At 36.0% G+C, this 254596-nt stretch overlaps 1 protein-coding gene across 4 annotated transcripts; it reads left to right on the top strand.

Annotated features, from left to right (window-relative positions):
- The first annotated feature begins 32063 nt into the window (after positions 1-32063).
- Positions 32064-240069, top strand: Cep97 (centrosomal protein 97kDa). Of its 4 annotated transcripts, none has more exons than XM_090409279.1 (15): positions 32064-32284; positions 59512-59651; positions 67460-67562; positions 84076-84131; positions 96915-97016; positions 97254-97367; positions 109631-109713; positions 115659-115742; positions 140758-140869; positions 149164-149401; positions 165633-166605; positions 184407-184482; positions 195183-196691; positions 226369-226453; positions 237517-240069. In XM_090409279.1, the coding sequence occupies exons 1-15, from the start codon at positions 32248-32250 to the stop codon at positions 237801-237803; spliced, it is 3999 nt and encodes a 1332-aa protein (XP_090265405.1). In that variant the 5' UTR covers positions 32064-32247; the 3' UTR covers positions 237804-240069. The 4 variants fall into 4 exon arrangements, with proteins under 4 accessions (XP_090265405.1, XP_090265406.1, XP_090265408.1 ...); XM_090409280.1 differs by lacking the exon at positions 237517-240069 and adding an exon at positions 226577-226761; XM_090409282.1 differs by lacking the exons at positions 32064-32284; positions 59512-59651; positions 67460-67562; ... (2 more) ...; positions 97254-97367; positions 109631-109713 and adding an exon at positions 119424-119500 and having other exon boundaries at positions 115715-115742.
- Positions 240070-254596: the final 14527 nt, after the last annotated feature.

The raw sequence follows: 254596 nt of genomic DNA, 5'->3' as shown, positions 1-254596 counted from the left end.
GGTATGGAATTAAGCCTTGGTTTTTATTGCATTGTGTTGGAATTCTAAGTATGTTTGCAGCTTCTTTAAATTTCCTTATGTAACAGTTTTTTCTATATAAGACATGTTTATTTTCTGCCAGAGCACATTGTGGCCGGTGGAAGTGGTATGGAAAGCTAGACCTGATTTGTGTTCTCTTCTGTTTTGTACATCCTTTTGATGTTCGTTCATGCGTATTTCCCCAGATCTTCCTGTCTGTCCTACACCAGCCACAATGTAATCTGGCAAAAAACAAACATGTCTTATATAGAGAAAAATGTTATATAAGGAAATTTAAAGAAGCTGCAAACATGCTTAGAATTCCAACACAATGCAATAAACACCAAGTCTTAATTCTACACCAAGTTTGGTCAGATTTGATAAAAAATACACCTTCTCGGACATTATGATCGCGAACAAAGAACAGCATTGTTTAAACTTAGCACTGCTTTGAATCTGCATTCTGATTTTTTTTCATTTTATAAACAGTCAGACGGCTACAACTTTATAGTATGAACTATTAATTTCTCTTTTTTGTTGTTTTAACTTTGAGTTACCTTTTACCCCTGAAGATGTAAGTCAAACGACCTACGAAACTTGTCGGGTTTTATTTCTTTATTGTGCTTTTAGCTTAATAAAAAAAATTAAAAAAAATGAATAAATAAAAAATGTGGTCCAATTATCGGAATATGCCTTATGAACTTCTAAACCACAGAAACCTCCACTTGCAATTAAGATATAAATATTACAGGTTTGCTTTGACATCGCGCTGGTTGTTCAGCAAGTAGCAGTTTTCGATCAGTGTGTCTCGTCAAATTATTTAAAACATAAACACAAGCTATAAAACATTATTCATGTTATGAATATGAACAGTTGAAGAGTAGCAATAAGAAGTTGAAATATCTAAATATAAAAATATAGACAGAAACATAAAAATGTTTCCAAAATTTAAGAGCGAACTTCGTTGTCAACAACGCTATGTGAGAATAGTATATCACCGCGTTTCGTGAGTGAATGTTCCAGAGAGTTGTCAATATCTTTAACGTACATTTTCAACATGGATCTTACATTAGCCCAGGTCGCAAAGAAATGCAAAAATAGCAAAAGATAGCAAAATTGTTACGCTTCATAAAGGAAGTGATAAAATTAAGCCGTGGAACTATATGCCTATCGGCTTGTCTGAAGTTGTGGCCAAGGTGTTGGAGAAGCTAGTGTGAGGAAAAGGATTCAAAACAGGGCGGACAGGAGTAGAATTCTCTTTAAAGAAGAGCGCGGATTTGCTAAAGGAAGACTGTGTTTTAGCAACCAGCTGATTGATTATAACAAGGTGGCGAATGCATTGGACAAGGGCGATGCATGTACAGTAGCACATTTTAATTTGGCCAAGGCTTTCGATAGATTACCACATGACAAACTAGAAGTTAATTTGGAACAGATTGGACTGGATAGTATATCACTGCATAGGATTGAACATTGGCTGTCTGAAAGGTATCAACAGAATGTATATGGAAGGTGGAACGGATATCCCCAAAGAGGAAAGTCACTAGCAAAGTGCCTTAGGGAGCTCATTTGGGAACATTTTTGTTTAATTTGTAAGAAAATGAGATTGCAAGGGGCTTACATGGTGATATACAGTTATTTGCAGGTGATGCAAACCTGGAGAGGATTATGAGAAGTGTAGAGGATTTTCCAGCTTTGTTAGAGGACCAAAATGTCAGCAAAGGTCTCGATTGGCATATCTTTGCTATTAATGGCTCAGCAAAAAGTTAAGCAGGTTTGAGCGTGGTTAGTAGTTGAAAGAGATTCAATCATCGGATGCTGTTGGCACACTCTTCCTCGATGAGTCCTTGGATTCCCTGAAGGTGTCACATAATAATGATAATAATATCGTGATTTGGAAAAACAAAATTTCATTTTAAGTTAGACGTACTATGTCCTGTGAAAGATAACATTCCATCGCGCTATATCTTTATTAATGCCCATTTCGCTCTTCGATATTTTCAAAGCCGCACGTTCGAAATTAATAACATCATATTCCATCATACCATCAGTACTGTCCACTCTACTAGCATTTGCTGGGTTCTCGTCAACTAACAGGCAATGCGTGGTCTTTGCCGTCACGTATTGGCGCCATGCCGTATCGTGAGATCGTATTAAAAAAAAAAAACTACAATAAGTTAACATAATATTATCAACTAAAATACTCAAAAGTTACTTACTCTTCAGCAGCGATAAATCCACTCAACAAACAATCCACCACCCAACGGCCATTAAAAATAATAAAATATAGAAACACTCAATGAACAATGAAATCTCATGCAGAAAAAATTTAAATTTCTCTCCAAAAATATACATTAATTAAATGCACCACCACTTGCATACAGCAAATCTGTTCCTATTTTAAAGAAAAAAAAAAGAAGTCAAAACAAGATATCATTCAAAAAACAATTTGACTAGTGATAGAGAACAAGTCAGATTTAACCCAAGAATCTAAGAATACGAGGTTCATACTTCTGTCATAAGCATCCGTGTGAAATTTCAAGTCATTCTATCACGTAGTTTGTTTTATACAGCTGTCTGAAGCAGGAGTGTTGTCTGTATCCCTTGAAATAGATAAAATTGAGTATCGGGCGGTTATAAAATTCTTTGTAAAAGAAAGTTTAACGCCAAAACAAATTCATTCGAAGTTCATAAAAGTTTATGGGAACTCTTCTCTTACGTTTTCGACAATTAAGAAATGGCTGCCAAGTTTAAATGTGGCCGTATAAGCGTTGAAGATGATTCATGTGTAGGACATTTAAAAAAGTGTAAGAATCATCCAGGAATCATTCATCAAGTGCACGATATGGTATTGGATGAAAGGCGAGTCAAAGTGCGTGAAATTACTGAGACTATAGGCATTTCAAAAGAACATGTAGGATATATTTTGCATGAAGAATTGCAAATGAAAAAGCTTTGCGCAAGATGAGTGCCGCGCTTGCTCACAGCAAATCAAAAACGCACTCGCATGAAAATTTCTGAACAGTGCTTGGAGCATTTTAACAAGAATGAAACTGATTTTGTGCGTCGATGTTTTTACTAGAGATGAGACTTCGATCCACCATTACACACCAGAATCCAAACATCAGTCAAAACATTGGACAGAAGCCGGTTGTTCAGTGCCCAAGAAGACAAAGTCGGTTCCATCAGCAGAAAAGGTCAAGGCATCGGTGTTATGGGATGCTAAAGACATTTTGTTTATTTATTATGTTGGAAAGGGTAAAACAATAACCAGGGAATATTAATCCGATCTTTTAACCAGACTGGACGAAAAAATTCTTGAGAAACACCCAGTTTGCAGAATTAAAAAATCATCTTTCATCAGGACAATGCACCTGCCCAAAAAGGTACGTTGGCAGTGACAAAATTAAGGGATCTGTAATATGAATTGTTGGAACATCCACCCTACTCCCCAGATTTGGCTCCCTCTGACTTCTATCTCTTCCCAAAACTAAAACCCCTCCTCGCTGGTCAACGTTTTTCTTCGAATCAAGAGGTGAGCTATAGAGATCCATTAATCTTGCAGCTGTAGAGATACATTTTACAAATCTTACTGAGAACCACTACAGGACGGAATAATGGCGCTGGAGCATAGCTGGCTTAAATGTGTCAGCCTTTAAGGAGAATATGTTGAAAAACAAAAACTTTTCAAATTATAAATGCGTTTTCATTGTTAGGCCGAGAACATTTCAGACCACCCTCGTAGTTTGTAGGGTAGCTTCGTAGTTCCAAGTAGAACCGTTTTTCTGCATCTGGTGTGTTCGCTTCGTTGATGTTAATTTCTTGTAAATAGTTGGATAGGCTTTTTTTTTAAAATTGCACCAAGTGCACTATTGGGATCACTTTGGTGTGTTTAAACCACAGCCGGCTAACTTCGATTGCCAGATCTCGATATTTAGTAATTTTTTCCAGTTCTTTGTTGTTAATGTTGTTATCACTGGGTACTGGGATATAAATAATCCAAACATATTGATGTTCGCTAACTGAAACGCAGTTATAATTGACTAAAACGCAGAGAATTTCTGCGTTTCAGAGAATTATAAAACTGAAAAATTATAAAACTGAAAATCGAAACAGGGAATGTTTCGTTTTTCAGTACTGTATCTATTTTTACTACCACCAGTTATCAAAATAAAAAAAAAAGACATGATTTTTGCATACGTGCTAATGAATTATTTTGGCCACTTGATTATGGCGGTATTAAGCTATCTTGCTGCAGGCACTGATTAGATGCTCTACAGTTCTCATTTTTCTGATTGTATAATCTGCATTTGCTGTTATTATTGATGTTCCAAAATTTGCTCTGATTGCATTAGTTTGTAACGCCTGTTTTCTTGAGCAGCTAGAATAAATCCTTGTTTATTTTTTAATATATCAATTGTGTAGCCACCATTACTACGTCTTGGTGACACCAATTTTTTCCTCAGTATCGCTAAGAAATTGGCCACACAAAGTTTTATTTTACCAGCGCACAAATAGGTTATTTTGCTGTTCCTTTTTGTGATCGAATTTGTTTTCTATTGCTTTTAGAAAGCCTTTGTGAAATGGCTTGAAGTATTTGTTCAGATCTTGAGCTATTGTCGATGTCATTTTTAAAATTAATTTCTTCTTCTTCCACAGTCTGTCTCACTGGCAGCACACCCCGTCCACATATTCACCTTGGTAGGTACAACCGGTCAGCATCACTTTGTTAGTGTAATGCGTGTTGCATAGTCATTAATTTTTCTAGTTTAGCGGTCCAATTTGTCCAATTCATTATGTCATCTGTGTATTGGATCACTGATATAGCTCAAGAATTCATTGCTCTAATTGTGTTTAATCCATTTAGTTTTTGTTTTCAGAATATTTCTAACTGTTGGAGTATTCTGCAGTTGCCTGCTGTTTAACTTTCGAGTGGAGATATCCCTGGCTTCCAATATTCCTAGGTATTTACAGTGTTCGTTACATTACATTGGTTTTATGTATTCTCTTGCAATTTATTAATTCCATCTTGATGTCGTAACTGAAAATGCGAACTGCATTCAGTAAACTGTATATTTTTCAGCCGATTTTCGGTAGATATTTAGGAATTGTTATCCAAAATTTGTTTTCGTAGGCCTATGTAGCTCGCTGGAAGTGACCTTTCCATCTTCTGCGGTAGGCCGCTGGAAGACAAACTTATAGTTCAAGTCTAGTCTCCGACTGGAGGAACTTCATCTAAATTTTTTTTTTCTTTCAGTAACTCAAGAAAATTGACCGTAGAACCAACATTATTTTAGGCAGTAACATATCTTGTTAGGATTAGGTACCAAGAGATGGCAATACTTGTTTGACCGTCTGTTTATTAGTGGCCGATTATAATTAGGGATAGTCATTGGCCAGTTATCTCTGATTGGCTACCGGTGAGGATTGAACTGTCCACTCAGTCTCGCTTTGTTTTCTTCAAAATCATAGACAACGATATCAAAGAAGTGTTGAAGAGGTGACAAGGAATCACCTTTGAAAATTCCGCGTTTAATGCTAATATCTCCGAACCGTTTATTATTGATTATTAAAGTTGTTTTTCATGATTTCATAGCAGCAGCCAAAAACCGTATGTTTTTGCTAAATCCAAATATGTTTAGTGATTTTAGGATTCAGGAATGTGGGAGGGAATCGAATGTTTTCTTACAGTCAATCCATGCCATGTTTAAGTTAGTTTTAATTCTTTTTGAATTATTGAGGATCATTTTATTAATAAGTCTTTTGTTCCTCTAGATTTTTTACCTTTTTGTTCAATGGGTTAAATTTAATTACCTGATAAATTGTGGTATTTGGTATTTACTATAATTGCAGAGAACAGATTAAGCATAGTTGGTAGGCATGTTACTGGAAGAACGTTACTTTGGTATACACCCTTATCCTATCATCCAGTCCTCCACTGAGCCTGATTGCAACAAATAATTAAATTGTTCTGCCACTCGATCATGTAGACTGGTTAGGTGCTTTAACCAAAATCAATTTAGTTAGTCTTGGTTAAAATGCTGGAACGTACTTGGCTAAGTGCGTTCCAGCATTTTAATTTTCTGTCCAATTCTTTAGTGATAATGACATTTTCCATTTGCTTGTGTTTCAGTTCTGATTCCATTTCCTTAATCCTTTCTTACCACCTTTATTATCTTCAATAGGATTATCCCAGAGTGACTCCCAAAAAATTCAGTGTTTCTTTTTTTTTCTGGTGAATGATTGTTCGCATTCGTATTTCTCTGGAGAGATTGAAAGAAGTGTCATTCGTTCAGTCGAAATTGCACATTTTGTACATATTGGTTTATTCTTACATCATATCTTTTAATTTTCTAGGCAGTAGGTATAATTCTTTGCTTTAGCTCTTCGCAATCTTCAGCATTTGTTTTGTTGGCCGAATTATAAGGATTTATGAGTTTGTCATTGATGCTGTTATTATTCACTGTTCTTCTTTGAGACTCTTTAAGTCTTTAAGACTCATTTTGTTGAAAAAAATCAACAAAACTAATTTGGCATTCATTTTACATTGTACTCCTGTCAAAAAAAATTCTGAGGTATATCGTCAGCGTGATGCTCACTGAGTTGAATTCCAAAGTTAGATATTGCTACCACCTGATTGATTATTAGTTGTTACTGGAGTTATTGTCTTACCACGTAACTCGTGCAGCCCAAGTTCAGTAAATATTTTGTTTCATTTGAAACAAAATATTTACTGAACGTATGTATGAACGTATGTATATCAAAGCGTATGTATTTAATTTATTTCTAAATTAAATACATACGCTTTCTAAAACCCTATTTTTCTGGTGTTGATCTGTAAAACATTTTATATCTTTTTTGTTTTATTCTAGACTGCATTTTTGCGTTTGATTTCTTGAATTTGGAAAATTACCAAATTCAGTCGTATCTCTTGTTTTTTCAATTCCAGTCATACAAAATTATATAACTTTTTTCTGTTGAACCCAATCAAAGTCTTTCAAATCAAGAAAAGTCATAAAATTGGTTTTTTGTTTTCTTTTTTATGCAAATCAAGAAATGCCATAAATGAGCTTTTTGAAATTCTCAGTACCTATTATTTCCTTTCACCAAACATGAAATCAATGATTGATTGCCCTTCTTGAAAACCAGACTGACCTTTGTGGTCAGTCTGGTTTTATTGGAGACGGGAAATGACATAATAATGTTTATATTGGGATAATAATCTCCTAGATTGTATAAACAGGTAACAGTGCTTTTCTCCAGAATATTCGAAAGTTTTCAAACAACCCAATTCAGTCTTGAATGACAAATATGCTAATTAATTCTTATCTATTCCAGCCGTTTTTCTAATTATCATCTTTCTTATACCTCTTCTTCCACATCTATTTCCTATCTTCTTTGTCTGATTACTATATTCAGTCTACTACGGCTGTTATCCTTTTCGACAGATCTATTAAAGAATGTTTCACATCATTGTAATCTCTCTTCCAGCTGTCACAATGTTTATATCCCCGTTGATTAAAAAAACCTTGTTCTTGTTGCTTCTTCTTCTCTTCTTCATTAATCTATATAGCATATCGTTCCCATTAATGTTTTATTCCAACTGATATGTTAATTTAATCCAGCATTTTGTATTTAACTGTAATTTTTTTCAGTGCTCTTTCTATGATAGTAGAGAATTTTATCCTTATTACCGCTTTTCTCTTCCCTGCTCATCACGTATGGAAAAATTATTTTTGTCAATATTATTGATTCCAATTAGTAGCTTATGTTTCTATCATGTGCCCTCACGTGACAGTCTCTCTTCTATAGTCAACAACTCGCACACCTTCAACCTATTTTCGTAAGGATCATTCCATGTACCTGTCACAAGCTCTGCATTTCTCTATGAATTCTCTTCACCACTTCCTATTGTCCTAGAAATCCATGAGACCAAATCTAGTCTCATGGGTTTCTTCAAGCACAATATTCAAGATGTGACCAATAATAGCTTTATAAAGAGGAATAATCCCTTTCTGTATTTATCAGTGTAGCTTTTAAAATCCAGGTAATCGTTTCAGCCATTTTGCCAAATTTTGCAACATGTCCTCAGCAGTTCAAATCCCTATCCACTATCACCCCCCGAGATTCTTTGCCTCGTCAATTGCCTGTAATCCAGCACCTTCAATATGATATAAAGTAGGAATTCTCTTCATTCCGAAGTGTATCACCTTACATTTTCTAACACTAAATTGATAACTGTTGCATTTTATTCATAACAACCATTAAGCTACTCAGTTTTGTATCATCGGCAATCAACTGAAACTCTACATTAATGTTCTATTATATCATTAATATAAAATTAAAGAGCGATGTCCTGGTGTAGAGCCCTGTGTTACTCCACTAGTCACCCTTTTCTCCCTTGAGTCCATTCCACAAAACCCTTTAATGTTATTAGCCATTCTCTTATCTAGACAACCAGCCTCATATCCATTCATATTTGCTCCAACTTATTACATAGATTCCATTGCATAGTTCAGCAGTATCATAATGTAACCATTTATTTTACCAATTCCATTGTCACCTTATTATAAAATGTGTATAAATTACTAAGGTAGAGCTGATGGCCTGAGATAGCATTAGAAACCAGTGTCTTTTTTAAAGTTACTTGATCTTTTTGATTATTCACATCGCATGCTATTGTGCGTCTCTTTTGTATTACTTTTAGTGGTTTGGATCGTGATTCAACATTTTGTCTATTTTTCAACTTTGGGTATAGGTAAATATCTGGAATGTATATTGTGTTTTTCCTACTTGTCTTTTTTTCCTTCCTTTTTCTCTTTCCTGATTAACTTTAATCATTCTTGACAAAACTTGAATGAATGATAGATATCAACTGGGATCTACCGGACTCATAACAGGTACTCAATAATCGTGAGCAGATTTAGATGGTCCTGAAGAAGAAATAGCCGCACGGTATCCAAAATGACTCACCCAGTCCTTTTTGCCAATACACCTGAAATAAGGCAAGACCACAGAAGAGATATATATCAGACCTAGACACTTTCAAAAAAAAAAAAAGAGCAAGGAAACAACTAACGAAAACATAGAACCGTCTATGCACGACGCAGAGACCAACAAAAGGAAAAGTATACTGCCGGTCATAATGTAAGACAAAGTACAGTGGTCCGCATTAGCCTCAGCTCTAAAAATCCGTAAAACGGAGTTAAACAGAGCTAAAAACATCAACGAAGGAGTCCGCATTTAACCACAGGGTAAAAAACTAAACCAGGGTAAAAATCTGAAGATTGTGCTGCGATCACTGAATTAGTGACAGCCAAAGAAGTGGCAGTCGATCTCCAAAATAGCGGACTACAGCGCATCAAATTAAACCATGCGCTTGTGCTGGTGAAAATCAGGAAAGAGCTTGATGAAATCTTTGATCTCATGACTGTATTAATTTTGAGATTTTGCCAGAATCTCTACGCTGAAGGGAATCCAATGGTGGATGCTAAAAATTTGGCCATTCAGAGCACTGCTAAGGCAGAGTTTACTTGTGTCAGGGAAAAATTCAGCAAAGACTGCATGCAAAAAACCAGCGTAGAACCAAAAATGTGCCAACTGCAGTGGACCTCTCTCTGTTAAATACAAAGTGTGTAGATTATACACAGTCTCCAAAAAATTGGCAAATCCAACCTAGGTTGGGCCTGGGTTGGGTTTGACGAAAAGACGGAGAAGAAACCTATCGCATTCAGTCCCTAAAGATGCACCAAGACTTGCACAGGAATATGCGTCAATTTAAGAAATGGTGGCATCTAAAAAACGACCAAGCCAAAACCTGAGCAACCCAAGGGGGTCTGATAAAACTGCCAAGGTTGCATTCATTCTGAAAGCGATGTATATTGGACATTACAAATCCAACCCAAATCATGAAGCCATATACTTTTTTGTAAGACAAATGCAAGCAAATAAATGATGTTTAATTAACACATAAGGTCTGATTACATTCATATCATTGATCGTTTTCTGGAAAGCCAACAGCCTAGGAAATAAAATTCATAAGCTTCAAGAATTCACGACGTCATAACGCCGACTTATTTCTGGTAAACGATACGCATCTCTGTCTAGAATATAATCCAAGTATCAGAACCTATGTTTCATATCAGGACAACCAGCCCAACTCCAGGGAAGGCGGAAAGGATATCTTTATGACACGCAACATTGAACACAGTGAAATCGGAAAACGCTGAACAGTAAACGATAAAATCTTCAAAAATTTCGCTGCCACAAGGAATATCGCGGTTGTGGAAACTTGAGATCCCACACAGTATCCCACGAAAGGACGTCCCGCCGTTTTAGCCATCGCCATATTTCGAAATGTCGCTCAGAATACATGCTGAATGCGGTGGCCGAACTCAGTTCTGATCACAATCCAGTACCACTTCACTTGGCTTAGAACAGGAAAACACATCACACCATATATGAGTAATTATATGGGAAAATGCTACCTCGAGTTCATGAGACCAGTCCAAGCTATTAAACGTCAATAATAATAATAAAAATCTTGAAAAACCGATAACAGCAGCACTCCAAACTGTTACCAAGAAATGGTAACAGCTTGGAGCTCAAACACGATCCGATCGTTTCCAAGAAGAAATCAAGAATTTCATCCGCGGGAAGAGTAGATCCAGGCGCCGATATTGCAGGCTGCTTGTCCGTGAAGACTGATAATCCGTCAAAGAGCCATCTATTAGGTTTAACAAACAAAACTGAGGGATTATCTGAACCAACAATGGGAAATGAAGCTGCTCTCCCTAAACACAGTATTATTCACTATGGAATATTTCAAAGGCTCTCAGATCAGACCGCAAATCCCCTCCAATCAACCCAGTGTGAAACCTGTTTAGTCTATGATGACACCGAAAAGCAGCAGGTTTTGCTGACAACGAAGAAAAACAATGAAGCCTAAACGAGATGCATGTAGGCCTAGATTCTATCAGGAAAGTAAATGACAGGGTACACTGTACGCTGCAATGTACCAATATCACAAATGACGCCCAGCCAATGTTATCCACGGAAATACGAGAAATATTCAAGAAACCAGAGAACACAAAAGCAACAAAATCACACGGGATTTCCAACAAGGTCTTCAGACAACTGTCAGATAAATCCATTATGCATTCTGCAGCTATCTTCAATGCAATGCTAAGATTTCAGCACTTTCCACTACGCTGGAAAGAAACTGACATTACAATAATCCCAAAACCGGGGGAAATAAGCAGTTCCTTCGGAACTACCAGCCAACTAATCCCCTCTTCTGCCTAGGAAAACCGAAGGTGACACCCGATGAGCAATTTAACTTTCGTGAGAATCATTCCAATGTAGAACAAATCGTGGGAATCTTCGTACACATCAGTTTGGGATACCATTGGATACAACATTCCGGTGCCATCTTTCTTCAGGTTGCAAAGCATTCCACAAGGTCTACCAGAGAGGCTACTCTATAAACCAATCAACATTAAAATCCCATTAGCTTTGTCCAGCCTAATGGTTCGTATCTTGAGGATCGGAAACTTCGTGAGAAACTACAGAAAATCAGTTAATATAAACGCCGGATTACACGAGGAGTTTACTTTCACCTTTACTCTTCGCCATCTCTATACGGCTGATTCCCCCTCCCCCCGCACGGTCATTACCACACCGCACTAATGGTCCGAGATTGGTTACCGAAAATTTGCAGACACTATCTTAGAATATGAGCAGCAGTTCAGGAGATGGCACATCGACGTGAACGCAGAGAAGTGTATCGTTCCTTTTTCACAAGAAAACGGGAGTACCACGAAGGCAACGTAAACATGTTTGACACACTAGTCCCCGTTAGCCAGTCGCTATTAGGGATATAGCGAGGCATAGGATTCCGCTTTGGGTCCTATGTAGATTACGCCTGTGTAAATGTAAAAAAAGCGAAGGACATCTTTATCCGTTATTCAACTCAAGTAGTTAACTACGCCCGGCAATCTAGCTGCTCCTATACAAAACGATGATCGCCCCTATACTCGGATCGCCAACATGGGAACATGGTTGACTCTAACGTTCAAAAATTACAAAGGATACAAAATAAGTGAATGCGCATGGCGTTCAACCCTCCATGGTATGTGGAATGTACCACTCCCAAAAAGTTAATAACCCATATATCTCAACCTTCCTATGCGAAACGGCTGCAACTTATTTCGCCAATGCACCATCTACTCTATCCCATGAATTCTAACCAGTTAACAACGATGAATACTTCTTCACGACACAAACTCTCCAAAACGCGCTGTTCGGGTAAATGTTAATTATATGCTATTTACTTCATAACGGGTGAGCCAAATCCTCACGAAGGAAATATAATATAATTTGCATTTTTATTTCTTTCAAAAAAAATAAAGGGATAAACAACCATAGGTCGAGTAATCTAGCCAGAAGCGTTAACCGTTCACGTTCCAGTAATGCCTTAGTGGGTAATACTTCGTTATTTCATCCTATCGTGATGATTATTTAATTTTATATTTTTACTTTTTTTTCTTCGCATTTTTACTTCTCTAAGCGATACTTTGGTTGGTGTATTTGAATCATTATTCGTCATCATTATGCTATCAAGGATTTAGGCCTAGCATGGCCTATTCTGCATTTTGAATCGTTTAAGAGGACGCTCTGGTTTTCTTTTTCCTAATGGCTTCTACTTTAAGGCTTGTTTTGGTAATCTTTCTGATTTCATTCTTTGAACGTGTTCCATTCATTTATGTTTATATTTTTTAATTTTTTCTATTACTGGTTCTTGGTATAATTCTTTCATAATCTCTTCGTTTCTTTTGAGATCAGGTAGAGTATATTTTGCAGTTTTTTTCATAAACTTCATTTCTGCTATTATTAATCTTTGTTTGTCTTTTTGTTTTATTGTCCAGATTTCACTTCCATACATTAAGACTGGTAGGGCTAATGTATTGTATACTTTTAGTCTTGTTTGTTTTTGAACTAGATTTGGTTTAAATATAGAGTTAATTACACCTGTTATTTTTAAATATTTTGCAATTTTTAGGTTTATATCTTTTTCATTTTCATATGTGATCATACATCCTAGGTAGTTAAATGAATTCACCTGTTCTAAGATCTTGTTATCTATTAGTATTTTAGTTTTTGCTGGATCTTGTCCTTTAAAGGCCATAGTTTTTGATTTTTTTTGTTGATATTATCATACCATAATCTTTGGATATCTCATTTAGATTTAAAATAGCTTTCTGTAAGTTATCTTCAGAATTTGTAATTATTATTTGTTCGTCGGCAAAGAGGAGAGTGTTTAAGTTCACTGTAGGAGAAAGTTTAATTTCTTGATGTAAATTTTTATTCCATTTTATTATTATTTCATTTAAGTAGATAATAAAAAGAGTTGCTGAGAGGGGACATCCCTGTCGGACCACTTGGTTTATCTCTCTCTCGTATATGATAGCTCATGATTTAATCTTATTTGTATTTGATTATTTTCATATATACTTGAGATAGCTTTTAGGATATAATTTGGTATTTGTTTTCTTTTAATATGTTAAATAATATGTTTCTTTTAACTTTGTCAAATGCTTTTTCAAAGTCAATAAATGCAATATGTGTTTCTAAATTGTATTCTCTTCTTTTCCCTATTATTTATTTTAGGCAAAAGGCCGGGTCTATACATGATCGTCCATTTTTAAATCCATTCTGTACTTCTAAAATAAAGTTTTCGGAATATTTCATTAGTTTGCTATTTAAGATTCTGCTATATATTTTGTAACAGGAATTTAGTATACTGATACCTCTATAGTTTTTAGGGTTATCTCTATTACCTTTTTTAAAGATAGGAATCACAATTGCATTTTTCCATTCTATTGGGGGGATACCAGTTGAATAAATTTTATTTAAAAATAATAGGAGTCTTTCTTTGAATCTTGTTCCGGCGTATTTATATAGTTCTGAACCTAGCTTATCTTCTCCAGGTGATTTTTCCGTTTCTTGTTTCTTTCAGGCTGATTTATAATTCTTCTTTATTTATTTACTTTTCATTTTCTTAAATTGTTTGCCAGTTGTCTTTTTTAAAATATTTGTTGTCCACATTTCTGTGTAGTAATTTAGAAATTCTTCTAATTTCAATTCAGTGTTTAATTTTATGTTTTCTTTGGTATCTGCATTTAAGTGTTTCAAAATCTTATATACATTGGGTCTTATTTTATATAAATCATGTTCTAAATTAGAAACAAATTTGTTCCATGATTCTCTATGTCTTTTTCTGACTTCTCTTTTAGCTATGGCTTTCTAATCTTTTACTGCTTAACCATTTGTGATAGGCTTCTTTTTTTCTTTTTGATTAATTCTTTGATTGTATCATCCCAGATCTTCAGTTTTTTCCTTTTATTGAATTTTTTGGTCTTTCCTAAGCTTCCATTTGCTGCTGCATTTAGTATCGTTTTTATATTAAGCCATTCTATTTCTATTTCTTCATTTCGCTTTATTTTATCTAGATATTGGTTAATTCTTTGTTCATATAGCCATTGTACATTTGTATTATTCAATAATCTAGTTTTATAAACAAATGTTTCAATTTTTCTTTCTGTTCTTGTTACTTGTAACCATTTAGGTGGTAATCTTACTTTTATTTTAACAAGGAAGTGGTCACTGCTTATTTCATATCCTCTGTGAACTCTAACATCTAGTGAAATTTTTGATGTCTTTTCATTTAATATGAAGTAATCTAATATTGATTTCCATCCTCTTGATGCCCAAGTATATGTATGCATGTCTTTATGTTTATATAAAGAATTCATTATTTTTAGGTTATTATAAACTACAAAGTGAATCAATTTTTTACCATTCCTGTTTAGAGTATGTTCTCCATGTATTCCTATATTATTATTAATTTCGTGTTTTCAATTCTTGCATTTAAGTCGCCTGCTAAAATTAATAATCATTTTTATTTATTTTATTATATATGTTTTGTAACTGATTATAAAAATCAATATTATCCTGTTCTCTTCGTTCTTCTGTAGCATATAAACCAATTATTGTTAAATAGCCTCTATCTATTTTTATTCTAGCTTCTATTATTCCTTCATTCCATAATTTATAATGTTTTAACTGTTTTGAAAGGGATCCAAATCATTTATGAATCCAAATCATGACTCCTGCTTGTGCTCTTTGGTCTCTGTCGACTCCACTGTATATTATTATTATTAATATTTTAACGGTGTCTCCATGGAGTCAAAAGACTCATCGCGGGAGACCCGACAATGACACACTAACCATTATTTACACAATACCTGTCATACCTCTCCTTAAATTCATTCACAGTTGAAGCATTCACAACCACCTCTGGCAAAGCATTCTACCAATTCACAACCCTCCAAGTAAAAAATCTAGTCCTAATACTCTTGTTAACCACACTCTTACACAATCTCCAGGGATGGCCCGTCGTTCTCTCACATCCTGCACTGGTCTTAAGAATATCATCAGTATAAATCCTGTAAAATCCCTTTAACAATTTAAATACCTCTATCATATCTCCTCTCCTACGTCTATCAGCTAGTTTTTGGAGCCCACAGATCATCAATCTATCCTCATAGGGAACATCCCACAGACCTGCAACAATCTTTGTAACCAGCCTCTGAAGAATCCTCTCCACCACTTCCGCATCACCAAGAAATCCTGGCGACCAGATCTGTGCACAATAGTCCAAATGCGGCCTTATTAATGCCTTATAGAGTGGAACAGTAACTTCCCTATCCCTACTTGTTAGTGTGTTCCTCAACAACCATGTAATTTGATGTAATGTTTTGGCAATCTTTGCAATATGCCTTTTAAACTTAAGTTCTCTGTCCACAATAGCTCCCAAGTCTATTGTCTCATCAACTTCCTGCAGTTCAGTTCCGTTAATATAGTAAACAGCATGCGATGTCATCCTCCCGAAGTGCATCACCTTACACTTAGCCACGTTGAACTGACAGCCATTTACCTCAGTCCATAGCGTCAGCCTATTTAAGTCATCCTGTAAAATATCCACATCATTTGAATTGATTATCACTCTTCTCAATTTTGCATCATCAGCAAACAAGTGGATATTTCCATTCAAAGTATTTCCAATATCATTGATGTACAAATGAAACAATACAGGAACAAGAACTGAGCCCTGAGGTACACCACTAGTCACTTGCCTTTTCCTGGACTCAGTACCTCCGTAAACAACTCTTTGATATCTGTCCACCAGCCATCCTTTAATCCAAATCACCATCTTGGGATCCATACCCATTTGCTCTAATTTATGTAACAGAGTTCTATGTGGAATCCTGTCAAAAGCCTTTGCAAAGTCAAGCAGTATCACTGAGTAAGGATTTCCTTTATCCAACTCCACTGTTACTTTATTATAGAAAGAAAGCAAATTACTTAGCAAGAACTACCCTTCACAAAACCATGTTGCCCCTTATAAAGTATCATATTGCTGTCCACCCAGTCCTGAATTCTAATTTTAACCAATTTCTCCAATATCTTAACCACCACTCCAGATATATTGATTGGTCTATAATTTGCAACCTCAGTCTTAGAGCCTCCCTTGTGCAATGGAACTATTTTCCCCTCTTTCCACTCTATTGGCATTTTACCAGAACTGAGGCTTAAATTAAACATTCTGGTTAGAGGAGTTGCTAATTCTCTTGCAAATTCTCGTAACACATGGGCCGATATGCCATCTAACCCAATGGCAGTGTTAGCATTAAGGTTCTTTAATATATTAAGCACCTCAATTTCATTTATTTCTATACTGTCATCAGTCAATGGCACATCTGACACCGCACTATCACTACGAAGATGGTACACTTTTGCGAAATGATCACTAAGCAACTCAGCTATTTGATTAGCTTCAGTAATTTCCCTACCATCAACACTTTTTAAAGTAATCTTTCCATGGATATTCTTCCTTTTACTAGCTAAATTTTATATCACATTAAAATTTTCGGTTCTCACTGTTCCTTTTAATTTCTTTTTTGTTTCGGTGATTACTGCTATTTTAAAATTTCTTTCATTTAATAGTTGGTCTAATTCTATTTCTTTATATGCTATTCCTCTTACATTTCAGTTTGCTATGTGTATTATATTTTTTACTTTCTATTTTTGTTTTAACTTTTCCATTCCAGGGTCATTTTCCATAGATTCAATCCGATTAAATTTTTCTATCAGCTTACAAATAGAATTATGTTCTCCATGTCAGGGGACTAGCCTGACGACGGAATAGTTCAGTGGTAGGGCTATTACCTTAAGGCTTCTGAACTAGCCTTCTTCCAAATTTAAACCCATAGGAGGAATGGGTTATATTGAAGGGGGAAAGAGTAGATTATAGAAGAATTATAGTAAGGTTTATATAGAGGGCATAGTTGTAAGGCCAGAAATGAAAAGACCCCATGGACCTCGAGTACTCTAATAGAATAAGGGTCATAAAATAAGAAGAGTTGGCTGATAAGGCCTTACAGGAAAGATTAAAGTAAGTGGATCTTCCTCAAAGTAGAAGAAAAAGAGGATAGATCCAACTAGGGGTCCATGGGAGTGCCACTTCCCTTGCAATCAAGATGATTGCCCCCTTATGGCCCTGTTGGTCCACGAGTCCTTATTCAGTATATTCGGACCACTCCACCATACACACATATACACGCACGAAAACACACACACACACACACACATGGTGGGCTCCCCTATCCGCCACCTAGGGGACGCGGTCTCTAGGAGTTATGGTCCCCCCCGAGAGTAAATTATTATTATTATTATTATTATTATGTATATTATTTCTGGGAAAACTCCCATGTTACTCCTCTTAATAAACTATTATAATTACGGCTATTTTGCCTGCTTCAGTTTAGGAGTGCCCCTGCTTACAGGGGCACTCCTAAACTGAAGCAGGCAAAATAGCCGTAATTATAATTATAATAATAATAATAATTATTATTATTATTATTATTCCACTTGAACTACAATCAAAACAGACATTATGGATCCCAACCATAAAAGAAGAAGAGCTCTCTGTAATGCATCAAGTCAAACCAAACAAAGACCCAGGAATTGATGGTATAAGACCTAAGGATATCAAGCAACATGCAAGTAGCTTAGGCCCTATTCTACTAAAATTATTAAATAAAATATTTAAAACAGGACAGGTACCAAGTATGCTGAAGACTGCCATAATCACATCACACCCATATATAAACATGGAAAAAGAAATTTAATCAGCAATTACAGACCCATAGCAACACTACCAATTATCAATCAAATTATGGAGCGGATCGTATTAAAGAAACTCACAGCATGTACAGAGAACTTTCATATTATCCCCAAAACACAATACGGTTTTCAGAAAATAAGGGAACAACATCTCTCTTGTAAGTCTTTACAGACATAAATAATACCGCCTTAGACAAAAACAAAATTGCCATGGTAGTTTTTATTGATATAACGAAGGCATTTGATACACTCACACATTAAAACTTTATTAGAAAAGCTGAGGCATATTGGAATAGATGGGCCTCTGCATCGGTGGTTTGCAAACTACCTTCAAAATAGAAAGTATATCACACATATCGGGTCAAACCGAAGTAGAGTGCTACCAGAAACCTGTGGAGTGCCAAATGAAGCTGTACTCTCCCCAACGTTATTCAACATTTATACACACGATATTAATCAGCTACCTCTCAAAGGTAAGATCTTCCAATATGCAGACAATACAGCTATAATATCCATCTATAATAACGCAAAATCATAGTCCAAACAAACATACAACATGACATAAATCTGCTCATAGACTGCCTCACCAAAAAATCCTAAACTGAGATAAGAAAATATTAATGATATTCAGAAATCCACTGACTTGACCCCTTGATAACAAATATATAACCATCCAACATCCACTCGCCGACAAAAAAAACAAAAAAAAACAGAACAATACCACTACAATCACTCAGGTTTAAACAATGCGATACCTTGGACTTTACTTCGATGCAAATATGAACTGGAATAGCCATATAAACCATCTTCACAACAAACTCCGAACAATAACTAACAAACTCTACAGGTTAAAAGACATAGCTCCCACACTCCTAAGAAAAAATATACAAAGCACTATGCCAAAATATACTAAGATACGCTATAACAACGTATGCTTTCTGTGCACCCTACAAACTAAATAGATTAATGTCGTTACAGTACAAAATGATAAAACTGTTCTTTTGGGAACAAAGAGACAATATCGAATTTATATACACTGCAATGTCAGATCACAAAATACTGGTAACAAAACACTTATATCACTATGCAGCTTTGCTAAAACATTATTTCGATGTCAATTACAGGACAGTTAGAAATACATACCATATAGCAAGACCTCAGACAACTAATTATATCACATATAAATACAATAATCACTACGGAAAGATCACATGAAACTTCTGTTTCCCCAGACATGATAAACAAATTACCTTTTGAATACAGAAACCTTACAAACTACAAAACTACAATAGCCTGAAAAGAGCTCTAAGGACATACTATGAACAAGAAACACGCACCATAAATACCATACAAACTTAATGAAACAGAATATATTCGTTCAGGCTTCCAGTTCAACAATGCATCAAGACATTCCAAGTAATCGCGCACGCGCGCGCGCGCGTGTGTGTGTGTGTGTGTGTGTGTGTGTGTGTGTGTGCAGAATGAAAAACCTGAGTTTTCCAGAAAAAAATCCTCCTACCTCTATAAGAGATCGCCAAAATCCCCTTTAATTGAAAAAACCTATAGAATGATTTCTCACCTCACGACAAGAATCGAACTTATTTCTTTTCCAATCGAAGGGCGCAACGCATCGTCGTTGTTGCAATTGTTCTACAGAAGCGCTTAATCCTAATCACTTCTTGCATCACAATAAGGTGTCATATTTATACATAGAATGAGTAATAGGCTTGTTTTGTTTCGAGAGATAAAATATTGCTACTTTGGTGAAAATTAGTTCCTCAGCTCCGGATGAAAATCCCTTATACGTGCTCCTCATTCCACACACTCTTTTATGGATATGTGAAATGAGGATTGGTTATTACGTCATGCAATCTTCATATGTTCACTGGACATCCTTATGGTCACTCCGATGCTCGGTGATGTGCCACACCATATATATATATATTTCTTATAGGGCTGACTTTTGTGAGTACGGGCTTGGCAAACCCGAGGTACCTGATGCTCGACCATGCCTTACTTCATGTAATATACATCTGTTATATTATCAATAGACTGGTCCCTCTCCGTTTTTCTTTCCTTCTTTCTTCTCTTATTGCCCCTCTCCCCCCACCATGCTATTAGTGTATTCCAGGGCCAGAGGTGAATCTTTCCTATTTTGCTATTTAATTTCATCTTATTATTATTAGTCGTAGTAGTAGTTCGGGCAACTCCAAGGAGTCCTTAGACTCATCGAGGGAGGGCCTAACATAATGTCAAGAACAACTATTCAACTTTCACCCAGTATCTATCATACTTCGCCTTGAACTCATTTACAACCATGCCACCCACAACAGACTCTGGCAGCTTATTCTACTCATCCACCACTCTCCAAGTAAAAAACCTAGATCTAACACCCCTGCTAACCACATTCTTGCCCAGTTTCCATGGATGGCCTCTAGTTCTCCCACCACCAGTCCTATTGTCAAAAATATCTTCTGGATTAATCTTATAGAAACCCTTCAGTAATTAGAATGTCTCAATCATATCACCCCTTTTCCATCTATCAACCAAATTCTGCAACCCACAAATCTTCAACCTGTTCTCATAAGGTTCATTCCATAAACCTGCTATCATCTTGGTCACTTGTCACTGGATCCTCTCCACCTCCTCCCCATCAAGAAGAAATCCTGGCGCCCATATCTGGGCACAGTAGTCTAGATGGGGTCTTATCAAGGCTCAATACAGAGGAAAATAACTTATTTGTCTCAGCTTGTTAAAGTATTTTTCAGAAGCCAAGTGATTTGATGAGCTGATTTTGGCCACTTTTGCGATGTTCTCCCTAACTTCAACTCCCTATCCACTAATACTCCCAAATCTCTGGAGCTGTACTCCAATCTCCTAGAGCTGTACTCCAATCTCCTAGAGCTGTACTCCAATCTCCAATCTCCTGGTGGAACTGTACTTCAATCTCCTGGAGTACAGTTCCACCACTATGATATACTACTGCTAATCTTTTCACCCCAAATTGCATAACCTTACATTTTGCCACATTAAATTGACATAAATTCTCCTTAGCTCAGCCCTACAAACTATCCAAATCATCCTGCCAAATTTCAACATCCTGTGCACTCACAATTGCTCTACCCAACTTTGCATCATCATCAAACAAGTGAACACTTCCCCTCAGATCCTATCCTATATCGTTAATGAACAAATTAAACAGTAGTAGTCCAAGAACCACTCTCTGATATCTCTCCATTAACCACCCTCCTATCCATCTCACCAACCCTATATCCATCCCCATATAATGCAGTTTACTGATTAGAATTCCATGTGGTATCCTGTCAAAGGCCTTAGTAAGGTTCAGCAGTATCACTGTAAACCCATTACCCTTATTCAATTCAACCTTCACTGTTATAAAACGTGAGCAAGTTACTGAGGCACCATCTACCCTTCACAAAACCATGCTGTACCCCTACAGTATCCCATTTTCATCTATCCATTCCTGTATTCTCCTCTCAATTATTCTCTCCCAGACCTTGACAACGATTCCTGATATGCTGATCGGGCAGTAATTTACAACAGCAGTCTTGGAACCTCCTTTATGCAGTGGAACTATTTTCCCCTCTTTCCACCCCCCTCAGGGCTAACCCAGACCCGAGACTCAAATTAAACAAAATAGTCAAGGGCACTGAGAATTCTTTAGCCACTTCACGTACGACACGAGCTGGTATACCATTCAATCCAACAGATGTATTGGCATTGAGGTTTTGCAATAGACCATTACCGTATATGTTCTTGGTTCCTTCATTCCTGTCACCACCTGGATGATATACTCTTGCAAAGTGCTCGCCCGGTAATTGCACTATATCAACTGATTCGGTTACCTCCCTACCATTGGCATTCTTTAAAATCATTCTGCCGTATACATTTTCTCTTTTACTTGCAACATATGGAAAAAACTGTTTGGGATTCTCTTTAGCCTGCATGGCTAATTTTCTTTCATAATCCGCTTTTGCTCTTCTAACCACACTCGTTACCTATCTGTCCTGCGCTTTATACCGTTCATGTGCCTGCAAGCCACCTTTCTCCTTAAATTCCCTCCACAGTTGTTTCTTTTTTTTTTGCAGCTGATGCTTAATGGTGTTATTCATCCATCTAACCCCTACTTGATTTACTATTCTGACTTTAGGTATACATTCAGCCATTGTCTCCTGCAAACACTCCTTAACCGCCTCCTATGCACTATCAACATCCAGCCCTTGCAGTGTTACATGCCATGGCACTGAACCCAGCAAATTCCTAAGTTGTCATACTTACCAGCCTGATAATTCCACATGTACCCTGTCTTAATTAAAAATTCAACACATTTAGCCACCTCCCAAGTCAAGACCCTATGATCACTCACACCAATTGGTGGCAATATGTTCATATTCGTAACAGCAAATTCTCAGATGCATTTACTAGGTCAAGCACTCTCTGACCCCTAGTATTTTCCATTACATGCTGTCGCAGATAGTTATCTCTTAATAACTGCATAAAAACTAATTCCTTTCTCACATGTGCCTCTCCTCCTTCCAATCAATTACCTTAGTTGCAATCCCCCATAATTACCCTCTTTCTACTTTTTGCTTTTATTTGCTTATGCATAGTATCTCCACCATCTATTCCATCACTTGGTCTATAGGAGCACCCAATTGTATATTTTGTTCTGCTAGCCTCAATCTAATACCAAATAGCCTCATATGTGCCCCTTTTTTATCTCCAGCAGTTCCACTTCTATTCTCCTTGGCTGCAGATCATCAGATATGATGAATAACACTTCTTCCCCATTTTATTCTCCCTGTCCCTACTGAACACGCAAACCCTCATTCAATACCACTAGTTATCATCTTCTGTCAGCCATGTTTCACTAATGCCAAAAACATGTGGCCTGAAAGAGCCAACAGAGGTCAAAAATTCTTCCTTCTTGTTCCTAATAATCCTGACATTAGTATCCCTCTTTCGCATTGACAGTTTGGAGTATCAGACCAGTTCCATTCATGCAAGAGATGCTTACATCTCCCATGTCCTGTTCTGATCCGATTTAAAGTGATCCATACTTGTCTGGGAAGATTGAAGCCTCCAGACGAGAAGTCGGATATGAAATGAATGGATATATGAAGGTTGGGGATACGTGTGGAAAGGGCCTCTCTCTCTCTCTCTCTCTCTCTCTCTCTCTCTCTCTCTCTCTCTCTCTATATATATATATATATATATATATATATATATATATATATATATATATATATATATATATATAATCTTCAATAAATTCAAATCTTCAATAAATTCAAAAAAGTCAATAAATCTTCATACATACATACATATATATATATATATATATATATATGTATGTATGTATGAAGATTTATTGACTCGGTTGAAATACATTGGAATATCAATCTTGGTATTCCTAAGCCTGGCTCCCACTGATGAGACCTCAATAAAGGTCGAAACCGGTCTAGGTAGTGGCCCCTTGCCTTTAATACATAGCATCATAAATCTCCTCCAGGAGATGTGCTTTGCATTAGGGTAAATATTAAGAATAGTGATCAGAGCTTATACTACTTTTACCATGAGTTGCCTTGATTTGCACTACGTGCAGGGTCAGCTAGACTTGCAACACTTGCCGGCGCAAACTTGACTGACTTGTCTGTTTGCTTACTTGGGAAATGGAGTAAAAAAACCAGGTTTATATTTAAAATAGCTTGATGTCGTTGACATATATATATATATATATATATATATATATATATATATATATAGGCTCCATATTTCCTTGAGACAAAAACGGGATGTTGTCCAGTTAAGTGCTCTGTCATCCATGTCCTGTTTTCAACAATAAATACAAATAATGATGGCAGCCAACATGAGATATACTGGACAACAACTTCAAACCTTCATATATGCCACAACGAGGTAGAATACTGCATAGTCGAGTTTAAGGAAATTGTTATGGACCCTCATCATATAAACAGTAACCTTAGTTAAATTTACCGGACTCATTCAGCTTTGCTATCAGATACTGTCGCACTCGTGAAGTCAGACGCGCACAGATGCCGAACAATAGAACTTAAACACGGACTGTTGCTCCAGTTCAAAGGTAACTGAAGTTTATAATAGTCGGCTTTCAATGACACAATATATAGTGCTTTTTATTTACTTTCCGTGTGTCTTAACGCCTGAAGAAATCGGCCTTCCGAAGAAACATGAAACATGTTGCGTTGTGAATAGATTCAATTGTTTGTTTTCTAACTCTCGGATCTAAGTCAGTGTATATATATATATATATATATATATATATATATATATATATATATATATATATATATATATATATATATATATATATATATATATATATTTTATATATATATTTATATAAGTTTTTTACCTTGGGTATATATTATGTTAAAGATACCAAGCAATTTTATAAGCTAGGTTTTTTAATCCTTTTTCCCGAAGTAAGCAAACAGGATTAAAACACCCAGCTTATAAAATTGCTTGGATATATACCCAAGGTAAAATACTTTCTACATTAATATCTCCTTCAGAGATTTTTATTTAATAAGGTTAAAACACCTTATGGTAACTTGTTGTGGTAAAATACTTATAAGCTCTGTATTACTAAAACTTGATATTTCTAGCCTGGCTCCCACTGATGAGACCTCGATAGGGGTCGGAACTAGTGGGTGATTGGCTTTGAGAGGCTCTGCTTGGGGATATGTTTTTGCCTGTCTCTGAGTAGGGCCACCGCTGAGATTATGGCTCTGGCTGGTGGTGGGGTGAGCCTGCCACTGGGTAGAGCCAACGCTGAGAAGTTTTTGTCAGTGACTGGGTGAGCCTGTCACTGAGTGGAACAACGCTGAGTTGGACGGTCTTTCGGCCACTATGGAGTGGTCTAGGGATCGTCCTAATTTTTAGAGAGGTCTTTACTTAAATACAGCTCAATAAAGGTCGAAACTGGTCTGGGTAGTGGCCCCTTGCCTTTAATACAAAACATCATACATCTCCTCTAGGAGATGTGCTTTGCATTAAGGGTAAATATTAAGATTAGTGATGAGAGCTTATTCTACTTTTACCATGAGTTGCCTTGGTCTTGCACTACGTGCAGGGGCAGTTAGAATTGCAGGTGCAAACTTGACTTGTTTGTCTGTTTGCTTACTTGGGAAATGGAGTAAAACCAGGTTTAAAATAGCTTGATATCTTTAGGAAATTTTTCTAAGCCTTTTTTCGACCGGTTCCCGAGTTAGTCGATCTCCGGCACGGGCAGGCGGGTTTTTTCTCCCGGAAACTCGGGATTTTCGTCCCGTAAACTCAAGAAAATCGACCGTAGAACCCACTTTATATCAGACATTAAAATACGAGGGTTAGGGTTAGAGACTACGAGTTGGCGGCAGTTGTTGAGCCGTCACTCTTCACTGCGTGGCGCTTAATTAGTGATAGCCTTGGGTCAGTTATCTCTGATTGGGTACCAGTGGAGATTGAACTGGCCACTCAGTCTCCAAAATTTAGGTAGGGGTTTAAACGGCCTCGCCTACTCCCTATATATACGGGAATATAAAGGCGTTAGCTTATTTTTTTTTTTTGGTATCTTTAACATATATATATATATATATATATATATATATAGGCTGACCATATTTCCTTGAGACAAAAGCAGGACATTGGGATGGCAAAAACCGGACCGGGGTTATGTAATATTCTGAATTCATGAAAAAGTAAGACGATTAATAAATGATTTACTTTGCCCAATATGTATGGTGATAAAACGTCGAAAATTATTGCTTCTGATTTGGTACGTGCTGAAGAAAATTTTGGTTCATAACTTTTATTGATCAATGTCGACAAACAGTTATTTGGGCGAAAACGTTGGCCGTAACCCATAGTATTTTTTTATTTAGCGATTATGTTAGGATTTTATATACAAATTACATAAAACAGCATAAAATCAATTGCGAAAATCATATTAAAAGGGGTACACTAGGCTGAAATGATTAAACATCAAAATTAAGAATCAGGATTCAGAGCTTAATCTTTAAATCCCGGATCCACTCCAGGGATTCTGGGGTCAGTTTAAAAAAGTCCTCTTTAGAACACGAAAATGAGTAGATATGGCACTCAAGCACAACGTGATTGATAGTCTGGATCCCTCTTTCGTATTCACAGTTTGGATTATCGGACCAGTTCCATTTATGGAAGAAATGCTTACATCTCCCATATCCTGTTCTGATCCGAATTAAAGTGGTCCATACATGTCTAGGGAGATTGAAGCCCTCCAGACGAGATGTCAGATTTGAAATGGGTATTTGAAGGTTGGAGATACGTTGAAACCAATACTCTTCCAATGACTCGCATAGGTCGGAATTCTGGTCGTTTAATTGTATTGCACTCCTCCAGGCAGGGTTCCGGGATTTCATTCTTTGTGAAGTATGGAAGGATATTTCTTGGTGGATAGGCAAGGAACTGTTTCCGATAATTTTTGTCCATAGTTTGCATAAGGCTTGAGTCCTGCGGAGCGAGGGAGGAGTCAGTAGCCAGGAGTAGATCTTAAAGCTCCCCCATAGTATGATAAGCAACAAGAGCTTATCTTGCTGCAACTTTATCACTTTTACTATCACTATCACGTCTCACCATAAACGAGCTAACGTTTTAACTGAAGCCAGAGTAATTTCAGCATCCTTATGTTTCTGGCTATGTAGATGTCACTACTACCGTCATGAGCAACGGAAAAATGGATATTACAGTGTCCATTTTTGTTCCATCACTACACAGCTTGTCCAGTTTAATAAATTCTAATTCTTTCTGGAGATCGTCATTAAAACTGCAGTTTCGCCTCTTTGAAATTGCGAGGATAGTCTTAAAGCTTCAAAAATAAAATTTAAAACTTTAAAATTATGAAATTTAAACCACCTGCATTGAATAACAAAGCCACCGGTTAACATTCAGACAAACCAAAAAGTAACGCTACAGCAGAACATATGCCGCGTCTGGGACGAAAATGCTGCCAAAAGGTATTTATTATTTCTCTGAATAAATCACTGCAGATATTGATATTTAGTATCTAACAATGCGACTCCATGGTTATACAAATTACTGGTATCCCTGATATTGATATACGATTATAGGTTATGAATAAGTTTTAAAAGAGGTAAACCGTGAGTAGACATATCGATACAAAATGAATAACGGAAAAAACTCACGTAGAAAGATTATTTAATAGTATAATTTTCGCCTGTGTGTCACAGGCATCTTCCGTACATTAAGCTCAAAATTAAACACTAACTGACAATTCCAAAAAGCGCCACCTAAGTAGCTGGTGTAAGATAACTAAAAAGGTCAATAACTTTCCTAAAAAAATAAATAAATAAATAAAATAAAAATTAATACAATAAAAAGTTAGGAAAGATTAGCTGATTTGTAAAGTACTATCTCCCATAAAGGGGATAGACGTAAGCCGTCGGATCTGTTTAAGTTAGGAGAATGAAGTAGAGTTTCACATGTTTCTTTATAAAGGCGTTCCACGAGAAACTGACTTTTGTGAAGAACTCTTGTCTTTCTCCAATGAACTCTATGTCTAGTGAAGATGGCATGTTCAGAAAGTCCAGACTTTTCAGGTTTAAAGTATTCAATATAAGATTGGTGTTCTTCTAGCCGAATAGAGGCAGATCTTCCCGTTTGTCCGAAATAAGATAATCCACAAGAGTAGGGAATCTGGTAGACCCCTGGATGATTAAGATGTGGAAGCTTGTCCTTAGGAGAAGTGAGAAAGGTGGAGATTTTTCTAAACGGTCGAAAAGCAACAAAAATATTCAGTGGTTTTAAAACTTTTGCTATACGTTCACTGATGCCTTGTACATAAGGGATAGTAATGCGCGTTATTTCCTCTGTGTTTGAAGAGGAAGACATATTAAAACTACTCAAAGTTCTTTTAATGATACAATTCTTATAACCATTAGATAGAAAGGAAGAAGTTATATATTATAGTTCTTTCTGTAAAAGCTCGTCTGTAGAACAAAAGGAGTGGGCCCGATGAACCAGTGTTTTAATAGTTCCTGCCTTTTGACTGGGATGGCCTGTATGAGTCTTCTTTCTATAAACTGAGAAATGTAGGTTACTATCTGGTTGGCGAAGAATTAGAATATCTAAAAAGGCCAACTGCATATTTGATTCTACTTCTAGGGTAAACTTGATCCTAGGATGAAATGCGTTTAACTTAGTGAGAAATTGTTGAAGTTCATTAGAGGAGCCATTCCATACAGCAAAAATGTCATCGACATATCTGAACCAATGCGTAGGTCTGGGAGAAATATTGTCAAAGATACGTTGTTCAAAATGTTCCATAAAGAAATTGGAGATAGCAGGAGAAAGAGGATTGCCCATTGCTGTTCCTTCAATTTGTTGATACAACTTATTTTTAAAGGAAAAATAACCAGAATTTATTACAAAATCAAATACGTTTACAATGTCTGAAGGAAATTCCTGTTGTAGTAATTCAATACTTTCCGAAAGAGGCACATTTGTAAATAACGAAACAACATCTAAACTGATCATGATATCAGAAACGTCCAAATGAAGATCTGAAATTTTAGTTTTGAAATCCAAAGTATTTTTTATATAAGTATCAGTTCTTCTAGTTGAAGAGGAGAGTAAATTTGATAAAAATTTTGAGATTTTGTAAGTGGGGCAACCTATACAATCTACGACTGGTCTTAACGGAATGCCTGGTTTATGAACTTTTGGAAGACCATACAATCTAGGTGGATGGACGACCGAAGAAGGTTTTAAGTTTTTTCTTTTGATCTTCATTCCATGTAGATACATTATCTATAAGAGAATTAAGTCTCTTCAATTGACTCCGGGTAGGATCCGATGTAAGAGGCCTATAAGTTGAATAGTCGCGAAGTAAAAGAGACATTTTTCTCTCATATTCCTTCCTATCTTGAATCACTACAGCCTTCCCCTTATCAGCTTTCGCAATTATTAAATTATTGTTATTCTTCAGTGATTTCAATGCTTTAAACTCAGAGTAAGAAAGATTAGGACGAGGAGGCTTGGCATGAAAAAGAATTTACTCTGAGTTTAAAGCATTGAAATCACTGAAGAATAACAATAATTTAATAATTACGAAAGCTGACAAAATTGTTATTTTTATTAAAACGAAGGGACGGCATTGCCAAGAGGTATTTTTATTTCTCTGAATAAATCACTGCCGATATCGATATTAATCTAACAATGCGACTCCATGGTTATACAAATTACTGGTATCCGCGATATTGATATACAATTATAGGTTATGAATAATAATTTATGATCGACCAATATTAAATTATATTTATAGATTTTATAGCATATATTCCAACCACAAATTCTCCATCTAATTAATTCAGCAGTCTCTCATGTGGTATTCTATCAAATGCCTTAGCAAAGTCCAAGTATCATTGCATATCCATTCCCTTTATCCAACTCATCCTGAGATTTTTATTTAATAAGGTCAAGGCACCTTATGGTAACTTGTTTTGGAAAATACTTACAAGCTCTGTATTACTTAAATCTTGGTATTCCTAAGCCTGGCTCCAACTGATGAGACCTCAATAAAGGTCGAAACCGGTCAGGGTTGTGGCCCCCTTGCCTTTAATACATAGCATCATACAACTCCTCAAGGAAATGGGCTTTGCATTAAGGGTAAATATTAAGAATAGTGATCAGAGCTTATCCTACCTTTACCACTAGTTGCCTTGACTTGCACTACTTTGCGGGTTAGCTAGACTTGCAATACGTGCAGGCGCAAACTTGACTTATTTGTCTGTTGGCTTACTTGGGAAATGGAGTAAAACCAGGTTTAAAGTAGCTTGGTATCTTTAACATATATACAATTATATATATATATGTGTGTGTGTGAAAAGTTTTTTACCTTGGGGATAATATATATTAAGGATACCAAGTAATTTTATAAACTTGGTTTTTTTACTGCTTCTCCCAAGTAATCAAAACAGTTAATTTTGCGCCTGAACGTAGTTCAAGTCTAAAGGTAGTGCACCACCAGGACAACTCGTTGTAAAGGTGGGTAAAGCTCTGATCACTATTCTTAGTATTTCCCATAATGTAAAACACATCTCACTAAGAGATGTATACTGTTATACATTATGGGTGGGGGGGATCACTACCCAGACCGGTTTCAACCCTTTTTTCAACCATTAGCTACTCACTGAGGAGACCTAAAAAAGGTTGAAACCGGTCTGGGTATGTATATATATACACATATATATATATACATACATACACACATATGATTGCTTACTTGGGAAAAAGGATTAAAAACCTAGCTTATAAAATTGCTTCGTATCTTTAACATATTATACACCCAAGGTAAACAACTTTCTATATATATATATAGACATAATATATGATACAAAACGATTGGATTATATTGTCAGAGCAAACAACTTCAGGAAGAGGTATTTATTATTAGTATTATTCTGCATAGTTCAGCCGAATAGTGGAACTTTTTGTAAGCTTTTTTTTTTTGGACTGGTTCCCGAGTTAGTCGATCTCTTGGCATGGGTAGGCTGTTTTTTTTTGTTCCTAAAACTCGAAGATTAAGGACCACGAGATGGCGGTACTTGTCAGCCACCTCTTTTTACCAGATGCCATGTATGATTACTAAGAGTCTTGGGCTGTCACTGGCTATCGGTGGCGATTTAACTTGCGCTCGTTCTCCAAACGTTAGATGCTGCTAAAGGTCCTCGTCTACCCCCTGCAGTCAAGCTCCGTTTTAGCACCATCTAACTTTCGGTGTCTGGAGGGCAGTTCCGTCTCCACTGGTATTCAATCAGAGATAGCTGTGCCATGGCTATCACTAATTAAGCAGCACGCAGCGAAGAGACGGCTCAACAAGTACCGCCATCTCGTGAGCCCTGACCTTAACACAATATATTTTAATATCTGAAATAGTGTGGGTTCTACGGTCGATTTTCTTGAGTTTGCAGGACGAAAAACCAGAGTTTCTGGGAGAAAAACCCGCTCTCCCGTGCCAGAAATCGACTAAGTTGAGAACTGGTAGAAAAAAGGCTTTAGAAAAATTTCCCCTATTCGCCGAGTAGATTTGGAACAAAGTCTTCCTTCATGCGGTCGAGCTCCGTGGTGTGAAACGTCACATTCACTGAGCTACACAGGCTCTGAATAAAATGCATTAGCGAATTTATGGTTGTTTGTTTATTATTATTATAGAGGCATTTCCATGGAGTCAGATGACTCGTCGCCGGAGATCCGTCATTTTCACGCTGGCCATTGTTCACACAATACCTATCTTTAAACATAGTCACTGATGAATGAGAAGGTATAATAGTCTGTGTCAATAATGGTTATTGGGCCTCCGGCCATGCGTCTTTGTTGTATTTTGAGATCTCCTCAAAATATAAATAAATAATTCCGTAGCTGACGGATGATGTTTTATAGTCCTATTATTTTTACCTGATTTAGTAGTTGAGCTAGCTGTTTTTAGCCTGAGTTGTAGAATTTGTAGTTATCTGCAAGTAGTGCTTTTCTCTCTTTCTCTTAATTGAACTTCAAATTCGTCACACGAAATGCTATGTTACGTCTTTGCCTTAACTACCTGGTGATTAATCCAGAGCAACGTAATTCAACTTCGTATCCGCGTATTGACCACGATCTGAATCACTCTTGACTGTGTGCCTAGTTAATATCGTTCACTTGCATAAGTAGGTTAAGTTTTTTTTTTTTTTTTTCACTTCCAGGATACACGTAAAGAAAATGTGCTTTCGCACGTTGTTAGCGATGTCTTTCAACTTTCTTTCCGTCTCTCTATTTATATTTATGCTTTAACTTGTTGAACTTGTTATCTTATTGTATTTTCTCGAACTCTTATTTACTTTCAGATTTCGATTGCTTTTACGAAATTTTTTGTGATATTCAAATAAAACAAGGGATATTACTTTTACGATGAAACCTGGCGGAACTTTTAAAATGGCGGCTGAAGGTATGTTTGTGAATTTTAGCCGTGTTAATTTATATGTATATTTCTTTCTACAATAGAATAAGACATTAAATACCGCAATTTCTTAAGGCATTTAATGAGGCCGACGTTGCAGTTTTCAGTTGTTTTTGTTAGCATGCTTAGTATGATGAAAGAATCGCAGAATCAGGCTCAAACTTACCATGAAATTAGTATTATTATGTTTATATAGCTAATTATAATATATTAACTTAGCTGGTTATGATGAAATAACCGATTTAAGTATTGAACATCATACTTATCCTGCCAAGTATCATTGGGATGTTTGCTGAATTATGTAAAAAAAATGGTCACGAACTTTTATCTCTTTCACTTTGACTTTTTTGCTTAGCCCATATCTGACAGTTGCATTTATTCACGAGCAATTTTACGAACTGTTCACATTGCAAGTTTTTGGATTTGCGTTTTCTACATATCTCTAAGCTAAAGATAGTAGAAACTCGACTTATCATTGAAGTCATTGAAAAGGTTCTGACAGTTATTCATTTATGTATGCGAATAAATAAAGGGTTAAGTTACTTCGTAAACAGTTCTGTACTCCTTACGGGATCCTTCCACCTTATACTTTTTAATTATTAAAATTATGGTAACAATTATTTCAATTGTAATTATTCCTATGTCTGCATGCTTCAGTGTGAAACTGGGTAGATTGCTGTAGAGAGAAGCTCGCTCTGTTTGGGACGTGAAAGGGCTGTTTAATCTATTTAAATCGTAGGATTAACCATGCTTTCATTTATAGATTGTTCCTTATAACTGTATTGCAGTTAAGGTATTTTAGATTGGATAGGAATAAAATACAGGATTGGGCTGATTGAAAGGATTCTCTGCTAAAACTGTAATTTATTAGAAAAGCTAAGGTTATTAAAATGTTTTTGCTTTTACTTAGCACTATTAATACAAATTATAAAAAAAATATTAATTATACTATTATTTAAATTAAGGGGATATTAAATCCCACATTGTTTTAAAACCGAATAAGAAACTCAAAGATTGGAATCAGAGAGTTTCATGCCGAATATAGTAAACTATAAAGTATCGGCGATCACTAGCGTGAGCTAATGCAAGTGACCCTAGTACGTAGTACAATACCGGACAACTCGTAGCAAAGGTGGTAAAGTTTTGATCGCTATTCTTAGGTATTTTCCATAATGTAAAAACACATTTCCTAGGAAATGTATGTTAATTATACTAATGTAATTAATTATACTAATAGCAGGATCTTTTTTCTACTTCAAAGCAGTATGTTAGAATACAAGACTTTGAAAATTATTATTATTCCTGATTCCTCCAAGGAGTCCGAAGACTCATCGCGGGAGGACACTTACAACTGTCTCAACCACTATACCAAACCTCTCTACTGCCCACCTCTACCACCACAACTGGTATTTTTTGTCTGTAAATTGTGTGTGTTCTGAAGGGCTGATTTGTCTGTATGCGGGATGAAAAACCCGAGTTTCTGGGAGAAAAAACCCTGCTACCTCCGTGTGAGATCGGCTAACTCACCTTCGATTGGAATCGTCTAGATAAAGATTCCTCCCGTTGCGACGAGAATCGAACTTAGACCTATTCCAATCGAAGGGCGCAATGTACCGTCATTCTTCCAATTGCGCTGTGGAGGCATGAAATTACATGAATAAAAGGGTAATTCACTTGCTGCTTGGCTGTAGAGAGAGAGAGAGAGAGGCTTTCCCTGTCTGGGACGTGAAAGGGCTGTTTAATCTATTTAAATCGTAGGATTAATCATGCTTTCAGTTATAGATTGTTCCTTATAACTGCATTGTAGTTAAGCTATTTTAGATTTGATAGGTAGGGCCACCCCGTGCAGTAGCATATTTTGCCGCCCCATGCAAATGCATATCTTGCACCGTCGGTAGAGCTGGCCCTGTGGATAGGAATAAAATACAGGATTGGGTTGATTGATAGGATTCTCTGCTAAAACTGTAATTTATTAGAAAAGGTAGGGTGATGAAAATGTTTTTGCTTTTACTTAGCACTATTAAAACACATTATTAATTATACTAGTAGCAGGATCTTTTTTTTCTACTTCAAAGTAGTATGTTAGAATACGAGACTGTTTAAAAATTACATGAATAAAAGGGTAATTCACTTTGCTGTTTGGCTTTCATGATGTATGAAAGACCATTTTTGTTGGATATTAATATATGATCGGCGTGATGGGTTGAGAATGAGGACTATGATAAGCGGACAAATACTAAGGCTATATTATACTTGACAAGAAATTATATTGTTTTCTTTACCCAAGTATAATCGTGACTCTATTGATGTCATGTCATGACTTAGTATCCCATAATACAAGGTCTCATCTGTGGGAACTAGAGCCAGGAAGTAAATTGAAATTCAATGCAAAAGTCGTATATTTTCTATATAGTAGTGAAACTTTCTATAGCCATCTTGGATCTCAAGTATTTTGTAATATGGTGATTCACCATTTTACTATTTGTATATAGAAAATATGACTTGTCCATTGATTTCACCTTACTATTTTCCTGAGTGTTGCTTCTTCTGATGAGACCTTAATAAGGTTGAAACCAGTCTGGGTAGTTACCCGTCTCATAATGGTTTTTCATTATGGAATATTGATGCAGTGGATGTGAAGTCATTAGCCTTTTTATGCAAGTAGAATGGTAATGAAGATACTTAACATGCAAACTTTGTTTGCTTTGCTTGGGTGAAGGATTAAAACGAACATAATTTCTTGTCAAAAATGAAAAAAAATTATAATGCTGCACCAGTTTCATTCTTTTGCTTGTAAGATAACACAGGAAATAGTGATGGTAGCAGACTTACCATTGCATGTAGTGGAATTATTTAATGGTATATCACACTGTGAATGAGCAACTGTTCCACATCCTGAAGGGATGCAGATGTTATAGAAATTAGAAGTGAAAAATCAGAGGAGGTGGTGGTGTTGATAAGGCTATGGAAATGGGATTACAGATCCGTCCAACCATCGAATTCTGCTCCCACATATGGGGTGAGGCCCCCAAAAGCTCTCTCAAATTGCTCGACTCCATGCAGAGGATAGCAATCAGGCTTATTAATGACCAATCTCTTACCAACTCACTCCCCCCCGACTTTCACACAGACGATTGGTCTCTGTACTATGTGTCTTCTACAAATATTTCCATGGAAAATGTTCATCTGAAATAGCATCAATAATTCTCCCACTTAGTGCCAAGCTCATTGGAACACATGCAGCTGCTGCTGCTGCTCAACATCCCTACACAGTATGCCTTGAAACCCACAGAACAAGTTTCTTCTCCTCCATCCCTGCAACTGCTATACTATGGAACAGTCTTCCCCTTGATGTGTTCCGTAGGGAATACAATCTACAGTCATTCAAATCTATTGTGAACAAGTACCTTCTTTCCCAACCAACCCATACATGGTACTAATGCACTATAGGTTGATCTACCAACCTCTTGTGTATGGGCTCAACATTAAAAAAAAATCACTATGTATTTTTATGACATGTGCAAAAGAGTTGACTATGCTATTGACCTAGTTGTCTGAGAGATTTGCAATAAGGATGGTGAAAGAAATATAAAATAGTGCTGCATAAAGGTGGTGGTAAGGCAGATGCTTCCAATTATAGCTAAATAAACTCATAAAATATAAGGAAATTGTTGATTTAGCAATTTCTGTATATTTTATGATAGTTTAATGTGTTGGATAAGTGGACTTGTGTACAGTATAGACCTCCTAAAGGTTTGACAGATTATGTGTGGTAAATTGATGCACATTTCTTATCTGACAAATCTGTACCCCTCCACAGGATGTGGAGAGATAGAGCTTGGTTGGATGGATAGGAAGTTGTCTACATAATACAAGCGAGCAAGTTACGTATTGGGGACCAACAAATGAAGTAACCAGTGGCATGCTACAGGATAATTCTATTCTTCAATCCCTATTGTTTAACTTGGAAGTTTCACATAGATTAATAAAATATTTTCTTGTTTGCTGATGATCCAAAGTTGGCCAGAGTTATAAGGATTGATGCTGATGTCCTGTCATTCAGGAAGCTTTAAATAGATATTTAGTGGACAAATGAGCAGGGTTTGTTTTAATGTTAAGGGTAAAGTGCTGTATTTTTGGAGTGCATAGACATAGGGTTATGTATTGCATTGGTAGAACAGATAGAAGCAATTCGGAATCATTGGAGGAATTGCCAACAAAAGCCAAATGTTCAGCGGACATTTTTGAATTGTTGTAAAAACTACACAACACATTTCTGCTATGATAACAAAATACAGTGATAGAGATAAATAGCTGGTTGTACCACTTGATAAAATATTTTTCAGATTTCACATGCAGATTTGGTTACCTGATTTACTTTGTCATGTGGAAACTCCAGAGTCTGTCTAAAAATGAGTGCATGTTTGGTGGATAGATGGAGAAGAAATCTTATGGAAAACATTTAAATGTCAAAGCAGTCTTACAGGATTAATATTATTATAATATGGATGTCTATATGGAATCAAAAAGCTCATGGCGGGAGGTCCACACAATATCTATCATAAAATAGATATATGATAGGTATTGTTTTAATGGATAGAGTGAGTCTTTTGACACCATGGAGCGTCCATATAAATATTAATACCTCTACTTAAACTCATTCACTATTGGGACTCTCAACTACCTCTAGCAATCCATTCCACTCATTCACCACTCCAAGCAAAGAATCCCATCTGTACACCTTTACTAACTACACTCTTACACAACTTCTGGCGGTGACCCCTTGTTCTCTCCCTACTTGTCATGTATTGAAAAATTTATTGTATCAGTCTTATAGTAACTTACAAGATTCTATCATGTTCTCTCTTCTGCCTGCAAATTGAACTCTGCAACCCACATATCTCCAAGCTATTTTCATAGGGAGCATTCCACAGATCTGTCACCAGCTTGGTCATTTGTCCCTAAATCTTCTGATCTCCAAGAGACCCAGCTTGACTAATGAAGAGAAATAACCTTTATCTCAGCATATTCTTCAACACCCAAGTAATCCTCTGATCTATTTAAACAACTTTTGCAATACGTCCTCTGAACTTTGACTCTGTCCACCATCACTTTCAAATCTCTAGCCTCATCAGTTTCCTGTGATCCAGTACTATCAATGTGGAGGAGATTATACATAGATTGGAGAGAATAGAAGGTCATCTTCTTCAAAGTTTTCTCTTGTAAGAAGGGAGTGAAGAGTAGATATTTTACATGGAGAGTGGTGGGAAATGGAATGTAGTTTCAGTAAGTTCAATATGGTAGTCATGTGCTGGTTGAATGAGACTGCCCATAATGTTATGACATGTAAGATAACATCTTAAAATTTTTTTCTCCATTTCATGGGAGAAAAATTGTTCTGATTTTTTTTTGATCTGAGCTGCTATTTTTCATTCATCCAAAGGTAGTCATAATTTCATTATTATTAACATCAGACCTACATTGAGTCTGAAGACTCATAGTGGGAGACAAACACTGTCACACACAAAACTGTGCTTTGAACTCATTCAATATATCTGCCTTTACCATAATTTCAGGCAAATCATTTCACTGACCAGCCACTCTCTCCATGCAAAGAACCTACCCCTTATGCCCTTGCTCACAGCCTCCTTACACAACTTCCAGGTATGTCCCCTTGCCCTATCCCCCCCCTCCATTTTACAAACATTTTTTTCCATATTAACCTGGTAACAACCCTTTACCAACTTAAATGTCTCAATCACATCCTCTCTCTTCTTTCTATTCACAATGCTTTGCAAACTGAGTTCCTTTAATCTATCATAATATCCCTTCTCTGTATACCATTTCCAACATATCCTCAATGCCATGAAAAACCAGTGTCCAAATCTGTGTATGATAATCAATAAGAGGCCTGATCAAGGACTTATACGATAGAACCAGATTTCTACAAGTTAGGGTTCTTTGCAATCTGATGTGATGTCTTCACAACTTGTGCAATGTGACCTCTGAACTTCAGATCCTTGTCCACCACCACTCCAAGGTCTCTTAATTTCCTCAGCTTCCAAAATTTCCTTGCCAAGTGTGTACTTCACTTCCTGTTGTTGCCTACCAAATTTCAGAGCTGTACACTTGGGAACATTGAATTGACAGTTCCATACTTTTGTCCACTCATGCAATCTATTGAAGTCTTCCTGTAAGACCATAACGTTGCTTAATTCCTCATCACTCTCCCCAGTTTTGTATGATGCAAAACAGTTGTATATCACCAGTTCAACCTATCCCAATATCATTAATATACAAATTAAATAACAATAGTCCCAAAACTGACCCCTATAGCACATCACTAGTGACTTTCCTCTTTCAAGTTAGTGCTCCTACATACACAACTTGCTGATAGCTATTTGATAGCCAAAAAATCTATCAAAAGCCGTTGTAAAATCTAAGTATACTACTATAAATTAAAGATACCAAGAAATTATATACTTGGTTTAATCCTTTATTCAAGTGTAAGCAAACAAGTTTGCACCTGAATTATTTTCAGGACTGGGCAACTCGTATAAACAAGCTAGACTTCACTTCACTTGCCTTATTCTTGTTGATAAGCTTATACGTTGGTAACACGACTATTAAATTATTTCAGGAAATTACAACGTATACTAAATATTAATTAAAATAAAAATTTAATCAATACTTCCTGTATTTCTACAATGTTACATTGCCATCTTCATGGGAACATAAAACTATGATAAGTGCACGCAGGCACTAACAATGAGCAAATGAGGCAGAAGATGGTTCCCATGAAGATGGCAATGTAACATTGCCAAAGTATAGGAAGTATTGATTAAAGTTTTCTTTTAATTAATATTTAGTATACGTTGTAATTTCCTGAAATAATTTAATAATCACTTGCCTTAGTATTCCCTAATGCAAAGCACATCTCCTTGCAGACATGTATAATGCTATTCATTATGGGAAGGGTCACTGCCCAGACCAGTTTCGACCTTTATTGAGGTCTTATCAGTGGGAGCCAGACCAAGAGGTGATACTGAGGTTGAAGTAATGTAGAAGTCATATTTTCATGTACGAGTAGCTAAAAGCTGTCACATCTTATTATTAAAATACTCTGGATTAGAGAAAGTTGTTGGAAGTTTTTTCACTTGGTTATACTATCAGTCTGGGTAATGACCCTTCCATAATACATAGCATTATACATGTCTTCAAGGAGATGTGCTTTGCATTACGAGATACTAAGGCAAGTGATGTGATGTCATTTGCATGTTTATACAAGTTGCCCCAGTCCTGAAAATAGTTCAGGTGCAAACTTCTTTGTTTACACTTGGATAAAGGATTAAACCAAGTATATAATTTCTTGGTATCTTTAATTTATAGTATATAACTAAGTGGAAAAACTTTCAATAAGTATACTGCTGTATATGCATCTCTCTTGTCCATTACATTCATCACCTTGTTATAATATATAAGCAACTTTGCAAAACACAACCTACCTTTAACAAACCCATGCTTACAAGCACAAAGGATATCACTTATCAACCCATTTTTGTGTCCTATCTTTCACAACCTCTCCAATACCTTAACTACAACTCCAGATATACAGATCAGCCTATAATTTGTTGCCTTATCCTTATCACCACCTTTGTCAAGTGGAACAAGGTTGCCTTTCTCTCACTCCTTTGGGACTTGCTAAACAGATAGGCTAAGCTTAATGCTAATCCTTGTAACATTCCCTAAAGACACATAGTGATATGTCATTAAGTCCTGTTGCCTTATTGACATCTAGCTTATTTAACTCCTCATATAATACTTGTTCACTCACCATTAAGCCCTCTCTTTCTCTCTCAGCATTTGAGCTTCTGATTTTGCACTGAGGATGCAATACCCTGATGAATGCTTGCTTGAACACCTTGACCTTTGTCCTCTGCAGCATATAGACCACATTGCTTGATATAGTGTATTGTATACACCATATAATTATACAGTTTTTGAACAGCTTCTTCTCTTCATGCCTTGTCATATGCTTTTCAAGATTTACTCAATTTAAATATAGATCCTTGTTATATTCTCATGATTTCACAACCATTTATTGTAAAGTGAATATCTGATCATAACTCTTATCTCTTATCTGTTCTAAATGCAGCTTCTTTTTTCTAACTTTCTCTTCCATAATTTTTCTTAGCTCTTTTCAAAGATGTTTACATAAATCTTACCTGCAACGCTTAGTGGACCTGGAATTTTTACACAGTGAAAATTCCTCTGTAATTCTCACTCTGTTTTATTTATTTATTTTTTTATTATAGAACTATGAGACTGCAGTCATTTGGAATCACAACCACATTTTTATACTACCTCCACATTTGAGTTTTTCTGCACAAATATTCTCCAGCCTTGCAACATTTCAGGCTTTTGCAGCATTTTTGTCTCGCTTGTTATGTACTCCCAATTGCATTCCTCTTGAATATTTTCTACTACTGTTCCATTTTCATTCAGTATGTTTTAAAAGTAAGTACTCATGTTAGAAGCTTAATGGAGTAATACGATACTGAAAAAGGATTAACAGTAATATTTAATTCTTCCAATATTTCATCTCAGTCACTGAGACATCACCAGGGAGTATAATGAGACCTGTAATGCACGCAAAGGCAATACAAAACTATGTGGATAAAAGACTAGAATCATAACTAGATCATGACTATTGTCATGATCTAGTTAGGATTCTAGTCTATTGTCAGTTGGATCTTACAGAGCATGCTTTGAATACAGCTCATAGAATCAGTTGGAAACAAACTATCATGCTTCATTGCAGTAAATTTAGAAGAGAAAAAAACTGTTTTTATGATCTGCAGCTGCTCTCAAAAATCAGCTTTAAAAAAAAAAAAATTACATTTGATGTCTGTAGATGCCATATGGTCACTCCCATACCTCACCAGGTTTTGGGAGTGAAGTCTTCTGCTAGAATAAGTAGTAGGGTTGCAGATTCCTTTTCCATGCAGAGTTTGTAGGACAATCACAAACATCCATGCCCATAGCAGGATTCGGACATGCTAACCACTCAGCCAACCAGGCTGGCGAAATCAGCTTAATATGAATAAATATGGTTACATTAAACTTCTCAAAATATGAGAAACACATACTTCGAGATCCCAATTTATGTTCTAGGCCACCAACAGGTGCTCACAGAGGGTGCCTCACCCAGATAGGACTCTAGTCTTTCATCCATGTTTCATTAGTTTTGTGTTGCCTTTGCGTATGCCTTACAAGTCTCATATTGTACTCCCTGACGATGTCTCAGTGACCGAGATGAAATATTGGAAGAATTGAATATTATTTTAAATCTTTTCTCAGTGCTGTTTTATTATTTATTTATGCCTCTAATATGAGTGCCTTTATATATATTTCAAAGTAAGTACTCTAGAAATCTAAAATATCTTTATCCTCAGTTTTCCAAAGCTTTTTTTCATCCTGCAGAACATCAAAATGTCCTCCTATGAATTTTGTTTAGCTATTTTTTACACACTGCTTTGCTTTCTTAAATTTTACTGTGTATTCGCTTAGAATACATGCTGATCGTTTTTACAAGGAAGTTTCTATATGCTTTATTTTTTTCCATGACTCCTCTTTAGCTTCTTAAGTATGACATGAGAGTCTGATTTTTATATCCCTACAGACAACTTTACATCAGGTTTCTCTGGCTAAATCTGTTTTTTTTTTTTTTTTTTTTTTTTTTTTTTTTTTTTTTTTTTTTTCCAGTCTACTGCTGAGATTCCATGGTTTGATTGTTTTCATATTCATTTTTTCTTGAATAATATTTATTCAAATCTACAGTTCCCCTCTGAAATATGCTTGACTTTAATTCTTTTTTAAAACTATTTTTTCCATATGATATTCATTTTTATCCTGGAGAAAACTGAATGGTGATCGCTTTCTATTTGAATCGAGGGAGACCAACATCACTCACACTGCCTGTCATACTTTCTTTTGAATTTATTCATGCTATTTGCACTTGCCACTACCAAAGTCAGGCTATTCCAATCACACACCACTCCATGAGATAAAAATGCAGGTCTCATTCCTTTCTTGACTGCATTCATTCTCGCCTTCCATTGTTATTCTCTCATCCTCTCTCCACACTCCATAAAATGAAAATCTTCATCTACTGATATCCTGTATGACCTTTTTCAGAAGTTTATAGGTCTCAATCATGTCACGCCTCTTTATTTTGTTTGCTAGCATCTGCAGATTACAAATTCTCAATCTCATGTCCTGACATCATCTTTAACACTCCACTGTATCCTTGGAAATCAGGCAACCAGATCTGTGCACAGTCGTTCAGATGAGGTTATATCAAAACCATACAGAGGCAAAATTACTTCCTTATCCCTACATGTCATGTTCCTATATGTTCATTTTGGCATTGCAATTATTATCCTTTGAGTTGTATTTGCAAGCTTTGCCACATTGCCCCTGAATTTCAACTTCTTATGTATTTCAACTCCAACATCCCCAGCCCAATCAGTTTCTTCTAGTATAATAGCTGTATTCCCTTTATGAAATCTTTCCCAATGTCATTAATGCAAAGATTGAATAACAGTGGACCAGGATTTTTCCTTGGAGTACACCACTGGTCAGCTTAAATCTTGCAGACACACATCCCCATACACCCTTTTTTGATATGTCATTCATCTCACCATATCCTCCAACTTATGTAAGCTTCTATTCTGTATTCTTGTCAAAAGCTCTAGCAAAGTCCAAAAGTATCATGTATCCATTTCCCTTGCGTAACTCAGTTGTAACATTATTATAAAATGTGATCAAGTTGCTCAAACATGACTCCTGTAATAACCCCATACTGTTCATTACAGAGAGTATAGCTTCTCTGTCATCCGATTTCTGTATGCAATCTCTTGCCATCTTTTTTAAAATATTTACCACCACTCCAGAAGTGCTGATTGATAGCTTAATAGTTAAAATAGCAGGCTTTGCACCACCCTTGTGCAATGGGATTATCATACATTGTTTCATGGAATGTTTCGCAGTGCTAAAATTCAAGTTATACAGCCAGATCAAAGGCCCAGTTCAGCACACAGGCACACTTTCCTGTATCTCTCCTGTTCCATCTTTGTTACTGAAGTGTGCCTGCATGCATTTGTTTAACACCAGTGTATTAATCCCTGAAGATGCCGATTTAACTTCGGTGAAATATAGGAAGTAATAATTAAATATTTTTAGTTATTATGAAGTCTATGTTGTTAATTTCCTTAAACAATATATGATGCATGATATTCTTATTCAGTTTATGAAGCAGTTCTAGTACCTCCTCCTCATACACCCGAGTTTCTTTATCCAGTGTAGAGGTAGCATTGAGCACTAAGTTGCATACACCAGGTTGATAGCGTTTAGTAAAATGGGCACTGATTAGTCAAAGTCTCTTCTGTATGCTACCCACATACCATCTGCATTCAATAGAATTAGTCTTTGATATTCATTTTCATTTACTTGCAATATAACAGAAGAATTCTTTTGAGGTTTGTTTACATTGCAGATCAAGTTTCTTTTTATACTCACATTTAGCTTTCTGCAATAGTTATAACTCTTCTGGCCTGCACCTTATAATTTTTATAACTGATATCACCCTTATGCACATGGTATTCATTCCACATATTTTTCTTAAGAATCTCTTAAGATTGCACATCCATGTTACTCCCACCCTATTAATTCTTTGACCTCTAGAGACATGTTCTGATATTGCATCACTGATGCATTTTTTTTTTACTACTTCCCATATATTGCAGATATCTTTCCCATCTAAAACATACTGTGGAATTGATCAGTTGGTCATAATTTCCTGCTGTGTAGTTCAGCATAGAACTTTTTCTGAATGGAAAATGGAACAGCCATACACTTAGCTTCCCAGGACAGTATAGCATGATCACTGTCGCTAAGTCAGAACAGTCACATCTGTATCTGTAACAAATCCCCCCCCCTCTCCCCACAGACACTGTAATCAGGTCTAGTATTCTTTTATCTTGAGTTCCTTCTGTCACATGCTGCTTATCTTGTTTAGTATAATCATTTAGTATCCATTAGGTTTATCTGATAATGCATTTCATTGCTACCAGCAACAACTGACCCACTAGGTTTAACAATGCCATATATTCGATCTTGTCAGCTTCAGCTTCATACCACATAGCTTCAGACTTGCTGTTATATGGAAAACTGTTACTAATATTGTAGTCATAGCTTTTTACCCTAACTGGACTTAAATATCCTGTCATTAGCAGCATTACACATCCTCCTCTTCTGTCTATCCTTCCTCAATAGTTGCGCTCTTTATACTTGATACCAGTTAATGTATTTGCCTCTCAGAGCAAAGTCTCTCTAATGCCAATAATTTGAGGCCCAACATATTCACCAAGGCAATAAATTTAACTGCTTTTGTTTCTGATACTTCTGGCATATTTATACAGACATAAGTTGCCTCCCTGCTTTTTTTGTATACTCACCTCCGTAATTTACGTGAACCAAAGATTCATGTTCACATTTAATAATTCACTTATACAGACATCCTTACCTTTTGTTTCTCTGGTGTTTTTTTTTGCTATTAAGCACTGTTAGGAACTTGTCTCAGTTCTGGCTCTGTTTCTTGGGAGTGTAAAAATGATAAAATAGTTCCATTGTGTAATAGAGCTCTATGGTAGAAGCAGTAAATTATAGCTAAGTATCATAAGAGTGGCATTAAGAATATTGAAAAAATTGGTTAAGGATGGAATTCAGGAATGAGTGAATGGAAATATGATACTTTATGGGTGGAGAGAGAGAGAGAACAGTTTTTTTTTTGAAGAGTCAGTGAATTACCTTAACAATTACTCACTTTTTTGCAACAAGTGACTCGATAATTTGTTGAAAAGCTCCTCACTCATATTTGTTAAAAAGCTTCTCAAAATATTTGAATGAGAATGGCCTGGCTACTTAAACTTATATTCTTCACTTGAGGTTGATGATGAGGAAAATGAAGACTCTCCTCAAATGGAGAAAAAACTTAATCTAGTTGTCTCTGCCTCTAATCCTTCTGATCAAGGAGAGATCCATGCTCATAAGAAGCGAAAAACTCTCGCTGCTGAGCCAACAAATGATGTTGGTATGGACGAAGACTCTCCCATTTCAGACTCCTTTGTCTCCCCCAATGAAAAGGTGCCACCGATTATCCTAAGGGAAAAGCAGAGATGGACAACACTAAGAACCATCATGGCTAACTTACAAATAAGTTATAGATCGGCTAAAAATGTAGATGAGGGCATAAAAATTCAGCCCACCACGGTGGCTGATTATAGAAATCTTACAAAGGAGCTGGACGCAAGAGGAACACAATATCACACATTTTCACTTGCCCCTGAAAAAAATCTGAAAGTGGTTCTACGAGGAGTCTCCGAGGATATTGACACAGATGAAAGAGTCACTGACCTCAACTTACAGGATTTCCCTCCCATAAAGGTCAGTAGAATGTTCAGATCAAATAAGACACCTATGCCTCTAGTCGTGGTATAGATTCATAATATTTACAAAGACATATACAATCTAAAATCAATTTGTGGACTTAAAATCACCCCAGAACCATTGAGGACGAGAGCATCTTCTGGGCAGTGCCACAGATGCTAAAAATTCGGCCATGCCCAGAAGCTATGCAAAGCCCAGTACAGATGCTTAAAATGTGGTGAGAATCACCCCACAAACACCTGCAGCAAGCCAAAATCCACCCCAGCTAAGTGCGCTAATTGTGGTAGTCCTCACCCCGCTAATTATAGAGGGTGTATACATCACCCCAAAAACAGATGGAACAATCCAAATAATCAACCTATCTCGTCATCTAGCGCAAGAGTTCCTGAAATTCAAGCTCCTCAGTCCTCCAAGAGTGAGACCATGACAACAGGTGCTCGCCTACCATTAACTGAGCCCCTTAAGAAAATGAATCTTCAACATCAAGCGAGAACTTATGCTGATGTGGCCTGCTCCAAACAGATAGTACGAACCCAGAACCTGGCTAATCCACATTCAAATCTATCAGCTATTACCACCTCTTCTTTTGCAAATATGGTGCAGGATTTCAGCAACTCAAATCCATACTAGGTGTTACAAAAAGATTCTTACAGCAAACCCAGTCCATATTATCTGCACTCTCTGATGCATAGGAAAAAAAATCACCCCAGATTCGCTTAGGATTATCACTTGGAACACCAATGATATCAAAAACAAAGTGTTGGAAATCCTGGAATTCAATAATAGATATAACCCAGATATATTTCTAATCAATGAAACTCACCTGAGGCCTGCTGACAACCTAAAATTCAGAGGATATCAGATTTACAGAAATGACAGACTTGGGTATAGAGGTGGAGGTACAGCCACCTTTATCAAAAACTATATCAACCATCATTCAGTCATCACCACCTTTATCAAAAACTATATCAACCATCATTCAATCACTACAACCACCAACCTCGAAATCACAGGCATTAATGTCCTCACAAATTCAATTGGAAACCAAAAAATTTTTGCTGCTTACAACCCTCCATCAAAAACATTGTTGACCTCAGATCTGGATGCCATCCTTGGAGTAAAAGGACCAGTCATCATTACTGGAGACTTCAGTGCAAAAACATCCTGCCTGGAACAGTAAATCTACCAACAAAAATGGCTGCATACTGTTTAACTACTCAAGTTCCAATTGCATAGCTGTGGCTGGTCCTTCAATACCAACTCATCTCATTCCATTTGGCTCCTCCGACGTCCTAGATATAGTTGTCCTCCAAAATGTCAAATTGCAGTATAACTTGGATTCACTTGACGAATTAACCTCTGACCACAATCCTATTCTGCTCCAATTAGGCAATCAGAAGGGACTGTTCCCCCCGCCTCACACCTTCATACCTTGGGAAAAATTATCCAATGTGCTCCCAAACTACTTTGGTCCTGTTCCTCATATTAACTCTAAAGAAGAAATTGATTCTGCAATCAATAAATTTACTCAACAAATCAATGCAGGCTTATCATCTATCACCTCAAATACGCCTAATTCTAATCCAAAAAGACTTCCAGAAGATATTATGAACTTAATCAGGGAAAAAAATAAGGCAAGAAAAAGATACTTTAATACCAGGGCTCCCCAGGACAAAAAGTTACTCAACCAGTTGAATAGTGCAGTGAGAGATACACTGAAGGCCCATAGAAACAAACTATGGGAAGATAAATTAGCTTCCATTTCACCTGGTGATGATCAAACCGTTTGGAAACTGTTAAGAAATATTAAAAATAACTCTTCCTCCTCTCAAATCGGATTTAGGCATAGTTCACTCAGATGCTGAAAAAGCCAAAACTATAGTCAAAAACTTAGAAAAGCAGTACAGACCATCTTATGATAACCTGAACTTCAATCATATTTATAAAATCCACCGCCACATCAGATACGTACTAAAACAGCGTGATACTTGTACCAGCCAACTCATACCTACTTCTCCAGCCGAAATCTACGAAATCTTAAAAAATTTTAAAAATAAAAAAGCTCCTGGACCTGACGGCATCCCTAATAAAGTTATTAAACTGCTACCCCAAAAGGCCATTGTACATCTTACAACAATAATAAATGCCATGCTTAGATTAAAATACTTTCCCTATGCTTGGAAGTTGGCAGATGTGGTCCCTATTTATAAGCCTAGTAAGGACCCACATCTGCCACAAAGTTATCGCCCCATCAGTCTGATTTCCAATTTGGGCAAAATCGCTGAAAAAGTCATCCTCTCCAAAATCCTACCTATAGAGCAGTTTGGTTTTTGCAAACTCCACAGCACTACTTAACAGATCCATAGACTAGTTGAATACATTACCACCAGCTTCAACTGGCATCAATACATCAGAGCAGTCTTTCTTGACTTAGAAAAAGCCTTCGACAAATTATGGTACTTTGGATTCCTATACAAGCTGATTTTAGCCAGCATTCCACTGGATCTGATCCACCTCATTAAGTCCTTTCTTTCTGGAAGACGCATGCAAATTAAACTAAATGGGGCAGTATCTACCCAGCGACGGATCTTGGCTGGAGTGCCTCAAGGAGCCCTCCTGGGGCTGATACTTTTCTCGATTTACATTGCGGACATCTCGCATAACCCGATGGCATCTATCATTGCTCTTTATGCTGACGATACAGCAATACTGGCCAGATCTCTTAAACTGCATCTTGTTACAAAGAAACTACAAGATAACCTGCTGAAACTGGAACACTGGTTCTCCATTTGGAGACTGCAAGTAAACCCTCAAAAAAGCAGTGCTCTTCTGTTCACAAAAAATTCAACATCTCCCAAAGAAGATATCTTTCTATTTAACACCAGGATTCCCTGGAAAACAGAAGCCAAATATCTAGGCGTACTGCTAGATAGAAAACTAACCTTCAGCCCGCATACAAAATCCTCATGTGCAAAGGCATCAAAAGTTATCACTCAGCTCTATCCTCTTATCAATAGGAACAGCAAACTAGATATTAAAATCAAATTGCTCTTCTACCAGTTGATGATTCGTCCCATTATCACTTATGCGTCCCCTGCCTGGAGCCATACTTCAAGCTCAAATATCCTTAAACTGCAAAGGCTGCAAAACAAATGCTTACGCATGATCTTAAATGCACCATGATACATTAGAAATGTTCAACTTCATCGAGACACAAATATCCCTTATATTTACTCTTTCCTGCAATCTCTCGCAGTAAAGTACTTCTCAAAATTGTCCTCACATCCAAATGAATTAGTCCAACAAGCAGCAAATTATGATGAATCGGAATTATACAAATATAGATGACCTGAGGCCATCCTAGTTCCCTTTCAAGATCTATAACTTGCCCAACTCGGGCTGAGCACGTAGCCCATAAATTTTTCCCTACATAGTAACCTATCAGATAGCAGGGATTAAAAGCATTATGCTTCACCCTTATAGACAGTAACATTCTGCATTGGTATCACTTCTGAGTCTGGTTCCCACTGATGAGACCTCAATAAAGGTCGAAACCGGTTTTGTCCTTCCATAATGCATAGCATTATACATGTCCATAAGTATATGTGCATTGCATTATGGAATACTAAGGCAATTGATGTGAAGTCATTAGCATCTATATACAAGTAGCTGAGTTGTGAAGTGACTTCACATGCAGACTTTGTTTGCTTATACTTGAATAAAGGATGAAACTAAGACTGAATTTGAGCCTAGGGTGGGCTAAAGCTGTTTCTTTTTTTTTTATTAATTTTATATATATTTTTTATAGTCCAGAAACCCTGCCCTAGAGACCAAACATGACACTTTTCCAAGTCACTTCAGGCCTCCAATAAGTGGCCTTACACTAGGCAGTGAAATTCATTCCCCACCTGATGATGGTCGCAAATTCCAAGCCCATGGCAGAATGAACCCACAGCCTTTTGGTTGGAGAACAAATATGCTAATTATTTAGCCAACTAGGCTTACAGTTTAATTAATATATTATAATACAGGGAATGATTTGAGAGGAATATCCTTTATTTTCAGGAAAAGTTGGTCCTTGTTGGGGATCTAAATAGCAGAGTAGGAAATGATTGTGAGACATACAAAAATATTTTGGGAAAATTTGGAGAAAAGAGCAAAGCTAATAATAATGGCAAATATCTGTTGGATTTCTGCTCAGGACATGGACTGGTTATTACTAACACCATGTTCCAACATAAAAATGTGCACAAATTCACATGGAGAGAAGAGGCTAGGAATAAGAAAAGTCTCATTGACTATGTTATTGTTGATAGTGATGTTTTCTCCCTGGTGCAGGACACCAGAGTGTACAGATGATTTGAAATTGGAAGTGATCACTATTTAGTCTTGAGCAGGATAAAATTGAATTTCATATTGAAAAGAAGAACACGTAAGAAAGTTTTAAAGCGAATAAAAGTTGAGCAGCTCTCAGATGTGAACTGTAGACTAAAATACAGAATTATTATTGAAAAGAAAATGAAAGAGTTTGAGAACAGGAATCAAACCCTGGAGATTCAGTGGCAAACTCTGAAGGAAACATTGATTGATTCTGCCAGAGAGGCATGTGGTGAGGTTGTGTGCAAGGATAAAAAAAATCAGAACTCCCTGGTGGACACAGGAAGTTAAAGAGGCAGTGAAGGAAAAGAAGAAAGCATATCAAAAGTTCCTGGCAAATAAGTCAGCTTTTACTCTTACAGAATACAGAGACAAATGTAAGAAAGCTAAACAATGTGTAAAACTAGCTAAACAAAAGTCATGGGAGGACTTTGGCAAGAATATAGAAAATAAATATCAAGAAGGTGGCAAAATATTCTGGAGGTTGTTGAAGAAGCTTAGGAATGGAGGAAAGAGTGCTGTAAAAGGAATTAGAGATGATAAAGGTGAAATGAAAACAGGAGAAAAAGATATCCTTGAAGTATGGAGTAATTACTTTGAAAAACTGCTAAATGAAACAAGCAGTGATGACAGCACAGTGATAAAAAACACTGACCAGGCATGCAGTCAGGAATACATATCCATACTTGAAGTAGAAAAAGCCATCAAAGGCTTGAAATGTGGAAAGGCAGCAGGAGTAGATGATATTTGACCAGAAATGCTGAAGTATGGTGGTATAAGAGTCTTACAGTGGCTGCACTGCATAGTTCAGAAAGCGTGGACAGAGGGACGAATTCCCGATGATTGGAGTAGAGCTCTCATAGTACCCATATATAAAAAGGGAAATAAAACTGAATGTGAGAATTACAGAGGTATTTCCCTACTGAGTGTTCCTGGCAAGATCTATGCAAGTATACTTGAGAAACGGTTGAGAAGAATTGTGGAAGAAAAGCTTGGTGAAGAACAAGCTGGATTCAGGCCAAATAGAGGGACACCATATATAAAAAGGGAAATAAAACTGAATGTGAAAATTACAGAGGTATTTCCCTACTGAGTGTTCCTGGCAAGATCTATGCAAGTATACTTGAGAAACGGTTGAGAAGAATTGTTGAAGAAAAGCTTGGTGAAGAACAAGCTCAATTCAGGCCAAATAGAGGCTGTCAGGATCAGATCTTCACTTTACGACAAATAGTCGAGAAAGCATGGGAATATAACAAAGATCTGTATTTAAGTTTTGTCGATTTGGAAAAGGCATATGACAAGGTGCCAAGAGAGAAGCTATTCAATACACTGCAGTTATATGGTGTCAATGGGGCATTATATTAAGCAATACTTAGTCTTTATTTGAGTAGTGAGTCAGCAGTTAGAATTGAAGGAAGTACAGGAAGATGGTTTAATGTTAAATCTGGTGTGAGACAAGGATGTACATTATCCCCTCTGTTATTCATTATCTATATGGATCACATTATGAAGGAAAGTGGTATTAAACATGATATCAAAATTGGAGATGTTAATGTCAGCTCTTTGCTTTATGCGGATGATGTTATACTTCTAAATAAATCCGCTACAAGTCTGCAAGATTCTCTGACTAAATTGAATAGCTGTTGTAATAGATAATGTATGAAGGTCAGCAATAAAAAGACAAAGACAATGAAAATAGGCAGAATCATTGAAAATGTCAACTGTGTTGTGAATGGAGAACCTGTGGAACAAGTAAAACATTTCAGCTACTTAGGCACAATTTTTACTGAAGATGGTAAACTAAATATAGAAATAGACAACAGAATCAGCAAAGCTGGTATCGTGGGAAGTCAATTGAATAAATTCATATGGAATAAGAAAGAAATTAGTCGGAACACTAAATTAGCTGTATACAAGACTGTGTTCAAATCAGTTTTAACTTATGGATCTGAGAGCTGGGTCAGAAGTAAAACACTTGACCAAAGACTAGAGACCGCAGATATGAGAGTCCTGAGAAAGATTAGAGGCGTGAACAGATGGCATCAATGGCAATATCATATTAAAAATGATGATATTAGGAAAGAACTTGACATTGTCAGCATCCAGGAATGCGTTAGCAGAGCTAATCTCAGATGGTATGGTCACTTAAATAGAATGGGAGAGGAAAGATTAGCAAAACAAGTGTTCTCTGCCAGGTTGGCAGGAAAACGACCCAGAGGAAGACCAAGATATAGGTGGATTGATACGGTACAAAGTGCCTTAGACGATAGAAATATAAGACCTGATAATGTTGGAGTCTTGACAAGTAACAGATTGATTTGGAGGAAAATTGTAGATAGGAAGTTAGTAATGATGTAATTTTTTCATGTAGTACTGTCATATCCTGTACACCCCTTGAGGGTACATGGCAGGAATTTGATGATGATGATGATCCTTTATTTTCTGGTTATGCAAAACTGGGGAATGGGGTAATAGTTAATAAGTCATCTAGAGATCCTGCAAGGTGATATAAATATGGCATTGTGAACAAAGAATAATGTTTGTCAGTTTAAGGTGCTTGGCCAAGTGTAAAATTATGCAATTGAGGTTGAAAAGATTGCAATCTGGATATGTATTACATTGATGGCACTGGGTTGTGGGATTAAGGGATTTGAAGTTCAGAAGTTATATTGCAAAGTTTGCAAAATAATTTAAAGGATTACTTGGATGTGGGATTTACAAGTAGAGATGAAGTTATTATTCCTATCTCTATGGCTTTATTATGGCCATGTCAAACTAGAGTACACAGATTTGGTCATCTGGGTTTCTTGAGGATGTGTGAAGTGTTGGGCAGGATTGAAAAGTGTGACAAAATGACACTTGTCTTGACTGCTTCCTGCATGCTGAAGGTTTGTGTTACAAAGTTTATAGGTTTCTTGTTTGTCTCTGTTATAGCTGTATCTGGAGTAAGATGTTCATTCTTCTTGGGTCTTTCATTATCCATCCTGCATGGGAATCCTCCTACAGATATTTTCTAGTCCAGTTTTATTTGTAATCAGTTGTTTATTCAGGTAGTCATTTTCCCTCCAAACATCACCAAGCCACTCATTTCTCTGGTTTTGTAGTTTCTCATTGTCTTCGTGCATACAGTCTGGTATTAGACTGTAAGATGTTCAAAAAGTATTGCACAGTATTTCAAATGTAATGCTTTCTATTATTTCCCTTTGTTGCTGATCATGTGTCCAACAACCATATGTTAATACTGGGCAGAGATAAATAGTTTTTATTTGAATTTTCTTGATAGTATTCTGGATTTTTATAGAGTAGATGTGAAAGAAAATTTTGGATACTACATGACAGGACGGTAGAGAACTAGGGATCATTTCCTAGACTTTGAGTGCTGTTAACAGAGTTGAGGACTATATTTTTTGTTTAGGCATGTGTGGAATGAGTTACCTGAGGACTATATTTTTTAGTACCTGAGGCAATCATGATTACTTTCTCAGTTGATGATCTTAAAGAGAGAGAGATATTATTATTATTATTATTCAGGCCTCCATGGAGTCAAAAGACTCATTGTGGGAGGTCCTGCCTAGGAAACACAAAGTCTATCATACCACTTCTTGAACTCATTAACTGTTCTTGCTCTTACCAATCTATCAGGCAATGCATTCCACCATTCAGCCACCCTCCATGCAAAGAAACTACTCCTCACCCTCTTGTTCACAGCTTTCTTTTGCAACCTCCAGGGATGGCTCCTTGTCATCGCTTCTTCCCACTGTTCCACCAAGCAAAAGAACTCCCCAGTGTCAATCTTGTAGCTACCTCTCAACAGTTTAAAAGTCTTAATCATATCATCTCGCCTTCTTCTATCTACCAAAACTCTGCAGTCCACATTCCCTCATAACTAACATTGTACAGTCCAGAAACCATCTTTGTTATCTGCCTCTGTATCCTTTCTGCAGTTAATTTATCCCCTTCAAATCCTGGGGACCAAATTTGAGAACAGTAGTCTAAGTGTGGACTATCAGGATATTAATGGAACGATAACTCTTTTATCTCTGCAGGTCCGCGTCCTTCTTATTATTGCAGCAATCCTCTGGGTTACCTTCACCATCTTTGCAGTATGTCACCTGAATTTCAGTTTTTTATCGATCATTCCCCCCCCCCCAGATCTCTTGTCTTCCCTACTTCCTCCAGTACAGCTCCTCCAATTGAGTATGCAGCCTCCCATCGATGTATTCCAAACTTCAAGACTTTACATTTTGCTGCATTAAACCGACACCCCCATTAATTTGTCCATCTGTCTAGTTTATTCAAATCCTCTTGCAGGGCTGCTGCATCTTCACTATTAATAATAACCCTTCCCAGCTTCACATAATCTGCAAACAACTGAATATCCCCCTGCAATCCACTGACAATGTCATTGATATAAAGGTTAAACAATACAGGTCCCAGTACTGAGCCCTGTGGGACCCTACTTGTAACCTTCTGCCTTCTTGATACTGCCCCACCATACACAACTCTCTGATACCTATCAGACAGCCAATCCTAAATTCAGTTGACTAACTTGACATCTAAACCCATGTGCTGCAACTTAAATATCGGCTTATCATGTGGCACCCTGTCGAATGCCTTTGCAAAATCAAAAAAAAATGGCAGTATATGCCTTTCCCTCATCACCTTCTCTTGTCACTTTATTATAAAAGGCAGTCATATTACTAAAGCAAGAGCACCCCTTAACAAATCCATGTCGACTCTCACAGATAACATTACCCTCATCTACCCAACGCTGTATGTGATCCCTTACTAATTTCTCGAAGATCTTTACAACTATTGATGAAACATAAGCCGGCCTATAGTTAGACACATCTAGTCTTCTACTGCCCTTATGCAATGGCACTATCTTACCTTCCTTCCATTCCTTGGGTACCTTTCCCATACCCAGGACTAATTTCAATGAAAGTTTGGCTACGGGAAATTAGTTCGAGAGAGTTTCATTGAAATTCTCTCAAAATCCGTGGTGAAATCTTATCCAATCCTACAGCTTTATTGACATCCAGAATACTCAGTATTTGGAACACTCTCTCCTCTTGCACCTCTAAACCTTGAACCTGCCCTATCCCTCTAGTATTAAAACTTACTTCTCCAGGATGAAATATCCAATAAAGTGTTTATTGAACAACTCCACCTTTGCATCACTGATGCATGTCCTTTGCATCAGTCACTCTGTTCCCATTTTTATCCCACAATGTCATTCTTCCACAATCATTTCTCCTCCTACTGGCCATATAGCTAAAAAATTCCCTACGATTATCTTTGGATCTTAGTGCCAGTCTCTTCTCATATTCCAGTTTCGCCTTCCTTACCATATTAGTCACTCTCCTGGCCTGAGTCTTATATTCTTCATGCATCTGCTCCTCACCCCTCTCCTTACAACCTCTTTTTCACCAGCAGTTTCTGTTTGATATTGTTTGTCATCAAATCTTCTTCACTCATGGAATACAGCTTACTATTGCTGCCAACAAATATTCCTTCACAGTTTCCCATGCACTAATGATATCCTGGCCTTCCAATTCTGCCCTCCACAGAACTGCTCCAAGTTGATATCTAAGACTATTATAATCACCTGCCTTATAATTCCACATTACGTTCCCTTTTCTTTGATACTCCTGCATGTCTATTCATCTTCCAAGTCAAAACCACATGGTCACTCTCTCCAACGGGGGAGGGCGAGAGATGTCATCTCCGTTATTATCAGCTCTTCTGATGCTATGACCAAATCCAGAACTCTTGAACCTCTTGTTCCCTCTATTACATGTTGCCTAAGACATCTGTCCCTCAAGAATTCCAGAAATTCCATTCCCTTATTACTACTATATGCATTTTCCTCTTTCCAACTTATACTGCTGTAGTTAAAATCTCCCATAACAATCATTCTTCTTGCACTTGCCAAACTCAACTGCCTAACATCTGCTCTCCACCCTCTGGGGAGCAGGAGATGTTAGATTTTCCCCAAACATTTCTTTATCATTTGCTTTGCATCCATTCTTTCCAGTCTCCTTCCAATCTCTTTTATACTTCTTAACCCATTCCTCATACATTCCACTTCTTCAGTGCATCTATCTATCTCTGTCTCTCTCTCTCTCCAAACAACCCACTCTTGCTCGACATTCATCCTGCCCATCAAACACTATCTTCCAAACCTACTGCACTCCCTAATTTTATATTCTTATCCACTTGCTGCTCTTCTTCCTCGCACTTAATCATGCTACTCATGTCTCTTGGTCTGCATTCATTTGTTTCTGACATAATGAAGTTTATGAAGTCTGTTATGCTTATTTCGATATTGCCAACCTTTTCCCATTTTCTACATTTTAATCAGACATGCACTCACTGATCTTTCACTTGCTACATTTCTAATTGCTGAGAGGTGAACATGTTGCAAGCAGCATATATGACAAATCTGATAGTATGCTGTGTAAAATGTAGTATTTTATTGATCTGGTAGGAAATAGTAATGTTAGGAAACAGCAGCACCACCAACAGAGGTGTCAATTCTTGAAACATCAGTATAGATGGGTAAGAAATCAGAGTGAACTGCTGTGTGGCCATTGAACAATTATTATTATTAACAACTAACTCCCACGATGGAGTGAGAGACTCATCGTGGGAGGTACACACTATTGCGCTTAGTGCTCATCCAACCATGCTTTAAGTGCTCGCCAACCACTCTCCATGCAAAGAACCTGCTTCTCATTCCTCTGTTCATACCCTCCTTATACATTTTCCAGCAATGGTCTCTTGTTCTACTCCTCCTCTCCCATTCTATGATAAATCTCTTCCATGTTAACTTGATACAACCCTGACTAGATTATGTCTCAATCATATCTCCCCTCTTCCTCCTATTCATGAGGCTTTGTAACTTACATTCTCTCAATCTGTCCTCATACTCCACATTCCACATTCCTTTGTGAATCTTCTCTGTACCTTTTCCAACATATCCTTGTCACCATGAAAACCTGGCGATGAAATCTGTGCACAATAATCCATATGAGGCCTGATCAAGGCCTTATACAGTGGCATCATAACCTCTCTTTCTGTATGTCAGGGTCCCCCGCATCAATTATCTTTATCCAATGTGATGTCTTCACAACTTGTGCAATGTGGCCCCTGAATTTCAGGCCCTTGTCTACCATCACTCTTAGATCTCTCATCTCCTCTACTTTAAAGTTTCCCCACCAAGTGTATACTTCACATCCCATTGTTGCTTAGCAAATCTCAAAACCTTACACTTTGCAACATTGAACTGGTAGTTTCACTTAACTGCCTGTTCATGCTACCCATTCAGATCCTCTTGTAAGGCCATAATATCTGCTTGACTCTGCATTGCTCTTCCCAGTTTTGCATCATTTACAAAGAGCTGCATATCACTAGTTTAAATCCATCTCAATATCATTAACATACAAATTGAACAACAATGGTCCCAAAACTGATCCCCTGCAGTACACCACTAGTGACCTTCCTCTTTCTGGATATTGCATCTCCACACACAACTCACTGATATCTATCCAACAGCCAGTCACTGATCCAACTCAGAAGTCAGTTATCCAATCCCATATGTTTCAATTTATTTACCAGCTTGTCGTGTGGCAGTCTATCAAAAGCTTTTGCAAAATCCAAGTACACCACTGTATATGCATCTCCCCTGTCCAAGGTATTTGTCACCTTGTTATGGTACATAAGATATACAGATATACAATTGCAGGTAGATAGATGATGGAGCATGTGGCTTCTTTAGTTGACAAAGATGGAATGCAAACCTGCTATGGAGAGATGCTGTTATGTTTGGTGCAAGTAATATTCATGCCAACAGCTTGCATAGTCAGTTTAACATGCAAGCCAAAAGGATGTATGTATGGCAGTCTGATGCTTGTAATATTGAGCTTCCCACATAGAGAAAAGGGACTAGTTCATGTAGGATGTTCTGAAAGAGACTTTATTTTTAGGAGATAATTAAAATTCATTTACTTCATTCTCTCAATAAAGAAAGTAGTAGTGGTATTACATTGCATTTTGAAATTTCATCATTTCACCAGCTTTTCAGTGGCACACAGCAGAGACTACCTACTCCTTCACTTACTTAAGCTTGTTGTCACCGTCTTAATAATTTTGCATTACTTCTGTTGATGTAATTCTTTGAAAAGGGTCTTATTTGTTTCAGCACATCATCATCTCAACATCTGTTTTTTTCAACTGTTTAGTTCAAAGTAGAATTGTTTAGGGTTAATAATCAGAATCCCTTCTTGGCTTGACTCATGTTCCCAATATTAAGGCTGGACTGAGTTTACCACGTTCTCTGAGTGAATAAGCTACTGCTCAAAGGAGGAATAGCACATGGTTTCATGGAGAGTACCTGTCAGAATTGCTATAATCATTAACACTGCGGAGATTGCGGTCAAAAAAATTGCAGCTTAGGTCGTGTGTATCCGAGAGATACATTCGTTACTAGTATGTGCTGAAATGCTATAAAACTTAAAAAAACACTGCAAATATAATACATGATGGTTCATTTATTTTCAGTTGCAATCTAGAAATTATTGAACAAAGAAACAAAGAAAAAAAAAACTAAACCAATACTATACTGACATCGGAGTTCAGAGTATCTCTCAGATACAATTTATTATCAAATATCACTTTCACTTTTGCATTCGACTCTGTCATTCTCATTATCGGCCTCAAGTAACATTTGCTGAATCTCTTCAACATCTGATGAATTATCCAATTGATATATTTCCCCCACCATTTTCAATGGGTTAATTAAAAAAAAACAAAAAACTAAACCAATACTATACTGACATCGGAGTTCGCGGTATCTCTCAGATACAGTTTGCTATCAAATATCACAAACCTTTACATAACACGTGTTAAAGTAAACTGATGGCATAAACAGTGCGGAATATCACTCGTAATATATGTATGCACAGCTAGTCATGACCTCCAAGCTATAACTGGATATGTGTAAGAATATTTATATTAAAACAGTTTGTACCTGTTAGATCAGCTGTGACTTCCGCAGGGTTAAGATCCTTTATCCAGACGAAGTATGGGTCTGGACACAGTGCAGCATGGTGTCCATATACGTACATATTTGCATGTATGCACATACAGTGTATGCCATTATATTTAGCAAGTGAAATATGTTTGTTCTTTATGGTTACTGTATGATTTATAAAGTTCTAGGAGTAACTGGAAATTACACTTCTTTTATGTATGTGAAAAGTCATGAAATTAACTTAGTTTTTATATAACATTTTAATAATATGCATTGTTTTTATTTATTATTTTAGAAAGGCATGTTTTGGATTTGTCAGGAAAAAGTCTTAAGAAAGTTGAAAAACGAGATGGCATTGGAATAAAAAAGCTAATATTAGATAACAATGAACTTTCCAAATTGGAAAATCTTGATTATTTTCAAGATGTTGAAAAGGTAAGTTATCTTTATTCAGTTAGAAGTTATATTACACCCTCCATGACTCCACGGAGGATGTAATAATAATAATATTAAGACATAGTAATTTGTGTATTGTTATCATTTAATCATTTAATAGTTAGAGCCGTATCAGATACTGCCTTCTTATCCTAAGTTGACAGTTGTAGCTAAATATTCGGTTTTAATTAAAACTTTTCTTATATTGATCAGAAGTTTATACTTGCTTTTTTTTTTTTTCATTCTCATCGAGATGCTCTGTTGGATTTTATCTTTATGTGTGGAGTTGATCTCATTTCGTATTCCTTTTCATGATGAGCTCAATGGCCTATCACTGCCAAGTAACTTAGCTTTTTCGAAACCTTATACTGCTTATTAGGGCAGTTAATCATGTCTGCCTTCAGTATGTTATAAATTATGTGTTCTTCTGGCTGGTTTGTCTGTTTGGTGGGATGGAAAACCCAATTTTCTGGGAGGAAAAACACTGCTACCTCCATCTGAGAACAGTCATTTAGAGATGGCAGGGTTTTCCCTCCTGGAAACTCGAGGTTTCTATCCTGCAAACCAGCCAGAAGGACACACTCAACTTCAAGACATAATGCACTGGCCACATAGTGTCAGTTAGTTCAGTTGTAAAAAAAAAAAAAAAAAAAAAAAGAGAGAGAGAGAGACTGGATAACTTACTTTCAATTGTGAAAAGTCCTGATAAAGGTTCTTTGCATCCTAGATGGGATTTGAACCAAGGTCTCTGACCAAAGGGCTTCACCTCTCTTGACTGAACTACAGCGGCTTTACAGCTAATAACAACTGTAAGAAAATCATAAATAAATCCAAAATTTATTTCTTCAGTCTCTTTCCATCCACATCTGGTTATATACCCTCCGCATAAATTTCCAGTTGTTTCTGTCTTTAGCCAATGTTCACCATCTCATGTCAAACCTTTGTAGATTATCCTTCCATCTTGTTTTTTGCTGATCCTTCTCTTGGCATTCACTCGCTGCTTAATTTTGTCCTTCTTTCATTCTATTAATCTGCCAATATAGCCAGCCCATCCCTATTTACATGCTTTACAGTGTCCTCTGTAAAGCATGTAAATAGGGATGGATTTCCAGCCATATTTTTAATTCTTTTATTTCTAATTCTATCTCTTTTTTTGTTACATTCTTCTTCTTTAAGGCTCTTTGGGCTATTACACACAACTGTCTTTCTGTAATTTTTTAGTCATTGTCCATGTCTCACTTCCGTAGGTAAACACTGGAATAAGGCACATATTAAATAGCTTTATTTTTAAACAACCAAAAAATGCAGACAGAATGGCTTAATGTGATTCTTCTATTTATTTCTTTATTTTGTTTTTCTTTAAAGCTAACTAATCGTCCAAGTTAAGTACAGTCATCCACAATTTCAATAAAATTATTTGATATGGATGTCATAAATTTTGTTTTCGTTATGTAATTTTACCCATTTGTTCCTGCTTTCTCTGACAAGCAAGGTCATTTAAAATTTTCTGAACTTTTTTTTTATGTGGGATATACAGTATATAAGTTGGTCACCTGGTTTTGAAATTAAAATAAAAAACAGATTGAAACACAAACTTAATATATAAAAAAAAAAAAAAAGCTGGATAACTTTTTCATTCTGCATCCATGAGAAGTCAGTGTTGCTGAATGTTGATTTAGGAAAATTTTGTTGCTGTGAAGTGGATATATTTAACTTGTAGCAGCATATAGTAATGCTTATTCACATTGGAGTACATTGCTAGCTATATATTTTTGGAATTCTTTATAAAAGGACCTTATTTGCATCATTAGCAATGCAATTTAGGATATTTAGTAATGCAAAATACCATTTTGAGGATAATGTGGAAATCAAAAACATCTTGAATGTTTTTGAATGATACATGTAACAAACAAAAAATACTGAAATGACCGTGTTCTGTGAATTGAACTTAAGGAAATTAAGGAAGAGTAAAAACTTTCAGGCTTGTATAGAAGCCTAACTGTTTTTTTTCTGATGTTCCATTACATAAGGAATGGAAACTCCAAAATGTCCTGAGTAGAGCCCATAATTTTTACAATATCACGTTTCTCTTATCTTAGATATGAGATTAGTTACTAAAGTCGTATTCCTCTCAGATAGTAATATGCAACATTTCTTGTTGAGATGTATCAAAACTTGTGTACAGTGAAAAGTTTTGATAGTGCCAAACTTTTGATAGAAATGATAATAATGGAAAGCATCATCATTGTAATTGCCTGTATTAGTTTTTTTTTCTAAAAACTTCATGCCATCATCTGGCAGATTTAAGAAATCTGAATCTACTGATTTCAGTCTAGATTTATTCTCTGATGGACTGGGTTAATTTTTTGGAGGTAAGAAGAGAAATCTCACAAAGAATTACAAACTGCAAAAATGTCATCCACATAGAACCATGGACAGATGGGGGAGTGAAGATATTCACAATGCATTGCTAAAACTGCTCCATGTAATATATTTGCCATTCAATTTGTTTTTTTTTTCCCCTGACAAAAAAGTAACTAGTATTAATAGCAAAATCAGATATTTCATTAAAAAAAAAAAAAAAAGGTAAGCTGTATCCAAGTTGTTTAAAAAGTCAGTGATTAATAAAAAGTATCAGATCTTGATTTAAACATATTTTTAGAATATGTTTATGTAAGAGGAAGAAGAATTACTCTTAAGGCAGATAGTACTATAGACAGATGTTTTGGCTAGTTTGTAGCACTCTATAGAATATCTCCTGATCTAATTGGCATAATGAATTATTACAGTCAAGTCCCCTACTGATCAACATTTTAATGGGTGAAATAATAACACAATTAAAAGATAAGTTAAATAGAATAAAAATTGGTAATAATATAGTAAATCTAATCTGCTATGTAATGGTAGTAGACACAGAAAATAATTTACAGAGGAGTATATCATTTCCAACAGATTTGCCAAATATATAATATGGAAATATCAATGGAAAAAATCAAAACACTTCTGATCAGTAGGCAACCAATCAGGTATAAGCTAGAAATAAACAGAAAATAATAATTGAATAAGTGATAAATTTTAAATACTTATTAATTCATATTAACTCAAAAGGCAGCAATACTCGCCTGGCCAGAGCCCAGTTTGTGGAAACAGGCCATTACCACAGGAAGGTGGGGGGGGATGGCGACTAGGAGAGGCTTCTTTCACATTTCTTCCCCAGAGTAGATCCTCCGATTTCTGTCTCTCTCTCTTTTTCTCTTCTCCCCTCCCTTTCTTTTCACATGCAGTTTGGGTGATCGAACAGAAATTGGCTCCCTCTTTGCACTATTATCATTTTTAATTAAGGAACCAGTTTCTGCTCCATTTGAGGATGCAGCAGTAAAACTGTTTTCTGCAGGCTGGCCACCAGATATGTCTGGGACTGAATCTGATGATAATGCATTTGTTGGAAGCTTCCGGATCAGCTGGCGAATAATCCTGTGCTCCTTGCCAGTTCGTGCCTAGAGGGACACTGTCAGAGGCCACACTTGAACTAGAGTCTCGGCACTCCCTGTGTGTGTGTGTGTGTGTGAGGTATATATACACATCTCTCTCTCACCCTGCATGCTCCTTCTCTTTGATTTCTGAATCATCGTTGAAGTACAAGGAGAAAAAAAAATGACTGTAGTTTTGAATCAGTATAGTGTGAAGTGGAGGTTGAGGTATTTGGTGGAGCGTTGTTGCAGGCCAGGGAATGTGGAAATCTGGAGACTTTAGGCAACTTGGCTTAGTGAACAAGCAAAAGGTGAGCATTATGAGGGATTTCAACTATAGCAATATTGATTGGAATGATCAGATAGCATTAGGAAATAAGGAGAATGAATTTCTTGAGTTCTTAAGGGACAACAGCCTTAGGCAGCATGTAACAGATGGCATGTGAGGGTTAAGTCTTAGATCTAGTTCTATTATCAGAAGATGACTGTGAATGGAGTGGCTAATCTTTCTCCAGTTGGAGAGAGTGATCATGAAGTGATCACATGGGTGGCAGCCAGTCACATGAGAACCAGGATGATGCTAGTTGATGACACTGGCAGATTGGTAACCATTGTGGAGTATATAGTTGAATTATGCAATGATCAGTTTATGAGTGTATTTCATCCTTGTGAAGGCGACATTAGGAGAAGCTGGAGTGTAGAGGGTAGGATAGAGGAGAGACTGGTGGTGAATGAGCAGGAAGTATATGAGGAATTAAGTAAACTTCATGTTAATAAGGCAATAGGATTTGACAGTATATCACCACATGTCTTGAGAGAATGCTAAAGGGACGTCATGTTTTAGTAATCTGCTTACTTATTACATAAGGTGATTGCATCATTGGACATGGGAAATGGATACATGGTAGTATACTTAGACTTTGCAAAGGCTTTTGATAGATTACTGCATGATAAGTTTATAGTCAAACTAGAGCAGATGGGGTTGGATATTAGACTAGTGCATTGGATTTGAGATTGACTGTCTGATAGGTATCAATAAGTTGAGTATGAGGGAGCAATATCCCAGAAGAGGAAAGTCACTAGTGGTGTAACCCAGGGTCCTGTTTTAGGGCCATTGCTGTTTAACTTGTAGGTTAATGATATTGGAGATTTCAGTGGGGATATACAGCTGTTTGCAGATGGTGAAAGTTGGGATGAACTATGAAGAGTAGAGCAGATGTGGCCTTACAAGAAGACTTGAATAGACTGATTTTGAACAGATACAGGAGTGGGGATGCTAGTTCAATGTTTCTAAATGCAAGGTCTTAAAATTTGGAAAACAAAGATTGGACTTAGAATTTACTCTTGGTGGTGATATATTGTTGGAGGTGGAGGAAGTAAGAGATCTTGGGATGATGATGGATAAGGATCTGAAATTTAGAGGACATATTGCCGAAATTGTGAGGACAATACAACAAATTCTGGGAATGACGTGGAGGACACTAACTTGTAGAAGTAAGGAGGTTCTGGTTTATAAGGTTCTGATTAAGCTACACATGAACTGCTGTGCACAGATTTGAAGGATGAAGAGATGTTGGAGAGGCCCCAGCTGCAATTAACCAAAATAGTTTCTGATCTCTGGAATGTTGAATATAAAGAAAGGTTGAGACGATGCACTTTGCAGAGTCTAGTAGAGGAGGAAGAGAGGTAATACGATAGAGATGTACAAGTTAGTAAGGGGTTGTTATAGTATTAAGATTAAAGAGGTTTTTCATAAAATAGTGGAAAATTGGAGGAGAACAAGAAGCCATCTGTGGAAGCTCTTTAAGGAGGGTGTGAGCAAGGGATTGAGAAGATTTTTTTTGCATGGAGAGTTATGAATAATTAGAATGCATTGCCTGAGAGAATGGTGTCTGCAGAGAATTTGAATGTGTTTAAGGCATGGTATGATGAGCTGTGTGTATGACAAAAGAGACCTAGATGAGTTTGTGACTCCATGGGTCTTAGAATAATAATAATAATAATAATAATGCCTTGTGGAATTAATGGCACCTCTGGCACAACTATTTAACATGAGTCTTGCAACAGGGCTAGTCCCATAGGAATGGAAGGTTGAGAAAATTCTTCCACTTCACAAAGGGTGTGGAGAGATGAGGCTATAAATTGCAATATAATCTGTGTGTGGCTAGGATTGTTGTTAAGGTATTAGAAAAGTCGGTGAGGACTAGGATTCAGAGGTGGGTTGATAATAGCAGTATTCTTTATGATGATCAGCATGGGTTTGTTAGGAGGAGGTCATGTTTCAGCAATCTGCTTGCTTATTACACAAGGTGGCAAATTCACTCGATAAAGGAGATGCCTGTACAATTTTATACTTGGATTTTTCAAAGGCCTTTAAACTGTCACATGACAAGCTAGTAGCTAAACTGTGAAAGAGATGGGATAGATAATAAACTAGTAAGTTGGATACCTGATTGACTGTCAAACAGGTATCAGGACACAGAGATCTGTTTTTGGGATCATTATTGTTTAATTTGCATGTTAATGACATTGGCACTGGCTTAACTGGAGATGTGCAGCTGTTTTCCAATAATGCAAAGTTGGGAAGGGTTATAAGAAGTAGAGCAAATGTTGTGTCCTTGCAGGAGGATGTGAGTGGGCAAATGATTGGAGCTATCAGTTTAATGTTACAAAGTGTAAGGTTTTGAAATTTGGTAGATAAGGTTGGAATTCAGAGTATACAATTAATGGAGAAATTTTGAAGTTGGGGGAAGAGATGAGAGATCTAGGAGTGATGGTGGACAGAGTTGAAGTTTAGGGGTCACGTTGCTAAAATTTTAAGAATATCCCAACTGATTATGGCAATAATGAGAACATCGACATGCAGCAGCATAGAGGTTATGGTTCCTCTGTATAAGGCTTTGATCAGGCTACATATGGACTGCTGTGTACAGATTTGGTCCTGGTTTTCAGGGTGATGATGATGTATTGGAGAAGGTCCACAAAAGGTTTACTAAGTTAGTGTCAGGTTTCTAGAATGTCAGATATGAGAAGAGATTGAGGATATGCAACTTACAGAGTCTTGTGAATAGAAGAAGAAGAGGGAATATGATTGAGACATATAAGTTAGAGTTGTTACCAGATAAATGTTGAGAATATATTTCTCAACATTAGAACTAGAGGCCATCCATGGAAGCTGTATAAGGAAGGTGTGAGCAGGGGAGTGAAAAGTAGGTTCTTTGCATGGAGAGTAATTGGTGAGTGGAATGCGTCCTGAAAGTGTGGTGAGTACAGAAACTGAGAATAGGTTCAAGGTACTGTCCGATGATCTTTTGGTACGAGAGAGAGTATAGACCTCCCATGCTGAGCCCTTTGGCTCCATGGAGGTCAGATATTAATAATAATAACTCTCAAATGTACCAAATTGGTCTCTGTTATTCTTCCACTCTCCTCCAAAATCATTAAAACAAGAGCCACTGCTAACCAACATCCTTTTTCAAGTCCATCTTAAAACTCACTGAACCAACTTCACTGCCTCCTCTTTTATTCCATCTAATTCTTTCCTTTGGAACAGTCTCCCCCACTCTGCTTTCCCCAAAGCTTATAACCCTCAGCTGTTCAAGCAGAATGTGAATAGACTCCTTTCTTCTATTTCTGTTTGTCCACATACGGCACTAGTGTGCTATAGGTCTTGTGGCCTTTTGTGTGTGGACCTGATATTTAAAAAAAAGAAAAATGCTCTGACACTCAAGCCAATTAAACTCCTCAATACTCTTGACCCAAACCTAACTGTTCTTAATACATTGTTTCATTAAAATCATATGCCATACTCAGTCGGTTATCTCTGTTTCATATCTGGTGATATTTTAAAATGAAATGGCCAGCACTTGTCATGTTGCTGGCTTGCTGTGTACAAGCCAGCAACATGACAAGTTTTGTGTTCTTTTTATTTTCCAACTCTTTAAAATTCTTAGCTCATTAGTTTGTTTAGTTCATTTCTTTGTTATTGGTTTATTCATGTTTTGGCTATCTGATAAGTATATCTATGCTCAGACTATCGGCTCTTCATCTTCAGCACCTCCTAATTACATACCCACTCAGTCTAATCAAGCCCTGGTCCATAGTACTGTATGATTTTACCTTCAAAAATTGCACACAGGTATGTCAAAATTAATAATCCTTATTTAATTTAATCTCATTTATTTAACATTTCTATAATCTAATTCTTTAAAAAAAAAAGAAGGGGGGGGTTTGCCATCACCATAAATAGCTTTGCTTTCTTTGTATAATTCAAATGTTTGGAGCAACATGATTCAGAATTTGAAAGCATTAAAATTTAATTTCTTTTCTTTTTTCTAGCTTTCTGCATGTGAAAATCACCTAGTAAGAATGTTTGGTGTCAGTAAACTTCCACATTTGGTTTCAATTAATCTTGCCAACAACAATATAGTATGTATAGAAGGTTGGTTGTTTTTAGTAATATTTTATTTCTTTATTATTATTATTTAAAAAAAAAATTTTTTTTTTGCTTGTAATCCCTTTCTGGACTAGTTTTTACAAAACCTCTTCAGCAGATATTATTTTTGTCTGAATATACAGGTATTTGTCAAAAATTTCACAAACTAATTTTTTCATGTTTTGTAGTCAGCTGATATTAGTGGAAAACTATAAAGTTGTATTGATAGTTTTTTCATTTGGTTAGACCAGCACTTCCCAAACTGTGGACTGCAGCCCCCTTGGGGGCTGTTAGTTTTGTTGAGGGGGCCGTGAAATAATGAAAACAAATTAAAATGTTTTAAGGCTAAATGTGCCATGTCAAATGTGTATGTAAGATGCTAAAAATGTAATATTTGCATTTGATTTTGGCAATATTAGGCGTGTATGTTTTGTATTGAATATAAATACAATAAATATTATAATAAGATATGTTTGTATTACGATTTTTTTTTTTTTTTTTTTTTTGAAGGGGCCGTGAATTAATTCAGTCTAACCCAGTGCTTCTGAAACTTATGGATGTAAAATCAAGAATATAACTTCTTGGCATCTTTAATTCATATAAAGTTGTGGTAATGATTTTGAGTTAACTTAATTAGCTTTTGAGCAGTCTTTCCTAATTGTAATGTTTTTTGAAGCAGATTATGGAATGCAATCTGTGTATGGAAGTCTGTTTAAGTATAGCATCTGTTTGTATTATGTGAAATGAGTTGGATTTTGATAAGAGAGGTGATTTTGAACACATGTAAAAATGATTTTGAGAGGAAAATTTTTTTTTTTTATAGAACAGTTAAAAAAATGCCTATTATTGATAGCCTGTTGAATAGTAGAGCGAATTGAAAATGTTCTAAAGATGTGCATACAAACAATAAGCACATCAAATGTAGAGTGTATTTGACTGAAACTGAAAAATATTCTTTTAGAGTGTTTTTTTTTTTCATGTTGATCATGTGCCACAAATGTAACATTTGTGGCACATGATCAACATTCAGCTCACAGTAATGATCGTTCTTTCTGTCTTGGTTACAGTGATAAGAAATCATGTGGAGTTGTGGAGATACTTGCTTTAATTAGAATAAAATAATATTTAACGCTTTGACCTTTAAATCACAGCATAATTGCCTTGATCAACAGTTGACCAAGTTCTGCACAATAAAGATCATAGTTGTTAAGCAAATAAAAGTTTTTTTTTTTAAATCAATTTTTGCTGTATTGTAATACATTGTGAGAAATGCTGAGCAGGGAAGGTGGCGGGGTTGTTCCTGTGTATGCCAGAATTGTTCCAATATAAGGAAAAATAAATTCCTCAGAACATATAGGACTGGAACCAACAACTAATTCTGTTACTCTTTAGTATAGCTAGAAAGGATTAAGTGAATTGAATAATTTGAATAACTGAACAATTTTTCAGCAGTTCTTTTTGTTTTTCATGCTAAATGACTATTTTTTTTCAGTTCTTTCATATGTCTACTGTGTTTTCTTATTATGACAGTAAAAAAATATTAATGTTGGTTTTGCTAATAACTTAGTAAAATATAGTTATATTTTTCTAATTAACATTATCAAAGTTAACCATTATTTGGCTTGGTTGCCAGTCTTTTTAGAAACTGTTGTACAGTTTCTAATTTCCTATGGAATTATTTGTTCCCTGGGAAGAAAAATTAAGATTACTGCACAAAAAATCGATGCCATTGTCTTATGAGATAAGCTAACCTACTTTTTGTCAAAAAATGCATAGGGAGAAAGAAAAAAGTTTTTTCCTTTGAGAAAGGCATGTATGCATCTTGATTATTCATTTTAATGAGAATAAAAATGATTCAGAGAAACACAAAAGGGCATTATGTATCTAATTTTTTTTGTTTAAATTGCCTAATTTAAAAATAAAATGCGAAATGTTTGATCATTTTTAGTTAAATCCATATAATCAAAATTCATTTATGTAGACGTTTTTTTAAAAATATAAATAGCAGCTCTGGTATATATACTTTTTTTGAGATTCTTATGATCTTGTATGAAATATCCTGCTTTTACATTAAATGCAAAAAGCATAAATCAAAATTATAATATTAGCTCTGCAGTCTTGATGTAAAAGAAATTTATGACTGTCAAATGCAAAATCATAACACGAAGCAGAAGACCCATCACCTAAGCGCCTATAATATTTCATTAGTCAGTTTTTTTACTTATGTAAGCAACCTCTTGAAGTTACGATATACACAGCGAAATATGTCATGAAAATACATTTAGTAGAAATTTAAAAAAAATGCCTACAAGTTAAAATCTGGTTATTTATTATTCCTTCAAATCATTGATTTTGATTCATATAATCAAAATCTTTTTTGTGATACTGCTACATGTGTTGTAGCTTGCTGCTGAAAATTTTTTATTTAGCCTTGTATGAGTTTTTTTTTAAAAAATTAATAATTAGCATGAGTGTGCTTTTAAATAATTACCGTATTTGCCGGCGTATAAGATGCACTTTTTTCTTTGAAAATATGTCTGAAAAACAGGGTGCATCGTATTCTCTGATACTCAGTTTTTTATTATGGTATTTTCATTTCTGGAAAAGCATTCCAGTTACGTAGAGTTCAGTGGATGCACATGCACTGTCATCGACGATCACAGCTGTGTTCCTGTTTGTTTAAACTTTCCAATTGTTGTGGTTATTTTGAACAGGCCACCACTATTGATAAATTTCTGCAGTTAAATTTTCTCTAAATTTCTTGGCAAATTATGACTGAAAAACGTCGGCATTGCTACATTATTGCATACTATAGTTGGGCACCCCCAACTTAGAAAATGATTAGAACTTGGCAGAATCAGGAAGAGGATCTAAAAAAAAGCAACTCACAGTAAACAGCCTACGAAGTGGAACTGCAAAATGGCCAGAACTTGAGGCAGAACTGAATATTTGGATTTTCGACCACAGAAAAGCGGGACTTTCAGTGTCTACAAAAACGATTATTCATATTATTCATCAAGCGAAAGCGATAGCCACTAACAGACGAATTGCCAACTTTACTGGATCAACATCATGGTGTTCAAGATTCATGAAGAGAAACCAGCTATGTATGTGGACTAAAACAAAAATATCACAAAAGATGCCAGCTGAATATGAAGAAAAAATTATTGAATTTCATCAATTTGTCATTAACGCAAGGAAACGAGAAAATTTTCAACTTGTGTAAATAGGAAACATGGACAAGGTTCCACTGACTTTTAATGTGCCCTCAAACAAAACTGTAGATTCTAAGAGCACAAAAAGTGTTACTGTTAAAACTTTGAGGCACGAAAAACCTCACTACATGGTTGTTTTATCCTGCTGTGCTGATGGGACAAAATTACTGCCACTATTGATTTTTAAAAGGAAGATGCTACCCAAAGAAAAACTGCTTAAAGGAGTGTTTGTACATGTTTACGCAAAAGGCTGTATGGATGGAGGAGGAATGAAGTTATGGATAAATAAAATTTGGTCTAGGTGCCCTGGCAGACTGTTGAAGAAGCATGCCCTGCTAGTATGGGATCAGTTTCATTCTCACAGAACAGAAGATGTTAAACATAAACTCAAGGAATTGAAAACTCAGTCAGCTGTAATTCCAGGAGGTCTAACTAGTGTCAGTTTCAACCTTTAGATGTCTGTATTAATAAACCATTTAAGGGATTTATGAAGGAGAAGTAGAACAGCTGGTTACGCCATCAGGAAGAAGGAAGAGGCCTAGCATTTCACAAGTTTGTGAGTGGGTCAAAGCTTCATGATGGCGTAACCAGCTGTTCTACTTCTCCTTCATAAATCCCTTAAATGGTTTATTAATACAGACATCTAAAGGTTGAAACTGACACTAGTTAGACCTCCTGGAATTACAGCTGACTGAGTTTTCAATTCCTTGAGTTTATGTTTAACATCTTCTGTTCTGTGAGAATGAAACTGATCCCATACTAAGAGACATTTGAAACCTTTTATAAATCGAAAACTGAGACAGTGATTAAATCATTTAAGAAGTGTGGCATTAGTAATGCACTGGATGGTACAGAGGACAATTTGTTGTATGAGGACCCAGAATTCCGATTTATAAAAGGTTTCAAATGTCTCTTCATTTAGCTCTGGAGATGAATTTATGGGTTTTGAGGAAGAAGATTAAAAGGTGGGTACTCTTTCCTAGTTAGATTAGGTATTTGTTGAAAGTAGACCTACTTATTACTTTATATTTGAAATACTGTAAATTCATTATAATATTCAGTGATAAAGTTTTTTTTCCCTAAAAAATGTGTACAAAAAAGGGTGTGCATCTTATATGCCGGCAAATACGGTATGTGCATAGTTAAGTGCTTATAGATGATAGACACAGTGTGTGGTATAACATTGGAAGCCATTAATTTGATATAAAAAAACCTTTGATGCATGTGTGGAATGTATACCTTGCTGAATATGAATGTTCTTGGGGGGGGGGAGGGGAAGGAGATGTGTTACTAGAATGTCAGAAATGTGATCATGCAGACTGAGGATCTGAGTTGTTGAATGCAAGTAGAATTTCAAATGAGAAAGCAAATGAAATGGCTTGGTAGGTAGTGATGTGTGCTAGGCAGAATGCAAATATGAATGGAATTGTTTGTATGCAAGATAATGGTGTGAAAGGTGATATGAAAGTAGTAGAAAAAGAAGAATTTGGTATGATGTCAGAAATTAAGTCTTTGACAAGTGCTTCACAGCACCACAAAGGAGTTAATAAGACTAGAAAAGCATTCAGCAAGAAATGAAACAACAAAGAAATAATGGAAGACACAAGAAAGATGGACCATAAAGGATATGGTGATTTATTTTGATTTCATGTTTAGGGGCATCCTGGACAAAGAAGCAGTGAGAGTGTTTTCTGGGAGTGAGCATTTGTGTGTGATTGAGGCAGTATATGAGGGGTGTTCAAAAAAAAAACCAAACTTTTTAAATAGTGTGCCAACTGGCACAGAGAGTGTGCTGCGGCTACTGAGCACACCTAGCGGCAGGTTTTGACATCGAACTGCCATTTGGTCCGTTCTGCTATGAGCATTAGTCGTTGAGTTACATCTGCTGAAGTGAGCACATGCACAGGCTGTTCATTTGATTAGTGACACAGTGACAGTGAAAGAGCTTGAAGAACCACGTGTGTGTGTGTGTGTATGTGTGAAATTTTGCTGCAAACTTGATAAAAATTTTACAGAGACATTTCAGTTGCTTAACCAAGCATATGGAAGAACTGTATGAGCTGAAAGCAGTGCTATGAGTGGTTTAAGTGCTTTGAGAAGAGCAGAATGTCGATAGATAAAGATTCCAGGCCTGGACGACTTTCCACATCAACAGATGACGACCATGTTGAGAGAGTTCGTGCTGTGATTTGTGGAAATTGTTGTTTAACTCTCTGAAAAGTCAAAGTTCTGACGAAGTTGGCATCAGCATAGGATTTTGCCATCAAATTTTGACTGAAAAACTTCAGATGCATTGCGTCAGTCCAAAATTCGTGCTGCGTTTGACTGACGATCAGAAAGAGAACCGTGTTGAAATCAGTCAGGAACTGCTTGCCAATGCAAATTGTAATGAAAACTTTGTTAAGAATATCAGCAGACTTTTTCCCTGTTTCCCAAACTTAAAACTACTTTGAAAGGACATCATTTCCAAACCATAGAGGAGATTCAGGAAAATGGAATAAGAGAACTGTGTACCATCACAGAAAGTGCATTCCAGGAAGCATTCTAGCAATAGAAGAAACATTGGAACAGTGATCGCCAGTAGAGGGAGGGGGACTACTTTAAAGGGAACGGTGCTTAAAATGTTGTGAAATGAGCAATTAAGTCTTTATAGCAAAAGTTCAGTATTTTTTTTTGAACACGCTTTGTATAAGCAAGTGGATGTTATTTGTCATAGTTGGAATAAATTATTTGAAAGGAGATAAGTGGGTATACAAGAAGATGTGAAAGAATTGTTGAAAGAGTTGTGAAAAGAGTTGCAAAAAAGCAGAGCACAGTGTCAAAATTGTAAGTTTGATACCATGATATGATATGATAAAAGTGAGCCAAGGTAGAACTGTGAATGCAAATGATTCAGCGAGCAGATGTAGAAGAAATGGTATGTAATGTGTTGATATATGGAGTGGTTTTGATGGTTGAAAGGATTTGTACTTGTAGAATGGGTTACATTTAAATGAGTTTTGTGTTAGGTGCATGAAGAAGTTGCTCTTTGGTGAAAGAGTGAATGTAAATAGCCACAGAAAAAAGACATGCTTGGAGGTGCACAAAAGCATGTTCACATGCATTAAATTATAATTCCTAATTATGAGCATAATTGAGAGAGAGAGAAAATGATAATAAGGTAGAGATGACCCTTGAAATGTTTGCTAGGAGTAGCAGGAATTTGATGGCGGAATCAACTCTAGCTTCCTATTTAACTGGTTGTATTTTAAGAGTTACTGGAATGCTTGACTGCTGTTAGTTGCTCTCATGCATACACACCTAATGCTAGAAGCAACAGGAATAAAGATTAAGATGTTGAAAGTTTTTTTCACTTTGTTATACTATAAATAAAAGATGCCAAGAAATTATATTCTTGGTTTAATCCTTTATCCAAGTGTAAGCAAACAGAGTTTGCACATGAAGTATCTTCACAACTGGGCTACTTGTAAGAGGTTAATGACTTCACATCAATTGCCTTAATATCCCATAATGCAAAGCACACATCCTTTCAGGTGTGTATAATGCTATTCATTATGGGAAGGGCTACTACCCAGACTGGTTTTGACCATTATTGAGATCTTATTGGTGGGAGCCAGACCCAGACTTCTACATTACTTTAACCTTGGTATCCCTCCTGGATCTGGCTCTTACTGATGAGACTTAAATAAAGGTTCAAACTGGTCTGGGTAGGTCCTTTCCATAATGCCATAGCATTATACACCTGAAAGGATGTGTGCTCTGCATTATGGGCTACTAAGCCAGTTGATGCGAAGTCATTAGCTTCTGTATACATGTAGGCAAAGACTATAAACAAAGTTTGCTTACACTTGGATAGCGGATTAACGAAGAATATAATTTCTTGGCATCTTTAATTTAAAGATTAAGAGTTCTTAGCATTGGTAGATTGTAGTAGTGACCAGAAATTATTGGCAGTTAGTGAGACTTGGTTGACAAAAGAGAATATCATTTTAGGAACAGAATATGATATGTTCAGTATATTTAGGGAAGACAGACAAGATAGGATAGTATTGCTAATGTTTGCAGAGCACATAAATCCAACCAAAGTATAAATCTTCAATAATGGAAATAGTATGAACAGTACAAACAATAAGTTCAAAGTCAGTTGGTGTAAGATTGAGATTGTCAAGACAAAATACATAATTGGATTCTGCTGCTATAGACAAGGATCATTTGAAGAGGAACTGCATAAGCAGACAAATCTTATTAATACAAGGAGGGTTGTCATTATGGATGATTTCAGCTATGTGGATATAGACCAAGGGGAGGACCAAATGCATGCAGAATTATAAAAGATAAATAACTACCTTAAGAAGCACATTATGGAAGCAACTCATTGCACAAGAACTTAGGATGTCTGAAAATTCATTTATAAATGGGATGACTACCCAGGTTTCCACCACTCTCACATAAATATCTCCGTTATTGAAGATTTATAATATTGTAGTTACCTTACCTAAAGACAAAGCTGACTTACTGGCATAACTCTTCTCTTCCAATTCCTGCATTGATGACCTTGGCAAAGTCTCCTCCACTTCACCAAGAACTGCTCTCTCCATGTCACCTATAGTCTTCCATCAAAAAAAAAATCCAAAGAATCCTTAATAACATGAACACAAACAAGGCATCTTGTTCTGATAGTATTTCACTTATTGTGTTAAAAACTTGTGCCCCAGAATTAACACCTTCCTGTATTGCCTTTTAAGCTATGCTGTTCAACTGGCATCTACTCTACAGCATGGAAACAGGCCTGCAAAGACAAGTGATAAAAATCAATCGATGAACTACCTTCTAATTGCTCTCATTTTTTTTTTCTCTCTAAATTATAGAGAAGGTTCAACAACCAACTCCTGAACCACCTAGAGGCCTACCAACTAATCAGTGACCAGCAAGACAGATTCCACCATTTGAAATCTACAGCTGATCTTTTAGCTTTCACCACCTCTCGACTTTAACTCCACCAATAATGGCTCTCTCCATGTCACCCATAGCCTTATGCCAGAAAAATCCAAAGAATCCTTAATAACCTGAACATAAACAGGCATCTGATCGTGAAGTTATTTCACCTATTGTGTTAAAAAAAAAAACTGTGTCCCAGAACTAACACCTGTCATCCTATATTACCTCTTCAATCTGCCCTACAACATGGAAACAGGCCCACATCCAGCCTATTCCAAAGTAAGGTGATGAAAGTTAACCAACAAACTACCATCCAATTGCTCTCACTTCTGTTCTCTCTAAAATTATCTAGGTCATCAACAGCCACAATCTAGAGACATATGAACTAATCAGTGACCAGCAGTTTAGATTCCACCATGCTTGATCTATAGCTAATCTTTTTGCTTTCACCATCCTCCTATGGACTCAAGCCATGGAAAAATTTGGAGAAATCGCATAGCAGCTCTTGCCATTTCAAAAGCATTTGATTGTGTTTTGCACAGGGACCTACTAACAAACTGCCATCCTATAGTCTTCCTTCTACACTCTGCAGATGGATCACCAACTTTCTCACTGGTTGCTCACTATGTGTCATGGTGGATACTTTCCTCTCTTCAGATTTCCTCACCAATGCAGAAGTACTCCACTTTCACCCACTCTCTTCCTCTTGTATATAAACGACATGCTCTTACAGACTTCCAGTCCTATCTATAGCTTTGCAATATACTCCACTCCTCTTTTTCATTGACAAACCATGTAGTGCCCAACTGTTAGAATCCTCAAGATCCACTACAACCAATGTCTTGAACTCTGATCTCCTAGCTATATCTTAGTGGGGCAAAGACTACCTTGTAGATTTCAATTCCAGCAAAAACTTAGTCCTGTCTGATCTCTTGCAAGGAAGAGCTTGTATCCCTCTCTTAATTTCAGTAATATCCAGATATCAAAACATGATCAGATTTTCCTTCTTGGACTGACCTATATCTCTAACCTTTCTTGGCACACAAATTTCAAATTTCAACCATAGTTTCTGCAGCTATCAAAAAACTTGTTGCATTTTTTTTTTTTTTGCAAGAGACACTATTCACAGCTGTTAACTCTATACAAATCCACTCAACATGGAATATTGTTCCCATATTTGGAATGATGCACCAAAATTCTCTCTAAGATTGCATGATTTTATCTAGAAGAGGATAATCCAGTTAATTAACGATACCTCTCTTCCATATCCACTTGAATTCCTTCTTAAAGATGTTCAGTTTCTGCCTTGTGCCTCTTCTGCAGATGCTTGCTTTCATGGGCAGTGTTCTGCTGAATTGGCTGCTAGAAGGATTCATGGTCTGTAGTGTTTGTTGAGAGCTCCTGATAAGATAAGTGTTATTTTAAGTTATCATTGACAATTTTGCTTGAATAGTACGTAGTTTTATTTGCTTTGCGTATCTTAGTGTGTCTGTTTGTGTGTTTTTGGTGTTTCAATTATTAATTTGATAAAATACGATAGAAGCAAGCACATGGCTCCCGTGAGAAGGAAAATGGCGGCTAGTAATAATGGTTCACCATCTTTGTTCAATAACTATAACATAAAGGAGCTTATCCAGTGTACTATCTGCAAAATGTACGCTTTGCGGAGAGCAATTGGAGTATGGTTAGATGATGATAATGGTGTGTGTGTGTGTGTGGAAAATGAGGAATTAAAGTGTATTTCAGGTCGTGAGTGTGATATTTTTGTCAAATATCAGAATGAAGAAAATAGCGATATGATAAGAAATTATGAGGTTGTATCAGAGAACTGTGAGGGCGTGAATGTAGAAAGTGTGAATGATGGTATTAATACAGATCAAATTAATGGATTAATAGATAATAAAAAGATGAGCTGGATGCAATGAGTGAGATCGCGTTGTTGAGCGGAGCGATACATAGAGCAAAGCGGCAGCTAGAGCATATGCACAAATGTCTACAGAGTGTACCAGCCAATAATAAAAAGTATGATAGGAAAAATAAGAGTATGATTGTGAACATAAACAAAATGAGGGAGCGAGTGTTGTATGGAGATTCATTAGTACGAGGTGTGTTAGTAGAGGATTTGACAAAATCGTACCAACCTGGTGCAACCATCAAGGACGTAAGTGAGTTTATTAGAGAGCAAAAGGAAAGGGTGAAAGAAATGATAGTTGTGGCAGGTACGAATGATTTGAAGGGAGATAAAATGGAAATGATAGAGGACCTGAATGAATTGCTTGAGGTAGCAAAAGAAAAGAGTGAGAGAGTTAGGATGATTAGTCTTTTGCTGCGGTATGACAGTGAAGTGTTTAGAAGGAGGGCCATAATTGCAAAGGACTTTATGCATGGGTTATGCATGACGAGTGGTGTTGAATTTGTGGACGTGTGGAGTGAGTTCGATGGGCGAAAGGATCTATATAAGATGGATGGTTTGCATTTGAATGGATTCGGTATAAGAAGACTTGAAAGAGTGTTGTTGAATGAAGTGGATGTGCAGAATCAGGGAAACTAGATTTATTAAGGGGGGTGGGAGTAGATATGCAGACCTTAGAGAGGCAGTTGAGTGTATGAATGAGTAATATGCCCGAGCGAATAAGGACAACAAATCAGAATGGGATAGTTAGTATAAGGCATCAAGGTAGGGATGGGGATAATGGGGGATCTGCAATTCATCTACACTAATGCTAGGAGTATTAGGAACAAGAAGGAAGAATTTTTGGCCTTGGTTGGCACTTCCAGACCACAGGTTATTGGCATTAGTGAAATATGGCTGACTGTAGATGATATAGCTAGTGGGATTGAATGTGATGGGTATAGTGTGTTCAGGAATGACAGGGAGAATAAAATGGAGGAGGAGTATTGTTGATGATAACTGATGAGCTGCAGCCAAGGAGAATAGAAGTTGAATTGCAGGATAGAGAAAAGAGCACATTTGAGGCCATTTGATGTGAGATTGTGGCTAGCGAACAAAATATACAATTGGGTGCTGCTATAGACTAGGTGATGGAAAAGATGGTGGAGATAGTATGCACAAGCAAATAGAAGAAATGAGTGGAAGGAGGGTAATTATTATGGGAGATTTCAACTATGGTAGTATTGATTGGAGTGAGGAGAGGACACACGGGAGGAAGGAATTGGATTTTATGTGGTTATTAAGGGATAACTATCTGCGACAGCATGTAATGGATAATACTAGGGGTCAGAGAGTGCTTGACCTAATAATTGCATCTGAGGATTTGGTTGTAACTAATATGACCACATTGCCACCAATTGGTGAGAGTGATCATAGGGTCTTGACTTGGGAGGTGGCTAAAGGGGTGGAATTTGCAATTAAGACGGTACATGTGGAATTATCGGGCTGGTAAGTATGACAAGCTTAGGAGTTTGATTGGTTCAGTGCCATGGCATGTACAACTGCAAGGGCTAGAAGTTGATAGTGCATGGGAGGCGATTAAGAAGTGTTTACATGAAGCAATGGCTGACTATACCTAGAGTCCGAATAATAAATCAAGTAGAGGGTTAAATGGATGAATAACACCATTAAGCTTGAGCTGCAAAAAAAAGAAACAACTATGGAGGGAATTTAAGGAGAAAGGTGACCAGCAGGCACATGAATGGTATAAAGCGCAGGCCAGAAAGAGTAACGAGTGTGGTAAGAAAAGCAAAAAAGGATTACGAAAGAACATTGGCCATGCAGGCTAAAGAGAATCCTAAACAGTTTTTTAGATATGTTGCAAGTTAAAGAAAAAATGTATACGGCAGAATAATTTTAAAGAATGCCGATGGAAGGGAGGTAACCAAATCAGTTGATATAGTTGAGTTACTGGTCGAGCACTTTGCAAGAATATATCATCCAGGTGGTGACATTGCAGAAATGAATGAACCAATTGATTATACGGGAATTGTGGTGAATGAAGTGGAGGTGAGTAGTCTATTGCAAAACCTCAATGTCAATACATCTGTGGGATTGGATGGTATACCAGCTCGTGTCGTACATGAAGCGGCTAAAGAATTGTCAGTACCCTTGACCATTTTGTTTAATTTGAGTCTTGGGTCTGGGTTAGTCCTGAGGGGGTGGAAAGAGGGGAAAATAGTTCCACTGCATAAAGGAGGTTCCAAGACTGCAGTTGTAAATTACCGACCGATTAGCATATCAGGAATCGTTGTCAAGGTCTTGGAGAAATTAGTCAAGAAAATAATACAGGATTGGATAGATGAAAATGGGATATTGTGTGGGGGACAACATGGTTTTGTGAAGGGTAGATCATGCCTCAGTAACTTGCTCACGTTTTATAACACACTGATGGCTGAACTGGATAAGGGTAATGGGTTTACAGTGATTCTACTGGACCTTGCCAAGGCCTTTGGCAGGATACCACATGGAACTCTAATCAGTAAACTGGAGCAGATGGGGGATGGATATAGGGTTGGTGAGATGGATAGGATGGTGGTTGATGGAGAGATACCAGAGAGTGGTTTATTCAGGAGTTAAGTCCAAAAGACGGCTTGTGACTAGTGGTGTGCCATAGGGTTCTGTTCTTGGACTACTACTTTTCAATTTGTTTATCAGTGATATAGGAAAGGATCTGAGAGGAAGTGTTCACTTGTTTGCTGATGATGCAAAGTTGGGTAGAGCAATTGTGAGTGCACAAGATGTCAAAATTTTGCAGGATGATTTGGATAGTTTGGAGGACTGGGCTAGGGAAAATGGATGTCATTTTAATGTGGCAAAGTGTAAGGTTATGCATTTTGGAGTGAAAAGATTAGCAGCAGTATATCACATTGGTGGAACCGTACTTTAGGAGATTGATGAGGCCAGGGATTTGGGAGTGTTGGTGGATAGGGAATTGAAGTTTAGGGGGCACATTGCAAAAGTGGCTAAATCAGCTCATCAAATCACTTGGCTTCTGAAAAATACTTTAACAAGCTGAGACCAGCAAGTTATTGTTCCTCTGTATTGAGCCTTGATAAGACCCCATCTAGACTACTGTGCCCAGATATGGGCACCAGGGTTTCTTCTTGATGGGGAGGAGGTGGAGAGGATCCAGAGACGAGTGACCAAGATGATAGTAGGTCTGTGGAATGAACCTTATGAGAATAGGTTGAAGATTTGTGGATTGCAAAAATTGGTCGATAGGTGGAAAAGGGGTGGTATGATTGAGACATTCAAATTACTGAAGGGTTTCTATAAGATTAATCCAGAAGATATTTTTGACAATAGGACTGGTGGTGGGAGGACTAGGGTCCATACATGGAAGCTGGGCAAGAATGTGGTTAGCAGGGGTGTTAGAGCTAGGTTTTTTACTTGGAGAGTGGTGAATGAGTGGAATAAGCTGCCAGAGTCTGTTGTGGGTGCTATGACCGTGAATGAGTTCAAGGCAAGATATGATAGATACTGTGTGAATATCGAATAGTTGTTCTTGACATGATGTTAGGGCCTTCCTCGATGAGTCTGTCGACTCCTTGGAGTTGCCTGGAATAATAATAATTATTATTATTATTCCTCCATGTTCTTCCAAAATCATTACAACAAGAGCTGCTGTCAACCAGCAACCTTCTGCAGTTCATCCTGAAACTCACCGAACCAAATTTGTCTCCTGTTTCATTCCATGTACTTCTGTTCTTTGGAAACTCTTTCCCTACTTTGTCTTCCCCAAAGAATACAACCTTCAGTTGTTCAAAAAATGTGAACATATTCCTCCCTTCTTATTCTCTTTCCCACACGTCACTTATCTACTATAGATCTTGTGATGTTCTGTGTGTGTGGATCAGATATATATAAAAGAGAGAGAGAGCTGGTTCGTGAAGAATCCATGCTATTTGTTCAGATTTAAGATAATTAAAAATGGTGTGATATAAAATAAATTTCCTTTTTGCAGATTCTTTTTATATCAGAATGTAGGCTAGCTGATTGATAACTGTTGATAATTTTCTGGACAGTAGTTTCATTATGATTATTAGTTGTCAAAGTGATTTTTATTTTTTATTTAATTCTCCCAAAAGGGAATGAGAACAGCAGATTGCATAGGTTCTGTGTAGACTTTTGATAATACCTATCTTTTGTGATAAATAAATGATGTGAAGACTGATGAATATATCTGCCATTGAAGGAAGATTTCTTATAAATGGAAGAATCAGTACTACCTCACATTCATTAGTTAATTTTAATTGTTAATAAGATCAATGGATTATTAAAGTATTCATATTCAGTGGTGAATTTGATGATGGAGTACAAATCGATGGATACCTGGTTTTTGTGATGATTATGGTATGAAAATATGAAAACCAGTGAATTATTAAAGTACCCAGGAGGAGAAAACTGTTGCTGGATTTGTGTTTAATGGTGAATTTGATTTGAGAGTACAAATTGATTTTTATTTTTAACATTACTATAAATACTTCTTTTAGTATGATTATCTTATTATCATATTCCCTTTCCCATATTCTTTGGTGGACCTTTCAAGTGTTTTAATAAATACTGTAGATTTGCCCATTCTTCTAAATTTGCTAAATCAGTGATTCAACAGGGTATAAAATATAGCAATTTGTGTTTGAATTTCTTTAGAAATCTGCTCTGCTTTTAAATTCATTAAAATTATTATTAGTAAGTAATGATCTGTTCTTCTTTACGGCTGTGAAATACTTTACCATATAAAAGCAATATGGTATTCTTTCATTAGAGATCATTGGCAAGCTGAGGATTTGATAATCTTGTCCCCTAGAGACATCTTCAAACCACTTCATTAAGGTGGTGGTCTCATGCTATGTGATAAATTGTTTTTTTTTTTTTGCCCTAAAGACTTTCACAGACATCCATCCCATAATGAGATTTGAGTTTAGCATGTTGGTTGGAGAGTGGAGATACTGTCCACATGGCCAACCAGGCTGCTGGCATTTAATTAATCAATAGATTTCTGGTCTCAAAATATCCAAATGTCGTCCAGCTGTCTTTATTAAAACATAATTCATAATTTTTTATTTGTTGTAAAGATAAGATATGTTACTTCATTCTATTTGTTTATCTTTTGAGACTGGAAAGCATAAAATTAGACCTCCCAGTTGGTTTCTGATCAAAGGAAACATTTCCATTGAGGGGTTTCTCAGGTTTGGAGCAGAACTTCTATATTTGTTTAGGCGTAGGAGTTGCTATACTTGAAGATAGCACTGCAAACTCTAAATAATACCTCAGTCACTCAGTACAGGATGGAATAATGGTGAAGGTAACTGTTTACTGTCTTGTATCTTTCCTTCTTTTTCAACAGAGCTTGGAACTTAAGGCAGAGGCATTCATAATGTAGAAAATATCATATTCAGTTTGCTCATAAATTTTTTTTTTCCTCTATACTTCTGATATATTGCAACCTGAGTCATTTCTGAGAGCAGTCTGAACTAAAAATTGACTACATCCATGGGCAAACCCTAAATTTCAGGGAGCTGAACATTGAATGATGAAACCTGAATGAATATCAGATTTTTATTGAAAAAAATGAATATAAATAATCTGGTTTAGGGATTCTGATTTGCCGATTGGTTTGATTATTCTTGCCGATGACAATATCAAAAAATCTCGAGTTTGAATACTAAGTCATGACGAACCTGTAAAGGCTTTTCAACTAAAGATGAGTTAGCCAGTCTGATATGGGGGGTAGGGGATTGTCAAGGTTTTTCCTCATGGAAATGTATGCTTTTTCATCTTACAAAGCAGAGAAACCAGTCAGAAGAATTTGTTTAATCAACACAGTACACTTCATAGTCTTAATTACTTTGGCTGTATTTCAAAATAACTTGTAATGTGAAATACAACCGCAATATCGCAGTTGTGAGGTTGTTGCAATGTCTGTGCTTTAGTCAGAAAGACTTGTGCTTGAATCTAGTCCAGGATATGAAGAACCTTTATAAGTGCTTTTCAACTGAATGGGAGTTAACCAGTCTCATAATGAGGTGGAAAGGTTTTTCTTTCTGTAAACTCAGGTTTGTCTGCCACATGCATGCAATTACAGCAACAATGACCTCGTAGCCTTCGTTGCTTAGAATGCAATGCTAACCACTCCAGTCTGAGCCAAATCTTAAATTTATATAATTTTCTTTGCCAGATTTAGATTTCTGTTAGATTTAGATCACATTATTTTGTTTCAAGTGTACATCATTCCTATTTAAGTTTTTCCACGATTTAAGTGTAGAAAACTTATTCCTAAGATGAGCGTTGATTGGAATCTCACTGTATATTGACTTTATGACTGTTTAGCATAGATGTGAGTATTAAATTATTGTGAATGATTACTTGAATATGTATATTATACAAAGATCAGTGTAATTGTTTGCAATAGGTTTAAAGGAACTTTCTCATCTGACTTGGCTGAATTTATCAGGAAATAATATTAAGGTAAGTCAGTACAATTTTTATTTTTAATTTGCCAAGCTATATATATATATATATATATTGAATGCGAATTAAAATATTTTAAGGGAAAAGTTAGTCTCAAATTTCAATTTGATTTTTTTTTTCTAATTTTTATATTTCAAAAATTAAAAGTGTATATTAATAAAAGAATTTGTTTTCAACTGTCAATTAGAGCTTGATAGACATGTACAATTTCTTTATATATATATATATATATATTCATTCATTCCCCCCCTCTGGTAGATAGGCTTATACAATGGTTACTCATAACTGTTATTTTTCAGGAAATAACAATGTATACTAAAATATTAATTATAAAAACTTGAATACTTTCCTTTTTGGGCAATCTTACATTGCCATCATCAGGGATCACAAAAAAAAATATGTGCATGCAGCACTAACATTGTGCAAATCAGGCTAAAGAAAGGACTCTTTCTTTAGCCTGATTTGTCACTCATCAGGACAAATTTGTCCAAAATTTGTCCTGATGAGTCCAAAATGGTGGGCTAAATTGAGTAGTCTTGACTATTGTGCTAAAGATCTTAGGATGAATGCTTCCCAAATTTGGGGCAGTTTCATGCACCCAAATTCTGTTGAGGTTTGGAAAATTTTTCAGGGATGAGGCAGATTCAGCTGAGGAATAGCTTTCATATTTTTATTTCAACTTATGCAGTTAACAGACATAAATATACATAAATAAATATAAAAGTTTATTTTTCACTTGGTTAGACTATAATAAATTTAGTTTAATCCTTTATCTACAGCGCTCTTCTATTTAAGCACTCTACAGCGCTTGACCGCACAAAGAAAGGGTCTGGTGGTTCAAATCTAGTCGCCGACTAGAGGAAATTTTTCTAAGCCTTTTTTCGACCGGTTCCCGAGTTAGTCGATCTCTGGCACGGGCAAGCGGGTTTTTCCTCCCGGAAACTCGGGTTTTTCGTCCCGTAAACTCGGGTTTTTCGTCCCGTAAATTCAAGAAAATCGACCGTAGAACCCACATTATTTTCAGACATTAAATATATTGTGTTAAGGTTAGGGACCACGAGATGGCGGCACATTTGAGCTGTCTCTCTTCACTGTGTACCGCTTAATTAGTGATAGCCTTGGGCCATCTATCTCCGATTGGTACCAGTGGAGATTGAACTGCCCACTCAGTCTCCAAAAGGTAGATAGGGCTAAATGGCCTCGCCTACTCCCGTATACGGGAATAAAAAGGCGTTAGCTGATTTTTTTTTTTTTTTTTTTTTAATCCTTTATCTAAGTGTGAGCAAAGAAAGTTTATGCCTGAAAATATCTTCAGGACTAGGGTAAGGTAGTACAACACCAGGCAACTCGTAGCAAAGGTGGAGCAAGCTACCATCACTCCTATCCCAGTATCTCCCATAATGAAAAACACATCTCCTTGCGGATATGTATAATGTTATGCATTAAGGGAAGGGCCACTATCTAGACTAGTTTAGACCTTTATTGAGGTCTCTTCAGTGGGAGCCAGGCCCAGAGGTGGAGATACCAGGCATAAGCAATAGTGAGGTCATCTTTACCTATAGGAGTTGCCAAATGGTGTGTGACCTTTTTATTAAATTACTCTGGATTTAGAGAAAGATGTTGAAAGTTTATTTTTCACTTGGTTAGACTATAATAAATTTAGTTTAATCCTTTATCCAAGTGTGAGCAAACAAAGTTTGTGCCTGAAAATATCTTCGGGACTGGGGTAAGGTAGTACAACACCGGGAAACTCGTAGCAAAGGTGGGGCCAGCTACCATCACTCCTATCCCAATAGCCTCCAAAATATTCTGGAGGCTATTGAAAAGCTTAGAAATGGAGGAAAGAGTACTGTAAAAGGAATCAAAGATGATAATGGTGACATGAAAATTGAAGATAAAGATATTCTAGACGTCTGGAGTAATTACTTTGAAAGACTGCAAAGTGAAACAAACAGTGACGACATGATGGTGGGAAAAAACTCCCAACAGGAATGCAATTAGGAATGCTTAAAGTAAAAACAGTCATCAATAACCTGAAATGTTGAAAAGGCATCTGGAGTAGATGAAATTCAGCCAGAAATGCTCAAATATGGAGGTATAAAAGTTTTCCAGTGGCTACACTGCATAATTCAGAAGGATTGGTCAGAAGGTCGAATTCAAGATGATTGGAGCGGAGCTCTCATAGTACCCATCTATACAAAGGGAAATAAAACTGAAGGTGAGAATTATAGAGGTATTTTCCTATTGAGTGTTCCTGGTAAGATTTATGCAAGTATACTTGAGAAACGGCTAAAAACAATTGTGGAATAGAAGCCTGGTGAAAAAGAAGCTGGATATACAAGATGCTGTTCAAACCAATTTTAACTTATGGATCTGACAGCTTGGTTTGAAATAAAACACTTATCAAAGACTAGAGATCTCTGATATGAAAGTTCTGAGAAAGATTAGTGGAATGAACAGACGGCAGTATCACATTAAAAATGAAGATATTAGGAAAAGTACTTGCCATTGTTATCATTCAGGAGTGTGTTAGAAGAATTAATCACAGGTGGTATGATCACTTAAACATAATGGGAGAAGAAAGATTAGCAATTGCCAGGTTGGCAGGGAAAAGACCCAGAGGAAGACCAGGATATAGATGGATTTATGTAGTAAAAAGTGCCTTAAAAGTCGGAAACATAAGATCTGATAATATTGGAATCTTGAGAGATAATAGATTAATTTGGAGGAAGAGTGCTGATTGGAAGTTAGTAATGGATAATGTAGTAATCAGGTCAAAAAAGAGTTGATTCTAGATTTGGCATTCTCTGGCATGATTGTGCAATTAGTGCCATCCTTGTGGCAAAAAATAATCATGAAAGTGTAATTTGAAACATTTAAAATCCTATTTATAGCTGCTGGTTGAGGTTTGGATAAAAGTAGGTCATGTCTGGGATGTCTGTAAATAGTGATTTACATGATTTTTGGTGAAGTTGATTTTGGAAATAATTTTTTGGATTTATCAGTTATGGATGCTGTGGATCATTCTTTGGGCACTATGCCAAGAATTATATGGAGAAAAACTTGAATTCCTTTGAAGGAAGTAGATAGTATTTGGAAGACTGTTGATTTTTTTCTTTTTCAGTTCTACAACATTTCTGTAATTTCAAGGAAATATTGCTTAATCAAGTTGCATTAAGTCAAGTTTTCTAAAATTTTGGAAGCATTAATTTTAAGACCTCCAGTAGCCTGAATTTTCTGCATTCAAGCTTTCCAAGGATATTTACTAGGATTCATATGTAACATCTTTTTCATTCCCAATTTTGAATATCTACTTGTATACTTTATTATAGTTGTCTGTCTGTATATGTATATTGTTTGATGCTTTGAAAATGCTGGTTTAAAAACCAGTAAGTCTTAAAATTCATGTTTACCCTCAATATGGCATACATTATCATTCAACTAAAAACCTCTTATTTCATCCTTATTTTACCAGAATTCTCAGATGCCTACAGTTTTTATTGGTTTGATTAACTTGGATGATTGGTAAAAGTTGTAACATTCTCCGATTTAAATTTAGAGACTCTAATGTCAATTGAAATGGATAAGCCAATTTTCCTCCAGTCTGATAATTGGCTTATCCGTTTCAATTGACATTCGAGTCTCTAAATTTAAATCGGAGAATGTTACAACTTTTACCTTTTGGTTCAGATGACCTTGGTTCATTTTATAATGTAATGCACGAACATTTATAAGGACCCTTTCTTTAAGGTTACACGGTGATCAGCATTCATATTTATGAATTTAGGGACACAAAACACACATGTTGAAATGATTATTTTACTAATTATTAATAAAATAACACTTGATGTTTCGACCCCTGTGTTGAAGTCATCATCAGAAGGATACATGTGTATAGGGAACCAAGCTGCATGCTCTTGCACTCTATACCGGTAAATTAAATCTACGCTGTTAATTAATCTTTTTCTTAGCTTGACCTCTAGCAAAAATAAAATAAAATAAAAATTGAAAAAATAAATTTAAAAAAAATTAAATAAATCAATAAATAAAATAAATATACAACTACAATAAACTATGCTAAAGTCCTCATGTACTAAGATTCTTCTGGATTTATACAGTTCAGATTGTTATACTATGATTTTCTTCAGGACTTGTACAGGGACTTGGTATGTTTGGAGTGTGTGGTCAGAAAGGCCGGTTTTTCCAAAATGGAGGTATTTAATGTGTCGTTTGTGTTCATCCTTCCTAATTGGGATGTTTCGCCCTGTTTCCCCTATGTATGGTAGGTTACATGTGCATTATATTTTGTATACCCCTGGGTGGGCTAGGTGTGGAAGAGGATCTTTGGAAGAACTGAGTAGGTGTCTTAATTTTGTCAAGGGTTTAAAGGTGGTTTTGAGGTTGTATTTGTGTAGTGTTCTGTCTATTTTTTCAGAAATGCCTCTAACATAAGGTATGGCAATAGTATTCTTGAAATCTTTTTTGTTTTTACTAGTATCTCTGGAGGATCTTGTGAATATTTTTTTACTATATCCATTTTTTATAAATGTATTTTTGATTATCTTGTATTCCTGGTTTAGAGCTTGTTCATTTGAACAAATAGTTTGAGCTCTGTGTTTAAGGGTGCTTATGACACCTAGTTTTTGTGTTTGGTGGTGATAAGAATTTTTGTGTATGTACTGGCCTGTGTGTGTGTAGGTTTGTGGTAGACTGAGAAGGAGAGACAGCCTGAGGGAAGACGTGTAACGTGTCTAAGAATGGAAGAGAGTTGTTTTTTTCTATTTCAATGGTGAATTGGATATGTATATGTTTTTTGTTCAGGTGACTAAGGAATGTATTTAGTGATATTGATGTGCCACAGCTTCTTCTCTCCAGAAACTTGATTTTTGCATTCTGCAAGGAAAGTAAACTGGTCTATGAACACACAGCTACAGTCATTATATGCAGTTCCTGTGACTCTCAGCTAGACTAGTGAGTGGGTAATGGGTGCTGAAGCTTTATCACTGTGTGATCCCATCAGGGGTTGGGAATAACTTGAGGGAAAAGAAGAATGCAGCTGCCATTAGTCATGGAAGTTTGTGGAATCAGATTAACATTCTTTATAGAATCTATTTGAGATATGAAATCTGTTAAAAGAGAGAGTTGAGGACATAATCATCCCAACTCTATTACTAATTCCATGTCCATTTCTCAGATGTGGAAAGTAGTCATAATGAATCATTGTTTAAAATCATGAAATTATAATCTTGCAGAAGCGTAATCAATTTCCTGTAGACAATATTCCTTTCAACATTTGCTAAGTTCCTCTATAACATTAGGATGATGTTGTAACATTATACCATTCATTTAGAAAGACCTGGTTTCATTTCCATCTAGTATATGAGGAACCTTTATAAGGACTATTCAAGTAAATCTTTTTTTTTTTTTCACGAGTTAGATAGTTTTCATCTGTGTTTTACCCTAGTGTAAGCAAACAAATATATATTGGTAAAATAAAGTCGAGTGTGATATACTTGCCAACCCAGCAAAAAAACTTTTGGGCTATACTGTATTCAGAATAATACAGTATCACACAGTAATAAAGCTTTTAGACTATATTGTATTAAATCATAACTGCTTATGATATGGGGTTTTATATATAATCAATATAGTAGTAATACCGGTGATTTTGTTGTTTTACTACTTGTAAGAAATACTATTATTATTATTACAGTTGACCCTCAAACAACAACTGGTTTGAACTGTGCAGGCCCACTTATACAGGATTTTTTTCAATAAATATATTTTGGAAAATTTTTGGAGATTTGAAAAATAACTCAGACGAACTGCATAGCCTAGAAATATTGAAAAAGTTAGTTTATTTTTCACTTGGTTAGAGTATAGTAAATTTAGTTTAATCATTTATCCAAGTGTGAGCAAACAAAGTTTGCTCCTGAAAGTATCTTCAGGACTGGGGTAAGGTGGTACAACACCAGGACATTCCTTGCAAAGGTAGAGCAAGCTACCAACACTCCTATCTCAGTATCTCCCATAATGCAAAACATATCTCCTTGCAGATATGTCTAATGTTATGCATTAAGGGAAGGGCCACAACCCAGACTAGTTTCAACCTTTATTGAGGTCTCTTCAGTGGGAGCCAGGTCCAAGTGGAGATACCAGGCAGAAGCATTAGCAGGTCATCTCTACCTATAGGAGTTGCCAAATGGTGTGCCACCCTTTTTTTAATAAATTATTCTGGATTTAGAGAAAGATGTTGAAAGTTTATTTTTCACTTGGTTAGAGTATAGTAAATTTAGTTTAATCCTTTATCCAAGTGTGAGCAAACAAAGTTTGTGCCTGAAAGTATCTTCAGGACTGGGGTAAGGTGGTACAACACCAGGGCACTCCTTGCAAAGGTGGAGCAAGCTACCAACACTCCTATCTCAGTATCTCCCATAATGCAAAACATATCTCCTTGCAGATATGTCTAATGTTATGCATTAAGAGAAGGGCCACAACCCAGACTAGTTTCGACCTTTATTGAGGTCTCTTCAGTGGGAGCCATGCCCAAGTGGAGATACCAGGCAGAAGCATTAGCAGGTCATCTCTACCTATAGGAGTTGCCAAAAGGATTAAACTAAATTTACTATACTCTAACCAAGTGAAAAATAAACTTTCAACATCTTTCTCTAAATCCAGAGTAATTTATTAAAAAAAGGGTGGCACACCATTTGGCAACTCCTATAGGTAGAGATGACCTGCTAATGCTTCTGCCTGGTATCTCCACTTGGGCCTGGCTCCCACTGAAGAGACCTCAATAAAGGTCGAAACTAGTCTGGGTTGTGGCCCTTCCCTTAATGCATAACATTAGACATATCCGCAAGGAGATATGTTTTGCATTATGGAGATACTGAGATAGGAGTGTTGGTATCTTGCTCCACCTTTGCAAGGAGTGCTCTGGTGTTGTACCACCTTACCCCAGTCCTGAAAATACTTTCAGGCGCAAACTTTGTTTGCTCACACTTGGATAAAGGATTAAACTAAATTTACTATGAAAAAGTTAGATATGTCATAAATGCATAAAATATATGTAGATATTAGTCTATTTTATCATTTACTACTATAAAATATACACAAATCTATTATAAAATTAAAATTTATCAAAACTTGCACACACAAACATTAACAGACAGTACTTGCTGCCATCTGCAGTCTAGAGAAATGTAAACAAATGTAAAGATGCAGTATTAAATCATAACTGCCTAAAATTATCTATTATTAATTAGTTTAATTAATTGGCATAAAATAAAAATTTTATAACAATTCATTCATTAATGTATAGGCTAGGCTACTATAAAGCAATCATATTGCTGCTGCTTCATTATCAATGCATGAATCATTATACCTGTAAATAAATATGAATTTCTTTTTCACATTATCTTTTCATTTTTGATGACTAGTGTTAGTAATATGTATAACATCTACAGTGTTTTGTATCATATTAAGACAATATTGATGTAGTACTAACAGACATACGATTCATCTTGTAAACAGACAAAATAAACTCACAGTATTGATAAGTACAGTACTGTAAATGTATTTTCACTTCCTTATGATTTTCTTTAATAACATTTTCTTTTCTTTAGCTTACTTTATTGTAAGAATACAGTATATAATACATATAACATACAAAATACGTGTTAATCGATTGTTTATATTATCAGTAAGGCTTCCAGTCAACAGTAAGTTATTAGTAGTTAAATGTTTTTGGAGTCGAAAGTTATATGTGGATTTTCGATTGCATGGGGGTTGGCATCCCTAACCAACCACTGTGTTCAAGGGTCAACTGTATTATTCTAAGATCCCATAGAATTAAAAGAGGCTCTTTGTCGTACACAAAGCTCATCATACCATACCTTTAACATATCCAAACTCTCTATAGACACTATGCCCTCAGGCAATGCATTCCAGTCATTCCCAACTCTGTGCAAAAAACTTTCTTCTCACGTCCTTCTTATACCCTCCTTATACAGCTTCCAGGGATGCCCTCTTGTTCTCTCCCATCTCCCACCATTTTACAAAAAATCTCTTTAATGTTAATTAACTTGTACCCTTACTAACTTGTACGTATTACCTCTCTTTCTCCTGTCCACTAGACTCTGCAAAGTTCATCGTCTGAACATTCCAGAGATCAGAAACTATTTTGATTAATTGCCTCTGGATCCTCTCCAACATATCTTCATCCTTTTGAAAACCAGGTGACCAAATCTGTGCACAGTATAAGTCTGTGCGCAATTGTGCACTGTACAAGTCAGTATTCTCTGCATCATTCCCAGAATTCATTGTGTTGCCCTCACAATTTTGGCAATGTGTCCTGTAAATTTCGGATCCTTATCCACCCTCAGATCTCTTATTTCCTCCACCTCCAACAATTTATTCCCACCAAGAGTAAATTCTACATCCCATCTTCATTTTCTAAATTTTAAAACCTTACATTTTGCACAACATTGAACACCTGCAAACAAGTGAATATCCCCCATTCAAGTCTGCTCCAATTTCATTATGAGGGTTGTTTGAAAATTTTGGTAAATTTCCAATAGACGGCGACACAACTCGTTCATTCATACCAGTGTTGGAATGTATCATCTTTTTCATGACCCTTGGCAAAATTTTAGCCACGTGCGATGCATAGTTCTTGTTTGGCAAACATTTAAAATAACCCTGTTCGCATTTTTCATAAAAATGGAGAAAAACGAGTTTCGTGCAGTGATAAAACACTTTTATTTGAAGAAGTGGACGGCCACGCAGATCAAAGCCAAGTTAGATGCAGTTCATGGAGACTCTGCACCAGCATTAAAGACTATATATTTTTGAATAAATGAGTTTAAATGGTTGTAAGTCCATCGAAGATGAAGCATGCTCTGGATGCCTGACTGAGGTCACTACGAAGGAAATGATTGACATAATCCATGGTATTGTTATGGAAGACTGCTGAGTGAAAGTGCATGAGATTGTAGGCATCTCAACTGAACAGATGTATAATATCCTGCATGAAAATTTGCACATATAAAAGCTGTGTGCATGATGGGTCTGTGATTGTTGACTGTCGATGAAAACGCACTTCAACGCAGTGTTTGGCGATGTTTAATTGCAATTTGCAGGATTTTTTTGTGTCAATTCGTGACTGTAGACAGAACTTGGGTCCACCATTATGCACCCAAGTCCAAGCAGCAGTCAAAACAGTAGACAGTGCTCGGTGAAAGAGCACTGAAAAAAAGTGAAGACCATTTTGTCAGCTGGTAAGGTGATGGCCACTGTTTTTTGGGATTCCCAAGGAATTATCATGATAGACTATTTGGAAAAGGATAAGACAATAACAGGAGTCTATTATGCATCATTGTTGGACCATTTAAAAGAAGAACCGAAGAAAAAAATGGCCAAGATTGGCTCACAAAAAAGTGCTCTTTCATCAAGACAATGCACCGTCCCACACATCAGCCATCACAATGGCAAAATTGCACGAATTGAGGTTCGAATTGGTTCCACATACACACCATATTCTCTGGACTTGGCCAATTTTTAACTTTGGGAACTTTAAGAAGTTCCCAAAGTTAAAAATTTGGCTCGGTGGGAAAAAATTTTCCTCAAACGAGGATGTCATCAAGGCTGTCAATGACTATTTTGCACAATTTGACAAATCCTACTTTTTAGATGGGATGAAAAAATTGGAAACTCGCTGCACCAAATGTAGACTTTGATGGAGACAATGTTGAGAAATAAAGATGATTTTTTCCACAAAAATGTGTTTAACTAATTTTTTTTACCAAACTTTTCAAACAACCCTCGTAACATACAGGTTAAACAGCAATGGCCCTAAAACAGATCCCGAGACACATCACTAATGACTTTCCTCTTCTTCAGGATATTACTTTCTCCATGCATGGCTTGCTATCTATCAGATTACCACTCTCTGATCCAGTGTGCTAGTCTTATATCCAGTCCTATCCACTCTAGTTTGATTATCAACTTATGTGCTAATCTGTTGAAAGCCTTTGAAAAATCTAAGTGTGCTACTGTGTATCCATCTCCCCTCGTTGAATGCAGCTGTCATCTTAATGTAATAAGTAGATTACTAAAACATGACCTCCCTTTAGCAAATCCATGCTATCCATCAAAGATAACGCCACTGTTGTAAACCCATTTCTGGATCCTGGTTCTCGTCAGCCTTTCCAACACTTTAACCACTACACCTGACACACAGATTGGCCTATAATTTGATGCTTGAGTTCTGTCAAATCCCTTATGAAGCAGTACAATCTTGCTTTCCTTCCACTCATTTGGAATTTGACCAAATGTAACTCATATTAAACAAATATGTTGGGGCATATGTCAACTTGCTAGCACATTCCTTCAAAATATGTGGTGATATATCAAGTCCCACAGCCTTATTAACATCAAGTTTGCTCATTTCCTAATATACTGCTTGCTCACTCAGTCTCTCCTCCACCTCATCCACTGCTCTCAAATTCTTCATGATGTCACATTCACAAGGAGGAAAGACCTTTATGAATTGATCATTAAATATCTCAACTATATCCTTCGCAGCAGTTGTCCTTATACCATTTTCTCCAATCAATATCATCCTACCATACTTTTTTTGCTGTCTACATATATTGAAAGAACTTCCTAGGATGTTTTTGGCTTCATTAGCTAACTGCTTGCTCATAATGCACTTTTGCTACCCTTACCGAGTCATCCTCCTTGCCTATTCTTTGTACTCTTCACAGAATTGATTATTACCACTCATCTTATATTTCCTCCATAATGCCCTCTTTCTCTGTATTGCATGCTTAATCTCTTAATTCATTTCACACTTGCTTTATTTAACCTTCTGATCCTTAGAATACAACCTTAGACTTTGCTTCTACCAGATAGTGTTTGAATATCACCAAAGCAGCATTGATTTCCTTTCCACCCAGCTCCTCATTCCATGCTGCAGCTGTCTCCTGAGCTTCTAATAATCACCAGCTTTGTAGTTCTACATATACACTTTCCTCACAGAGGTCCTTACATGGCTGGCAACCACCAAGGTAATCACTTTAGTTGAGATATTTAATGATCAATTCATAAAGGTCTTTCATCCTTGTGAATGTGACATCATGAAGAATTTGAGAGCAGTGGAGGAGAGACTGAGTGAGCAAGCAGTCACTCTCGCTAACTGAAGGGAGATTTATTATTATTATTACGTGACACTTCCAGGGAGTCCAAAGACTCATCGAGGGAGGGCACCTACTCTACAACTTTGTCTCCACCACTCACAATCCACCAACTACAACTAACCACAACTACACCAATGGCATCTACTGCTCATCGCCACTACCACTAGTATTTTCACAGACAATCACAAACATCCATGCCCACAGTGGAATTTGAATCCGCAGCCTTTGGCTGGAGACCGGATACGCTAACCATTCAGCCCACCAGGCCGGCTGCTATTTGACAACCTCATTTATAATGACATCCTCTGACGAGATGATCAAATTAAAGACCCTCAATCCTTATGTGCCCTCAGTTGCCATCTCATCATCGCATCCATATTGCCATAATTAAAATCACTCATAATGATCCCTTTTCCTATTTGCTTATACGTTTCATTGTTGGAGGCATTATGGGATACAAAATTGCAACTTGAAATTGTCATCTGCTCCCTGTATACATGCAACTTGGTCACAAAGATGCTTCCTGTACAAATTTTTGTGTACTTATTGGGTACTCTAGGGTAAAATGTGGATTAAAACAGAAGTATAGTTTTTTGCCAATTTTGTGGTATATTGGTCATCATCATCTTCCTTATACCCTCTTTTACCTTGCGGTGTCGAGGGTCCATTGATCATCGGACCTCACTCCGTTTACAGGATAAGGTGGTCAGCCTTATGCCCCGGTGTATCCTATGGCCTGTAGTGTTGAGTTCTCAAGGCCAGTTTGCCTGCTTTGCGGGATGAAAAACCCCAGAATAAACTGGGGAAAAAACCCTGCTGTCCACGCCCAAGACTGGCTAACTTGGCTATGGCTGAGGAAGATCCTTCAGCTCCTCATGTCACCGACGGGAATCGAACCTAGGACACTCCTTCCCCAGGCATATGGTTGCGAAGCGCATAACCACTAGGCTAACCGCGCGGACTGGTATATTGGTATGAACTTAAATAGTTTCTCACTCACTTAAGCAAGAGTGGGTAGATTGATCTGTGGGCTCTTTAAGTTTACATTGCTTTGTTTTTATACTGAAAATACCTTATTCTGTTTGTCTGTTTAGACAAAATGTTAGTCAATCTGGTTGGTAAACTTGATTCTAAATGATTCATTACATGTAATTAATTCTGATTTAAAGTTGATTAAGACCTGAAAATTCAGATTCTGAATTGTTTTTCATTTTGATGTCATTGAGATTCAAAAATATGTATTTATTATTTAAGACTTAACAAAAATTTATACCTGATGTGATTTTTCTTTTTCTTATGTGCACAATGATCCTTAAGTCAGTTTGGTATTGGTGCTGTGGTGGAAGTAATTCATGTTAATCGCATATGAAAATCTATACTTGTAAAAATATTATATATCATATATATTTCTCCCACATAAATTGACAATATTTGCTTTGTTTTATCATAAATCAATTTTTCCCTTCTAATTATTAAAAAAAAAAAAAAACTATCCTATTTTGTATCCTATTAAGTAAAACAGTTAATTCTTTAAAAAATTCAGTCATTAATTTGTAATTTTTCCCTCCCCTTCTGCATCCAGAGTATTCAGAATTTACAGCATTGCTCCAATCTCACTTACTTGAATTTGTCAGTCAACAGTATTTCATCTCTTACGGATATTTCCTATCTTACCAAATTACAGGTATGGTTATTAATGCTTCCTTATAATTGATTTATTTGAAAATACGATTAAATCTTAGTAAATATACCGAGTGAATTAGCTAACTTTTTTTTGCAAGCAATTTATTACTAGAAAGTGAGTTTTATTTTAGGATGTTATCCAATCAAACAAGTTGGATAATTTTAATGTAATAATAGAATGAAATTGTGTTCTTTATGTAACTTTAAAAATTTTAACTATTCTTATTTATATTTTCAGACACTGTACCTTAATAGGAACCTCATTTCTACCTTGCGGCATGCTTCTACTTACCTGCCATCTTCTTTATGTGTGCTGTCTCTTTCAGATAATTCTATCACAGATCTGAATGAGGTAATTAAAAACTTTGTTTTAAGAATTATTGCCAAGGAATTTCAGTTAGAAAAATTAATTTTTTTTCTCAAATTGTACACTTCTACTTTCGTTAATTTCTTGACCTATTCAAATCATATTTCAAGAACAAAATTGAGAGATAAGACAGCGCGGACCTGCTTGATCCAAAACTTAAATGAGCAATCCTCTTTATACAAAACGTTCATTGTATCTTTCTCTCATGATTATATAGTGGTCAGCATTCATTGAGTAGAAATTATGGAAACAAACACGTGTTAGACAAACAAGTTACTTTCCTTAAAACTAAAATAAAACAATCCTCAACATTATGACATTTACATCAAGTCACCTTCAGGAGTGCAATAATTGGTGTGTGCCAATAAATATCATCAAATTCCTGCCATGTACCTTCAAGGGGGTGTACAGGATATGATAATATTACATGAAAAATTTACATCATTACCAACTTCCTGTCTAGAATTTTCTTCCAAATCAGTCTGTTACCTGCCAAGACTCCAATATTATCAGATCTTATATTTCTATCTTCTAAGGCACTTTTTATTGTATCAATCCACCTATCATACACTAAAATAAAGTTACATCACAATACACTTTAGTAAGCTACAGCATAACTCTTCTGTTAGCCTTTATCAAAGCCTGGCATTTGGTGAGGGAAATATTAAAAAAAAATATATTAGTAATCAAGTAAATAATTAAAGTGACTTTAGAAATTAATTAAATTCTCAACAGTCCTGTTATTTTCAGGTTCTGTTTAATTCATCATTCTTTTTGAGATTGGGTTGACGAATCAGCATTTCACAAGCTCCTTTGAATTTTCTTTCATACCAAGTTTTGATGCAATCTTAACATTAGTTGCAGAGTTTTTTTCCAGAACCAGATTAAAGTTCTTCCTAGATGCTGCCTGCATAAGAGAATATCTTTAAGAGAGTTTTGAAGTTACTTGTTTTTGTCCCACTGAATCCAGTTGCAACAAAAGCATTTATTTGCATGTCCCCTTTCAAAGATATGGGATATATTTAGGAAAAACTAATGCAAAAGATGTATGAAATTTCTTAGGAATCTTGATATGCTATATTTTGGTTAACATCTTTTGGACTAATTAAGGCTTAATTTAATATTCTGCTTGTTTCAGTGTCAATATTTTTTTATACCTTTATTAGTTTACACTGCATGAACTCTAGTAATGGCCTCTTGATTATTGTCAGCACTATAGATAAAATATTAGTCAATTGAGTTAATAAAACTTGATTCTAAACATTTGTGTATTTATTTCCATCTTAAAGTTTAGGTCTAAAAATTATTTTTTTTTTGTAATACAGTTGACTAATTCATATCTGAAACTGTACAGACAGGTGTGTGACAAGAGTGCACATTATTTATAGTACTCATAAAGGAAAATAAAACTGAAAATGAGAATCACAGAAATATTTTCGTATTAAGTGTTCCTGGTAAGATTTATGCAAGTATACTTGAGGAAGTCTAAGAAAAATTATGGAAGGGAAGCTTGGTGAAGAATAAGCTGTATTCAGGCCAAATACAGGTTGTCAGAATCAGATTTTCACTTTAAGACAAATAGTTGCTTAAGGGTCAAAGCTGTATAACTGAGAGGAGACCTCCACATAGCCTTTAAAGGAATGCAGAGAACCGACCAGGGCTTCTGACCTAATGTCCAATCCTCGCCTTCTCGTGGTGCACCCTGTTGGGTATCTACTTGGATACTGAACGAAAGAGGATGGGCTGACAATTTGGGATTTAGCCAACCAAATTGTATTCTAATTGGTTAAACCAAAATAAAAAATGATGGTACAACATGACAAAATTTCATGCCAGCTGGGGCGTCGCCCAGTTAAACAAGGCCCCCATTGTTTTCGCCAGGGAACCATGGCGAACAGCGAAAAGTCAGCTACTGGAACAAATCTGAAAACAAACCCAACTCAACATCACCAGAGTTAAAGATCGGTACTATCAACATAAGAAGCCTGAATGGCAAAGAAATGGAGCTAGCTGAGGAATTAGATAAATACTAGATCAACATAATAGGGGTGACTGAAACAAAAATGACCAAATCCGGTGAGATCTTTCTGAGCAATAAATACAAAATGTTATATTCAGGCAATGACAATGAAGGAAAAGAAGGAGTAGCCATAGTATTCAACACAAAATACGAGGCTAATCTTCTTGAATGGCAGTTAGTCTCAAGTAGAGTAATGTGGTCAAATATGAGAATGGGGAACTGGACAATGAGACTTATTTGTGCCTACTGTCCCACAGAAGGTTCTACTAAGGTAGAAGTGGAGGAATTTTTTGATACTTTAGAAAAAGCAACTGACACAATGAAAAAGGAAAAGTTGGTCCTTGTTGGGGGATCTAAATAGCAGAGTAGGAAATGATTGTGAGACATACAAAAATATTTTGGGAAAATTTGGAGAAAAGAGCAAAGCTAATAATAATGGCAAATATCTGTTGGATTTTTGCTCAGGACATGGACTGGTTATTACTAACACCATGTTCCAACCTAAAAATGTCCACAAATTCACATGGAGAGAAGAGGCAAGGAATAAGAAAAGTCTCACTGACTATGTTATTGTTGATAGTGATGTTTTCTCCCTGGAGCAGGACACCAGAGGGTACAGAGGATTTGAAATTGGAAGCGATCACTATTTAGTTTTCAGCAGGATAAAATTGAATTTCATATTGAAAAGAATAACATGTAAGAAAGTTTTAAAGCGAATAATAGTTGAGTAGCTCTCAGATGTGAACTGTAGACTAAAATACACAAAGATTATTGAAGAAAAAATGAAAGAGTTTGAGAACAGGAATCAAACCTTGGAGATTCAGTGGCAAACTCTGAAGAAAACATTGATTGATTCTGCCAAGAGAGGCATGTGGTGAGGTTGTCTGCAAGGATAGAAAAATCAGAACTCCCTGGTGGACACAGGAGGTTAAAGAGGCAGTGAAGGAAAAGAAGAAAGCATACCAAAAGTTCTTGTCAAATAAGTCAGCTAGTGCTCTTAGAGAATACAGAGACAAATGCAAGAATGCTAAACACTGTGTAAAACTAGCTAAACAAAAGTCATGGGAGGACTTTGGCAAGAATATAGAAAATAAATATCAAGAAGGTGGCAAAATATTCTGGAAGTTGTTAAAGAAGCTTAGGAATGGAGGAAAGAGTGCTGTAAAAGGAATTAGAGATGATAAAGGTGACATGAAAATGGGAGAAAAAAAAGATATCCTTGAAGTATGGAGTAATTACTTTGAAAAACTGCTAAATGAAACAAGCAGTGATGATAGCACAGTGGTAAAAAAACACTGACCAGGCATGCAGTCAGGAATACATATCCATACTTGAAGTAGAAAAAGCCATCAAAGGCTTGAAATGTGGAAAGGCAGCAGGAGTAGATGATATTCGACCAGAAATGCTGAGGTATGGTGGTATAAGAGTCTTACAGTGGTTGCACTGCATAGTTCAGAAAGCCTGTACACAGGGACGAATTCCCGATGATTGGAGTAGAGCTTTCATAGTACCCATATATAAAAAGGGAAATAAAACTGAATGTGAGAATTACAGAGGTATTTCCGTACTGTGTGTTCCTGGCAAGATCTATTCAAGTATACTTGAGAAACAGTTGAGAAGAATTGTGGAAGAAAAGCTTGGTGAAGAACAAGCTGGATTCAGGCCAAATAGAGGCTGTCAGGATCAGATCTTCACTTTATGACAAATAGTCGAGAAAACATAGGAATATAACAAAGATCTGTATTTAAGTTTTGTTGATTTGGAAAAGGCATATGACAAGGTACCAAGAGAGAAGCTATTCAATATGCTACAGTTATATGGTGTCAATGGGGCATTATATCAAGCAATACTTAGTCTTTATTTGAGTTGTAAGTCAGCAGTTAGAATTGAAGGAAGTACAGGAATATGGTTTAATGTTAAATCTGGTGTGAGACAAGGATGTACATTATCCCCTCTGTTATTCATTGTTTATATGGATCACATTATGAAGGAAAATGGTATTAAACATGATATCAAAATTGGAGATGTTAATGTCTGCTCTTTACTTTATGCAGATGACGTTATACTTCTAACTAAATCCACTACAAGTGTGCAAGATTCTCTGACTAAATTGAATAACTGTTGTAATAGATATGGTATGAAGGTCAGCAATAAAAAGACCAAGACAATGAAAATAGGCAGAATCATTGAAAATGTCAACTGTGTTTAATGGAGAACCTGTGGAACAAGTGAAACATTTCAGCAACTTAGGCACGATTTTTACTGAAGATGGTAAATTAAATATAGAAATAGACAACAGAATCAGCAAAGCTGGCATGGTAGGAAGTCAATTGAATAAATTCATATGGAATAAGAAAGAAATTAGTCGGAACACTAAATTAGCTGTATACAAGACTTTGTTCAAACCAGTTTTAACTTATGGATCTGAGAGCTGGGTCAGAAGTAAAACACTTGACCAAAGACTAGAGATTGCAGATATGAGAGTCCTGAGAAAGATTAGAGGCGTGAACAGATGGCATCAATGGCAATATCATATTAAAAATGAGGATATTAGGAAAGAACTTGACATTGTCAACATCCAGGAATGCGTTAGCAGAGCTAATCTCAGATGATATGGTCACTTAAACAGAATGGGCGAAGAAAGATTAGAAAACAAGTGTTCTCTGCCAGATTGGCAGCAAAACGACCCAGAGGAAGATCAAGATATAGGTGTATTGATACAGTACAAAGTGCCTTAGAAGATAGAAATATAAAATCTAATAATGTTTGAGTCTTGACAAGTAACAGACTGATTTAGAGGAAAATTGTAGATAGGAAGTTAGTAATGATGTAATTTTTTTCATGTAGTACTATCATATCCTGTACACCCCTTGAGGGTACATGGCAGGAATTTGATGATGATAAGAAACTCGAAGATCGAAATCTAAGAGTTTCATGCCGAAGAATGTTCGGAGAGTCCATGCGTAAGTCAAGACCTGGTAGTACAACACTAGGGCAACTCGGAGCAAAGGTGGAGCAAGTTTCGATCATGTCCTTAATATTTTCTCATAATGTAAAACGCAGCTCCTAGGAGATGTATTACTGTTTTACATTATGAGGGAAGGTCACTACTCAGACCGGTTTCAACCTTTATTGAGGTCTCATCAGTGAGTAGGTAGACCTGGATAATACCAAGGTTTAAGTGAACAGAACTTGCATACTTTATTATTTGGTATCATCCAGGTCTACCTACTCGCTGATGAGACCTCATTAAAAGTTGAAACCGGTCTGGGTGATGACCTTCCCTCATAATGTAAAACAGTAATGCATCTCCTAGGAGCTGCATTTTACATTATGAGAAAATATTCAGGACAGTGATCGAAACTTACTCAGAGTTGCCCTAGAGTTGTACTACCAGGTGTTGACTTATGCTTGGACTCGCCGAACGTTCTTCGGCATGAAACTCTTAGATTTCGATCTTAGAGTTTCTTATTTGGCTTTGAAATAATGAAGGATTTATTATCCCCTTAACTTAATTTACGTCGCCAAAAAAATAGCCTCTTGGCTCTTTATTTTAGTAATAATAATATATGGGTACACCTTTCTGGCAATTCGTATAGTAAAGTGCGTAAGTTCTGTTCACTTAAACCTTGGTATTATCCTCTCTTTTAGTGTTACACGGTGATCAGCATTCGTTTTTGAAATTATGGATTCTACAACCGTGTTAAAATAACTCTTTTTATTATCCTGACGTTTCGATCTTGGTATTATCCAGGTCTACCTACTCACTGATGAGACCTCAATAAAGATTGACACCGGTTCTGGGTAGTGACCTTCCCTCATAATGTAAAACAGTAATACATCTCCTAGGAGCTGCATTTTACATTATGAGAAAATGTTAAGGACAGTGATTGAAACTTGCTCCACCTTTTCTCCGAGTTGCCCTAGTGTTGTACTACCAGGTGTTGACTTATGCTTGGACTCTCCGAACGTTCTTCAGCATGAAACCTTAGATTTCGATCTTCGAGTTTCTTATTTTACTTTGAAATAATGAGGGATTTATTATCCCCTTAACTTAATTTATGTAGCCAAAAAATAGCCTCTTGGCTCTTTATTGAAAAAAGATGTATATCAAATCCATTATCCCTCAAAATGCCTACTACATCGTCAGCATGTGCTAATACTTTATATTTCCTTTGTAGTTAAAGGAACTATTCCTCACACAGCATGTGTATTGTTGGCTTCCTGCAAGAAAGGTCCAAGAGCCAATGCAAAGAGTAATGGACTAATAGGGCAGTCTTGCTTGACTCCTTTTTTGAATTTTGACCAGGTCTGGTAGGCACCCATTAACTAGGAGGCAGGTAGTTGAATTGGCATGGCTCCTTTAAGTAATGGATAGCAGCTTTTTTGGACCACACTTCTGTGTCTGGATCCCACATCTGTGGGATCCAGATTCAGAAGGAATACCAAAGTAATGCAGAAGTCATATATTTCCCGTATACATGTAGTGAAAAGGTATATCGTCTTATTATTAAATTACTAATAATAATACTAAAATAAGAATAATAATACTAAGGCAGTTAATGTGAAGTCATTAGCCTCTATATACAAGTAGCTCTGTCGTGAAAATACTTCATGCACAAACTTTGTTTATTTACACTTGGACAAAGGATTAAACTGAGAATATAATTTCTTGCCATCTTTAATTTGTAGTATAACCAGCTGAAAATACTTTCACCATCTATCTCTGATCCAGAGTAATTTAATGATAAGGTGATATACCCTGTTCACTACTTGTATATGGGAAATATATGATTTCTGCATTACTTCAACCTTGGTATCCCTTCTGGGTCTGGCTCTCACTCATGAGACCCCCATTACAGGTTGAAACTGGTCTGGGCAGTGGTCCTTCCCATAATGCATAGTATTATACACACCCAAAAGGATGTGTGTGCTTTGCATTATGTATGTGCATAATGATGTGAAGTTATTAACCTCTATATACAAGTAGTCCCATCCTTAAGATAATTTATATTACACTTGGATAAAGGATTAAACCAAGAATATAATGTCTTGACATCTTTAACTTATAATGCCTGCCATGTATAGGATAGGGATTTTTCTGTATGGGTTCAGGGTTCTTGCCAGTGGGCCTGTAAGAAATGGATGAGCCAAACCTAAGAATACATACAGTTAACCCTACACATAGGACTAACTGCTAGATATCAAGATCAGAGCATTAATTATAATGGTGTACATGAACTTGAATTATATAAAGATTAATAGCTTATCGCTTTTACATTGAGCTGAATGTATGAGGAGCAACATGGCTTTGCAAAGATCATGCCTTAGTAATTTACTATCGTATATTTTTATAATAGAGAGTTGGATAAAGGAAATGGCTTCACGATGATTCTGCAGGATTTTGCAAAGGCATTTGACAGAATACCACGTGGAACTCTGATGGGGATAGATATGATACTGGTTAAGTGGATAAGTGGGTGGCTGCTGGACAGATATCAAAAAGTGATATATATATATATGGAGGGACAGAATCAAGATGAAAACAGGTGACTAGTGGTGTGCTGCAAGGTTCAGTGCTAGGATCGTTGCTGTTTAATTTGCACATGAATGATATAGGAAATAATCTGAAAGGAAATATTCAGTTTTTTGCTGATGATGCAAAATTAGGTAGAGTAATCCTTTCTTTCATAAACATCATCCAAGACATTACAATAGAAAAAGATGATTTATTAGTCAGTTTTGATGTCTCTGACAAAAATTTGTTTTGTAAAAAAAGGATTGTGTCCTCTGACACAATCCTTTTTTTTACAAAACAAATTCCCTCCACATATCACGGCACTCTTTGCACATGTATTTTGTATGGGCTATTTTGTATATTTTACCTACAAAAAGAAGGCACAGCCATGGGCTCGCCATTATCCTCCCCATTGCTAACTTTTATATGGAACATTTTGAGCAACTTGCTTTAGGTTCCTCTCCTTTAAAACTCAAAGTCTGGCTTAGATACGTTGACGATGTTTTCGCGATCTAATCCCATGGCCGCCAGACACTAGACACATTCCTTAGCTACCTACACAAACAGATACAGTTCACAATTGAGATTGAAAGACAGAACACACTTTCATTTCTAGATACACTTGTCACATGTCTTCCTTCTGGCAATCTTTTCTTCAGTGTTTACGGAAACTGACACATACTGGCCAATATATACACACAAACTCCTACTGCCACCCAACACGAAAACTAGGTGTCATTAATACTCTAAAAAAACAGGGCTCTGAAGATCTGCTCCAGTGAACAGGCACAGAAGACGAATTTCAAAGTTATCAGCAATACTCTTCAAAAAAATGGGTACAGCCAAAACACTATTAACAAAATTCTCTACAAGACCTCAATAAAAAACAAAGACAAACCAGACTACAATAAAACTATAACCATTCCTTACATTAAAGGAACATCAGATAAAATAAACAGAATACTACAAAAATACAACTTCAAAGCCACCTTTAAATCTCCTGCAAAATTAAAAAGCTTACTCAACTGATCCAAAGATCCACTCCCTCTGCTGGCCCACCCTGGAGTATACCGTATTTATTGCACTTGTAACATACCATATATAGGCGAAACAGGATGCACAATTCCTATCAGACAAAAAGAAAGTAAACGACACATCAAATATAATAATTATGGTGAAGCTGGCCTTTTGGATCATGTCCTTGAACACCTTACGTTGAATTGACTGGAAAAACACTAGTTCTACATCACACTAGTGTACATCACACCAAAATGTGGTATGAATGCAAATTCAAGGAAGCCTGTGAGATTATTACCAACCACCCCAATCTGAACAGTAATGATGGTCTAAAAATCCAAAACATATCTAAGGCATATATTCGACCCACGGAACCTTCTTCTCTAAGAGCAACTATAAGCAGGACTGTAGAAAATCCAGGATCCTAAATCAAAAATAACAATTGTAATGCTAAAAGCAGGACATCATTGTTACTGAAAGAAAACTATCTGTGAGAAAGAATGTTTATTCATATTATCAGAAATAGAATTTAGCTTGATGTAGTTTATAATTTTTTTTTCCTCACTAGAGGTCATGCCAGTAGAATAACTTGTGATCAATTCATTGTTTCTCTAGCTTACTATATGTAATGTAACTTAGCGTGTCCTGTATATTTGTATATGCTCCAGATGATGATTTTAATATGAAGATCGAAACGTCGGGATATTAAAAGAGTTATTTATAACACAGTTGTAAAGTCCATAATTTCTAAAATGAAAGTAGGTAGAGTAATAGTTAATCAAGGTGATGTGGAAAGCTTGCAGGATGATTTAAATAGGCTGTCAGTATGGGCAAATGATAATGGGTGTCAGTTTAATGTTTAGAAATGTAAAGTTACGTGTTTTGGAATAAATAGATTACAGGCTGTGTATCACATTGATGGCCCAGGAAATAGATGAAGCTAGAGATTGGTTGTAGACAGAGGGTAAAAGTTTAGAGGACATATTACTAAGGTTGGCTATTGAAGAACATTAACAAGTAGAGATGAGGAAGTTGTTATTCTTCTTTATCTCTAGTTGTTAATGTTCTTTAATAGTCAAGTAATACCCAGACTTGATACTTCCACATCTGGATTACTGTGCTCAAGTCTGGTCTCTTGGGGATGAGAAGTGATGGAGAAGATTCAGAGGCATGTGACCAAGATGGTTAGTGGTCTATGGTCTGTGCCCTATGATGATGATTGAGGGTGTGTGGATTTCAGTAATTGGTTGAGAAGAGAAAAAGCGGGGATATGGTAGAAACGTTAAGTTGCTGAAAGGATTTTATAGAATTAATGCCAGGAAAATGTTTTAACACTTGGCTGGAAGGTCCAAAACAAGGGGTCATCCTTGTTTTGGACCTTCCAGCTTGAATAAAGGGGTTGTAGTAGGAGTGTAAGGACTATATTTTTTTCTTGGAGAGTTGTGAATGAGTGAAATGGGTTTCCAGAGTCGGTGAGTACTTTATCTGTTAATGGGTTCAAGGAGACATATGATAGATTATGTGAATAGTTTGGGTCTCTCGCGATTAGTCTTTGGACTCCATGGATGTGCCATACAACAACAATAATAATATTTTGGAAGTAATTTAGCATGGTGTGCTTTACTTGTAAAATAGTTTCAGAATTGCCTACTCAGCTCTATAGTTAATACATAGGTACCTTTTCTTATTATGTATCTCCCACCCACAAAAGGTTTTTTTGTAAACGTATAATGCATTCATACTGTGGGTGGTCTAAGTATTCTTTTTTTAATTTTTAAAATTAATTTTATACTTTTTTAAATTTATTTTTTACATAGTTCAGAAACTCTGCTCTTGAGAAGACCAAACATGGAGCTTGTTCAGCCACTTCACACCTCCAATAAATGGAGCAATGGTCTCACACTGGGAGATGAAATCTAAAAACAATCATCTCAAACATCCATGTCCATGCAGTATTTGAACCCACAGCCTATTAGTTGGAGAGTGGATATGATAATCACCAAGACAACCAGGCTGGCATATTTAAGAACTTTCTGGTAGTTACTTGTTGCTGTTGAGTATTTGCAATACTATCATGATAAAACCCATGATACTTGACTGTGCTATAGAACAGGAATAATATTAGAATATTAGGTTTTATTAAAAAAATGAAGAGCTTGAAATAAAAATTAAAATATTGATAACTTCTGGTCAATTAAAGATGCAATCCTGAAAATGAAGAAATGTGCCCCGACAGAACACAGAGCAAAATTGAAGAGAGCTAAGCTATGTGAAAAAGTAGCTAAACAAAAATTCATGAGACTTTTATAAGAATATAGAAGATAAATAGAAAGGTTGCAAAATGTTCTGGAGACTGTTGGAGAAAAGAGCACTGTTAAAGGAATCAAAGATGATAAAGGTAACATGGAAACTGAAGATAAAGATATTTTTGATGTCTGGAATAATTATTCTGAAAGATTAAGTAAATCGAACAATAACAGAAGAGTAGTAGAAAGTATTCAAGAGAAATGCGATCTAGAGTACTTCAGGATGTGCATGAGATTCGGGATTTTGGGGTGATATGATAAAAAGTACATTGACGTGTAGGGATAAGGAAGTGGTGGTCCTTTATTTAAGGCATCAGTCTGACCACACATGGACTGTTGTGTTCAGATTTGGTCACTTGGTTTTCATTGTGATGTGGAAACACTAGAGAAAGAGAGAGAGAGGGTCCAAGGACAGTGATTAAAGTGATACCAGAACTCTGGAGTGTTGGTTATGAAGAGTGTTTGAGGGAATGTAGATTACAGAGTTTTGGATATAGGAGGAAAAGAGGAGATATGACAGAGACCTTAAATTAGTTAAGGGACTCGACCAGATTAATACAGAAAGAATTATAAAAAGAGTCTTGATGTTGAGATGGGAAGAACAAGAGTCGATTCCTGGAAGTTGCATAAAGGTGTGAGGAGTAGATTTTTTACATGAAGAGTTGTTGGTGAGTGTGTTGTGAATGCAGGGAGTGTAAATAACTTCAAAGTTCATTATGATAGACATGCTGACATGTTCATTATGATAAACAGATAGCCAGGTTTATTGCATTTCATACCAGACATGCTAGTCTGAGAGTGACTGCAATTTACAGACTTTTATTATTATTATTATTATTATTATTATCCTTTCCATGAAAAGTTGTAAATTTATAGCAATGGGTGGGCAAAAGATTATACCTGGGAAACAGTACTCTTAAGATCAAATGTAGTACTTTTACTGGGAGATGAAAGTTGTCTACTATCTAAAGATTTTTCACAAACATTCATGTTACAGTAAGATTTGAAAATATTGTCTTTGGTTTGGGAAGTACAGATGCTATTAAATTGGCCTATCAGAGTGGCAGTGTTATAACCTTTGTTGCTTTGACATAATCTAAACAGCAACCAACCAACCAGTCTTTGAGTAACTAACTCAATTTCATATATGGATCTGAAAATCAGATCCATATATGAAAACTGAATGCTATTTTATACATGATAGTTTGTTACTTTAGCTGATCCCTTTTTTATTCTATGTGAATATATTCAGGTGGCTCTTATCATACCAGTATTACTAATTCCATGATCTATTCCTATAAATTCTCCTCTTCATCAAAAATTACACTCATTGTAACTATTTAGCTTAAATGAAATTGTAAGTAATTGTTTGAAATATTTTTTACAGATTTCATATCTATCTGGACTTCACTGCTTAGAGCAACTTACAATTGGAAATAATCCTTGTGTACTTATGACTGGCCAGCTACCGTATCCTTTAGAAATATTTTAGTGTGTGTGTGTGTGTGTGTATACACACATACACTGCTTGGAAAGAAGTCAATGGATGCCATAGCGTGAGGAACAAACAGCCATGGCACTCACCTTAATAAGATATTGATTCTCCTTTTGCTGCAGTGACTGGAGCAATCCTATGGGGGGCATACCTTCCACAGATGTTCAGTACAGTTGAGATCAGGGCTCTGTGGAGGCCAGTCAAGTGTGGTTGGCATCCACAAACCATGCAGTTACAGCAGCAGCCTTATGACATGGTGCATTGTCTTGCTGAAAGAGAAGTGGTCATTTCTGTAGAAATGCCACAAAATTGTTCATGGCACCACAAACAATGATTCAAGACCAAACCAGGTAAAACAAGGCCATACTATCACATCTCCGAATTTCATAGTTGGAGTAACTCGCTCTGTTCACCGGGCATCTGTCACACCCATCTGTCTCTGCTTGGTAGAGGATGTAGCATGATTTGGGTAATCTGGGGCTTGCATATTGTGGTCCTACCATGGAAACCCATGTTGTGAGCCTTAGTTCTGAATGTTTTTGTGCAGATTCATGTTCCAGTCGATGCCCAAAGAACTCTGCATTCAACATGTCAGCCAACAAATAATGGTTTTTACACATTATCATTTGTAACATCCTGTGGTCACATTCATTGAGTGTGTTGGGTTATCCACTGTAGGTAGCACTTGCAGTTGACTCTCTGCCTTCCATCTCAGTATATGGTATTACTAATTGTTGACCTGGGGATGGCCCAGTATGTCAACAACATGTCACTTGCCACATGGCATCCTCTCACAACAAGTTTGAAAGCTGATGGAGCTTTCAAACTCCATCAGTTCCCATCTTGCAGCCATTTCACTCAGACATAGTTGTTGCACTGATTTGGGAACATCATATTCCTTCAATTTATGCTGGCTACATACACATGACTTGTTACCTGACAAGATGCACCTTGCCCATGAAGGTGTCTGTTGACTTCTTTCCGAGCAATGTGTGTAGTGTGAATAGTGAATATTGTATTAAGACATACTGAACTTGATAATGTAGGTGAAAGAACCTAAATTTTGAATTACACGATACTGGTGTATTATTTTACTAGAATTATTTTACTGTAATTTTTCATCACATAAATAATACGAAGAAAATGCAATAAAAGGAAAGTAATGAAATTAGGGTAAATAAAAGATATTGAGGCCAAAGTTGAGGCAGAGATGCCCGAGGAACAAGCAGGTTTTAGGAAAGGTAGGTGCACCAGAGATCAGATCCTTTGCCTTAGACAGATCATAGAAAAATATAAAGAATGCAGACTCCCTCTGGTAATGTGTTTCTTAGACTACTCTAAAGCTTTTGACTGTATTGAGCATGTGAAACTGTGGGAAGTAATGAAAAAAATGGGTTTTCCTCAACACACTATCAGGTTGATAGCCAACTTGTATAAGGAACAAGAAGCCACAGTAAGAACAGGTGTTGGATTGACTGACTGGCTTCAAGTTGGAAAAGGAGTTAGACAAGGATGTTTACTTTCTCCTCACTTGTTTAGTATATATGCAGAGGACATCATGCGTGAAGCATTGGATGCGCTCAGGACAGGAATTAGGATAGGAGGTAGATTGATCAGTAATCTGAGGTATGCTGATGATACAGTACTCCTTTGTAATGACATGGAAGAACTAGGACTAATTCTTAACAAAGTTAACAAGATCAGTAATAACAGAGGACTTCAACTCAATTCTAGCAAGACAAAGATCATGGTTCTCAAAGGAAAAACAAACAGAGAAGCTCTTGAGAAACAAGTGTACCTTAATGGAGAAAGAATTGAGGAAGTCAGCAAGTTTGAGTACCTGGGATCCATTATTAATGTGAAGAAGTGCTGTTCAGAAGATGCCAGAAAAAGGTTAGGAATGGCTAAAACAGCAGTCAGAGACCTGTCTAAAATCTGGAAGGATGGATCTATCTCCATGGGAACAAAGTTGAGGATTTTAGATGCTGTTGTTTTTCCAACAGCGACTTATGGATGCAAGACTTGGAACCTAAAGAAGTCAGATAAGAAACGGATATCTGCTTTTGAGATGTGGTGTTACAGAAGGCTGTTGAGGATATCATATACTGAAAGGCGTGCAAATGAATGGGTGTTAGAAAAGATTAGTAGAACTTTAGGGCTCCTTAAGGATATTGACAGAAGAAAGTTAAAATATTTTGGACACATAGAAAGGATGGAAGGAGGACTTCTCAGAACAGTAATAGAAGGTAAAGTTCCTGGAAAAAGAGGCAGGGGTAGACCATCAGTGAGATGGATGGATGGCGTGTGTGGAGTGACTGATCTTCAGAGAGTTGAGGCTGCCAGAAAAGCAAACAACAGGACTACATGGCGAGGCCTGGTGTGGAACATCACCGAGCATCGGAGTGACCATACGGCATTTGTAGATGCCCAGAGAGAGAGAGAGAGAGAGTTATTGAAATCTTTTCTTGGGTTGTTTAAAAGGGTCAAAGCTTGATAATTGGGATGAGACCTCTACATAGCCTTTTAAGGAATGCAGAGAACTGACCAGAGCTTCTAACCAGTGTCTAATCCTCACCTTCTCATGGTGTGTGTGCCCTGTGAGTAGGTATAAACCCAGATACTAAATGAATGAGGATGGGTTGATAATTTGAGGTTTAGCCCACCAAAATATATTTTGCTTATTTTGGTACAATAAGATGAAAATTCATGCTGCCTAGTGATGAAATAAGCCCTTCTGTTTTCATCAGGGAACCAGGGTGAACAGTGAAAGTCATCTACTGGAATAAACTCAACTTCATCAAAAAATCAAAATGGCCCACCATAAACTTAAGAGGCATAGGGAAAGAATTAGAGAAGTACCTTATCAACACAATTGGTGTTACTGAATCAAACAACAAACAGGTAAGATTTTTTAAAATAACAATTACAAGATGTTATATTCAGGGAGTGATGATCAGAGAAAAGAAGTAGTCATAGTCTCATCACCAAACCAAGATAACCTTTTTTGAATAGAAGGGAATATCAACTGGAATGATGTGGACGAACATCAAAGCATGGAGCTGGACAATGATGGGACTTATTGCTTATGGTCAACAGAAGGTTCTACTCAGAATTGGAGGAATTTTTCAAGGCATTAGAGGAGGCTGCTGACACAAAGAAAAAAAGAAAAAGTTTGTCCTTGTTGGAAATCTAAACAGCAGAGTAGGAAATGGTTTCCAGACATATAGAAATATATTACGAAAATTGGGAGAAAAGGGTAAAGCTAATAATGAAGGCAAGTATCTTCTGGATTTTTGTTCAAGACATACACTGCTCATTGATAACACTATGTTCCAACATAAAGATATGCTCAAATTCACATGGAGAGAGAGAGAAAGAAAGAGTCCATAAATAAGAGAAGTCTCATTGACTGTGTTATTATTGATAGTAATATTTTTGTTGATGGTTCAGGACACAAAAATGATCAAGAATCTCAGTGTCAAACTCTGAAAAAACAAACAAACGTTAATCGATTCAGCCAGAGAGGCATGTGGTGAAGTCTGTAAGGAGGAAAAATCGCACTTCCATGTTGGATGCAAGAAGTGAATGAGGTGGTCTGGAAAAGAAGAATGTGTATTGAAAGTTTCTAGCTACTAATTTGGCAGATGTAGATATCACAAGAGGATAGAGAGAAAAATGTTAGAAAGCAAAGCATTATGTAAAAGTAGCTAAGTAAAAGCCTTGGGATGCTTTGTTAAGAATCATTATCATCAAATTCCTAACAGTGTACCTTCAGGTGTATACAGAGTATTATGATATCACTACATGAAAAAGTTACATTATTAACTTCCTATCAACAAATTTTCCTCCAAATTAATCTGTTATATTTCACAGCTTCAATATTATCAGATGTTGGATGTTTCTCTCTTTTAAGGCATTGTTTATTGCATCAATCCACGTATATCTTTGTCTTCCTCTGGGTCTCTTTCCTACCACTCTCGTTTTGCTAACCTTTCCCCTCCCATTCTGTTTAACTGATCAGCAAAAGCGTAAAAGTCAGCAGCTCTGCTGACACTTTCCTGAATGCCAATGAAATAGAGTTCTTTTCTAATATCATCATTTTTAATGTGATTTTCTCATTGACACCATCTGTTCACTCCTGTAATCTTTCTCAGAACTCTCATATCTGTGGTTCTCTAGTCTTTGATCAAGTGTTTTATTTTTAACCCACTTCTCAGATCTACAAGTTAAAATTGATTTGAACACTGTCTTGCATACAGCTAATTTAGTGTTTTGACTAATTTCTGTCTTAAGAGAATTAGAGTTGTTTTTTTTTTTTTTATTTTCTCTCTTATTTGGTAAGAATATAGAAAATAAATATTAAGAAGTTAGTAAAATGTTCTGGCCTGCTATTGAAAAAGCTTAGAAATGAAGGAAAGTACTGTAAAAGAAATCAGATGATAACAGTCATATGAAAACTGAAGATAAAGATATTTGATATGTTTAGGGTAATTACTTCAAAAGATTGCTAAATAAAATGACATCACTGTGGTAGAAAACATTCAACAGGAATGCAATCTAGAGTACATATCAGTACTTGAGGTAGAAAAAGCAATCAAATTCCTTAAATGAATGTAGGAAGAGGCAACTGGAGTGGATGATGTTTGACCAGAAATGCTCAGATATATAGAGTATAAAAATTTTGCAGTGACTGCACTGCATAATTCAGAAGGCATAGTGAGATGGTCTAATTCCAGATGTTGGAGTAAAGCTTTCATAGTACCCATCTATAAAAAGGGAAATGAAACCGAATGTGAGAATTATAGATGAATTTCCTTACTGAGTGTTCTAGGTAAAAAGATTTATGCAAGCAGATTTGAGAAGAGATTAGAAAAATTGTAGAAGAGAAACTTGGAGAAGAACAAGCTAGATTCAGATCATACAAGGGTTGTCTGAATTAGATTTTCACTTTTAAGAGAAAGATGAAAAATCTGTTAATATAAACAAGAAACTGTATGAAGTTTTGTAGATCTTGACAAGATGGCAAGAGAAACTTCAAAATGCTAGATATATGGTGTAAGCGTGACATTATATCGAGCTATACAAAAAGAAAAAGAAAAGTTTCTTTTTGTACATCTTTTGAGTGACTATTTTGGAGGAACTGATTAAATAGGATTTGAAGTTTGTTTCTTTTAATTTCATCGTTTTTTAGTATATTTAAAGCTCTACTTTTGTATGTACTGATGATTTGAAATTTCATATTCTGTGTGTGTGTGTGTGTGTGTGTGTATGCTCTGAGAAAATGTTTTTACCTAACAGGTAATTTCATTTTTTCCTTTGCAGTTCAGTTTGCATAAACAGAAATGTATAATTTCATCATTGATTACCAATTTCAATCTAGATTTCGGCTAAAAGTTTACTAAAAGAGGTAGATGACAACATTTAAGATCCCTGTTTCCTCACACAGTAAACTGGGTATGGCGATATTTTCAATTAATCAACTGCATATTATGTGTGTGTGTGTGTGTGTGTGAGTGAAATATATAGGAGTAATATATTCTATTTAGTTTTCTCTTATATGTGTGTGAAGCTGTTATTTAAACCATTATGGTAAAAGTTTTTTTTTTTTTGTAGAAATTATTGTTCCCAACATTAATAATGTAATTGTGTTAGCTTTTCTTTGCCTTAACTAAATTATCAATGTTTTGTTGGTATGTGTTGGTGGTTTTTGTAGCTCCTGTTGCTATAATCTGTAAGATGATATCTAATAAAGTGCACTAGTTGTTGCATACTCATAGCACTAATAATTATATTATTAGTGTTATTTCACTATTTGTGTTTTTCTACTTTTTCTGCCTGAATTCAAATAACAAAGTGACATTATAGTATATTTTCACTTTAAATTGCATCAGTTTTTGTCGTCTTTAACAATGCATCCCAGAGGGTTTGATTTTCGGCCATTTGTTGTTAACTGGTGTTTAGGTGTTAGATTGCTAGATGGGTTTGTTGTTACACAGAAAGAAAGGTAAGTTTATACATGAATTGCCATTTTAATCAAGGCCTGGTCTTATAATATAATATTTATAATTCTTTTTGATAATTTAGTTTGCATGTCTTAATTTTTCTCTTTGGTTACATATCATCATCGAATTCCTGCCATGTACCCTCAAGGGGTGTACAGGATATGATAGTACTACATGAAAAATTTACATCATTACTAACTTCCTATCTACAATTTTCCTCCAAATCAGTCTGTTACTTGTCAAGATTCCAACATTATCGGATCTTATGTTTCTATCATCTAAGGCAGTGCTTCCCAAACTGTGGGCCGCGGCCCCCTTGGGGGCCATAGGTTTTGTTGAGGGGGCTGTGAAATAATGAAAACCAATTTAAAATGTTTTAAGACTAAGTAGTTTTTTTTTTTATTTTAAAAGAAACGTATTTAACTTTTATTATTTATTATTTCTTTTTTGTAATTTTTTATATTTTAATGGAAAAATTCACACATTGGTGTTGGTTCACAAACTTTGCTTCCTGCGTATTTCGGCGCTTAATGAATATTAGTAAATATTGTTTATTCATATGTTTCATTTCAAAGCAGTGGTTAATTGTATTTACTTCGAATGCTTTCCAGGGAAGCTCCAAATCTTCCTGTCCCTTTCATCATGCGTTCATAATCAGGGACTATTGATATTGACTTTATATACATATCAAAACTCGTTTTATATTATCACTGTCATCCAAGCTAGTTTTCTGTTACCAATAAAAGTTTCGCATATACTTCACACATGAAAAAAACCTTAAACAAGTTCATGTGGGGAGATAGTAACTCGCTTGCAGTGGTAAACAACATGCCCTCCCTAACAGCCACTATACTACAGAGGCAATAAAAACAAGTACTTTTATTATGCCAGTGAATAAGGTGTAAGGAGTTTGTTTAATATATTTCTCAACAAATAGTGCAATTAGAGACAACTGGGATAAAAACACACTAATTAATGAATCACATGTCCCCTCATACAGAAACTATGCTGTATAGACTGAAACAAAACCATATGTTGCATGGGCAAACACAGTATCTAACTAAAAACTATTGTTATTAATTAGATGCGAGTTCGATTTCCCAAGGCAGCAATAAAATTCAACCGAACGTGTTAAAATTCGTAAAAGTGTTAAAACTAAGTAATATATATATATATAATGAATGTTATGGCAGTTTCACATATGGAATTCGGTTGAAGAGAGTTAGCATTTCAACTCAATTGTCAGTTATGCTTTTATCTTTCGGTTGCGCGATCCTTTGTTAATACCGCACCAATTATATGCACGTTTCAATAACCTGCCTTTGCTGTCCGTTTCACGTTAGGCTTAATTACTGTAAAGGGAGAAAAGTCACAAAAGAGAAAAATGTTCCTGGTCCAGGGATTCCTTTATTCAGGTAATATTCACTAATTTCATGTTATTAGTCTGTGGTGTGCCAGTATCAGTAAGTGGTGATATTATTTGATCTATTCTACATTAAAAAATTTAACCCTGAGATGGATAAGTGGCTGATAAAAAAAAAATTCCCGCGAACAATGAAAAGAAGCAGAAACAGACTCAAAAAAAAGGACAGTATTTCATATTTTACCAGAACAGCCTGCATCGTCTTCAGAACCAAACGGTAAGAGGCAAAAAATGTAATATATGCATTTGATTTTTGCAATATTCGCTGTGTATGTTTTGTATTGAATATAAATACAATAAATATTATAATAATATATATCTCTATTACGAATTTTTTTCAAGGGTGGCCGTGAAATATTTTAATTTTTGTAAAGGGGACCCTGACATCCAGAAGTTTGGGAAGCACTGGTCTAAGGTATATCATTGATAAGGCACAGTATCAATCCATCTATATCTTGGTCTTCCTATGGGTCGTTTTCCTGCTAATCTGGCTGAGAACACTTGTTTTGCTAATCTTTCTTCACCCATTCTCTTTAAGTGACCGTACTGCCTGAGATTAGCTCTGCTAATGCATTCCTGGATGCTGATAATGTCAAGTTCTTTCCTAATAACCTCATTTTTAATATATTACCATTGATGCCATCTGTTCATCTCTCCAATCTTTCTCAGGACTCTCATATCTGCGGTCTCTAGTCTTTGGTCAAGTGTTTTACTTCTGACCCAGCTCTCAGATTCATAAGTTAAAACTGGTTTGTATACAGCTAATTTAGTGTTCCGACTAATTTGTCTCTTATTCCATATGAATTTATTCCATTGACTTGCTACCATACCAGCTTTGTTGATTCTGTTGTCTATTTCCATATTTAATTTACCATCGTCACTAAAAATCATGCCTAAATAGCTGAACTGTTTTACTTGTTCCACAGGTTCTCCATTCACAACGCAGTTGACATTTTCGACGATTCTGCCTATTTTCATTGTCTTTGTCCTTCATACCATATCTATTACAACAGTTATTCAATTTAGTCAGGGAATCTTCCAGACTCGTAGCAGATTTATTTAGAAGTATAACATCGTCTGCATAAAGCAAAGAGCTGACATTAACATCTCCAATTTTGATATCAGGTTTAATACCACTTTCCTTCATAATATGATCCATATAGATAATGATTAACAGAGGGGATAATGAACATCTTTGTCTCACACCAGATTTAACATTAAACCATATTCCTGTACTTCCTTCAATTCTAACTGCTGATTTACAACTCAAATGAAGACTAAGTATTGCTTGATATAATGCCCCATTGACACCATATAACTGTAGCATATTGAATAGCTTCTCTGTTGGCACCTTGTCATATGCCTTTTCCAGATCGACAAAACTTAAATACAGATCTTTGTTATATTCCCATGCTTTCTCAACTATTTGTTGTAAAGTGAAGATCTGATCTGATCCTGACAGCTTCTATTTGGCCTTAATCCAGCTTGTTCTTCACCCAGCTTTTATTCCACAATTCTTCTCAATCGTTTCTCAAGTATACTTGCATAGATCTTGCCAGGAACACTCAGTAGGGAAATACCTCTGTAATTCTCACATTCAGTTTTATTTCCCTTTTTATATATGGGTACTATGAGAGCTCTACTCCAATCATCGGGAATTCGTCCCTCTGTCACGCCTTCTGAACTGTTCAGTGCAGCCACTGTAAGACTTTTATACCACCATACTTCAATTTCTGGTCGAATATCATCTACTCCTGCTGCCTTGCCTCTTCTCTCCATGTGAATTTATGCACATTTTTATGTTGGAACATGGTGTTAGTAATAACCAATTCATGTCCTGAGCAGAAATCCAACAGGTATTTTTTCCATTATTATTAGCTTTGCTCTTTTCTCCATATTTTCTCAAAATATTGTTGGTTACATATAATGCATATAGTAATATATAACATTTTAGCCCTTCCAAATCAGAATAATGAATATATGTTAAACAAGCAATCATTTATTGCATGTAAAATGAATAAGCTATTAAAATTCTCTAAAGAAGTAAACATGCTCAAAATGTACTGTTAAAAAGGTTTCATAGGAAGTTTGAATATGTCTCTTCACACGAAATACACTTATAAATAAGACAGTAACAAAATTCAGACCATAATGTTCTATATCTGGAAATGAACACAATGTAGGAAAGATAGGAGGGATTGTTAAAAAGCTGAAATTGGGCATGTGGACTTCAGATCGAGTACATAATTTTATATTTCAGAAAGTATGCAAGAATGTCGATAAAAGCTAGAAGACATCTGTGCTTCTTTATATAATGAAGGCAGCAAATTTTTTGAAGTAAGTTATTCTTTAATTTGTCTTTAAAGTAAGGTGTTATCAACCACATCTCATGCCTTGTACTATTTGACAGTTATTGTGTTATAAAAAAAAGTTGTATGCCATTTAAATACAGTGGTATTTGACATTGATTTGCATTAAGAATTTTGAAAATTCAGTAAGTATTCACTATAGTGAATTTGTGGGGCTCTTCTCAGACTGATGCTTGGGGGGGGGAATACATGAGAAAGTATTAGCATTCATTTGGTAGTTAGCTGGTCGGCTGAGCAGATAGGGTCTGCAGGCCATGGGTTCAAATCTCATTGTGGCATCTTGGTTTTTTCAGATGAGTTTCATTTCCAGCTGAGAGACATCACCTTAGTTATTAAGGATATTTTAAGTAGCTTGATCTCCAGAACAGGGTTTCTGGATTGTCCAACACTTAAACCATTCACATTACTAATGTGCCACACATTTCTGACCTTTCAAGGATGAAAGTGATATATTTTTATTTCTTCTCTTTTGGGATGTTTGTTATGTAGTTTAGCTTATTTGTATTCAATATTTGAATATATTTTGTAAACTTTGAATATACACAGTCTAGCCAAAAATACTGTTACAACTTGAACAGCACATAAACCTTTAATCTATCAGTAAATCATTTACAGCTTTCAGCACATACAAACCACATGTTTGAGGGTGATCTGAAAAGTTCTCGGCCTTGACCATAGATGGCAACACTATTGGCAAGATTTTTTTTTTTTTTCTAAGTTGGTACATCTGTCATAAGCATCCCTGTGAAGTTGCAAGTCGTTTATACAGCTGTCTAAAGCAAAAATGTTGTCTGTATCCCTTTGAAATGGATAAAATTAAGTATTGTGCAGTTATAAAATTCTTTGTAAAAGAAGGTTTAATGCCAAAAGAAATTCATTCGAAGTTCATAAAAGTTTATGGGCACTCTTCTTCTTCATTTTCGACAATTAAGAAATGGGCTGCCGAGCTTTGAAGATGATCCATGTGAAGGGCATCCAAAAAGTGTAACAACACCAGAAATCATTGATCAAGTGCACGATATGGTATTGGATGATGACCAGCGAGTCAAAGTGCGTGAAATTGCTGAGACTGTAAGCATTTCAAAAGAACGTGTTTGATATATTTTGCATGAAGAATTGCAAATGAAAAAGCTTTGCACAAGATGGGTGCCACGCTTGCTCACAGCATCTCAAAAATGCACTCGCATTGAAAATCTCTGAACAGTGCTTGCAGCATTTTAACAAGAATAAAACTGATTTTGTGTGTCGATTTATTACTATGGATGAGACTTGGATTCACCATTACACACACCAGAATCCAAACAGCAGTCAAAACAGTGGACAGAAGTGGTTGTTCAGCGCCAAAGAAGATAAAGTCTGTTCCATCAGCAGGAAAGGTCATGACATCTGGGATGCTAAAGGCATTTTGTTTATTAATTACCTTGAAAAGGGTTAAACAATAACCGGGTAATATTGTTCCAATCTTTTAACCAGACTAGACAAAAAAATTCATGAGAAAAGATGCAGTTTGCAGAAGAAACAAATCATCTTTCATCAGGATAATGCAACTGCCCACCAAGGTGTTTTGGCAATGGGAACATTAAGGGATCTGCATTATGAATTGTTGGAACATCCACACTATTCCCCAAATTTGTCTCCCTCTGACTTTTGTCTCTTCCCAAAACTAAAACTCTTCCTTGCTGGTCAGCGTTTTTTCTTCGAATCAAGAGGTGATTGCAGCTGTAGAGGGGTGTTTTGCAGATCTTACTGAGAACCACTACAGGGATGAGATAATGGCAACCTTTCCGACCACCCTTGTATAATGTGCATATTGCAGCACTCCTTCGAAATGTCCCACGTTTGCCTTCACATGCACACTCTAACTCGTGGCCACACATCAATGGTGGTGCACATACATCCAAAGGAAATTGCCACCTCTTGCTCCAAATCCATTCAGGCTAGCAACGATGGGGTGTTATTTTTTGTAGGCTGCTCTCACATGCTCTGACCACAATTTGAAGTCCATTGGATTTAGATCAGGACTTCCAGAGGGCTAGTCAGATGTTGATATGTGGTTGGGTACATTTGTCCCAACTACTGTCATTCAGGGTCTATTCCACAGGTTCCAGCACAGTGTCAAAGGGTGACCTATTCCTGATATGTTTCCCTCGCCCTCCAAACCATCACTGACGTGGAGTGATGACCTCTGTGAATCCTGGATGCTATGGCATGCACTGTGCAACCATCAGGGGCATATACCTGAGTGTTTTGGCAGTTAAAAGACTCTTGAGTGATGAAAATCTTCTCATCTATGAAGAGGATATCATTGCGTCTGTTGTTTGTTTACTGCCAGAGAAGTGCCTTTGGTTTTATTATCCTCTGCTGTATAAAGTTGTGGTGTTAGTTAGTGCCCAGTTGAACGCCAATAGGCTCTCACCCCCTGGTCATCAGTTAGTACATGTGACATTGTTCTCTGCGAAACATTCATCTATCGTGACATTACTTTCTGCGTTCTCACAGGATTACTGTAGACACATGCCTTCATAGTCCTCACAAAGTGTTGTGTCTTAATTCAGCATGGTTGACCTGTTCTTTGGCAGTCAGATACATCTTCTGTGTCATCATAGCATTAATAGTTCGAAACACAAACATCCTACTGATCTCATGTGTTTTTAGCATGTTGTGAAAGTAGCAGGTGGCTGCATTCCAACCTTGTGAAGTGCTATTACAGCTACATGGTTCTCATAATCTCTCCACTGCATGTTAATCTGTACAACTAGACAACTCTGATACATGTTAATGTGGATTGTGCACAGCACTACTAATGGAACTGGGCTCTCACAATTCTGTGTGTGTGTGTGGGGGGGGGGGGTTAACAGTATTTATGGGGCAAGACTGTGTATAAAAGCTAAACTAGAATCCCTTTTAATTTCATATTTCATAAATAATAAATATCAACTCAGTACCAATCTCCTCCTCCTCATCATCAATTTCCTGACATGTACCCTCAAGGGGAGTACAGGATATGATAGTACTACATGAAAAATTTACATCATTACTAACTTCCTATCTACATTCCTCCAAATCAGTCTGTTACTTTTCAAGACTCCAACATTATCAGATCATATATTTCTATCGTCTAAGGCACTTTGTACCGTATCAATCCACCTATATCTTGGTCTTCCTCTGAGTCGTTTTCCTGCCAACCTAGCAGAGAACACTTGCTTTGCTAATCTTTCCTTGCCCATTCTGTTTAAGTGACCATACCACCTGAGATTAGTTCTGCTAATGCATTCCTGGATACAGACAATATCAAGTTCTTTCCTAATATCCTCGTTTTTAATATGATATTGCCATTGATCCATCTGTTCACGCCTCTAATCTTTCTCTCATATCTGCGGTCTCTAGTCTTTGGTCAAGTGTTTTACTTCTGACCCGGCTCTCAGATCCATAAGTTAAAACTGGTTTGAACAATGTCTTGTATACAGCTAATTTAGTGTTCCAACTAATTTCTATCTTATTCCATATGAATTTATTCAATTGAATTCCTGCCATACCAGCTTTGTTGATTCTGTTGTCTATTTCCATATTTAATTTACCATCATCACTAAAAATCATGCCTAAGTAGCTGAAATGTTCCACAGGTTCTCTGTTCACAATGCAGTTGACATTTTCAGCGGTTCTACCTATTTTCATTGTCTTTGTCTTTTTATTGCTGACCTTCATGCCATACCTATTACAACAATTATTCAGTTTAGTCAGGGAATCTTGCAAACTTGTAGTGGATTTATTTAGAAGTATAACATCATCTGCATAAAGCAAAGAGCTGACATTAACATCTCCAATTCTGATATCATGTTTAATACCACTTTCCTTCATAATCTGATCCATATAGATAATTAATAACAGAGGGGATAATGTACATCCTTGTCTCACACCAGATTTAACATTAAACCATCTTTCTGTACTTCAATTCTAACTGCTGACTTACAACTCAAATAAAGACTAAGTATTGCTTGAAATACTGCCCCATTGACACCATATAACTGGAGCATATTGAATAGCTTCTCTCTTGGCACCTTGGCATATGCCTTTTCTAGATTGACAAAACTTAAATACAGATCTTTGTTATATTCCCATGCTTTCTCAACTATTTGTTGTAAAGTGAAGATCTGATCCTGACAGCCTCTATTTGGCCTGAATCCAGCTTGTTCTTCACCAAGCTTTTCTTCCACAATTCTTCTCAAACGTTTCCCAAGTATACTTGCATAGAACTTGCCAGGAACACTCGGTAGGGAAATACTTCTGTAATTCTCACATTCAGTTTTATTTCCCTTTTTATATATGGGTACTATTAGAGCTCTACTCCAATCATTGGGAATTCGTCCCTCTGTCCAGGCTTTCTGAACTATGCAATGCAGCCACTGTAAGACTTTTATACCATCATACTTCAGCATTTCTGGTCAAATATCATCTACTCCTATTGCCTTTCCACATTTCAAGCCTTTGATGGCTTTTTCTACTTCAAGTATGGATATTCCTGACTGCATGCCTGTTGAGTGTATTTTACCACTGTGTTTCATTTAGTAATTTTTCGAAGTAATTACTCCATTCTTCAAGGATATCTTTTTCTCCTGTTTTCATGTCACCTTTATCATCTCTAACTCCTTTTACAGCACTCTTTCCTCCATTTCTAAGCTTCTTCAACAACCTCCAGAATATCTGGCCACCTTCTTGATATTTACTTTATATGTTCTAACCAAAGTCCTCCCATGACTTTTGTTTAGCTAGTTTTACTCAGTGTTTATAGCTTCTTACATTTTTCTCTGTATTCTCTAAGAGCAAAAGCTAACTTATTTGCCAGGAACTTTTGATATGCTTTCTTTTTTTCCTTCACTGCCTCTTTAACTTCCTGTGTCCACCATGGAGTTCTGATTTTTCTATCCTTGCAGACAACCTCACCACATGCCTCTCTGGCTGAAAGAGTTTTCTTCAAAGTTTACCACTGAATCTCCAAGGTTTGGTTCCTGTTCTCAAACTCTTTCATTTTTTCTTCAATAATCTTTGTGTATTTTAGTCTACAGTTCACATCTGAGAGCTGCTCAACTTTTATTCGCTTTAAAACTTTCTTACATGTTATTCTTTTCAATATGAAATTCAATTTTATCCTGCTGAAGACTAAATAGTGATCGCTTCCAATTTCAGATCCTCTGTACCCTCTGGTGTCCTGCATCAGGGAGAAAACATCACTATCAACAATAACATAGTCAATGAGACTTTTCTTATTCCTAGCCTCTTATGTTGGAACATGGTGTTAGTAATAACCAGTCCATGTCCTGAGCAGAAATCCAACAGGTATTTGCCATTATTATTAGTTTTGCTCTTTTATCCAAATTTTCCCAAAATATTTTTGTATGTCTGACAATCATTTCCTACTCTGCTGTTTAGATCCCCAACAAGAACCAACTTTTCCTTTTTCATTGTGTCAGTTGCTTTTTCTAAAGCCTCAAAAAATTCCTCCACTTCTACCTTAGTAGAACCTTCTGTGGGACCATAGGCACAAATAAGTCTCATTGTCCAGTTCCCCATTCTCATATTTGCCCACATCACTCTACTTGAGACTGACTGCCATTCAAGAAGATTAGCCTCGTATTTTATGTTGAATACTATGGCTACTCCTTCTCTTCCTTGATTGTCATTGCCTGAATATAACATTTTGTATTTATTGCTCAGAAAGATCTCACCAGTTTTGGTCTTTTTTGTTTCAGTCACTCCTATTATGTCGATCTGGTACTTATCTAATTCTTCAGCTAGCTCCATTTCATTGGCATTCAGGCTTCTTATGTTGATAGTACCGATCTTTAACACCAGTCTTTGTTTTGGATTTGAAAATCACAAACCCAATTAAAAGACCACTCTTCAAGTACATATAAAATTATCAAAAGTATGTGCATGAGAGACAGAGCAAGAAAGAAAGATTGGGGGCGGAAGGAGTTCAAAGTCTTCTTCTTTCACTATGCGTTATTTACGCTTCCTATGCAGGGTCCGCGTGTTATTTAAATTCGACTACATGTTAGTACCACTCCCAACCGACCTCTCGCCTATTCTGCCGCTTGGGGGAGGGATATTTTTTGGCTGTAGAAGTGTATGTTCATGGGGGTTGGTTTGCCTGCTTGCAGAATGAAAAACGCCAGATAAACTGGCTGCAAAAACCCTACTGTCCGTGCCTAAGATCGGCTAACTTGGCTGTGCCTGAGGAAGATCCTCAAGTTCCTCACATCTTCAATGGGAGTCGAACCTGTGACACGGAATTAGTTCAAAGTATGTTTAGTTAAATTAAACCTGCCAAGAAATTATATTCTTATTTTATCCTTTATTGAAGTTTAAACACACAAAGTTTGCATGTTAGTTATGTTTAGGTTAAGCACTAATATAATATTGTATAGTATAATATCACTCGTGTTATTGTATTGTTTATTGGAGAAAATACATTTAAAAATAATAATTAACTAAATTTATTTAGCTAATTAGATTATAAGCCAATATTTTGACCTGATTACCAAGGCATCTTCATGGGCACACAATCAGGAAGGCAAACAAAGAATGATTTCCAAAGAACTGTAGTCTTAATTGGAATCCTCTATGGGTGCAATGGAATCTTGCTGAAGGTCTCATGATGATGGTCTCCCATACTTTTGGCAATGTAATGCAGCTGAATTTGCTTAGGTTTGGAAAATTTTGTAGTGCTGTGGTAGATATCAGGAAAAGTCGCTGATTTGTATTTGTTTATGTATGAGAGGAAAGTGTTCTTCTATTGAATCTGGTGATTTATCCATGGCATTGGCTACCACTTTGGAATGGGTGTAGTACAGATGATGGGCATATTTTCTGTGTTCTAGGTGGATGTTAACTGTTCTTGGTTTGTCAAAAGTGTTTAAGTTTGCAGGAGCAAGGAATACTGTAGATACCTGGATGAACTAGATGGTGAAGCAGATCTTTAGGTGAGCGGAGCAGATAGAGGTAGTGAAGGGCAGATAAGTGGAGCAGTGTTTGGTGTGGCCTGAAGAAGGTCTGTATGTTATATAAATCGTATTATTTAAGAGGATTTCACCTGTTTTGGTTTTCTTATGCCCAGTAATGCTAATTATTTTGAATGGTGTTTTTCTAATTCCTGATTAGTGATTAGTCTACTTCTTTTCCATTGATTCTTCTTACATTGATAGTGTCTGTCTTCAGCTCTGTTGATGTTAGTTCAGCAGCTCACTTTTCATTGCTCTCTCTAATGAAAACATCAGGGATCTTGGGGTGATGCCTAGCTGACATATCTGTTAACATTGGTGCCATCATAAGTGTTAACCAGTATAAAATCTTGTTCCAGATTACCAGCTCCTCCTCGTTCCAAATTTGTGGAGTGCATCACTGGAAGGCAGTACACCCAATTGGACATTGTATCAGGAGCCTTATCTGCATTTTTTTTATGCTGGTGGTCTCCTCCAAGTTATCTAGTCTCACTCAGCCTTAAGTGATGTCACCTGACGTACTATTTATTTCTCTGAGCATTAGCTGGTTAATGGTTGGAAGAATGAAAAAATAGTTTTATAAGGGAAATGAAAGAGTTTAGCAAATCTATTAAGCAAAGATTTAAAAAAGAAAAAGAACTTCTTTTAAAACTGCTGTTATAATTTAGTGCCCACAGTGTTATATTCTTATGGCAGACAGGATTTGTAAGCTTTTGCATTCAGCTGTGCTGAATTGTACTTGCTCCACTTATATTATTTTAAAATGCCCTTTTTGAGCAAACTTAAGGGGTTCAGAATAACTCACTATTCACTTTTTGGGAATTTTAAATTATGAATCAAATGTTAAGAAAGACATCCACAGTCAGTTTCTACTAAGTACCATTTCTTGGAATCTGGGAGAGTGGCAAGCAGTAGATGTGTATTAGCTTACATGTGAGAAAAGTCTTTAAGCATCAGTTTCTATTTCACTGTTAGCCAGTTAACTTGGGTTGGAAATAAATAAGTAAAGTCATACCTTGTATTAAGATTGTAATTAAAAGAATGATAAGCCTTTTAATGAAGAAAATATTTCTTGAAAGGTATTCTGCAATTATTGCCACATCTGTCATGCAGAAATGATACCTGTAGTTAGTTGTTGAGTGATGACTCCTGTTATTTATAAACATAAGGAAGTAAAGCAACACTTGTTTGCATACATTTGTTTCTACCAGACAGAAAACAATGAGGGAAATGGAGTATTCAGTTTCAACCAAATATCTAAGGTTAGATAGTAGTGATTTTCATTGCTTTAAAAAAACAATTTTTTTGCTTCTTTTTGACATGTTAAAAGTAACAAAAGTTGTTTTTGAAGCATATTTAATTTGCATATGGAAATAATACTTTTTAGAATCAACAAAATGAATTTAGAATATAATTTCTATTAATTTGAACTGGCATATAAAATCCAATGGGGAAAAAATAAATAAATAAAAGCTTCTTTCAAAAAAGATGTTTTATTTGAAGAGAAACTAAATGAACTATCCATAATTAAGTATGGAAGAGACAAAACTTGATCTTTGATTCAGTATAGAAATAGTACAACAGTACATAATAATGTACTAATTTCTTGCATTGGTATGTTGTGTCGATACTTGACTCCATAACAAAGATTAATCTCTTATTGCAGGGTAGAAGAGCTCATATTCAGGGTGAAGAGAGTCCTTTTAGGGATAGAGATCCCTGATGCTAACCTCTCTGTGTGGCCTGATACACGCTGATATTGATTCCCCACAGGCTAGGGAAAGGTGTACTACAAGAATAAAACTCTTGTCCTCCATGTTGGGGGTTAAACAAAGGGCTGGTACCCCATTCTTATATATTAAAAAAAAAATATATATTCTGTATGTATCCTCAGGAGAAAAATGGAACCATACAGAAATTTAGGAGATGAAATTGACTACAAATGCAGACTTTAGATTTGGGGAAATGGAACATACAGAGTTTAACTGGAATATTTGAAGAAGTATTAAAATAGGTTTCTGACAAAAACTTAGATTTGGTGGTTTTGACAGAAATAAAGAAAAGTGCTGGATGTGAAGTTCAGGGTGGTTATATACACATCTGAAGTACTGTGGATAAGGCAAGCAGAGCGAGAGCGCGGATCTCTTTGTGGATAAAATAATAATGGAAAACCTTTATTAAAAGCTGAGAAGTCAATGAGCGGTTATTAAACATAATACTTAATATTTAGAGTAGAACTGATTATCATAGCAACATATGCTCCAACAGAGGATGCACAAAATACTAAAAGATGAGTATTTTGAGCAGTTGAGTGATTTATGGAGACATGTAGAGATAATCAAGAGCTTTTTGTTTTTGGGGACTTTAAACAGTAGAACTGGTTGAAGGATTTAACAATTAGATTAATTAAACCTTGCAGTTATTATATTACTGGAAAGATGGGAGATGTAGAAAATGATAATGGTAAAAGATTGATTTCGCTATGGAAGGCACAGGAAAGCCATTTGATGAATTCATACTTCCAGCATAAAGATATATATAGATTTACTTGGGTTCAGTATATGTGAGGTTTATGATCTATTATCGACCACACAATTACAAAATGATAGAGATGCTGGACTGTAAGGACATGTGAGTATTGAGGTGCAGAATGTGGTGCAGACTGCTCTGTGTTACTTGCATAGATAATTGTGCCTGGAAAGAGTAAAAGGAGAAATGAGCAGTATGGACATCAAGCTAGATGAATCAAGATATATAGTCAGCCTTCTTTAAGATGAGAGTATTAGAGGATTGTATAAAAGTAGGATCAATCAAAGATTGAATGCATGTGAGGACTGTAATGCTAATGAAATCTATAATCATATTAAAGAGCTTGTTCATAATGCAGCTAAGGAGGCACTTGGTTTTGAAAGGGATTTGAATCATAGTAAGGTGGAATGGATTACAAGAGAAGCTGTTGATGCCATCACTGAGGAAAAGGATGCATGTAAAGCTTGGCTTATTTCTGGACAACAGGAGGATCGGGGAAAGTATCAATTTATTAAGAGGGGGAAAAAAAGTATAAAAATGTTAGAACCGAGTTCGTTCTGAGATTAATTACTCATTTGGTATATAATAGGTGGACTTAGTCATGGAGGACCATCATACAAATCGCAAATCCACCCAGCTATCGAATACTGTTCTCACATTTGGAGTGGGGCTCCTAAAAGCTCCCTCAAAATGCTTGACTCAATACAGAGGAGAGCAATTAGACTGATAAATGATCCATCTCTTACTGACTCACTCTACCTCCACTCTCACATAGACGCTTAGTCTCTGCAATTTGTATATTCTATAAATATTTTCATGGAAAATGCTCATCTGAAACAACATCAATAATTCCCTCACTCTCTACTAAACCCATTGGAACACGTACAGCCACCTCCCAACACCCCCTTCACAGTACACCTCAAAACCCGCAGAACAAGTTTCTTTTCCTCCTCCTTCATCCCTGCTACTGCTGTACTGTGGAACAATCTTCCCCCTGATGTATTTCCCAAGGAATACAATACAGGCTTTTAAATCGAATGTTAACAAGTTCCTCCTCTCCCATCCCTCTATCCTTATACGGTACTAAAGTACTATAGGTTGACCAGCCAACCTCTCGTATATGGGTCCAACATGAAAAAAAAAAAAAAGAAAAAAAATATATGTATGCATGAGAACATCAAACCGTACATAACATTCAGTGAGGTTAATACCTATGGCAGCCTGGATGAGTTGTTTTAAGGACTATAAGAAGGAATACATTGAGGGAGATACAGATGGTGATTTTGAGTGTACAGAAGCAAAGTGAATTCATTTTTGGAAAGTGTGTTTCGAGATGCCTTGGCAAGGTCACGTAATGGGAAGGCAGCTGGCCCAGGAGTAGTCACCCATGGAATTGTGGAAGTATGGAGGTGATCAGCTGCTAATAATAATAACAAGAATGTTCAAGTTCTAGAAGGAGATGTACTTCCTGATGGGCAATAATTATCATATATAACTCCCATCTTGAAAGGAAAAAAAAAAAAAGTCATAAGAATGATTTTTCAAATTCCAGAGGCTTTAATTTGATGACATGAAATCTGGAAGATAAAGGCACCGTGGAGGCAACACAGGATGAATGTTAGTAATAATCAGTTACATGAAGAGTACAAAGAGTAGGCTAGGAAGGTGATTCGGTTGGTAAATACAGAAGTTCAGTATGAGAAGAACATAGTCAATCAAGCTAAGAAAAATCCTAGTGAGTTCTTTTGATATGTGGCAAGTAGAAATAAAAATGACTATGGGAAGATGATGCTATGGGCAGATTGGTAACTGAATGCAGCAGATATAGTTGAAGTATTCAATGAGCAGTTTATCAGTGTATTTCCTTCTTATGAAAGCAACATCACGAGAAGCTGGAATATAGAGGGTATAGTGGAGAAGGACTGATGGTGAATGAGCAGGAGGTATGTGAGGAATTAAGTGAACTTGATGTTAATAAAGCAGTAGGACTTGACTGTATATCACCTTGTGTCTTGAAGGAATGTTCTATGTAATTAATGGCATGTTTGTTATACCTTTTTAACATGAGTCTTGCAGCCAGGTGAGTCCCAAAGAAATAGAAAAGTTGTTCCTCTTCACAAAGTGGGGAGATAAAACTGAAGCTAAAAATTATAGGCCAATCTGTGTGTCTGGGATGTTGTTAAGGTGTTAGAGAAGACTATGGTTCAAAAATTGATTGATAATAGCAGTGTTCTTTATGAAGATCAACATGGACTTGTTGTGGGGGAGGGTCATATTTTAGCAATTTGCTTAAATATTACAAGGTGACATATTCACTCGATAAAGGAGACACACATACAGTTGTATTCTTTGATTTTTCAAAGGCTTTTGTAAAGTGAGTAGCTAAATTGAAACAAATGGGATTGGATAATAGACTAGAGTAGGGGGCGGCAACCAGCAGCCCACAGGCTGCATTCAGCCCAAATGTGCATTTTTGGCCCATAAAAGGTTGACGATACTTACATGGTGTGTAGCCCATATGTTGAATTATTTAAATAATGCATTTTTTAATATGAATAATAAATTAAAAATAATTTTATACCTATACTTCATGATATCAGTATGCAACTTGGTGCGAGTCAGCCGTGTGAGTCGTCATGAGTGGGGATAACAAAGGCTACTTCATCTGACGATAATTGAGATTTTGACGCACTTTTGCAGTTGCATTCCCTGGTCTATCTTTTAATATAATTCAATAATATCAACTATTATTTTCAGAGGATATATATTTGTTAAAAATAATTTCAAAAATAGCTTCAAGAAAACGTAAAGTTGCATTTGAAGGAAGAAGGTTTAATGACGAATGGAACATCAAGTACTTTATTGAAAATAGGTGTAAGCCCCCTTTGTTTTATTTGTTATAAAAGTGTTTCCGTTATGAAAGAATATAATAACAGATGTCATTACAAGAATGTCGTACTTTATCTTGTACTTTAAATATTTATGTTTTTTAAGATTGATAACTTAAGTATTTTTTTCACTCATTATTTTCTCTTAATTAAATGCTTGCGGCTCAATTATTAAAAATAAAAGTTGAATGTGGCCCACGAGTCTGAAAGGTTGCCAACTCCTGGACTACAGTGTTGAGTAACTGATTGGCTGTGAGGTAGGTTATGTATGGCGAAGTGGTATCCCAACAGAAGGTCACCAGTGGAGTGTCATAGGGATCTGTTTTGGGACCCTTATGGTTTCAGTTATATGTAATGGCATTGGGACCAGCTTAACTGGAGATATGCAGCTGTTTGCCAATGATACAAAGTTGGGAAGAACTAACAGAAGTAGAGCAGAGCAGATATTGTTGCCGTGCGGAATGATCTGAATAGACTATGTGAGTGGATAAATGAGTGGTGCTATCAGTAATGTTACAAAGTGCAAGTTCCTGAAATTTGGTAGGTAAGGTTGGAATGCAAAGTATACAATTAATGGAGAAATTTTGAAGTGGGGAGGGGGGAAATGAGAGATCTGGGAGTGATGGTGGACAGAGACTTGAAGTTTAGAGGTAACATTGCTAAAATTATAAGAATATCACAATGGATTATGGCAATAATGAGGAGGACATTGATATCCAGAAGCAAAGAGGGTGTATGGTTCCCTTGTATAAGGCTTTGATCAGGCAACATATGGACTGCTCTGCACAGATTTGGTTGCCTGGTTTTCAAGGGAATGAAGATGTATTGGAGAGCGTCTAGATGCGATTTACTAAGTCAGTGTCAGGTCTGAACTGTAGACTAAAAATACACAAAGATTATTAAAGAAAAAAATGAAAGATTTTGAGAACAGGAACCAAACCTTGGAGAATCCAAGTGTAGGCAAACAAAGCTTGCTCCTGAAGTATCTTCAGGACTGAGGCAACTCATGGTAAAGGTGGACCAAGCTCTCATCACTATTTGTCTTAGTATCTCCCATAATGCAAAACACATCTCCTTGAGAACATGCATAATGCTATGAATTAAGGGAAGGGCCACTACCCAGACTGGTTTCAACCTTTATTGAGGTCTCGTCAATTGGAACCAGACCCAGAGGTGGTGATACTTAGGCAGTCCAGAACATACTTCTGGTGCAAACTTTGTTTGCCTACACTTGGATAAAGGATTAAACTAAATTTATTATAGTCTAACCAAGTGGAAAAAACTTCCAACACCTTTCTCTGAATCCAGAGTAATTGAATAATAAGTGAGACACCTTTTGGCAACTCGTATAGGTAAATATGACTTCTTCATTGCTTCTGCCTTAGTATCACCACATCTGGGTCTGGCTTCCACTGAAGAGACCACAATAAAGGTTGAAACCGGTCTGGGTAGTGGCCATCATGCATAGCATTATACATGTCTGCAAGGAAATGTGTTTTGCATTATAGGAGATACTAAGACAAGGAGTGATGAGAGTTTGGTCCACCTTTACCACGAGTTGCCTCAGTCCTGAAGATACTTCAGGCGCAGACTTTGTTTGCTTACACTTGGATAAAGGATTAAGCTAAATTTATTATAGTCTAACCAATTGGGAAAAAACTTCCAATTCGGATAATCAGTGGCCAGCCTTGAAGAAAACCCTGATTGATTCAGTCAGAGAGGCATGTGCTGAGGTTGTCTGCAAGGATAGAAAAATCAGAACTGCATGGTGGACATAGGAAGTTAAAGAGGAAGTGAAGGAAAAGAAGAAAACATATCAAAAGTTCCTGGCAAATAAGTCAGCTTGTGCTGTTAGAGAATACAGAGACAAATGTAAGAAAGCTAAACACTATATAAAACTAGCTAAACAAAAGTCATGGGAAGACTTTGGTAAGAACATAGAAAATAAATATCAAGAAGGTGGCAAGATATTCTGGAGGTTGTTGTGAAAGATCAGAAATGGAGGAAAGAGTGCTGTAAAAGGGATTAGAGATGATAAAGGTGACATGAAAACTGGAGAAAAAGATATCCTTGAAGTATAGAGTAATTACTTCGAAAAATTGCCAAATGAAACAAGCAGTGATAGCATAGTGGTGGAAAACACTCAGCAGGCATGCAGTCAGGATACATATCCATACTTGAAGTAGGAAAAGCCATCAAAGGCTTGAAATGTGAAAAGGCAGCAGGAGTAGATGATAGAAGGCCTGGATAGAGGGACGAATTCCCGATGATTGGAGTATAGCTTTCATAGTACCCATATAAAAAAAGGGAAATAAAACTGAATGTGAGAATTAGAAGTATTTCCCTACTGAGTGTTCCTGGTAAGATATATGCAAGTATACTTGAGAAATAGTTGAGAAGTATTGTGGAAGAAAAACTTGGTGAAGAACAAGCTGGATTCAGGCCAAATAGAGGCTGTCAGGATCAGATCTTCACTTTACAACAAATAGTTGAGAAATCATGGGAATATAACAAAGATCTGTATTTAATCAATACAGATCTTTATCAAAGTATTGCTCTAATCAAGCAATACTTGGATAAAGTATTGCTCGTTTAGAGTCTTTATTTGAGTTGTAAGTCAGCAGTTAGAATTGAAGGAAGTACAGGAAGATGATTTAATGTTAAATCTGTTGTCAGACAAGGATGTACATTATCCCCTCTCTTATTCATTATCTATATGGATCACATTATGAAGGAAAGTGGTATTAAACCTGATATCAAAATTGAAGATGTTAATGTCAGCTCTTTGCTTTATGCAGACGATGTTATAATTCTAAATAACTCCACTACAAGTGTTCAAGATTCCCTGACTAAAGTGAATAACTGTTGTAATAGATATGGTATTAAGGTCAGCAATAACAAGACAATGAAAATAAGCAAAAACATTGAAAATGTCAACTGCGTTGTGAATGGAGAACCTGTGGAACAAGTAAAACATTTCAAATTCTTAGGCATAATTTTTAGTGAAGATGGTAAATTAAATATGGAAATAGACAACAGAATCAACAAAGCTGGTATGGTAGGAATTCAATTGAATAAATTCATATGGAATAAGATAGAAATTAGTCGGAACACTAAATTAGCTGTATACAAGACATTGTTCAAACCAGTTTTAACTTATGGATCTGAGAGCCGGGTCAGAAGTAAAACACTTGACCAAAGACTAGAGACCGCAGATATGAGAGTCCTGAGAATGATTATGGGCATGAACAGATGGCATCAATGGCAATATCATATTAAAAACGAGGATATTAGGAAAGAACTGACATTGTCTGCATCCAGGAATGCGTTAGCAGAGCTGATCTCAACAGAATGGGCATGGAAAGATCAGCAAAACAAGTGTTCTCTGACAGGTTGGCAGGAAAACAACCCAGAGGAAGACCAAGATATAGGTGGATTGATACGGTACAAAGTGCCTTAGATGATAGAAATATAAGATCTGATAATATTGGAGTGTTGACAAGAGACTGATTTGGAGGAAAATTATAGATAGGAAGTTAGTAATGATGTCAATTTTTCATGTAGTACTATCATATCCTGTACACCTCTTGAGGGTGCATGGCAGAATTTGATGATGATGTGTCAGGTCTATAGAATGTCACATACAAGGAGAGATTGAGATGAGGAAATGCAACTTTCAGAGCCTTGTAAATAGGAGAAGAGGGGATATGATTGAGGCAAATTTGGTGAGGGGAGGGGTTGCTACCATATTAATATGGAGAAGATTTTTCATAGAGTAGAAGGAGGCAAGGATAGAACTAAGAGCAATCCATGGAAGGTGTGTAAAGAGGGTATGAGCAGGGTATTGTCAGCAGGTTCTTTGCATGGAGAGTGATTGGTGAGTGGGATGCATCGCTTGAAAGTGTAGCAAGTGGGGAAACTGAGTGGATTTAAGGCACAGTTTGATTTTCTTTTTGCATGAGAGAGTGTGGATCTCAGTCTCCTTTGATTCCATGGAGGTCAAATGTTAATAATAATAATAAAATACAATAAAAGTTTAAATAAACCTTTTATTTAAACAATTTATAAGTATATAATTTATAAAGATACAGTATATCTAGTGATCTTTGAACAGTAGTCTCCTTTATATTATTTTCAAACAATTTACATTAATAAGTAATATAGTAATAATTACATTGGCTAGTGAATCAGTTATATGCTTATAATAAAAATCATTTAAATCCACATTGTATAGAATACAATATTATTTATAGCTTAATTATTGCATCTAAAAATTGCTTACACATCTCTGGCAAACCAATCCCTCAGTGTACTGTAACAGTCAAATAACTGGTTTGACATATTCAATAGTTGTACATTACTAATGGGTGTAAAACCCATAATGGAGGGTATACAGCATCTGCTTAGCTTTTTAATGTAGCACATTTTTTTTTTTTTTTCATTAAAACTGTGTTAAACTGAAATCATACCATGTGAAACAAAAATTCATAGCATTTTTTGACTATGCAAAACTGAAATTATGGAATTCAAGTACTATGTAAATCAAGGGTTAGATGTATTTGTTAATATATTGTTGTTGTAGCCATTTGATAGGAAGGTGCTATGAATAAAGGTAAGTTCTGTCATTATAACACTGAATGAGTTTTGTAACCCTCTATTTGAATTACAAAAACAAACCATTGTTTCCATTGAACTCTTATAGTGTATTTTCAGTTTATTCATCTTTGGCAAAGTAAAAAATGCAATGTATGCAGTTGTGAGTAAACACTTTGCTTCCTTGTAACAAGGACGAAGTACACAAGAGTTAATAAATTCTGTTATTTTTTGTGTTAACCATTATTAACAATATAAGAGGTTTTATAATACCATATGGTTGGAGGAGGCATTGGGAAGTTTGTGAATATATCTGCCTGTGGGTAGGTTTTCTGTGAACTGAGAAAGAAAGAAAGAAAGGTTTGAGAATGGCAGTATTGAGAACAAGTTTTTCAAAATGTTCTATATGAAAATTGGCTAAGGGAGGAGATAAGAGCTGAACCAATTACACTCGGATCTCTTTTTATGCAGTAGATACGTTAATATATTGTTGTTGTAGCCATTTGATAGGAAGGTGCTCTGAAGGTGAGCTCTGTCATTGTAACACTGAATGAGTTTTGTAACCCTCTATTTGAATTACAAAAACAAACCATTGTTTCCCTTGACCTCTTATAGTGTATTTTCAGTTTATTCATCTTTGGCCAAGTAAAAAATGCAATGTATGCACTTGTGAGTAAACACTTTGCTTCCTTGTAACAAGGAAGAAGTACATAAGAGTTAATAAATTCTGTTATTTTTTGTGTTAACCATTATTAACAATATAAGAGGTTTTATAATACCCTATGGTTGGAGGGGGCATTGGGAAGTTTGTGAATCAGGGATATGTTCCATAATTTTCTAAAACCGCATAAAACCGAAGCAATGAATTAGAATAAACCTGAAATTGCATAAAAAAAGTTTATGAAAATTCAGGAAAATAAGAATGCCTAAGTTTGTTTTAAAGCTTTATTCATTTAATTTTATTGAAAAGTAACATTTTTTTTAACATTTTGTCATCCTAATTATCATTGCTATTAGACGATATTCGGCAACGTTTGCGAACTGGTGCGAAATCACTTTCATCACCAGAAGAGAGAGTCAACGCATCAGATCTGTATGGTAAAGGCAATGATTCTTCACAAACAAAATTAGCTTCACCCTCGTTCTGTGCTGGTTTTTTTTTTCTGACAATGTAATCAGTGATTAAACTTTGCAATGATGATTTTACTCATTTTTTTATACAGCTCGCGATATCTAGACACTGTTCTTCAGCTCATGTTGGAATTTAAAGACTCGTTCAGAATTTGTGTCATTAACAAGAAAATGATTTTCCAATTTATTGCACAGTTCGAAACCTTCTCAAATTATATTTGCAGTGAGGGGGACAGGTTTTTCTTCCGCTTCACTATCGTTTTCTGGATCTTTGACGATGTCTAAAGTTAATCGATATCCAATAATATCATCATCACTTAAGGCATTATCCACAAGCAATTCGTCTGCATCATTCTGGCTAAATGTATCAACACCTTCTCCACCAATATAATGTGCCAATGTAATGATTTCAGCTGATAATGTAGATGTTTGCATGGTTGCACTGTTTGCAATACATCCAAGCCAAACTGCTTTCCAGCAAGCATTTAAAGTTTGTGGTCTTATTTCAGCGATAGTAGATGCAACGTGATTTAAGCAGTCCAAAATAGAAAATTTTTTCCAAACATCAGTTACTGTAAATAATTAATTTTCTAGTTTATCCAATATAAATTGAAAAGTGTGCTTAACGTAATATTTTTTAAAAGTATCAATTATGCCTTGATCTAATGGCTGAATAATGCTTGTTGTATTAGGTGATAAAAAGCACAACCTGCATATTTGGATGTTCTAAATGTGGATGACTTAATGTATTCTCAACAATTGATAAAACTTTAAAATAGAGAGCTTTTTGCTTCATGTATGTTTCCACTTCTGGTACAAAGCAATTATTTATCCATTCAGTAAATACAGCAGTTGTTACCCAGGCCTTTGTATTAGCCATCCAATGTACTGGCAGCTGTTATAGATCTTTGCTTTTTAGAGCACATGGTCTTAGAAATCGATTTACTAGGAGGGGTTTCAATATTTGATCTCCTGATGCATTGCTACAAAGTAACAATGTTACGCGATCTTTGCTTGCTTTAAACCCACTTGCTTTTTTCTCAGACTTTGCGATGTAAGTTCAACTAGGCATTTTCTTCCAAAACAATCCTGTTTCATCAGTGTTAAACACTTTATCGGGACAATATCCACCATCTTCAATAATTTTGGCTAACTTCTCTTGAAAACTTTTGTCGGCTGCTTCATCTACTGCTGCAACCTCGCCTGTAATCTTCACGTTATAAAGTGCATTTCTTTTTAAAAACTCAGTTTACCATCATTTACTAGCCGAAAATTCTTTATCAGCCTGGGAAGCGGAAGTAGACGATTCAATTGCTTCATCTGTTCATAAAACTGAAGAGCTTTTTGTTTAATTAAATAACCACTTATAGGAATTTTTCTTTGAGTTAATTCTTCAATCCAAATTGCGAGTGCTCATTCCATTTTTTCTAATAAAGCATCTCTTGAGTATGATGATAATTCGGCACTTAGTTTTGTGCCAGAAATGACAGATTTTCTTATTGCGACTTCATTCTTTTTAATTACTCTTATAGTAGATTTGCCTAAATTAAATTGTTTACCAGTCACCGTAGATCCCTCTCCTTTTGCTAAGCGATCTAAAATTGCAATTTTCATTTCCAAAGAAAAGCAATTTCTTTGGTGCTTTTTTCCCCTCTATTGGACCAAATTTAATTAATTAATAATAAAAATCAGCTAAATTAACAATTAATTATTAATGAATATATTACAAAATAACCAAGGTGTTCCATGAAAATTTCAGGATTTGTGAAGTGTCCCATGTTGGAAAGGTTTGGGAAATGCTGGATTACTCTATTATCGGGATGGATTCTCCTTCTGTTGACATGCGCAGAAGTGTCAAAAGGTTTTGTATCCGTGGGCGTGCACCGCATTACTTCAAATCCACATAAAAAGAGACACGAGTGTACTTTGTTTTTTACAAATAGTGCTATTTTGTATATTGCATTTCCATCTTTTACATTGAAGGACTCAAAATATCAATAAAAAATAAAACAAGTCTGTTTGGTAATATTACAAGTTAGCCAATGGAAACTGTCCAGGTTAAAAAATATTTTAATCGCACCAAGGCTATATGAGCTACCTAAGGTCCACAAACCTGAACCCCATTGTGCCCCTATCATGAATGTCATAAATTGTTCTGCCTATAAACTTGCTAAACATTTGGAATCTGGGCTCAATGAACACATTGGCAAGGCATTATCTTAAATTAAAAAACTCCACACAATTTAAAACTACTACACAGAACTTTGTTGGAGGAAAATGATCACATAGCGAACTTTGATGTGTCTTTTCACTAATGTGAAAAGACACATCAAAAAGACAAAGTTTGCAGTATCTTCAAACTTTGTTTGCTTCAGTCCTGAAGTAACTCGTGGTAAAGGTGGACCAAGCTCTCATCACTATTTGTCTTAGTATCTCCCTAAATGCAAAGCACATCTCCTTGTGGACATATATAATGCTATGCATTAAGGGAAGGGCCACTACCCAGACTGGTTTCGACATTTATTGAGGTCTCATCAGTGGGAGCCAGACCCAGAGGTGGTGATACTAACGTGGAAGCAATGGAGAGGTCATATTTACCTATACAAGTTGCCATAAGGTCTCACCTTATTATTAAATTACTCTGTATTTAGAGAAAGATGTTGGAAGTTTTTTTCCCACTTGGTTAGACTATAATAAATTTAGTTTAATCCTTTATCCAAGTGTAAGCAAACAAAGTTTGGCCTGCAGTATCTTCAAGACTGAGGCAACTCGTGGTAAAGGTGGACCATGTCCGCAAAGAGATGTGCTTTGCATTATGCGAGATACTAAGGCAAGTAATGATGAAAGCTTGGTCCACCTTTACCACGAGTTGCCTCAGTCCTGAAGATACTTCAGGTGCAAACTTTGTTTGCTTACACTTGGATAAAGGATTAAACTAAATTTATTATAATCTAACCAAGTGGGAAAAAACTTCCAACATGTTTCCTAATATTAGAATTCCTATGTACTTTGTAACTTCAAAAGTAACTTTGTATTTAGTTCCATCTATCAGTTATTGTATAAAAAATGATTTTTTTTTGCTTTAGTTTGAAAGCAGAATGGTTGTACAGCCAAGGAAGAGGAAGGCATTTCAAACCTGGAGAACATTTTGAACTTGTGGAATATTTATCACAAGTTTGTCCTCTTACTTCAGATCCAGTAAGTAATGTAATCATTTACATATGTTTTATTTATAGAATATGATGGCAATGTATTACTCATTTATTATGAAATCAATTGATATGCAACCAGTTTTTATAACAGTAGTGGGCTGTATCAATAGTATCTTTGATGATGGATGTGGGCAGATTCCTTGAAAACAATCTCTCTGTTCATTTGTCCCTCCATCCCGCTAATTATTGCTTGTTTGAAAGGCGGGCTTCTTTCTTCATAGAACACCAACACCTATATTTCATCATTACTAGTTGCTGGATTTTTTTTTTAAATAGTAATCCCGTACAAGAGGTTGTAGAATCTCTAGCACAGTACTGTGTAGACAATGGCCAAGAGAGAAAAAAATCTATTAATATTCTTTTTTTAAATAATTGATAGTTATATTTGGATTGTTCTCATTTCCAGATAATAGTGGTAGATAGAAAAAAAAAAAAAAAAAAGGGTGGAAGAAGGATGGACCATTTCATTGGAATAGTGGCTATGTCTGTAAGAAAAGCCATATAAGAAACAAATAATCTTTGAGATAATAATTGGAATGAGTTAGTAAGAGAGAAAGCTCATAGATTATAATATTCTGGATAGCTTTAAGACTTTTCAGGAAGGTAAAAGCTGCTGCACTCAAATGTGTGAATAATATTCTACAGTTGGACTGATTTTGGATTTTTATAGAGCTAATAGAACATGTTGAGCAGAATTTATGTGTGTATTAAAGACATAATACAGAATATTCATTATGTTAAAATCTCAGAAATTAGCGGTAACACTCAAGGAGTTGGTAGGTCATTCCCCCTCCTACATAAAAAACACACAACACTTTATAAACAAAATTAAAAACATAACATTCGACAAAGATGACTTATTAGTCAGTTTCGACGTTTCTGCCCTTTTCACTAATGTCCCCATCAATGATGTAATTCTCCTACTACAGAACAAATTTCTGCCCGACATTACGGCCCTCTTTGCCCACGTACTACAGTCCGGTTACTTTGTGTGGCAAAACAAATTTTACCTACAAAAAGAAGGTACAGCCATGGGCTCACCACTATCCCCCCCCAATTGCTAACTTTTACATGGAAACCTTTGAGTAATGGGCTCTTGATTCTGCCACGCTAAGACCGACAGTCTGGCTTAGATACGTTGACGTGTTCGCAATCTGGCCACACGGGCAACAAACGCTAAACATATTCCTTAGCCACCTGAACAAACAACACGAATGCATACAATTTACCATTGAAATCGAAAACCAAAATTCGCTCCCGTTCCTAGACAAAACAGTCGCACGTCTTTCTTCAGGCAGTCTATCCTTCACGGTCTACCGAAAACCGACACACACTGGCCAATACATACATGCTAATTCATACCACCACCCATCACAAAAATATGGAGTCATTAACGCCCTTAAAAACAGAGCTACAACAATTTGCTCTAACCAGCAAGCCCTGAAACAAGAATTAAAAATCATCAGCGACACATTCATAAATAATGGCTATAACAAAAATACTATTAATAAAGTATTCCATAAAACAACAACAAAAATGAATCTAGATTACAGTAAAACCATAGCCATCCCATACATTAAAGGGTTATAGGAAAAAATCAACAGAATCCTACAATATTATAACCTCAATACCACCTTTAAACCACCCACTAAACTTAAAACCATATTCAACTCCGCTAAGGATCCTCTCCACCCATTAGCACATCCTGGATCTATTGCATCCACTGCACCTGTAACTTACCGTTCATTGGTGAAACAGGACGGACAATCCCTATACGCAAGAAAGAACACATAATCACATTAAATATAACCATTATGGTGAAGCAGGCCTCTCAGACCACGCACTCAACACCTTACACCAAATCAACTGGAGAAGCACCCGCTCTTTACACCGCACAAAAACCTGGTACGAAAGGAAATTTAAGGAAGCCTGCGAAATCCTGATAAACCACCCAAATATCAACAACAAAGATGGCATGAAAATTCCAAGGATATGGATGGCACACATTCAGCCTACCTAATATATAAGATCCAGCATAAGTCAGGACTTAAGCCAATCTTCAGCTAGTATTAGAAACCATTCCATACCAACTGGCTGGAATGTACATGATGTTAATATATGTATATAGATAGATACTTGTTGTTGTGCCCAATGTATTTCTACAACCAACCGATAACACTAACAATAGGACTCTAGTATTGATGTATAATTTTTTTTTTTTTCCCCACCAGAGGTCAGGCCAACAATTGTTGTAGCGGTTGGTCAGTGTCTTTAACAAACCAGTTTGATTGTAGTGTAGCTTGTTTTCTGTGTATAGTTGTATGCTCCAGAAGATGACCTTGACATAAAAGTCTAAACGTCGAATGTAGATTTTAGTTATATTAAACTAAAGTTTTTATTCAAACACGATAGTTGTCTCCATAATTTTCAAAAATGCGATCGAATAAATAATTTTTGTATTATATTTCTTCCGAGTTTGTCAAAATTCCTTATGTGATTAAAAAAAGTATTGCAAATTTTGGCTGAATTATGGAAATTCAGTTATTAGAAACAATATTTTTTAAACATTTAAATTGCAAGTGGCATTAAACCTGATATCAGAATTGGAGTTGTTAATCTTGGCTCATTATTTTATGCAGAGTTGTTATACTTTAAAATAAATACAGTACAAGTCTACAGAATTACCTAACTAAATTGAATAATGACTATAACAAATTTTCTGTGAAAATGAGCAGTAAACAAATATTGTGAAATTGAACAGGAACATTGAAAATGTCAGCTGTTTCAAATGGAGAACAAGTAAAGCATTTCAACTATTAAGGCATCTGCATACAAGACAGTGTTCGAATCTGTTTTTACTTGTGGATCTGAGAGCTGGGTTATAAATAAAATAGTTGATCACAGACTAGAGATCACAGGCAAGTTTTCTGAGAAAAATCAAGAGCCTGAACAGATGCTATCAAGGAACTAGCCATTGTTTGCATGCAGGAATGAATGGATGAGCAGAATCGATCTAAGGTGGTATTTAATTTAATAAATTTAGTTTAATCCTGGGGTGCTTAAGGGTCAAAGCTGTATAACTGAGAGGAGACCTCCACATAGCCTTTAAAGGAATGCAGAGAACCGACCAGTGCTTTTGACCTAATGTCCAATCCTCACCTTCTCATGGTGCACCCTGTTGAGTATCTACTTGGATACTGAACGGACGAGGATGGGCTGGCAATTTGGGATTTAGCCAACCAAATTGTATTCTTATTGGTTAAACCAAAATATAGAATGATGGTACAACATGACAAAATTTCATGCCGGCTGGGCCTTCGCCCGGTTAAACAAGGCCCCGTTGTTTTCGCCAGGGAACCAGGGCGAACAGCGAAAAGTCAGCTACTGGAACAAATCTGAAAATAAACCCCAATTCAACATCACCAGAGTTAAAGATCGGTACTATCAACGTAAGAAGCCTGAATGGCAAAGAAATGGAGCTAGCTGAGGAATTAGATAAGTACCAGATCGACATAATAGGGGTGACTGAAACAAAAAAGACCAAAACTGGTGAGATCTTTCTGAGCAATAAATACAAAATGTTATATTCAGGCAATGACAATCAAGGAAAAGGAGGAGTAGCCATAGTATTCAACACAAAATACGAGGCTAATCTTCTTGAATGGCAGTCAGTCTCAAGTAGAGTAATGTGGGCAAATATGAGAATGGGGAACTGGACAATGAGACTTATTTGTGCCTATGGTCCCACAGAAGGTTCTACTAAGGTAGAAGTGGAGGAATTTTTTGAGGCTTTAGAAAAAGCAACTGACACAATGAAAAATGAAAAGTTGGTCCTTGTTGGGGATCTAAATAGCAGAGTAGGAAATGATTGTGAGACATACAAAAATATTTTGGGAAAATTTGGATAAAAGAGCAAAGCTAATAATAATGGCAAATATCTGTTGGATTTCTGCTCAGGACATGGACTGGTTATTACTAACACCATGTTCCAACATAAAAATGTGCACAAATTCACATGGAGAGAAGAGGCAAGGAATAAGAAAAGTCTCATTGACTATGTTATTGTTGATAGTGATGTTTTCTCCCTGGTGCAGGACACCAGAGTGTACAGAGGATTTGAAATTGGAAGTGATCACTATTTAGTCTTGAGCAGGATAAAATTGAATTTCATATTGAAAAGAATAACATGTAAGAAAGTTTTAAAGCGAATAAAAGTTGAGCAGCTCTCAGATGTGAGCTGTAGATTAAAATACACAAAGATTATTGAAGGAAAAATGAAAGAATTTGAGAACAGGAATCAAACCTTGGAGATTCAGTGGCAAACTCTGAAGAAAACATTGATTGATTCTGCCAGAGAGGCATGTGGTGAGGTTGTTTGTAAGGATAAAAAAAATCAGAACTCCCTGGTGGACACAGGAGGTTAAAGAGGCAGTGAAGGAAAAGAAGAAAGCATACCAAAAGTTCCTGTCAAATAAGTCAGCTTGTGCTCTTAGAGAATATAGAGACAAATGCAAGAATGCTAAACACCGTGTAAAACTAGCTAAACAAAAGTCATGGGAAGACTTTGGCAAGAATATAGAAAATAAATATCAAGAAGGTGGCAAAATATTCTGGAGGTTGTTGAAGAAGCTTAGGAATGAAGGAAAGAGTGCTATAAAAGGAATTAGAGATGATAAAGGTGACATGAAAACGGGAGAAAAAGATATCCTTGAAGTATGGAGTAATTAATTTGAAAAACTGCTAAATGAAACAAGCAGTGATGACAGCACAGTGGTAAAAAACACTGACCAGGCATGCAGTCAGGAATACATATCCATACTTGAAGTAGAAAAAGCCATCAAAGGCTTGAAATGTGGAAAGGCAGCAGGAGTAGATGATATTCGACCAGAAATGCTGAAGTATGGTGGTATAAGAGTCTTACAGTGACTGCACTGCATAGTTCAGAAAGCCTGGACAGAGGGACGAATTCCCGATGATTGGAGTAGAGCTCTCATAGTACCCATATATAAAAAGGGAAATAAAACTGCATGTGAGAATTACAGAGGTATTTCCCTACTGCATGTTCCTGGCAAGATCTTTGCAAGTATACTTGAGAAACGGTTGAGAAGAATTGTGGAAGAAAAGCTTGGTGAAGAACAAGCTGGATTGAGGCCAAATAGAGGCTGTCAGGATCAGATCTTCACTTTACGACAAATAGTCGAGAAAGCATTGGAATATAACAAAGATCTGTATTTAAGTTTTGTCGATCTGGAAAAGGCATATGACAAGGTGCCAAGAGAGAAGCTATTCAATACGCTGCAGTTATATGGTGTCAATGGGACATTATATCAAGCAATACTTAGTCTTTATTTGAGTTGTTAGTCAGCAGTTAGAATTGAAGGAAGTACAGGAAGATGGTTTAATGTTAAATCTGGTGTGAGACAAGGATGTACGTTATCCCCTCTGTTATTCATTATCTATATGGATCACATTATGAAGGAAAGTGGTATTAAACCTGATATCAAAATTGGAGATGTTAATGTCAGCTCTTTGCTTTATGCGGATGATGTTATACTTCTAAATAAATCCGCTACAAGTCTGTAAGATTCTCTGACTAAATTGAATAGCTGTTGTAATAGATATGGTATGAAGGTCAGCAATAAAAAGACAAAGACAATGAAAATAGGCAGAATCATTGAAAATGTCAACTGTGTTGTGAATAGGGAACCTGTGGAACAAGTAAAACATTTCAGCTATTTAGGCATGATTTTTACTGAACATGGTAAATTAAATATAGAAATAGACAACAGAATCAGCAAAGCTGGTATCGTGGGAAGTCAATTGAATAAATTCATATGGAATAAGAGAGAAATTAGTCGGAAAACTAAATTAGCTGTATACAAGACAGTGTTCAAACCAGTTTTAACTTATGGATCTGAGAGCTGGGTCAGAAGTAAAACACTTGACCAAAGACTAGAGACTTCAGATATGAGAGTCCTGAGAAAGATTATAGGCAGGAACAGATGGCATCAATGGCAGTATCATATTAAAAACGAGGATATTAGGAAAGAACTTGACATTGTCAGCATCCAGGAATGCGTTTGCAGAGCTAATCTCAGATGGTATGGTCACTTAAATAGAATGGAAGAGGAAAAATTAGCAAAACAAGTGTTCTCTGCCAGGTTGGCAGGAAAACGACCGAGAGGAAGACCAAGATATAGGTGGATTGATACGGTACAAAGTGCTTTAGACGATAGAAATATAAGATCTGATAATGTTGGAGTGTTGACAAGTAACAGACTGATTTGGAGGAAAATTGTAGATAGGAAATTAATAATGATGTAATTTTTTTTCATGTAGTACTATCATATCCTGTACACCCCTTGACGGTACATGGCAGGAATTTGATGATGATGATAGTTCAATCCTTTATCCAAGTGTGAGCAAACAAAGTATGCGCCTGAAAATATCTTCAGGACTGAATATGGTGTTGTACTACCTTACCGGGGTAGATATTGTACTACCTACTCCGGTAAGGTAGTACAACACCAGGCAACTGGTAGCAAAGGTGGAGCAAGCTACCAACACTCCTATCCCAGTATCTCCCATAATACATCTTCTTGCAGATAAATGTAATGTTATGCATTAAGGGATTGGCCACTACCCAGACTAGTTTCGACCTTTATTGAGGTCTCTTCAGTGGGAGCCAGGCCCAGAGTTGGAGATATCAGGTAGAAGCAATAGCAAGGTCATCTTTGCCTATAGAAGTTGCCAAAAGGTGTTCCATCTTTTTTTTATTAAATTACTCTGGATTTAGAGAAAGATGTTGAAAGTTTATTTTTCACTTGGTTAGACTATAATAAATTTAGTTTAATCCTTTATCCGAGTGTGAGCAAACAAATTTGCATCTGAAAATATCTTCTGGACTGAATATGGTGTTGTACTACCTACCCCGGTAAGGTAGTACAACACCATCTTCAGTCCTGAAGACATTTTCAGGTGCAAACTTTGTTTGCTCACACTCGGATAGAGGATTAAACTAAATTTATTATTACTCATAAGACTAATTTGGAGGAAAATTATCAATAGCAAGTCAGTAATTTCAGTAACTTTTGATATAATACTATTAGTATCTTATGTACTCTTTGGGATGTCTGAAATTTGATGATTATGATGGCAATGATAGAATTTAAAGCTTGTATAATTTATGCTTTCAGGTACGTCCTGTTTGTTATTATTAAATGTGTGTAAATAAATTTAAATTTTGCATAATAAATGAGTTCCAGGTTTTTAAAACAAAAATAGCAATAAAATCTTATTTTCTAATTAAAACAAATCTGAATTTAAAATTAGACATCTAATGGAAATGCAATCCTTGCTTATTAAGAAAAGTCATTTGCAATAATTAATTAGTATTTCAGTACAATAAGATTGAGCATCTAACCCTTAAACAAAAAAAGAATTATCCAGATTTTGATTATTTTATTATGTCTGGATGAAATTTTCTTAAATGCCAAATACAAACTACATATAAACCACTTCGAACTATCCTACCTTATCCATTCCTTGATAATTGGAAAACAAGTATCACTACTAGGAGTGAACAGGATCATCTGCCAATATAAACTTGCCCATAGTCTTGTAGATTTGCAGCTAAAAGAAGAAAAACCTCTAAAATATATGAATCAATAGAGAAAAAGTGAAAGCACTATGTGCTTGCAGTAAGATAGGAAAAAACATTACTTTAAAGACGTTACTTCAAGTGTGAAAGAAAGGGAGTGTTGGAAACATTGACTTTATAGGACAGTCCTAATTTGAATGAATTTGGCTGCAAGAAATTGTTAAAGATTCAGTAGACTGTTGCCTGCCAGAAAACTGTGAATCTGGGGATATTCTTGAATATTTCATACATGTAATCATTTCTGCATTGTGGTCACATGGTGATTATTTTAACCTTGGAAATGCCTTAGTAATTGGAGAAGAATGTTGGTAATGAAATATTTGTTTACTTTACCATGTGTATTGTGATAAACCATTGAACCACAAAGAAATATGCATTACTTTTAGATTTATTGGCTCATAAGACTAAATACATCTAACAGTTTAGGCTTCACATTAAGTCTTGTTTTAAGGAACACTGCAGTAGCCTGGAGAATTTTGCTCACCTCTTTCTTTGAAATCTGCTACTGCTGCTGTTTAACTTTTAAAACTGGAAAATTTTTCTTCTCTTTCCAGCTACAAAGGCTATGAATATAAATATAAGATTAAAATTTGTAATTTACATTCATCATATTGTTTCAGCTAGTTGGAGAAGAAGATGAAAGATTAACTCGTATTCTTCAAATGCAACGGCAACACAGAGAACAGCTTCTACATGAACTATCACAGTCACCAGTTCCACGTTGTAAAATATTCGACAGTCTTTTGCAGAAAGGTCAACAGGATATTTCAGTTGATGTTGATGAGTATTTGGTACTTGCCAAAGAAAAGGAAAAATGCTCCTTGTCACCAAAATATCCATCCACTTCCAAAAAAAAAGGTAATTACCTTTTTTTTAATGTATTGTTTATTGATAACATCTGGAATGCAATTTGCCATTCTGATAATCTAAAGGTCAGATAACTGCAATAAAATTACATACTCTACCAGTTGTCAGTTGGCATGAAAGGGTTGTTGTTTTGAAAGTTGGATAAATGGTTGATTACTTTCTGAAAGTAGGTTTATCCAAAATAATCTGTCATTTACCTGTCTACATCAGGAAGGCAGTTTGCAGTTATGTATTTTGGATAAAATGGTTTGTAGATAGAAATAACAAATCTCTTCCCCCTCTTATTCTTATGGAAACTGTATACATTCTCAAAAAAAAATAAAAAATAAAAATTGCAAGAATGTTATTCTTTTTTATATTCCTTATTTATAATTCTTATTTATAAATGTAATTGCTGTTATGGTAAATATGATGCTTAATAAGTAAATAATATGAATTGAGATTTTTGAAACATTTAAAAAAAACGTTTACATTAAGCCAGTTATTTCTAATTGTTACAAATAGACTTTTCCAGGTCTTCCGAAATATGAACAGAGTTTTTAATAATGATCCAGGTTGAGTGCTTCTCTCTTAAAACACCATATCAACCATCGTAGAGGATATAGAAAATCATTCAGGCTAGATTATAATGAAGAACAATACCAAATTATTTATAGCTAATTGAAATTATAACAGTGGCTGTTTTGTGTCTTGCTATTATTGGCTTCATGCACTAGCAATTCTTTTCTCTTCTTGACTTCAAACATGGCACACTTAAATTTTTATTATTCAGTATCAAGGATCAGATATCATTAAGACATAATTTCAGTTCATGTAAAGTCCTCTAGAATTCATTGCTTGCTGACTAATTCTCAAAAGTTGGGTCACTCCAAAACCTCACAAATCATTGATCAGTGAACATACTCTGGAAGGTAAATTCGATGTTTGCATTACACTACATATACATCTAACCCTCAATGTACACTGTACTTGAATTGCAAGCTTTTGGTTTTGCATCTACAAATTTTCATTTTACACAGTATGATTTTGGTTAAAGACATTTAAAAATTAAAAAAAAAATGTGTGTGTGTGTTGTATTAAAAAGCTATACTGGTTCCCTATACCCTCCATTATAGGTTTTGCACCCATTGGTAGTGTACAGCTGTTGAGTATGCCATGCCAGTTGTTATTCAACTGTTAGGGTACACTGACATATCAGTCCTCCAGATGTGTGCAATTTTTAAATGTAATAATTAAGCTGTACAATTTTACACTCCATACAATGTGGATTTAAATGAGATATAACTGATCCTCTAGCTAATATAAGTACTGCTATATTATTTATTAATGTAAATCACTTGCAAATATAAGGAGACAATTGTTCATACACCACTATAGATATATACTCTGTGTATATATATATATATATATATATATATATATATATATATATATATAGTGGTTTGTATTTTTAATTATAAATTGTTTAAATAAGTAGTTGTTTTGTGATCCTTAAATTTTTGTTTTGTATCTATCAGGCATCTCAAAAGTAATATCATTTTATGTACTGTACTTGTTCATATGTGTCTCATCTTGTCTAACAATGAATTTTTAAAGCTTTATAAGTACAGTACTGCTTAGCTGAGGCAGCCTCATTCTAAAGAATATCACCTTGTAAGAATATCATACATAAGTTATTGCCCCTTGTTAGTTAATGACCCTTTATTACTATGTAGGTCACTGAAGAGCACATCGTGCTTTAAGTTCAAAAGAGCAACAATACTGCTAACACTAAAAAATGTGCAAGAAGTGTATGGTGATAATGTTTTGAATGTGCGAAAGTGGCCAGCGATTCTTCCAAAAATTTCGACAAATGGACTTTAGCTTGAAAGACTCCCCTCCTTCTTGGCACCTTGTCTCTCTCTCAGTAATGATATGCTGGAAGCCACTATTGTAAGAATGCCAATGCAACTGTTGAAGATTTAGCAAAAGATCTTAATTCATTATCATTGACCATCCATCATTATTTGCAAGAACTTGGAATGGTGTCTAATCTCGGCAAGTGGGTTTCTCATGAACTGACAAACAATACTTGAAGAGAAGCATCAACATCCACTGCTCTTCATTCTCGAGAGGTTCAATGCCTGTTTTTGAGTCGTGTAGTCAGTGTTGATGAAAAGTGGATACTTTACAAGACTGTTAAGCAGAAGCCGAAGGCAGTGGAGTCATTCATGGGAACAGGCTAAACTTCAGCAAAAACAAGACTTTACCCTCAGAAGTTTTTTTGTAAGCATTTGGTGGTATATGGTTGGTATTATACATTTTGAACTCTTGCCACAAAACCAAACAATCACAGCTGAAGTATACTGTGAACAGTTCTGTTGATCGGCTGAAAAACTGAAAGAAAAAAGGTGTTCTCTGGTCAGTTGAAAGGGTGTTGTTTTTCACCATGATAACACATGCCCTCATAGCGCAAGAATCATATGTACCAAGATTGAAGAACTTGGCTGAGAAAAGCTTCCACATTCTCCATATTCTCCTGATCTTGTACCACTGGTTTTGAGGTTTGCAACATTTCATTAATGAAAAACAGTATGATAGAGGCATTGAAATTGAGCCTATGTGACTTCTTTGCCTCTAAACCTCTTGAATTCTATAGAAATGGGATTATGAAGCTTTCACAATGTTTGAAGAGTGTTATTGATTCAAATAGAGAATATACACCCTCTATCCAAAAAGAAACCGAACTTTTCAAAAATAGAAGAAACTAGTGGTGCCACCTGTTGTCGAAAGCTGCAACCTTCCTTAGTGTTGTGTCAATTGTTTATGGCATTTGTTTTTAGAAGCCGAGTTATAGTGCCAAGAGTGACAGTTTGTTTTGACGAACGGTCGGAAAATGAGTTTCAAACAGAGAGCTGCAATTGACTTTTGTGTTAAACTTGGTAAAAGTTTTACCGAAATGCATCAAATGTTTTAAAAAGTATAAAGTGGTGAATTCTTATCATGCACTCAAGTTTAAGGGTGGTTTAAGCAATTTCAAAGTGGTCACGAGACGCTTGAGGATGATGAAAAGCCGGGCCGTCTGAAAACTGTACTGAGTGAAGTTATCCAAAAAGTGCGTGATTTCATCAAAGAAAACCCGAAATCGTCCATGAGATTCATTGAAGATGAATTGGGGATTCCAAAATCAACTGTGCACAAATTTTAACCAAGAGTTTGGGCCTTCGTAAATTGAATTCACGATTTGTTCCCCATTAAAACTCATTAAAACCGCACGTAAGGACTTAAACTTCCTTGAAACGATCGTTACTGGTGATGAAATGTGATGTTTTGAGTATGAGCCCAAAACAAAGCACCAGAGGGCTGATTGGAGACCACCAGAAGAGAGGCATCCGAAAAAAGTCGCTTGGGGAAGTCAAAAGTAAAGACAATACTGATTTGTTTCTATGATTCCAAGGGCATTATCCACAAAGAATTCATTCCACCTGGCCAAATGGGCAATGATGAGTTTTATCTTGAAGTTTTGAAGAGATTAATAGCGAGAATTTGTTGCATACGGCATGAATATCATGATGCTGGCAGCTGGTCACTTTTGCACGGTAATGCACCATCTCATTGTTCGAACATTACGAGACAGTTTTTGAGCAAAAACCAAGTTTGTGTGTTGCATCACTCGCCGTATTCACCTGATTTAGCATCCTGTGACTTCTTTCTCTTCCCCCGACTTCATTTGCCGATGAAAGGAAAGCAATATGACACCATTGAAAAATGTTCAAGTTGTAGTAACTACGATCCTCAACAGTATCCCAAAAACTGATATAAAAAACTCATTTAACGAATTAATTGACCGTGCCAAACGCTGTATCAAAGCTGAGGGAGAGTATATTGATTGAAATAAATGATTTGAATAATTATAATTGAATAAATATGACACCATTGAAAACGTTCAAATTGCAGTAACCACGACCCTCAACAGTATCCCAAAAACCAATATAAAAAAACTCATTTAACGAATTAATTGACCGTGCCAAATGCTGTATCAAAGCTGACGGAGAGTATATTGATTGAAATAAATGATTTGAATAATTATAATTGGCCTGTGTTTTATTTTCTATCAAAAGTTCAGTTTCTTTTTGGACGGAGGGTGTATACTTGATTAAATTAGCAAGATTTATCTTTTATATCCTTTCAAAATTTAATGCTAAAAACGACATTGCTTTTGGGATGACCTAATACATAAAGTCTTACATTTATTTAAAATAATGCATAAATATTTAATTGAGCATTATGGAACCTATCCTCTTCTGATTTTCATTTACATGTTACTTTTGCAGAACCAAGCTACCATGTAAATCGAGGGTTAGGTGTACTGTTAAACTTGTTTGTTCAGGATAATACAACCGGTTACAATGTTCCTTTGTATTAACTTCTGATCTCTTTTATATTATATCTTCTTCTTTGAGTGCCATCTCCTATCGGAGGTCGGCGACCACCTTGGCAAATTTTGAGCGATTCTCAGCTATTCTGAGCAGTCTCTCAGAGTTCATACCAGTCCACTGTCTGATATCTGCCAGCCAAGATTTTCTTCGTCTTCCTTGTCCTCTTCTTCCATTTATCTTCCCTTTTATAATCAATTGAAGTATCTTATATTTTTCATTACGAAGTAGGTGACCAAGATATGCAGTTTTCCTTCTTTTTATGGTATCTAAAAGTTCACGTGATTTCCCCATTTGTTTCAGTACTTCCTGATTGGACGTTTTTGCTGTCCATGGGATTTTTAACATTCGTCTGTATAACCACATCTCAAAGGCTTCAAGTCTTTTTATTGATGTTGTCTTCAAGGTCCAAGTTTCTGCACCGTACAGCAGTACAGACCATACATAGCATTTAACCATGCGTACTCTAAGCTCTAAGTTTAAACTGCGGTTACACAGTGTTGATTTCATCAAGAGAAAATTTTTTCTTGCCATTTCAATTCTAACTTTTATTTCCATTTCTGGATTGCAATCTTCATTTAACCAGCATCCGAGATATTTAAACTTTGCCACTCTTTCTATTTGTTTCCTATTTAAAGAAAGTGCTAAATTAAGAATTGGTTTCTTACTTATGACCATGAATTTAGTTTTGGTGATATTTATTTTTAATCCCATTTTTTCACTCTCTGCATTTATTAGCTCCAAAAGATTTTGAAGATCCTGAATATTGTCAGCCAGAAGAGCTGTATCATCGGCATATCGGATGTTACTGATGATTTCACCATTTACACTAATCCCTTCCTTTCTTCCTTCCAAGACTTTTTGAAATATGGCTTCTGAGTAGATGTTAAAAAGAAGAGGTGACAGCACACATCCTTGCCTTACTCCTCGTTTGATGTTAATGGAGTCTGTAATAATGTCATCAACTTGAACAGATGCCTTTTGGTTCCAATATAAGTTTTCAATGATCCTGATGTCTTTACCATCTAATCCAATTCTTTTTAATAGTACAATCATTTTAGCATGTTGGACTTTGTCAAATGCTTTCTCGAAGTCGATGAAGCAAATGAATATTACCTTGTTTTGGTCAATACATTTTTGAAATAAGATCTGAGAACAGAAAAGGGCCTCTCTTGTTCCCAAGCCGTTTCTAAAGCCGAATTGGGTATCACTGATGGTGTCTTCACATTTTCTGTATATTCTTTTTTGAATTATTTTCAGAAACATTTTGAGAACGTGACTCATTAGGCTGATCATTCTATAGTCATTACAAGTTTTCGCATTTACTTTTTTAGGTAGCATGATGAAGGTCGACTGTAACCAGTCTTGAGGGATTATGCCTGTATCGTAGATCTTATTAAATAGCTTTACTAATATGTTAATGTTGTCACCTTCTAATAACTTTACTATTTCTGCCGGTATTCTATCTGGTCCTAGGGCTTTACCATTTTTAGCTGAGTTCAATGCACATTCTACCTCTGATTTTAGAATGCATGGACCTTCCATATGTTCATAAGTATTTTCTGGGTTCTGTCTGTCATCAGTAAAGAGTTCTATATATTTCACCCATTCTTGTATTTTGTCATCCTTTTTGGATATAATTTCTCCCTTTTTGTTTCGAAGGATACAGAATTGTTTTTTCTTATATATACCTGAGGTCTCTTTCATCTTTTTGTGTAGATTAAAATTGTCATGTTTTTCCTGTAGAATTTCTATTTCTTTACATTTTTCATTCATCCAGATTTCTTTTGCTTTTTTGATCTTGTGTTTAATAATTTTCTGAACCTCTGTATATTTTGTTGGATTATGATTTTTATATGATCTGCGTTGATCCATGAGAGAAAGAATTTCATCAGTCATCCAATCTTTCTTTTTTACTGCTCTATTAGGACATAAGGTATTGGTACATTTCTCTATGAAGACAGATTTCAATTTGTCCCACGATTCATCAACCCTCATGATGTCATCATTCTTGATAAGTGCTAGCTCTTGATTCAGATCTTGACTCAATTTGCTTCTTATCTCTGTGTTTTTTAATTTTCCCAAATCAAACCTTTTTTGTTGATGTTTCTTAAGCATAGCTTTCAGTCTAAGTTGTAACTCTGCCACCAGTAGGTTATGATCAGAAGCAATATCTGCACTAGGATAGGTTTTTGTACTCTTTATAGAACTTCGAAATCGTTGATTAATTAGTAAGTAATCAATTTGGTTTCTGACTATATTCCCATTATTATCCTGTGGTGATCGCCAAGTATACAATCTTCGAGGTGGTAGCTTAAACCATGTGTTTGTGATTATTAGCTCCTCTTCCTGGCAGAATTGAAAAAGACGGTCACCTCTCTCATTTCTTGTGCCCAGTCCATGTTCGCCAACTACATCTCCACTTCTACCTTTCCCAACTTTAGCATTGAAATCACCCATGACTATGTTAATATCATGCTTTTTTGTATTTTTCATTAGTTCTTTTAATTGATCATAAAATTCTTCAATCTCGGTATCACTCTTGTCAGCAGTAGGGGCATAGACTTGTATAAGATTAACATCTAGTGGTTGTCCTTTCAGTTTTAATAACATCATCCTATCTGAGTAAGGGATGAAGCTCAACAGTGACTTATTGATCTCTTTGTTTATTATTATTCCAACTCCGTTTTGATGGTTGTTTTCACAACTTCCAGAGTGATACATTGTCATGTCATTGACTTGAGTTTTGCCTGATCCTGGCCACCTAACTTCACTCATTCCTAAAATTCCAATTTCAAGTCTTTTCATTTCTTGGATAGCATTTCTTAGCTTACCTGCTTCATACAAGGTTCTGACATTCCAGGTTCCTAGTTTTACTGAGCGCACCATGTTGAGCCCGGGGATTCTTCGCACCCCTGTCCCATTTAAGGGACGCCGGTAACTCGGGGCCATTTGTGTAGATTTGCTCGCCATGGTGGTTAGTCTGGAGAGAGAATAGAGCAGTAGTTTCTCCATTTGCTTTCTGCTCTGCAGTATTACAGACGTACACAATAAACTGTATTGCCATCTGCAATTTTCTAATCACAAGCTTTACCGTCATCATGAGACTTCAACCTTGTGTCAGTACTGACAAAGCTGCTTCCCTTTGCCAGAGGATTGAATCCTTTATTTTTCCTTGTAACCCTAGGTAGGGGCCCTAACCGGGTACTGACAGCCGGAGCCAGCTGAGCCCGGGTTGTTTATAGAGGTCTGCTCCTCTGAAGATTCTTCCGCACATTTCACTGTTGGGATACAAATCCTCTTCCACTGATTTGTCCGTTGTTCTTCACAGAGGTCCGTTAGCATCCTTGTAGGGAGTGTACCCTACGGAAGGTCCCAGGGAGCACGACGTGGACGTGGACTTGCCTCACTCCCCTTTATATTTTATATTGTAGCCAAAAGAAGTATATTTTGGAGTTCACTTCAAAGAAATCTTATGATTATTACTACCACCATTATTCTCACATCAGAATCATCTATTGGAATGCCATTTCATGAAAAGTACAGGTGCTATGATAATCTAGTGCAAGTATGACTTCATTACTTTTTATTTCTATCAGCAGCTTTCTTCCAGATTGTGAGTTTTGGTTTTTGTTAAATATAAAACAGATGTTATTTGCTACATTCTCTAATCTCTTGTTCTGCCTCTCAATTTTAGTCTACCTCTGGTGGATTGCATTTTTTCCCATTTGTTTTATATTAGACTTCTTTGACCTGCCATTTGTGTAAATAATCATTATCCTCACTCATTAGTTCTGCTTACACATTTGTTATATTAATAATTCAAAGTTTCACCCTTTTTTCCCTCCATATTGTTCTACCATTAACGACAGCTTCTCTCTCTAAAATTCAAATTCTCATATCAATAGATTCCATGTTTGATTATTTTGTTTCTAATTCAGCTTTCAGATCATAATTTTTTATACTGATATTTTGGTATCAGTGTTTGATTATCGTGCTAATAATTCTTCCTCTTTCTCATCTGTCAGATGATGGGTTGAGTCTCCTATGTGCAAATGAGTCATATCATTTCCTTCAATGACTGTAGCCAAGTTCTTTTTGATTGTCTTTTTCCAATAATTCCATTTAAGACTATATTTGGTAATCTTTGAAAGGACATTCTCTGGAGGTGTCCAGACTATCTTAATTGCTGTTTAAGAATTAATAGCTGTAATTTAATTTGTGTTTTACTCTTGTTCATTTGTTTTGTGTTCTGACCAATGAGTCTTATTTATTTTTCTTAAGCATTTAATTTTGAATGCCCTGATTTTCTGTATTTCTTTCTGATTGAGTGTCCAAGTCTCTGCTTCCTACTTTAATAATTAGTATGTTATTTTCTCATGTGAATATTTATTATCATTCTACTAGTGTCACTGGTGCTGTGATCATCTTCAGGAGCAACTTGAAATTGTTACTACAAATGCAGAAGTTATTATTAGAAGAGACCTCTAGGGAGTCAGCGACCCATTGAGGAAAGACATCACTCGCATCATGTCATAATTTCTCTTGAATACATTCACACTACCCACACTCATCACCTCCAAAGGAAAGCCATTCCAGTTATGCAGTATTGTACGAGAAAAAAAGTTCTCACCCCTTTCCTGACTGAATGCATTAATTCTCTACTTCCATAGTGTTCTCTTATGTGTCCTACTATCCTCCATAAAATGAAATATTCCATCTGCTGGTATCCTGTATAACTCTTTCAACAGTTTATAGATCTCTATCATATCACTCATCTTTCTCCTGTCTGCTACCATCTGCAGCCCATAAATTCTCAATCTCTCCCCATGATCTACATTATCATCTTTAAACTCCTTTGCACCATCTCCACTGTATCTGCATCACCTCAGAAACCAGGAGATAGATCTGCTCACAATAGTCCAGATGAGGTCATATCAAAGTGTTGAAAATAGGCAAAATTACTTCCTCATTCTTATATGTCAGTTTTTTTTTTCCAGCATTGCAATTATCCTTTGAGTTGTATTTACTTACAATTTTTGTTGTATGAACTCTGAACTTTAACTGTCTTCCATAACTCCAAGATCCCTAGTCTGGTCAATTTCTTTTAGCATAATTCCTCAATGTACTACGTCATTGGATATCTCTTTACACCAAAGAGAATAATTTTACATTTGCTAACATTGAACTGATAGTCATTTTCACATGTCCACAATTCCAGCTTATTCAAATCATTCTGTAAACACTGTGTCAATTGCAGTCCTTGATTACCCTGCCTATCTTTGCATCATCAGCAAATAGCCGTTATATCAGTTTTTTATATGGGATGTGGTAAGTCCAGTGAGGAAGGGGGATGTGGAATAAGGGAGTTTGCCAGCTGTTTTGACAATTTGTAGCATGGAGTATCAGTGACATCTACTAGAGATCTTAAGGGGATTTAGGCTTATGGATTTTAAGTAAACCATATATCTGGGTGAGGGGAATGAAAACCAAAGAGTTTGAGTTTTTTTTTTTTAAATGTCCTGCAGCCAGGAGGATACTTTTTTTAAGTAAGTTTTTTAATTTTTTTAACTTGCGTTTTTGTAGGATCATGATCTAGTGGGATGTAGATAGTGCAATCTTGTAGAATAATATTCATTTTTTGATTATATTCTGTAGCATTAAGGACAGTTGTGGCATTATCCATTCTAGTGATGACAATACTTTTTTTTCTTTCTGTAACTTTCTGAGAGCAGCAAGCTGACTAGAAGATAAATTACTTTTTGGAGGCAGTGACTGGGAGAGGATATTGACGACGTCAAGTCTTATGGCTATTTCTGGAGCTAAGCGACAGATGTTGCATTTTCTATTGTACACTAAGTCTAGCAATGGCACTTATTCTGATGCATTAAACTTGTTGCTGAGACTTAGGGTGCTGATGGCATCTTCATTGAGACTTTTCTATGAGATCATGCTACCTATATCCCACTAGATCACAATCCCACAAAAATTCAAGTTCAAAAATTAAAAACTCAAACCCTTTGGTTTGAGTTTTTAATTTTTTAACTCTAGCTTTTTACCAAAATCCACAAGCCTAATTCATCCCTAAGACCTATAGTAGATGCCACTGATGCTTCATGCTACAAATTGTCAAAACAGCTGGCAAACTTTCTTACACTCTCACTAGACTTACCACATCCTGTATATATTAAAAAAAAAAAAAAACTTTAAAAACCTTGATTGAAAATCTAACTTTAAATAATGCAGATATACTGGTAAGATTTGACATAACATTACTGTTTACCAATATTCTCTTAAATGACATGCTCTTAAAAAACGTTTTCTCTTCTGATATCTTAAATCACTTTTCCTTTTACTTTTCCTTTTCCTTAAATCACTTTTCCTTTTCATCAACTCTGTTATTTTTCTTGGAAGAAAAAATTTACAAACAGATAGAAGGAACCACTATGTGTTCCCCCCCCCTTGTCAATTTTTACATGGAAAATTTTGAAAAACGAGTCACAGACTCATTTTTCAAAATTTTGTCTATGTATTGTCTATGTACCTGGTTAAGGTACATAGACAATGTGTTCTCTATTTGGATTCGTGGCCCAGACACAGACTCCTTCCTCAGTCACCTCAATATTCTACATCCAAGAATCCAGTTTACAATGGAAAAGGAAAATAACAGTAGTTTACCTTAATAACATGCCTTCTGAAATTGTAACCTCACCTTCACTGTATGTTAAAAAAAAATACTCACACAGGCAGATACATTCACAAACTTTTCCACTGCCACCCCTTCAACAATATGGCAGCATTAAAACTCTTACTAATAGAACTTATAATCTTTGCTCCAGTGGAACCTCTCTTTCAGCCGAACTCAACCATATACACACCTTCCTATCCAGTGTCTACGTGATTACAGAATTATTTAGTTCCTCAACCATTCCTTGGGTATTGCTTTAGAAGGATTTCAGAAATGCCATCACCATTTGTTATGTCTGTGGCACATTAAAAAAAATAGCCAGGTATTTAAAAAGTACAACCTCTACAGAGCTTTTAAGCCTCACCAGAAACTTGCTACCTTTATCCGTTCTACCAAAGATCAGCTGCCTTCGCCTGGAGTATATAAAGTACCCTGTTCCTGCAAGTTACATTTGCAGCCACGGTTATGATCAATCTAGCCTTGCAGACCATGTATTGGATACAAGTTCTCACAGGATCTTCTGGGAAAAACCTACCATGCTCCACCATAGTAAATTTAAAAAGGAAAGACTGTGTTTGGAATGGATTTCTGGAAATCCATGGACAAAATTTGGATGGACTTCTTAGTCCATCCAAATTTTGTCCATGGATTTTGGCACTTTAAAGCCTTTGCAGTCTTAATTTTAATTTTTTTTTTTTTTACCATTTAGATCATGTATTATACAACTTCCAAGATAGGTAAACTGTTCCACATTCTCAAGTTCCTTTCGCTCTACAATAATCTTTTTTCCAATCTCCCTTTCACTAAAAACCATTGTTATTGTCTTTTCTATATTCATCCTCAGTTTTTTTTTTTTTTTTTTCAGTCCATTTTTATCCTCTGTACACTCTTGTATCTTGAACCAGCATGAAGATATCACTATCAACAATGATGCAGTCAATCAGGCATTTCTTATTTCTTGTGTTTTCTCTCCTTATAAACTTGTGGAAATCTTTATGTTGGAACATGGTGTTAGTAATGACTACTCCATATTCTGAGCAGAAATTCATCAGATACTTACTATTATTATTAGCTTTACCTTTCTCTCCAGATTTTCACAAAATGTTCCTATATGCCTGTTGGGATTCATTTCCTACTCTGCTGTTTAGATTTCCAACATGGATCACTTTTTTCTTTCTTTCTTTCTTTCTTTTTTTAATGTCAGCTGCTTGTTCTAATAACTTGAAAATTTCTCCCATTTCTTTCTTAGAAGAACCTTCTGTGAGACCATAGGCACAAATAAGTTTCGTAATCTATTTCCCCATTTTAATGGTGTCCACATTACTCTACTTGAAACTGCCTTCCCAATCAAGAAGTTTTATCTTTGTTTGGTGTTGAATGCTCTTTCTACTCCTTCCTTTTCTTGATCATTATGGTCTGAATATAACATCCTATACTTATTGTTTAGTAAGATCTGACCTTTTTTTGCCTTCTTTGTCTCAGTAATGCCAATTATATTCATGTAGTATTTTCAGATTCTTCTGTAAGTTCAATTTCTTTTCCATTAATACTCATTATATCAATTTCTTCTCACACTGGGTTTATTCTTCTTCTTCTTCTTCTAGATGCTGAGTTGGTGCTGAATTTATATATACATTTAATTTTTACTATGGTTACACATGTGATTCTGTAGTTATCTGAATTCTGTGTAGATGAAACAGTAGTGGATATGATCCAGAGATGAGCAACAAAGATTGCGACAGGTCTATAGAATGCTTTCTATGTAAATAAATTGAAGATCTATTCTTCTTCAAAAACTAATTGATAGGGGAAAAATATGAGATGACAGAAGCATATAATTTATTAAAGAGATTTTTTTAGGATTGACATTGATGACCCAGTACATAGCAGGAAGGGAGGGAATGAGGAATCACCCATGAAATTGTGCAAGAGAGGTTATCATGGGTGTTAGGACTAGATTTTTTGCTTGGAGGAATGGGCTGCCAGAGGTGGTTGAGTGCTTCATCAGTGAATGTGTTTAAGGAGAAGTATGATAAGTAATGTGCGAATAATGACTAGTGTATGAATAAGTCTCCCATGATGATTTTTTTGATTCCATGCTGATATGATACCTGTTGAATAGTAATAATCTTTTGCACAACGTCTTCTGCCTCTCTTTGGTGCTGACAGATGTTCTTTGCTTTGATTGTACTGAGCACTGATTAGATCAAAACTTAACTGTGGGTCCAAGGTCTGTGCTTCTGCCAGAGAGAGTATCCTATGATGACTGGAGTATTTCGATTTTCACTGATCCTCAGTCTGTATGTTGAGGCAAATAAACCATCATTGATGCCTCGATGTCAACCTCTTTCTACTGTATGCTACAAAAATAGAATCCCTACCAGACTATCCCATGTGGCCAACTATTTTTTCCCCATAGTGGGAGAATCTGTACACTTATCAGACTGCCATATAACTCTTTGGTTTGTGAAAACAGCTCTCTTACAAGTTTTAGATATTGTAGTGGACAACATAGCAAAGATGCCATGAAATACATTACTTCCTTGTCGTTCATACATTCTATTATGCAGCTTTTCTTTCTGTAAGCCAGCCAAATATTCCACCCATCCTGTTGTCTGTGAACTTCTCTTTCAAGTGCGCAGATGTTGTGCCTGCCTACACAGATGGTTCATAATCAGAGGATCTATAGTCTGCCCACAGTTGAGAGAACTGTAGCTGGCAGAGTGCCAGAAGAGTCAATTCATGTTGAAGGGGAGAAAAGAATAAGGGATGTACAAATTCATCACCATCACGCGAAATCTACATGGTTTGCTAAAATTACTGACCAACCATTACTACAATTATTTGCCTGACCTCTGGTGCAGGGGGGGGGGGGGGACCTTTACTACATGAAAGCTAGAGTCCTATTATTATCTATTAGGTTACAAAACTAAGTTGGGCTAGAGAGCAACATGTTTATATATATATATATATATATATATATATATATATATGAAAAAAATATAGATTTAATGACTATAAAACCGAGATAACATATAAAGATTTTAATGATAAATACTACTAGTTTTGGCATATAGCAGCCTTCTTCAGGTATTTAGAAAGGAAAAGAATACTAATAAACATTGAATTATCTAAACAAACTGGAAATTACAGGTACAAATTGCCTCACATAATCGATACATAAAAACGTTGTATTTTTTCATATATATATATATATATATATATATATATAAAAAGGAAAAAAAGTGATTATACATATAAATTTCAACCAATTGGTATGGAATAGTTTCCTAAAGTGCTAGATACTAAGTGGGCTGAATATGTGCCATCCAAATTCTTGGAATTTTTATGCCACCATTATTGTTGAGATTAGGGTGGTTAATCAGAATTTCACAGGCTTCTTTAAATTTTCTTTCATACCAGATTTTTGTATGATGTAAAGAGCAGGTACTTTTCCAATCAATTTGGTGTATGGTATTGAGAATGTGATCTGAGAGGCCTACTTCACCAAAATTGTTATATATAATGTGTCTTTTGTGTTCTTTTTTATGTATAGGGATTGTACATCCAGTTTCACCACTATACGGTAAGTTACAGGTGCAGTAGATGCAATAAACTCGAGGATGTGCCAATGGGAGGAGAGGATCCTTAGAGGAGTTGAATGTTTTTTAATTTTATAGGTAGTTTAAAAGTGGCATTGAAATTATAATGGTGTAGGATTCTATTGATTTTTTCTGATAACCTTTTAACGTATGGGATGGCTATGGTTTTACTGTAATCTATATTCTTTTTTGATGAAGTTTTATGAAGAACTTTATTAATAGTATTTTTGTTATATCCATTATTTATAAATGTGTTGCTAATAATTTTTAATTCTTGTTTAAGAGCTTGTTGATTAGAGCAAATTGTTATAGCTCTGTTTTTAAGGGTGTTAATGACGCCGAATTTTTGTGATGGATCGTGATATGAGTTAGCATGTATATATTGGCCAGTATGTGTCGGTTTGCGGTAAACCATGAAAGATAGACTATCTGAGAGAAGACGTGTGACCAGTGTATCCAGGAACGGGAGGGAGTTCTGATTTTCAATTTTGATAGTAAATTGTATGCGTTCATGTTGTTTGTTCAGATGACCATGGAATGTATTTAATGTTTGTCGACCGTGTGGCCAGATAATGAAAACATCGTCAACGTATCTAAGCCACACTGTAGGTTTTAGAGTAAAGGAATCAGGAGCACTTTGCTCAAAAACTTCCATATAAAAGTTAGCAATTTGAGGGGGGGGGGGGGATAGTGGTGAGCCCATGGCCATACCTTCTTTTTGTAGGCAAAATTTATTTTGCCACCTGAAATAACCGGAACGTAGTATGCGTGGACATAGAGGGCCATAATGTCTGGTGGAAATTTGTTCCATAGGAGAAGAATTGTGTCACTGATTGGGACATTTGTGAAAAGGGCAGAAACGTCAAAACTAAAGTAATAAATCATCTTTTACCGCTTCACTGCTCTCTGAGAAAATTTATTTTTAGAATCCCTTCCATATTGTGTTTAGCCTGAATATCTTCATGTTACACATAGCATCAGATCAAAATTGATAAATATGAGTACATATAGTCAACTCTTACTATAGCAAGCACTATTATAGTGAACTTTTTTCATTATAATAAAACTCAGAAACAATTCTAGCCAGTCTCTGTTGCACTCATATTGTTTTATGGAAAATTTGCTATAGCAAATTTCCAGTATAATCATTCCTTTGGTTCAGGTTTGTTGTGTCAAAAATTAATTATCACTAATTAATTAGAATTAAAATGGTAGTTTTTTTATGAAACAGTGCTTATCATTTGAGTTTTCTGCTGCATTTTGAATTACTGCTATGTGTGGTTTATATCAAAATATAAAATGATTTTTTGACTATTTGACACAAACATGTCAATAATGACACTTAATTTTTGAGAAATCTAGACAATTTAGATGTTTGGACAGTTATTTGTTTAATACATTTCTAGAGATTAAAAGAGATAGAGCTAGCTTTTTTATTTTATTAAACTGAAATATTTAAATTTATTTAAACATTTAGCCTATTTTTAAAAAGTCAAAATAATTGTTTTAATTCATAGATACTGTTGGAAATAACTTGGAGTCACAAAGAAGTTTACTTACTCCAAATAGCGTTCAGTGCAGAGAACCAGAGACTGCTACCAATGCTTCACTGTCCACTTACACAAATTCTTATTCAGGATCTACACAGTGTGAACCAACACATGTCCAAGTAAAAAGTCCTGTTACTATTGAGCAGGTTGTTATGAAATCAGATATTTGTAAAAATAAACCCAAGAGTCCATCTAAAACTCCTTACCAGTTTTATGAGGAAAGGATTATCCGTCCTGCCCAGGCAAGAGACTCAAATGTTTATTCCAGAGCAGAAATTTCCATCCAGCCTAAAGGGACGCCCATTCGTAAGGTGAGCAAAAGATCTACTTCACCGTCCACTTTGTCTCCCTCTCTTCACAGATCACGACCACCAAAATCACCTACTCCACGAAATAAGACACCTACCTCAAGGAGAAATTCTTTGCAGGAGAAACAGCAAAATAAATTTTGTAGTGGACATCATAACAGCAGTGATATATACATGACGGAAACAAGATCAATAAGAACTGATAGTACTACACTTCCAGCATTTCACCAATGGAAGCACAGTTCACCTGATAATACCCTCCATCATACCATCACACTATCAAAAGAAAATCAGAAATCTGCTATATGCCACAAGAAAGCAGAATACCTAAATAATTTCAGTAGCATTACTTACACTAATCTCAACAAAATATTTCTTCCTCAGGTATCTATATCCCCTTCATTCAATATTCATTCTGTAACATTACAAGAAATTGCATCAAAATATGGTAAAGAACTTTATGACTTGGAGAAAGCAGCAACAAAAATTCAGTCTGTTTGGCGTGGTTACTATACTCGTAATCACAATCAGAAAGTTCTTGAACTTAAGCAAGAAATCCGCTTTAGAAGAATGGAAGATCACATTCGACACCTTCATGGTCATCTTTGCCGTCTAACAGATTTTGTTCTCAGGTTAGTTTAAAATATCTACAAATGTTATTCTGAAATCTGTTTTTAGATATTCTATTTTTTTTTTTTTAATCCAGAATTCCTGATCAATTTTTGCGATATAAAATTATTTAATTTCTCATGGGATTATATTTCTTTCTTATGATTTATCTCAATCTGAAAGATAATTAGACAGGAATATTTTGGATAAATAAAGAACCAGAACAATCTAGTGATTGAAATTTACTGTAACAGTGACCCAGCTTTGTATTATGGCCAAATTCCTCTTTTTAGTAGCATGATCATTTTTTTTTATTTTATCATCATCATCAAATTCCTGCCATGTACCCTCAAGGGGTGTACAGGATATGATAGTACTACATGAAAAAAATTATATCGTTACTAACTTCCTATCTACAATTTTCCTCCAAATCAGTCTGTTACTTGTCAAGACTCCAACATTATCAGATCTTATATTTCTATCGTCTAAGGCACTTTGTACTGTATCAATCCACCTATACCTTGGTCTTCCTCTGGGTCGTTTTTTTTCCTGCCAAATTGGCAGAGAACACTTGTTTTGCTAATTTTTCCTCTCCCAATCTGCTTTCCTCTCCCAATCCTAATATCCTCGTTTTTAATATGATATTGCCATTGATGCCATCTGTTCACACATCTAATCTTTCTCAGGACTCTCATATCTGCAGTCTCTAGTCTTTGGTCAAGTGTTTTACTTCTGACCCAGCTCTCAGATCCATAAGTTAAAACTGGTTTGAACACTGTCTTGTATACAGCTAATTTAGTGTTCTGGCTAATTTCTTTCTTATTCCATATGAATTTATTCAATTGACTTCCCACCATACCAGCTTTGCCGATTCTGTTGTCTCTTTCTATATTTAATTTACCCTCTTCACTAAAAATCGTGCCTAAGTAGCTGAAATGTTTTACTTGTTCAACAGGTTCTCCATTCACAACACAGTTGACATTTTCAATGATTCTGCCTATTTTCATTGTCTTTGTCTTTTTATTGCTGACCTTCATACCATATCTATTACAACAGTTATTCAATTTAATCAGAGAATCTTGCACACTTGTAGTGGATTTATTTAGAAGTATAACGTCATCTGCATAAAGTAAAGAGCAGACATTAACATCTCCAATTTTGATATCATGTTTAATACCATTTTCCTTCATAATGTGATCCATATAGACAATGAATAACAGAGGGGATAATGTACATCCTTGTCTCACACCAGATTTAACATTAAACCATATTCCTCATATTTGTAGATTTAGGGACTCAAAAACACACGTGTTGAACAGATTATTTTATTAATTACAAATAAAATAAAACTTGACGTTTCGACCTCTATATCGAGGTCATCATCGGAAGAATACAACTGTATGCAGAACCAAGCTACATGCTCATGCTTTCTATACCAGTAAACTAAATCTACGTAGTTAATAAATCTTTTTTCTAGCCTGACCTCTAGTGATAGAAAAGAAAAACAAATGAATAAAAAAAAATAATAATAATAAAAAAAAAAAAAAAAAAAATAAATAAATAAAAAAAAAAATATATATATATATATATATATATATTCATTATAAATAGATAAATGCAACTACAATAAACTGTTAGAGTCCTCATGTATTAATATTCTGGATAGTTACAAAATGATTTCTTTCAGTTGCTATTGAATGTTCTAAACACTTCACCAAGTCACCAGGTTGTCTTCTCGTAGTGGGAATTTTTCTAATGCTAGTTTAGGATGTTATATAGGTTGTAGGTGGGTCCTCCACATTCTTGAAATGTTGAGGCCATCATTTTTGTTGAGATTTGGGTTGTGTTTGAGCATTTCACAAGACTCTTTAAATTTTCTCTCAAACCAGGTTTTGGTGCGGTTTAGAGACTTGGTATTTTTCCAGTCAATTCTATGGTATGTTTGGAGTGCATGGTCAGAAAGGCCTGTTTTACCGAAGTGGAGGTATTTAATGTGTCGTTTGTGTTCGTCTTGTCTGATTGGGATAGTTCGCCCTGTTTCCCCTATGTATGGTATGTTACATGTGCAGTGTATTTTGTATACCCCTGGGTGTGCTAGGTGTGGAAGAGGATCTTTAGAGGAACTGAGTAGGTGTCTTAGCTTATTTGGGGGTTTAAAGGTGGTTTTAATGTTGTATTTACGAAGTGTTCTGTCTATTTTTTCAGAAATGCCTCTAACATAAGGAATGGCAATAGCATTCTTGAAATCTTTTTTGTTCTTACTGGTGTCTTTATGGAGGATCTTGTGAATAGTTTTTTTTATTGTATCCATTTTTGATAAATGTTTGGTTGATGATTTTGTATTCTTGGTTTAGAGCCTGTTCATTTGAACAGATAGTTAGGGCTCTGTGTTTAAGGGTGCTTATGACACCTAATTTTTGTGTTGGGTGGTGGTAAGAATTTTTGTGTATGTATTGGCCTGTGTGTGTAGGTTTGCGGTAAACTGAGAAGGAGAGACAGCCAGAGGGAAGATGTGTGACAAGTGTGTCTAGGAAAGGAAGAGAGTCGTTTTTTTTCCATTTCAATGGTGAATTGGATATGTTTGTGTTGTTTGTTTAGGTGGCTAAGGAATGTATTTAGAGCTTCGCGGCCGTGGGGCCAAATGGCGAAAATATCGTCGACGTATCTGAGCCAGATTTTGGGCTTTAGACATGCTGTCTAAAGAGACAGCTGGTCTAAACCAAGAATACAAAATCATCAACCAAACATTTATCAAAAATGGATACAATAAAAAAAACTATTCACAAGATCCTCCATAAAGACATCATAAAAAGAACAAAAAAGATTTCAAGAATGCTATTGCCATTCCTTATGTTAGAGGCATTTCTGAAAAAAAAGACAGAACACTTCACAAATACAACATTAAAACCACCTTTAAACCCCCAAATAAGCTAAGACACCTACTCAGTTCCTCTAAAGATCCTCTTCCACACCTAGCACACCCAGGGGTATACAAAATACACTGCACATGTAACATACCATACATAGGGGAAACAGGGCGAACTATCCCAATCAGACAAGACGAACACAAACGACACATTAAATACCTCCACTTCGGTAAAACAGGCCTTTCTGACCATGCACTCCAAACATACCATAGAATTGACTGGAAAAATACCAAGTCCCTACACCGCACCAAAACCTGGTTTGAGAGAAAATTTAAAGAGTCTTGTGAAATGCTCAAACACAACCCAAATCTCAACAAAAATGATGGCCTCACCATTTCAAGAATGTGGAGGACCCACCTACAACCTATATAACATCCTAAACTAGCATTAGAAAAATTCCCACTACGAGAAGACAACCTGGTGACTTGGTGAAGTGTTTAGAACATTCAATAGCAACTGAAAGAAATCATTTTGTAACTATCCAGAATATTAATACATGAGGACTCTAACAGTTTATTGTAGTTGCATTTATCTATTTATAATGTATATATATTTATTTTTTTATTTTATTTTATTTTTATTTATTTATTTATTTTTTTTTATTCATTTGTTTTTCTTTTCTATCACTAGAGGTCAGGCTAGAAAAAAAGATTTATTAACTACGTAGATTTAGTTTACTGGTATAGAGAGCATGAGCATGTAGCTTGGTTCTGCATACAGTTGTATTCTTCCGATGATGACCTCGATATAGAGGTCGAAACGTCAAGTTTTATTTTATTTGTAATTAATAAAATAATCTGTTCAACACGTGTGTTTTTGAGTCCCTAAATCTACAAATATGAGTGCTGATCACCGTGTAACCCTAAAAGAAAGAATAAACCATATTCCTGTACTTCAATTCTAACTGCTAGCTTACAACTCAAATAAAGACTAAGTATTGCTTGATATAATGCCCCATTGACACCATATAACTGTAGTGTATTGAATAGCTTTTCTCTTGGCACCTTGTCATATGCCTTTTCCAAATCGACAAAAGTTAAATACAGATCTTTGTTATATTCCCATGCTTTCTCGACTATTTGTCGTAAAGTGAAGATCTGATCTTGACAGCCTCTATTTGGCCTGAATCCAGCTTGTTCTTCACCAAGCTTCCAAAATAAAAAAAAAAGGTTATTTTATATTTTGTTTTATATATTTATTTATTTATTTTTGCTTATGGCTACATGAAACTAGCAAGTGAAAAGTAGAATCACAATTTCCAGAAACAAATGATGAAAATCTTAACATACTAAGTCTTTCTTTTTTGATTAAAATAAAGCAAAAGTAACTTGTCAGAATCAAGCCAAGGGCAATTATCGACTTTATGTACCAAGTATGACAAGGCTGCATGTTCTCACAACACTTCACAACATAAATGTAGCTGTATCTGAGGTTTAATTAGAGAGCAGTTGTGTCTTGTGCGAGAAACTTGATCCATTAGAGGAGGCCCATTTCACATTGCATTATCATCTTCTAACACGAGGAGGAGTTCTGCTGATACTATGATGAGGGCTATGAGAGTGGCTACGAGAATAACGTCTTCATGGTATGATGGGACCACGATCTTCTGTTTCCTCCATAACCACCACCACCACAACCATACCAACTACAGGTAAAGGTCCAGTCTGGAAAGACAATCCAAGGCCTCATCCGTCAGCTTGTGGATGTCCTTTAGGCCACCACCGTGAAATTGGTACCTTGGGAAGTCATACACAATATGAGTAATTAATCGTCTGAGCCACGGACGAACAATCACAAAAAGGGTGATCTAACAGCCCTCATTTATGTAGAAGGTAGCCATATCTGCCCTGATTAGGTCTGATCCTGTTTATTGATGACCAAATCTTCCTAGGAAGAGCAAAACCAGGCTGCAGAGCACAGGGATTTTTCACCAGGAAGCCGTTTGTTGGGAGATTGTTAGACCATATGTCAGATACTGATGGCAGTGATGCTAAAGAGAGTTCGTCCATGGATCAGAGAGGCTTTCTAGATTTGAGGCAAAGATTAGGTGGATTTATGAGAGTCTGGTGCAGGGAAGGAGTGGATTGCTCATTGCTTTATTAAATTCCTTAATCGAGGCTTGTCTTCTCTGTATGTTTGGTGGAACAATGTTAGATAGTACAGGCAGCCAGGAGAGAGAGAGAGAGAGGGGGGGTGCTTTCCACTGTCCCACTAATTGTGCGCATGGTAGAGTTTAGCTGGGTGTCTATAATGTTACTGTGTGTACTTCTTTCCCAGACAGGGGCACAATATTCTGCTGCAGAGAATGCGAGGGCTAGTGCAGACGACCTTAGGACTTCTGCACCACAACCCCAGGTTATTTCAGCAAGCCTTGAAATGATATTGTTTCTGGTTTTAATTTTATTGGAGAGGTTGATGATGTGCCTTTTATAGGTTAGGCTTCTGTCCAGGCTCACTCCAAGAAAAATGGTGGAACACCCTTTGGGTGAGGCTCGTGTTCCACCATTTTTCCACAGAAAGAAAGGTTGAGTTATTGATTCGCCTCTACATTGTACAGGTGAAATACTGAGGACACTGTTTTTGTTGGATTTGGCTTCAAGTACCACTGCTTGAAATACTCTTCCAGGGTGTTCAGGTCTGTATTCAAGGTTGATTCTAGGTTGGCAAAGGAGGTGGAATGATGTAAGATCGCTAGGTTATCGACGTACATATACTTGCTTCATCTGGTATGAGGTAGATCATACACGTAGATGTTAAAAAGTAAAGGGGATAACACAGAGCCCTGAGGAAGACTGTTGTGAAGGAATCTGGGCTGCTTTTTTTCCTGCTGATATGGACTCAGATCTTTCTGTTGGAGAGAATAGATTCAAAAAATAGTCAAGTTTTTTTTGCACTTTACAATATTCCCTAGTTTTTGGAGGAGGCCCCTAATCCAGACATTATCATATGCTGATGTTAGGTCAATGAAAGTGGCTCCAGATTTAAGTTTCTTCTGGAAGCCTGCTTCAATTTGAGTTGTCAGGACCAGGACCTAGTCACAACAACTTCTTCCTGGTCTGAAGCCAGCTTGTTCAGTCAGGAGAGCTCTTTCAATGAGTGGTGAAATTCTTTTAAGGAGAATTCATTCAAAGAGCTTAAAGGTAGTGCAAAGCAAGGAGACGGGTCGTAGGTTTTTCACATCATGTGGATCTTTCCCTGGCTTTGGCACTGCAATTATTTCGGCTTCCCGCCACAGCTTTGGCAGTTTCCCAGTCATGATAATTTCTGAGAAAAGGGCAGCTAGCCATATTTGGCCATGTTGACCAAGGTGTTTTAGGAGCTCAGGGAGGATACCATCCAGTCCTGTAGCTTTGCCATTCTTGGTGAGTTTTAAGGCTATTTGTACCTTTTCCCGAGATACTGTGTGTACGAGTTCAGGAAGCTAGGATTCCGTCTTGAGAATTTGTTTGATGGAAGCTTGTACAGAAATTTTCCTGGTAGAGCTGGGATGAATCTTGGAGGTTTTCAATAAATGGTTATCCATTTGATCAGGAGTTATCTTTGTTGTTTTGTGTGTCGTTGGCTCTGCTCCACCTAATTTTCTCAGAAGTGACCAGCTTCTCCAACTAGATGTGAAGAAATTGAGTTCGTTGATGGTTGAGATCCATCTTTCCTTTCTGCTTTTATCCAGGGTTGATACGAGCACCTTAGCAACAGTTGGATCTTCAGTTTCCTCCTATTTGGCTAGGAGTTCCTCACTTTCTGTAGCCTCTAGGGATAGAGGCTTTTGCTGCAGATTTGAGTAGTTTAACAAATCTAGGATAGCAATTAGGAGTAGGTGGAATTTCTCTAATGGTTTGATCGATTTGTTTCTGAAATGCAGTCCAGTTGGACCTGCGGAGATTCCTTCTAGCGATTGGTGTTCTGTTGATGACTGGGATTGATGTTCCTATCTCTAGTAATGTAGGACAATGTTGATTATTAGGGAATCTGTTGAGGATGGTTTTGGTTGATGGAAGAGGGTGGTCTTCGCAGTCTTTAGTGACTACACACAGATCTGGGGTGTAGGTTCTGTTCCATCTGGCTGAGTAAAGAGTGTTGTCCTGCTTGGCATCATAATTCAAATACAAGTTATATGTATCCATCCAGTTAGCTAGATTATTACCATCCTGGTTGTTAGAGGAATAACCCCACATGGTGTGATGGGAATTGAAGTCACCAACATAGATATCAGGGTGAGGAGGAAGTCGGTCTATCTGATCAGGCTAAGATTGCAATGGAGGTTTGTTGATATTTTGAACTTTAATACCTATGGAGTATTCAGTATCAGGAACATTTTGGGTTATATCCTTTAGACCAGGCTGGATGTAGGTTGCTTAGCCATGCTTGAGATGGCAGTTGTAAGACACGAGAATTAGTCCTGGGATCTTTAATCTATTGAGGGCTGTCAGGCACATGGGTTTCCTGGAGAGCCAAGACATCAATTGCGTTATCTTTGGCTATTTTGCCGATGGATTTGGATAGCCCTTCTATGTTTGGGGAACATATCTTGAGGTAGTGTTGATTAGGGGACTGGAACATATTTTTCGAAGCTTGCCCTCCACCTAAACAAGCAACGTGATCCTTGTTATTCCGGGCGATGATCGAGCCGGCATGGAACTTTTTATGTTTTGTCATCATCATCATCAAATTCCTGCCATGTACCATCAAGGGGTGTACAGGATATGACAGTACTACATGAAAAAATTACATCATTACTAACTTCCTATCTACAATTTTCCTCCAAATAAGTCTGTTACTTTATAAGTTAAGGGGATAAAAATCCCCTTATTGTTTTTCAGCCAGTAAGCGAAACTAAGATCGAACACTACGATCTGTAACGTTTCATGCCGACGAACTGTCAGCGTATCCAAGCGTAAGTGACCACTTGGTAGTGCCACACCATGGCAACTCGTTGCAAAGGTGAAGCAAGCTTAATCACTGATCTTGATATTTTCTCATAATGTAAAACACAGCTCTTAAGAGATGTAGTACTGTTTTACATTATGAGGAGAGGTCACTACCCAGACCGGTTTCAACCTTTTTTTGAGGTCTCATCAGTGAGTAGCTAGACCTAGTTAATATCAGAGTTTAAGTGAAGAAAACTTACATACTTACATAATTTGCTATACGATCGTATAGCAAAAGTATGTAAGTTTTCTTCACTTAAACTCTGATATTAACTAGGTCTAGCTACTCACTGATGAGACCTCAAAATAGGTTGAAACCGGTCTGGGTAGTGACCTCTCCTCATAATGTAAAACAGTACTACATCTCTTAAGAGCTGTGTTTTACATTATGAGAAAATAACAAGAACAGTGAGGAAGCTTGCTTCACCTTTGCAACGAGTTGCCATGGTGTGGCACTACCAAGTGGTCACTTACGCTTGGATACGCTGACAGTTCTTCGGCATGAAACGTTACAGATCGTAGTGTTCGATCTTAGTTTCGCTTACTGGCTGAAAAACAATAAAGGGATTTTTATCCCCTTAACTTATATCAACCTCGCAAGAAAAAAAAAAAAAAAATAGCCTTTTGGCTTTTCATCTTAGTTACAGTCTGTTACTTGTCAAGACTCCAACATTATCAGATCTTATATTTCTATCGTCTAAGGCACTTTGTACCGTATCAATCCACCTATATCTTGGTCTTCCTCTGGGTCGTTTTCCTGCCAACCTGGCAGAGAACACTTGTTTTGCTAATCTTTCCTCTCCCATTCTATTTAAGTGACCATACCACCTGAGATTAGCTCTGCTAACGCATTCTTGGATGCTGACAATGTCAAGTTCTTTCCTAATATCCTCATTTTTAATATGATATTGGCATTGATGCCATCTGTTCACGCCTCTAATCTTTCTCAGGACTCTCATATCTGCGGTCTCTAGTCTTTGGTCAAGTGTTTTACTTCTGACCCAGCTCTCAGATCCATAAGTTAAAACTGGTTTGAACACCGTCTTGTATACAGCTAATTTAGTGTTCCGACTAATTTCTCTCTTAATCCATATGAATTTATTCAATTGACTTCCCACCATGCCAGCTTTGCTGATTCTTTTGTCTATTTCTATATTTAATTTACCATCTTCAGTAAAAATCGTGCCTAAGTAGCTGAATTGTTTTACTTGTTCCACAGGTTCTCCATTCACAACACAGTTGACATGTTCAATGATTCTGCCTATTTTCATTGTCTTTGTCTTTTTATTGCTGACCTTCATACCATATCTATTACAAAAGCAATTGAATTTAGTCAGAGAATCTTCCAGACTTGTAGAGGATTTATTTAGAAGTATAACATCATCCGCATAAAGCAAAGAGCCGACATTAACATCTCCAATTTTGATATCAGGTTTAATACCACTTCCCTTCATAATGTGATCCATATAGATAATGAATAACAGAAGGGATAATGTACATCCTTGTCTCACATCAGATTTAACATTAAACCATCTTCCTGTACTTCCTTCAATTCTAACTGCTGTCTTACAACTCAAATAAAGATTAAGTATTGCTTGATATAATGCCCCATTGACACCATATAACTGCAGCGTATTGAATAGCTTCTCTCTTGGCACCTTGTCATATGCCTTTTCCAAATCGACAAAACTTAAATACAGATCTTTATTATATTCCCATGCTTTCTCGACTATTAGTCGTAAAGTGAAGATCTGATCCTGACAGCCTCTATTTGGCCTGAATCCAGCTTGTTCTTCACCAAGCTTTTCTTCCACAATTCTTCTCAACTGTTTCTCAAGTATACTTGCATAGATCTTGCCAGGAACACTCATTAGGGAAATACCTCTGTAATTCTCACATTCAGTTTTATTTCCCTTTTTATATATGGGTACTATGAGAGCTCTACTCCAATCATTGGGAATTTGTCCCTCTGTCCAGGCTTTCTGAATTATGCAGTGCACCCACTGTAAGACTTTTATACCACCATACTTCAGCATTTCTGGTCGAATATCATCAACTCCTGCTGCCTTTCCACATTTCAAGCCTTTGATGGCTTTTTCTACTTCAAGTATGGATATGTACTCCTGACTGCATGCCTGGTCAGTGTTTTTTATCACTGTGCTGTCATCTCTGCTTGTTTCATTTAGCAGTTTTTCAAAGTAATTACTCCATACTTCAAGGATATCTTTTTCTACCTTTTTCATGTCACCTTTATCATCTCTAATTCCTTTTACAGCACTCTTTCCTCCATTCCTAAGCTTCTTCAACAACCTCCAGAATATTTTGCCACCTTCTTGATATTTATTTTCTATATTCTTGCCAAAGTGCTCCCATGACTTTTGTTTAGCTAGTTTTACACACTGTTTAGCTTTCTTACATTTGTCTCTGTATTCTGTAAGAGTAAAAGCTGACTTATTTGCCATGAACTTTTGACATGCTTTCTTCTTTTCCTTCACTGCCTCTTTAACTTCCTGTGTCCACCAGGGAGTTCTGATTTTTTTATCTTTGCACACAACTTCACCACATGCCTCTCTGGCAGAATCAATCAATGTTTTCTTCAGAGTTTGCCACTGAATCTCCAAGGTTTGAATTCTGTTCTCAAACTCTTTCATTTTCCTTTCAATTATCTTTCTGTATTTTAGTCTACAGTTCACATCTGAGAGCTGCTCAACTTTCATTCGCTTTAAAACTTTCTTACATGTTATTCTTTTCAATATGAAATTCAATTTTATCCTGCTCAAGACTAAATAGTGATCACTTCCAATTTCAAATCCTCTGTACACTCTGGTGTCCTGCACCAGGGAGAAAACATCACTATCAACAATAACATAGTCAATGAGACTTTTCTTATTCCTAGCCTCTTCTCTCCATGTGAATTTGTGCACATTTTTATGTTGGAACATGGTGTTAGTAATAACTAGTCCATGTTCTGAGCAGAAATCCAACAGATATTTGCCGTTATTATTAGCTTTGCTCTTTTCTCCAAATTTTCCCAAAATATTTTTGTATGTCTCACAGTCATTTCCTACTCTGCTATTTAGATCCCCAACAAGGACCAACTTTTCCTTTTTCATTGTGTCAGTTGCTTTTTCTAAAGCCTCAAAAAATTCCTCCACTTCTACCTTAGTAGAATCTTCTGTGGGACCATATGCACAAATAAGTCTCATTGTCCAGTTCTCTATTCTCATATTTGCCCACATTACTCTACTTGAGACTGACTGCCATTCAAGAAGATTAGCCTCGTATTTTGTGTTGAATACTATGGCTACTCCTTCTTTTCCTTGATTGTCATTGCCATTGCCTGAATATAACATTTTGTATTTATTGCTCCGAAAGATCTCACCAGTTTTGGTCTTTTTTGTTTCAGTCACCCCTATTATGTCGATCTGGTACTTATCTAATTCCTCAGCTAGCTCCATTTCTTTGCCATTCAGGCTTCTTACGTTGATAGTACCGATCTTTAACTCTGGTGATGTTGAGTTGTGGTTTGTTTTCAGATTTGTTCCGGTAGCTGACTTTTCGCTGTTCGCCCTGGTTCTGCGAAAACAACGGGGGTCTTGTTTAACCGGGCGACCCCCCAGCCGGCATGAAATTTTGTCATGTTGTACCATCATTTTTTATTTTGGTTTAACCAATAAGAATACAATTTGGTCCGCTAAATCCCAAATTGCCAGCCCATCCTCGTTCGTTCAGTATCAAAGAAGATACCCGACAGGGTGCACCACGAGAAGGTGAGGATTGGACATTAGGTCAGAAGACCTGGTCGGTTCTCCGCATTCCTTGAAAGGCTATGTGGAGGTCTCCTCTCAGTTATACAGCTTTGATCCTTAAGCACCCCTTATGTTTTGTATTCATCATAATTGTAAGTAGACCAGGAGGCTTGGAAATCTTTGGATGCCTTGTTTGAGACATTAGCTTCATGTTGTCTGTGATTCATCTCTGGGGCTTCTTTTGTCTGAAGCACCAACAATGTACCACAAGGCAACACTACTGGGGGCGGGGGGCACAGTGAGGCTGTCTCAATCCTCCTCCCGTTTTTATATATTAAAAAAATGTAAACACTTTTGATTGCTTAGTTGCTTGCATTCTGTGATTTTTTTTTTAGCTCAATAGTACAGTATCTTTAAATTACTAACACATAGGGCATGATCGGTTTGCTCCTGTTATATATCTCTTGCCACAGAAGTCACTTATCCATAGCCATTAGCTTTTTTTAGTAAATGGCTACAATCCCTGAAAGGGAAAGCTAAATATCTCCATTTTCTCCCCTTCCTAGTGATGCCATAACGATCATAACTAAACTATTCGTATCCTTTATATCTGAGGCATATCTCAAAAGATATCCAGAATTATATATAAATGGAATCTTGACATCACTTAAAAATCACACACAAAACTAGTAACCTGCATTTATTCTCTCTAAGTGAGAATAATCAGTATTTATCATATATTAATATTTTATATTTTATCATCATATTTTAATATATGTAACATGAAGTACTTTGTGTCTGTAACTAAGCCAACTTGTGATAGCCAAACATCTGTCATTAGACACCAAGATCTGCTGGAAAAAAAAAGTAACTTTGCTTCATCAAAGCAAATCTAAATTCAAGAGGCCTATCCTTGAGTCTGCTTCTGTTAGCACTATCCTAACCTCAACAAATATGGATGCACTAAACTACCTCTCATCTGGGAAACTCATTTGCAGACAGCCAGCCCAACAGCTACGAACACTCGAAGCTAATAGGTGGCATAATTTTAGACTATAGGTCTTCCTGTATTTCTTTGGTTCATTCTCACTTACTAATGTATTGCTTGCATGTGTGTATGGATCTTCTTCATCCATATATCCTTCTTCTTCATCCATATCACCTTTATAGTGCCCCAATTGTTCACAATTGGGGCACTATAAAGGTGACAGTCTTGATATTCTCTCCAGGCCTATAAATAAGGTAGAGAATGAAGAATTAGTTCATTTATAATATTATCTATCCAGGTGATTTTAGATCATCTCTAGTGTTTAGTTTAACCAGAAGTCAAGCCTCTAATGTAGGTAAACTATAAGATTTAGCCATGGCCTGGCCACTTAAGCTGTTTTTGTCATATTATTCTTCTGATGATGCCAGTATAGCTTTGATGAAATATTAGAAATAATAAGCAAATTTATTTAAGAATCTCATTATATTGTCTAAATTGTTAATTTTCTTAAACAACTGTTATCCTCATTGACTGTGTCATTTATGTTAGAGTAAACATACAAATATATGCAATAAATTTAATTCTGCATATTAAGTAATTCTGTTTGTCTCTCTCTGAGGAGATCTGATATTCATATTCTCTATAGAATTACAATTAGTAAATTCTAATATTCTATATATCTAACTCTTAAATTCTAATGGCCATTCTAGAATTACATAATGAGCCCAAAGAAAATTTTTTATTCTGGCTCACAGTTACATTCAACTCTGAGAGCAATAACATCAAATACTATACAAACCAAGAACATAGCATTCATCTAAAAGTTCTGTGATTTCTTTTGATTATATGGAACTTGCTATTATTAGATCCTGAATGAAGGAATCTTGCAAAGAAATCATACACAGACAAAGAGAAATACCTGCACATCAGCTGAAATTAAAGTGAAACTTCTTCACATATGTATAAAATTGCATTAATTTCATGTACCATGTATTTAATCTATTGAGATCAAATTAGAGAATGTCTTAAAAGAGGAATAATTTAACTTATTTTAAGCCTCACTTAAGCTGTATAGAATGACTGTGAGACACCAGATAGATATTAAATAACAATTCATAGAAGATATACAACTACACATGTCCAGCGTAATGCCGGCAGCAGTAGCTTGCGCGGAAGGTACGTCGACGTGAATTTCATGAATACAAGAGCATAACAGTAAAGGGGAAGAGCAAGGGATGAACCCAAGGGGAGAAAAGATATAGGTCGTTTGCAAAAGGGACTCCAAAAAGGGGGTGCTCAAACGAAGAATATAAGGGAATGAGTGCCGTATTGGCTCTCTCTTGTCTTTTTGTTTTCCTGGTTCCTGGTTCAGAAGTTTGTCGGTGGTTCGAGTGAGGGGGATGAACCGTCAGTGCTATGATGTTAGATGGCGAGTTTTCCTGAGAATGCTGTAGGATTCCACGCAGAGCTGAAGGTGAGATTTCCAGCCCTAGCAGAATCAAGCCCTCTCTGAAAAGTCCCATCGAGAGGAATAGAGATGTTTCCTGAGACGCGAAAATCGAGTCCATGATTGGCAGTAATTACGAAGATAGCATAGCCCCTACGCTGGTGTAAGGACAGCCAATAAGCAAGAGGTAACCAGACATGTGTGTCGTGCTGAAAGACATTGGAAAAAGTTCGGTAAAGTAGAATTCCTCTATTTTGTGTTTAGAATTCCATAGAAGAGAGAAAATTATTTGTGAATGTAAATTATGAACATTATTCTAAAGAACTCTAATTAGATAGTTAGCCTCCTTTTGAGAATAAGAAGAATTGTTTGGAAGAGATCTTTTGTGTTGTATGCGATTGATTTAACATAAATGAGATCAGGATTGTAGATTTATAGTAGCTGAATAACATTACAGTGTTTGTTATACTATCTTATGAATTGCTTGCGGAAAGGAATGTTAGCTTAATATCATATCATTTTCTATCTATCCCAATTGTCAGTTACTGTGTTTTACATGCTTTATAATCTTTGATTTAAATTTAAAGTATGTTGATCTTTTGACTCGAGTTTCCTTATTTAGTATTGAGATAAATTGAATGCATGAATTTCTTTAGTGTATTTTGCTTTGATATTCCAATAAACATGTTTTATTTACCTAAACCTGAGTCATGCCTGACTACGATTCCGATTTACCAATTATAAAAATGGAACCTATTTTGGCGGGAAGGAATTAGAATGTGTATGTAATTATAGATTTAGGTCACGACTGCGAACTGAAACTATACAGCCGTATTAAAGTAAGATATTATTGTGTAAGAACGTCTCAGACTCTAGTATTGTCTCCCTGAGTAAGGATCTTTTCTGCTATAGGATACTGGCTGGTGCAGCATAATATAAATTTGCCAGTATCCGAAGAGGAAACAATCCTAGATGTATATTAGGCCTGATATCTGACTAAGTAAAAATAGCGATTGAAAGATAGAAAGGGAAGAATACAAATCAGTAAAATATAGAGAAAGCAACGACGTAACACTATACAACATTTATTTCATTAGTCTTTTTCTTATCCTCCTTTATTTTATTTATTTATTTATTTATATTTTTTATTTAACTTAACTCCCTTAACTAATATACTTGCGTATGTCTTCTTCCAGTAAACAAATTTCCTTAACACATCTTTCCTTCATTTTGCTGAAGTAAGCATGAAGAACAATTGCTCAGACAATTGATTTAATTCAGCAGTTCCAAATGCACTTCCAATATATATATATATATAAAAAAAAAAACTTTACTGCATATTTCATCTTGCTCTTTAAAACATATATCACTTGCTTTTCATTCAATAATGTACGAAGGCTTGATACATTATACTGTCCTTCCTAATAAAAAAAAAGAATTATTAGCTTCACAGTTCCTCCTTGGAGAGTAATTAAAGATGCAAACAAACACTTTTCTGAGATCACAAAACTTAACTCGGCAGTTTTTTCTCCTTTCTACCTCTCCTTCCTTGCTTGATAGTGTTCTCCTTATCCCTCTGACAGTTATTCTAAAGACTCCAATTAACATACAGCCTGTTACTGAGATTCAAAGCGAAACCGTAGAAAGAAAATGGCTGCTATTACCATAGTGCTCACATAATAACACACACACACGTCATTACACTCACAATTTTGACATGTAATTTAATATACACATTTGCTCTTTAAGTGCCTGATGCCAAAACCATTCAAATGAATCCATCTTGCAAGTACAAATTATTTAATTCATTAATTACCTCATGCATCAACTGCACATAATTTTTCTTGCAGAATCTGCTTACTGAATTGTTTGCAATTGCAGCTCTCTTCCTGACTTTACTTATGCCTTGGCAACACACTCACAATCTTTACTCTTTTGCTTTTCTTTTTTGGATGCTTTACCTAGTGCTCTTTTGCATATTCTTTCAAATCATTTGTTTATCAAGATGATCGTATCATCCACTTTTTTGCTTATTTACATAATGCTTCAGTCATATCACAAATCTTAGCATCTGCGAAACATACTTGCATTGCTTGCTTACTAATACACTCATATATTAATCTGTTTCTGCTTGTTTGAGCCTTCCTTCCTTTACTTTTTAGCAAAAATGTGGTATCATGAAACACTTGAAATTTCCAATATTGTGCCACAAACTGCTACAGTTTGTGGCACAATATTGGAAATTTCACCTTTTTTTTACATTGTTTTACCTTTTATGCTAGATAGATTGTGGGCAAGAACACAGGTTTTAAATAAAAGATTCTGATAGTGGCGTGAAACATGGGGCAGCATGAGAAATGGTAGAAGAAAACTAGCGACAGGTTCTTATAAACAGGCAAACTGACTTCATGAACACAGATTTATAGATATGATACTTTGAACGTTAAGAATGCAGCAGAAAAATGGCAAGAGAAGATAATGTTCATTTTTGCTTGAACAAGCAAAAATCATAATAAATTTAGTTTAATCCTTTATCCAAGTGTGAGCAAACAAAGTTTGCACCTGAAAGTATCTTCAGGACTGGGGTAAGGTGGTACAACACCAGGCAACTCGTTGCAAAGATGGAGCAAGCTAACATCACTCCTATCTCAGTATCTCCCATAATGCAAAACACATCTCCTTGTGGATATGTATAATGTTATACATTAAGGGAAGGTCCACTATCCAGACTAGTTTCGACCTTTATTGAGGTCTCTTCAGTGGGAGCCAGGCCCAAGTGGAGATACCAGGCAGAAGCATTAGCAAGGTCATCTCTACCATGCATAACATTATACATATCTGCAAGGAGATGTGTTTTGCATAATGAGATAGAAGTGATGTTAGCTTGCTCCACCTTTGCAACGAGTTTCCTGGTGTTGTACCACCTTACCCCAGTCCTGAAGATACTTTCAGGTGCAAACTTTGTTTGCTCACACTTGGATGAAGGATTAAACTAAATTTATTATAGTCTAACCAAGTGAAAAATAAACTTTTCAAGCAAAAATCAGTTGCAGAATCAATTATTGAGATAATCAAAATTGATGAATACGCACCAGTGAAAACAATTATGGATTAGTAAACAAACTGTCAAATAAAAGGTGATTGTAATACTTTCTTTAATTAAAAAAAAACCTTTTAGTTTCTTATTTAATAATGTGTGTATATGCACAACGCACACAGGTAAGGGTCAGTGAGCTTTTGAAAATTTGGAGAGGGGAGAGAAAAGTTTTTTTTTTAAATTAAAGAAATTATTACAATTAACTTGACTTTGAAAGTTTATATTACTAGTCAATTTTTCCCTGGTTTTGTACTGATTCTTGGTGTATATATGTATTTTATTTATTTTTTGATATACAGGATCTTGGTAGTTGTATCATTAGTTTTTCTATCTCCCAACACTGTTTTGGAACACATCAACCTCTTTTTTTCAGCATCTCCATAATATGAGCTGACATGTGCAACAATGCAATACTTTTGTACCTATTGCATTGTTGCACATGTCAGCTCATATTATGGAGATGCTGAAAAAATTTTTGGGAGTAAAATATATTCTGCCAGGATTTAAATATAGGAAAAAATGCCTCTCAAAGAAAAACTATTAAATAAAAGCAAACGAGGGGGGGGGATGAGTTTCCTATTTCCTTTTTTATAAAAGAAAAATAGTTTATAACTAATATGTATGGTATGTATGCCTTGCTAATCAATTATCTATATTGTTATCTAATTGAAAATACATTTTATTACAGGCAGCAGCAAGATCTGCACCAAGAAAAGGAATTAAGGAAACTGCAGGCTGAAGATATCGTTAAATTATTATCAGAGGTAATTAGTAATATTTGGAATTGACTACTGAATGTAATTATTTTAATTTATTCAAGTATATATGTACAAAACTGAAGAACTTTCTTTGCCAGAGAGAGAGAGGGTGAGGGGGATAGAAAATAAATTATATACTACAGTTGGGTTTCACTGTAGCAAACTCATAGAGATCATAGGAATGGTTTGTCATAGTATATAATTTAATTTCTCTCAAGCATTGTATGTGTAGGATTTTGGTAAAGACTTTTCAATAGTTGTTATAGTGAGAGTCATCTGTATATGGCTTTCACTGTATAAACCGATGAGCAATGTATAAATTAGTTGCTTCTGATTTATTTGTTTACTCGTTTTTTAGTTTCTTTTATTTTTTAATAACTGGTGAGGAAAAGATCCTGGTATAGGACTATTGATTTTTTTTAAATTAAAAGCCTGTGAGATATTTTAGCCATTTCTAAATTTTATTTTTCTTGTTCTCTTATAAATATGGATAAAAGAAACAAGTACAAGGTAGCCATAAAATAACTTTCCTTCTTTGGAGGCATCTGTAGCTAAAACCAATAAACAGAATGAGACCAAATTTTATATTGAGACTTTTGAAGGCATGAGGAGATGATTTCCGCAAAAAAAAGATAAAAAATTTTGGTGCTGGTGGAGCCAAAAACAAGTGGATAATTACATTATAGGCAGATCAAATGGAATAATAACATTTCAATGGTGTAAGCGACAATCGCTTATACCGTCGAAATGCTACAGCTGTGTCACTCATTCCGGCTGGATATGTAGCGCATTACAACGATAATAATAATAATTAAACTGAAACAACAACTTGTGAAAGAGAGAGACAGAAATTAATATAGTGATTGAACTCACAGGAAATAATGTTTTATTCATCAGAATCAGGGTCCCCTGGACCACGTACATGATTTTCACTGTGTTGACCGTTCTTGTGTACAACAAATTACATCCAGTGTGTGACATGCTCTACAGCTGAGCGTAAGGAGTCGGATTGTATGTTCATAACAGTCCGTTTTATGTTCTCTTTCAAGACATGCAAGTCGGGAATGCCAAGACCTGTAGGGATAATACGCTCCAAAAAGTATGGTCCTATTATGAAATCGGCTGTGAAGCCACACCACGTGGTTACTTTTGGAGAGTGCAGTGGTACTGGCTGGATCGCTTGGGGATGTTCAGATGCCCAAATTCTGCAGTTGTGAGTGTTGACCAACCCATTTGATAAAAATGAGCCTAATCACCTCACAATAATCTTCAAGGCCAATCATTGTCGACCTCAATTCAGGCAAGAAACGTTAGCGCAAAGGTCATGCGTTTATCATAATCTGTGGTAGTTAGTGCTTGCACGTGACTGAACTTATATGGATAGAAGTGAAGCATTTTCTGTAAGATTTTCCAGACTGTACCATAAGCCATATCAAGTTGGCGAACTATGGCAAGAGTGCTTGGACCAGTACTGGTCCCTGTGTCATCGAACACCGCAGTAGCAATGTCTGTTACTGTCTCTTCTTGCACTGCTTTCCGTCCTCTGCCAGGTCTAACTCCTAGTGATCCAGTTTCTTCAAACTTCTTAATCATAGCTCTCAGTGCTACAGCTGACAGGACCTGTACACAGGTTATGACGTCTTTTAAATTCCTGAAGGACCACTACGGCATTGCACTGTTTAAGGTAAAACAACTTAACGAGTAAAGCATGCTGAGGCAAGGTAGGATGCATATCAAGCACAATCTTCAGTCATTCGAATAACTGCCTGAACATTCCCAATTTTCCCTTTTTAAGTGGAATTGGTGGTGCTTCTGTTACGTATGTGCAGTAAAATTTTCATAATCCTTTTTACCTGCGTTTACTGCAAATATTTGACTGCTTTCGGCTTCATCAGTGCCAAAATTTCCCCTATCGGCGACTTTTGGTACTAAATCTTTTTTTCACAGAATTCATCTCCCCATGCCTTCGAAAGTCTCAATATAAAATGTGGTCTCATTCCGTGTATTAGTTTTAGCTACAGATACCTCCAAAGAAGGAAAGTTAATTTATGGCCACCTTGTGCATTCCTTGAATATACTTTAAACAAGTGCATTAGCTAAAATAATATTACTTACAGAAACGTGTATAAGTTACTTATTGTAGCATCCACATTTCTCATGCTTTTTTTTTTCTTTCATGTTTTAATATTTCGCATTTATATTGATAAGCACAATATCAGTATTCAAGTAAAGTTCTGAAATTTTTATTTTTCATTGTCTTTCCCTCATATGATACAAGTGCTAAGATTAAGGTAGCAAATTTTAGATCAAACAGTAACTAAGGAATGGGTGATTATGGTTGGAAAATATTATAGTCTGTAGGAGAAAGCATAGCTTTGCAAAGGGTAGGTCTTGCGTTAGTAATTTACTTGATTTCTATAATAAAGTGACAGTTGAGTAAAATAAAGAATAAATTTTACTTTATTTTTCGTGCAGTATCTTGTTGTACCTTGTTGGTACAACAAGATACTGCACGAAATTCCATTACTATTATTTAAATTGGATCAAATGGGGATGGATATAGAGTGGTGATATGGACATAGAGTGCTGATGGACAGACATAGGACATACAGAGGGAGTAGATTCAAGAGAAGATAAATGACTAGCAGAGTTCCACAGGGCTCTGTATACTTTGCCCATTGCTGTTTAATTTCTTTGTTAATGATATAGAAAATGATTTGAGAGGAAACATCCAGTTGTCTGATACAAAGCTGAGTAGGATAATAGTTAATAATGATGATGTGGAGAGATTTCAAGATGATTTAAACAGATTTACAGTGTGAACAAAGAATAATTGTTGCCAGTGTAATGTGATTAAGTGTAAGGTTATGCACTTTCTGCATGTACTCTCCTTTAGACCAGTTCTGCCATTTCTACAAAATGGCAGAACTGGTCTAAAGGAGATTGTGAGATTAGGAATTTGGCATTGATAGTGGAGAGGGGAGCTCACATTCAGAAGGCACATGCAGGCAAAATTGCTCACAGGATTACTTGGATGTTGAAGAACGCACTGACAAATTGGGATAAAGTAGCTGTTCGTGTGTAGAGGCTTAAGTGCTGTGAGGACATCATGTTGGAGGCTTAATGGATTGTATACAGCACTCAGAAAGGATTAAAACAGAATTTAATACTTCCTATATTTTGTCTCAGTCATTGAGACATCTTCAGGGATTACAAAAAAACTAATGTAACATATACACAAATAACACACAATACTAAGCCCAACCACGTGAGTGACACTAGTATTGGAATATAGTATAGGAAGTATTAAATTCTGTTTTAATCCTTTCTGAGTGCTGCATACAATCCATTAAGCCTCCAACATGAAAGAAGCTATATATGGCTTTGATATAGTCCGAATAATAAATCAGGTAGGGGTTAAATGGATAAATAACACTATTAAGCTTGAGCTGCAAAAAAAGAAACAATTGTGGAGGGAATTTAAGGAGAAGGGTGACCATCAGGTGCATGAACAGTATAAAGCTCAGGCCAGGATGGTAACAAGGGTGGTAAGAAAAGCAAAAGCAGATTACGAAAGGAAATTGGCCATGCAGGCTAAAGAGAATCCCAAACAGTTTTTTCAATATGTTGCAAGTAAAAGGAAAAATGCTCATGGTAGAATGATCTTAAAAAATGCTGAGGGTAGGGAGGTAACTGAATCAGTCGATGTTGTGGAATTACTGAGCGAGCACTTTGCAAGAGTATATCATCAAGGTGGTGGCCTTGCGGAAATTGAGGAACCAACAGCTTATACTGGAATTGTGATGAATGAGGTAGAGGTAACTAGTCTGTTACAGAACCTCAATGTCAATACATCTGTGGGATTGGATGGTATACCAGCTCGTGTCGTACGTGAAGCGGCAAAAGAATTGTCAGTGCCCTTGACCATTATGTTTAATTTGAGCCTCAGGACTGGGTCAGTCCCAAGGGGGTGGAAAGAGGGGAAAATAGTTCCACTGCACAAAGGTGGTTCCAAGGCTGCTGTTGAAAATTACCGGCCAATCAGCATAACAGGAATCATTATCAAGGTCTTAGAGAAAATAGTCAAGAGGAAAATACAAGATTGGATAGAAGAAAATGGGATACTGTATCGGGGACAGCATGGTTTTGTGAAGGGTAGGTCATGCCTCAGTAACTTGCTCACGTATTATAACACAGTGATGGCTGAACTGGATAAGGGTAATGGGTTTACAGTGATTCTGCTGGACCTTGCTAAGGCCTTTGACAGGATACCACATGGAATTCTAATCAGTAAATTGCAGCATATGGGAATGGACATAGGGTTGGTGAGATGGATAGGAGGGTGGTTGACGGAGAGATATCAGAGAGTGGTTTACTCAGGAGTAGAGTCCACAAGACGGCCTGTGACTAGTGGTGTACCACAAGGATCTGTTCTTGGACCACTGCTGTTTAATTTGTTCATAAATGATATAGGAAAGGATCTGAGAGGAACAGTTCATTTGTTTGCGGATGATGCAAAGTTGGGTAGGGCAATAGTGAATGCAGATGACGTCAAAATTTTGCAGGATGATTTGGATAGATTGGAGGTCTGGGCTAGGGAGAATGGATGTCAATTTAATGTGGCAAAATGTAAGGTTATGCATTTTGGGGTGAAAAGATGGGAGGCAGTTTACTGCATTGGTGGAACCGTGCTCCAGGAAATTGATGAGGCACGAGATTTAGGAGTGTTGGTGGATAAGGAATTGAAATTTAGGGGACACATTGCAAAAGTGGCCAAATCAGCTCATCAAATCACTTGGTTGCTGAAGAATACGTTGACAAGCAGGTTATTGTTCCTCTGTATCGAGCCTTGATAAGACCTCATCTCGACTACTGTGCTCAGATTTGGTCACCTAGGTTTCTTCTTGATGGGGAGGAGGTGGAGAGGATCCAGAGGCGAGTGACCAAGATGATAGCAGGTCTGTGGAATGAACCGTATGAGAACAGGTTGAGGATTTGTGGGTTGCAAAAATTGGTTGATAGGCGGAGGAGGGGAGATATGATTGAGACATTCAAATTACTGAAGGGTTTCTATAAAATTAATTCAGAAGATATTTTTGAGAACAGGGCTGGTTGTGGGAGGACTAGGGGACATCCATGGAAACTGGGCAAAAGTGTGGTTAGTAAAGGTGTTAGAGCTGGGTTCTTTACTTTTAGAGTAGTGAATGAGTGGAATGCGCTCCCTGAGTCTGTGGTGGATGCTGTGACAGTGAATGAGTTTAAGGCGAGGTATGATAGATACTGTATGAATGTCGAATAGTTGTGATGAAAATGATTTGGGGCCTCCCTCGATGAGTCTAATGACTCCCTGGAGTTGCCCGTAATAATAATAATAATAAAATATGATACATTGGGATTACTGTGCACAAATTTTGTCATCTGAGCTTCTTGGGATGAGGAAACAGCAGAGAGGTTCCAGAGGGAAGCATCATGTCTGGGGAATGCTCCCTGTGTGAACAGATTGAACATTTGAATTACAAAAATTAGTTGTTAGACAGAAATGGGTTTTATATAGCAGTAGATGAAATTTTTCCTACATGAGAGGATGTGAGAGAACAAGCAGTCACCAATAGAAATTGTGTTTTAGCAATGATGTGAAAACTATGTTTTATGTTTAGAGAGTGGTGAATGTGTGGAATGGATCAGAATCAGTCTATCGACGAATGAGTTCAAAGACAAGTATGATAGGTTATGTAAGTGACAGTTAGTATGGGTATTCCATACTCTATGTAATAATAATATAATTATTCGTCAACTGGAATCACATTACCTTGGTTTATGACTCCATAAATACTTATCTTTTTTTTTGCATTTAAAATGTCTTTATATCTTGGATATGCATGCTTTTCTCTGCATTCGTTTGAATTTCCTTATTAACAAACGTCCATGAAGTCATGAACATTTGTTAATAAGGTATATGCTAATAGCTTTACCTCAGTTCCTGAATGATTTCATTTGTTTGGGAGCCCACCTGACTGATAGTGATATTAACAGCTGCAGCTGCTGCTCTAATATATTTTAAAAGTGGGAAGTAACTAATTAATCCTTATAATGGGGTGTACAATAAAAATCATACAAGAATTGGGACTATTTTATGTAGTTTCTACACAATTTTACTTAGCTTTGGAAAAGTAATCAAAGTATTTGTATCCAGATGCCGTTCATAGATTATTAAATCATAAAAAGAAGTTTGGAAAATTCAAATAACCACACAACAGTTGCAGCAAGTTTTGTTCCAAAAACAAGAGAGAGAGAGAGAGAGAGAGATATGGAAGTGCTAGAAGAGGAGAGAATGGAAACAGTAGGAGAGACAGAATGAGAGAGGGATATGGAAGTGCTAGAAGTGGAGAAAATGGAAAGAGTAGGAGAGAGGGAATGAGAGAGATGTATGGGAGTGCTAGAAGAGGAGAGAATGGAAACAGTAGGAGAGAGCAGTATGGGAATGTAGAAGAGAGAATAGCAGTAGAGGAGAGAGAATGAGAGAGACCTATGGGAATGAAAGAAGAGGAGAGAATGGAAACAATAGGAGAGAGGGAATGGTAAGAGGTATAATGTATGGTGACTCAATGATCCGTGGTGTTCAAGATAGGATGCGTGAGGAGTGTTTGCCAGGAGGAACAATAGAAAGGGTGGCTATGGCAATTAAGAGAGGTGAAAGGGTGGATGAGATGATTGTGATGGTAGGAACTTGAGTGGTAATGTAAGTCAGGCAGCGAGAGATATGAGGTTTTTGCTTGAGACTGTACGGAAGAAGACAGAGAGAGGAAAAATAGTGTGTGTGTGTTGCCTAGGTATGATAATGATGAGCTGAGCAGAAGAGCGGTGATATTGAATGGCATAATAGCAAGAATGTGTGACAAGAGAGGACTGGTATATGTGGATGCTTGGAGTGCGTTTGAGGAAAGAGAGGAATTGTATGCGAGAGACTGTTTACATTTGAATGAGGAAGGACGTAGGCATCTGGAGAGATTGCTGTTCTGAAAGAGTCAGTGTGTCCCAGAGAGGATGATAGCAGGGGTGGCCTTTTCTGGGAATGGATACTTGGGAGAAGGGAGACGATGTCAGGTAACACTGAGCCCAGTGGAGTCTAGAAGGGATAATGCTGGGTATAGAAACAGTGGCATTTATATGCTTTATACTAATGCCAGGAGTATCCGGAATAAGGGAGAGGAATTGGTGGCGCAGATAGCATCAGCCTGGCCAAAAATTATTGGGATCACTGAGACATGGTTGACAGAAGGGGATATAATAACAGGAATAGAAGTCGCTGGATATAGCATTTTTCGTCAGGATAGGAGGGGAAAGCGTGGTGGTGGGGTACTGCTTATGATAAGTGATGACCTATGTCCTCTAAGAGTGGAGGCTTTGGAAGGAAGTGAGACAAATCATTTTGAGAGCATATGGTGTGAGGTAGAGGTAGGCAAGACAGGATATTTAGTGGGGTGTTGCTACAGACCCAGGAGCACAGAGGATGGGGACCAGGAGATGTTTAGACAGCTAAGTTTGGCAAGTGCAAGAAGAATGATTGTTATGGGAGATTTTAACTACAGTAGTATAAATTGGAGAGAGAGAGGAAGATGCATGTAGCAATAGTGGAATGGAATTTCTAGAATTCTTGAGGGACAAAGGTCTTAGGCAACATGTAACAGAGGGAACAAGAGGTTCAAGAGTTTTAGATTTGGTTATAGCATCAGAAGAGTTGATAATAACTGAGATGACATCTCTCCCACCAGTTGGAGAGAGTGACCATATGGTTTTGACTTGGAAAATGAATAGACATGCAGGAGTATCAAAGAGACGGGAACTTATGTGGAATTATAAAGCAGGTGATTATAATAGTCTTAGACGTCAACTTCGGGAAGTTTCATGGAGGGAGGAATTGGAAGGCCGGGATATCATTAGTGCATGGGAAATTGTGAAGGAATATTTGCTAGCAGCAATGGTAAGTTGTATACCACGAGTGAAGAAGAGGACACAATTTGGAGTAAAATGGATGACAAATAATATTAAACAGGAATTGCATGTGAAAAAGAGGCTATGAAAGAGATATAAGGAGACAGGTGAAGAGAGGATGCGTGAAGAATATAAGACACAGGCCAGAAGAGTGACTAGTGTGGTAAGGAAAGCGAAACTGGAATATGAGAGGAGATTGGCCCTAAGATCCAAAGAAAATCCTAGGGAATTTTTTAGCTATGTGGCCAGTAGGAGGAGAAATGACTGTGGAAGAATGATATTGTGGGATAAAAATGGGAATAGAGTGACTGATGCAGAGGACATAGTGGAATTGTTCAATGACCACTTTATTGGAGTATTTCATCCTGGAGGAGTCAGTTTTAATGCTAGAGGGATAGGGCAGGTTCAAGGTTTAGAGGTACAGGAGGAGAGAGTGTGTTTCAGATACTGAGTACTCTGGATGTCAGTAAAGCTTTGGGACTGGATGGTATTTCACCACGAGTTTTGAGAGAATGTGCTAGGGAATTGAAGTACCTTTAACCTGGCTTTTCAATGAAAGTCGGGTGGCGGGAAAGGTGCCCAGGGAATGGAAGGAAGGTAAGATAGTGCCATTACATAAGGGTGGTAACAGACTGGAAGTGTCTAATTATAGGCTAGTTTGTGTGTCATCAGTAGTTGTTAAGATCTTGGAGAAAGTAGTGAGGGACCGTATACAGCATTGGGAAGATGAGGATAATGCTATCTGTGAGAGTCAACATGGATTTGTGAAAGGGTGCTCTTGTTTTAACAATATGCTAGCCTTTTATAATAAAGTTACAAGAACATTAGATGAGGGAAAGGCATATACTGCAATTTTCTTAGACTTAGCAAAGCCATTTAACAGGGTGCCACATGATAAGCTGATATTTAAGTTGCAGCACATGGGTCTGGATGTCAGATTGGTCAACTGGATTCAGGATTGGCTGTCTGATAGGTATCAGAGAGTTGTGTATGGTGGAGCAGTTTCAAGGAGGCAGAGGGTTACAAGTGGGGTCCCACAGGGCTCAGTACTAGGACCTATATTGTTTAACCTTTATAATAATGACATTGCCAGTGGATTGCAAGGGGATATTCAGTTGTTTGCAGATGATGTGAAGCTGGAAAGGATTATTAGTAATAATGCAGATGCGGCAGCCCTGCAAGAGGATTTGAATAAGTTAGATAGATGGGCAAATGAATGTGGGTATCGGTTTAATGCAGCAAAATGTAAGGTCTTGAGGTTTGGGAAACATCGATGGGATGCTGCATACTCTATGGGAGGAGTTATACTGGAGGAAGTAGGGGAGACGAGATATAGGGTTGATGATTGATAGAAACCTGAAATTTAGGGGACATATTGCAAAGGTGGTGAAGGTAACACAGAGGATTGCTGCAATTATGAGAAGGACACTGACCTGCAGAGATAAGAGGGTTATCATTCCGTTGTATAAGTCTCTGATCAGACCACACTTGGATTATTGTTCTCAGATTTGGTCCCCAGGATTTGAAGGGGATAAATTAACTGTGGAAAAGATACAAAGACGGATGACAAAGATGGTCTCAGGACTGTACAAGGATAGTTATGAGAATTGGCTGAGGGAATGTGGACTGCAGAGTTTGGTGGATAGAAGAAGGAGAGGTGATATGATTGAGACTTTTAAACTGTTGAGAGGTGGTTACAGGGTTGACACTGGGGAGTTCTTTCACTTGGTTGAACAGCGGGAAGGAGTGATGACAAGAGGCCATCCCTGGAAGTTGGGAAAGGAAGCTGTGAGGAAGAGGGTGAGGAGTGGTTTCTTTGCGTGGAGGGTGATTGAGCCGTGGAATGCATTGCCTGATAGAGTGGTGAGGGTGAGAACGGTCAATGAGTTTAAGGAGTGGTATGATAGACTTTGTGTTTCTTAGGGGGAACCTCCCCTCGATGAGTCTTGACAGACTTTATGTTCTTAGGAAGGACCTCCCACAATGAGTCTTTTGACTCCATGGAGGCCTGAATAATAATAATAATAACTTTAAAAAAAAATCTTTCTCATTACTCATACTCATTGATTAAAAGGCATATCCTTTTTAATTATAAATGAACAATTTTTAATTTAACTTGCTAGTTCATCAACTTATCAACACCTCATATGCAAAATAATTTTTAGCTCATAAAAGTGCTAAGTTTTATAAGGAAAATAATTTTAATTTATTACTGTTGACTTCTTATAGCTAACTTATTATAGGAAACTCATTCAGATTACAAAAAAAAAAAAAAAAAAAAAATATATATTTATATATATTGGCCACAATTCCTTAGAAACAACTATTTTAAAGGAAGTTTGCAATAGTGAACTTTTTTTTTTTTACTATAATCAGTCATTTTGGAAGTTTTTTTTTACTAAGACAAGTGATGAGAGCTTAGTCCACCTTTACTGCGAGTTGCCTCAGTCCTGAAGATACTTCAGGTGCAAACTTTGTTTGCTTACACTTGGTTAAAGGATTAAACTAAATTTATTATAATCAGTCATTCTTTCTTTGGTCTCTACAAGTTCATTTTTGCAAAAGCCAGCTGTATGTTAGCTCAGAGAAAGTAAATATTAGTGCCTAACCTTAATTTATATCTTAAAGCAAGTAATATCTTAAGTGTATTATTTATTTGCACTATAAATAATACAATAAAATTGCATATTTGTGTGCTTGTAATGTTGTTATAGGTTCAGCAACTGAAGATAGCAGTCAGAAGGGAAAGTTATGATCCTGTTTCACAGAATATATCACCAATGTCTCCCCTACTTCTGCAGAATGAGATGTCCAAAAAACAATTGCCATCTCCATTATCTGAGCAAGAAGTTAATAAAGCTCTCCAGAATCCTCAAGCTGACTTTTTAACTTGTGCTTTAACTCAGTCAACACAAACTTTTCAGGAAAATTCTGGGGTTTTTTCACCTTCATCACAAACTTCTTCAGTTGTCACCTCACTTTTTGAGTCAACACTTAATAAACAAAGCAGCTATACTGATTCATTATTGCCACTATTATCAGATACATCAGAAACTAATCAGGCAAATTCTGGTGTTCAAAATATTGACTCTAATCACATACCAGATGCTGAAATAAATACCTGTGAAAATAAAGATGGAAATATACATAATGCTGAAACTTCTAATATCTTCTCAAAATCTTTTACTTCTGTGCATCTAAAACAAATCTCTGAATTAGATACATGTAAAGAAAATGGCAAGTTAATTGTTAAACACAGAAGTAACAGTGCACCTTTTTCAAATCTTAATGCAGCAGATATATTTACACATGGTGACATAAATTATGTACAAAAGTATGCAACCGTAAGTGATTTGCCATCTTCGGAAAATAAAGATAATTCTGTAACCTTAAATAGTTCTTCCATTAAATCAAATTACCTTCCAAATAAAAATATGAATAATAATTCTTTCTGGTGCTTTCCTTCTGCTGAAACTTCAGACAATTGTGATGGTAGGCAATCTGTACCTGAACCTATTGTGGCCACTACAGAATCATTTCTTCAGTTGCATGAAGATGGAAAAGTTACATCAAGTCTGCCTGGCTCTAAAGAGGATACAGAAGTAAATACTTGTATATATAATGATAAACAAAATCAGGAATCAAATTTGGCATTATTAGATAATAACTGTAATGTAAATGCAATAAACTCCCACAATAAAGAATATACTTCTGAGCAGTGTAGCACTAGTAATCAAAATGCTGTCTCAGACGGAATATCAGAAAATGAAGTAAAGCATGAAAACTGTTCTAAAGAACGATTACTTCTTAAAGGAATAAAAGCTCTTAATCTTCAAAATAAAAGCAGTTATTCTACTGGTAGCACTCAGAAAACAGGAACCAGTAAGAGTAAACCTCCCACACCTTTAGAAAACTCTGGAATCCTAGAATCTCCTCAATCACCTTGTACTGTTAAAATGAGTGGCAGAATATCTCATTCCTGTTCATTCCAGTCGGGAGCATTTACTGCAGAAGAAGTATCAGCAACAGCTTTGGTAAAAGTATTTTCTGCCCGAACTTTAAGTATGGAAATGGCTAATGGTTCCCTTAGTCCTCAGAAATCTCTTTCTGTTAAAGAGCCTTCTCCACCATCGACAGTGAGAACACCTTTATCTCTTGCAGCAGCTATCTGGGAAAAACAAGTACAAGAAATTCAAAGCACCTTCCAGCATCTGCAGTCTCAAGTAGGTTTGATAGTACTGTTTTTAAACTGTTATTTTAAATATATGTATTGAATACTAGTAATGATTGCATAAATGGCAACTCTGTCAATTGAAGTGAGTGACTTCCAGTTTATGATCCATTCTCCTGATTAGTACAATTTTTTATTGTTTTATATGTTTCAGATACAGGATACCACTACATTTTGAGATTTTCCAATTGTTCATAAAGAATGTTGTTGCCAAAATATTAAATTCTCAAAATCCACTATTAGTCTCTGACTTGCACAAATCCTACCAGCACAATTTCAGTCTGACAATTTAAATAAAGCTGATATTTGTTTTAACACTGCGGATGCTTTCCTTGTCTCGCCTATCTGACCTAAACCTTGTTCATAGTTTAAACTCTTCCAAAATGATGACACATTTGTTCATACAAACTAATATGGTTAGTAACACATGATATATATAGGCCTATATATATATATATATAGGCCTGTAAATGCCAATGCCATTTCCAGAGGAAATGGCATTGGCATTCATAGAGCTAAACTGCCTAAAGAAAGGCCATTCTAAGTTTAATTCTAGTCACTGACTGCAGAAACTTTTTCTGAGCATTTTCAAAACTCAGGTTTTAATCCCAAGAAAATTACCATAGACTGTACACCATTTCAGACAATAATATATTTAGCAGTAGGATTATGGACCACAATGGTGGTTGTCTGCCATACTCTCCCAAGATTCCCCGCTAAAATTATCAATGATCTTGAACCATCTACTCTGATTGACCAAGTATGGCGATTGACTGCTGCTTCTCTCTCCCATTCTTCAGAAGTAAGGACTAATTGGCCTCTTGGAAAATGAAAGGCATTATCAGATAATGCAGATGCATACTATAATTGATACTGGCCATTAATAGGCAGGCAGTGTGCAACATACAGTCTTCCCCCATCAGTTGTCAATCCTACCTGTTGAGGTGTTGCCCCTTTATACAAAAGGGGGATTAGCCTAATATCATTTTTGCAGTGAACATTCCAGTTGCAAAAGGATACCTTCCCAGTGTGAATGATATTAAAGAACCACACCTCCTTTTTTTCAGGCTACAGCACTAAAACAAACCCCACAGTGCCTCAAATCAGCTACCAAGTACACATGCTCCAAATCTGTCAGTAGCAAGTCTGAAGGCTTCATGATCAACTGACACATAATCCCTCTGCCATATATCTGCCAGATTATTCCTGGAGACAAAGTTTGAGTAGTGTTATGTGGAGAAGCACAACAAAGGCAATGAGCATTATATCCGAATGAAATATACAACAAACACTGATATCCTCACTGCAATTAAAATAAATCTTCAAAAACTAACTTCGATAGAAGTGACAGATCGAAGAAAATATACAAAAAAAGAAAAATCCTTACAAAAGAATAAAAAAAAATATAATTTTCACATCCACTTCATCAAAAGCTTTGTCATAAACACCAATATAAATGATGTACACCATCGTTTACTGACATCTAGAACAGACCTCATTCTTGACAAACCTAAATTCCAGGTACAACAACAGCCACATTCCACCTTCAATGTCCAAATTACCTTCTGCATGATTTCTTTTGCCCCAAAGAAATCATGCATTTGATATAGGTGTCATATTTGACAGCTATATCAAATATGACAACATAGCTTGCCTGAGAATATCATTGGATTCCTCCGCTTGTGACCTCCTTTATTCTCCTTGTTCCATTCAGTAACATTCATCTGCTCTCCAAAAAAAATCATTCTGATCTCTTTACATGCTTATACCTGAAGCTCGACATTTTGCAATCCAGCTATCCAAATAGTGAAGTAGTCTTTTTGGGTAATTTTAATGTCCACAATTCCATCTATCTTTCCTTTTCCAACACCACTAACGAAGCTGGATGAGATTCAAAAATATTTGCAGTAACCAATGACCTAATACAAATCATAAGTTACTGACGCAATATTCTTGATCTTTTCTTAAACAGTTCTCCTTCCAGATATGCCACAGAGGTCACCTCTCCCTTGCTAACTCAGACCATAATATTATGCAAGTTTCCTCTTTCACAGAATGCCCTTTCCAGCCATTTCCAACCTTGTGTGTTTGGCACTACAAAGGTACCAAGTAGGATGACCTGAAAACTTCTGCTTTTCCTTTCCATGGTCAAATTATTACTTCCACTCCAATGATTAAAACCTGCTTTGAAATTATCCTCACCAGCATATACAAGGCTGGTCTGACAAGTTCTCAGCCTAACAGTGAAAAAACGAATTTAAAATTTCAAAATTATTTTAATTTTTCAACACAATCTTCCTTAAGACTAATATATTTATTCCAGCGATGCTCCAGTGCCATTATCCTGTTCCTGTAATGGTTCTCAGTAAGATCTGCAAAATACCCCTCTACATCTGCAATCACCTCTTGATACTAAAACTCTTCCTCACTGAACGGCGAGGAAGAGTTTTAGTTTTGGGAAGAAAGAGAAGTCAGAGGGAGCCAAATCTGGGGAGAATAGGGTAGATGTTCCAATAGTTCATAATGCAGATTCCTTAATGTTGCCATTGCCAAAACACCTTTGTGGGCAGGTGCATTGTCCTGATGAAAGATGATTTTTTTTCTTCTGCAAACCAGGTCTTTTCTCATGAATTTTTTCATCTAGTCTGGTTAAAAGATCGGAATGATATTCTCCGGTTATTGTTTTACCCTTTTCAAGATAAGTAATAAACAAAATGTCTTTAGCATCCTCAAACACCATTACAATGACCTTTCCTGCTGATGGAACCAACTTTGGTGCTGAAAACCGGCTTCTGTCCACTGTTTCGACTGCTGTTTGGATTCTGTTATGTAATGGTGAATCCAAGTCTCATCCATAGTAATAAATCGACACACAAAATCAGTTTTATTCTTGTTAAAACACTCCAAGCACTGTTCAGAGATTTTCCTACGAGTGCGTTTTTGATCTGCTGTGAGCAAGCGCTGCACCCATCTTGCACAAAGCTTTTTCATTTGCAATTCTTTATGAAAAATATATCCTACACGTTGTTTTGAAATGCCCGTAGTCTCAGCAATTTCACACACTTTGACCCGTTGGTCATCCAATACCATATTATGCACATGATCAATGATTTCTGGTGTTGTTACAGTTTTTGGTTATGTTTAAATTTGGTAGCCAATTTCTTAATTGTCGAAAACAAAGGAGAAGAGTGTCCATAAACTTTTATGAACTTCGAATGAATTTCTTTTGGCATTAAATCTTCTTTTACAAAGAATTTTATAACCATACGATACTCAATTTTATCCATTTCAAGGGATACAGACAACACTTTTTCTTCAGACAAGTGTATAGAACAAACTACTTGATAGAATGACTTGTAATTGGATGCTTATGACAGATGTACCAACTTAGAAAAAAAAAATCGTGGCGATAGTGTTGACATCTAAAGTCGAGGCCGAGAACTTTTCAGACCACCCACGTAGACCATCATTTTTTCTTCTATCCAAAATTCCTTCCTGCTTTCCAAGCTGTGGTATAAAAGTGTACCAAAGCAGTTGAAGAAAAAATTCAGTCTTGAATTTTTAAAAATTTGAAAATTCAGTCTACTGTTGCAAGCCTATAGGTAGCTTGCAACAAGAACTCCAGCTTAATTCTCAGCCTATGCTGAAACATACAATAAATGCAAAAAAGAAGTATCAGCAAATTCAAATCTTTGTTAAGGCTAATAGCAGGTAACTCATATCCTATCCAAATGGAAGTCACCTTGTTCTTTGCAAAGGCCATCAGACAGCTTTTGCTCACCTGTTCTTCCACTTCTCTCTCTCATCCAGATGGCACCACTCTTAGAGCACCTAAAGATAAATCTGACCTCCTGGTATCACTCTTCTCCTGTAATTCCTATGTAGATACTTGCCCAAGATAAATTTGCCTCCTACCATACCATAAATAGCACTATGTACTTCTGTAGTTTTTTGGCAAAAAGACCTCACAAGAATACCAAATCATTTCATCAAAAAAAATCCTCATATGCACCTACAAAGAGTATTAGGATATTATGGCAGGATATTATGACATGAAAAGTTTACATTATTGCTAACTTCCTGATGACAGTTTTCCCTCCAATTTAATCTGTTACCTGTCAGAACTCCAATATGGTTAGATCTTATAGTTCTGTGTTTTCTAAGGTAGTTCTGACTGAATCAGTCCACCTAGACCTTGGTAGTCCTCTGGGTCTCTGTTCTGTCAACTTGGCATCAAACATCTGTTTTGCTAATCTTTCCTCATCCATTCTGTTTAAGTGGCCATGCCACCTTAGATCTATTTCTAACTCAGCTCTCAGAGTCATAAGTTTTAATAGATCATTCTTCTGTTTTATTAAAGCAGTAAGGCCTGGATGTTTATGAAAGTAATAGTAGATCACTTTTGTTGTCCTGCATGAGACCACCACCCTGCTTATTGGAGACATGAAGTGTCTTGATGATGTTCAATATTTGGTTCTCAAGAGCAGGATTTCTGGGTTATTTATTCCTCAGAGGTTTGATATTCCAGAATCCAGGCCAGCCCTTATCTAATCCATAAGGGTGCTTCAAACCATTTCTATTACTTTAAACTCATTTCATAAATTTCTACTCGTGTGTCATTTTCAACTATAAAAGACAGTTTAAATAAACTGTTTTATGCCTGAAATCAGTTTGTTATACAGGGTGTCCCAAAATTCACGCAAGATGTAATTTTGATAGAAAACACACATTTTTAATTAAAATTAAAATTTGTAATTTCTTATTGATTCATAAAGTATACAGTATAGGGTTACGCACAGTGGCAGACCTAGAACTTTTGCCGCCCTTTCTCAGTCAAACAAATGGTGGTTTTTATAAATTAATAAACATAAATAAATAATTGTAATTGAGACAAAACTATAGGTGGGGGCTTTTTTACCATTGGATGCCATATTTAAATTAGGCAGTAATAAAGGAGGCTGCATAAGTTGATATACCTATAAATGCAACTTTTATAAAAATACAAGATACTTTTTTTAAAGGCCACAAGAAACTTATGGAGGCCACAGCTTCCCCACCTATGAGACAAAACATATACCTAATTTACAAAAAAAAATTACCATTAAATATTTTTTATTTTATATTTATAAATAAATAATTTCATTTCTTTTGGATAAACAAACAAATTGTACACATGTGTATGTAAACATATTTATATATTTACTCTTCTAACTTTCATAGTAGAAAAATCGTGTATAATGCTCTCAAAATTTATATTATTTGTAATTTTTTGTTCTATGGACAATATTGCAAGATTTTGTAGTCTTAAATCACTCATTGTGGAACGAAGATAATTTTTTATCAACTTCAATTTGGAGAAGCTCCTTTCGCAACTAGCGACACTTATAGCGATTGTTAAAAAAATTCTTAGCAAAATTACAATGTTGGGTACAGAATTTTCCAATCTATACTGTTGAATAAATTTTAGTAGATCAAGAGGGCCTTTCCCCCCCCCGTTTTTCCAACGTTTTGCCTCTTCTTGTAGTGTAGGTACAGCCATAAAAACCTGGATCCTTTTTCTTTCAATATGGAACTGTTCTTTATCAATGTCAATAAAGTCATTATTTGACATTCAAATTCTTCATTTAGTAGGTTACATGGTATTATACACGAATATTTTCTTGCAAGGACATGCAACTGATCAAAGCGTTCTTTTATTTCCTTTTTAATTCTATCCATAGATAAAAACATTTCTCTTCATACTTCTTGTTCTAAGGATAGCCCCACGTCTCGTGAATTTTCCCCACTCATATTTTTTCTCCTTCTAACTCGACGCTCAGTCGATATTTCCAACTCTTCACAAATTGTTTTGGCTGCTATAACAGCGTTTTGTATTAGCGCATCTCTTTGTTCCATGAAATGGGTTTGCAAAGAATTTAGTTTTATATGGCATTGATGGATATTTAACCCTTTTATTTGCAGGTATTTTTGCACGTCATTAATTTCCAAAAGGACAGGTTCCCATAAATTGAGATAACATAGAAAAGAAAAAGATTGCATTGAATTGAGTAATATTCCAGCATCTGATCTCGTTTTACTATTTTCTTCTTCAGATGTCAATTTTTCTAAAGCGCTTAAAATGTAAAAAAATTGGTTTTTTTACTATAGTTACCGCTTCTGCTCTAGCACTCCAGCAAGTTTCTGCACTGCGTTTAACACCTTGACCAGTGACAGAAAGTAAAACATCCCATTGATGAGTGGAAGAAGAAAACAACGAAAACAACTGTTCGATAGTTCCAAAAAATGTTATGGAATCGATAGCAGTAGAAGCTGCGTGTAAACATGCCAGGTTTAAAGAATGATTTGTACATGCTACAAATTCTGCATTTGGATTTATTTCCTTAATGCAAGTTTGAACACCGCTGTGCTTTCCTGCCATGATGGCAGCATTATCGTAAGCCTGTCCTCCGCAATTTTTTATATCTAAACCATCATTTTCTAATTTTGTTAAAATCATATTTGTGATTTCCTCGGCAGTTTTTCCTTTAGTTTCTACAAAGTCAATAAACGATTCTACAACTTTAACTTCTCTACCATCAATAACTACATATCTAATAATTTGACTGGTTTGATCTTTGTGAGAAATATCTGGAGTGCTGTCAAATATCATACAAAAGTATTTAGCTTTCTTTATTTGATCCATAATTGTTTTTCTCACTGTGCCTCCCAATAGCTCTATGAATTCGTTCTGAATCTTCGGCGACAAATAAGAGATACTATATTTATTACCCATCTTAATTTTTATTACATGTTCACGTAATACTGGGTCGGACTTAGCCAACAAGTCAACAAGCTCTAGAAAATTTCCTCTGTTTTCCATTGAATTGATGTCTTCCTGATGAACACTTTCACAATGACCTCGAAACGCCAAATTTTGTTTTGCTAAGAATCTAATTATATCAAGCATTCTTGTAAGAATTTCCTTCCATTTTTTAATTTCCTTATCAATATTCTGTTGTTGTAGTTTATCAAAAGTTACGGCATGTCCAAGTCTTATTTCTAATTCCTTCCATTGGGAAAATGATCGAATGTGCAGTGGGCTCAACTCGTGTTGACTTATTTTGGGATGAAGTTTCCACCATTTGTTAAAACCATTTTCCGTGTTAAAACTTGATTGACAAAGATCATCAAACAGTTTGCAGCAAAAACAATAAATACTTTTCTTCGATGGTGAATACACCATCCATGATCTTAACAGCTTTTCACCATTAGGCAAAATTTGAAAAAACCAGTCGCGATTAAGCTTTCTTGTTTCATCTTTGGCTTTAATTGTATTACCAGGACGTTTTACTCCTTCACTAAAATCGGCGTTTAAATTTTGAATTGCAAACGGACCTTGACGTACCAGGAATACTCTTGTATTGTCGTCAATCTTGTTAGGCCATAATCCAACATCTTTCATAGAAATAGACGGAATAATTTGTGCAGCAGACTCTTCATCAGAACTTGATGAACTTTCTACTTCTTCGCCAGTATGTGAGCCAGGTCTTTCCTCTTCAACAACATTGGAATAAGTTTTTTCGCCTTCGAGGGCGGCTTCTTTGCCAGTACTTGAGGCAACAATATTAAAAGAACTAGAAGTTGATTCACGGGAGATGTATTTGAGTAGTGCTCCAGTATTTTTATTCTGTATTTCCTCCCTTGCCTTCTTTTTCTTTCTAAATGACGCTCCGCTTTCTTTTATTCATTTCATCCTACGGATATATTAAAAAATAAATTATAGAAATAAAACGTCTATTTCGTATTTTCGTATTTTTTAATAAATAATAAATTTCGTGAAATTTCAATAAAACACAAATAATTTGTGCTACTTTAATGCAATAGAAAACAAAAGAAATTTAATTTGTAATAACTTACCTTAGAACAATTTTCTGAAAACTGAAACAGTAATATAAATTACTACTTGCAAGTTGCACAATATTTGAACCACCATGCAGTAAAGAGTGCGTACAGGTCGCCCGCTTAACTTATGAAAATATATCGGATATCGCGGACCTTCAAGATTATTCATACGCAGCCGCCAGTGTTTCGTCTAGTATCGTTGCCTGCGTACATTTCAAGCACCAACATAGAACAAAATACTGTTCGCCCAGCGAGAGTTGGCCTCTGAGGGACGAAGTGGAGGCAGAGACGTAGCCTCGTGAGTGTGACTTAGCCACGTCATCTCTATGGTAACAATAATACTAAGCATTCGATAAACATCGAGCACGGAGTAGTACATAGAACTTCTACTCGACATCGGCACCATTGATGTCTGTATCCGAGCAAAATTTTTAGAGATAATATTTTCTACCCTACATTGACTTGACAAGGAAAAATATTCGAAATCATATAGTAATTCATAATTCGTGGAAATCGAATAGTCAACTTATGAAGTGAACAAGTTGTTTTTTACAACTATAACTAAATATAAAAAATGCCGCCGCCAAATATGTGCCGCCCGGTGCGGACCGCACCCACCACCCCTCCCTAGGTATGCCACTGGTTACGCATGGAATAGCATATCGGGTAAATGGCCTCCACGGCTTTGCTGGCACATACACACTCTTTTGTCGAAATTTTCCATGACTGTTTTGCATAAATGTGGCTGAATTTCGTTGATACAGCGCTCGATTTCCTCCTTCAAGGCATGGGTGGTTGTGGGCTTGTTGGCATAAACCTTAGACTTCAAAAAACTCCAAAGAAAAAAGTCCAACGGCATTAAGTCACATGATCTGGGTGGCCAATTCTGATCACGAAAACGAGAAATTACATGACCAGGAAATGACTCATGTAGTAATTGAATTGTTTCTCTGGCTGTATGGCATGTGGCACAGTCTTGTTGAAACCACATGTCGTTCACATCCATATCTTGCAATTTAGGCACAAAAAACTGGATTATCATGTCGCGATAGCGAGCACCATTAACTGTTATTGCCTTACCAGCTGCATTTTCGAAGAAGAATGGACCGATGATGCCTCCAGCCCAAAATCCGCACCAAACAGTGACACGTTGTGGATGCATTTGTTTCTCAACAATCACTCGTGGATTTTCTGAACCCCAAATACGACAATTTTGTTGATTAATGAAGCCATCAAGATGAAAATGAGCCTCATCGCTGAAGATGATTTTGTTCGAAAAATAAGCATCCACTTGTTGTTGTTCCATAATCTATTCAATGAACTCTCTTCGCTGTGTGTGGTCAGTAGGCTTCAGTTCTTGAGTCATTTGAACTTTGTAAGCATAAAGATGCAAATCTTTTGTGAGAATACACTGTAGAGAGCTTCTCGAAATGCCCAATTCAAGACCATGGTGCCAAATTGATGTTCCTGGACTCTCAGCAACACTCTCACGAACTGCTTCGATGTTTTCTGTTGAACGACTTGTCGAAGGACCGCCAGAGTGTATAAGATCACTAATTGAACCAGTTTGCTTGAATTTTTTAATTAATCTTTTCACAGTTGATGAAGTTAAATCACTATTCCGACCATATTTTGTACGAAAATTGCGAACTGTAGCTGCCAAACCTTCATTATTTTTAAAATATTGCTCAACAATGAAAATGCATTGTTCTTTCGTGTAGCGCTCCATTTTTAATAACCCTGAACTGTCAGCCATCGCACTGTCTTTTTTTTCTCGTTGGCAACACTTTACTGCACAAATGGCGCTAAATTTAAATCTTGCGTGAATTTTGGGACACCCTTTAGTTAGTAATCCAAGAGTCAGAATGAGTTGTTTTGAATTATTACTGAAGAATTAAGGCTATGAGAACATCGTATTTCTTGTAGAGTTTTTGGCAGGAAAAAATACCATCTTTGCATGAGATGGAGATAATTCAAGAAGGACAATGGTCATCCTTTGGATTAACTAAATAGATAAATGGGCTCACTGCTAATACTCAAGTACTAAAAGTTTGTGGCTTTTTGTGAGTAGAATTGACATTCTTTATTACTTAGCAATCATTCTGCATAAAATAAGTCAAGCTTCTTCTTAGTTAATCTTTGTCCATCAGGTCACTAATGTGTTTCTGTGAACCCCATATTGTGATTTACATTATTAATTTACATAATTTTGTAGTTGCAGTCCTTTAAAGATGATATCATGAGTTGTAAAGACCAGAAGTACAGGCGGTCTCTGGGTTACGGACGACCTGACTTGCAACGTTCCATACTTACGAATGGGCTCCCAAGGCTCCCCATAATGATAATTAATAATTAAATCAGTGTTCCCAAACTGTGCACCACGAAATATTCCAATATTTTCACTGAAATAACTGCACACTGCAACTGTTAAGTAGGCCTGTATTCTGACTTTTGGCGATGTGGAAAAATCCTGATACACTAAGGATGCCATGAACCGAAGAAGTTAGGGAACCACTGAATTAAATAATTAAATTAATAATTCGGGAACTAGTTTCTTCCGCACATGTAAACAAACCCACGTGTACGAGTTTGTTTTTACATTCTGTTTGTTTGAATTAAAAGAAAGAGCACAATAGTTTCTGTAACTTATTATTACAGTACAAGGGTATTATTATTACACTGTATTATTGTTGCCACATATGAGCCATTATAGTATCATTATTATTACCGTATATGCGCTGTTCATCAGGGATCCGAGTTATGTACAAATCCGACTTAAAGACGTTCTCAGGAACATATCTCGTTCTTAACCCTTGGACTGCCTTTATAGTAATGAGAATAAGAACCCTTAAAATTGTATTGCTAGAGCAAAAAAACTAAAGAAGCACTATGAGAATCTCATTTGCAAGTGATATATCATTCACCTTTGTAGAGTTTGGATAGCCCTGATCTTGTACCCAGTGAGTTTCTTCTCATTAAACCAGTGAAGTAGATGACAAGTGATTTGTAACTAATAGTAATGCACTGCATGCTATGTACTATCATTTCCTTCTTAAAGACAGTTGGTACTAATTTTATCTATGCCTTGGTATTATAATGGGATAAATTATAGTATGGACCAAAGTCAACTTTTGTGTCATTTATCTATCTTTGTCAGAATAAACTTTTTGTTATGATATTTTTTGAAATACGCTTATGTTACATTAGGACAAAAATATGACTCAGCATCTTCTCTTGCACTTTAATTAGTTTTTCTTTGAAATTTGCTTGATTATTTTCTTAAATATGGCAATCAATATTAAAAATAAATTTCTGCTAAAACATTTGAACAATAACTGATCAGAAATGGTTGAATAATGTGACCTATAATGGTGTGTGACATTTGCTTCCTTTTCCTCCTTTATCACTGCTTTCCATTTCTGTGTTATTTTGTCAAAGGTATTTATGTGTGGAGGGGGTTGGGGGCTTTGCAAGAAACAACTATAATAAAAATTTCATCAAAAATGACTCCTGAACAACTCCGTAACTCCTTTATTTTATGTGAATTTTCTATAAGACCAACATAAGAAACATCTGTATCCCAGATTTGGTCAAAAATACTTTGAATAATTTGATTTGAAACATTGCATGGTTTTAATAAGGCTACATCTGAATACCTGGATTCTATGGGGATGAGGAAGTTGTGGAGAGGATCCATAAGCTAGTGATCAAGATTGTATATGGGGATAGATTGAAGGTCTGGGATTCAAAGACTAGTCAACAGATAAAAAACAAATAAACAGTGGATATGATGGAAACCTATAAGTTATTAAAGGGATTGACCAAAAACATTTTTCAAGACCTGGCAAAATTAGGGATCACCTCTGGAAATTGTGTGAGAGTACTGTGTGGCAGTGTTGCTAGGACTAGATTTTTTTTTTGTGAAAGGTGGTGGTGAATGGGTTCCCAGAGATGGTTGTGTTTCATCAGTGAATGAGTTCAAGGAGAGGTATAAGTAATGTGTGAGCAGTGGTTAATGCAGGCTTCCTGAAATGACTTTGTCCCATAGATATGGTTGAGAGAATAATGATATATAATAATAATACAACCTATGAGAGAGTGGTCTGAAAAGTTCTCAGCCTAACAATGAAAAAACAAATTTATAATTTCAAAGTTATTTTCCATTTTAGAAATTATGAACTTTACAACCATGTTATAAATATTTTAATTTCCTGATGTTTCAACCTTCACATTAAGGTCATCATCTGGAGTATATACAAATATATAAGGACAAGCTAAATTACATTTCACACAGTATGCTAAAGAGACGATGATTTGATCAGCAGTTATTCTACTGGCATGACCTCTAGTGAAAATTAATATATATATATATATATAATATAAAAACAAACAAACATAAAATTAAAAAATTAATTAATTATTTAGAAACTACATCAAAGTTAAATTCTATTTAAGATAACATAAGAGAAACATTCTTTCATATAGATAGTTTTCTTACAGTAAATGATGTCCTAATTTAACATGACAATTGTTATATTAGATGTAAGATTCTGGATTATCTACAGTCCTGTTTATTGTTAACTCTTAGGAAGAAAGGTTCTGTGGGTAGAATATGTGCCTTCCATATGCTTAGGATTTTTAGACCATCATTATTGTTCAGATTAGGGTGGTCGTTAAGAATCTCACAGGCTTCCTTAAATTTACATTCATACCATGTTTTGGTGATGTAAACAACTGGTGCTTTTCCAGTCAATTCTATGTAAAGTGTTCAGAGCATGATCAGAAAGGCCAGCTTCACCATAGTTATTATCTTTAATGTGTCGTTTATATTTCTTTTGTCTGATAGGAATTGTGCGTCCTGTTTCCCCTATATATGGTACATTACAGGTGCAATAAATATGGTATACTCCAAGCTGGGCCAGCAGAGGGAGTGGGCCTTTGGATGAGATGAGTAAGCTTTTTAATTTTGCAGGAGGTTTAAAGGTGGGTTTGAGGTTGTATTTCTGTAGTATTCTGTTTATTTTATCTGATGTCCATTTAATGTAAGGAATGGTTATAGTTTATTGTAGTCTGATTTATCTTTGTTTTTATTGAGGTCTTGTAGAGAATTTTGTTAATATGTTTTGGCTGTAGCTAGCCATTTTTTAGGAAAGTATTGCTGATAACTTTAATTCATCTTTAAGTGCTTGCTTGAACATGTGCTTAAAGATGAGCGCCAAATCTGGGTAATAGGGTGGTGGATGTTCCAACAATTCATAGTGCAGTTTCCTTAATTATCCCATTGCCAAAACAACTTTGTGAGCAGCTGCATTGTCCTGATGAAAGATGATTTTTTTCTTCTGCAAACCAGGTCTTTTCTCATGAATTTTTTTGTCTAGTCTGGTTAAAAGATCGGAATAATATTCCCTGGTTATTGTTTTACCCTTTTCAAGATAATTAATACATAAAATGCCTTTAGCATCCCGAAACACCCATGTCATGACCTTTCCTGCTGATGGAATGGTGCTGAACAACCAGCTTCTCTCCACTGTTTTGACTGCTGTTTGGATTCTGGTGTGTAATGATGAATCCAAGTCTCATCTATAGTAATAAATCGATGCAAAAAATCAGTTTTATTCTTGTTAAAACGCTCCAAGCATTGTTCAGAGATTTTCATGCGAGTGCGTTTTTGATCTGCTGTGAGCAAGAGCGGCACCCATCTTGCATAAAGCTTTTTCATTTGCAATTCTTCGTGCAAAATATATCATATGTTCTTTTGAAATGCCTATAGTCTCAGCAATTTCACGCACTTTGACTTGCCGGTCATCCAATACCATATTATGCACTTGATCGATGATTTCTGGTGTTGTTACACTTTTTGGATGTCCTTTGTAAAAAAAAAAACTTTTTGTCTCTATTATTTTACTATTATTTATCTTTATACTTTTTACTCTAATTTTACGCTTTACACTTTTATCTAAGTTACTACAGGTTATCTAATTTCTAATGCCTTGAGTACCTTGGAAAATTTATTTAATGTTATGACTGCACCACCAAGATTCCCCTTTATGGGTATTAAATATAATTAAGATTTATCTGCAGAACCTCTCTAGAACTATCTTAAACATTATTGACAGTCATGGCTACTTATATTTTACCTCTCCTCACAGGTTCGCATTTTATTTAGAAACAGTGCATTGGATTAAGGATCAGTGAATATACATTCTTTAACATAACAAACATATTTATAAAACTATGATGCAATTACACAGTGTCATAAATGAATTGATTCTTATTAAACAAAAAAAATCTAAAGCTAAGAATTATGATATCTCAATAATTGCACACATTAAAACAACATGCAGCAATACTATCATACACAATCTATAATCTCATCCCAATACTAATTTGTTCGTGCAATATATATATATATATATTTCAGTCAACAAGTTTCTCATATCTAAATTATACCAGTTATTCTTCAGCCTCTTAGTCTGGAACAAATAATCACAATTTAACTTTGTAAATGTCCTGGCGAATATCAGTCAATCTTCTGCAATGTTAAACATACACATAAAAGTTTTACTCGCAGTTCTTCTCTTGATACATATATTTGAACTGGCTCTTTCATTTCTTATCTGGTTCCACTGACTTCTTTTCCATCCTGGGCTCAACACTCGTGTGTGCTTCTTTTTCTTTAGCAGCGTCACATCTTGGACAATTTTCAGGGCTTGGATCATATTACACCAATACTGACTGCTTTTCCATCCTGGTCTTCAACATTCGTGCTGGCATCCTTTTCTTTGGCAGCGTTGCATCGTGAAGAATTCCCGGGTCTTGATGCATATTATGGTTCGACTTCTCTCTGGACGTCCAACTGACTCGCGTCCACAATGCTGGATCCCGGCACTACAAGAGGAGACTGCTCTTTCTGCCCTACCACATACTGCCATTGCGTTATTGCATACTGCCTCCGCCTACTACATACTGCATCTGCTGCCTCTGCATACTCCTCGAGTTTTTCTTGATCCTTTCTTATACTTATCCTTGCAGTCCCTGGATTTAGGGTTGAGACTCCCTAACATTCCCACACAAAAGGGGATGTGACCTTCAGAGTTGTTGATTACTTCTGTTTCCCACAGAACACACAAAAACAATCTTATTTACCAAACGTGGGCCATCCTTAGATGTTCGCCACCTCTTGTTGCACTGTCCTTGAGACATGCATTAGGTTAAGTTCGACAATTGAAGACACTTTACATTGTACAAACAAAGCTTCTAAAATCGGAACCACTTCAAATGCAGGGCCGCTTTCTAAGGCATTGCCCTTGAAATATACAGTTTAACATTCCTACTGTTTCAATATATACTTGCATGGTTTTTCAAATCACAAAATTATTATAACTACAGACTTAATATAAACCTTATATACAAAATTCGTAATAACAAAAATCCGCGATCAGTGTTAAATTACAATATCCTTCTATATATAATATTTGTGACCTCTGTAAAAGTCGATGCAAAGGTAAGAAAAAAATTCCTACTGCGTCGAATTTTACACCTTCATATGGATCATCTTCAAGGTTGGTACGCAGCCCATTTCTTAATTGTCAAAAACGAAAGAGAAGCGTGTCCATAAACTTTTATGAACTTTGAATGAATTTCTTTTGGCATTAAACATTCTTTTATAAAGAATTTTATCCATTTCAAGTGATTCAGACAACACTTTTGCTCCACACTGTATAAAACAAACTACTTGATAGAATGACTTGTAATTTCATGAATGCTTATCACAGATGTACCAACTTAGAAAAAAAAAAATCGATAGTGTTACCATCTAAAGTCGAGGCCGAGAACTTTTCAGACCACCCTCATATAGTGATGATATAAACAAAGTTGTTGCCCTCCACTTCAGTTTTGGCTGACAGAGCCAAATTTTCTTTTTCTTATTATTATTATATAGTTATCGCCATGGAGACTTGAGTTTAAGGAGAGTTACTATCATAACTCTCCTTAAGCTCATTCACTGAAGAAGTACTCACAACCACCTCTGGCAACCAATGTCCCCCCCCCCCCCACACACACACACCACCACAAAGTAAAAAAAACTAGTCTTAACACTCTTACACAATTTCCATGGCTGACCCCTCATTCTGCCATGTACTGAAAAAAAGTCTTTAATGCCAATCCTATAAAATCCCTTCAATAACTTACTTGCTTTTTATCATGTCTTTTTTTTTTTTTTTTTTTTTTTTTTTTTTTTTTTTTTTTTTTTTTGCCTGCCAACTAGGTTTTTGAAGCCCAAAGACCTTCAATCTATTCTCATAGACCTGCCACAGTCTTTGTAACTTGCCTTTGGTCCTCTCCATGACTTCTTCACAGCAGAATTCAAGTGATCAGATCTGTGTGCAGTAGTCCAGGTGTGTTCTTATTAAACCCTTTTAAGGGAGAATAATAACCATCCTACCCCTGCTTATTGGTTGTGTTCTTCAACAACCTCTAATCTGATGTGCTGTTTTTGGCTATCTTTGCAATATGCCCTCCCTCAAAACTTCAACCCCCCCCTTCCTCCGCAAGTCCCTGGTTTCATCAATTCTTGTTCAGTTCCATCAATATAGTACACAGCTAGCAATCTCCTCTTCCCAAAGTGCATCACCTTATATCCATATTAAACTGGGAAATCTACCTTTGCCCACAATTGCAGTCTATTTAAGACATCCTGCATGATCACTATATCACCTATATTGACTATCACTCTTCCCAGTTTTGCATCATTAGCAACCAACTGAATATTTCCTATCAAATCATATCCTGTATCACTGATGTATAAATTAAACAGCAGAGGACCAAGTACTAAGCCCCCTGTAGTACACCACATGTCATTTGCCTTCTCCTAGACTCAACTCTTCCATAAACCACTCTTTGATATCTGTCCATCAGCCACCCTCCGATTCAAATCATCAGATTCATATCCATCCCCATTTGTTTCAATTTATGCAACAGTGTTCCATGTGGAATCCTGTCAAATTGCAGAATCCAGCAGTATCATTGAGTAGCCATTTCATTTATCAAACTCCATCATCATCAAATTCCTGATGATGATGGAGTTTGATAATGTTTCATGGAGTACTACATGAAAAATTTACATCGTTACTACCTTCCTATCTACAATTTTCTTCCAAATCAATCTGTTACCTGTCAAGACTCCCACATTGTCAGATCTTATATTTCTATCTTCTAACACATTTTTTACCGTATCAATCCACATATATCTTGGTTTTCCTCTGGATTTTTTTCCTGCCAATCTTATTTTGCTAATCTTTCCTCTCCCATTCTGTTTAAGTGACCATACCACCTGAGATTAGCTCTGCTAACATTATCTCTGCTATCAAACTCCATTATCACTTTATTATAAAAAAATTCTTTAGAAAATTAAAAAAGAAAATTGCCTTATTTGATTTATTTACTTTTTTTTTATAATAAAGTGACAATGGAGTTGGATAAATGACATGACTATTCAGTGGTATTCAGTAAGACCTATCCTTCACAAAATCATGTTACACCTTACAAAGTATCACCTTCCTGTTCATGCAGTGTTGAATTCCGTCTTTTACCAACTTTTCCAACTCCTTAACCACCACTCTTGAGATAATGGTTAGCCTAAAATTTGCTACTTCTATGTTGAAAATAGTTCTAATGCATAAAGAAGGCTCCAAGAGACTTCTTTATGCACTGGTACTATTTTGACTTCTTTCCACTCCATTGGTATCTTCCCAGAACTGAGATTTAAATTAAACAGCTTGTTCACAGGAGGTGCTAATTCCCTTGCACATTCTCATAATATATGGACTGATATGCCATTTAATCCCATGACCATGTTTACATTAAGTTTCTTCAATATCCCAAGCACTTCCAATTCTTCAACTTCTATCAGTTGGCTTTGCAATATCATCACCCAGATGGTACACCCTTCAAAATGATCATGAGTAACTCAGCTATTTGGTTGTACTGTTACTTCCATACCATCAGCACGTTTTAAAGTCATCCTTCCATAGTCATTCCTCTTTTTTCTTGCCACATAGTAAAACAACTAGGATTTCTTTTTGTCTTATTGGCTAGGTCTCTCTCATAATTAGCTTTGACCTTTCTTACTACAATTGGGTCACCCTTCTTGCCTATGCTTTTGTTTTGTACTGTTTGTGGGCATGCTGGTCACCCCTTCTCCCCCTTTATTTTTCTCTCCTCAATTTATTCTGCAATGCCTGCTTAGTGATGCTATTAATTCATCTAACTCCTTCATGATTTATCATCCTGACTCTGGATATACAATGTAATACTGCTTTCTTCAAGCACCCTTTGATCATCTCCCAAGCACCACAAACATCTCTCTCCCCTCCAAATTTTTATGCCGTGGCACTGCTGAAAGCTGACTCCTGAGCTGGTCATAATCACCTGCTTTGTGATTCCACATATACTTCTTAACATTTGTTAATCTCATAGATGAAGACTACATGAACATTTTCCCCAAGTGGAGACAACATGGCTTGACTGGTTACTGTTTGGTTTTGTGTTGCTATGGCTAGATCCAACACACCTGAACATCATATTGTCCCTTCTATTACATGCTGTGTCAGGCAATTATCTCTTAGCAGCTGTATACCATTTCCTTCCCTCTCTGTGACCATTCCTTCTCCCAACTTTCTCACTCTTATTTGTCCCCATAATAATTACTCATCTTGCTAATTCGTCATTGCATGCAATCTACTTTTCTTATACTTTACCCTGGATTACAGCAGTAGCAGCAACTAATTATATATTTCATCCTACTGGCCACTATATCACATTAGTTGATCTGAATTGTCCTCCATCTCCCTGTCTTCTTGATATACTTCTACTGCTTTTGGCTTCAATTTTTCTGCTATCATGAGCAAAAGCCCTCCTCCCCCATCTTGTTCCTTCTGCCCTCTACTATGTTCTTTCATTCTATTCCTGTGACATCATTCTCAGCAAGTTAACCAGTGCCAAAAATTCCTCCCATTTATTTCTGATATTTCCAGCATAATAGTATGCATAGACTCAACACTCCCTTCCCATACACACACTTCATTCCACAACCTCCCTTACACCTTTGTTTATTAGACCACTAAAGTTAAGAACCAAGGAGCTACATTCAGCATCATATGATCACTTTCCCACTTATTAACCTGGACCCTCACTCACATGCATCCTTCTCTAAATATTCTAGTTTCTCTGATTCGGTACTTCCAAATTCTCACTGAAAAATACTTTCTCAGCTGACTCCAAATCCATTCAAATGCAGACCATCCATCTTATATAAATCCTTTCTTCCCTCTGACTCACTCCATACCATTTTTCCTGCACAATTTTTGCACTGACTCATTTTCAATCATAGCTCTTCATCTTAGTTGCTTCTATCATATCATGGCAAAATGCTCTCATCTTTCTCACTCTTATTTGCTGGTGCTAGCAACTCTTTCATATCGACTTGCATACTACACTTGTCACCTGTACTCTCTTCATTCTTACAATATGACTAACATCCTTAATCTTGGCTCCAGGGAAACGTAATTTCTTCGCACTCTCCTCAAGCACTCTTATCATTGAATCACCATACAATCATTTTTCACAGAGCACATGGAGATAGTGGACCTCATCAACATTTGTTTAGGCAACAAAATTTCCAGAGTTAGCAACAGCATTGCAATTGTTTAGGTAGTACAGCTTCACAAGCAAAAGCACGTTGGGGCAAGATTAGTGCCATCACTATGAACCATATTAACAACCAGAATGAAGGGAAAAATCCTGTGTCCATCTTTTTTAAACCCTCCTGGCACCTACCGAGTTGTGATATGCAAATTCCATGCATTTGGTGTTTACACTATCCACTGGTGGTGGATTTTGGAACTACGTTTTTTAGTTGGCCATCCCTGGTCTATAATTTGCTACTGCAGTCTTAAAATCTCCCTTGGAACTCCAAGAGTGGAGATTTAAATTAAAGAGCCTAGTCAGAGGCATTGCCAGTTCCTTTGCACATTTATGGGAAATGAATTTCATCATCCAGTGAGAGCATTGCTCTGCTTATTGGAGTCCTCAAATGGCTTGAAAAAGTTCCATGTTTAGTTTCTAGAGCAGTTTTCAGACTATAAAAATAAATAAAACATTACAAAAAAATATATAAAATTGATAAAAATAGGGGGTTATGGGGTTATTAGTAAATGTAATTAGTAATGGGGTTATTAGTAAACCCATAGTACCCAAATATACTATGGGTTTAATAATAACCTTTTGGGAAGTACATAAAACTACTTGTAAAATACAAGCTGATATCCTATCCAATCCCACAGTTGTATTTACATTGGGATTCTGCAATATCTTAAGAATCTCCAAATCATCCATCTCTGTAACCCCCCTCAATCTGTTACATATTTTACATCAGTAACCCTCACTTAAATGATACACTCTTGCAAAGTGGGCACTCAATAACCAAACAATTTTATCTGCTTCTCTCACTTCATCTCCATCAGCACTCATTAAGGTTATTTTTCCATAGTCATTCTTTCTTTCTTTTACTTGTAATGCAACGAAAGAACTCTTTGGGATTTCCTTTGGCCTGCTCTACTAGTTATGTCTTGTAATCTGATATTACCTTCTTTACCATGCTGGTCCCCTTTCTTGCCTGACCCTTGTACTGTTCATGAGTCTGCTGGTTACCTTTCTCCTTATGTATTCTCCACAGCATTTTCTTTTTCTGCAGCTCATGCACTATCTCCAATGCACTACTAACATCCTTCTTTGCAGGGTTTTATGCCATGACACAGCTTGAAGTTTTCTTCTAAGTTTGTCATAATCACCTGCCCTGTAGTTCCATCTTGACAGAATATTCCTCATGTTATGCAATCTCCCAAGTCAAGACTGCATAGTTACTTCCCCAAATTGGAGGCCACCTTGGTTATGGATGGCTCTTCTAATCCTATCACCAGGTCCAATACTCTCGCACCTCAAGTCCCCACATCACATGCTGCATCGAGTAATTATCTCTGATTAGGTGTATAAATTTCACTTCTTTCCTGCCACGTGATTTCTCTTCTTTCCAGTCTGTATCTCCATAGTTGAAATCCCCCCATAATAATCGCTTGACCTACACTCATTCTACTTATTTGCTGGTGCATGTCATCCAGATCATCCCTGGAAATCTTGGCCTTATGCAGCAACCAAATGTAAAATATATATTTCAAACCACATATATATTTAAAAACCATATATTTTGTCTTATTGGTCTCAATCTTTTTTGGTTGTAATTCCTCTATCATCAGCTGTATCCCTCTTCCCCATCCTATCTACTTATCTTTCCTGAAAATACCAAACCCTTCACATTTTATTTCTGTGACTGCATCATCTGCTATTAGCCAAGTCTTAGTAATACCTATAACTTTTGGCAAGGTTGCACTAACTAATGCCAAAAACTCCTCCCTCTTGTTTCTGATACTTCTGGCATTAGTATATAGAAGCCGTGACATTATTTTAGGCCCCATCTACCTTTGCTTCTTGAATTTGACTACCTTGTTCAATGTTGTTTGAGAAACTAAATTTTCCATGTGGTGGTCATTTCACAGTTCATCTCACCTCATGGGGACCTTCACTCTCTCCCTCTCTCTCTCTCAACTGCATTCTCCCTTAAGTTTTCCTGACTCGTGCTTCAGCACTCGCAGTGAACAAAGATCTCTAGACATCTGACACCAAAACCAAGTGCAGTATCCTATGATCTTCCGTGAAACTCAGATCATAGGATACTTGCACAAGATCATGGTCTGAGTTACTGAGCCTTCTCAGTAGCTCTTTGGCAAGAGAACTTGTTAAGAAAAGATCAAGGGCATTAAGAGAGCAGAAATGGTTATCAGCCATACAGGTTAACCATCCACATAGCTAGTGTATGGGCACATATATCTGTTCTAAATCTTGAATTTAGACATTCATCCACCAGTAGATGTGCTTTTTAAAATGTTGTCCTGCTTGAAGACAAAAGATGAAAGGAGTGCTGGAGACATTTTATTTCTATGGTACTCTTACTGGGGTGCTTAAAGGTCAAAGCTATATAACTGAGAGGAGACCTCTGCATAGCCTTTAAAGGCATGCAGAGAACCGATCAGAGCTTCTAAACAAATGTCCAATCCTCACCTTCTTGTGGTACACAAGAAGTATCTACCTGGATACTGAACATATAAGGATGGGCTGGCGATTTGGGATTTAGCTGACCAAATTGTATTGTTATTGGCTTACACCAAAATTAAAAAAATGATGGTACAACATGAGAGAATTCTGGCTGGGGTGTCACCCAGTTAAACAGGGCCCCTGTTGTTTTCACCAGGGAACCAGGACAAACAGCGAAAAGTCAGCTACTGGAACAAATCCCAAACCTGAACATCACCAGAGTTCAAGATCGGTACTATCAACATAAGAAGCCTGAATGGCAAAGAAATAGAGCTAGCTGAGGAATTAGACAAGTACCAGATCTACATAATAGGGGTGACTGAAACAAAAAAGACAAAAACTGGTGAGATCTTTCGGAGCAATAAATACAAAATGTTATATTCAGGCAATGATAATCAAGGAAAAGAAGGAGTAGCCATAGTATTCAACACAAAATACGAGGCTAATCTTCTTGAATGGCAGGCAGTCTCAAGTAGAGTAATGTGGGCAAATATGAGAATGGGGAACTGGACAACGAGACTTATTTGTGCCTATGGTCCCACAGAAGGTTCTACTAAGGTAGAAGTGGAGGAATTTTTTGAGGCTTTAGAAAAAGCAACTGACACAATGAAAAAGCAAACGTTTGTCCTTGTTGGTGATCTAAATAGCAGAGTAGGAAATGATTATCAAACATACAAAAATATATTGGGAAAATTTGGAGAAAAGAGCAAAGCTAATAATAATGGTAAATACCAGTTGGATTTCTGCTCAGGACATGGACTTGTTATTACTAACACAATATTACAACATAAAAATGTGCACATATTCACATGGAGAGAAGAGGCAAGGAATAAGAAAAGTCTCACTGACTATGTTATTGTTGATAGCGATGTTTTCCCTCTGGTGCTGGTCACCAAAGTGTACAGAGGATTTGAAATTGTAAGTGATCACCATTTAGTCTTGAGCAGGATAAAATTGAATTTCATATTGAAAAGAAGAACATGTAAGAAAGTTTTAAAGTGAATAAAAGTTGAGCAGCTCTCAGATGTGAACTGTGGATTAAAATACACAAACATGATTGAAGAAAAAATGAAACAGTTTGAGAACAGGAACCAACCCTTGGAGATTCAGTGGCAAGCCCTTAAGAAAACACTGACTGATTCAGCCAGAGCATGTGGTGAAGTTGTCTGTAAGGATAGAAAAATCAGAACTCCATGGTGGATACAGGAAGTTAAAGCGGCAATGAAAGAAAAGAAGAAAGCATATCAAAAGTTCCTGGCAAATAAGTCAGCTTCTGCTCTTAGAGAATACAGAGACAAATATAAGAAAACTAAACACTGTGTAAAACTAGCTAAACAAATGTCATGGGAGGATTTGGTAAGAACATAGAAAATAAATATCAAGAAGGAGGTTGTTGAAGAAGCTCAGAAATGGAGGAAAGAATGCTGTAAAAGAAATTAGAGATGATAAAGGTGATATGAAAACAGGAGAAAAAGAAAAAAGTATAGAGTAATTACTTTGAAAAATTGCTAAATGAAACAAGCAGTGATGATAGCACAGTGGTAAAAAAACACTGACCAGGCATGCAGTCAGGAATACATATCCATACTTGAAGTAGAAAAAGCCATCAAAAGCCAGAAATGTGGAAAGGCAGTAGGAGTAGATGATATTCAACCAGAAATGCTCAAGTATGGAGGTATAAAAGTCTTACAGTGGCTGCACTGCATAGTTGAGAAGGCCTGGACAGAGGGACAAATTCCAGATGATTGGAGTAGAGCTCTCATTGTACTCATATATAAAAAGGGAAATAAAACTGAATGCAAGAATTACAGAGGTATCTCTCTCTACTGAGTGTTCCTGGTAAGATATATGTAAGTATACTTGAACAATGGTTGAGAAGGATTGTGGAAGAAAAGCTTGGTGAAGAACAAGCTGGATTCAGGCCAAATAGAGGCTGTCAGGATCAGATTTTCACTTTATGACAGATAGTTGAGAAATCATGGGAATATAACAAAGATCTGTATTTAAGTTTTGTCGATTTGGAAAAGGCATATGATAAGGTGCCAAGAGAGAAGCTATTCAATACGCTGCAGTTATATGGTGTCAATGGGACATTATATTAAGCAGTACTTAGTCTTTATTTGAGTTGTAAGTCAGTTAGAATTGAAGGAAGTACAGGGAGATGGTTTAATGATAATTCTAGTGTCAGCCAGGATGTACATTATCCCCTCTGTTATTCATTATCTATACGGATCGCATTATGAAGGAAAGCAGTATTAAACCTGATATCAAAATTGGAGATGTTAATGTCAGCTCTTTGCTTTATGCAGATGATGTTATACTTCTAAATAAATCCGCTGCAAGATTCTCTGATTAATTGAATAGCTGTTGTAATAGATATGGTATGAAGGTCAGCATTAAAAAGACAAAGACAGTGAAAATAGGTAGAATCGTTGAAAATGTCAACTGCTTTGTGAATGCAGAAGCTATAGAACAAGCAAAACATTTTAGCTATTTTAGCTAGGCACGAATGTTAGTAAAGATGTAAATTAAATATGGAAATTTCAACAGAATCAACGAAGCTGGTATGGTAGGCAGTCAACTGAATAAATTTATATGGAATAAGAGAAAAAGTTGCCAAAACACTAAATTTTCTGTATACAAGACAGTATTCAAGCCAATTTTAACTTATGGATCTGAGAGCTGGGTCAGAAGTAAAACACTTGACCAAAGACTAGAGACCGCAGATATGAGTCCTGAGAAAGATTAGAGGCGTGAACAGATGGCATCAATGGCAATATCATATTAAAAACGAGGATATTAGGAAAGAACTTGACATTGTCAGCATCCAGGAATGCGTTAGGCAGAGCTAATCTCAGGTGGTATGGTCACTTAAACAGAATGGAAGAGGAAAGATTAGCAAAACAAGTGTTCTCTGCCAGTAAAAAGTGCCTTAGAAGATAGAAATATAAGATCTGATAATGTTGTAGTCTTGACAGGTAACAGAATGATTTGGAGGAAAATGGTAGATAGGAAGTTAGTAATGATGTAATTTTTCATGTAGTACTATCATATCCTGTATACCCCTTGTGGGTATATATTTAGGAATTTCATGATGATGGTAGTCTTACTTTAATCTGTTTTAAAGTTATGGCCCATCAAAAAAAAAAAGTAAAAAAATAAATAAATAAAATAAGTTGAACCTAATTAAAATCTATACTATAAAAATAGTTATAATTAAGCAAAATACATTTAATTTTCCAACTTATTATGCAGTTATAATTAAGCAAAATATTTTTAGATTTCCAACTTATTATGCAGCTACTAAAACAGTTCTTGCATAATAAATCAAATTAGATATGAATTCAGGACTCTTCAATCAGATTGCATTTAGCTGTTCTTTCAGGTCTGTTGTGGAGGTCCTACACAGTTGTGCTAACAGTGGGAGGGGAACTGCATTATCTAGATAAAGAATGTTGCACTTGTTCTTTGTGAGGAGGGGATAGTCACTGCAAGATATTGGATTGCCATTATTCAACATTATTGCTTCTCTTCAAGGAAAGGCACAGGTGAAGAGGAAATCTAGAGTGGAATCACATCAAGGAACAAACAGCATTTTGGATGCTAGTTTATGTTTAATATTCATTACTTTTCACATAATATGGAATTGTGTGCAGTTTGACAACACTTTGTTTCATTGGTGGATTTTTGTGAATATTAACCCAAATGTTAATGTTTTTGATATTGTTTTGTTTCCTTTCTGTTTTTCTTTTTAATGTTGTAGAGAAGTTGCACTTTCAAAATATTACTTTGTAAATATTTATTCCCAACCTGGTATTTTGTTTTATAATACTGAGCAAAAAACAGTACCTGTCATACCTCTCCATGCTTTTTAACAACTGTCTGTGTGTAATATATATATATATGTGTGTGTGTGTGTGTATTATTAAATAGGCATCACTGTGGAGTTCCCAGGATTCATCATTGAAGTCTCCCACACTATTCATTATACACAAGATGTGCATTATGCCTCTCCTTAAACTCATTTACTGATAGTACACTCACAACCACCTCTAGCAATTCCATTATACTTGGTCATTGCTCTCCAAACAAAAATATCTAGTCCTCACATCCTTGCTAAAGGAATACAAAATCAGATTAAGAGAAAGAAATTTTCTAAGTAGGAAAGAAGCTCTCACAATTCTTTTGTTATGTGGCAAATAAAGGAAGAACAATTTAAGAAGAATGACTATTGAGTCAAAAAGTCTTAATTGTTGTATTTTCTTCTTCTTCTCTCTCTCTCTCTCTGAGCTGAAAAGATTGCAAACTGTGTATTATACTAATGGGATCATGCTGGGGGGGGAAAAAAAAAGATGGGAACACAGGAGTATACTCTTGCTCAAATTCCATGTGTTATCCTCATTCTTTCCTCTCTTGATACATGAAAAGTTTTTTCTGCATCTGTTCTATAAAACCCTTTAGTAACTTGTATTTATCACATCCCCCTCTCTTCTGTCTATCATTTCATTTTTGTAACCCATAAGCCTTTGAGAATAATTGTACAGACCTGACACTATCTTAGTCCCCCTATCCCTGAATTCTCTCTCTCCACCACTTTCAAAGAAATCTAGGTTACCAAATTCTGAGCACAGTAGTCAGTATGCATTTGCATCACAGTCTTATAAAGAAGACTAATAACTTACTTTTCAGCATCTTTTTCAGTATCTTAGTCTTTTTTGCTATTTTACTTTGACAGTATGTCCCATATACTTCAACTCCCTGTTCTACCATAATCACCAAATCTGTGTTCCCAGATGCTCAGCATGATCCCATTAGTATAATACACAGCTTGCAATATTTTTGGCTCAGAGTCATTCTTAAATCATTCTTCCTTTATTTGCCACATAGCAAAAAAATTGTGAGAGTTTCTTTCCTACTTGGAAAATTTCCCCTCTCACAATCTGATTTTGTACTCCTCACTATGGTTGTTATCCTCCATGATTGTGCTTTGTACTTTTCATGAGTTTGATTGTGATTTCTTTTGGTAGCTGCCTAAATTCCATTTCTCTCCCCTTTCCACCATGTGCCACACCTTGTACTCATTTGTGTTCATTTCAGATTTTTTTTTGTTTGTTTGTTTGTTTTTCCTGTATTGTTCTATAGCATTGTCATAATCGCCTACTCTATAGTTCCACACATAAACCTTCACTGAAATTTTGTATGGTTGGACATCTCCCAAGTCAAAACATCATGGTCACTCAATTTCATTCAGTTGGAGGTGGGGGGTGGCCCTTGGGTATGGAGAAATCAACTGATGTTATTACCAGATTCAATACTTACCACACTATCCCATACTGTTTTATCTTTTGGTAGCTGCCTAAATTCCATTTCTTCCCCTTCCACACCTTGTACTCATTGAGCTAACCTGGTGATGCATGCCATCTACATCTTCTGGTCTGTATTAGTACTAATAAAATATATATTTCTCCTGTTGGTCCCTATCCCTCACTATACAACAATCTCTTACCTTTCTGCTGAACTTCTGTTCTTATTGCTTGCAGTTCTGCTATTATCATCAGTGCCCTTCTTTCCATTTTCTCTGTCTTCAGGAAAATACAACACCTCTTTCCATTATATAAACAATTCAGGAAAAAACTGTATTTTTCCTGAATTGTTTATATAATGGAAGTATAAACCATTAGTCACATGCAAGGCCTTTTATCTTTCAAATTCATGTTACATCTACAAACTGCATACTATTTCTCCTGCACAACCTGTGTTGACTCACTTGCAATGTTCCTTCTCAGTTACTCCTATTGCATTTCATAACAAATTTACAATCATACTCTCTGATTCTTCTTTTTTGTTTTGTCCAGTAACTCATTTCAAACTTGGCTTATTTCAAATTATTGTGCCTGCCAGAACTATCAATTTTTTACTTTTTCCCTTTGCATTCTAATGGCATCACTCAATCTTTAATCTCTATTACACATTTTATAGAAATGTGTAGTATTACACGTACTTTGATATACTTTAAAAATCAAGCACATATTGATCATAATCATCTTACAATTCTGACAACTTTCTCTTCTTTTTATACTCCTGTTTCTTCCCTTCAGGAGAAACATGTCCCATCAGTTCTCTTTAAATTATTTGTCAAATGTTTCTCTCATTGTCCATAGATGTTTTGAACTGATGCTTGGTTCGGCATGAGACTCCATGTGATGTAAGTACACCATTTATTTCATTATTGCTGCCTTGCCATTCTCCTCATACCACTGCTTCTTTTGTCACCTTTATTCAAACTCAATCTCCCATCGTTTACATTTCACTTACTTTTATGTGATTGTCTTTAGGTGGTAAATGAATTTCATTATCTGGCATGAGACCACCACTCCACTTACTGGAGACCAGAAGTAGCTTGAAAGAGTTCTGTGTTTGGTCTCCAGAGCAGGGTTACTGAATTATAAAAATAAATAAATAAATAGAAAAATCCCTAGTCCACCTGCAGTACTATTGTACTATATATTAACAGCCTTTTGTGGATTGGGTCATATACACATACAGTTGATCCTTGAACAACATGGGTTTGAATTGTGTGGGTTCATTTAGACGTGGATTTTTTTCAATAAATAGGTTGGGAAGGTTCTTTTGGCGATTTGCGATAATTAGAAAAACTTGCAGACGAATCACATAGCCTAGAAATATAAAAAAAAAATTAAGAAAAATTACATATGCCATGAAAGCATAAAATATATGTAGATATTAGTCTATTTTATCATTTACTACCATAACATATGCACAAATTTATCATAAAAGTTAAAATTTATCAAAACTTACGCACACAAACACTTATAGACCATATATGGCAACCTTCGCTGTTTGAGAGAAATGTAAATAAACATAAAGTTGCAATATTAAATCATAACTGCATAAAATTAACTTATTAATTAATTAGCTAAATTTAATTAATTAGCATAAAAATAAAATTTTTATAATGATTCATTCATTAGTATATAGGCTAGGCTACCAAAAAGCAATCATATTGCTGCTTCATTGTCAACAATGAATTGTTATACCTGTAAATATGAATTTCTTTTTCACATTATTTTTTCATTTTTGATGTCTAGTGTTAGGAATATGTATAACATTACAGTGTTTTCTATCATATAAGACAATATTGATATGGGTACTGACAGAAAGACAGACGATTTATCTTGTAAACAGGTGATGTAAACTTTTGGTATCGATAAATACAGTACTGTAAATGTGATTTCTCTTCCTTATGATTTTCTGAATAACATTTTCTTTTCTCTAACTTACTTCATTGTAAGAATACAGTATATAATACATATAACTTAAAAAATATGTCTTGATCGACTGTTTTGTTGTCAGTAAGGCTTCTGGTTAACATTAGCTATTAGTAGTTAACTTTTTGGGGAGACAAAAGTTATATACAGAATTTCGACTGTGTGTGTGTGTGTTTTTGTTTGGAGGGGGGGGTCCCATAACCTCAATGTTGTTCAAGGGTCAACTGTATATAAAAACTGCTTTCTCCCTTTGCCTTAAATCCGTTTTCTTTATTCTTTTTTTCTCTACAGATTAAAGATTTAGAATGTACTTTTGGACAGATTTTTATTCCAACTGTTCCAGAAATTACTGAAGATCTAAAGGAAAATTCACAATGTAAGCATTATTTTATTTTTGTCCATTAATTTTCATTAAGCTATAGTTTAAATTTATTGAAAGAGAAAGGAAATTGTTAGAAATTTATTGATGAAATCGGTAAATTATAATATTATATTTCAGATCCTGTAATCTGTGAATATATGCAGCTTTTACTTGGAACTTTTTTAAATCATGAAGTAAAATAACAATGATAGCATTGGTAACAATGGGAAACCTTCATCACAAAACCATGGAGTCCTGAGAATCATTGTGGAAGATCCAAACTAACACAATATCTATCATAGAACTAAATATGCAGTTGGATGCTATTGATCAGGAGATAGAAAAGATTATGGCAATAGTATGCATCAGCAAATAAACTCGATGGTGGATGGTTGGTAATTATTATGGGGATTTCAACTATGAGAACATAGATTGGAAGGAGGAGAGGACACATGGGAGGTGTAAAATCTTGCATAGAAGGATTTTTGATAAAAAGTTCCTTATATGCTGATTTTACTAGAAAACAAAAATCCATACAAAATACTTGTGGTTAAATTAGCAATTTAATTTTATGTTAATGTAGTATGGAAATAATTTAAGTGAATTGTTAAATAATATAACTGCCAAAATCCTGTAAAGGACAAAGAAAGTTAAGTGTAAATTAAATTGTGACAAAGGGAAGTTCCAGACATAGAAACATTCCAGACGGATTAACTTATGACCTAAGGCAATCACTATCGCGAAGATCAAGTATGCGGGGGTTTCCTGCTTTAACGCAATGGCGAGAAAGGTGGTGGGTGCAGACCCACAGAGTATCCAAGGGAATAAAATCATAGCAGGACCCAAGATCAAATGAGCAAGATAAAAGGGGGAGACATCGCTGAAAAAAGATTTGTTGTCGGAGGTGGTTCATAGTCGTCAGCGGGTTCTTCGTAGATCAATCGTCTTCTGGCAGGTGGCCACAGAGAAAGATGGCTGTATCGATGTTCATGGCAGAATAACTTCGTCTTCGTTCTGTTCTGGCTCCAGGTTTGGGAAAGTTGCGCTGATTCAAGGTCGGAGACCCACGTTCCAGCCAACAGATGCCCAAAGTGCAAGATAACTCGTCTGAGTTTTTTTTTTGAAGAAAGGCAGTTCCTGAATTCAAGCCGCCATGTTTCCAGATGATCTCAGAAATAAAAAGTGACCTCATCATTCCCAGAAAAAGGTACCCATGTGCGTAGCCAAGAAAGGGAAAGTAGTAGCGGATAGTGATTTCAAGAATCTATTAGTGCAGACAAGACAACTATATACAAAGTAAGGTTTAATATATTGTTTTTCATTAGAGGTGGAATTTGGGACGGAGATTTCTTTAAAGTTTTTTGTTAAAAGTACTTGAGGACTGAAGGCATTTAATTAATCATTGAATTTACTTGTTCAGATGTGTGAGATAGAATAGCATAAAATTAAGGTGAAATTTAATATGCTTAACACTGTTTATTAGCTAAGCCTGCCCTTTGTTTAGCATATGTAAAATTGCTCTGTGTGCGTCTAAGTGATAGCTAGAGTAGTACCATAGACTATTTGTGTTAACAGAGAATTGTTTACTTAAGAGGCTTAATTATAATTCCCAATATATCTTGCTGTAGAAGTATAGAGCCTGAGAAATATTTGTGTGTTTAGTATTAACCCTTTTGTACATTCAATTTGCATGAATAAATTGTTTTGTTTGTTAAATAATTTGCCTGATTCCTGCATACCAATGCACTGTTCATAAAAATCTTGGAACTTGTTGGAAGTTTATTTTGCACTTGGTTAGACTATAATAAATTTAGTTTATTATAGTCTAACCAAGTCCTTTATCCAAGTGTATGCAAACAAATTTTGCACCTGAAAATATCTTCAGGACTGAGGTAAGGTGGTGCAACTCGTAGCAAAGGTGGATCAAGCTCTCATCACTCCTTGTCTCAGTATCTCCCATAATGCAAAGCACATCTCCTTGTGGACATGTGCATTAAGGGAAGGGCCACTACCCAGACCGGAGACAATGGGGGGGGGGATTAAAGTTGAATGAGAGGATTAAAAATAAGAATCTAAATCAAGCAACGTATTAAGAGCTCGGAATACAACTGTTAATGTTCAAGTTAAGATAAGTGAAATAAAAATTAGGAATGAAACAATTGTAATATAATTTTAAAAAAATTAACAAACAACATATATTTTTAACAGAGGAAGGATATGGAATTTATGCAGTTATCAAGGAATAATTACCTGAGACAGCATATGATGGAATATACTAGGGATTCGAGAGTGCTCGAGCTAGTAATTATCTGAGAATTTGTCTGTAACAAATATGACCATGTTGCCACAAATAGGAGAGAGTGGTCATGTGGTCTTGACCTGGGAGGTTGCTAAATATGTGGAATTTTCAGCTAAGATGGGGTATATATGGAATTACAGGCCTGATAAGTATGACAAGCTTAGGAGATTGCTTGGATCAGTGCCATGGCATATGAAATTGCAAGGGCTGTAAGCCATTTTACAGGAACAAGGTACTCTATATACTTCAGGCACTGAGAGAGGAGGGAGCTGATCTTTGGTGGAACAGATGAGTGTAGCAAGTTTACGGTGGGGCTTAAAAGCTAGTATGGAGGTTGTGCTTTTTTAATGATCTGGGAAACATTAATTATCAGAGATCCCTCTTTACATCCTAGGCCACCTGCAAATGCCCATAGAGGGCGCACCACCTAGATAGGACTTATTCAGATTAGTTTCACTCACTGTTGTATTGTATTTGTGTGTGTTGTTACAAAAAGTTTTATGTAATCCCTGAAGATGTCTCTGTGACTGAGACGAAATATTGGAAGCATTAAAATTAGTTTTAATCCTTTCTCAGTGCTGATAATATTCCATTAAACGTCCAACATGCTACTTTAGCAATATGTCCTCTGAACTTCAGCTCTCTATCTACTGCTACCCCCAAATCCCTGACTTCATCAATTTCCTGGAGTACAGTAACAAACAAATTAATCCGAACTCACATTTAAAAAAAAAATAATAATAATTTTACAAGAAAATTAGTAAAAGAAATTAAACTAACTTTACCTAATAATTTATAAGTGCTCCTCCGTTCCTAATAAGTTCATTAATTCGCTTAGGCATGGACTCTACCAATGTAGAACACATTTTTCTTATTTCTGCATCTCAAAACCATATTTTTATAATGGATTGTATTAAGTTATCCTTTATCACAATTTAATTTTCCAAGTCTCTTTTTCACTATGACCCACAAAATTAGTTTAATGTCAGGGTTATCTGGCCACTGAAGTAATTGAATGTTGTGATTTTTGAGGAACCTTTTCACTTTTTTTGAACTGTAGCATGGAGCGAGATCCTGTTAGAAGATGAGTTCTTTGTCTTTCTGGATCTATGGGACCAGTCTTTTCTCCAAACATTTTTATGTATCTTCTCAGCTGCTGATTTGCAAGCAACGGGTACTCAATCTCCTTGGACAAAGAAATGACTCTCATATGAGAATATGACCTTCTACTTCTCAACAGTCCAATTTTTATATACTTTTGTCCACTGGAGCCTCTTTTTCTGCATAAATTTCACCAACAGTTGTTTCTTTTTTTGATCTTTGGGGAGTGGGGGGGGTCTTCCCTGCTTCGAACAATCATTAATGGACTGCGATGTCAGAAACATTAATCCCACTACCTGCCAAGTCCATTTAAATCTACAGAAGTATTCTTGGATTCATTACATTACAGAAACATTCTTGGATTCATTTTGTTTTTCCTAAATAGCAAACGACCTTGAGTAAGTGTAGTTTTCCTTTTTTTGTCCACATTTTCCTTTTCTGTCAGGAGAAAAGGTACCTGTCTCCCTAAACTTCTTTAAATTGCACTAACAGTACCCAAACCAACACCACACTCAGGCAATTTGTCTTTGAGTCATGGATATATGCTGAGAAATAGTATATATTTTTGAACACTTTCATGGAGAAGTATCCATTTTATAGCTCCACAGAATGAATAAAAGCACTATGAATGTTCAACTTGTTTACACTATTAAAAATATACAACACTATTAATAAACATGGTAGAGACTGTTAAAACATGCAGCACTCCATGAAAAATAGTAAACTGAAACCAAAAACTTGATAAAAAATTTGGCTTGTTCGGATTAACGGATCAACAGATATGACAAGGTGCCAGGAGAGAAGCTATTCAATACGCTACAGTTATATGGTGTGAATAGGGCATTATATCAAGCTCAAGCAATACTTAGTCTTTATTTGATTTATAAGTCAGCAGTTAGAATTGAAGGAAGAACAGGGAGATGGTTTAATGTTAAATCTGGTGTGAGACAAGGATGTACATTATCCCCTCTGTTATTCATTATCTATATGGATCACATTATGAAAGAAAATGGTATTAAACATGATATCAAAATTGGAGATGTTAATGTCAGCTCTTTGCTTTATGCAGATGATGTTATACTTCTAAATAAATCGGCTACAAGTGCAAGATTCCCTGACTAAATTGAATAACTGTTGTAATAGATATGGTATGAAGGTCAGCAATAAAAAGACAAAGACAATGAAAATAGGCAGAATCATTGAAAATGTCAACTGTGTTCTGAATGGAGAACCTGTGGAACAAGTAAAACAGTTCAGCTACTTAGGCATGATTTTTAGTGAAGATGGTAAATTAAATATAGAAATAGACAACAGAATCAACAAAGCTGGTATGGTAGGAAATCAATTGAATAAATTAATATGGAATAAGAGAGAAATTAGTCAAACACTAAATTAGCTGTATACAAGACAGTGTTCAAACTGTTTTGTATACAGCTAATTTAGCCAGTTTTAACTTATGGATCTGAGAGCTGGGTCAGAAGAGTAAAACACTTGACCAAAGACTAGAGACTGCAGATATGAGAGTCCTGAGAAAGATTAGAGGCGTGAACAGATGGCATCAATGGCAATATCATATTAAAAACGAGGATATTAGGAAAGAACTTGACATTGTCAGCATCCAGGAATGCATTAGCAGAGGTAATCTCAGGTGATATGGTCACTTAAACAGAATGGGCGAGGAAAGATTAGCAAAACAAGTGTTCTCTGCCAGGTTGGTAGAAAAACGACCCAGAGGAAGACCAAGATATAGGTGGATTGATACTGTACAAAGTGCCTTAGACGATAGAAATATAAGATCTGATAATGTTGGAGTCTTGACAAGTAACAGTCTGATTTGGAGGAAAATTGTAGATAGGAAGTTAGTAATGATGTAAATTTTTCATGTAGTACTATCATATCCTGTACACCCCTTGAGGGTACATGGCAGGAATTTGATGATGATTCCTTTTACATTACTTGCTTCCATTTCTAAGCTTTTTCTGTATACTTTCACTGACTTTTTATATAACTGCTTAAAAAAGCTCTCCCACATTTTTTATCTGTATTCTCTAAAAGCATATGTTTATCTGTTTATCACCCCCCCTCCTCTCTCCAGAACCATCTCTAACTTCTTGATTGCATAGTATGCTTAATATTTTCTTCACGTTTTGTGAAGAAAATATTAAGCTCACCTTTGATTCTTTTGGAAACTTTCATATGTATTTTTCTTTTCAGTTAAACTGTATTAGACTAATGCTAAACATCATATTCTAACATAAAGATGTGCATAAATTCACATGCAGAGAACACAGACACAAAAAAAGTCTTATCATATTAATGTTGATAATGGTATCTCCAGACTAGTTCAGGATATAAAAGTATGTAGGGTACTAGAAATAGGAAACATTCACCATTTAGTTTTGTATTATATAGAGGATTTGAAACAGGAAGCAACGACCACTTAGTTATGAACAGGATAAAAGATAATCACTTCCTGTTTCAAGTTCCCTATACAGTGCAATGCAAAGCTAAAAAATGAAACCTGATTATGAGCCAGCTTATTTCGATGAAGTTTTCAAGCCAGTTGTTAAACTGACAATGGCAGAATTTGGGTGATAAATTTGTATATGGAAAATACAGCAGAGATGTGCCCCCCCCCCTTCTCCCTTCACTACCCAATAAACAGTGTGTGTGAGGATTAACTCCTATAGCAGTTTTACAGGCTGTATTATTTTTCAACAAACATCCACTTGATTTTGCCTGTCCCAGTTTTTTTTTAAGGTAATAACATTCCTGTGCTATCAAAGATTTTGCTTTTCTAGAATTGCTGTGAACCTAATAAGGTCATTAGCCTAAGAAGAAGTGACTGGGTAAAATTAAGCATGTTTGCTGATACTTGAATTTGTTTATACATTCAGCAGCGAGGAGTTGTAATTCTTGCAAAGGGAGGGCCTGCCATGTTTTTTTGCAAGCCGATTGTTAAAAAATTTTACCAGCACATCCCTGGTCACAAGTCTATGTTTCTGTCAGAGAGAGAGAGAGTATCCTGTGATGGCTGGACACTATTCACTAACAAGCCATAAAAATTGCAACTGGAGTTGCAATTTTTATGGATCCCTAATTTATACTTCACTGATCCCTAATTTATACTTTGAGGCAAATGAACCATTTTGTTACTTCCATGTCAATAGCTGTTTCTATTATACACTACAAAAATAAAATCCCTGCTAGACCATCCCATGTTGCAATCTGTATGACACTCATCAGATGTCATGTGACTCTTTGGCTTGAGAATAAAAGTTCTACAAGCCATAGAATTTGAGGTAGGTAACATAGCACAGATGCCACTAAATGCATTACCAACATGGCATTCATGTCTGTTTTTCATCCAGCAGTTGTTTTCAGCAGTGCTCTCATCTCTTTCATTCTCTATGTCCATTTTTTGGAATAACTTTTCCTTCTGCTCTCTCTCTCTTCTAGAAGACTACAACTTAAAATGTAAATTGTATTTCTCTGTTCATACTCCACACATATACACTATTTACCAATAATTGTTCAGACACCCCTGTTATTTGAAGTTATGGAACATTCCAGGTTTGTTAATAACATAAAAACCAGTGTACAGATAGTAGGAAGCAGTATTTCATTGACTCACAGGGACAAAGAGGTTGTTAAAACGCGTGTCACATAAAAACCGGCTACAATTGTTACAGGCCATCCGTGATGAGTTCCATGGTGCTAGTAACACCATGGTGAGCACTAATACTGTACGAAAAGAACTCCATTTACTGGATTTCAATAGAAGAGCAGCGACACACAAGCCATACATCAACACAATAAATAAGGCAGTTCATCTGGCCTGGGGCAAAGAGCATGTGAGCTGGACAATTGATTGGAAAACAGCACTCTGCAGTGATGAATCAAGGTTCACCTGTTTCCAGTCTGATGGCAGGCTGTGGATCTGGAGGCAGTGTGGTGAATGCTGGTTACCACAGTATGTTTTACCTGCAGTAAAGTTTGGTGGTGGAGGAGTAATGGTGTGGGATGCATTCAGCTGGTTTGTAGTGGAACTATTGGTTATTGTCTGTGGTTTCATGATGGTAGCTCAGTAACCTGATATTCTGGATAATCAGGTGCTGCCTACACTGGAGTTTTTATGGAACAGACCTGTGTTACTATCAAGACGACAATGCTCCGTGCCACAAAGCTGCAGCTGTTATGGAATGGTATGAAGAGATGGGATTAGTTTGTATGATACAGAATATATAAAGGTAAATCTGCAAATGAACGTATATATTGTATTAAATAGCCTTGTCTATTCCCTATGGGAAATAAAAGGTATTAGCAGATTTATTTTTGCTTTTTTATAAGTAAAGATTTAAGATTGTCTTGCTAATTTAAAAATGACTGTCCTTGCCTGTGCAGAGTACTGACCTCAACCCCATCAAACACCTGTGGGACAAATTTGAGCAGCGATTGAGATCCAGAGCAGCATATCCTCGATCTTTCTCTGAACTCAGTGTTGCTTTGCTGGAAGAATGAAGACAAAATTCCACCTGATGTCTACCGTACATTGGCAGAAAGCCTCCCTCAAATGGTGCAGGAGATGATCAAAGCCAAAGGTGGACATATCCGATATTAGGGTTCGACTGCTGGTGTCAGTTGTAAATTGCTAAAGTATCTAGACAATTATTGGTAGATAGTGTATAGTATTGATGTACTGTAACTTGTAAAATCTCTAGTTTGTATGATATATATAAAAGGAAATTAAATGACTTTATACCGAGAATGACAAGTTTATTGTTAAGATACGACTAGTTTCGTTGAAATACAACTTCTTCAGGTATCATAGGCAAAGAATAAAATAAAAATAACAGACACATGAAAAAATACATGAACAGATATAGTATAAAACACACAAGTACATTTAAAAAAGGAATGCATGCTCGAGTTCTAACTGAAGCTGACTACGTGCGTGAGCTGGTATTAGTGCGCCAGTATTGGACAGTGGCAATGTGTGCATCAGAAATATTATAGCTAAGGCTGTTATTAATATGAGAAGAATCAAGCGATATTTCCTAAGAATAATTCTCTATATTCAATTATTCTTCTTTCCAGTTCATCATAGCACACATGGATATTAGAGGTTTTTTTGCCAGTCAGCAAGGTGTTGGCGGCCTTCATCCGAGTTGATGGAGAAGAGAACCTGGCTAGAGACAGCGCTGGCTCTGGTTCTGTTGTAAGAAATGTCTCTTTGATGTTCTTCCATGCGTAAAAGGATGGATTTAGCAGTCTGGCCGTAATATGGTTTGCTACAATCACACAAAATCTTATCCTGGATACTGAGTAGGAAGATGTTTGATTTTAGGTCTGCTTAGTATGGAGCAAAGTTTAGGGAACGTAGTGAAGCAAGTTCTAATGTTGAATTTCTGAAGCATTTTTGCTAGTTTTGGGGAGAGAGAGCTGATGTATGGTAACGAAATAAAACCTCTTGGTGGAGAAGAATCTTCAAGAGCAGTTGAGCGGTGAACAGAGAGAAATTTATTAATCTTTTTAAGAGAGAATCCATTGTTAATGAAAGACTTTTTACGAAAATTGAGTTCATATTCAATTTCTGTTTCATCTGTTAATAAAGATCTGGTGTGCCAGGGTTGAAATAATACCAAATTTTTGTGGAGGGTAGTGATGTACTGAAAACCACCTCAGAGTTACCAAGAAACATCCGTCTTTCCCTTAGGTCGTTTCATCCTCTAATCCCTAGGTTATATGGACTCCCTAAGATCCATAAATTAAACTCTCCTCTTAGACCTATCATTGAAGGCATAAACTCCCCTACTTACAACCTCTCAAAATACTTCGCATCCTTTTTAAAAAACCTTTGTGGTACTTCCTTTTCTCATGTAAAAAATTCAGCTGATTTTGTCTCAAAAATTAGACATCAAACTCAACACATCAGATTTAATGGCAAGTTTCGATATTGTTTCCCTCTTCACAAATATCCCTACTCAAGAAGTTCTATACCTTCTCCAGAGGAAATTATCCAAGAAATTTTTCTCCTTACTTTCTCACTGTGTGAACTCAGGTTACTTCAAATACAATAACAAGATTTATAAACAAAACTCAGGTTTAGCTATGGGCAGCCCGCTCTCTCTCCTATTCTTGCTGACATATTTCTTAAAGATTTTGAAGAAAAAGTATTAATTCCTCACCTCTTAAACCTAAAGTTTGGTATCGTTACATTGACCATGTATTTCTCATCTGGGAAGACTGTATCAACAACCTCAACCTTTTTCTTGACTACCTCAACAAGTTTCATCAGAAAATCAACTTCACCTGTGAACTAGAATCTCTCGAATGTCTTCCCTTTCTGGACTGAAAACTTACAAGATGCGCTGAGAACATCAAAATCTCTATTTTTAGAAAACCCATTCACACAGACAGATACCTTCATGCTTCTTCCCATCACTACCCTCCACAAAAATTTGGTATTATTTCAACCCTGGCACATCGTGCCAGATCTTTATTAACAGATGAAACATAAATTGAATATGAACTCAATTTTCTTAAAAAGTCTTTCATTAACAATGGATTCTCTCTTAAAAAGATTTATAAATTTCTCTCTGTTCACTGTTCAACTGCTCTTGAAGATTCTTCTCCACCAAGAGGTTTTATTTCGTTACCATATATCAGCTCTCTCTCCCCGAAACTAGCAAAAATGCTTCAGAAATTCAACATTAGAACTTGCTTCACTACGTTCTCTAAACTTCGCTTCATACTAAGCAGACCTAAAATCAAACATCTTCCTACTCAGTATCCAGGAGTCTATAAGATTTTGTGTGATTGTGGCAAACCATATTACGGCCAGACTGCTAAATCCATCCTTTTTACGCATAGAAGAACATCAAAGAGTCATTTCTTACAACAGAACCAGAGCCAGGGCTCTCTCTAGCTAGGTTCTCTTCTCAATCAATTCAGATGAAGGCCACCAACACCTTGCTGACTGGCAAAAAACCTCTAATATCCATGTGTGCTATGATGAACTGGAAAGAAGAATAATTGAATCTAGAGAATTATTCTTAAGAAATATCGCTTGATTCATCTCATATTAATAACAGCCTTAGCTATAATATTTCTGATGCACACATTGCCACTGTCCAATACTGGTGCACTAATACCGGCTCACGCACGTAATCAGCTTCAGTTGGAACTCTAGCATGCATTCCTTTTTTAAACGTACTTGTGTGTTTTATACTAAATCTGTTCGTGTATTTTTTCATGTGTCTGTTATTTTTTATTTTATTCTTTGCCTATGATACCTGAAGAAGTTGTATTTCAACGAAACTAGTCGTATCTTAACAATAAACTTGCATTCTCGGTATAAAGTCATTTAATTTCCTTTTTTATATACAGTTCTACCGAGTAAATAATGAACATTTATATATATATATATATATATATATATATATAAAAGGTAAATCTGCAAATGAACGTATATATTGTATTCAATAGCCTTGTCTATTCCCTTTGGGGAATAAAAGGTATTAGCAGATTTATTTTTACTTTTTTGTAAGTAAAAATTTAAGAATATTTTGCTAATTTTACAAAAAAATCTTATAGAAGCCACTGATTTAAAGAATTTATAGAAAAGCATTTACTCTTAAATTTTGATTTTTTACTTTTGGACTTACTTTATGATAAGGGCCTGGAGCAGCTCTAACTCTAGACATGCCAAGGATTCATTTTAAGCATGGAGATAACGGAAATGCAAACAACCTTCATCTCCAAGCTCAATTTGCCAGGCAACTAGAAACTAAGCTTCCATTTCTAGCTTCACATTCAGTTACTTCAGAAGAAAATATTCCAGAACAGCAGTGCAAACTAGAAGCCCAGTCTTTTGAAAATGGCAATCCTCCAGTAGAACATGAAGAAGAAAATAATTTTGACTCGCAAAGAAAAGGTCCAAGTCCTGATACTTCACTTGATTAATAGTATAATATAATATAGTTTAAACCATACAAAGTTTGAATATATCACTTTGGGCAATGTATGTTGCCAATTAACTTTTTCATTAAATAAATTTATGATTTTCTTAGAAATATTTTCCTTCCTGATAATATGCTGCACTCATAGATCATTTGTTGTAAACATTAAACACGCTGTTTTGGATTAGAAAGTAATTACTTTATTTTTTAGTATTATTTTGAAGGATGGATGGATGAAAAAACATGCGAAAATAATGTATGGAGCAAATCGTATGATGTATTATATTACAGAGGTAGAGAATTTTATTATTCTAAATAGTGTTATAGATTCATCTTCAAACATAAAAAAAAGTATTAAACTGTTTTGTTTCAACACTGATAAATCTTTATAGCAGTTTGGAGTCATGATTAATTGACCTTTGGAAGTTCTCTTTTAACTGAGATGAAGAATTTAACAGTATTATATTTTTCCCATAATGATGGTGCAAAAAGAAGAGGTGCTTTATCAACTTTTCTATTGTTGAAAAGCTACACAAAGCTGGTAAACAAATTCAAACTCCTTTATAAAGTGATTCTTTTTCATATTAACTTCGAAAACTTTTTCTTACTAATAATGATTTTACATTTAACGAGCCTGTATCTTCTTTTAGTACACCCTGTAATTATGTACTAAATTGTATACATATCTGTAGCATATTTTATTTGTTTTCAGTTCTCTACCAATCTTGTTAGTCTCACTTAGGTTACTTAATCCTGACTCTTCTCTTCTATTTTGATTCTTTATTTATATTTAAAATTCAATTTAGTATGATGTATTATATTACAGAGGGAACATCAGGAAAACTTTGCAAGAAGTAAAAATGAGAAATTTGTTTCTTTGTTTACCATTTCTTAGTTTCTGAAGTATTTTGGTGATTTAAAAAATAGTGCTGATAAAATGACATATTAATTTTTCTCCATTTTTAATAAAAATTAGTAAGTTTTCTGTGTTTAGCTGAAATTTTTATTGTAGTGCTATATAATTCATAAATAATGCAGCATTATGAAATAGCATAGTTTTCTTACATGCAGTTTTGAATATTTATTTTGCATTTATGCTTTTGAATTATGCAGTACTATATGTATGCTCTCAAAAATAAGTGGGATGAAAATACTATAGAAATTTGCAAGTAAATAAATGCATTAGTAAAGAATAAATGGTGTTTTCACAGTTCTCTATTTCTGAACATTTAAAAAATATATGGATATATTAAACAATACTTATGCCCCACCATTATTTTGAATAAATAATGTTAAAGCTGAGCTAGAATTTTGTGGGAAATTGAAAATAGTAGTACTAGCTATAATTCGGATCACTCGTATTTATAAAACTTGTTTATGTATTAAAATGATGCTAAGATGTTTTGTGGTTTCATTTCTTCCTCCCAAAAAAATGAAACTGCATTCCTTTTCTCCTACTTTTACAGAGTAAAAATCCAGTCAAAACTGGTTAGTTTTTTTTTTGCTTCTAAAGTAACATGTACAAAAGGAAATAAAAAAATAATTCTATGAAGAGAAGAAAGTGATGTACATTAGCTAATAGCAAAGGCTCAATCTCATGCCTTATTTGGTGCTATTGTATTAATTTTCTGTGATATTTTTGAAAAACTACTTTTTTGCATTGAATATATTGTTAATGTAAATTGTGTCCTATATAGCTGTATGTATTGTTATCAAAAGAATGTTAATATGAAACTTGTACGGTGTGTAAAAAAAAGTGTACACAGTTTGTTTTATCTTGTTTTATTTCTACAACAGGAACTTTCATAGCAAGTTCAAATGTACATTTATTTTTTTGTACAGGATTTTCCAATGCATATATTATGTATATTCCACAAATCTTAACTTTACAAAGCTTCCAGTCTGGATGTGGATGATCAGATCTGTATGAATAAAATACATGTTCATATTGTGGCAAACAATTCAGTCATTTACTTTAAATTTAGCACATGAATGATGTCAGTGGTAACATTCTACATGGAAGTTAAGCAGAAGTCCAACAATAGTTGTCATATTTCCCTAATTTGTATCAGTTGTTAAAGTATTTTATATAAAATATTAATATAGCCATATAGAAGTTGACTCTCTTAGATTGATTTATTTGATGTATAATGTTTTAAATTATTGAGACCAGACTTGTCCTTTATTGAATGTTGTATTATATCATAGCAGAGTCGTTAATTTATATTATTTACTTTTAAATGTTCATCATTTTCATAATTTATAATTGAAACACAAGACTACATTAAAAATTTGTTGATCTAAAAATCTGATGTTGTTTGTGTTTATCTATTTCTTAATTCTTCCTGATATAATTTAGAGCAAGATTCCGAAATTACAGTTAGACTAATACTAATGTAATCAAGACATTAATCTTGATTACATTGAATCATGTTCAGAATGTATATAACATAGCAAAAAGTTAAGGAAGTGTGACAAAGCAGGAAGGAAATAGTATATATTCTTAATTTGTCTAAAAATTTAAAAAAAAAAAAAAGAAAAGTGAAAAAGATGATTCACACTTATATGGGAATTGAGGTGAATGAAATAGAGGTGAATAGTATATTATAAAACCTTAATGTGAATACATCTGTGGGATTGGATGGTATACCAGCTTGGGTCGTACGTGAAGCGACAAAAGAATTGTCAGTGCCCTTGACCATTTTGTTTAATTTGAGTCTCGGGTCTGGGTTAGTCCCGAGGGGGGGGGGGGAATAGTACCACTGCATAAAGGAGGTTCCAAGACTGCTGTTGCAAATTACCGACCGATCAGCATATCAGGAGTTGTCAAGGTTTTGGAAAAGTAGTCGAGAGAAAAATACAGGAATAGATAGATGATAACGAGATACTATATGGGGGGGAACAGCATGGTTTTGTGAAGCGTAGATCATGCCTCAGTTACTTGCTCATGTTTTATAACACAGTGACGGCTGAACTGGATAAGGATAATGGGTTTACAGTGATACTGTTGGACCTTGCTAAGGCCTTTGACAGGATACCACATGGAATTCTAATCAGTAAACTGCAGCATATGGGGATGGATATAAGGTTGGTGAGATGGATAGGAGAGCGGTTGATGGAGAGATATCAGAGAGTAATTTATTCAGGAGCAGAGTCCAAAAGATGGCCTGTGACTAGTGGCATGCCGCAGGGTTCTGTTCTTGGAACACTACTATTTAATTTGTTTATTAACGATATCAGAAAGGATCTGAGAGGAAATATTCATTTGTTTGCTGATGATGCAAAACGGATAGAGCAATAGTGAATGCACATGATGTCAAAATTTTGCAGGATGATTTGGATATATTGGCAGTCTGGGCCAATGAGAATGGATGTCAGTTTAATGTGGCAAAGTGTAAGGTTATGCATTTTGGGATGAAAAGATTAGCAGCAGTATACCACATTGGTGGAACTGTACTCCAGGAGATTGATGAGACCAGGGATTTGGAAGTGTTGGTGGATAGGGAGTTGAAGTTTAGGGGGGCACAGGGGCACATTGCAAAAGTGGCTAAATCAGCTCATCAAATTACTTGGTTACTCAAGAATACCTTGACGAGCAGAGACAAGCAAGTTATTGTTCCTCTGCACCGAGCCTTGATAAGACTCCATCTTGACTACTGTGCCCAGATCTGGGTGCCAGGGTTTTATTAATAATTGGTTTTATTTAAAGAGGAGATTTTTAATCAATCTCTTTTTCTAACAATTATAATAATTGGTGGATTTTTATATAGAGAGGATATTTATAGATATTATCTTAATATTAAACCTACCATAGAGATGATCTCTGTTTCTATCAATTATTTTTTTAATTCCGAGTGTACCTATAAGTTATTATATGCACAAGGGTTCACTCCAATTGGTGCAATGATCTTAATTCTTTCTTTCAGAATCCAAATAATCACTGACTCAAGACGAAAATACAAAATAAGCACATTTAATATAACAAAAACAATATATATATATATATATATATATATATATATACACACACACTTCAAACAAACATTACATAACTAACTACAAATTAATTATATCCAAGGCCTTTTAAAAATAAACTTACACTTAAGACTAGACTAAACACTTTGTTTGCACAATCACAAAATGTTCATAGCCAGTTTCTTTCTCTGTCAAGGCCCTTTTCAGAAGATATATGACTGTTCTTCATTTTTACAGGATCCTTTCTCATCACTTATATGAGCACACATTAATTCTTCCAAACGTAATTCTGTCTCTTTTCTTCAGTAGAAATAATAGTCAGATCCAGCGTCCTTAATACAGATGAAACTTCCTAATCAGTGTTTTCTCGAACATTCCTTTAGAACGTAAATAGCAAATTCTTCTTTTATTCACTAAATGCTTTTTGACAGTCTTAACTCTTCCAATTAAAAAACTTACAGTTCTACTATTTCTTTTTCGGAATCTACTATAAATCTTTCAGTTAGTGTTTCCTCCAATATTCCGTTTAAAACACATATAGCAATATTTTCTTTTATTTATCCCCAAACTTATTCCACATTAAAACTTAATAGTTCCACGATTCCTTTTTCGGAATATACTATTAATTTTCCTCCGACTGTCAAGTTCCTCTGAACCTAAATATCTGCCGGCCTGTGTTCTTAATTCCTTCCGAACGCTAATCTTTGTTTACTCTCCCATTGCTTCGATACCGAACCTGTCAGCTGTCAATCGCACATGAAACTGGTAAGCAAGAAGTTAGGTATAAATAATGGCTAGCGTTGTCTCCGTTAGCGACAAGAGAGAATGTCTTCATAAAACACAACTTTTGATAATTTTAAGTTGCAATAAAATTCCTGTAAGTAATACAAATATCAAATCCAGTAAGTACATCAATTTTTTAACTTCTTTACATATCATTTTTGACAAAACAATTTCAATAACAGGCACATTGCAAGTGCTGACAATGCATGTTATGAAACTAAAACTAATAAACATTTTAACATAAACAATTCGTAAAAATATTCTGAATTTTAATTATGATTAATTTTACAGTTTCTTCTTGATGGGGAGGAGGTAGAAAAGATCCAGAGGCGAGTTACCAAGATGATAGCAGGTCTATGGAATGAACTTTATGAGAACAGGTTGAAGATATGTGGGTTGCAGAAATTGGTTGATAGGTGGAAAAGGGGTGATATGATTGAGACATTCAAATTACTGAAGGGTTTCTATAAGATTAATTCAGAGGATATTTTTCAGAACAGGTCTGGTGGTGGGAGAACTAGAGCCCATCCATGGAAACTGGGCAAGAGTGTGGTTAGCAAAGGTGTTAGAACTAGGTTTTTTACTTGGAGAGTGGTAAATGAGTGGAATAAGTTGCCAGAGTCTGTTGTGAATGCCATGACTGTAAATGAGTTCAAGGCAAAGTATAGTTGTTCTTGATATGATGTTTAGGGCTTCCCTCGATGAGTCTAAGGACTCCTTGGAGTTGCCAGTAATAATAACTATTACTAGCTAATAATAATAATTATTACATACAGATATTTGTCTGCATAGATTTCTGAACAAATCAAAATGTCTCAATATTAAGCTGTTTAAAGCTACATAAAATTGAAAATGTTGCAAAACATAATTAACAACAAAAGCTTTTCACATTAATATCACAACTTGCACAAACAGAGGTTTTATTTGAGTATTAATTTATATGATATAAAAAAAAAAAAAAAAAAATCAAACTGGACAAATTCATTTCATCTATTGCTAATATTGCATCAGAAATGTCTTTCATGAATAGCCAAAGTTCACCAGGATGTTGATATAGTTACACCAACTGTGTAGTTTTGACACTGCTATGCACTGCACTATAATACGGACTAATAATGTTACCAGTTCTTCCATATGTGAATCTTCTAGTTTCACATCCTCATTATCTAAGCATAGCTTTGCCATGAGTTACTTCAGTATCTGTACCATTTTTCTTTCATTATAGTGAGTTTGATTAAACACATTCAGCAAAATCTTAATTTTATTCAGTTTGCACCCCAGAGTGTCTACTTTCAAATTGTTTATATAACCAACTTAAAATCCAGTTATATGGATTCTCAACTCAAATTACTGTTAACTCACCTCTCTCCTGAAAAAAAAAAAAACTTTGAAAATGAATATTAAGTTATTAATATAAAAATAAAGTAAATTTTATGAACTTAATTCGTTCCAGAAGGCTATTCATGTAACAAAAAAGTTTGTAATGCAAAACTATTTTTACCATAGTTGCTTATTGCTCTTTACACCTAGGTGCATGAGGCCACGAGTTTAGTGTGCCATCCTTTTCGGTCCAGAGTTGCTTTTCTTGCTCTCTCTCTCTCTCTTAGCTCGACATCCTAATATGTTTCATTTTTTGATTACCATAAGTAGCCATCTGTCAGGGGACCATGGGTTGTAGCACTTTGCCCCAAGGGATTTCTTGCTTCACTCATGGTTTCTGTTTTAATGAGCAATTTTTATGAGGATAGGTGATTAGCCCGTCATTCAACCTTCCTCTTTTACCGAGCTTAGAACTGACATAGGGACGAGCATAAACTCCACCTATGGCAGAGTTTTTTTTAACATGAACCTTATCTTTACTGAAGATATATGGGGAGGGAGGAAATTGTTTTGAAAATGAGTCGCCCTCCATAAAAATATCGGGTAACTGCCCCTCAGATGTCACTACTCTTTTCTTTTTGTGGGTGGACTAGATGGTGATTCTTTAGGTTTGATTACAAACTTATCTAGAGTTGTCTGGGTTTGTCCTTTTAAAATTTTTCTAAAATATGCAACGATATCATTAAACATGTAAACGCTGTTATTAACCATAGATACATCAGGGTGCTACCTTTCTACAGTGGTTTGGATTGCTTCCCAATGGAAGCACAGTTCTTTAATTTCAGCAGTGGAAATGGTTCACTTACTGCCCCCACCCCCCTCCTCCTCTGAAAAAAGTACGTTAACAACTTCATGCTGCTCCTTTTGCAGTTCCTTCAGCTCCTCATGGTAAGCTCTCTTTGATCTTCCACCAACTCCTCTATATCAGCATTGTCCGCTTCTAATCCCATGGATCTGCCCTGACACAGTTTCATCAACTACAGATTCTGTTGGCTCTGCAGGAAAACCTTCAAAATCTGTGCCTGTAAAGTTGTGGCCACACTCAGGCCATAATTTTTTCCAGGCTGAGTTCAAAGAAACTTTCCACCGTGCTTTATTTATAAGCCTCAAACAATGCAAGATGTTAAAGCGTTTTTTCAAAAAGTCTCTGAGGGTCAGTTATGTTTCAGATGTCACTTTGAAGCACCTTTGAAACAAAGCCTTTATACAAAGTTTTTTGAAATTGGAAATGAACTGCTGATCCATGGGTTGGATAAGAGAAGTCATATTAGGAGGTAGAAATTTGACTTTTATAAAGTTGTGCTCACCTAAATCATCCTCCAAGCCTGGGGGGGAGGGGGAAGCATTTGCATTGTCCAGCACAAGAAGTGCTTTCAAAGTAGATAGTTCTTTACACTGGGGAAAACACTTCATGGATCCACTCTATAAAAAACTGCCGTGTCACCCAAGACTTACTGTTAGATCTCCACATCATCTAGTTTACTTTTTATTACATTGTTTGATTTAAACATTGGGATTTTCTGAGTGAAACACTAACAAAGGTTTAATTTTATAGTCCACACTAGCACTACCACACAACAAGAGAGTTAACTGTTCCTTCATCAGTTTGTATCCTGGCAGTGCTTTCTCTTGTGTGATATAAGTTCATTTAGGCATCTTTTTCCAGAAAAGTCGTGTCTTGTTACAATTAAACATTTGCTGAGGAATAAATCCCTCCATAAGTTTTAAATTCATCCCCAAATTGATTAGTAACCTCCCAGCTCTCTTTAAAATACTCAAACCATCCCATACTAGTTTTAAAATTGTCACTGTCAGCACTTGATCCCAGGGTTCAACGCTTAAGATCACTATGTAGTTGCTTATCTTTTTCACAAATTATTGCCTCCGAAATACTGTCACCTGCTATTTGTTTATTGTTAATCCAAACTAACAAAAGTTTCTCCATTTCCTCAATAGCCTGAGATCTTTTAGGATACAAAGTTTTCACTCCTTTCACCACATCAGCCTTTTTAATCACATCTGTTTTTAATAATAGTACAGATTGTCAATTTTGCCATGTTATAATCTTTAGAAAGTTCAGAAGAGTTCCATTTTCCCATTTAGATATGAGTTCTTTCTTGAGTTCAACAGTGGGTGATCTCTTTTTCTGTTTATTTTCATCACTGCACTTTTTTAGGAGCCATATTAACTAATTATTCAATAAACACCACAACACAACAGAAAAAAAAAAAAAAAATGAATTAGTAAATTTATCAAAATTACAATACACACTAAAGAGTGGATATACAGCACTTGAATAGAACACAACGCACATAAGCGTCGGCACATTTGTAAAACGAACAACATTCGCCAATCGGCACAATTATTTTTCATCGGAAAAGTTTATAAAACGATTTGTTCATAATTTGAGGCATTTGTATAAGGTGTTACTGTATTAGTAATCCATTGTTAAAGCCAGAACTGAAACTTAAAAAGCTTTTGAAATTTACAAGATCAATAGTTAAAACATGCTGGCTCGGATGTCGCCAGATGAGCAAGGTCTGCGATACCAATCGAGTGATCAGGGTTGGATCGAAAAGTGGGATACAGAAACTGAAACCGACAGAAATATCAGTGGGAACATGGAATGTATGGACACTTTAAATGTCAGAAAAACTAGAATTACTTTGCGAGAAAATGAAGAGATATTGTATAAAGGCTTATGGTTCGTGATGGTGAATGAGAATATAACTATTGGCATTAATTATTACGTTGGTTTCCATTACCTAAAACACACTGATTATCTCCAGTAATCTGTATATTTATCTTTTACTAGTACTGCTAGGTTTCACTGGCCTAATAGCTGCCTTCAACTGTTATCAGACTAGGTAGAACTCTTAAGAGGGCAAAAGTTCTCTATTCAACACTGTACCAGTTTCATGTCAGAAATAATACATAAAAATAGGCTTAGGTGTTGGTTATTATATAATATTGCTTCTAAGTATAAACAACAACAACACAAAAATAAATAATTTATCAAACTTACTAATATTTTGCTGAATTTCCAACCAGCATCCTCAGAGCGCAAAAATTAAAGATGCGGTAAGCCACATAGCATTTAACTAGATAGCTGTGGAAACAATTCAAATTATAATTGAAAATAAAGGTCTCAAAGGACCTGACAAAAAATAAAGATAATTCAGAAAAGTTAGGGTAAATGAAGTCTTAGAACAATAGTCTCCCAGAACTATTGGCAAATTAATGCAGCCATGTTTGTTGAGGTTCATACTGATTCTAAAAATAATCTCATAGAACTATGACTTTTGTGCAGCAGAGTTGTCTTTTACCATTTAATAATGTGTAAAGAAATATCCAGAGTATGGTTTACCAGTCCTGGCTTGCCATATAGATGATTACAGATGTTGCTATACATTTGAGGATGTGTAAAAGAATGAAGCTAATCCTAAGGAGAACCTTAAATAAACTGGACAGGAATAGTTTTGCCATGATCTTTTTGGAGCATGCAGTATTGTATCTGTTTACTGGAGATGCAACCATTAGCCAAAGTGTTGCAAAGGCATCCTAAGTTCAGTAGTCAGGGCTGTGTCATTTGAACAGCCCTTGCTCTATGCATAAGTGCTTTGAGGATGCCATACTGTTGAGATGTGTGATTGTGTAACTTTCCAGTCTGTGGAGGGGTTTGTTTCTTATAAGTAGTGCTACTGGGAATGGGAGATAGTTTTCTTTTCTTATATTTTGGATGTTGGCTGTCAAAATTTATTCTTCAATCATTTATCGAAGATGCCCCACAACAACAAATCTCATTGCTATCAAACGTGCTTGAGCAAGACATTTGTTGTCAGAGTCAAAATGAATCCTGGATTCCGAATCATTGTACATCTTCCATAACCAGGAACAACAAACACTAAGGATGTTTGAGACAAAATCTGGAAAATGGACAGATAATACCACCCATCAACTCTATATCCTTGAGTACAATGGTTGCATAGTTGCTGACACACTTGAAGAAATTTTTGCTAAAACATCAGTAACACCTAATCACTTCCCTCCCCCTCTCATGGGTTCCTTGCCCTAAAAAGCAAAGCAGAAAAATGACAAATCCAGTTTTCTTCAAACAGCACAGAAGAATATGACAGTGTTCACTAAAGAAGAAATGAAAGCTGCTTTGCTTAAATGCTGTTGAACCAGACAATATCCTTTATGAGATCATAAACTCCTCTGCTGATTATACATGGATCAACTGCTGCACCTTTACATCAAAGCTTTCTGTGAGAGCCAGAAAGTTTTCTGGATACCTGGCAAAAGGCAATTTCCTTTCCTAAGTGTGGAACAAATCCAAATAACTACCATCTAATTGCTCTGACCATCTGCTTGTAGGGAGAGTACACTGTTCCACAAAATGTTTTAGCCATTGCAGAGTGAAAGTACTATCCACCAGGCCAGCCAGCAGTTAGATATTGAAGTTTTTGCATGTAAGAAAATAAAAAATAAAGTTACCTATTGGTATCATTCTTCTTCTGCACACATGACACCATACCAGTTGTAGAAGATGATTTAAATTGAATCACGTGCCTCAGTTGAATACAGCCTTATCTTTATTGTGGCAGATACCAGCCGAGTATAAGAGATCATAGAGATGATCCAGAACAAATGCTAGTTCTGGAGCACAATTGGGATATACCATCAGGACCACATGGCTTTGGTATCTAGGCTATTTAACAGATGATAAAAGAATGTTAAATAAATAACCTAGATACCAAAGCCATGTGGTCCTGATTGTATATCCCAATTGTGCTCCAGAACTAGCATTTGTTCTAGATCACCTCTATGATCTCTTATACTCAGCTGGTATCAGCCACAATAAAGATAAGGCTGTATTCAACTACCAGCCTATTGCCCTTACTTCAGTCCTCCTTAAATTATTGGAGGAATGTTATCAATAGTCAACTTCTATCTGAGAAGCCTAACAGTTAATCAATGACTGTCAGTATGGGTTCTGCCACTTTAGCTTATATCACCTATCTCTGAATACACTCATGGAGAGAGCTGGAGAAACCTAGGCTAATTACATTAATAGATTGTATTTAATTTAATTCTATTTTTAAATTTAAATATTATTTTCAGCCCAATAGTATTTTTAACCTAATGAAAATGTGAGTGCAACAAAATACAGCTCTCACTTCTGTTCTCTCTAAAACTATGGAGATCATCAATAGCCAACTTCTGCACCACCTGCAGCTTATCTAGCTTTCACCACCCACCCACCTCTGGATTCAAGCCATGGAAAAATTCAGAGAAATTCATGGTCACTCTCGACATTTCAAAAACATTTGATCGGGTTTGGCACAGGGACTAGTTAAACTGCTATCTATGGTCTCCTCTCTGCAATTGGATCACTAATTTTCTTGGTCATTCACTACGAATTATGGCCTCTTCAGATTTCCCCACCAATGCAAGAATATAAATTACCTGTTCTCACAGACTGCAATCCTATCCATAGCTTCTCGGATAACAGGACAATCCACTTCTCTTCATTTGACAAAACCTTGTAGTGCTCAATTTCTCAAGATCCACCATGAACAACATCCTGAACTCTGATCTCTTAGCTATATTACAATGGGGTAAGGACAACCCTGTAGACTTCAATGCCACCAAAACCTGGTCCTGCCTGATCTCTATCTCCAGAAAGAGCTCACCCCCCCCCCCCCCCCCCCAATGTTCATTAATACCTAGATATCCAAACATGATCAGCTTTTCCATCTTGGAATAACCTACACCTACAACCTTACCTAGCACATCAATAGCTTCTGCAGGTGCCAAAAATACTTTTCCACTCAAAACACTACTTCACATCTTTCATCATCATCAAGAACCATGGGCTCACTGCCCGATGCCTCCTTCACTATCTTCTTATACCTTCCTTTGTCCAGTGCAATGTCGCAGTTACTGTACACCCATTCCACACCAGTCCTTTATATTATCTATCCATTGTCTGTATGGTCTACCTTCTGTTTAAACCATCCAAAATACCAAACATAAATGTCTTTATCTTCCAGTCCTCACTCATTCTACAGATGTGTTCAAATAATTCAGCTTCCATTTTATTTCACATCTTTAGAGCTGTACAAATCCAATCTGCCCAACCATGGAATATTTCTCATATATTTAGGGTGGTGCACCAAAATCTCAAAGATTGCAATCCAGAAGAGTGCAAACCAGTTAATTCTCCATCACTGATAGCCTTAAGAGTTGCTTTGGCCATAACATAATGCAACTAAGGCTAAGAAGCCAGTGTATTACTTGCTTAGGCCATAACACAAAACCCAACTTGTATCTTTTCTTTGCACTAGGCCTTTAAAACACAAGTGGTAACTACCCCATATCTTTTTATAGCCAGCTACAAACCCATCAAACTTGCTCCATTTGCTTTTTCCTTCCTCACAGTGTATTGCCCACCAAGTACACCTCCAGTTTTTTAAGGAAAATATGAATAGGTTCTTTCTCCCTTATATATAGCATATCTAGACAATCATTAGGCTTTCAAAAAGTTTGAAAGACTAATGGTATTTGGTAAAATTTGGTATTCAGTAAGCAAAGGTATTTATGGGATTAAAAAGCTGAAACTGTTGCAGTGAAGCTCACTGCAACAGTTTCAGCTTTTTAATTTGTTAATTGTATATGCTTCAGGACACCTTGCTTGATAACTCTACAAAAGCTAAGATGAATTTATTACATCATTATGCAAAAGGAGATGGGCCTGTAGCATTAACAGCCAGGTGTCGAGTCTTACAGGTAATTAAAAAAAAGAGAGAGAGAGTAGTAGTACTCGTAGACAGGCTTATACGTTGGTTATGCATGCATTACTAAATCACTTAAGGAATTGACAACGCAGATACGAATATAAATTAAATTACACTTTAATAATATTTCCGATATTTCGTCAACGTGACATTGCCATCTTCAAAAGGAACTTACAAAAAAAGGCACGTGCACGTAGGCACTACAACATAGTGACTGTGTTGTAGTGCCTACGTGCACGTGCCTTTTTTTGTAAGTTCCTTTTGAAGATGGCAACGTCACGTTGACGAAATATCGGAAATATTATTAAAGTGTAATTTAATTTATATTCGTATCTACGTTGTCAATTCCTTAAGCGATTTAGTAAAGAGTAGTAGTAGTGATGAAAATCCAAGGAATTATGACATTTGGAAAAATGATTCAGTTTGGCTAGGGATATTCCATTTGCACATTTTTGAATAATTTAAAATAAGGGAAAGGATCCATATCTTTCTCTTGGGATGTCATGTCTTGGGAAGATCTATTTTGGGGGATGACATCCCCCAAAATGGATCTTTCTGTTAAGAAACAAATTTATCCTTATCAATAAAATCCTTTTTTATTAAGATTATATCAAAATGTGAAAGAAGTGCTTACTAAGTCCTTTCACTATTTACCTATTAGTAAATAAACATTTCTTTCACACTCATGATGGTGGCTCTTGGGAGAAAGACCAATCAGAAACTGGTTGGTGACCAGAATGCATTACTATTGCAAGAATAGCAAGTGCAGGAACTATGAATGAGTTTAAGGAACATTTAATGAACACTGTATGAGACAGCAGGGACTCTCATAGTCTTCAGACTCTACAGAGATTTACTCATAATCTCCTGGCCAAAGAAAAGATGTTTCAAGTAGCTGAATGGATAGTTCAGAGCCTGTGATATTCATTTTCTGCCTTTGAGTAATTTTGCTCTGATCTGTCTGGCTTTCTGCTCCAATAAATAATTAGCCTAAGGTAATCATCTCTCACTTCACAACAGTTGTTGTGATCACATCTGCAGAAATTATAAATCTCTAACTTTTGAGTACATGAATATAGGTTGTGTGTGTGTGGGGGGGGGCTCACTAATACAGCTTTCTTAACTTTTGCTTCCTGTTAAATTTGTTTCCTTTCTTTACTGTAAGGAGGTCTGGATAGAAAAAACAATTCAGAATACAACTATTTTAACAAAATACCCAAATACAGCGTCACACTTTTGTTAGTCTGAAACTGTAGAATCCCGAGATATTCTACCCATCAAGTTTAATCCCTTAACTGTTGCTGATAATGCCCAAACTTTTGCTTCCTGTTAAATTTGTTTCCTTTCTTTACTGTAAGGAGGTCTGGATAGAAAAAACAATTCAGAATACAACTATTTTAACAAAATACCCAAATACAGCGTCACACTTTTGTTAGTCTGAAACTGTAGAATCCCGAGATATTCTACCCATCAAATTTAATCCCTTAACTGTTGCTGATAATGCCCAAGAGTTTTTTTGTTTGTTTCTGTGGTGGAGTGGGAGATAAATTTAGAAACTCATTTTAAGTTTGCCTGACTGAAATTTTGAGAACTTTCTTCAATAATAGCATGTATTTACACAGGAGAATAAATTCATAAAAGTAAATTATTTCAAAACCTGGAACCTCAGCTAATGCAAAATTAATGAAATCATTAAGGCTTCACAGGTTGCATCCCAAACATGTACTATATAGGGTTGAGACCTGGAGAACATGCTGGCCACTTGATTTGATTAATATCCTCAGTCTCCATTGCTCATGTATGATGTGGCATTGTCATCCATAAAAATGAATTCTTCACCTACAGCGCCATGGAACATCAAACATGACGTTGAAGAACTTCATTGCAATATTGTTCAGCAGTCATACTCCCCTTTTCCAGTATCTGGGTATGTCCATTAAGCATAATGCTTCCCCACACCGACTCCAGCACTGCCATATATATCCATTTCAAGAACATTCTCATGATGGTAAGCAGTACCACTTTCATACTAGATCAAGTGTCGACTAGAATTGGAGGAAAGATTAAAATGACTCATCTGTAATGAGTACATTAGCCCATTGGTGTCTTGTCCAATTTTTATGGATATATCATCACCAATGAAAATGTGCTCTGCAATGAGATGTGGATAAAGGGATGCAGACTCAGACGTTCGAGCATATAAGCCTATTACAACCTTCAAGCTTTGCAATAATTATTCCCCACGTGAAATCATCTTGATGATGCCTTTGAGACATTACACAACATCCAAGTTTGCAACTTTGTTCAACCACAATTCACTTAGCACAGATTTTTATCCTGTTGAATGCTACCATGTGACTTCTTTGTGCACAATTCTAAAATTTGAATGTGTACTCACTTTCTACTCAAAATCAACAGTTCTATAAATTGCCACAAGCTGATTCATCTAAATTCACAGCTGTAATCTTCACAAATAGTGTTCATCCTTAGGTTTTGAACACCTGTAGTGTGTCATCAATTGAGAGTGGTTACGAGCCATCAAATTGATGGCTCGTAACCACTTTTTTTTGGTGTAATACCATAAAATTATATATCAATGGAAAGATAATTTAATCAAGAATGTAATGCAACAAAGTTTGTTCAGTTATCTGTATTCTATGAAATGTTATAGCCAAATAACCAGAAAAAAGAAGCACAACTTGCTTAGGGTTGATATGAAGTAACTTTCCTTCATTTGAATGTAGCCAATAAGCATGAGTTTTTAGAGAACCAATCAGGTGTCATCTTGTTTTGGCAATGAGCCAATAAGGTCAGTAGGATTCGGCTACTGATGTCACGTATTCATTGGAGCTGAGAGGAGGACATTTGTCAGTGTTTTTTTTTTTTGTTCTTTCATTTAGTGAGCTTGTAAAATGTAATAAAATTAAAGAAATGGCGCAAAGAGTCGACTGGTCACCCAGAAAGCGATGCAAAATAGTACTATTAAGTGAACAAGGCTACAGTTATGAAGAAATTAGAAGAAAAATTGGTGGAAACTTAACCAAAGGTGGCATTTCTAAATTTTTGAAGAGGTATAAGGAGACTCAGTCACTACAAAACCAGGAAAAGGTGCACAACAGTAAGTGATGATAGAAGAATTGAGAGACTGTGCCTACGTGACAGAAGAAAATCATCTGGGTGTATACAATGTGAAGTTGAGTGCAAGGACTGTTCAGCACAGACTACAGGAATTTGGGCTAGAATTCCACGAAAAAAGCTATTTTTATCTCTCAAACAAAGGTTGAAAAGATTAAACTGGGCTAAAACCCATGTTAATTGGACAGCGGAACACTGGGACAGTGTTATTGGAGTGACGAGACCAAAATCTCCGTCTTTGGTAGTGATGACATAAAATACGTAAGGAGAAGAATCTGAGATTTGCATCCTGATTGCATTACACCTACCGTGAAACACCCACTTAGTGTTATGATCTGGGATTGTATGACATCAAAAGGTGTGGGCAAAATTTGCATGATTAATGGGAATATAAATGCCCAAAAATACATAAATGAAATACTTGAGCCCAAACTGAAGCCTTCCGCATATGATCTTTTCCAAGATAATGAAGCATTTATATTTCAACAGGATTCAGCTCCATGTCATGTTGCTGCTGTGTGCAAAAAGTGGTTTCAAGATGATTATATTCCACTGCTGGAATGGCCTGGGAATAGCTCAGACCCAATCGAAAATCTATGGACCGACTAAAGAAACTTGTTAGAAGCAACCCATCAATAAAACTCAATTAATAGAAGCAATAATTCAATCTTGGTTTCACATTATAATAGCTGCAGAACTAAAAAAACTTGGTTCACTCCATGGG

Source organism: Typopeltis vanoorti, chromosome 19 (genome assembly GCF_054136105.1).
Source record: "Typopeltis vanoorti isolate ZY-2024b chromosome 19, IOZ_Tvanoo_1.0, whole genome shotgun sequence".
NCBI lineage: Eukaryota > Metazoa > Arthropoda > Arachnida > Uropygi > Thelyphonidae > Typopeltis > Typopeltis vanoorti.
Note: the sequence above shows the minus strand (reverse complement) of the source record. Positions and strands in the feature narration are given on the sequence as shown.

What these genes read in the sequence shown, in the direction of transcription:
- Cep97 (XM_090409279.1), top strand. Translation starts at nt 32,248, where the DNA reads ATGAAACCTGGCGGAACTTTTAAAATGGCGGCTGAAG. An exon ending in CTAACAGATTTTGTTCTCAG is followed by an intron (nt 166,606 to 184,406) that starts GTTAGTTTAAAA and finishes ATTTTATTACAG; the next exon opens with GCAGCAGCAAGATCTGCACC. An exon ending in TCCAGCATCTGCAGTCTCAA is followed by an intron (nt 196,692 to 226,368) that starts GTAGGTTTGATA and finishes TTTTCTCTACAG; the next exon opens with ATTAAAGATTTAGAATGTAC.